Here is a 288,358-nt window from a genome sequence, read left to right on the forward strand (position 1 = left end):
AATAATAGAAATAAAACAAAAATAGTTGAAATAGTAGAAATAAAATAGTAGAAATAAAAAACTTTTGCATTGCATGTTGGAATTGTTTCTCAAGAAATAAAATTAGACTACAATTATTTTAATCAGAAATATTTTTTTTGGTCAATGCCATCTACAGGTATTTGAAAGATTTTAGAAATAATAGAAATAAAAAACTAAAAATAGTTGAAATAGTAGAAATAAAATAGTAGAAAAAAACCCTAAAAATAGTTGAAATAGTAGAAATAAAATAGTAGAAATAAAAAACTTTTGCATTGCATGTTGGAATTGTTTCTCAAGAAATAAAGTTAGACTACAATTATTTTAATCAGAAATATTTTTTTTGGTCAATGTCATCTACTGAATTAGTTAGAGCTATTTGAAAGATTTTACTTCAGTCATGTGCTGCTTATTGTTTATACAGTGTCAGCAGTAAATGAAATGTTTGAGTTCTTCACCTTGTGGAATGAGAGCATAGTAAAAAATAGTTTTTTAAATCAAGATACAATATGTTGCCTAAAGTAGCTTTCTATCCATCAAGAACTTCAGAGTTTATGAAGAAATTCCTGCTGGTGCCCAGCCTGGAGCTCCCCTGGCACAGATTGAGGCCATTCCCTCTTTTTCTGTTTAAAAACCCACCCGGAAAAATCTTCCCTAGGCAGGGCCTGGTGTCAGAGGTTTCTAAAAGCCAGATTCCCATTGGGAATGCATCACACGTTCCCTGACAACATCCCTGCCTTCATCCACCACAAATAAAAATTCCCGCCTGGTTGCTCACGTGAAAAATAAACTTCTGCTGGGAGGCAGAGGAGAAATCCCCACTTTGAAGTGCAGATTAAACTCTCCCATCACCCGGATCAGAGCAGGAATGTCACAGCCCATTAAACCCCGCTGGAAATCCCGATCTCCTGGCTGGGAGGACACGGAAATCTTTCATTCTTTGCAGGAGGAGAAGCTGTTCCGTGCCATGGGAGACCAAGAGGCCGCGGCTGCCCGGGCAGGAATTGAGGAGCTGCCCTGTGCCAGGCTGGCCCAGACAATCCCGATTAGTTCCACCTGGCCAGAAATTCCTGCCTGCCCTGCAAATCTGCCAAAGCACCCGGAAAATGGGAACAAGAGAGCCTGGCAGGGATCCCAGAGGAGCTGCAGCAAGGACAGCCCATCCAGAGGGGAAATTCCTGCTGCTTCAGCTTTTCCCAGGCAAATCCAGGCAGGAGGAGTTGAGGCAGCTGTGTCTGGAGGGGAATTCCTTCCTGGCACCTGCAAGCAATTCCCTGGAGCCAGGAGATGGGATCCTAATCACAGATTCCACATGTTCAGAGATGTTTAGGGCAAGGAAGGCTGTGATCTCCTGTTCTGTCCATGAGGGGTGGGTGAGAGGTCATGGAGAGGACAAATATCACGTCAAGGAGGATCATGGAATGGGATGAATTGCAACAGAATCACAGCAGGATTTGGGTTGGATTTGGGACGTGACCCAAGGTACATCATGCACCTTAAACATCATGGAATCATTGAATGGATTGGTTGGAAGGGAAACATGGAATGGTTTTGATAGAAGGGACCCTGAAGTTCCATCCCCTGCCATGGCAGGGACACCTCCCACAGGCCCAGGCTGCTCCAAGCCCTGTCCAGCCTGGCCTTGGGCACTGCCAGGGATCCAGGGGCAGCCACAGCTGCTCTGGGCACCCTGTGCCAGGGCCTCACCTCCCTCCCAGCCAGGAATTCCCAATTCCCAATGTGCCATCCATCCCTGCTCCCACACATTCCCCATGTCCTGTCCCTCCAGGAAATCCTCTCTCCCTCTTTCCTGTGGCTCCCTCAGGCCCTGCAAGGCCACACCTGGGTGACCCCAAAGCTTCTCCTCTCCAGGTGAACATTCCCAGCTCTCCCAGCAGAGCTGCTCCATCCCATGGATCATCCTGATTCTCCTCTGGGCTCTCCCCAGCAGCTCCAGGTGCTCCCTGTGCTGGGCCTGGAGCCAGGATTGCAGCTGGGATCTCACTGAGGGGCAGAGGAGCAGAATCCCAATCCCTTCCTGCTGGAGCCAGGATTCCAGCTGGGATCTCACTGAGGGGCAGAGCAGCAGAATCCCAACCCCTTCCTGCTGGAGCCAGGATTCCAGCTGGGATCTCACTGAGGGGGTGCAGGAGCAGAATCCCAATCCCTTCCTGCTGGAGCCAGGATTCCATCTGGGATCTCACTGAGGGGGAGAGGAGCAGAATCCCAATCCCTTCCTGCTGGAGCCAGGATTCCATCTGGGATCTCACTGAGGGGGTGCAGGAGCAGAATCCCAATCCCTTCCTGCTGGAGCCAGGATTGCAGCTGGGATCTCACTGAGGGGGTGCAGGAGCAGAATCCCAATCCTTCCTGCTGGAGCCAGGATTGCAGCTGGGATCTCACTGAGGGGCAGAGGAGCAGAATCCCAATCCCTTCCTGCTGGAGCCAGGATTGCAGCTGGGATCTCACTGAGGGAGTACAGGAGCAGAATCCCAACCCCTTCCTGCTGGAGCCAGGATTCCATCTGGGATCTCACTGAGGGGGTACAGGAGCAGAATCCCAATCCCTTCCTGCTGGAGCCAGGATTGCAGCTGGGATCTCACTGAGGGGGTGCAGGAGCAGAATCCCAATCCCTTCCTGCTGGAGCCAGGATTCCAGCTGGGATCTCACTGAGGGGGTGCAGGAGCAGAATCCCAACCCCTTCCTGCTGAGCCAGGATTGCAGCTGGGATCTCACTGAGGGAGTACAGGAACAGAATCCCAACCCCTTCCTGCTGAGCCAGGATTCCATCTAGGATCTCACTGAGGAGGTGCAGGAGCAGAATCCCAATCCCTTCCTGCTGGAGCCAGGATTGCAGCTGGGATCTCACTGAGTGGGTACAGGAGCAGAATCCCAATCCCTTCCTGCTGGAGCCAGGATTGCAGCTGGGATCTCACTGAGGGGCAGAGGAGCAGAATCCCAATCCCTTCCTGCTGGAGCCAGGATTGCAGCTGGGATCTCACTGAGGGGGTGCAGGAGCAGAATCCCAACCCCTTCCTGCTGGAGCCAGGATTCCAGCTGGGATCTCACTGAGGGGGTGCAGGAGCAGAATCCCAATCCCTTCCTGCTGAGCCAGGATTCCAGCTGGGATCTCACTGAGGGGGTGCAGGAGCAGAATCCCAACCCCTTCCTGCTGGAGCCAGGATTGCAGCTGGGATCTCACTGAGGGGCAGAGGAGCAGAATCCCAACCCCTTCCTGCTGGAGCCAGGATTGCAGCTGGGATCTCACTGAGGGGCAGAGGAGCAGAATCCCAATCCCTTCCTGCTGGAGCCAGGATTGCAGCTGGGATCTCACTGAGGGGGTGCAGGAGCAGAATCCCAATCCCTTCCTGCTGGAGCCAGGATTCCAGCTGGGATCTCACTGAGGGGGTACAGGAGCAGAATCCCAACCCCTTCCTGCTGAGCTCGGCCCAGGCTCGGGGGGCTCTGGGCTGTGGCAGGCCCAGCTCTGCTCCCAGCACCCCCAAATCCCTTCCCAGCTGCTCATCCCAGCCTGGAGTGATCCCAGGAGTTATCCCAGCCCAGGTTCAGCACCAGGACGTGGACTGGGACATTCCCTCCCCTCAGGCTGTCACTTCTGGTGACAATGGGGGTTGTACCCTGCATGTCCTTGTTCCTCTGGATATTTTCAATATTCCTGCCAGGCTGGTCTTCCCATTCCCTTGGAAATTGTCACTGATGGTCTTTTGCACCTTCCCCTCATTTTGCCAGCGTTGGAGAGACCCTTCCAAGGGGTTGACAATGTCCTTTCCAAGGATTAATAATGTCACTTTCTAGGTTTTAGAATGCCCCTTTCAAGGGTTCAATAATGTCCCCTCCAAGAGTTAATAATGTCCCTTCCAAGGCAGTAAAAATATCCCTTCCAAGGGTCAATAGTGCCCCTTCCAAGGGGTTAAAAATGTCTCTTCCAAAGGGTTAAAAATGTCCCTTCCAAGGGGTTGATAACATCCCTTCCAGGGGGTAAAAATGTCCCCTCCAAGGGTCTATAATGTCCCCTCTGAGGGGGTAAAAATGTCCCTTCCAGGGGTCAATAATGTCCTTTCCAAGGGGACAATAATGTCCTTTCCAAGGGGACAATAATGTCCTGAGCCTTCTTTCTCCTCACAGAAAATGGAGAACGAGACAAACACAAATCTTTTTTCTTTTTTTTTTGCTACAATGGAGAAAATATTCCCAAACTTGCTCCTAAACCATATTCCTTGCTAATGGATGATGATTGCAGGCACAGAGAGAGCCCAGCTGGGGCTTAAGCAGCCTCTAAAGCTCTTCCTAATTGGAATTATGGGTCCTGCTGCTCACCCAGCAAGAGTTTTCTCCCTGCTGATCCCATTCCCTGCTGGCTTGGAACACACAGGAATACTGATATGGAGCTAAAGCTGGGGGATTGACCACTCCAGAGATAAGAAAGCCTCTGATTTGATTGCAAAAGAAATCAAGAGCCGGCTTTAATTAAAAAGATTTATTTATCAGGACACCTGATGGAAAGAGCAGGGCTGGCATTTCCCATTGGATTCAGTCTGGGGAACATCTGGGACAGCATCGTGTGGGAAACATGGATCCTGGGGAGTTTGCTCAGTGTTGGGAATAATGAGGCTGCCTGAGGGGAGCTCAGGATGCAAATTTGGGAACAACAGTGCTGTGAGAACTCGGTGGGACACGGGGCTGCCAGAGGGGAGGCAGCAGCTCCCAGCAGGAGCTTCCACTCTGGGTGATAAAATCTTCCAGAAAATACAGGGGAATAGGAGGATTCTGGGATTTTTACCTTTTCTGCTCCAAAGTGGGGCTGTCTCTGTGGGCTGCAGGAGTCCAGGTGTCCCAAAGCCACGTGGGAAAGCTGCCAGGGACTGCTTGTGGAAGCAGCATTCCCAGCAAAAAGGGCTTTGGATGCTCAAGGAGCTCGTGTTTCTGCAGGTGTTAACCTCGGAAGGTTTGAGTGGTGCCATGGCTGCATCCCAGAGTTCAAAATTCCTATTTGGAGCCAATGCAGAGGCACTGGGATGATCTGAGCGATGGAGCAGCTCTGCTGTGGGAGAGCTGGAAGAGCTGGAAATGTTCACCTGGAGAGGAGAAGCTTTGAGGTGACCTCTGTGGGGCCGGGAGGGGCTCCAGGAGAGCTGGAGAGGGACTGGGGACAAGGGATGGAGGGACAGGAGCCAGGGAATGGCTCCCAGTGCCAGAGGGCAGGGATGGGTGGGAGATTGGGAATTGGGAATTCCTGGCTGGGCTGGAATTGCCAGAGCAGCTGTGGCTGCCCCTGGATCCCTGGCAGTGCCCAAGGCCAGGCTGGACATTGGGGCACCCTGGGACAGTGGGAGGTGTCCCTGCCCATGGAACTGGATGGGATTTAAGGTCCCTTCCAACTCAAACCACTGTGAGATTCTATTCTCTTCCAGTCCATTCCATATTTTATACAAGAAGATGTCTGCCTGTGGGATTTTCTAGGAAATAAGTCAGGAAAAGCAGCCAGGCCGTGCAGAGGGCCGTGGTTTGTGCTGTCCATTGAGGCAAACTTGGGAACAAAAATCATTCTACAGCTGAGGGATCCCTTCTGGATCGTGGGAAACATGGACAATCATTCCCACGCCTGTTCCAGACCCTCCCAGATTTCCCAGACCCCTCTTAGTTCCTCTTCTTCAGGTCTTTGTCCTTCCCTGTGCAAAATCCCTTTGGACCCCACCCATGTCCCATTCCCCCTCTCTGTGCAGATGCTAAAGGCAGAAAATCTCTGGAGCAGGAGCCCTACCAGGATTCTGGAGCATGGAGTGGTGCTGGACTCATTAAGGTGCCTGATTAGCACCTCATTAGCAGTGTAATTAGCAGTGCCTGATCCTCAGCTCCTGATGGATGCTGGGCACTGATTCCAGGAGGCTGAAGGCAAAAAAACATCAGGGTGGGGGGGTGGAAATGATAATAAAATTCCAAGGGATTCCCACTTTTCCATGGCCACTGTTTCTTTCATGTCCCTTAATTCCGGATTGGATCTTTTAGCATTTTCATTCTACAGAAATCCAGACTGCTTTGTGTTCAAAGAGACCTTAAATCCCATCCCCATCCCCATCCCATCCCACCCCCCTCTCCAAGCATTTTTCCTGGCTGGATTTTTGGTGGCCACTAAAAATCCTCCCCACTCAGGAAATACTCCCTACAAACTCACATTCCCTAGGAAGCAGGAAAAAAAATTCTCTTCCCTAATGCCTCATTCCCAAGTAAAACCACCCCACCTCCAAATTGTTCTTGTGATCCCAACCGCCCTTCAAGCCCCTTGGAAATGGGACACACGTCCCAAGATTTATTAAAATGAAAGGCCTGAGATCCTGCAAAAATCGATTCCCAGGAGGTTTTGTAATCCTTGTTCCCTGAGGAATTAGGCTGAAAATGTCAAGGATTACTGAACACAGTGAAAGTACAAATTTTTGCTGCATCCCAAAGAAACTGGGATTTCGATCCCTCCTCAAAATGTCATTTTACAGCTATTTTTTATTAATTTTCACCGCATAATTAAGCAATGTGAGAGAAGCATTGTGTTGTGGTGGGATTAGAGGGAATAATGGGGATTAGGAAAGGCCTGGAGCCACTCCAGTAATACTTTAATCCTTGCAAATACACCCCTGGCCTCCTGGCAGCAAAAAAAAAATAATAAAAAAAAAAATTAAGCAATGTGCCAAGAAAACCTCCAACAGGAATAAAAAATATTCCCTAAGGAGACAAATCTGACAGCACTGGCAGTGCTACATCCAGAGAGCAGGAGTATTTTAACTCCACAAAAATAACCAATGGATTAGGAGCAGGAATTGATTTATCCAGGCATTTTTCAGGCCAGGCTCGATCCCAGCTCATTTTGTCCCAGATTGGTCCTGGTTCTGCATATAAAGTTTCCAAAGATCTGTTAAAATTTATCCCAAAGACAGATTGGATAATTCTGGCTTGGCTTGGAAATTTTTAGGAAAGCAAGGCCAAAATAAAACAATTTTCTGAAATGTTTGTGTGGCCCAACTTCCAAAATCTTTATGGAAGTGGGTAAGGTGGGAGCAGAGAGGTTCAAGTCTTGGGATGTAAATCCAATTTATTTATTATAATTCCAAGGGATGGAAAAAAATTTATTTGTTAAAATTGGATGAGACTTGGAGCAACCTGGGATAGTGGAAGGGATCTCTGCCCATGGGCAAGCTGAGCTTTAAGGTCTTTTCCAACCCAAACCCTCAGGGATTCTGTGATTCCAGCAGAAATATGGATAACACAGGCTGTGCTCATACCCATGGGATGTGCCCTGGGGTCTCCCCAGGTCCAATGTGGAGCCAAAATCCAATTTCTGTGAGGGAAGGTGGAGCAGATCAATGGGATGAAGAAAGTTCTCCACCCCTAAATGTCCCAGGGATAATGGGATAATGTCCTGTGGAATGACTTCAGGCTGTGAGATCCAATGGGATAATGGGATATTTTAGGCTGAAAAATAGGAGATGGGAAAGCTCCTCTTTTTTAAGGTGTAAATTCCATTGTGTTGCTGTTTGTCACCACCTGTGGAGAACAAGACTCATCTGGGAACTCTGAGTTTTCCCTCAGGAATCCATTTGGATATGTGGTCACACTGACAGTGCTTTCCCATGTCTCCTTGTTTCCTGTTTTCCCTGCCCTTTTCCATCACAGAAAAGGCCTCCATGATTTTCCACAGGATGCCATTGATCCAATCAGCAAAATGATGGAGGCCATTTTCCATGGTGGGAAATCATGGAGGCCATTTCCATGCTGGGGAATCATGGAGGCCATTTCCACGATGGAAAATGATGGAGGCCATTTCCGAGGTGGAAAATAATGGAGGCATTTTCCATGGTGGAGAATCATGGAGGCATTTTCCATGGTGGAAAAGGGCAGGGAAAACAGGACACAAGGAAACACAGGAAAACAGCACAAGGAACAATGTGTGTTTTCACTTACATAGTCTCATTTTACCCAGAGGAAAAGCAGTACTGGGGGCAGATTTGGCATCTCCAGGTACAGGACACAGAGAGGCTGGAGCAGGGAAAGAAGCAGAGCTGGGAAGGGGCTGGAGAATTCTTGAGGGAGCCGGGCAGGGGCTGCAGAATCCCTGAGGAGCTGGAAGGGGCTGCAGAATCCCTGAGGAGCCGGGCAGGGGCTGCAGAATCCCTGAGGAGCTGGGCAGGGGCTGCAGAATCCCTGGAGGTGAGACCGGGCCAGGGCCCGCAGAATCCCTGAGGGAGCCGGGCAGGTGGCTGGGGGCAGGAAATCCCTGAGGAGCCGGGCAGGGCTCTGCAGAATCCCTGAGGAGCCGGGCAGGGCTCACCTGGAGCAAAGCAGGCTCAGGGGCCCTTGTGGCTCTGCACAGCTCCTGCCAGGAGGGCACAGCCGGGGGGGTCGGGCTCTGCTCCAGGGAACAGGGACAGGAGCAGAGGGAACGGCCTCAGGCTGGGCCGGGGGAGGTTTAATTTGGCTGTTATGGAAAATTTCTTCATGGAAAGGGTGGAATGTCAGGGCAGGGGTGTCGTGCCCATCCCTGAAGGGATTTAAATCCCTGTGGATGTGGCACTTGGAGGCATGGGGCAAGGGTGGCCTTGGCAGTGCTGAGGAATTGTTGGACTCAATCACCCTAGAGAATTTTTCCAACATAAACAATTCCATGATTCTAAGGTTTAGTCCCAGTAGAAGAGCTGGACAAGACCAGGAATACCCAGGCCACGCCTGCAGCAGAGAATGGATGTCAACCCTAAAAGTCCCAATGGGCACCCTCCACCCTGGGGCCACCTATCCAACAACCAGGAGAAATTTGGGATCATCATGCAGTGATCTGGGCTGGATCTGGGGGTGCTGTTAAAGCTCCATGTGCCCATCCCTCTATTCCCACATGGCACAGGAGGAGTTCTGGGGAGCACCCTGCTCTGGCAGGGCACACACATCTTCATTTTTGGTCACTTCCCAGGGATTAAATGGGAATTATGGAAAGCCAAAGAAAAAGATTTCGACCCTCAACTGTCCATGAAGCTGGAAAAACTCTGCTGGGACCAGACAAGGGAAGGGCTGGCCCCAGTAGGGAAGAGGGTGGCCCAGCTTCTTCCTCTCTAATTAAGACCTTTCCATACTTAAGAAGTGGAGGGATAGGGAATCACATTCCCACATTTTTACACCTCCCAGGAAGGCAGGGACACACGGAATGAGGAACATCCCCATCCCCCACCAAACCCATTCCCTCCCCTCAATCCCGGTGGATCCGGGAGCAGAAAAAACTGGAAAAGACAGAAAATACTGCTGGCAATGGAAAAGGTACCCAAAAATCCAGAGTGGTTTCTCTTTTTCTTTATAAAATGTACATAAAGAACATGAAACCCTTGAGGTAAAAGTGAGAGCAGTTTGGAACTCAACCAGATACAGACCCAACAATGACCCAAAATCAATCTACAGTGGGGGTGTAGGAAAATAAGAGAGCAAGTTTGGGTTCTGTACAACAGTGGAGATCGTTAAAATGTCCTCGTCATCGTATTTACATTAAATACATCCAATTACAGGTATTTATAGGGTATTTACACACACAAATACCACGTTTGTCCCCTTTGCAGTTGGAGTGTGCAGCAGATCTGAGCGTTCCTGAGAAGGTGCTGAGGCTCTTGATCCTAACTCTCAAGAATTTGTGTTTCTCCAATCCCTTTTGTGGCTGTATCCACCCAAAAATTCCTCAGGCGTGCTTGTTGCAGTGATCCTGTTTTTCCCTCCCATCTGTGGAAGGTGAAAGTTTCCTGCACAAATCCTGGATCGCAAGGGATTGGCAGGAATTTCTCCACTTGTAGCCATGACCTTGGAGGTGAGCAAAGCTCGAGATTCACTTGTCCAAGCACTCAACATTCCAGTCTCCTTCTCAATGGGGAAAAATTCTTACAGAGACTGGAAAAGGAAGGAAATCGGTTGTGAATCACCCGTCATTGGTCCCCTAAGGTGACGTCCAACCTGAATGTGTCACAGAGAACCAGGCAGGAGAGGCACAGATCCATCCATCCCATCCATCCAGCCCATCCAGAGGGACCACAAATGGTCCTGTTTAGGTTTCAGTTTCTTATCAGGAATCTGAGATGGATTTTATCATTGCCAGGTGCTGCCCAGGGCAGCAGGGAATTCCCATTCCTGGAGGGATTTCAGGGCCCTGTGGATGTGGCACCTGGGGACAAGGATCAGTGGTGGCCTTGGCCGTGCTGGGGCATGGTTGGACTCGATGTTCTTGGAGCTAATTCCCAACCTAAATGATTCCATGATTCCATTATGGTGCTCCCAGTGGGAAATGGCTGAACTGGGACGTTTTAGGGAATTTGAGGAGGGGCGCTCAGGGAAGAGGGAATTTCTCCTCACACCTACAGAGTCCATCGAGTTCTCTGGTTACTCCCTCAGTCTGTTCTCATTGAGTTTTGATGACACACAAGATATCCAGGGCCAGACTGGATGGGCTTGGAGACACAGGAATAGTGGAAAGGTCCCTGCCCATGGAAGGGTGGGGACTGGATGGGATTTAAAGTCCCTTCCAACCCAAACCATTCTGGGGGGATGCGTTGAGAACAAGCTCCCCAGTCTGACAGATCCAAAGGAAAATGAAATAATATTTTAACAGGGAGCGGCAGGATGTACAATCCCAATTTCCCTGTGTTTGAGTTAACGATCACTCTCGTCTTTTATCATAATTCCCTGCCTACACCAACATTCCCGTGGGATCTGGGGGTGACGCAGTCAGGGGTTTAGGGACAGATGACAGAAAACTTCTGCACACTGTAAATCCCAAGAATGTGGGATTGCAGGAGCTGCAGGTCCATAAATTCCTTTGCACAAGGGATAGTCCAATAGTTTAATTCCTTCTGTGCTGACACTGGAATCATGGTGGAGCAGGCAAAAAGGGGAGAACATTCCTGCAGTGCTGCTTATTTTCCATAAAAATGTAAAAATGAATTTGAAATGTAAACTTTTTTATAGCTTTTGATAGTTTTATGGGAAAATCCAAGAATTATTCCAGATGGCTCCCAATCTCTTTATTAGCATGGGAGAGGCAGGGAGTGCTTGTAACTCCAAACTGGAGCCTTTTTTAATGGAAATGCTCCAAAGAGCCATTTTCCTGATGGATCACACACTTCTGGGGGAGGAAGAGAGTCTCAATTACCCTTCAATATACAAAATAAACATTCCCAGCAGGTAAACTCTCCCAGAATAAAACCAGGAAAGCCTCTTCCACTCAGCATGGAAAAAAATCAGATCCTTCTGCCTGAACTGCTCCCTAGGGAATTCACTGCCCTGACTAGGCAGGAAAAGAGAAAATTAACAAGAAGCTGAAGACTGACTTTGTTTTAAAGTCTGGGGATCCCAATCGCCCCAAAACTGATTATCCATCTCCATGGTGGATGCAGCAGGAATTCCAGTGCTGGATGTCAAGGAAAGCTCTGGGGTCAGTGGAGGCTGGGGCTTGCAGAGGCTGGATGGTGCAGCTCCATCACATTAGAAGGAACCAGCAGTTCCTGTCCCAAATTAAAAGGAAATTTCACATCCCCAGGAATTTCTGTCCTTCAAATCCTAATTGTGCATCCATGGTGTCATTGGAATGGGTTTGCTCCCTTCTAATCCATGGTTTTATCCCTCCTTGTGTCCCATCCAGGATCCAGGCCAGGCTGCAGAAGAGGTGGGTTGGTAGCACGGTGGGATCCAAGGGTTGTTTCATGATTTAATGCGGGATTCAGGTTGTCCAGAGAAGCTGCCCCTGGATCCCTGGAAGTGTCCAAGGCCAGGTTGGACATTGGGGCTTGGAGTTGCCTGGGACAGTGGGAGGTGTCCCTGCCCATCCAAGGGTGGCACTGGGTGGGATTTAAGGTCCCTTTCACCCATAATTCTACATAATTCTACATTCCGTAATTCTGCGATTCCATGATTTCACATTCAATGTGCTTTGTGAAACAAAAACGGAAGTTCTCCAGAGCCATCCTTACGCTCCCAGATCAGCCTGAGAAAGAACTGAAAAAACATGGAAAACTTATCCTGTGCTCCACCCTCCTCTGCTTTTGGGAACAGCCAGATAATTCCTGCAGCCATCCCATCAAACCCAGCCATTTTCCCAACATCCCAGGGCTTCAGTTGCTTCACAATTCAATATTTGATGTCCATTTTAAAAATCCATCAAGGACATTTCAAGGTTGGATACCCCAGAACTGAATCAGAGGGGTTTCAAATTCCAGGGAATTGCCAGTTCCAACTGCCTTTGATGGCTGATCCAACATTTTCACATCCATTTTCAGTCCAAAATGTAACATGAAATAAAAACCAAGAGTAGGAAATTCATATCTCAATTTGTTCTTCTTATTCACGGCCTGGAGTAAAATCCCATTTCCTTTTCAGTGTTTTATTTTGGGAATGTAAAAGAAGATAGAACTACTCCTACAATCAACATTTGGAAGAAAAATCCTACTTTTCTTAGCACCTCCTGCACCCCAGAGTAAAATGGGAACAGGCATGGGAATACATTTCCTTTCCCACAAAAACCTGGGATTTTCAGGACACGCAGATTATTCTGCCCTAGAAAAAGACATCTGTGGTCTTTGTCAATTGAAATTCTTTATCAAGTGTTCCATGGGAAAAAGGGAAAGGAGAATCCAAATGGAAAGAGGAAAGATGGATTTCAGCCTCCAGTTTTGGCTTGAGATCTACACAACAGAGCAGGATCTCCTGTTCCTTATCATCCAACTCCTTTATCAAAGAGAAATCACAGGGCCCTTCCCAAATCCCAGCTTCCCACAGAATTCCCATCATGCCACCATCACCAGCCCTGCAGCCAGGGCTCTGCCTGGGAATTTCATCTCCAATGGGCACCTAAGGTTCAGTTTGGATTTTTGAGGGAAATTCGAGGGAAAAGCAGGGAAATATTTTAAAGGCGATGGAATTATTCTGTTTTCCTTTCCTTCCTGGTCTGTGGAAGGTGTCCCTGCCCGTGGGGTTGGAATGGGATGAGATTTAAGGTCCCTTCCAACCAAAACCTTCTGGGATTTCCTGTGGAAATGACTGACAGACAGTCACTCTGGCTCCCAGCAGATCCAGCCCTTCCAAAGGGACTCCTGCCAGAATCACCCATGGAGAAGCCTCTTGGATCACCCCTCAGTTACGTGGCTCTCAGGAAACATCCATGGGAAGATGCACGGTAAGGTTTGGATCCTGAGCTCCAGGACACACCAACCTCCAAAAAAAAAATCTACCTCAGGGTCTCACCATGCCTGACCTGCCCCTCCATCCATCCACAATTGAAATTCAGAGCTTCCAGTGGGAAATTCAGTGATTTGTATTTTTTAAGGGTGTCAAACCCCACAGTTCATCCAGACTCAGAGCTCCCACTTTCTTCCAAATCCCATGGTCCATCCAGATTTGGAGCTTCCACTTTCTTCCAAACCCTATGGTCCATCCAGACTCAGAGTTCCCACTACATTCCAGACCCCACAGTTCATAAGACTCTGCGTCCCCATTGTCATCTGGACCCCACAGACCATCCAGACTTTGAGTTCCTAATTCCTTCTAAACCTCACAGACCATCCGGACTTGGAATTCTCGCAGTCTTCCAAATACCACAGTCCATCCAGTCTCAGAGTTCCCACTTTCTTCCAAATCCCGCAGTCCATCAGACTCAGAATTCCCACTGACTTCCAAACCACAGAGTCCATTTAAATTTGGAGCTTCCACCATCTTCCAAACCCAACAGGCCACCAGGCTCAGAGTTCCCACCATATTCCAAATCCCATGGTCCATCAGACTCAGAGCCACTATTTTCCAAATCCCATAGTCCATCTGGATTTGGAGCTTCCCACTTTCTTTCAAACCCCATGGTCCATCCACACTCAGAATTCCCATTGTTCTCCAAACCACACAATCCATCCAGGCTTGGAGTTCCCACCATCTTCCAAACCTCACAGTCCATCCAGGCTTGGAGTTCCCACCATCTTCCAAACCCCACAGTCCATCCAGGCTTGGAGTTCCACCATCTTCCAACCTCACAGTCCATCTAGACTTGGAGTTCCCACCATCTTCCAAACCCCACAGTCCATCCAGGCTTGGAGTTCCCACCATCTTCCAAACCTCACAGTCCATCCAGGCTTGGAGTTCCCACCATCTTCCAAACCTCACAGTCCATTCCAGACTTGGAGTTCCCACCATCTTCCAAACCTCACAGTCCATCCAGGCTTGGAGTTCCCACCATCTTCCAAACCCCACAGTCCATCCAGGCTTGGAGTTCCCACCATCTTCCAAACCCCACAGTCCATCCAGGCTTGGAGTTCCCACCATCTTCCAAACCCCACAGTCCATCCAGGCTTGGAGTTTCCACCATCTTCCAAACCTCACAGTCCATTCCAGGCTTGGAGCTCCCACCATCTTCCAAACAGAGCAAGGTGCTGATAACCCCAAGGTTGTGGGTTCGATCCCCACAGGGACCATTCAGTTCAGATTTGGACTCGATGATCCTTGCAGGTCCCTTCCGGCCCAGAATATTCCATGATTCCAGGGATGAGCTTTCATGTCCCTTCCAACCTAAACCATCCTGGGATTCTCTGAAAATGTCCTGATTTGGAGCTCCCACCGTTTTCCAAGCACAGGAACTTAAAGACACCAAAAATGCCTAAAAACCAGGGAGCCAAGAACATCCTGGGAAAGTTCCAGCTCCCAGGCACCACCAGTATGGACCAGTACAACTCCAGCTGACACCAGTTGGCCAAGGAAAGCCCTGCCAGCATCTCAACAAACACACGCACCACGGGGCTGCCTTACCTGGAAAGAGGCTTTATTGAACAGAGCTGGAAAATTATCTCTTCAGTGGAATTACTGAATTTGCACAAACATTTTTCTACAGAATAAAAAAAATCAAGCCTTGTCATTGTTTTACTGCATCTCGTTGTGCTTTTTATACTCATATTTGCAATTATTATACTCATCTTTTGTTTGTTTTCACATTTGTACTCCAATTATTTGCATATCATGTTTTGCTTTTAATCCTAGGGTGTCGAGAGAACACAGAATAATAATAATAATTATTATAATTATAATAATAATAATACTCTTCTTTAGACAAAAGTCTTTTTTTTTTTTTTAAATGAAGTTAAAAGCTGAGCTAATTTAAGGAAAAAGGTCTTCAAATTTCATAACCAACTGGAAGGGAACTTTACAATGCAGTGGAAAACCGGCACGTGTTCGGGTAGCTCAAACCCATTTTGTACAGCTTTTATTTTTTTTTTTTTTTCCTTGTAAAAGTGGATTATTTTTAATTTTTTTTTTTAAACTTTTTTGTTTGTTTGTTTGTTTTTTTGAATTTCGCTACAATAACAAAATAATCTTTCGCCCTCTGCACCGGGGCAGAGGCAGAGCCCCCTGGGAGCGTCCGGAGCTCCAGATGTCGGGAGCCATCCCAACGGAGGGGGAGAGTAAGAAAATCATCCCGTGTTTCACCACCTTCTGCACCAAGTGTGTGTCTGAACCACCTTTGTTCCTCTGGTTGACCCACTGGAGAACCTGAAACGACGACGACGACAACGACAACAAAAGGTGCTGCTCCCACGGGCAGCACGGCCGGGAGCTGTTCCGAATGGATAAGAAGCTGAAAGGCCATGGCAAGGTCACACAGCACGGATCTCACCCCAAAGGCTTTCCACAGCAGCTTAGGTCCATCCATCCTTCTCCAGAAGCGGCTCCATCTCCTTGCCTGCACACCCAGGCTCCAGAGTTTGTTTAGAAAAGACTTTGCACAGCCCGCGTTTTCCAGCGGTGCAAAGCTTCCGCGTCGAAATCATCGTTATTACATTTATTATAATTTTTTTTTAATTTTTTATATATATATATTTATATATATATATATTTTGTTCGGTTTTTTTTGTTTTTTGTTTTTTTTTTTTTTTTTGAAATCAGGCTTGTTTCATTGAAGGCACTTGGTTTCCATGGCAATTTATAAAAGACGGTGGTTTGGTTTCTTCACTTCCGTCGAGCTGATGACTCCGGTGGGGAGGGGAGAGGGATCTTCCAGCGGCCGCGAGCAAACTCCCAGTGAAGCCTGTGACAAATGTGAGCCCAGGTGGCACGTCCTGGGTGGGAATGCATGCAAAAGGAGACGGCGCACAGTCACCAAGCAGCAGAGCCGTGAGGAATGGAACGGGAATGTCTGCAAACAGCTCCGATTCCGGGTTGTCCTCGAGGGGAGGGTGACAGCCGAAGTAGAAAGGGCCGACATTTGTTTAACTCTACGCTAAAAAACCTCCGGGAAGGGAAAATGAACGCCAGCTCTTCACGTACCCTGTTTACAGTGAGGTGTTTCTCTCTCTCTCTGTGTTTGTATTTCCTCTCTCTCTCTCTCCTTCCTCTTTTTTTTTTTTTTTTTTTTTTGGCAGGCCATTCGGTTTCCATGGTAACAAGCAAACGATTCATTTGAAACAAAACCAGCCATGACTTTGTGCTTTGACAAGGGTTTCTAGAGCTCTTTGCCGAGAGTTCAACCAGATGATGCTGAATTCATCAGTGACCACAAAAGCACCTGAAGGTCTCTTCCTTACTTAGGCCAGATCTCGGTCTCAAGCTTGGTTCTTAGTGAGTTCCACTCCCGTGATGCCTTTTCAAGTCCCCAGTGCTTTCTTAATCCGCTTTTTTTTTTTTAATTTTTAAATTATTTATTTACGTATTTATTTAACTTTCGAGTCAGTCAGTGGAGGAATCTTTGGTAGTTTGTTTGGAAATGTCCATTTTACAAAGACTCTTTCTTCATGCCAGTGCCTGGTGAATCTTTTGTAGCCTCTGCCAGGATAAGGTCACCTCTGATGACTTAAGACAGACATGAGGATGAGGAGTGGGAGAAGTCGTATATGTGCTAATGGCCCAACAGCACCTGATCGTAGATCTGCAAAAAGGGAAAAAAATAGAATTAAAGAGGTGCCCAGACCCCCTCAGCATTGCTACAGTGTTCCAACAAGGACAACTCTCATCAATGGGATAGAGCAGGAACTGGGATGAAAATCCACCAGGCTATGTGGTTACCTCTGTTTTAATGGGTGGAGGGGTGAGACAGAGCCCTCAGGGAATCACAGCAGAGATTTCCATGGATTCCACATCTTTTGGGTCCCCTGAACGTTGTTTTGATGTTGTTTTACCTGCCAGAGCACCTCAAATCCAGCCCAACCTCACCCACCACTCTCACCTCTGCCTCACACCCATCCAGCATCTGAGCAAAGCATTCCCCAGGACAACATCCCACTTTGAACCTTCCAACTGAGCCAAAAGCAGGGATTGTTCTGCTGGAAATGATCCATTTGGGAAGTGGAAAGACAGGAAGGAACGGTGGGGAAGGGGCACTCACTGTTGGCCGGTTGGTCTGATTTCATGCACTCTCCTTCCACAATGGACACGTCGTCAATAGCAATGTCCCCTTCGATCCCAGGGCCACGGATCCCTTCAAAGATGAGCTGGGAAAAAGAAGATCAGAGGGTGGTAAATTAAAAACATCCAGCAGAGCAGAGGGGGATGAATAAAAAATGTCCAGAAGATCAGAGCTTAAAATCGAAACCAGCACAAAAACAAAAAAGGACTTTTCTTAAAATTAAGATATTCCAGTATCTAATTTCAGATTGTGGAGGTAAATTCCATGCTAGGATCTGTTTTTCCCAACATGTGGGTTCTCATCAGGCTTTGAAGCTTTGATTCCATCTAGGAACGTTTTTTTCAGAGGAATTGGGATGAGTTTTATCACAGTGAGAGACACAGCAGAGATTTTACTGCAATTTATGATGAACTTCAACCTCTGCTGAGTGGATGACTGCGATTTTAAAGTCCTGTTGGCACTTTTCTCTCTAATATTCCTTGTCTGAAACCAAACTGCTGGAAGAGGAAATCGTGCTTGGATCTCGAGAGGAAAACCTCTGCTCCCCCAAAACCCAGCCCCTGCTCCTTGGCAGCAGGAACAACACCAATCAGTGGAGTTGAAAGTCCAATTTTTCCTGACAATGGAAAACAATTTCCAGCCTAAAGGGCTCTGTCCAAACACAACAGGCAGCATTTAATTAAAAGCTGCATTTGGCAGCGATTTTGGTGGCCCTCAGAGAGGGGTTGCTCCACACTCAGAACAAATCACAGCGCAGGAGTTGGCAGGGCACGGAGCAGAACCCAGCCTGCAGCTCCCAGCCATGGCAGGAGGTGCCAATGGAGCAGAATTCCCTATCAGTATCCTGAAAAAAAAAAAAAAAAAATCCCTATTATGCTTTTGGACAGCTGTTGTTAAAAACACTGCATCAAACTGGAGAATGGGGGTTACAGGAAAGGTCACTCTGCTCTTAATGGAATGGAATTATGATCCTAAAAAGCCAATCCTGAGGGTTTTGGGGGGATTCAGCTTCTGCCTCATCCCTGGAAGTGTCCAAGGCCAGGTTGGACAGGGCTGGGATGTGGAAGGTGTCCGTGCCCATGGCAGAGGTGGAATTAGCTGATTTTAATCCCTTCCATCCCAAACCTGTGTGGGATTCTCTGATTTTTCCACAGAATTTCAGGCAGATTTTCACCCTCCCTGTGAGCTCCCCTCACCCTGCTCCCTTTCCCTGCTGGGCACTGGGGGTGTCCCAGGACAATCCCACCAGGTGGGAGGTGCAGAAGGGGCTTCTGCAATTAACACCCCCAAAACCGGGGAGATGAGAGGTCTCAGTTTGGTGCACCTGAAAAAGGAGTTCAAATGCTGCTGGAGACTGGGCCAACTGGGACAAACCGGGACAAACTGGTCTCCTGATATCCCCCCTGTCAGGGAGACCTCCAGCCTGAAAATTGGGAATATTCCCTTTAGGATGGGGGAGCGGAAGCACTGAGATCGTTCAAACACAGAGATAAATCCAAAAGAATCCACAAGAGTTTTGTGATTTGGGGTTGGGAATCCTGCAGGGCCAAGGGCTGCAAACCTGTGTTCCCAGCCCATCCTGCTGATGTTGGAATTTTCTGGACACAGAGTGACCAAATCTGGGTGGGCTGAGCCCCACAACAAGGGGCTGGCACTGACCCAATAGGAGGGACCACAACCTGCTGATCCCAATCATCGGTGATAAATCCTGGAATTTTAATTTGGATACTGCAATATTTAGATCCTAAATTAGCAATAAATCCGATCCAAATCATCCATATCATCACCATGTCCTGCTGCTCAAACCTGAACTGAAATTGACATTTTCTGGATCACAGAACCAACATGTCCCTCTCTTTTTGGGGTTCTCTATTTTTGGGGCGTTCATTCTTTAAAAATATTGAATATCTGAGATAGATTTATGCACTTTTTTGAGATTTAAAGCACTGCAGTCCTTCCAGATCCTCATGACAAAAGCTTTGTTCTATATCACAGGGGCTGAAAGGGTATAAAATCTTTTACACCTATAAATTACCCTATAAAAAGTTTTAATTTCCATGACACTGCAGTGTTTTACTGCAAAGATTCACTTCAATTCCCTCTCCTTAAATTTCACTTGGAGCTTTATATTCCTTCCTACTTAAACTCCTAAATGGAAAATAAAATTTGCTGTGATGCAAGAGACGCTAAAAAAAAAAAGATAATTTAAGGCTCCAAGAGTTCTGACATTTATTTGTTATATTTGGTCAGAGCTTTACATTTATTTTATGCTGAAACCTTTAAACACAACGATGTAAAAGGTGAAAAGCAGCCAAGGAGAGGAGCTTCCCTCTGGAATCTCCCTCCTCCACTCCTCTGGATTGCTGCTGCCAAATCCTTTGCATTTCCCTGCCCAAGGGTTTGATTCTTCCCTGATTTTCTAAAGCCCTTCCCAGGTCTCCAAAACCCCCTCAAATCCATCTCTTCCTCCTCTTTCCCAGGGCATTTGTTATGTTCAGGCATTAAATCACTTCTCTCTCCTTCACCCTTCAGAATTCTTGGATTTATCTCAACTTCACCAATGAAAAACTCAGCCACTCTGATTTCCTGTGCCTGGCCTGGGCTCTGGGCGTTCCTGAGCTCTGCAATTCCTCTTTTCCCCATTCCTGACACTTTGTTCCCATCAAACCTCCCAGATTTCCAGCCTGGAACACCTCCCACTGTCCCAGGGTGCCCCAATGTCCAGCCTGGCCTTGGGCACTGCCAGGGATCCAGGGGCAGCCACAGCTGCTCTGGCAATTCCAGCCCAGCCAGGAATTCCCAATTCCCAATCTCCCATCCATCCCTGCCCTCTGGCACTGGGAGCCATTCCCTGGCTCCTGTCCCTCCATCCCTTGTCCCCAGTCCCTCTCCAGCTCTCCTGGAGCCCCTTCAGGCCCTGCCAGGGGCTCTGAGGTTTTCCTGAATCCTTCCCTTCTCCAGGGGAACATTCCCAGCTCTCTCACATCCCACTGTATTTCACATCTCCCTCTCCCTCAATTTTCCTCTAATTCCCATCGTTGGAATTGCTCTGCAATCCAACAGAACAAATCATTTCTCTCCTGCCAATGCCTCTCATGCATGGAAATAAAAACAAAGGGTCAGGATCAGGAATTCCCTGGAAATACAGGAAGTGGAACCCAATGTAGGGTTTTAGAAGAGCAGTTTGGGTTTGTACTGAAGGAATCTTCCAAGGGCAGGTTGGACATTGGGCCTTGGAGCACCCTGGGATAGTGGGAGGTGTGGAATAGGATAGGGATGGGATGGGATGGGATGGGATGGGATGGGATGGGATGGGATGGGATGGGATGGGATGGGATGGGATGGGATGGGATGGGATGGGGTGGGATGGGATGGGATGGGATGGGGTGGGGTGGGATGGGATGGGATGGGATGGGATGGGGTGGGATGGGATGGGGTGGGATGGGGTGGGATGGGAGGGGATGGGATGGGATGGATGGGATGGGATGGGATGGGATGGATGGGATGGGATGGGATGGGATGGGATGGGATGGGATGGGATGGGATGGGATGGGATGGGATGGGATGGGATGGGATGGGATGGGATGGAATGGGATGGGAAGGAATGGGATGGGATGGGATGGGATGGGATGGGGTGGGATGGGATGGGATGAGATGGGGTGGGATGGGATGGGGTGGGATGGGATGGGGTGGGATGGGACGGGATGGGATGGGATGGGATGGAAAGGAATGGGATGGGATGGGATGGGATGGGATGGGATGGGATGGGATGGGATGGGATGGGATGGGATGGGATGGGATGGGATGGGATGGGGTGGGATGGGATGGGATGGGATGGGATGGGATAGGATTGAATGAGATGACATTTAATGGGATGGGATTTAATGGGATGGCATTTAATGGGATGGGATTCAAGGTCACTTCAAACCCAAACCAGCCTGTGACTTGTCCCCAAAAATACATTTTCTGCCCTAGGAGAGCTGGAAGCGACAGAGGGCTCAGAGGAGAGCCCTGCACTCAGGGCACGGCTCGTGACTTCCACATTCCCTGAGGACATTCCCAGCCTCACCCACAGCAGGACGTGCTGGCAGCTGCTGCTTTTTTGGGAGTGTTCCAGTTCCAAACATCTCCCAGTGTGCCTGGGAACTGCCCCTAAAGGCCCATCAGCACCTCCCTGTCAACCCCAGCAGGAAATGTGTGAAAAACCTGTCACAGCCCCCTGCGTGTCATGCTCCCAGATCATTCATTTCCCACAGAAAGCCCAGATATTTCCAAAAACCTCTAACACAGGGGCCCTAAGTAATCTCTCCCAGTGAATGATTTTATATTCCACTTGCTAATCTGAAATCAAAACCTACTGGAATCACTCCCAGCATCTTTGGGAGGCTGGAAGGTGTTTTGAGTTCAAGCATTGTTAAGCTCCGTGGTGCTCAAGGAAAGCAATGATCTCTCCATGAGCAGCCTCCAGAGCTGGGAAATCCCAAAAAAGAAAGGGTCAGTATCCCCAGTCTCCCTCCCAGCCCTGAATTCCCAGCTCCTGGAGGTGCCAGCCTTACCTGGAATGAGGTGGGAGGGTTGATGTTCACCCGGGCTTGGTTCCAGTGCTGTCCCTTATTCCCACTCGAGGACCACAAGGGGTTTTCTATGGCAGTCTGGCCTTTGAGCCTCAGGTAAACGTTCAAACTTCCTGGAAAACAGCAGGAGAACTGGAGTTGGGAGGGCTCTGCCTGGATGCTGCAGGACCCTCCTCACCCATTTTCCATGGATTTGAGGTGTGGAAGTTTCTTGGTGTAAATTCAAAACCTTTTAAATTCAGGAATGCTGGGAAGTGGTGATGGGAGCTCCCAGCAGAGGGGAAATGAGCACCCACCCTGCAGCTCCGGCCAGGCATGAGAATTCCAGGGAAAACAGGCAAAAAGGAATTTTCTGTGGTTTAGAGCAAGAAATTTGCATTAGACCTCCTTATCCAGGGCAAAATCAGCAATTTGGTTGTTAAACCTGCCCAGCTTTCCTCTGCCCATTGCTGAACTCTCGGAGTTCCCCAGAACCCGGCAGATCCATCTCAGGGAGAGACCTGATGATGCCATTGGGAATATTTCTGGAGGACAGCAATATCCTCAACATCTTCTGAGTTCAAAAACCTCCAGAATCTTTCCCTGTGCAGGAAAACCCCCCCAGAGCTGCACCTTTGCCCACACCCTTTTTTCCACCTTTGCCAGCACAGACATTTTTGACACCAGGATCACCTGTAGGCACGGACAGAACCAGATTCTCTTGGTGCACCAAAAAATAACAAATTTCATTTCTCTGGGCTCATCAATTCACAGGATTTGGGGAGTTTTGGTGCTATTTGCCACTGTGGTACCTGCAGGTGTGTGGGGCAGTGAGGTCTCTTTGTGCTCTGTAAATTCAGCGTATTTCTCTTAATCTGAGACTTTCAGACTGCCAAATTCCCACAGGAGCAGCATTTTTTGGGATGCCTGGCACAGCAGATCCCAAAAATTCCAAGGGAAGCTCCCAGATCTGAGGCAGCTGCACCTGCTCTGGAACAGTTCTTATTCCTAGCAAAAGTCAAACTTGGACCCTTGGAAAACATCAGGCTGGAGATTGAATGGAGGAAATATTCCCCTGTTGGCTTTCACCAGGGTGAGAGAACAGGAGTGGAATGGGACTGGAATGGGACTGGAATGGGATTGGAATGGGACTGGAATGGGATTGGAATGGGATTGGAATGGGATTGGAATGGGATTGGAATGGGAATGGAATGGGATTGGAATGGGAATGGAATGGGATTGGAATGGGATTGGAATGGGACTGGAATGGGATTGGAATGGGATTGGAATGGGAATGGAATGGGATTGGAAGGGGATTGGAAGGGGATTGGAATGGGATTGCAATGGGACTGGAATGGGATTGGAATGGGATTGGAAGGGGATTGGAATGGGACTGGAATGGGATTGGAATGGGATTGGAATGGGATTCCTTTAACCCAGCCCAAGTGTTTGGACTGCCCAGCCTCATCCCCCCTCCAAATATTTATATGTTTATATTTATATTTACACTTATATTTATATTTATCTTTATATTTATATTCATATTCAAATTCAAATTTAAATTTAAATTTAAATTTAAATTTAAATTTATTTTTAGTTTAATTTAATTTTAATTTTTTTTATTTTTAATTTATTTGTATTTATATTTATTTCTATTCATTTCCGTATTTATATGTGCAGAGGTTTTGGTTTGTTAATTTGAGATTTTTTTGGTTTTTTTTTTCCTTAATGAGTGTGGGGGGTTTAGTGTTGGTTAATTGCTAATTTATTTACTTTTGCTGTGAGGTAGGATTAGGAGAAAGGTAAAGTAGGCTTAAAACTTTAAAAGGGTATAAAGAAAAATTTATTAATAGTAATTAAAAGGAGGAATAATAGGAAGTAGAATTAAACTTTTAGAATACTTTCTAACTTTTAGAATACAGAAACCCTCTTTGACCCTTGATGTTTGTAATTTGTTCTTCACAATTCACCACAAATAAACGACCAGAATATGACCGGATATTGCAATTCCTAGATTTTTCTCTCAGCACGGAGTGGCTGAATCCCTTCCTTCCAATAAAAAAACCCAGCACAGAGCCAGGAGAATTCCAACCTGGAGCTGCATCCACCTTCCTGCAGCACAGAGACAAAAAAAAAAAGAATAACCTGAGTGCTCCTGTCTGCTCTGCTTAAAATCTGAGCTCTGCCTGGGGGCAGGGGGAGCTCGGACAAAGCAAGCACCAGAACTCTCTGGGAGGACGGGTTTGCCCTTGAAATAGAGATAAAAATACATCAAACCAGGTCACTTTGACATTGGAAAAACTCTTGGCACATTGGGAGCAACGAGAAACCCGCAAAGGACTTCCAAATATTGGATTTTTGTTGTTTGGGCTTTTATATTTTCCCACTTCTTTTTTTTTTGTACCACAAAAAGAAATTAAATGTGGGTGTTGAAAGAGGCAGGATTAAAAAGAGACTGGCAGGTACCCTTTGAAAATTCAAATTCCTGCTGTGTGTGAGCGAATTTGTCATGACTTTTCCACAGGAAACACATGAGGAATGCTGCTGCTCCCTGCCTGATCCCAAATCCATCAGGAATGCCTAAAACACTCACATATATTCCTTGAAAATCTGTATTCCTGTGGCTTTAGAGCAAATTTGCCATGAATTTTCCATGGGAAATGTATGAGGCATGCTGCAGCTCCCTGCCTGATCCTGAATCCAGTCAGGAATACCTAAAACGCTCACAGATATCCTTTGAAAATCTACATTCCTGCAGTTTCAACAAATTTTCCATGACTTTTCCATGGGAAATACATGAGGCATGCTGCTGCTGCCTGCCTGATCCTGAATCCGGTCAGGAATGCCAAAACCACTCAAACTGACTCCTTGAAAATCTGTATTCCTGGAGTTTGTGAGCAAATTCTCCACGGCTTTTCCACAAGAAATATATGAGGAGTGCTGCAGCCTGCCTGATCCTGAATTTAGTCGGGAATGCCTAAAACACTCACAGATATCCTTTGAAAATCCACATTTCTGCAGCTTTTGAGCAAACTTTCCTTGACTTTTCCACAGGAAACACAAAAGGAAAGCTGCTGCTCCCTGCCTGATCCTGAATCAGTCAGGAATACCTAAAACGCTCACAGATATCCTTTGAAAATCTACATTCCTGCAGTTTGAACAAATTTTCCATGACTTTTCCATGGGAAATACATGAGGCATGCTGCTGCTGCCTGCCTGATCGTGAACCCAGTCAGGAGTACCTAAAACACTCAAATCTGCTCCTTGAAAATCCATATTTCTGCAGTGTTTGAACAAATTTTCCATGACTTTTCCACAGGAAACACCTAAGAAACGCAGCTGCTCCCTGCCTGATCCTGAATTTAGTCAGGAATACCTAAAACACTCACAGATATCCTTTCAAAATCTACATTCCAGCAGCTTTTGAACAAATTTTCCAGGACTTTTCCATGGGAAATACATGAGGCATGCTGCTGCTGCCTGTCTGATCCTGAATCCGGTCAGGAATGCCAAAACCACTCAAACTGACTCCTTGAAAATCTGTATTCCTGGAGTTTGTGAGCAAATTCTCCACGGCTTTTCCACAAGAAATATATGAGGAGTGCTGCAGCCTGCCTGATCCTGAATTTAGTCGGGAATGCCTAAAACACTCACAGATACTCCTTGAAAATCCACATTCCTGCAGCTTTTGAGCAAACTTTCCTTGACTTTTCCCCAGGAAACACAAAAGGAAAGCTGCTGCTCCCTGCCTGATCCTGAATTTAGTCAGGAATACCTAAAACACTCGCAGATATCCTTTGAAAATCTACATTTCTGCAGCTTTTGAGCAAATTCTCCATGAGTTTCCCATGGGAAATACATGAGGAATGCTGCTGCTGCCTGCCTGATCGTGAACCCAGTCAGGAGTACCTAAAACGCTCACAGATATCCTTTGAAAATCTACATTCCTGCAGTTTCAACAAATTTTCCATGACTTTTCCATGGGAAATACATGAGGCATGCTGCTGCTGCCTGCCTGATCCTGAATCCGGTCAGGAATGCCAAAACCACTCAAACTTACTCCTTGAAAATCTGTATTCCTGCAGTTTGTGAGCAAATTCTCCATGGCTTTTCCACAAGAAATATATGAGGAGTGCTGCTGCCTGCCTGATCCTGAGTCCAGTCAGGAATGCCTAAAACACTCACAGATACTCCTTGAAAATCCACATTTCTGCAGCTTTTGAGCAAACTTTCCTTGACTTTTCCCACAGGAAACACAAAAGGAAAGCTGCTGCTCCCTGCCTGATCCTGAATTTAGTCAGGAATACCTAAAACACTCATAGATATCCTTTGAAAATCTGCATTCCAGCAGCTTTTGAACAAATTTGCCATGAATTTTCCATGGGAAATGTATGAGGCATGCTGCAGCTCCCTGCCTGATCCTGAATCCAGTCAGGAATACCTAAAACGCTCACAGATATCCTTTGAAAATCTACATTCCTGCAGTTTGAACAAATTTTCCATGACTTTTCCATGGGAAATACATGAGGCATGCTGCTGCTGCCTGTCTGATCCTGAATCCGGTCAGGAATGCCAAAACCACTCAAACTGACTCCTTGAAAATCTGTATTCCTGGAGTTTGTGAGCAAATTCTCCACGGCTTTTCCACAAGAAATATATGAGGAGTGCTGCTCCCTGCCTGATCCTGAATTTAGTCAGGAATACCTAAAACACTCGCAGATATCCTTTGAAAATCTACATTTCTGCAGCTTTTGAGCAAATTCTCCATGAGTTTCCCATGGGAAATACATGAGGAATGCTGCTGCTGCCTGCCTGATCGTGAACCCAGTCAGGAGTACCTAAAACACTCAAATCTGCTCCTTGAAAATCCATATTTCTGCAGTGTTTGAACAAATTTTCCATGACTTTTCCACAGGAAACACCTAAGAAATGCAGCTGCTCCCTGCCTGATCCTGAATTTAGTCAGGAATACCTAAAACACTCACAGATATCCTTTTAAAATCTACATTCCAGCAGGTTTTGAACAAATTTTCCAGGACTTTTCCATGGGTAATAAATGATGAGTGATGCTGCTCCCTGCCTGATATAGAATCCAGTCGGGAATGCTGAAAACACTCACAGGTACTCCTTGAAAATCCAAATACCTGTGGCTTTACTGCAATTTTTTCCATACGTTTTCCATGGGAAATGCATGAGGAGTGCTGCTGCTCCTTGCCTGACCCTGAATCCATCAGGAATACCTAGAACACTCACAGATGTCCATTGAAAATTCATATTCCTGCAGGTTTTGAGCAAATTTTACATGAATTTTCCACAAGAAACACCTGAGGAATGCTGCTGCTCCTTGCCTGATCCTGCTTCTACTCAGGAATGCCTAAAACATCCCGTTAGAATCAGGAAAAATCCTTGTTAAAATCAACTTTTCCCTTTCCAGGCTCTAAAATTCCCATTCAGATCAATGGGATTCCCATGCAATTCCCTGCCCAAAACCTCACTCATGCAGGAAACACTTTCCAGCTGCAAGAGGGAAATTCCTCCTTCCCAAAACTCCCTGATTAGTGGAAATCAGGATGTTGCCACAATTTGGATGCCCTCAAGCACCTCCCTGAGTTATGCCAGGCTCTCAGACGAACTGGCACTCTTCCCATGCTTTTCCTCCAAACAAGAGGATTTTTTTCCAGCTATTTTTCCCAGAGGAATTGGCTTTCTCTCACCTATGTGCTGTCCATACATGTGATAGTAGAAGCTGAAGCAGTAGGCCGTGTTGGTGGCTCCGTAGGGATTTTTGGGAGCAACGCTGAAAACGGGACTGACGAGTCGGGCCTTCTCCCCCTCCAGCCTGGGCCGGGACGTCTCGATGTACATGTAAAAACCTGGGAAAACCAAAAGGGAAACCATTGGGATGAGGCCCTCAACCCCTGGGTACATGTGAAAACCTGGAAAAATACAAAGGGAAACCATTGGGATGAGGCCCTCAACACCTGGGTACATGTGAAAACCTGGAAAAATACAAAGGGAAACCATTGGGATGAGGCCTTCAACACCTGTGTACATGTAAAAACCTGGGAAAATCCAAAGGGAAATCATTGGGATGAGGGCTTCAACATCTGTGTGCATGTAAAAACCTGGGAAAATACAAAGGGAAATCAGTGGGATGAGGCCCTCAACATCTCTGTAAAAGGGAAAACCTGGAGAAATCCAAAGGAAAATCAGTGGGATGAGGCCTTCAACACTTCAATCCAAAGGAAAATCAGTGGGATGTGTAAGAACCTGGAAAAATACAAAGGGAAACCATTGGGATGAGGGCTTCAACACCTGTGTGCATGTAAAAACCTGGGAAAATACAAAGGGAAATCAGTGGGATGAGGCCCTCAGCACCTCTGTAAAAGGGAAAACCTGGAGAAATCCAAAGGAAAATCAGTGGGATGAGGCCTTCAACACCGGTGTACATGTAAAAACCTGGGAAAATCCAGAGGGAAATCATTGGGATGAGGCCTTCAATATCTGAGATGTCTTCATGTGTGTGTAAGAACCTGGAAAAATCCAACAGGAAAACCATTGGGATGAGGCCTTCAACATCTATGTACATGTGAAAACTTGGGAAAATCCAAAGGGAAACCCTTAGGATGAGGCCCACAACACCCAACACAGAAGAAAATCCTTAGGACGTGACTTTCAGCACCTGGGACATCTCAATGTACATGTGAAAACCAGCAAAAATCCAAAAGCAAATCCTTAGGATGAGGCCCTCAACACCTGTGTACATGTGAAAACCTGGAAAAATACAAAGGGAAACCATTGGGATGAGGCCTCCAACACCTGAGATGCCTTCATGTACATGTAAGAACCTGAGAAAATCCAAAGGGAAACCATTGGGATGAGGGCTTCAACATCTGTGTGCATGTAAAAACCTGGGAAAATACAAAGGGAAATCAGTGGGATGAGGCCCTCAGCACCTCTGTAAAAGGGAAAACCTGGAGAAATCCAAAGGAAAATCAGTGGGATGAGGCCTTCAACACCGGTGTACATGTAAAAACCTGGGAAAATCCAGAGAGAAATCATTGGGATGAGGCCTTCAGTATCTGAGATGTCTTCATGTGTGTGTAAGAACCTGGAAAAATCCAAAGGGAAATCAGTGGGATGAGGCCCTCAACACCTGGGTACATGTAAAAACCTGGGAAAATCCAAAGAGAAATCAGTGGGATGAGGCCCTCAACACCTGAGATGTTTCAATATACATGTAAAAACCTGTAAAAATCCAACAGGAAAACCATTGGGATGAGGCCTTCAACATCTATGTACATGTGAAAACTTGGGAAAATCCAAAGGGAAACCCTTAGGATGAGGCCTTCAACACCTGTGTACATTTGGAAACCTGGAAAAATCCAAAGGGAAGTCATTGAGATGAGGCCTCCAACACTCAAGATGTCTCAATGTACATGTAAAAACCTGGGAAAACCAAAAGGGAAACCATTGGGATGAGGGCTTCAACCCCTGGGTACATGTGAAAACCTGGAAAAATACAAAGGGAAACCATTGGGATGAGGCCTTCAACACCTGAGATGCCTTCATGTACATGTAAGAACCTGAGAAAATCCAAAGGGAAACCATTGGGATGAGGGCTTCAACATCTGTGTGCATGTAAAAACCTGGGAAAATACAAAGGGAAATCAGTGGGATGAGGCCTTCAACACCGGTGTACATGTAAAAACCTGGGAAAATCCAGAGGGAAATCATTGGGATGAGGCCTTCAATATCTGAGATGTCTTCATGTGTGTGTAAGAACCTGGAAAAATCCAAAGGGAAATCAGTGGGATGAGGCCCTCAACACCTGGGTACATGTAAAAACCTGGGAAAATCCAAAGGGAAATCAGTGGGATGAGGCCTTCAACACCTGAGATGTTTCAATATACATGTAAAAACCTGTAAAAATCCAACAGGAAAACCGAGGCCTTCAACATCTATGTACATGTGAAAACTTGGGAAAATCCAAAGGGAAACCCTTAGGATGAGGCCCACAACACCCAACACAGAAGAAAATCCTTAGGACGTGACTTTCAGCACCTGGGACATCTCAATGTACATGTGAAAACCAGGAAAAATCCAAAGGCAAATCCTTAGGATGAGGCCTTCAACACCTGTGTACATTTGGAAACCTGGAAAAATCCAAAGGGAAATCATTGAGATGAGGCCTCCAACACCCGAGATGTCTCAATGTACATGTAAAAACCTGGAAAAATCCAAAGGGAAACCCTTAGGATGAGGCCTTCAAAACCAAACACAGAAGAAAATCCTTAGCATGAGGCCCTCAACACCTGGGACATTTCAATGTACGCATGAAAACCTGGAGAATCCAAAAGAAAATCATTGGAATGAGGCCTTCAGCATCTGGGATGTCTCAATGTACACTGAAAGATGTGGAAAAATCCAAAAGGAAATTATTGGGAGGAGGCCTTCCACATCCAACACAGATGGAAATCCTTAGGATGAGGCCCTCAACACCTGGGACATCTTAATGTACACATAAAACCCTGGAAAAATCCAAAAAGGAATCCTTGGGATGAGGCCTTCTACATCCAACACAGATAAATGCAGGAAGACCTTGGAACTATCAAGCATCCTGATAAAGTTCTCACTTCCATCTCCAACCATGTCATTTTTGGGACTCATTTTTTCCTACATGAAGCCCCTGTGTTTCCAAAAGCTGTTCCAAAGCTGTGTTTTCCCTGAAAACTAAAATCCAGGAAGCAGGCCAGTGCTGGAAAACATCTCCAAACTGATGAACCTTTGCACAAAGTCAGAGGGGGTTCAGCCTTCAGTCCTGAGGGGGAAATTTATCCCTGGAAACACGACTTGTAAAATAGAGGGAAAATATCATGATGGGAACCTTTCAAGGAATATTTTCAACTTGCCATGTCAAACCCAGAGAAGACAATATCCCTTTATTCCATTCCTGGAAGTGCCAACCACAGAGATTTTATTGAATTAATCCAACCAAATGAATATGGTGCAGGATGAATTTTTCCCCTTGGAAGTGCACACAATAAAATAGCAGGAATTACTGCAGGTCTGGATGAATTCAACTCGATGTGTTGGACTTTTCAAATGCAAATCCCCACTGCAGTCAGGAGCACACGTTAGCAGGGGCAGCAGATTGAAAATTGCACGTTTGAAAAATAGCTAGAGCAAAAATGGGGCAAAATCCCCTCACTGAGAGAGCCCAAGGGAGAATTTAAATTATGTAAAGCAGGAGAATGTTTTAAGGTGAGCCAGATTGCCCCAGTAGAGTTTAATGTGAAGGGAATCACTTTGAAAACGGCACAATAAAAATGAGGCAAGGTGGGAATGGCACCATCAGGGGTTGTGCTTTGGGACCTGTCACTCCTCAGCACCGGTAATTCCTTCTGGTAGTCCTTGAAGGATCTTGGTCTGAACTTAGAGAACCTTCCAGGGCCTAAAGGGGCTCCAGGAGAGCTGCAGAGGGACTGGGGACAAGGGATGGAGGGACAGGAGCCAGGGAATGGCTCCCAGTGCCAGAGGGCAGGGATGGGTGGGAGATTGGGAATTGGGAATTCCTGGCTGGGCTGGAATTGCCAGAGCAGCTGTGGCTGCCCCTGGATCCCTGGCAGTGCCCAAGGCCAGGCTGGACACTGGGGCTTGGAGCAGCCTGGGACAGTGGAAAAAGTTTTTCATGGAAAGAGTGATAAAGTTCTGGAATGGCTGTGCAGGGAGGTGGTGCAGTCCCCATCCCTGGGTGTGTTTAACAAAGCCTGGATGTGGCACTGGGTGCCAGGGGTGAGCTGAGCTGTTGGGGCTGGGTTGGACTCGATGATCTCGAAGGTCTCTCCCAACCCAGTGATTCTGTGATTCTGTGTCCCTGCCATGGCAGGGGTGGGACAAAATGAACTTAAATCCTTTCCTATCCCAATCCATCTGGGATTCCATGAGCAGGAAATGGCTGACGTGCCTGTCCTGGACAGTTCCTTTATCCCACATTCCTCACAGCTGGATCTTACCCTCCTTGGAGCCGGTGCGGTCGGCGTTGGGCCCCGTATTGGGCGTGTACTTTGTGTCCCTCGTGGCAGTGCTTTGTTTTGTCCAGTCAAAGTTGTCGGTGTCATCTTGAGTGAAAAGGCAAATGTTCCCATCCTCAAAGCCACAGTGGAACTCTCCTGCCAAAACAAATAACAGCAATTTACTGGCCCAGGTTTGCCATCCGATCCTTATTTTTCAAACTCCTTGTCAATTATCCACAGTTTTCTTTAGCAGCAAGCTCAACAAAAAAAACCAAAAACAAACAAACAAACAAATATATATATATATATACACACATATATATATATATATAAAATCAGGGTCATCGATTTGTGCTGGTGAAATTGAAATTATATATATATCTTTTTGTAGTGCTCCTCCCCCTCTATTCAGATTTATACAGTGGTTTTTAGAGGTGTTGTCTCTTTTCACATTTCTAAAAAGCTGGGGAGAACAGAATCATTCTCATAAAACATTAAATATGGGGGGAGGAAATGTGGGAAGTGGGTTAATGTGGTTTAGGAAGAAGAGACAGCAGTTTTTCAAATTGTAAACATTATCTCCAAGTGGCATCTCCTAAATTATCCTTTGTTTCAATAGGGATGGAAAAGGAAGTGGCTAAAATGAGGCAAAGGAGCTTTGGGATAGACATGAAGGAAATGTCTAAAAATCAGGACACTGCAGCACATGGAGGGACACCAGGAGGAGAATTGAGTCCCCATCACCAGATTATCATAACAAATTCCTGGGAGGAATATCTGAATCCATATGGGAAGGAGAGGTGACTGTATCATGTCCTGGACACACCTCCTGGATTTTCACTGAGATTTCTGTGATGTATTTGAAGAAAGTGAAAAACACTTTGGTCGAAAGAATAAAAATTGCCAAGAACCCCAAGGAGGATTCCTGGGATCCTCTCCTGCATGGAATTGTGAGAGCCCAGTGATCCCAGTGATCTGCCCTGCTGGGTGATGACGGGATGAGAAATTCCTCCTGTAATTTAAGAACCAAAACAAAGCCCAGCTTGGAGGTTCAGCTCTCACTCAGAGCATTACCAGGCCCCGTGGAGTAGAGCGTGCAAAAGCTGAATTTCACTGCATGAACAATTCCTGCTGAGTTTACTCTTTCTGCAAAGTCCATTGATTTATCTGAGAAAAGAAGGAAATCTCCCTTCTCCAGGGAGAAGGCAGCTGCCTGCACACGGTGTCAGCTTGGAGGGGTGCAATTTATATTCATTGCTAGGAGAAACTCAAACCCCCGGTGTCGGGGGATTGTTCATCCCTGTTCAACTGAGAAGGTGGATAAATGTTTGCAGGTTTGGGCTTTTGGGGAGCTCTAAATCCACTTAAGCCACTGGAGCTTCCCTGTTAATCAGTGAGGAGAGAGGGACCTGGAGCTTAGTGCTGCAACACTCAGGTGATGCTGCAGGCTCAGAAATAAGCTTGGAAATTTCACTTCAAACATCAGAATGGATTCAGAGTGATTTCCAAATATTCCTGGTTCTCCTTCTGCCTTTACAAAGAACAACACGAAGCCAAAGGGGTCCAGGGGGGATCAGGGAGGAGACTGGGGGGATCCTGCCCCTCTGCTCATCCCTGGGTACATCTGGAGTGCTGTGTCCAGCTCTGGGATCAGCAGGACAGGAGGGACCTGGAGCTCCTGGATCTGGTCCAGAGGAGGGATGTGAGGATGAGGAAGGGCTGGAGCATCTCTGTGCCCAGGAAAGGCTGAGGGAGCTGGGGCTGCTCAGCCTGGAGAGGAGCCCCAGGGAGAGAGGCCTCAGTCTTGTGTGTCCCCCTGTCTGTCCCTGTCTGTCCCTGTGTGTCCCCCTGTCTGTCCCTGTGTCCCCTGTGTGTCCCTGTGTGTCCCTGTGTGTCCCTGTGTCCCCCTGTCTGTCCCTGTGTCCCCCTGTCTGTCCCTGTGTGCAGAGCTCAGAGCAGGCCCAGGCTCTGCTCCAGGCCCAGCAATGGCCCCAGAGCCAGGGGCAGGGGTTGATCCCAGCAATTCCCGGGCCCAGGAGGCAGAACTGCTGCCCTGGGCAGTGCCCAGCCCTGAGCAGAGCCCAGAGAGGGGCTGGAGTCTCCTCCCTGGGATATTCCAGAGCCACATGGACACAATCCTGCGCCCTGGGCAGGGACTGGCACCAGTGACCCTCTGTGGCCCCTTCCAGCCTGACCCATCCTGGGATTCTGTGCCCCTCCAGGACCATCAGTGTAAAACACAATCCTATAAAACCAGGTTAGCACTGGAATGCAGTTCCCAGAAACCTCCTTGGCTCTCAGCACCTCGAGCACACTGGTTTGGCTTCCCAGTAAATCCATCAACATCATCAGATCCTCCAAGAGATTTCATTCCCAGAGCACAGCTCCTTCACTGCTGACCTGAGCAGGATGTGGGATTCTGGTTATCCCTGGGAACTCAGCATGGTGGGAGCTGCTCTGGGCACCAGGGAGGGAATTCCTGCCTGGGAGGGGCTGGGCTGGAATTGCCAGAGCAGCTGTGGCTGCCCCTGGATCCCTGGCAGTGCCCAAGGCCAGGCTGGGCATTGGGGCTTGGAGAATCCTGGGACAGTGGGAGGTGTGGGATGGGATGGGATTCAGGTCCCACCAACCCAAACCAGTCCCTGATCCTTTGATGGTTCCATGATTGCACCCAAACCCTTCAGGAGAGACATCGACTGATCGACATCTCCTCTTTATCCCAGTACTGGGAAGAGAATTCCAAGATCCTGCCAAGGCTCTTGAGGAACATTTGAAGGAGCTGGGGGTGCTCAGCCTGGAGAAGAGGAGGCTCAGGGGTGCCCTCATTGCTCTCCACACCTTCCTGCAGGGAGGCTGCAGACAGGTGGGGTCGGTCTCTGACAGAACCAGAGCACACAGTCTGCAGCTACGGCAGGGAGGCACAGGTTGGATATCAGGAAGAAATTTTTCTCCCAAAGAATAATAAAGCACTGGAATGCTCTTCCCAGGGAGGCGGTGGAATCACCATCTCTGGATGTGTTTAAAAACAGACTGGACATGGCACTGGGTGCTGTAGTCTGGGTGAGGTGTGAGGGCACAGCTTGGACTCGATGGTCTCAGAGGTCTCTTCCAATCTCATCATTCTGGGATTCTGTGAATGTTCCAGAATCAAACAAAGCTTCCTGAACAAAGTGCCAGCTGTGCCTCTCCAAGAACTCTTTTTACACCACCTGAGATCCAAATTCTCTTGGTTTACCCCACATTACGTGAATTTTGCTTCCACCTCCACTGTTGCATCTTCCTGCAACACAGAAGTTGCTGCTTCTACACAAAGGGATGAAATTAAAAGGCAAAATTTGAACGAAGGAGAAAAGTTTTGATTCCCAGATCCAGTCCTGGAGCAAAGTGAACAAAAGAAAGAATTTTCAGCCATTCAGCACTTTCTGCACTGCCCCTCCAGTGTCTTAAAAGCTGCATAAATGTCTTCTGCCCTCAGAACTTCATTAAGAAATTCCATATCAGCAGAACAAAAGATTTTTTTTTCCTGAGGTGAAGAAAAAAAATAAGATAAATATTCAAGCCAGATGGGGAAAAAAAAAGAAGGGTCAAAGTTTGCCATTTATTTAATAGTCAAACATTGATTTCATGTGGAATACCTTGGAAAAGGTTAGTGCTAAATGTTCTTGGCACTGCACACTCCTTAAAAAATGACAGAAGAAGAAAAATGGGGAAAAAGCTCCTCAGGCTTTGCTCCATACTTTTGTAGGAGCATTTAAACGGATCTGGATGGTCTGGAGCTGTTAATTGCTGAGCAGGAGGGCAGGAGGAACAAGCAGCTCTTCCACAGGTGCTCCAGCCACGGCCCTAACGATGGTGCTAATTAACATTAATGAGAGTGGTGGTTTTTGTCAGGGCACATGGCAGCTCTGGAAGTGGATTCAGGTCATTAATAATTTCCTTGCCAATTAGAGCAAAAGCTGAAGCTGTTCTGGAGGTGAAAGCCTTCATTGTAGCAGGGATTTGTGTCATCCATTCCCATAAAATCCAAGCTGGATGTGACTCCCGAACATCTCCTCTCTTCTGTTATTCAGGGGTGACCTCTAATTGTACAAATTGATCTAAAATCCTCTGGTTTACATTAAATGGTTTCCTTTAGGTGGTAAAAAATGAAGTGGAGAAGTGAGGCTCCCTCTCAGAGTTGAAGTCTTTCGATGCTTTTTGCTTGGGTATTGCAGAGATTGCATCAAAAGGCAGGATTTAGGGAATGGGATTATTCCAGAAATTAAGCAGGAAGAGCATGACTTCAGTCTCCAGTCAGGAATCTTGTCCTGGTTGGATACAGCTGTACAGATTTAATATATTAATTAGCAAGAGTCTCATTCCCTGCTCGTTAAGACTCCATGGGAGAGGTTCCTGCAGCTCCCGGCAGTTTTGGGCTAAGCCCTGCTTAATTATTAACGTGTTGGACAAGATCTTCTGCAAATAAGTTTAAAATTTACACAAAGGCTTAAAGTTAAGTCTGAGGGAGGGAGCAGGGTCTGCTCCTTGCCTGATGGCTCCACCTTGCAGCAGGAAATATGGAAATAACTCAAGATTTTCCTTCCTTTATCCTTGCTGGAACAAGAGGAATCCCAAACGACACCTTCAGGTGGTTCCTGTTACCCATGGGCTGCAACTGGAAGTAAAATACTTCAAATTTAATTTTCAACTGAAAGTAAAATACTTCAAATTTACTTTTGAACTGTGAGGGACAACCAGTGCAAAGGCTGTTCTTCATGGCATGGAAGATAAAATAATAAATAATTAAAATACTTACGGAGATGTGGATTCACCGGAGCTGGAAAACAGAGGGAAAATAAAATTAATGCAAAGAAAACATTCTAATCCAATATTAAGATTATCCTAAATTTCCCCTTGCTGAATATTGAAATTCATCTACTTTATTCCTTAAAAGTCTGGAAGAGAATGAAATCCAAACCTTCTCAATGTCCACAACATCCTCAGCATGGGAATGGCTTCCCAGGTTAATCCAGAGGAATCTGTGCAAAGCTAAAACCTGGGAATGGGATCGAAGGAGGGATCATTCTGTGGCTCTGTTTGCAGAAGGAGAAATTTGAGGAGGGATGATTTAGGAGAAGGCCCTTCTGCCACAGCCCCACACACGCGGGAGGCAGAAGGAGGCTGAGATCAGGGCTGGAATTAAATTTTATCCACAGAAAATCCAAAATTAAATTTTATCCCCAATTAACGGGGACATCTGACAATGCCAGAGCACCACTCCAGGTTTTCCTGCTGCCCTTCCTTGCTTTAATCCCAGCCTAGGATTCAGCAAAATCCCAAATTCAATCTGGATTTTCCACACCAGCTCTGAATCAGCACCGCTTTACCTGAAACACGAGCAGCGATTTGCTCCAGTGTCATCTCCCCGAGAAACCCAATCTTTACATCTTTTACCTACAAATTACCTCTGATTCTCCAAAAAAAACCCCTCCATTTTACAGGATCCCTGAGTGATTGAACCTGGAATCAGCTGCATTGACTGAGGCTTGATTTGGAACTAAATGCAGGGCTTTGGGTGGAAAATCTCATCAGGTGTCACCTCGAGTCGCACGGCTTGGATTGTTCCCAGCAGAGCAAAACCAACGCTCTGTGTCACAGCCAGGCACAAAAGCAGACAAGAAAATGAAAGGTGGTTAAGCTGAATTTATTCAGCATCATAAACCTGGGGAAAAAAAAAGCCCTCCAAAACAACCAGACAAAAAAACCCCACAAAAATCCCAATTTTGGAGCAGCACAGCTGCAGGACAACGTGTAAAGGAGGTTGAGGGATCCTGGAGAAGTTTGGGATGGGTTTAGGGGAAGATTTTTATCATTTTGGTGAGAATTTTGTGGCAGGAAGATGGTGGTAAACAAGGAATTATGGAAGTGTCACATTTAGGGATTCTTCAACCTCCTCTTTAAGGTCCTTCTTGCTCATTCATTGCAATTTTTAAAGCACAAAAGCAAACAAACAAAAAGAAATTCAATTATTCGATAAATAAACACCCAAAAAATAGGAATTTGGATGGATTTAACACAGGATTGAATTTCTGGGTATATGGTAAATAGGATGTATGGATATTGTGGTTTTCTTTTTAAATGTAAGTGGATTAATCTTTGTCAGAGTGACCTTTTAGAGGGAAATTTGTAGAGCCCTTCCATTATTCCTTATATAAATTTATAGATTATATAATCTTCCAAAGGACTACAAACAGTCACTGATTTTTTAAAGACAATAATTCACATTAAAATAAAAACTGCTCATGCTGGGGGAAAACACAACTTTGTTTGCAGATTTTTCTTCAAAACTCATCCTTCAAAAAAAGAATCAACTCTAAATTTGCCATTTGATGACGCTGGCATTAATTTATTCCAATTTTTCCTTATTTCCCACAAAAAATTGGATGGGATTTTAGGGTTTGGCTGTTCAGAATTGTTTTGATTGGCTGATTTTGTTGTTATGAGAGGTGAAGATTTTCCTCTCTCTGCATTTCTCCTCTTCCTTTTGGGATGACCACACTCGTGATGTGGGAAATTTATAAAGTCCTTCCATTATTTCTTAAATAAATTTATAGATTTTATAATCTTGCATAGGAGCACAAACAGTCACTTTTAAAAAATGCATTAATTCACATTAAAATAAAATTAATTCTCCTTATCCTGGGGGAAAAACCTTTGTATATTTTCACTGAAAACTCATCAAAGATCAACTTGAAATCACCAATTTCGTGAAGCTGATATTAATTTATTCCAATTTTTCCTTATTTCCCAAAAAACTGGATAGAATTTTGGGGTTTGTATGTTCAGAATTATTTTGGTTGGCATTTTTGTTGTTATAAGAGGTGAAGATTTTCCTCTCTCCCCATTTTTCCCCTTCGTTTTGGGATGACCATGCTCATGACGTGGGAAATTTATAAAGCCCTTCCATGATTCCTTATATACATGTATAGATGTTATAATCTTGCATAGCAGCACAAACAGTCACTTATTTTAAAGACAATAATTCACATTAAAATAAAAACCTGCTTCTTCTAGGAGAAAGAAGCCTTTGTAAATTTTTCTTCAAACTCGCCAAGAATCAACCTGAAATCTCCAATTTCATGAAGTCGGCATTCATTTATTCTGACTTTTCTCTATTTCCCACAAAAAATTGGATGGGATTTGGGCTGTCCAGAATTTTATCGTTGCTATGAGAGGCTGTGATTTTTCTCTCTCCCCGTTTCTCCCCTTCCTTTTGATGACCACTCTCATGACCGTGCTCATGACATTATCCCAAGAAGAAGCCTTTGTAAATTTTTCTTCAAACTCGCCAAGAATCAACCTGAAATCTCCAATTTCATGAAGTTGGCAATAATTTATTCCGACTTTTCTCTATTTCCCACAAAAAATTGGATGGGATTTAGGCTGTCCAGAATTTTATCGTTGCTATGAGAGGCTGTGATTTTTCTCTCTCCATTTCTCCCCTTCCTTTTGATGACACCCGATGCTCATGACATTATCCCAAGAAGAAGCCTTTGTAAATTTTTCTTCAAACTCGCCAAGAATCAACCTGAAATCTCCAATTTCATGAAGTCGGCATTCATTTATTCTGACTTTCCTTTATTTCCCACAAAAAATTGGATGGGATTTTGGCTGTCCAGAATTTTATCGTTGCTATGAGAGGCTGTGATTTTTCTCTCTCCCCATTTCTCCCCTTCCTTTTGATGACCACTCTCATCACCACTCTCATGACATTATCCCAAGACTGGGAATGGCCTCGCCATTCCAGGTGACCCAGAACATTCCCAACCTCCTTTTCCTCGGGTTTGGGGTGCTCACTGTGGGAATCCATAAAGTTAGAGGGTTTTTAGGAAATGGTTAAAAAAGAGTATTTAGGCCTCAGGATATGGCCCGAAGTTCTGTTACAGCAGAAAAGTTTCCCAAGCAGTAGACGTGACAAATAACAATAGGACTCTGTAGATGTGGCTTTAGGATGGCCACAAGTTTATTTAATGTATATCTTTAGAAGGTTACTGTGAATAGAGCTCTGTTCTTTGTCTTTTATGAACCAGTCTTTGTTTTAACTACTCTTACGTATGTTTTATAAGATTGGATGGAAAGCTTGTCAATATGTCTTGTTTTGGTGTGATTGGTTGAAATCTAAACTGAGATGGTTTTATGTCATTCCGTTTTACCCCACCTTCGGGGACATTTTCCTTTAGGCCAGCATGCTGTTAACATCTAACAATGTTCTGAGGCTGATGTACTAATAAACAAAAAAAGGCTGGTCTGAATTTGTCCAGTGTGGTCCATATTTGGACTTTTTGCCGCGGCAAGTGGGTTCCTCTCTTAAGACGTGGGTTCCTGAAACCATTGGATCTATAGCTACCCTGGTGCCCCGGCACTCACCGCTGTATTTGATGACCCGGATGGTGGAGTCCCCCTCCCCAAAGCGGGTGATGGGCGTCAGGCGGACCTCGTAGGCCTCGGGCTTGATGAGCTCCGTCAGGTTGTAGGTGATCAATTCTCCCTTCTGGATGTTCCCGTTCACCGTGATCTCCTGCTCCCACCAGCGCTGCTGGCCGGCCTGCAACCCAAAAAACCCAAAAGTCAGACAGTTTGGGATTCGGTTTCACCTCAGAAAGCAGAGCAGACCCGGGAAGCCTTCAAAATTCCAGAAGAATCAACGAGGAATACAGCACAGGATTCAACAAGGGATGAACTTCTTGAGCTGTCCCACCACGGAGTGTTTCTGTAACAAACCACACCAAAAATTGGGAATGTTTCTCCCAGAGGCCACTCCTTCCATGTCAGCTGCCCATCCTCTCCCCACAGAAATCAAATGGCACTTGGATGGATTTTGGGGCAGGAAAAGTGTGTGGGAGCAGAAACTGGGCAACCTTCAAAATTCCAAAAGAATTACAGAATGAACAAGGAGGAATGATCTTCCTGAGTTATCCCACTGTGGAGAATTTGTGTAACGAACCACACCACACCAAAAATTTGGAATATTTCTTCCAGAGATCTGATGGCCCACTTGGATGTGTTTGGGGGCAGGAGTTCCCCCAGTTCCTGAGGATTTTGGATATTCAGCAGGCAGGGATTACATCCAAGGACCAAGAGCCAGTTTGTGGTGACCCAGAAACACCCAGTGGGTTTTTTGGCATTTTTAAAATTTAAAATCCTCAATTTTTTTAAAAAAAATCTCTGTTTTACACTTAAAATTGGCTTCTCAAAATCTGAAATACCTTTCCTTTTGAAAGGAAAAACAATTTTTCTTTTCAAAATTGTTGTCCAGCCTGGAATCCAAAGGATTCAAAGGCCGGAGATTTTGGGATTTGTCTTCACCTTAGAAAGCAGAGCAGACCTGGGCAACCTTCAAAATTCGAGAAGAATTAGAGATGCAACAAGGAATGAACTTCCTGAGTTATCCCACTGTGGAGAATTTCTGTAACAAACCACACCAAAAAATTGGGAATGTTTCTTGCAGAGGTCCAATGGCCCTTGGATGTGTTTTGGGGCAGGAGTTCCCGCAATTCCTGAGGATTTGGGATGCTCATCAGGCAGGGACTACACAGCCAAAGAGCAAGGGCCAGTTAGTGGTGATAAAGTTTTAAAAAATTAATCAAATTAAGATTTTAAAGCCAAGTTTTATGTCATTATGTCAATGATATCTGTGAACTCTGTAGGACAAATATTAAAATATTCCCTATTCCACCTCATCTTTGGATAAGGAACCACAGAAACAGAGATTTCCCAAAGAATTTCAATAATTAACAAGGAAAATTTGCAATTGCCCAAAACAGACATGAATTCCTATCAAATTCAGCCTCTGTTTTGAATTCTTGCCCTTCTTTCCAGAAGAAATAAAATCTCCATAATTTTCTCCTTTCAGAAAGGAAAACAATTACATTTTTCCTTTCAGGATTATCCCTCCAAAACCAGGGTTGGATATTGATATTTCTCCATAGGAAACAACACAGATTTTGACTTTTTTTTTTCCCTCGCAATCAACACCAGCTCTAGTCTAATCCTTATTTTTCACCATGGAAACCAGAGCGAAAAAAAATCCAAAACAACAGAAAATTTTCTCTCTGTTGGATGGAAAATAACCCTGATTTTCCAGCTCTGCTGTGGAATAAGTAAATAAATAAATAAATAAAGCTACAGATATATAGATGATACAAAAATAAAATATACAAATAAAAATAAAAAGCAAATATAAAAATATGCAATAAATGTATCAATATATCAAAATACAAATATATAAAAATAGATATATAAATAATAAATATATAAATAATAAATATATAAATATATTGATGTAAATAAAGAAATTCAGGATCTGCCACACCCAGCTTTGGTTTTCCCACTTGTAAAACCAACCCAGCATTAGCAATGGAGCCATAATCCCAGAATCTTCTTCCCAAATTTTGGAAAGACCAACAACCTGGATGAAAAATATGGAAATAATTGAAAATAAATGGAGCTCAGGACACCCTAAAAATAGGATTTAATTCCTACAATGCATTGGGGTGCTGGAAACTCCCAGCACTGAGCTGATTCCAAGCTGGAAGCACCCAAAACTGTTTCCCTTGGAGATCTGGGAATCACCTTGGCTCCCCAGGATGGGAAAGAGTCAAATCCTCATCACCGCTTACCAAAATTCTCTGTACACCCCATCCCTAATGTTGAGCCTGTGCCTCTTTCCATGAAAAAGGCCAAGACTGAGGCTTCCAAGAGAAAATCCACAAGGAACAACCATGAAACACAGCCCTGCCCCTCAATCCCTGTGTCCAGAGCTGGAATATCCATTAGAACCAGGATTTGGTTGGAAAAGGATTTTTTGAAAGGAAGAAAGTCTCATAATCAAAGCCCATTTTCTCACAAAGATAAGGATGAAAATCAGGTGGGGAATAACCTCTGGCCAAGCTGGAATTACAGTTTTCCAACAGTGAGGAATTGACTTTGACCAAGCTGGAATAACAATTTTCCAGTGGTTTGGGAATATTTATGAAGCTCTGAGGAAAAATGGAAGCAATCCTGGAGCATTTTTTCCGTTATCCTGTAATTAATTAAGCAGAGAATATCCACACTCTGGCAACTTGGAGCACTGAAAGTTTGTCTGGGACAGGACTCCTCTTTTCCTTGGAATGTTTAGGAATCTTTGTTCCCCAGGGAGACAGAAAAGAAAAAGGGGCTGTAAATGGGGCAGATTTTCATTCCAGAAGGTTGGAACCACCCTGGTGTTTTTTATTGTATTTATGTGGTACTCTTTTATTTTATGGGGTGCTTTTTTATTTTATTTACACCAATAGAAGGAGGTTTATTCCATGGTTTTTGTTGGAAAACTCTATTCTCTTAAAACCTTGGAATTCTGGATTTCCTGAGGAGTTGATCCTCTGGGATGATTAAAGATTGATTCGTTGTGTGCTCAGATATGTTCATAAAAAATAAACAGCTCCTCACTCTGTTGTTCATGGCCTATTGATTTCCAGCAGAAATTCCTTCACTGACTCCTCTAGCTGGACAAAATATCTTTAATTAATAACAACGTTAATTGAAGACAAAAAAATTAATGACAAAGTTAACTAATCCATTGGATACTCCATAAAAAACTGTGTCAGTGTTTAAAGTCATTTCTTTGCCATTTATAACCTCACAGATTGATTTTCCTTAAAAAATAAGAGATTTCTTTGGAAGTTTTATATCTAAAATTGGGCTGTTCAGTTCATGGACAAATATTCCATTTGCACATCACAGCGGGAAAATTCCTAGGGGGTGTCTGTGTTATTCCTGCTTTTCTTTCATAATTCTGACTGGAATATAATCAGAGTTATCCAGGTTTATATTAAACTGAGGTGTGGCTCCTGTGTCATCTTCATTCCTAAGGATGGATTTGGAATGACTCGGTGACAAATGCCTGGGATTCAGGCAAGCTGTGAAGGATGGTCTGTTCTTGCTGGCAGAGAATCAGGGAATCCCGGAATATCCTGAGTGGGAAGGGATCCCAAGGATCATCCAGGCCCTGCCCAGACCCCCAGCAATCCCACCCTGGCCATCCCTGAGGGTGTTGTGCTCCCTCCTGGCAGCCTCAGGCCTGTGCCCATTCCCTGGGCAGCTTTTTCAGTGCTGATTCCACCCTCTGGGGGAAGAACCTTTCCTAAAATCCTCCCTAAACATTCCCTGTCCATTCCTGGGTCCCGTCCCTGTCCCAGGGAACGGAAATTGGAGCGGCCCTCAGGAGGAAGTTGAAGGCCGCAGCGAGGCCTCCCCTCAGTCTCCTCTTCTCCAGCTGCACCATCCCAATGCCCTCAGCTGCTCCTCACACAATTCCCCTCATTTTCCCTCATTTCTCTCTTTAATTAATATTTTCACAAGCAGCAGAACCCCAAACGCTGGCTGTGTTTCTGTGTGGAGCTGGTCCTGCCTCCCTGCTCTCCCACAGAGGAAGTTCCCAGCTCCTGTGGATCCAACTGGGACCAACAGCTCCAACCCAGCCCAGACTGGGCAGGTGAGCCTTGGCTTGAGCCAGGCACAAACTGATCCAAAAGTGTCCCAGGTGGGAGTTGGGCTCTGCTCTCAGGGAACAGCAACAGGGCAGGAGGAAATTCAGACATTCCAAGGGAGGTTTAGGATGGATTTCAGGGAAAAATTCCTCCCCCAGAGGGTGGAATCAGCCCTGGAACAGCTCCCCAGGGAATGGGCACGGCCCCGAGGCTGCCAGAGCTCCAGGAGCTTCCAGGGATGCCCAGGGTGGGATTGTTGGGGGTCTGGGCAGGGAAGGAGTTGGGCTGGATGATCCTTGGGATGCCTCCAACTCAGGATATTCCATGATGATATTCCAGCTGCATGATAAAGCTCTTTCAACAGTGGGCACAGTCTTTCCCAATTAAACCATTCCTAATCCAGAACAATCCTGGGCATGTAATCGAATTTCTTCTTGCAGGATTATATCAACAATCCTCCCGGACTTGCTCCTCCCATTCATTTATATTATTTCATTACTTTACAACATTTATCATGTATGTAATCGGCTTTGTGAGATACATGCATTAAAAAAATCTCCCCCTTTTTTCTAGAAACAAAAATTCCCAAGTATTTAGGAATAAGGAATATGAAGCCCAAGGATGCAGAATGTGTTAAATACAGATTTTATGGGCTACAAATTGACAGCTGAGAAATTCAGGTGTCAGAAACAGCTGAGCCAGATTTATTGTCTGAGATCTGAGGATGAAAGGCATGGGAACACTTCAGGGAAAGTTGAAAAGTTGAGGAAACCACAGAGCCAACAATGAAATCCTCTTGAAATGTGGAAAACAGCTCTGGGATTGAAGGCAGAGTGGGAAATGGGCACTGAGAGAGGGATCCTTTTATCAGAGTGAATTCAAACTCCAGCACCAAGATCTGCTAAAATCTGGAGAATTGGGATAGAAACCACTCTGCCTCCTGGATTTCCATCCCAAGGAATGATAATAAATGATCTTGGAAGTTCTGGATTAGGATATTTCAGTCCATTTGGTAAATAAATGGGAATTTGGGGGATTGCTCAGCTGGGAGGGGGATGGTGTTTCCTTGCTTTGAACAACTTCAAACCCAGAGAGAGAGAGATGGACTTTGGGTAAAATCCTGGAGCGCCAGGACAAGGAGAATGGCTTCAGGCTGTGAGAAAGTAGGGATAGATGGGATATTGGGAAGGAATTCCAGGCTAGGAGAGTAGGAGAGGGGCTGGGCTGGAATTGAGCAGCTGTGGCTGCCCCTGGATCCCTGGCAGTGCCCAAGGCCAGGCTGGACATTGGGGCACCCTGGGACAGTGGGAGGTGTCCCTGCCATTGAAGGGATGGGATGGGATGGGATGGGATGGGATGGGATGGGATGGGATGGGATGGGATTTGGGCTCCCAAGCCACAACATTTTGGGAATCTGGGATTCTTTAATAAGAAACAAAATAGATGTACCCTCACTCCCTTTATCCATAGCCACTTATCCAGGGCTGTGGGATCTGTGCCATGGGCAGAAAATTCCCGTCTCTGTTTTCAGGCAGTGACTGCTCAGCCTTCCCAGGAACCCTTTCCTAGGATATTTGAATCCACCTGTCCCTGCCCACTGCTGGGTGACAGCAGAAGTCAAAAATCCACTCAAATCCAAAGGGTGACCAGGAGGAAGCACCAGAGCCCTGCCCTGCTCGGGGCTGTTTGAAGAGATCCTCATTCCCAACCCACAGACACCGCAGGCTCCTGGGGCTGGGAATAAAGGAAAGGTGGGAGCTTGAATCTTTTATGTAACAAGCTGGAACAAGCTGCTGTCTGGTTTACAGGGACCAGCTGAATTTTTATGACTCCTTCACAGCGGAACCGCTCCTTTTCTAGGTCACCGTGGCTGCGGGGACGCGGCTGTCACCCGCTGTCACCTGCTGGGAGCAGCCACCGCGGAGATCAGAGCTGCACGCCCTTCCTGGCTGCTCTGGAAAAGTCTCCCTGGTTCCATTTGCTTTCATCCTGCTGACAGGAAATATCACAGAGCTGGGGGCACCTGCTTGAATGCTGCGGGTCACTAAACATTGTCGTTTATTGGGAAGAAATGGGAATGTGGCTTTGGGCAAAGGCAAAGTGTGGGAAGGAAACATCTCCATGTGGTGCCAGAGGTGGCTGGAGCAGCTGCAGGAATGGAGCCGCTCCAGAAACTCCAGGTGAAGCTCCTGGAAAAGCACAAGGATATATCTCCCTGGTTCCATTTGCTTTCATCCTGCTGACAGGAAATATCAGAGCCAGAGGCGCCCACCTGGCGCTGCTCGGATGCTGGGAGTCGCTAAATGTTGGAAGAAATGGGAATGTGGCTTTGGGGAAAGGCAAAGTGTGGGAAGGGAACATCTCCATGGGGTGCCAGAGGGAGCCAGAGATGGTTGGAGAACCTGCGGGAATGGAGCTGCTCTGGGATCTCCAGGTGAAGCTCCTGGAAAAGCACAAGGATATATCTTCCTGGTTCCATTTGCTTTCATCCTGCTGACAGGAAATATCAGAGAGAGCCAGAGGTGCCCACCTGGCGCTGCTCGGATGCTGGGAGTCGCTAAACGTTGGAAGAAATGGGAATGTGGCTTTGGGACAGGCAAAGTGTGGGAAGGAAACATCTCCACGTGGTGCCAGACGTGGTTGGAGCAGCTGGAGGAATGGAGCCGCTCCAGAAACTCCAGGTGAAGCTCCTGGAAAAGCACAAGGATATATCTCCCTGGTTCCATTTGCTTTCATCCTGCTGACAGGAAATATCAGAGAGCCAGAGGTGCCCACCTGGTGCTGCTCGGATGCTGGGAGTCGCTAAACGTTGGAAGAAATGGGAATGTGGCTTTGGGGAAAGGCAAAGTGTGGGAAGGGAACATCTCCACGTGGTGCCAGAGGTGGCTGGAGCAGCTGCAGGAATGGAGCCGCTCTGGGATCTCCAGGTGAAGCTCCTGGAAAAGCACAAGGATATATCTCCCTGGTTCCATTTGCTTTCATCCTGCAAATAATATCAGATATATCAGAGAGCCAGAGGCTCCCGCCTGGCGCTGCTCGGATGCTGGGAGTCGCTAAACGTTGGAAGAAATGGGAATGTGGCTTTGGGGAAAGGCAAAGTGTGGGAAGGGAACATCTCCATGTGGTGCCAGAAGTGGTTGGAGCAGCTGCAGGAATGGAGCTGCTATGGGATCTCCAGGTGAAGCTCCTGGAAAAGCACAAGGATATTCACAGCTGTTCCAAACTGAGCTCTGTGGGGCAGGAGCTGGAAGGGGAGGTCCAAAGGTGGTTTTGTCTGGGTGGATAAACTCCCAGGAGAAGAGAAACCCTCTGAGGGGCATTTGGGACCATTTTTTCACATGCTTGGAAAACATCTTCTTGGAACAAGCCTGGTGCTGCTCGGATGCTGGGAGTCGCCAAATGTCCTTTATTGGGAAGAAATGGGACTCTGGCTGTGGGGACAGGCAAAGCGTGGGAAGGAAACATCTCCACATAGTGCCAGAGATGGTTGGAGAACCTGCGGGAATGGAGCTGCTCTGGGATCTCCAGGTGAAGCTCACAAGGATATTCACAGCTGTTCCAAACTGAGCTCTGTGGGGCAGGAGCTGGAAGGGGAGGTCCAAAGGTGGTTTTGTCTGGGTGGATAAACTCCCAGGAGAAGAGAATCCTTCTGAGGGGCATTTGGGACCATTCTTTACATGCTTGGAAAACATTTTCTTGGAACAAGCCTGGTGCTGCTCGGATGCTGGGAGTCGCCAAATGTCCTTTATTGGGAAGAAATGGGACTCTGGCTGTGGGGAAAGGCAAAGTGTGGGAAGGGAACATCTCCACATAGTGCCAGAGATGGTTGGAGAACCTGCGGGAATGGAGCTGCTCTGGGATCTCCAGGTGAAGCTCCTGGAAAAGCACAAGGATATATCTCCCTGGTTCCATTTGCTTTCATCCTGCTGACAGGAAATATCAGAGAGCCAGAGGCGCCCACCTGGCGCTGCTCGGATGCTGGGAGTCGCTAAACGTTGGAGAAATGGGAATGTGGCTTTGGGGAAAGGCAAAGTGTGGGAAGGAAACATCTCCACATGGTTCCAGAGGGAGCCAGAGGTGGTTGGAGCAGCTGGAGGAATGGAGCCGCTCCAGAAACTCCAGGTGAAGCTCCTGGAAAAGCACAAGGATATATCTCCCTGGTTCCATTTGCTTTCATCCTGCTGACAGGAAATATCAGAGAGCTGGGGGCACCTGCTTGAATGTTGCGGGTCACTAAACATTGCCGTTTATTGGGAAGAAATGGGAATGTGGCTTTGGGGAAAGGCAAAGTGTGGGAAGGAAACATCTCCACGTGGTGCCAGAAGTGGTTGGAGCAACTGCAGGAATGGAGCTGCTCTGGGATCTCCAGGTGAAGCTCCTGGAAAAGCACAAGGATATATCTCCCTGGTTCCATTTGCTTTCATCCTGCTGACAGGAAATATCAGAGAGCTGGGGGCACCTGCTTGAATGCTGCGGGTCACTAAACATTGTCATTTATTGAGAAGAAATGGGAATGTGGCTTTGGGGACAGGCAAAGCGTGGTGCCAGAGGTGGTTGGAGCAGCTGCAGGAATGGAGCTGCTCTGGGATCTCCAGGTGAAGCTCCTGAAAAAGCACAAGGATATATCTCCCTGGTTCCATTTGCTTTCATCCTGCTGACAGGAAATATCACAGAGCCAGAGGCGCCCACCTGGCGCTGCTCGGATGCTGGGAGTCGCTAAACGTTGGAAGAAATGGGAATGTGGCTTTGGGGAAAGGCAAAGTGTGGGAAGGGAACATCTCCACATAGTGCCAGAGATGGTTGGAGAACCTGCGGGAATGGAGCCGCTCCAGAACCTCCAGGTGAAGCTCCTGGAAAAGCACAAGGATATATCTCCCTGGTTCCATTTGCTTTCATCCTGCTGACAGGAAATATCAGAGACCCAGAGGCGCCCACCTGGAGCTGCTCGGATGCTGGGAGTTGCTAAATGTTGGAGAAATGGGAATGTGGCTTTGGGGAAAGGCAAAGTGTGGGAAGGAAACATCTCCATGTGGTGCCAGAGGTGGTTGGAGCAGCTGCAGGAATGGAGCCGCTCCAGAACCTCCAGGTGAAGCTCCTGGAAAAGCACAAGGATATTCACAGCTGTTCCAAACTGAGCTCCGTGAGGCAGGAGCTGGAAGGGGAGGTCCAAAGGAGGTTTTGTCTGGGTGGATAAACTCCCAGGAGAAGAGAATCCTTCTGAGGGGCATTTGGGACCATTTTTCACATGCTTGGAAAACATCTTCTTGGAACAAGCCTGGTGCTGCTCGGATGCTGGGAGTCGCCAAATGTCCTTTATTGGGAAGAAATGGGACTCTGGCTGTGGGGACAGGCAAAGTGTGGGGAGGGAACATCTCCACATAGTGCCAGAGATGGTTGGAGAACCTGCGGGAATGGAGCTGCTCTGGGATCTCCAGGTGAAGCTCACAAGGATATTCACAGCTGCTCCAAACTGAGCTCTGTGGGGCAGGAGCTGGAAGGGGAGGTCCAAAGGTGGTTTTGTCTGGGTGGATAAACTCCCAGGAGAAGAGAATCCTTCTGAGGGGCATTTGGGACCATTTTTTACATGCTTGGAAAACATTTTCTTGGAACTTCAGCCCAGGGAAGTGCTGGAGTTGCCATCCTGGAAGTGTGGATGTGGCACTTGGGGACGCGGATTGGATTTGCTGGTCTGAGAGAGCTTTTCCAACCTAAATATTCCGTGATTGAAGACTTAATAAAATCAGTTTCTGGAGTGTCAAAGGCTGGCCAGGGAATACACACAGGGATGCTTGGAAAAGGAAAAAAACCTGGAAGAACCTGGGTCACTGATTCCAAAGCCATATCAAAAAATGCATCATTGAAATGCAAAAAATGCATCCATGAAATGCATTACTGCTGGAATATTCTTCAGAGGGCTCTTAAGGAGATGGAAAAAGGTCCCTTCTGTGCAGGAATGTCTTGGCACACCTTGGCACATTCCCAAGGAAGCTGAGGGTGACCCAATCCAGGCAGTTCCCCTGATGGGACACCGAGGTTGTCCCCATCCTTCAGCTCCAGATGATGGGCTGTGCTCAGCAGTGCCCCGAGGAATGGAAATTCCCTGTGCTCCACACTCCATTTTCCATCAATGCTCCACTCAGGAGGATTTGGAACCTCCTGAGCTGCTCTGGGATCCAGAGTAGATGTCTTGACAATGCCACAGGTCCCAGTTTTATGGCTGATTCCTTTGGCCACCAAATGAATCCCAAAGCAAATCCCAGTGTGCCAGTGGCAGAAGAAGTGAGGTCCCACCAGGAAACTCACAGAGTCCAAAGGCTCTCAAGGACAGCTCCAGACTTGGACTTGATCCTGGTGGACCCCTTCCAGCTCCTTTTCCATAAATGCTCCATGCAGGAGGATTTGGAACCTCCTGAGCTGCTCTAGGATCCAGACCTGGGATTCTGATGGTGTCACATGTGAATTTTACGGCATATTCCCCATGGACATTTGAGGAGACCTTAAATCCCATCCTGGATGGGCAGGGACACCTCCCACTGTCCCAATGTCCAGCCTGGCCTTGGGCACTGCCAGGGATCCAGGGGCTGCTCTGGCAATTCCAGCCCAGCCAGGAATTCCCAATTCCCAATCTCCCACCCATCCCTGCCCTCTGGCACTGGGAGCCATTCCCTGGCTCCTGTCCCTCCATCCCTGTCCCCAGTCCCTCTGCAGCTCTCCTGGAGCCCCTTCAGGCCCTGCCAGGGGCTCTGAGCTCTCCCTGGAGCCTTCTCCTCTCCAGGTGAGCACCCCCAGCTCTTCCAGCCTTTCCTCACAGGAGGTTCAGCTCCCAGCTCTGAACTCCTTAAGTCAAAATCAGCAAAAATTTAATTTTCTGCATGATCCATAAATATTTCCCTGATCCACCTGAAGCTTAGAACCTGCTTTAAGTGGGCAGGAGCAGACCTGGTCCAAACCTCACCTTGCTGTTTGCAAATGCAGCCTCAGAGCTGTGAAGAAGGAGCACAGGAGGAATCAGCCCTGAAAAGTGGAAATTGGGAATCACAACCATTCCTGTTCTAATTTAATTTCCCAATGCCAGGAACATCAATGAAAAACGTGTCCCTGCATGTCACAATCTCTTTTTTTTTTGGCCAAACTTTTCCTCCCTCATTCCACGAAAAAACCAAAGCCTCTTTAGATTTCCAAAATCAATGCGTGCAGGGAAATCTTTGGGACAGAAAATATTCCCTTGGAGGAGAAAAATTAAAATCCTTTATGGGAACAACATGAAGAATATGCCAATAAAAATGTGGAGTTCCAACTCTCTTCCCTCACTGAATTAATTGATAGAATTGTAATTTTTGTGACTAGTTCTGAAGAAAACTTTTGGTATTTTTCATGTCCCAGAGCAAATCCAATGGATTTGCTGGAAATTCCCAGCTTGCCCACATCTTCCCCTTTGGAGCAGATGTTTGTGACCCCCATGATCCTGAGAGAAGGAATCTGCAGAATTCCTGCTCTTCAGGTGGCGTCTGAAATAAAATGAATAATAAATAAATCCATTTCTCCTGGGACACCTCAGTTCCCACTTTCCCATCTTTCCATTCGTGTTCCATAAGTGGAAAAGTGACAATTCCCTATTTTTGTGACTTCTTTTCCCTCCCCTCCTGGCTTCCCTGACTTGTCATTAAGCCAAGCTTCATTATTTTATCAAATAATATTTATAACATTATCTGTGATTTTTTTTTTTTGAATTCTCCTTAACCAATACTTGGAATGCCAGAGGTTTTCCCTATGTTCTGCTTTCCCAGCACTGAATCTTTCTTGGGGACAGGAATTTCTCTCAATTCCAGTGACAGCGGAGAAGCAGGATGTGACAGGAATGTGTCACATGGTTCTGTGACTCAGCCAGGATTTGTGGGATATGGGGAAGGAATTCCTGGCTGGGAGGGTGAGGAGAGGCTGAGATAGAATTCCCAAAGAAATGGGGCTTTGGGGAGGAAAAATGGGAATATTTGGATTAGTCTGACACAGAGTAACTCTGTTAATTACATAAAAAGATAATTCAAATGAAATTAAAATTGAATGGGAAAAGCAGCTATAACTCCTAACACACTTAATTCCATCAGAAATTCCTTTCCTTCAGCGAGCTCCTTCCAGAATTTCCTGATTCCTCCCAGGGTCTGGGACCCCTGGAGCTGATCCATGCCCAGCAGTGCCAGGAGTTGCACAAACACAGATTAAACATCCCCTGATGAGATCTCTGGTGTCGAGATGACCTTGAGGTGTTGGAAAGTCTCTTTTTCCTCGCCCCAAGACTGAAGAAGAAGGCAGAATTCCTTGGCTCTGGTTCTCAAGGTTGTTTATTTGCTGTTATCTCTATCATTTTTTCTCTAACCCACTGAGGGTGTTCCAGATTGCAAGGCAAGATGAGTTCTATCACCATCTCTATGGCAGTTGTCTTCTATCAAGTGGGCAGTTTTCCTTATCTCTTCCACAACTGGGGACACACCTGCTGATAACAGCCATTGAATGTCCCTGCATGGCTGATAAGAACTACAGCATCCCATTGGCAGATGTGAGCCCAGAGGGAGGAGCCAAGCATTCCTGCCTGGATATAATCTGGAGATTCTGGAACACCAGCCAAGCATTCCTGCCTGGATATAATCTGGAGATTCTGGAACACCAGCCAAGCATTCCTACCTGGATATAATCTGGAGATTCTGGAACACCAGCCAAGCATTCCTGCCTGGATATAATCTGGAGATTCTGGAACACCAGCCAAGCATTCCTGCCTGGATATAATCTGGAGATTCTGGAACACCAGCCAAGCATTCCTACCTGGATATAATCTGGAGATTCTGGAACACCAGCCAAGCATTCCTGCCTGGATATAATCTGGAGATTCTGGAACACCAGCACGGCTTCTCCACTGGATTCCCCAGAGGAACAGCAGCTGCCTCTCCTTGCCCTGGATCTCCAGAGGCAGAGACTGCACCCTTCTCCAGGATCCTGCTCCAGCAGAACCAGCCCTGACACTGCAGGAGGGCTGAGCCACAATTCCAATGGCACTGCTGCCAACAGCCTGACCCACAGGGTGTCAGGCTGGGTTCTGACTCTGGCAGTGTTGGTTTGGTTACTGCATTGTTTATTTTATCCTTTGATTTTCTTCCCTATTAAAGAACTGTTATTTCCTGCTCCCATATTTTTGCCTGAGAGCCCCTTAATTTAAAATTTATAGCAATTCAGAGGAGTGGGAAGGGTTCATTTTCTCCATTTCAGGGGAGGCTCCTGCCTTCCTTAGCAGACACCTGGCTTTCCAAACCGAGACAGTCGGGTTGTGGCACACTGACCGCCTTGGGGTGGTGTTGGCTTTTTATACTAAAACCTACATGTGCTTTATTTACAATAACTTTCCAATCCCTATCACCTATGTCAGACAGTCTGTCTCTGCTCTAAACCAATCCAGAAGTGCCACCAGCACAGCAGAGGATGGATGGCAAGGAGAAGAAGAAGAAAGACAGGACACCCCCAGATTCCTCCATCTTGCCTTCTGAACCCCCATTCTAAATCCCCAAAATTCTCCATTTTCACCCTGTGATAAATTCACTGTCATTCTACTCAAACCCTTGTGGTTTGTAACTCCTCACACAAAGCTGGGAATTGTTTCCATGGGCTAAAATCAAAGGCACAGGTGTCTGTGACTGCGTGCCAAGGTCCCTGAGCCCCTGCCAGGGTCTGGAGTCCCCCAGGGCAGCCAGAGCAATGTCCTGGGTTCCAACAATCCCTGATTTCATCTCGAGTTTCTGGGATTCAGGAAGATCCCAGCTCCAGCCCCACCAGGCACCAGAGCCTTTCCCTGGGCATGTCCCAGGAACTCCAGAACTTCCAGGGAAGTCACCCAAGCCCAAATCCCAATAAACAAAACACTAAAATTGAGGATTTGTTTTCCAAAGATCATCACAGTGGGAAATCTGTGGGATAACAAAGGATTTTCTTCCTTATATTTTTCAAAATATCCCTCTGCAAAATCCATTTGAATCCTTCCACTCGATGTCCCACCCAAATTATTATTCCAGGTGCTGCATATCCAAGGAAAGATTTTTGGGATCAGTCTGTTGGGGGATTATTTGAAGGAAAAACTCAGTGGGAGGGTGGCAAAATTCCTGAAAATTATCAGCTGGATGCTCCCAAGGAAGGAGGAAAATGGAGAAGGATGACTTGGAGGAGGATGGGTTGTGGAAATGGACTGGGGAAAAAAATTAATTAAAATAAAGTAAAATAAAATAAAATATAAAATAAATAAAAAATAAAATTAAAATGAATAAAGTAAAATAAAATAAAACTTGAAATAGAATAAAATAAAATAATATAAAAACATAAAAATAAAATGAAATAAAAGGAAGTTTATAAAGTAAAATAAAATCAGATTAAATAAAAATGATGTAAAATAAAATAAAATAAAATTAAATTAAAATGAAGTGAAGTGAAATGCAATGAAATACAAAAAATAAAAATAAAATAAAAATATAAAATAAAACTAAAAATAAAATAAGATAAAAATAGAATAAAGAAAAAATAAAATAATATTAAAATAAAGTGAAATAATATAAGATAAAACAAAGGTAGAATAAAATAAAATTAAAAAATAAAAACGTAAAATGAAATAAAATGAAGTTTCAAAAGGAAAATAAAATAAATTGAAGCAAAATAAAATAACATAAAATTAAATGAAACAAAAAGTAATTCATGTAAGATAACATGGAATGGAATGGAATGGAATGGAATGGAATGGAATGGAATGGAATGGAATAAAATAAAATAAAATAAAATTAAATTAAATTAAATTAAAATGAAGTGAAGTGCAATGAAATACAAAAAATAAAAATAAAATAAAAATATAAAACTAAATTAAATAAAATAAGATAAAAATAGAATAAAGAAAAAAATAAAATAATATTAAAATAAAGTGAAATAATATAAGATAAAACAAAGGTAGAATAAAATAAAATTAAAAAATAAAAACGTAATATGAAATAAAATGAAGTTTCAACAGGAAAATAAAATAAATTGAAGCAAAATAAAATAACATAAAATTAAATGAAACAAAAAGTAATTCATGTAAAGTAACATGGGATGGAATGGAATGGAATGGAATGGAATGGAATAGAATAAAATAAAATAAAATAAAATAAAATAAAATAAAATAAAATAAAATAAAATAAAATAAAATTAAATTAAAATGAAGTGAAATGCAATGAAATACAAAAAATAAAAATAAAATAAAAATATAAAATAAAACTAAAAATAAAATAAGATAAAAATAGAATAAAGAAAAAAATAAAATAATATTAAAATAAAGTGAAATAATATAAGATAAAACAAAGGTAGAATAAAATAAAATTAAAAAAAGAAAAACGTAAAATGAAATAAAATGAAGTTTCAACAGGAAAATAAAATAAATTGAAGCAAAATAAAATAACATAAAATTAAATGAAACAAAAAGTAATTCATGTAAAGTAACATGGGATGGAATGGAATGGAATGGAATGGAATGGAATAGAATAAAATAAAATAAAATTAAATTAAATTAAATTAAAATGAAGTGAAGTGCAATGAAATGCAAAAAATAAAAATAAAATAAAAATATAAAACTAAATTAAATAAAATAAGATAAAAATAGAATAAAGAAAAAATAAAATAATATTAAAATAAAGTGAAATAATATAAGATAAAATAAAGGTAGAATAAAATAAAATTAAAAAATAAAAACGTAAAATGAAATAAAATGAAGTTTCAACAGGAAAATAAAATAAATTGAAGCAAAATAAAATAACATAAAATTAAATGAAACAAAAAGTAATTCATGTAAAATAACATGGGATGGAATGGAAAGGAATGGAATGGAATGGAATGGAATGGAATGGAATGGAATGGAATGGAATGGAGTGGAATGGAATGGAATGGAATGGAATGGAATGGAATGGAATGGAATGGAATAAAATAAAATAAAATAAAATAAAATAAAATAAAATAAAATAAAATAAAATAAAATAAAATAAAATAAAATAAAGTAAAATAAAGCAGAGTTCCCTAGCAGCCCAGCAGCTCGCCCAGAGGCCCCAGCCGCAAGCCCCCCGGTGGTGCCGTCTCACCTGGCGGATGCCCAGGCGATAGGCCAGGATCCGATCCACGGCGCTGGGGTTCATCTGCGTCCACTGCAGGCTGTAGGAATAGACCCGCGGCCGGTTCTGCCACAGCGGGTTGTACGTGTCGTAGTAGAACTCCGGCGCGTAGGCTTTTCCTGGGGAAAAGATGGAATTAGGGAAAGCGCTGATGCCTCAGGTTCAGCTTTTCTATGTTTCACATTCTGTGCTGCTTCAGTGTGAGGGTCTGGGCTTCATATGAGGGCATGGTGAGCTCTGTGCACAGAGCAGGGAGACAAAACAATTCCTGCTCCAGCTGGGCACCAAGGACAAATGACCCAAATCTCAGGCCCTAACCTAAAGCTGCCTGCAGCAGCGAGGACCCTGCAAGTCCTTAGAGCTCCAAAGGCCACCTTTCATCTGATACCCAGATCCTGGGGAAATGGCCTCCGTTTGTGCCCACCCGCCCTGATTCTGTGATGCCAAGCGAGAAATTTGCGAACTTTGCTGAATTCCTCAAAACTAAAGCTGCCATCTCTGGGGGGGACTGAGAGGAGCCATAATGAGCCACTTGTCACAGGAGGGGCACTTGAACAACACCGGCACCTTTGGGGCAATAATGAGGCTCCTGAAGAGCTGCATTATCCCAAATCCCTGTGAAAACAACCCCGGGAATGGAGAGGCTGGAAATTCAACAGCACAATGAGGACTCTGCAAGTCCTTAGAGCCACAAACATCAACTTTAATCCAATATCCAGAACCTGGGGAAAGGACTTTTTTTTCCCATGGTAAATGGTCTCTCGTTGTGGCCACTCGCAACGTCCAACTGCGACATTCCATGCGTTAAATTTGCAAACTTTGCTGAATTCTCCAAAACTAAAGCTGCCAGCAGCGAGGACCCTGCAAGTCCTTAGAGGCCCAAAGGCCACCTTTCATCTGATCCCCAGACCCTGGAGAAATGACTTCTTTTTCCCACGTCAAATGGCCTCTGTGTCCACCTGCCCTGACCGACTGTGGATGCCAAGCAAGAAATTTGCAAACTTTGCTGAATTCCTCAAAACTAAAGTTGCCAGCAATGAGGACCCTGCAAGTCCTTAGAGCCCCAAATATCAACTTTAATCCAATACCCAGAACCTGGGGAAAGGACTTTTTTTTTCCCATGGTAAATGGTCTCTCGTTGTGGCCACTCGCAACGTCCGGCTGCGACGTTCCATGCGTTAAATTTGCAAACTTTGCTGAATTCTCCAAAACTAAAGCTGCCAGCAGCGAGGACCCTGCAAGTCCTTACAGCCACAAACACCACTTTTAATTTGATACCCAGACTCTGGGGAAATGACTTCTTTTTCCCATGGAAAATGGCCTCCGTTTGTGGCCACTCGCACATGCAGACTGTGTGGCGCCAAGCTAGAAATTGTCAAACTTTGCTGGATTTCTCCAAAACTAAAGCTGTGAGCAGCTAGGAACCAACAAGTCCTTAGAGCCACAAACACCACTTTTAGTCTGATACCCAGACCCTGGGGAAATGACTTCTTTTTCCCATGGAAAATGGCCTCTGTTTGTGGCCACTTGCCCTGCCCGATAGGGCAGTGCCAAGCTTGAAATTTGTTGGAATGTTGGGGGACACAAGACAGATGATGGACTTTGGACCTGGTTGACATAAGAGATTTGATAACAGGATGATTGGCAAAAGCAAAGGGAACTTTGAAAATTAGACCTGGATTGCGAACAGGAAAAAGAAAATCCCATTGAACTCTGCAAGCCAGAGATGTTGTTACATGCAGAAGTTTGTGTTTGTGATTTTAACCTAATCATTGCAGTACACATTACTAGTCTCCCTGAAATAGAATATAAGCATTTGTATCCCACAATAAAATTGGATTCTGATCACCGAGTCAGTCTCCCCGTCCCTCTCCATCACCGACAGAAATTTGCGAACTTTACTGGATTTCTCCAGAACTAAAGCTGCCACCAACAGGGACCCTGCAAGTCCTTAGAGCCCCAAGAGCACAAACATATCAAAACAGGACGACCCCACTGGTGTAGGAATGTGTTCCCTGTTGACGGAGTGACAAAACTATCCTGTGTCCCCTCAAAAAGGAAAGAAGCCCACAAGTTTCTCTCCTCCATTAGGTGAAAAAGACACATCACAGGCCTAGGCTCTTCACCTCAAACTTAGGGATAGCTAATTGGACTGAAGCACAAAAGTCCTGCCTGGACAATTAACTAGAAAAAGGAGTGAGCAAAGAAACCAATCGCTTTAGTGAGGTGTTTTACTAAGAGCAAGAATGTTTGGCACTTAGCTCAGTTTTTCTCTGTTTGTTATTTTGCCTTTTATTAAACTTTTCTGTCCCCAACACTGTAACAGAAGCCATCCTGCTGATTTTTATGCCTCCAAGAGTAGCTGAGCTATCTTAGGTGTGTTATGGGCCTCAGAGAGCTTATCAAACCTAGCTCAAGAGGTTGCTGTATCACCATGGCAGGGAGAAAATGATGCATCTGACTCCATCTTATCAGAAGGCTAATTAATTACTTTATTATACTATATTATTCTATACTATATTACATTACATCTAAACCGAATCTGCCAAGCACTCAGCTCTGCTCACACTGCCCAGAATCTCATGTGTGTCACCCTCAGTCCTGACACACACACACACACACATGGCCCTGACAGGCCAAGGAACCAAATCACCATCACTGTGTGTAAACAATCCCCACATTGCATTCTGCTGTGGCACAAACACAGCAAATGATAAGAATTGTGTTTTCTTTCTCTGAAGTTCAGAGAAAGTGAATCTCAGAGATATTCTTGGGCAGAATTGTGCCTTGCTTTTCTCTGTGAAGAGAAATGCGGCGACATAAACAAGGGGGACTGAAGAGAGAAAAACAAGCGGGGTGGGACTGCCTGGGCTAAAGCTGGGATGGGACAATGAACTGCAAGGTGCAAATGGAGCAGAACTGATCCCAGGGACAGAGCCCGTGCCCGGCCGTGCATTTTGGGGCCATTTTGGTTGATCTTGGGTGCAGCCCTGGCTGGGCTCTGGTGCTGCCCAAGGTGGATCCATGGAGGAGATGCTTTGGATAAATCCCTGCTCTAGGGCAGCCTTGATAAGGCATGACTGGAAATCACAGAATGGCCAGGCAGCCAGGGAATAACTCAGCCAGCCAAGAATTCACCCATCCATCAGGAAAAGGAGGGAAAACACACAGAAATTATCAGGAAATAACTTCAGTGGGGCATTTCCAGATCCAAGGGTTCCAGCTGGAGCCACCCCTCATTCCCAGGATCCAAGGGCTGAGATCCAACTGCAGCCATCCCTTCATTCCCAGGACCCAAAGGTTGAGATTCAACTGCAACCACACCTCGTCCCCAAAATCCAGTGGTTGAGATCCAAACCCTCATTCCCAGGATCCAGGGGTCGAGATTCAACTGGATCCAGCCACTCATTCCCAGTATCCAAGGTTTGAGATCCAACTCCTCATTCCCAGGTTCCAAGGCCTTGAGAGCTTTCTATTTCCATTCATACTTCTGCAGGGATTTGGCAGTGGGAATCATTGGGAAAGGGCTGGAAAAACCTGGGAAGACATGGCCTGCCTGTCACATGGAATATGGGAGGGATATGGACTCATTACTCCCTTCCCTTAACTGGGATTTCAGGAGTTAGTGACAAAACAAACACTGAACTTAGGGATTTTCTCCTCAAAACTATCCCTGAAGGTGGAAATAGAGAGGGATGAGAGGCATTTCAAATTCCAAATGGGACAATTTCCATCAGCAGAAAAGCCGTGAGAAGAGGAGGAAAAAATGCCTTAAAAGCCCCCCAAATGCAAAGGAACAAAGGCAAAATCCCGGGAATAAACAGCAACACGGCACCTATTGATCCAGCTTTTCTCTCCAACCACGCTTTTCTTTTCCAAGCATAAAAAGCCCTTTTAGCCAAGATATTTTTCCCAATTGCCTGGGGAAGGAGGACCTGGAATTAGCCCGGAGTGGAGGAGCAAACAACAATATTCCAAGGAGAGGAAGCAAAGCAAAACCACTGCTGGCAAAAAGGAACTGCAGTGGGAATAAAAAGGGAGCAGCGGTGGAGACGATTTGTTTTCCTTGTTCCTGAGAAGTGGGAATAATGGGAAAAGCTCATGCTGGATGCAAATTATCCTCTTCCCACTCCCACTGCTGTTGGATATAATGGGATCTCTGGGGGGGACTGAGAGGAGCCATAATGAGCCACTTGTCACAGGAGGGGCACTTGAACAACACCGGCACCTTTGGGGCAATAATGAGGCTCCTGAAGAGCTGCATTATCCCAAATCCCTGTGAAAACAACCCCGGGAATGGAGAGGCTGGAAATTCAACAGCACAACACTGAGAGCTTCCCTTGTAAACTTCACGAAGCAGGGATGTGCTTTGGAGTGCAGGGAAAGCAGAGGTGGCTTCGGTAAGTGTGGGAGTTATGTGGAACATGGAAATGTCCCTTGTACCCAAATCCCTTGACTCTGGATCTTGGGAGAGTGTAGGAGCGTTGGGGGGTAGGACGGTCGGGATGGAGGGCAGAGATCTCTGCAGCCAGGTCAGGAACTTGTGGTTTATTGCACAGGGCCTGGGTGCAGGGCCCTGCTGGGATTTGGGGTTTATTGCAAAGGGCCTGGGTGCAGGGCCCTGCTGGGATTTGGGGTTCATTGCACAGGGCCTGGGTGCAGGGCCCTGCTGGGATTTGGGGTTCATTGCAAAGGGCCTGGGTGCAGGGCCCTGCTGGGATTTGGGGTTCATTGCACAGGGCCTGGGTGCAGGGCCCTGCTGGGAGCTGCAGCCACAGCTCAGAGCAGGCCTGAGAGAAGAGAGGGGGAGAGAGGATGAGAGAGTAAAAGAGAGGATAAGAGGGTGAAGTTCCCATTCCAATACCATAAATTTCTTCTGTGTTGAATATTCTAATTCTCACTAACCAATCCAGTACAAGATACAAATCCTTCAGCATTTACACACAGCCTATAAGAATCATTACATTACCATACTGTTACATATTAAACCCTACAAACTCCTCTTTGGGCCCCTTCTGCCAAGCTGTAGGGTCTGCTCTGACCCTTGGGCCTGTCTGCAAGCAGAGGGTGTTGTTCCATCAAAAGGGGATCACCTTCAGCAGCCACACCATTGTTTTCCAGTTGTTCAGTAACTGAGGGATCTCAAAGCTTGCTTTCATTTCAATCTCACTTATAGTTTCCATATTCTCCAAATCTTTTGCCAGGCAATCATATTGATAAGGCTTTCCTGTTTCATCTTCCCTAAAAAGAGAGGAGGGACCTGGAGCTCCTCGATATGATCCAGGGGAGGGATGTGAGGATGTTGGCTTGTTGGTTTTCTCTGAGGCTTCCCAGAGCTTTGAATGGAAGCAGGAGTTGGGTTGTGTCACACAGAAAGTTCAGCTCATGTTTGGGAGCCTGGAGGTTGGCACAATGTGGATTTTGGGGTGGGAAGATCATTTTTAGCTGGGATGACAGGAATGGGGGAGGTTTCTGGGGTCTCAGCTCTCAATGGGCTTCCCACCTCAAAGCCCAGGTGGTTCAGAGTTTGTGGAGTTTCATCCCTGGGGATCCTGTGTCCAGCTCTGGGATCAGCAGGACAGGAGGGACCTGGAGCTCCTGGATCTGGTCCAGAGGAGGGATGTGAGGATGAGGAAGGGCTGGAGCATCTCTGTGCCCAGGAAAGGCTGAGGGAGCTGGGGCTGCTCAGCCTGGAGAGGAGCCCCAGCTGAGAGAGGCCTCAGCCCTGGGTGTTCTATTGTGTCCTTGTCTGTCCCCGTGTCCCCCTGGCTGTCTCTGTGTGTCCCTGAGTGTCCCTGGGTACAGGGCCTTGGGCACTGCCAGGGATCCAGAGGCAGCCACAGCTGCTCTGGCAATTCCATCTCATCCTCTCCCCACCCTCCCAGCCAGGAATTCCTTCCCAATAACCAACCTAAATCTCCCCTTTTCCAGCCTAAAGCCATTCCCTGGCTCCTGTCCCTCCATCCCTTGTCCCCAGTCCCTCTGCAGCTCTCCTGGAGCCCCTTCAGGCCCTGCCAGGGGCTCTGAGCTCTCCCTGGAGCCTTCTCCTCTCCAGAGGAACATTTTCAGTCATGAGCATTTATTGTGCAGCATTCAATCCCTCCAGGCAGTGCATCCAAACATCCAAACATTTTCCACCAGCCCTGTACCAGTGTAAGGTCAAAAAGGGGATGAAATCTCTGTGGCACTGAATTAGAGAAAGCAAGCAAAGGGGAAAAGTCACTTCAGTTGCTCCATTCTGAGCTCCCCTGGGATCTAAAAGCTGGAGAAATGTCCTGAACAGAAGTGGAGTCATTCCCCTTGTCCTGGCTGCTCCAGGCCTTTATCCACAGTCCCTCTCTCTGTCCCTGGGTTTGAAATTGTTCAAAGCAAGGAAACAACATCTCCGCCCTGCCAAATTCCCATTTATTTACCAAATGGACTGAAATATCCTAATCCAGAACTTCCAAGATCATTTATTATCATCCCTTGGGATGGAAATCCAGGAGGCAGAGTGATTTCTATCCCAATTCTCCAGATTTTAGCAGATCTTGGTGCTGGAGTTGGATTTCACTCTGATAAAAGGATCCCTCTCTCAGTGCCCATTTCCCACTCTGCCTTCAATCCCAGAGCTGTTTTCCACATTTCAAGAGGATTTCATTGTTGGCTCTGTGGTTTCCTCAGCTTTTCAACTTTCCCTGAAGTGTTCCCATGCCTTTCATCCTCAGATCTCAGACAATAAATCTGGCTCAGGACCAGCTGTTTCTGACACCTGAATTTCTCAGCTGTCAATTTGTAGCCCATAAAATCTGTATTTAACACATTCTGCATCCTTGGATTCCACATTCCTTATTTTTGAAGACTGGGAGATATTTTTTTCTAAAACAAAAGGAAAGAGGTTCACCTGATCCCTTTTAGAGAAAACAATCACCCAGAATTCCTCATCCTGTGGTCCATTGGGATCACTCAGCCATGGATCCCTGGGGAAATTAATCCCTTAAAGGAATTGTTGTGGACTGGGCACTGCAAATTCCAGCTGGGATGAGAAAAGAGCAGCACAGGGACCTCAGCAATGCCCCAAACCCTGTGTCCCTAAATGTCCCAGATCCCAGAAGGTGAGACTGGAGTTGGCTCCCTGTCCTGCAGGAACAAACAATGGGAATTGTGTGGACACAGAGCATTCAAGGAATCATTTCCTTATCTGTTTCTTCCTTATTTTCTCATCAAGTTCTGCCAATTCCTTGGAGTTTTGGGAATTGCAGCAGCTCTGTCCCACGTTTGTGGCACTGCTGGTGACAGGAGCTGGCTGTGAGCTCTGAGCAGAGCAGCTCCCACTCTATCACACTCAGGGAAAGGAAATAAAACCAGAGATTTATAAACGCTTCCCCTCGTGGCAACCTCAGCTCCAGCCCTTTCCATCTTTACAGTGCTGGGAGAGCATAAATCCTGAATAAAACCCTGCATTTAACTCTGTGAAATAGTGGGAGACACTGAATTTATGGAAAATGCTGCCCCTTCCGTGCTCTGCTTTATTCCAGGATCTCTATTTTATGGAAAGGCTGAAGGAAGAAAGAGAAGATGTTTTGTTCTTTATTTGCAATTGGGAAAGGCAACATCTGTCTCCTCCTGGATCTGCTCCTCATCCCAGTCCTGCAGCTGGATCATCCCAGTCACCTCCTGCCTCCCCATGGAAGCTGAAAATCGGGGAATTATTTGGCTTGGAAGGGACCTTAAAAATGTTTCTTCATTTGTGGCCTTCCCTTATTCCTCCAGGAATGAGTTCCAGGGCCTTCCCTGTCCTCCAGGAGTTTTTGGCCATTTTTAGGAGAGGCTCTGTTGGAATCCCCAAGGTTTTTAATTAAAATAAAAAAAATTTTTGCTGCTGCTCCAGTTGGAATTTTAAAGCTCACACAAGTGGCAGCCACAGTTTCTCTGGGAATCCTGTACCAGTGGGAATTTGGAAATGATTCCAAATAATTTCCAATGCTGAGGACCACGGTGCTACCAGGGATGGTGGCAGGGGCACAGAGCAAACACTGAGAAATTCCTGAACGAAGCACCTGGAGAGGTGCCTGATCTTGAAAAGGGAATCTCCCAGGGAATTGGGGAAAATGGGAGGATCACATCCTCCCATTCATCCTTCATAAATGTGGAAAAAACTGAGGATGGTTTCCCCAAGAGAGGGCAAAACTTTCCCAAATCCTCTAAATCCGAGTTCGTGTTGACTTAAATCCATGGGGAGGGTTTGCCAAGGGGTGGGGTGGATATTCCATCCCTGGAATTGTCCAAGGCCAGCTTGGATGGGGTTTGGAGCAACCAGATTTTGTTTAAAATGTCCCTTCCCATGGCCTTTTCCAACCCAAACCATTCCATAATTCCAAGATCTTTCATGGAACAAGTCCATCCTTGGACCTGTTCATCCTTTCCAAGGTCCATCCTTGCCTCATCCAGAAGGAACACGATGGGGACAAACCTAGTCCAGGGTTTGTTGTGCTCCATTTTGCCACTTAAAATATCCAAAAATCAGGGAAAACCTGGAAAAAACAAAGTATTTCCATGTGTTCTTCTCCTGGAAAGGTCCAAAAGATGTTTTTTATTAGAGAATATAAAGAGCTCTTTCCAGAGGTGGATTCTGGGATCAACAGAAGGGATGATCCAGGGTCCATCTCCTCAAATCTCATTTTTCTGGGAGAAGGGAAGGCAGGAGATGTGAGGTACCTGGGTGTCCCATGGATTAGTGGTGGAAGGTTGGACTGGATCATCTCCAAGGTCTTTTCCAACCTGAATTATTCCTGCCATGGATGGGGATATTCCCTTCTGGAGGTGTTGGCAGGGAAGGAATGTTTGGATTGTCGGGTTTGAGCATCACCAGCCCCAAAGAGTTTCCAAGAGCTTCAAGGAAAGGGAAAGCTCTGATCACGAGCTAACAATTAAACCCTCCCCAATTAGCCCTTGATTGGCTTGATGTTGCACTTGGCTGGAAGCGCTGACGGGGTGATGTAAGACAGAGTAAATAATTAAAGATGAGCTCGTTAATTAACGCAATATCCCACGGCAAAAATATTCCACAGGCCAGAACAACACAGAATTAATATTCCAAAGTGTCTTCCCTCGCTGGTGGGATCAGGAGTTGGTTGATAAAAGGAATTAAGTCCATGGAATGACATTAGAGCTTTGTTTAGTCCTACCCGGGGTGGTGATGAATAATTGAAATTTTGAATTTTAATATTAAATCTGCAGCCCTGCCAAGCCAGCCCCATCCACTATGGACAGAGATTCCTGGTGGAAATTCAGGAAGGAATCCCCCACGGATGTGTATCCAGCCCTGATTAAAGAATTTCATGGAGAGGGAACAGAATATTGTCTAAAAAAATCAAAAAATCCCTCTTTGGACACAACTCTGGGGACAAATTCAGCCCCAGCAGAGAAAATTCCAGCTCAAGGGGGTCAAACTTCCCAAACTGAGGAGAAATTTTAAACCAGGAGTTGTCAGGTAAAATCAGTTCTAGGTAACCCCAATCCTAAACGGCTCCCCAGGGGTGCAGATAATCATGGAAAAATCATTGGAAAAGACCTTTAGGACCATCAGGTGTGGCTGTCAATCCTCCCCCTACAGTCACCACCATCCCATGGCCTCCAGAGCCTCATCCATGGGTTTGGGACAATTCCAGGGATTGGGATTCCTGGAGGAATTTCCCCTGATATCCAACTTAACCTTCCCTGGAGCAGCCTGAGGCTGCTCCCTCTTGTTCTGACCCTTGTTAGTGATGCAGAAAAATAACAATGAGGAAGATGAAATGGAACGAGAAGAAGGAAGAGGAGGAGGAGGAAAAGCAGGAGGAGGAAGAGGAAAAAGAGGAAGATGAGGAAGAAGATAGAAGGGGGGAGGAGGAGGAGAAGAAAAAGAAGAGGAAGAAGAGGAGGAGAAAAAGAAGAGGAACAAGGGGAAGGAGAGGAAGAAGAAGAACAAGAAGAAGAACAACAACAAGAAGAGGAAGAAGGAGAAGAAGGAGAAGGAGGAGGAGAAGGAGAAGGAGAAGGAGGAGGAGAAGGAGGAGGAGGAGGAGGAGGAGGAGAAGGAGAAGAAGAAGAAGAAGAAGAAGAAGAAGAGGAAGAAGAAGAAGAAGAAGAAGAAGGAGGAGAAGGAGAAGGAGAAGGAGAAGGAGAAGGAGAAGGAGAAGGAGAAGGAGAAGGAGAAGGAGAAGGAGAAGGAGAAGGAGAAGGAGAAGGAGAAGGAGAAGGAGAAGGAGAAGGAGAAGGAGAAGGAGGAGGAGGAGGAGGAGGAGGAGGAGAGGAGAAGGAGAAAGAAGAAGAAGAAGAAGAAGAAGAAGAAGAAGAAGAAGAAGAAGAAGAAGAAGAAGAAGAAGAAGAAGAAGAAGAAGAAGAAGAAGAAGAAGAAGAATTCTTCATCCCTCCTTTGCAAACTGGGAACCTGCAAAACACAGAGACCAGCCCGCCCCTGCCTTGAGAAGCCACCCCACAGTGACAAAGCTGCTCCTGGGGTGTCCCCAGCTGGTCAGGCCAGGCCAGGCCGTGACCCAGCAGGGCTCAGGTGTGTCCTGGAGGAACCTCTGCCACCTCAGCAGCTGCTCCAGGGAGGGAGAAGCTCCCTGTGCTCATCCCCCTCCTTCTCCAGCACCAAATCCTCCCTCAGGGAGGCTCCTCAGCCTCTGCCATTCACGGATCTGTTTGATTTATTTGCTCCCAGCCCTGGCAGGGATTTCCGAAGCCACAGCCTGGAATGGACTTCTTGTTGCTCTCTGGATATGATCTGGCCCTGAATAAAATCTCGAGGTGGTGAAGCTGTGAGGAGCATGAACTCAGCTCTGCTTCCCCACAAACACAATTTGCCTTGTCACTTCTTATTTATTTTGAAGAGACTGGCAGGTTACATCTGCCTCGTGTTGGCCCAGATGCTATAAATTAACCCCTTTTCCATGTGTGATTTATTTGGCTTTCATCTCCTCCAATCTGGCTCAAAATATACAGGGAAGGAAAAAAAAAAAGGAGATTCTGCAGGCTCGGGGGTCAGAATAAATCTTTAAAGCCAGGCTGCATGAAATGCTGTACTGAAAAGCTTTCTCTGAGCATACCAATGGTTTTCTGCAGCCCCAGTCCAGCACATTTCTATTTTCCTGCATGAAAAACCAGAAATAAACCAGCTAAAAATGGGTTACAACAACCCATTATTCCCCCCAAAACAAAAGCTCCACACAACTGCCACATTCCTGCCTTGCAGTTATTTATTTGGCTTTTTTTTTCCAATCATGCCTAAGAAGGGCCCAATTTCTTGTCTCTATTCACATTCCCAGTGAAATCCAAGCCTCCTTTTTAACCATTTCATCATTTTTTTTCAGCGTTTTCAGTTCCCTGGGGCTTTGACTCCATCTGTGCTGCTGAGATTCAGGAGCACAGCAGAGCCAAAAGAATTTATTTGCTAAATATACTCAGCTTTAACTTTAAAAGGCTAAGAAAAGTCAAAGTGTTACTTCCAGCATCCTTAATCCACCATAAATTACCAGGATGGGATGAACCCTAAATGAGCACAGGCAGAGGTGGGAAATGGAAAACATCATAAAATCATTTTAGGACTCATTTTCAGTTTTGTGGTTTGCTAAAATCACTCCAGTTGCCCCCAATCCTGGCAAAATGATTGCCTTGGAATGGATTTCCACAGTCTGGGATCCAAATCCTGATGAATAGATTGAACCAAATTTACTCATTTGAGGCCAAACAGTTTTTCTGGTTTCCTTCAGAGCTGCCTTTGGGATTAAAATCCCAAGATTTGGAGAAGTTGGTGGCTGTGAAAACCCCTCCAGCAGGCTCTGAATGGTGTCAGCCAAAGGCTGGGTCCCATTTGGAAGGAGAGGAGCCATCCAGAACTGTGGGATTTGCTGTGCTCCCACCACATTTGTGCTGTGAGAAATTCCTGCCAAGGGGATGTCATCCCCATCACGTCCATTTATCTCCTGGCTACTCCCAAACCAGAGATTCCTGTCACCCTGATTTTTTTGGACTTTCTAAGCCTTCTGATGTTTACATTCCTGTAATGAACTTTCTCACACAATTTATGTAAATAATTTATTGTTTTGCATTCTTTATAGAAGAAGAAAAATTTGATGGACTGTTGGTTTGTCCAGTGTCATTGGAGAGGTGGCACTGTCACCCTCCAATCCACTGTCACTTTTAGAAATCTATAAATGTTGGAGTCAGAAAAGAAACTTCCCTTTTTTACCTTGAAAACAGCAGGGTGTGGGCTCATGTTATTTTGTGTTCTATAGTGACAGATTCCAGATTCCTATAGGGACAGATTCCAAACTCAAAATTCCTATAAGTGACAGATTCCAAATTCCTGTGGTGACAGATTCCAAACTCAAAATCTAGAATCTTCTTTTTGTTGCTTGAGCTCTACCAAGCCTCACCCAGCAAAACCCAAACACTCCATGAACACGGTTTTGAAGAGAACCTTCAGATTCCAAACTCAAAACTCCCATAGTGACAGATTTGAGATTCTTATAGGGACAGATTTCAAACTCAAAACTCCCATAGTGACAGATTCCAGATTCCTATAGGGACAGATTCCAAACTCAAAATTCCTGTAAGTGACAGATTCCAAACTCAAAACTCCCGTAGTGACAGATTCCAGATTCCTACAGGGACAGGTTCCAGAGTCCTATAGGGACAGATTCCAGAGTCCATTAGGGACAGATTCCAAACTCAGAATTCCTACAGTGATAGATTCCAGATTCCTATACAGTGACAGATTTGATACTCAAAATCTAGAATCTTCCTTTTGTTGCTTGAGCTCTACCAAGCCTCACCCAGCAAAACCCAAACACTCCATGAACACGGTTTTGAAGAGAACCTTCAGATTCCAAACTCAAAACTCCCATAGTGACAGATTCCAGATTCCTATAGGGACAGGTTCCAGAGTCCTATAGGGACAGATTCCAAACTCAAAATTGCTATAAGTGACAGATTCCAAACTCAAAACTCCCGTAGTGATGGATTCCAGATTCCTATAGGGACAGGTTCCAGAGTCCATTAGGGACAGATTCCAAACTCAGAATTCCTACAGTGATAGATTCCAGATTCCTATACAGTGACAGATTTGATACTCAAAATCTAGAATCTTCCTTTTGTTGCTTGAGCTCTACCAAGCCTCACCCAACAAAACCCAAACACTCCATGAACACGGTTTTGAAGAGAACCTTCAGATTCCAAACTCAAAACTCCCACAGTGACAGATTTGAGATTCTTATAGGGACAGATTTCAAACTAAAAATTCATGTAAGTGATAGATTCCAGATTCCTATACAGTGACAGATTTGATACTCAAAATCTTGGAATCTTCCTTTTGTTGCTTGAGCTCTACCAAGCCTCACCCAACAAAACCCAAACAACCCAAACAATTCAAACACTCCACAAACACAGTTCTGAAGGGAACCCTCAGAGAACCCCCTGGGAAAACCCAAACAAACTCCCTAAAACCCCTTCAAAAACCATTAAAAAAAAACCAAACTAAGGAGCGGTTTCATTCCCAGCTCCACTCCTCCTACCTGTGACGAGGAAGCTGCAGCGGCCGGCGCCCGCCTCGTTGATGATGTTGCAGTTGTAGAGGCCGTAGGAGTCGCGGGAGAGGCTGCTGACGGTGAACTCGGTGGAGTCCTGCAGGTCGAAGTGCCCCGAGCGCAGCAGGCGCCCGCCCAGGCGCCACTCGTAGCTCAGCACCCGCGTGGGGTACGCGCGCAGCACGCGGCAGCTCATGGTGACGGCGCGGCCCTGGCCCTGCCGCAGCTCCAGGAACGCCGGCTCCACCGCCGGGGGGTCTGCGGAGACACACACCGGGTTAGAGGGGGGAGCCAGGCCTAGCGACAGGATTAACTGGGGTTTGTGTTTAGGAGCTGTCCTAGAGACGGGATTGATCCAGGATCTTGTGTGGGACATCTCCTAGGGACAGGATTAACCAAGATTCTTGAGTGGGGCCTGTCCTAGAGACAGGATTGATCCAGGTTCTTGTGTGGGACATCTCCTAGCGACAGGATTAACTGAGGTTTGTGTTTAGGAGCTGTCCTAGAGACGGGATTGATCCAGGATCTTGTGTGGGACATCTCCTAGGGACAGGATTAACCAAGATTCTTGAGTGGGGCCCGTCCTAGAGACAGGATTGATCCAGGTTCTTGTGTGGGACATCTCCTAGGGACAGGATTAACCAAGATTCTTGAGTGGGGCCTGTCCTAGAGACGGGATTGATCCAAGTTCTTGTGTGGGACATCTCCTAGAGACAGGATTAACCAAGATTCTTGAGTGGGGCCCATCCTAGAGACAGGATTGATCCAGGATCTTGTTCAGGATGTCTCTTAGAGATAGGATTAACCAAGGTTCTTGTGTGGGACCTGTCCTAGAGACAGGATTGATCCAGGTTCTTGTGTGGGACATCTCGAATGAGACAGAGTATCCATCCTGAACTAGGTGAAGTGTCTAGGAGAAGTGAAGGGTCTGTGGAGCTAAAGCTGAAGGAGAGGCCGCATTCCAGAGACAGCAAGGAGACAGAGAAAGAAAAACAGAAAACCGCGAGGTCAATCTGCCCCCGACCTAGGAATTCCTTCGATAAAGAAGAATTAGTGCTAAGTGTCATGCAAGATGAATATGTATGAACTTATTGTGAAACTGTATGCATATGCATTTGGAAGGGAGATAAAAGGAGGTCTGAAATCTTCAGGGGTACGCATGCCCTTTTGGGGAGTCTTGCGTCCAGCGCGCGTCGTAATAAAGCATACCGGGCTTTACAACTTTTACAAGTTGTGAGGTTTCTTCTTTTCTCCGCAAAACACTAGGGACAGGATTAACCAAGATTCTGAGTGGGGCCTGTCCTAGAGACGGGATTGATCCAAGTTCTTGTGTGGGACATCTCCTAGGGACAGGATTAACCAAGATTCTTGAGTGGGGCCCGTCCTAGAGACGGGATTGATCCAGGTTCTTGTGTGGGACATCTCCTAGGGACAGGATTAACCAAGATTCTTGAGTGGGGCCTGTCCTAGAGACAGGATTGATCCAGGATCTTGTTCAGGATGTCTCTTAGAGATAGGATTAACCAAGATTCTTGTGTGGGACCTCTCCTAGAGACAGGACAACCAAGGTTCTCGTCTAGGATCTGCCCTATAGACAGGATTGATCCAGGTTCTTGCTTAGGATCTCTCCTAGGTCTGTGGAGACCAGGGCAGCAGGGTGTTAGAGGGTTGAAGCCAGACCTAGGGACAGGATTAACTGAGGTTTGTGTGTGGGGCCTGCCCTAGAGACAGGATTGATCCAGGTTCTTGTTTAGGATCTCTCCTTGGGACTGGATTAACTGTGGGACCTGTCCTAGAGACAGGATTGATCCAGGTTCTTGTTCAGGACCTCTCCTAGGTCTGCGGAGACACAGCCGGGGCAGCAGAGGGCTAGAGAGGGGAAGGCAAGCCTGGGGACAGGATTAACTGAGGTTCGTGTGTGTGGGATGTGTCCTAGAGACAGGATTAACGCAGGTTAGGAACCATCCTAGGCATCTAAACTAACCCAGGTTCTTGTTTGAGACCCATCATAGGAGACAGGACTGTTGCAGTGTGTTTTAAACTTCCGGGTCCCTTACCCAGGTGTGCCAAAACCCTTCTTCCCCCGCCTCGCCCCCTGCTGGCCTGTCAATCAGGCTTAACATTCCAGCAAAGGCGTCGTGTGGTTGGTCAAATTCAAAGGATGCCCCTCAGGCCCAGAGGTCATTGGCCTGTCTAGGTGTTCCTCGTCCCTTGAGACCCCGCCCCTCCCACCTGGTTGGTGGCTCACCTGTCCCCTCCCCCTGAGCTTAAAAGGTGAAGCAGGCCATGTGCTCTCCATTCCGTTGGAGGTCTTCCCAAGATTCAGACCTGTGTCACCATGGAATAAACCACTGCATATAACCCTCCAGCAGAATCCTCTCCTTTTTTCTCTTCACCTTCGCCTGAAGCCTCTTCCTAAGGTAAACGGAGTACCTAACAAGCCTGGACTTGTTTGGTGCCCAGCTGAAACCACCGGCAAGCTAAAGGTGTCTCTGGGGTGATACAGCACAGCTGTGCCTTGGCTCAGCAGCGAGGGTCAGACTGGCCCAGGCACAATCTAACTGGTAATATTGGGATTCATATTCCAATACAGGACTAACCCAGGTTCTTCTTTAGGGGCCATCCTAGGACTCAAGACTAACTCAGGCTCTAATTTAGGACCAGTGCTAGGAGACAGGACTATCCTGGTCCATTCCTGTTGCAGGGGGCAGGGTGGGTTCTTTGCAAGTCCTGAAAACGAATCCTGTTAAAGGTTCTGGTTTAGGACCCATCCCAGGAGAGTCAACCAACCCAGGCTGGTGTTTAGGGCCTGGCTTAGGAGACAAGACTAAGCCAGGTTCTTGTTAGGAGATCCCTTGGAATGACGCTGAATAAAACCAATAATCTCGTCTTAACTGGGACAGTGCTTGGAGAAACCTATGGAAGGTGTCCCAGCCCATGGCAGGGCTGGAATGAGGTGGCCTGGGAGGTCTCTTCCATCCCAAACCAGCCTGGAATTCTGGAACTTTCTCTGGATAAAGTGCACCAGGCAGCAACACCCTGGGCACAGAGCTAGGCTGGTGACTCTGTACTCACAATAATAAATCTTGGGAATAATAAATATGGAATATTTAAAAAAAAAAAATCTGGGGAATAATAAATCTGTGCTCAATGGTGAGTTCACATGTGGGCACATTCCTGAGGCTGCCAAAGCTCTGGGAATGTTTGGACACCAGGGATGCACAGGCTGGGATTTTTGGGGTGTCTGTGCAGGGCTGGAAGCTGGGCTCCTTCCAGCTTGGGATATTCCATGATTCCATGAACTCCCCACCCCAGGAGCTGCTGTCTGGGTTCACCAAAAATCATCACCTCTGGATCTCTTTTCTCCATTCTGGTGGAGGTTTTGCTGTCCCAGTTCCCCACACCCAGAACAGCCTGTTCTGCCCTAACTCCAATAAAAGTGGTTTTAAATAATTCACATTCACAGCTTCAAACTCCACCAGAATTTTGATTCTAGCAAAACACCAAATAAATAAAATATAACCAACGTCCAGTGTGTGTGCACAGACCCAACTTCCCGCTGCCATTTGCCTTTGGAAAACTTCACCACGGCTGGAAAATAAGGATAATCTGGCCCAGCAATGGTTTGTGCTCAGCTCTCCAGAGCCAGGAACACGCATGGAAAATGTGTTCCCAAAGGGATGAAAAACAGGGAATTCTGGCTCTCTAAAGAACTCAGCTCATTTTTTAACCTCTGAGAAGGAAGAATTCCTGAAATTCTCCCATTCCATGGTGGCACAGGGAGGTTTTGTATCCTTAGAAGGTGTTTTACATAAAACATTAAAATGCTCCTGCTTCCCCAAGTTTCCCAAGGCAGCAGCTTTGCAAGGAAGTGTTGGCTTAAAGACAGGAATTTTCCTTGGGAAAGAAAATATTCCAGATCCCTGCTGCCTTCTTAGGGAGAGGTGGGAGTTGCCTCTCCCAAATCTCAAATCTCCTGTTTTCCTCTGACCATCCTGTCTTAAATGATTTCTGCTTCCCAAAAAATTCCCAGATCCTCCTATATAATGGATATCAAAGGAATTATTAATCAGATTTACTAATATTGACTATTTTCCGGGCTTTTTTCCTTAAGTTTTCCAAGGGGAAAGTTCTCCATGGAAAAGCTGGAAAATATTGGAAAAGGGCAGTGGAGTCCCCATCCTGGCAGGGATTTAAAGCCCTGTGGAGGTGGCACTTGGGGACACGATCAGTGGTGGCCTTGGAAGTTCTGGGAATGGTTGGATTTGATCTCAGAGGGCTTTTCCAGTCTAAAGCATTCCAAGATTCCATGAACTCTCCATATTTTTATGGATCGTGATCACAACAAGGCACCCGCTGCTGTTCCTGGTATAATTTTTATAACAAAGCCAATTTTATCTGAAATAAACATTTGATTTTTAATTGGAAATTCTCTATTTTTTCCCCCATTCCAGCCAGGATAATTCCATATCCATCACCTCTCCAGCCCTTCCAGCCCCACCAAAATACACCATAAAATCCTGGGAAAATTCTCCCTAAACTTTGAGAAAAGCACAGAAGAATCTCTAAAATAACAACAAAAAGATGCTCAAGTAGCATCAGCTGAAGGGTCTCCTGATCCTGAATCCCTGAGGATGAGCACAGGAATTTTGGGACTGGAGTATCACAGAATCTCTGTGTTTGAAGTGTTAAAAAACCTTTATTGGATGATTTTTCCATCATTTTCTGCCCTTGCTCGTAAATCCTTGGAATGTTTGAACATCCAAAACTCATCTCTGGTTTGGAATAATGTTCCCTCCTTTGTTTTCCTTGCTGCTTTCACGGAATGCTCCGAATCTAGGGAAAGATTTCAGGGAATGATTTTAACTGTCCTGATCCTAAATCCCTGAGGATGAACACAGGAATTTTGGGAGAGGAGTATTCCTGAAGCTTCATGTTTGAGATGTTAAAAACTCTTTAATGGATGATTTTTCCATCATTTTCTTCTCTCGCTCATAAATCCTTGGAATGTTTGAACATCCAAAACTCATCTCTGGTTTGGAATAAAATTCCCTCCTTTGTTTTCCTTGCTGCTTCCACGGAATGCTCCAAACCCAGGGAATGATTTGGACCCTCCTGATCCAACGTACTGATCCTGAATCCCCGAGGATGAGCACAGAAATTCCGGAACAGGAGTATCACGAAAGTTCCATGTTTGAGGTGTTAACAAGCCTTTAATGGATAATTTTTCCATCATTTTCTGCCCTTGCTCATAAATCCTTGGAATGTTTGAACATCCAAAACTCATCTCTGGTTTGGAATAATGTTCCCTCCTTTGTTTTCCTTGCTGCTTCCATTGAATGCTTCGAATCCAGGGAATGATTTCAGGGAATGATTTTAACTGTCCTGATCCAATGTCCTGATCCTAAATCCCTGAGGATGAACACAGGAATTTTGGGACAGGAGTATTCCTGAAGCTTCATGTTTGAGATGTTAAAAACTCTTTAATGGATGATTTTTCCATCATTTTCTTCTCTCGCTCATAAATCCTTGGAATGTTTGAACATCCAAAACTCATCTCTGGTTTGGAATAAAATTCCCTCCTTTGTTTTCCTTGCTGCTTCCATGGAACGCTCCAAACCCAGGGAATGATTTCCCCTCCCGTGGCTCCTGAGTTCAACGATTTTAACGGGAATTTGTATTCAGGCCCTTCTCTCTTCTCCCCCTGCTTTATTTACTTATCAAGCTACTTTAGCCTTATAAACAGCTTTTAAATGAAACTTTCCCCTGCCTTTAAGGTCAAAAAAGTCTTTAAACCCCACAATTCCCATTTATCCAGGGGCTGATGATCCCCAGTGACAGGAAGAGAAAATTAACTCGGGCAGCTCATTCCTGAATCCCACTTTTGCAGGTAATAACTTTAATGGGAAAGGGAAGGGCTGATAAAAGCCCCTACCAGAGTTAACACCTCATTTTCCCATCATTTTTTTCCCATTGTTTTTATAGGATTGTGACTTCCCAGATGCGCAGGAGAAAAATTGGTGTTGTTTGTGACTCCTCTGCGTTGAACTCATTTGCATCAGCTCTTCCCCAAGGCTTTGGCAATTTGATTTAATTTACTTTTTCCCTCCTTATTCCTTTCATAATTCCACTATTAGTTTTGGAAAAATCTCCAGCAAAGCTGCCAAGGGAGCACGGTTCATTCTCTCCCACAATTATCTTTGGGAAGCAAACGGTGCTGGAGTTAAATCAGGCTCTCTATTAATGTTTAATGAAGTTTTTTAGCCTAAGTACATTCATGTTTTAAGGATTAGGAAACAGAAAAAGGAAAGTTCTGGAGCTATCCTGAGAAATGACAGCGAGATGCTTGTTTGGTTTGAATCACACAGCTGCTCCTCGCGGTGAGGGTCAAATCCTGGTTTTTATAGCGGGATTTGTTAAGGAGAAAATTCATGGAATTTATTTTCACCCTGCTGCCCCGAGCAGAGGCTTCACCCGCTGGTTTGGCCTCTCCAATTTGCATTTTAAGCTAAACAAATAATGAGTTTTTCTCTCTCAGCTCCAGCAAAGGGGAATAATAAATAAATAACAATAAAAATGGTGCCCCTGCTCGCTTTCCATGGGGTTTGTGGCCACTGCTGGATTCACACAACAGGAATCCATCTATTCCAAGAATCTCCACTGCAGCCACATTTCCAGGTTTTTTAGCTCCTGAGGTGCATCTGGAGGTGCCTGAATGGAGACATTCAGGAGAAGCCCAGACAAGATGGGATTTAGGAGCTTTGGAAGCTCCAGTGCACAGGGATTGTGATCCCTGTGAAATGACAACAACAATTTTCCAGCCAAAGCTTGGAATACGGGCATCACACCTTTGAAAATGGATTTATTCCAGTGAAATGAAACCACCACGGCCAGAGATAGAAAAAAAGCCATTTGCACATTTAGGAGTAAATTGAAACAAGTGTGCAAATCCATCCTGGAATTGTGCATTCCAAACCCTGCCTTGCACAGATATATCCATGGTACAGTGAGGAAAATGTGTGTTTTATTAAATCCAGGAATGCTGTGGGATGGAAAGGACCTCAAATCCCACCCAGTGCCACCCCTGCCATGGCAGGGACACCTCCCACTGTCCCAGGGTGCCCCAGTGTCCAGCCTGGCCTTGGGCACTGCCAGGATTCCAACCCAGCCAGGAATTCCCAATTCCCAATCTCCCATCCATCCCTGCCCTCTGGCACTGGGAGCCATTCCCTGGCTCCTGTCCCTCCATCTCTTGTCAGAACTCCAAATATTCTCATCATGGACTCCTAATTTTTTCATCTTATCCCTGGCAAGGTCCTAATTTTAAGTTAGAGGGATTTTGATGGTAACTTTCAGTGTAAAATTATTATTAATTTCATTTTCTTCTGCATTCTGTGTCCGTGCCTGCTCTGCAGAAGGATTTACAATGGAAAATCCCAGTCCCCACTCTCAGGAATTTGCTAACTTGGATTTTGTGCTTCAAGTTCTCCCCCGTGTCTGCGGAATTTGCTGGGATTTTCCAGGCTGGTGCCTCTGTCCTGGTTTGGCTCCTTGACAGGGCATTAAATTCTCTGGAAATCCAGATCCAGCCTCACCCAGCAGCCCCCAGGTTCCTGAGCTTCAGTATTTGTGCTGGAGCACGTGCAACGTTTGCAAGTGATAAATATTCAGGTGAGTAAAAGAAATGGCTAAAATGAAAACTTTGGGGCAAAGCTGCACCATTCATGTCCCTCCATATCTGCAAATCTTGATTTGGTTGATTTGTCCAGCTGGGGCCAGAAGGGTGAATAATGAGGAGCTTCCTTAAAAAACCATGAAATGGGAATAATCCATGGGTTTTTAAAAGTGTCTGCTCTTCTGAGCATCCTTTATGGGCTCTGCTGCTGCTGTTCCTTGGATTTTATGGAATTTAAATTGTCCTGGCTAGAATATAAATCCATGAACAGCAGTGAACAACATTTTAATCCTACAGAGCTCACAAGGGGAGCCGTGGCTGAGCTCTGGGTTAAGGGTCCTGCTCTATGGGCAGGTCCTGCATCCCAAATTTGTCTCTTACACACCCAGGATTAAGGAATGTCTCTGGAGGTGTAGGGACCCAATGGTGACCTGGGAATAAAACCCTCTGCACTCATTCTAAAGCATTTTCCAGCTAAAAAATCACAGAGGCAAGTTAGGAATGATGGAGGTGCTCATCTGGAGAAGAAAAGAACCCAGGGAAATCTTTCCAGGCCTGAAGGGGCTCCAGGAGAGCTGGAGAGGGACTGGGGACAAGGGATGGAGGGACAGGAGCCAGGGAATGGCTCCCAGTGCCAGAGGGCAGGGATGGGTGGGAGATTGGGAATTGGGAATTCCTGGCTGGGCTGGAATTGCCAGAGCAGCTGTGGCTGCCCCTGGATCCCTGGCAGTGCCCAAGGCCAGGCTGGGCACTGGGGCACCCTGGGACAGTGGGAGGTGTCCCTGCCATGGCAGGGGTGGCACTGGGTGGGCTTTGGGATCCTTTCCAACCCAATCAATTCTTGGATTCCATTTGGGATTTGAACCAACTCTCCTCCCTTAGGGATCCAGCCAGGGGTGCAACACCCTGGCTCATTCCTGGAGTGACTCACACCAGTTTCTTTGGAATACTTAGAAGGAAAATATTTTTTTTTTAACTCATTCCTACAGCAAACATTCCATTATTTGTGGGGCTGAACTTCACTGGACATGAACAGGGCAGGGCAGAGGATGGAGACTGGGTTGGGATGGAATGGATATCAGGGATCATCCCATCATCCCCCTGCCATGGCAGGGACACCTCCCACTGTCCCAGGGTGCCCCAGTGTCCAGCCTGGCCTTGGGCACTGCCAGGGATCCAGGGGCAGCCACAGCTGCTCTGGGAATCCACTCCAGTCCCTCCCCACTCTCCCAAGATCCTCCAAGGACACTCAAATACCCAGGAAGGGAGGACAAATCAAGGAAGTTTAGAAAAGCACACAGGAAATTCGAGATAAGGCTCCTATCAGCACAGGGGAAGTGCTGGGTTCTTCTCCGGGTTCCCTTCAGGCTGTCCCTGGCAGGTGACGCTGAGCCAGGTGGTGACACCTGCTCTGACCTGCACACAACCCTGCTAATAATTAATGGGGCATTTTAAACGCTCTCCCACTCCTGAAACCTCTTCCAGAGTTCCCTGCTCCTTTTTTTTTTACTTTTCCACAGTAAAACAAGGGAGCTGCAGCCCCTGGAGAAGCCTCATTATTCCAGAGAGAATCCCAGAGTAGTTTAGGCTGGAAAAACCCTCAGAGATCATCGACCTCAACCATTCCCAGCCACCACTGCCCCATGTCCCCAGGTGCCACCTCCACATGGATTTAAATCCCTCCAGGGATGGGGATTCCACCATTTCCCAAGGCTGGACAGCTTTTCCATGGAGGAATTCTCCCCAGGATCCAACCTGAACTTCTCCCGGTGCAACCTGAGGCTGTTCCCACTCATCCTGTCCCCGGTTTCCTGGCATAAGAGCCCCATCCCACCTGGCTGCACCCTCCTGGAGATGCCACCAGTGCCATCCAGCTCCAGCAGAGCTCGGCCAGCCCAGGTGAGCTTTGGATTCACAGAGAGTGCTCAAAATCTCGCAGAGATGGTGGATGAAGGTATAGACGTGGAGGAAGGTTTGGAATTAGGTCCTTGGAACGCACAAGACTTTTTCGAACAATGATTTGTAATTATTATCAGGTGTCATTAATGCCCTTTGAACTGGCTGGACTTTCACAGCATTAAATTGTTGTGTTGTAATATAGCAATGCTTAGTGCCAGCAAGAAAACGCTTTAAGCATGCAATATGCAGAAATATTATAGTAAGGCTACAAAACGCAAGTAATAAATGACATGATTATCAAAGTTTCTTTTTGGGTGAACAGAAAGGGGGAATTGTGGGAATCCACAAAATTAGAGGGTTTAGGAAAGCTGCAAGAGACAGTAGAACTGTGATTGGAGCTAAGCAGCAGCCATGAGATTGGTCAGCAGAAAAATGATTTAAACTGTAGAAAAGCAAGGACAAATAGAACAGTGGTCTGTGCATTAATGCTTGTCTAGAACAACTCCCTAAGCTACAGAAAGTTTATCCAGCAAGATATTAGGAAGTTTAAACCTTAATAATGGAGCTGTGTGCATTGTGTTTGAGGGCTCACAAGCAGGGATTGTGTTTGAAATAAGCAATCCCTGTTTAACCAAAGGTACCTGTGCTTACAGTGGTTGGATGGAACTACTGTCAATGTGCTTCTGCTGTGTGTGATTGGTCACAAAACTCATAAAGTGAGTTGTGACATTGAGTTCTGTGTCTGCTGCCTGGGATGTGAGCTGGTGGCATCTTCCCATTGCCATAGCCATGGAATGAGAGTGATGCTGGAAAATCAAACAGCTCAAGGCACGTCCCAGCAGCCCTGTCCTGTTGGGGATTTGTACAGAGCCCAGCTGGTGACAACCTTCATGCCAGGGTTGGGGTCACCCCATCCCAACCATGCCCATGCTCCCAAAAAGTGATGGACAAAGAGGTTCCAGCCTCAAGTGCCAAATAAACCAGGGATAAACATGGAAGGACCAGGCAGAGAGAGGAGCAGAGAAACTGGAAACACCTGGGGGACATCTCAGCATGATGGCTTCAAATAAAAAGTGTTTTTTACTCAGACAGGGGAGGCAGAGAGATGTTGTGAGGAGAGCAGAAAACACAGAAATGTGCACATAAAACAAATGTATGGACTTCAAACAGCACCAAAATCCCATTTTTACTGCTCTTCTGGACAGTGTTTGCAACAAATTTTATTTGCCTTGAAACAGAGATCAGTTCTCACCTCTGTATTTTATTTCTCCTGTGGACAAGGTCACTTTAGACCCAAAGGGGGTTTGCTTTTGTTGATCAGAGCTGAGAATTACCAATAAAACCCCAAATTTTTTTCTTTCTCTGTCCTTGGGAGATTTGGAGCCTGTTTTATGTGCAGGAGTCATGGCTTTAGGTTAAATTATGCATTTACCTTTGGGCTGGGGGAGGCTTTCATCTCCTTTAGAACCTGGGACTTAGAACAAACCTCAGAAACCGGAATTCATTGAACTGCCCCTATTTTTAAGCAGCCAAGGTCAGGGCTTGAAACTTTGGGGTCAGGGATTGAAACCCTGGGGATGGCTCAGCCTGGGATCCGTGGAAAATGAGAAGGGCTCAGCTCAGAGCCAGAGGGCAAATTGTCCTCAGGTTCCAAAATAAAAAAAAAGCTTTGGGAAGGTTTAAATAAAATAGAAAAGAAAGTTAGGGTCAGAAGAGAACAGCTCAGAGCAGCAGGGCAGGGGCAAAAGGGGAATTTATTGGAGCAAATTCTCAGCCCAGAGTTTCTCCATGATCATTCCTGGTGTCTGCTGAGAAGGACAAGCAGGACAAGGAGCCCCCGGCTGAGGCAGAATGAGCAGGTTGGGAATACAAACCCTGCTTCCTTCCCTTCAGCGCTGCCAGCATTCAAAAGGGATCAAGGGATTTTAAATCAAGGGATTTCAAAGGAAGGAACATTGAAATTGGGCATTGGTGGGGGCACCAAATGACACTGGAACAACAATGGGATAAAACTTTTCCCATGGATTTCCTGGGGGAGCTGGGAATGTTCCCCTGGAGAGGAGAAGGCTCCAGGGAGAGCTCAGAGCCCCTGGCAGGGCCTGAAGGGGCTCCAGGAGAGCTGGAGAGGGACTGGGGACAAGGGATGGAGGGACAGGAGCCAGGGAATGGCTCCCAGTGCCAGAGGGCAGGGATGGGTGGGAGAATGGGAATTGGGAATTCCTGGCTGGGCTGGGATTGCCAGAGCAGCTGTGGCTGCCCCTGGATCCCTGGCAGTGCCCAAGGCCAGGCTGGGCACTGGGGCACCCTGGGACAGTGGGAGGTGTCCCTGCCATGGCAGGGGTGGCACTGGGTGGGATTTAAGATCCCTCCAACCAACCCCAAAGTGCCCCAAAGTTCACTCCTGTGCGTGGCCACAGGGAAAGAAGGAATTACAACTCCTGAAATAAAACCACCCCATGATATTCCCCATTTCAGATGTGTCCCAATGTCCAGCATTAAAGCAGAGCCTTGCTTCGAAATGAAACTGCCCTGAGTAGATCTGATGTAAAAAACCTCAGAGAAACAGGGCTTGAGTCCATTTGGATTTTCCTGGTCCTGAGTGCTGGGAGTAGTTGGATCCCATTTGGAAGATTCCAAGGACTCAGGCCTTGCTCATCATCTTTGAGCCTGGATTTGTATTTAGGCTCTACTCCAACTGAATAAAAAACCTCACAACTAAATAAATAAATGCCTAAATAAGGGGTATCACCTCTGTTTATGGGGCTGCTCTTAGAGCAGATGGATTTGTCTTCTGTGTCCAACGATTTCATGCTGAATGGAATAAACTCCAACATTTTCTTGTTTTCCTCCTCCCACAGGAGTCTCTAAAATTCTATATTATTGCTTCAAAGTCTGCTTTTCCCTCTCAATGTTTTACACAGAATTGCCATTTTGTTTCCAGTAAATCCAGATATTGCTCCTCTCCCTCTTCCAGCTGCTTCCTCTCCTGTTGGAGTTAATCTTCCCCCTCAACCAATTTTATCAAGCCCTGTTTTATCTCCAAAATTGAATTTCCAAGGTTATTGAAGGAATATCTTTTTCTCTCTTTTCATTTCCTCCCCAATCTCCATCAGGGCTCCCCTTGGATATATCTGGGAGCTCTGCATAGTCAGTGGGGTTGCCATGAAAAACATCCTGGAACAGCCTGAATTCCCTGTTTTCCTTGCTTTCCCACCATTCCCAATCCTCTGGGATAGTGGGAGGTGTCCCTGCCCTGACAGGGCTGGAACTGGGTGGGTTCAAGGTCCCTTCCCACCAAATCCTTCTGGAATTCTGGGATTCTTTTCCACACCATCCCAAGCCCACGGGATGGAAATCAACTACAATCTATGATTTATTCCTGGAGCAGGGATCCTGGTGGCTCCAAGCCTCATCCAGCCTGAACTTGAATGGATCCATGAAGTTTGGAGAACCCTGAAGGTCGACAACAGCCCACGGCAGGGATGGAACTGGAGGAGATTTAAGGTCCCTTCTGACCCAAACAATCCTGGGATTTTATGATTTTCCAATTCCAACAGAGATTTGGAAGCCATGGCCATGCTGGATATCCTGCTGAGCTCGATGACTTTTCCAACCTCAGCCATTCCATGGGTTCATATTTGGTCCTCCAGGTTCCAAGTCAGGGATTTCAGCTTGCAAAGGACAACAAAACCCAGCAGGAACAGGATCCTCAGGGAATGGGCACATTCCCGAGGCTGCCAGAGCTCCAGGAGGGTTTGGACAATGCTCTGAGGGTCAGGGTGGGATTGTTGGGGTGTCAGGGCAGCACCAGGAGCTGGAATGGAGAATCCTTGGGATCCCTTCCAGCTCAGGGTGTTCCAAAATTCCAAGATTATTTCAATAGAGGTGATGTAGAGATGTTGCTGCTTCTCCTTCGTGGCTCCCAATGTCTTGAAGGTGCCAAACCCAACATTCAATGGATCATTCCAGAAATTACCATGAAACTTCTTGGAATGATTTTACATTGCCCAGACAAATCATAATTTTCCTGATAAAGCAAATTACAACAGAGTGTGAATCTGTAGCCTCTCCACTGCAAGCCAAGACTTTCCTAAAAGGAAAAATCACCATCCTTTGTTGGAAAAATCAGTCCCAAGTCCTGTCATTCGATGGAAATCCCATCCAGGAATGGGAATTCTTTGTGTCTCTGTCCCTCTCTGCAAGCCAGCCCTGCCACAGATTAGAAAATGAGGATAGGATCAGTCTGTTCCTTGATAGAGAATAAAATGTGCTAATAATCCATTGGAATGATGGAATAAATCCAAATAAACTGCCCCATCTGGAGGAAAACAGTCAATGAGAGCAGGGAGAAAAGTGGCTTTATGATAAAAATATCTATTAATGGGCACTGGAACTGCAATGGAGCCTGGAAAATGAGGAATTTGTATCGGTTGTGAGGGATATGGATCAATTGTGAGGAGTATGGATCAATTGTGAGGGATATGTATCAATTTTAAATGGTTTGAATTTATTATCAAGGCTCAGAACTACCTGGAGATAACAATTCCTCTAGAAAGAATTAGAATGTCCCTGCTTTGGTTTGCCAAAGCAATAATAAATGGAAGGTGTGAAAGTTCCCTTTATTCTGTGGAGAGCTTCTGAATGCAAGGAAAGCGTGAGAAATCCTGTCACAAAGAATTTCCTATATCAGGAATTTCCGGCAGGGAAGCTGCTGATGGAGCCCCTCCCTAGGAGATGAGTGTGGTCTCCACAGAGAGGAGTTCCAGCAATTCCATGGATGATGGATAATGACTGGAGTGATCCCCAAGGGAATGGTGGTCCATGGAAACTCCCCCAGGCAGATGGAGGAGCTGGACAACACCCAGGGGGAGATCCATGTCCTACCAAGCCAAGGACACAAAATCAGAACCTTCATCTGCTTCATTCCCTGTGCTGGGGCACCTTCAGTCCTGGGGTGAATTGTGGAAAGATCTGGTGGGGCTGGAGGGTATCCAGGAAAGGGAATGGAGCTGGGAAGGGCCTGCAGAATCCCTGAGGAGCTGGGCAGGGGCTGCAGAATCCCTGAGGAGCCGGGCAGGGGCTGCAGAATCCCTGAGGAGCCGAGCAGGGCTGCAGAATCCCTGAGGAGCCGGGCAGGGCTGCAGAATCCTGAGGAGCCGGGCAGGGCTGCAGAATCCCTGAGGAGCCGGGCAGGGGCTGCAGAATCCCTGAGGAGCCGGGCAGGGCTGCAGAATCCCTGAGGACCCGGGCGGGGCATGGGGCCTGCAGAATCCCTGAGGAGCCGGGCAGGGCTCACCTGGAGCAAAGCAGGCCCAGGGGCCCTTGTGGCTCTGCACAGCTCCTGCCAGGAGGGCACAGCCGGGGGGGTCGGGCTCTGCTCCAGGGAACAGGGACAGGAGCAGAGGGAACGGCCTCAGGCTGGGCCGGGGCAGCTCAGGGTGGGCACAGCAGGAATTTCCCCATGGAAAGGGGGCTCAGGCCTTGGCACTGCCCAGGGAGGGTTGGAGGGATTTCCAAGCCCTGTGGGAAACAGGGGACAGGGGTCAGTGGTGGCCTTGGAGGTGCTGGGAGCACTTTGGGATTTGGTGATCCCAATGGGATTTTCCAACCTCAGTGATTCCACTCAAGACTCCTCTTGCCTTCAGTGATTTCACTCCTGATGTGGTTCCTCAAAGCCTGGTGGAACCCAAAGGAAATCTCTCCAAAATTCCCACAGACCCTCCCAGCATTCCCTGCATCCAGGACCTCCAGGATACTGAATACTGAATCCAACATCCTCTGGCCCATCTCTACTGGAAAACCTGATTTTGCAGGCCACAAAGAGCTCTAATTTCATACCTGCTGGAAGGAACCTTCCTGCTGACACTGTTCCCAGCTCCACAGGCAAAATGATTTGCAAACTTCCCTATTAAGAGCTGCAGACAGGCCTGAATAATAATGCTGGAATTGGGAATAGAATCCAAAGGATTTGGGAGGGAGCATGGGGAAAGCAGCAGCTTGTCTTTAAATCTGTGCACTGCCTTCCAAACTCTGTTTTATGAGGCAATTACAGGTACAAAGTTGAATATTGGAAAGTGAGACAGGAGGAGAGGGATTTATGGAGCTAAAAAGTCAGCTGGGATGAATTCCAGCAGCATCCATGGACAGCGTTATTTGTGTCCTGTGTCAGTCCAAATAATCTTAATTTTTAATGCAGCACTTTGCAAGCAGAGTTCTGTCAAAATCCATATTTTGTGTAATTATGGGAATTAATCTCCTAAGTATTACAGGACAACAAAGGAATTATATTTACTCAGCATCCTCTGCTGTTAAAAATTAACTACACGGACAAGTTAATTATTCCAATTTACCTTTCCCTGGCTGGTGTTGAGTTGTCCTTGGTTTTTGTGACTCCTTTATATTCCAACCACAACATTCCCTCTCATCCTGCTGCTCACCTTCTTCCCATGATAACTGTGGGGATGGATATCCCTGAATTCCACAAGGTTTAGAGAATAATCTTATGAGTTTTCCTCAGCCCTTTGGGGCTGGAATTCCCATTTTCCCTTCAAATCTTACCTCTTAACCTGTATCAATTGGGAATAGAAGAAGAAGCTGTGGCTGCTCCATCCCTGGAAGTGTTCAAGGTTGGATGAGGTTTGGAGCAGCCAAAGCTTTGATTCTTCCTATTTTAAATATGGATATGGAATATTTACATCTCTTTCCACTCATTTTTTCTTCTTCCAAAACCATTTTTGTTTGGAAGACTCTTTGCTCCTGCCCTCAGACAGTGCAGGATTATCCTCTCCAAGACCAATTCCCAAAAACCCCAATATAAATAATTTCATTTTGCCTCCCTCAATAACATCTCTGTTTATTCAGGTTCTGGAGTGCTCTGGGTCTTTTGCAATTTCTGACAGGAAGGCCTGTCCATGATAATAATTTTAGTAAAAAATTATGAAAAAAATTCAAATTATCTGGTTCTCATCTAAATTTTCCACGGCACCAGGGTTTGCATATTCATCACCTCCCTGGGTCACCAAACGCACGCTGTCCTTGACCTTGCTAAATGTCAAAAAGCTCCTGGGATTTCTCTTTCCTGGTCCAGCCATCCGTGATTTCCCTATTTTCTTACCCGCCCTGCTCCATGTGGATAAATCACACCCAAAGCCATCCTTGCCTCTGGGTTATTCTGAAATCAGCCTCGATCAGATGAGGATTAGAGAATAGATTTTGCTGGTTTACAATTTTCTGGGAAGTTTCTGGACTAGGAATTAAGGAGCAGGGAAGGATCCATTGGTTAAAAACCACAACATGGGAATTATCCATCTGGAATGCCTCAATCTCTGTACTTATATATAAAATAAATGTAGCAATAAATATCTCCACAGGAAGGTCCAAGCTTTAAGCTCAGTTTAGCAGCATCGACCTCTGCCATATCCTGGGAAAATCCTTTTGGGCAGGAATGTGGAAAAAAAAAACATTTTGGAAAGCAAAACAAAATTATAAAAGCAATGGGAGAACCATTATTTTGATATTTTCAAATTGTTAAGGTCATTACATCTTTGGAAGAGAAGGGGGAAAATGGCCCAGAATTTAAAAAAATTGATCCTGTTCAAAACTTGTTTTTAGGCTCTCCTTTCTCCCACCACAAACAGCCCAAATTAAACCCAACTTTTATCTCCAGAGAAAGAATTCATTCAGAAAGTGATAAACGCACCAGCCTGGGAATGGATTGGGTTATGTAATATTTGTCCTGAATATTAATCAGCCTTTCCCACTCAAATCTTCAATCATAAGAGGGGAAAAAAAGGATGTAAATAATATTAATATTAAATGCAAATTCTGCTTTCCTTCATCATCCCAGCCTGCCTAAGCATAGATTTATAAGAGATTTGTTTTAAAATCCAGATATTTGCCCCACTTGATTTCTCAGATTCCTTGGTTATCCCTTTTTAATGAGTTTTCATAATTAAAATTTTATAATCTGGAAGATTTCACTCTTTGGGAGTTTTACCACACTCCTGATCTGCATTCACAAGACAATTCCATGAAGTTGGTAAATTCCCACAGGGATTGGCCACCCTACCTGTTCAAACATCTTCTCCTAATGACTTTCCTAAAATTCCAAGAGTTTTTAGCTCATTAATCTCAGTCCCATTTGGGATGGGGAACGTTTCCTTCCCTACAACAATTTTTTATTTCATTATTAATACAATATTTGCGTATAAATATTTAATTAGGCAGATATTTCCAGAGCAGACCCAGCACATTCCTGAGCTGCCAAATTGCCTTTCCAAGGCAGAAAAATTCCTTTTCCCATTCCCAGATGCAAAGAAATCGAAAATCAAGGAAAGAGGACTCAGGGTTGGATCCTCCAGCTGATGGAAAATGGGAATAATGAATTTCTGCTGCTCCCTCAGCACCTGAGATCATCACTCAGCCTCATCTTTCTCCTTAATTAGCTCTTTTCCATTCCCAATCTAATCCCTGCAGGATGAACCCCTTTTCCAGAGTTATTTGGGATTTATTACCAAGGAAGAAAGACACAAATAAAGCTGAGCTCCAACAGAACAGGAAATTCTGGAACATCCCAATGTGGCCAGCAAAGCTCTGCCAGCCAGGCTTCCATGAAGTATCTTGGATGTTTTAAGAGGCTTTCCAAGGGTTTGGAGATGGATGAGTTTGGGAAGGGGTTTGGGCTCTAAATAGGATTTTATGGAGTGCAGAAGGAAAAGGGAGCTGGGGAAAACGACCCCGTCCTCACTGCTCTGATCCCTTGGGATGGGACATGGTGGAAATGCTGCCCAAGGTGGCACCTGGTGGCACTTTTATGTCCCCACCCTCTCCTGCAGCTGGAAAAGCGGGGCTGGCAAATTGTCCCTGGGTTAGGCCCTGTCTGCCACCAGCGGGGTTTGATTTATTCCTTAAAAATTCATTTATCCACAATTGCAGCTGGAAGATCATAAAATAGAATCCCAGAGTGGTTTGGGTGGGAAGGGACCTTGAAGATCATCCAGTGCCACCCCTGCCATGGCAGGGACCCCTCCCACTGTCCCAGGGTGCCCCAATGTCCAGCCTGGCCTTGGGCACTGCCAGGGATCCAGGGGCAGCCACAGCTGCTCTGGCAATTCCAGCCCAGCCAGGAATTCCCAATTCCCAACATCCCATCCAATCCATGATGGGAAGTCTCATCTTAGAGCAGCCTGGGACAGTGGGAGGGGTCCCTGCCCATGGAGGGGGTTGGAATGGGATGGGTTTGAAATTCCCTTCCAACCCAAACCATTCCGTGACTCCAGGAATTTCATTTTTCTAGAGAAGTTTTAGGATTTAAGGTAAACACACACACATAAAAAAATCTTAAACCACAGTTCAAGGACAAACTGAGCAAGACCAAAATCCACAATTTTCCTGGAGAACTCCCACGCTGGGATCCTGACATCACTGAGATGGGATAAAGGGATCGCAGCAAAGAGAGGTGAGGAAAACAAAAACTCATTGGATGAGGGGGTCAAATTAAAAAAAAAAAATCCTTTATATTTGAATTTACTTTTCATTTTTCTCTAGCTTGACCCAACAGATGTGGCCTGGAGCAGTAATTCCACAGAAGGATTTGCCCTGCGGAACAGATTCCCAAGGAATGAGCACATTCCCAAGGCTGCAGAGGGTGGGATTGTTGGGGTGTCTGTGCAGGGCCAGGGGTTGGATTTGTGATCCTTTTGGGTCCCTTCCCACTCAGGACATTCCATAATTCCTTGAAAATAGATTAATTAACCACTTTTAGTGAGTGTCACAAGGAGAATCTTCCCAAGAATGGGAATATTCTCACTCAGCACATCCACAGTGAAATCCATTAGTTATTCTCTAAATAAAAGCGTTCCATTAAAAGTCTTTCCCAGCTCATCAACTGATGGAAGCATCCAGGATAAATATTCCCAAATTCTGAAAAGAACTGGTTTTTATGACAATTGGTTAAATGCCACCGTCGGTACAGAAACGCTGCACAAGTCGTTGGGAACAAAAACTTTCCTCCCACAGGAAAAATAATCAAAGCTTTCCATAATTTTTCTCCATTCATCTCCAATTTGTCACTTGCCAGGATGTGAACAAAGGGAGCAGAATTCTTAACACGGAGAGATGAAAGGGAAAACGCCTGGAAATACCTGTTGAACTCCTACTTCTTGGAAGCATTTTCAGGTTGTGCCTCTTCTTTCAGAATTAGGAAAATTCTGCATCTCAAGCAGAATAAAAATGAATCAAAAGAGGGGGTTTGGCAGCAGGAAAAGGTGGGAAAATAACAGCAACCCCAGCAATGCATCCCAGAATCTGAGAGTCAGCAGAGTCATCCCATGGGATCCACCAGGAACTGCCTCGGGTCCTGAGGAAGTGCAAAGCTGTTGGAATTCCTCAGACACAAAATATTTTCTATTTTTCTCAGCAAATTCATACCAGAAAAAGGAGAAAGAATTTACTTCCCCTCTCCTTATTTAGAGGGATCAACACTCTGCTGTTTCTGTGGTGGTTCTCATTCCCAGATTCACAGAATCCCAGGATCCCTGAGGCTGGAAAAGAGCTCCGAGGTCGGAGTCCCAGCTGTGCCCAATGCCCACCCTGTGCCCAGCCCTGAGCTCTCAGTGCCACCTCCAGAAATTCCTTGGACACCTGCAGGGATGGGCACTCCAAACCTCCCTGGGCAGTGCCAATCCCTTTCCATGGGGAAATTCCTGCTGTGGGTTCAGTGAATCCAAGCAATGCTGGGCTTGGGCCCCCTGAGCCTCCTTTGCTCCAGGAAAAAATGCCTGAGCCAAAGACAGGAGGCACAGATCTCTCACTCTATCTCCAGTGGGATGAACCCACTCCTAACACAAGAGAAACCCACAGGGGAGAAGATTCCATCCTCCCTTCAGCCTCGCCTTTGGGATTTAAAGATGGAGGAGCAGGAAGAAGCTGGGGTGGAAGTCCTGCAGATCCCAGCCATGCAATCAATGCATCCATAATCTGTTACAAAGCAGAGCCAGGAAAAACAAATCCTGATTATCAGCACTGAGGACGTGTGAGGAGCAGCTCTTCCCTGGAGGCCCCGAAAGAGGTCACTGGTGCTGAGCACAGAGCGCTGCTCAAAAGCCAAGTGACAGAAGATTGGGGCGTCTGAAAGTGGAATAAATGAGGGCTGCACTTCATAAAACACCCAAATTCAGTCCTGACAGAGCAGCAGAGGCAGGGAAGTCACTCAGCCCAAAGAATGGCTCATTATCCCCCCTTATTCCCCAGAAGCCACCTCAAACCGGGCTTTCCATGCTCTGACAACAAACACCACACGTTTCCAAAATAAAAAATAACTGATTCCCCCCTTTTCCCTCCCCATTCCCGAGGCTGGCTGGCAGAGCAGAGCAGGCTGGATCTGGATGCGGATCAGCTCCCAGGGAACAGTTCTTGCCCTCCTTTTCCCCTCCTTGTTTTACACAGCAGTAACAAATGAGCTCAGGATCAGCTCAGCATTTAGAGAAATACATGCTCCCATCTCATCTGCTTGTTCGTGTGTCAAGGAATTCAAAGCTGTGGGGAAAATAATGATTGCCTCACACTTGGTTGGGTTTTTTTTGTTTGGATTTTTTTCTGGTTTTTGTTACCAGAAATGAGACTCCTATGTCATTTTTACTTCCACATTTACATGGAATTCATGGATTCAGGGAACTACAGAGACAAACAACCCCACATCAAATATGTAACAGCCATAAGACTCTTGCCGCTGTTTGTTTAGGTGAGGAATAAATCAGCTTTTTCTCAGCACGACAAAGAGAAAAGCGAGGGGAAGCAAGGCTTTACTCACACTGCACGATGAGCTGCACCAAGGCCTCTCTGGGCTTGACATTGAACCCGTTGTACTGGCTGGTCTGGCACCGGTAGGTCCCGCTCATTTCCCGGGAGACGTTGACGATCCGCAGGATCCCGTCGTAGCTCTCGGTCTGCAGGGCCCCGTCGGGCATGGCCACCTCCTTGTCAGCCCGGGACCACAGGATGATGGGCTTGGGCTTCCCCGTCACCTGGCACTGCAGCTCGATGGTGTCCCCTTCCCGCGTCACCAGCGGGGACTTCTCCTGAGGCACCGTCAGGTTGGGGGGCACTGCCAAGGGGAGAGCAGAGGGGTCAGCAGTCAGCAACCAGGGATGGATTTCCTGCCAGGATCAGCCGTGGAAAAGGGGATTTATCCACAGCAATGTGTGGGTTGTGCTCTTTGGAAGCTCCCACATTTACTTCTCAGCGGCCTGGAGAGCCTCAGAGGAGATTTCCCAGCTCTGCTGTGACACTCGTGCCCTCCCAGCGCTCCCAGTGCCCACCCACCATCACTCACTCCCCCACTGCCAGTTCTGCTTTCCTTTAAAGGATCATTTGGCACTAAATCCCATTTTTTTAGAACAGCCTGGCTGCTGATTTTTTATCCAGCGCGTGGATAAATGGCTGTGGATGAGGAAGGGTTGTGGCAACTGAGAAATCACCTCAGACCTGGAGGCCTGACCCCAAAATGCAGCTGGGGTCCGTCAAGTGGTGTCTATTCCATGTAGACAGGAACTAACAATTCCAAAAAGGATGCTGTAATTATTCCCAGCAGCCCCATGGAGCAGGAGCACCTCACAGTGAGCAGGTGATGGCCAAGGACACCAAGGATGTGGATGTGGGGGAGCAAATCCAGAGAAACCCATGGAGCTCCTCCAAGGGCTGGAGCTGCTCTGGAGCCAGGCTGGGAGAGCTGGGAATGTTCCCCTGGAGAGGAGAAGGCTCCAGGGAGAGCTGAGGGTACCTAAAGGGGCTCCAGGAGAGCTGCAGAGGGACTGGGGACAAGGGATGGAGGGACAGGAGCCAGGGAATGGCTCCCAGTGCCAGAGGGCAGGGATGGGTGGGAGATTGGGAATTGGGAATTGCTGGCTGGGCTGGAATTGCCAGAGCAGCTGTGGCTGCCCCTGGATCCCTGGCAGTGCCCAAGGCCAGGTTGGGCATTGGGGCACCCTGGGACAGTGGGAGGTGTTCCAGCCTTGCTTGGCACACTTTTGGAATGCTGTGGTGTGCATGGAGAGATGGAAAATCCTGATTTAAACACTGCCCACCCTCCTTTTCTCTTGATGGCTCCTGAAAACTCATCTTTCCTGATGGAGCTCCTGTCCTGCAGCAAGGGCAGACATTCCCTGTGGGAACACAGCCCCTCCGGGAGCTTTTCCTCTCCTCCCTGCCCTTCCCTCAGCTCCTTTCCTGGAATGCCAGGCCTGACAAAACCCAGCCTGCACCTCCCTCCTGTCTGCAGGAAAACTATTCCAAAGCAATTTTCAACCCCCAAGGGACAGAAACAACAAACTCGTCCCAGTGAGAAGCAATTCCAGCTTTCCCCTGGGATCTGCTCCCTGTCTCCAGCCCTGACAAGCCTGGTAGGAATCAGAGTTGAAATCTGGGCCTTTCACAGGAAGCAAAGTGCTGCTTTCAGCTGTTTTGAAGGCTTTAATAGCTCCTGTCAAGTGGGACAGGCAGACATGGGAAGAGCTTTTTCCACAGGGAAAGGAAGGAAAAATTATTTTATATTTAAAAAAAAATCCAGAAAAATTAAAAAGAAATAAACAACAACTGCTTAATAAAACATTTCCAATATGAATAAAACATTATTAATTCTCAGTTATGTGGTTTTGTGCCACAGCAGGTTCTGTGCACAGGAAAATTCCCAGGGGAGCTGGAGCACTGTGAAATCACGGACCAAAGTGGGGGAAATGTGTTGTTCCAAGAAGGAAAATACAGTTCATAGGGAAAGGTGTCTGCCTGCAGCCAGGATTTTCCAGCTCCCCTGGCTTGTGGCTTCTCGGCTGAGGGCAAAAGTGACAGAACCCTTTGTGGATCAGGGAAATTCCTGGATTTGTCCTTTTCCAGCCTGTGCAGTGGATCTGCTCCCAGCTGGGACTGGTGGATCCAGGCCTTTCCCAGCTGGATGGATGCTGGAGGCTCCTCAGGCTTTCCTGGGAATCTCAGCCTGCCCTGGCTCAGGGATTCACTGCCCTCCAGAGATGAGGGGTTACTGGGATGAGATCCCTGATATCCTGAGGTCCCTGTGATCCCAATATGCCGAGGGAAAAGCCCTGGGCCAGCCCAGCCAGCTCTGCTGCAGCCCCCGCTGGGGCCTGGATGGGAATTCTCCCTCTGGGAATTGTCCCTGTGGAGCTGTCCCTGGACATGTGGTGCTGACAGCCTCTTCCAGATCCCAACATTTCCAGGGATTCCAGGCTGTGTGAGAGCAAAGGGTAAGCAAAAAATTATCCAATCCCAACCAGGGAATGCAATCCCAGTCTGAGCTATCCAATCCCAGCCTGAGAATCCAATCCCAGTCTGAACTATCCAATTCCAGACTGGGAATGCAATCCCAGTCTGAGCTATCCAATCCCAGTTTGAGAATCCAATCCCAGTCTGAACTATCCAATTCCAGACTGGGAATGCAATCCCAGTCTGAGCTATCCAATCCCAGTTTGGGAATCCAATCCCACTTTGAGCTATCCAATCCCAACCTCAGCATCCAATCCCAGTCTGAGATATCCAATCCCAGTCTGAGTTATCCAATCCCAGTTTGGGAATTCAATCCCAGTCTGAGCTATCCAATTCCAGCCTGAGAATCCAATCCCAACCTGGGAATCCAATCCCAGTCTCAGCTAACCAATCCCAACCTGGGAATCCAATCCCAATCTGATTTATCCAATCCCAGCCTGAGAATCCAATCCCAATCTGAGCTATCCAATCCCAACCTGGGAATGCAATCCCAGTCTGAGTTATCCAATCCCAGTTTGGGAATTCAATCCCAGTCTGAGCTATCCAATTCCAGCCTGAGAATCCAATCCCAACCTGGGAATCCAATCCCAGTCTCAGCTAACCAATCCCAGCCTGGGAATCCAATCCCAATCTGATTTATCCAATCCCAGCCTGAGAATCCAATCCCAGCCTGAGCTATCTAATCCCAATTTGGGAATCCAATCCCAGCCTGAGTTATCCAATCCCAGCCCGGGAATCCAATCCCAGTCTGAGAATCCAATCCCAGCCTGAGCTATCCAATCCCAACCTAGGAATCAGCCATTCCAGCTAGGACAAGGCAGGAAACTTGGTAAAAAACAAGAAGCACGTCCATGTTTGGAGGGGGGAAATAAAGCAGATCCATGACAAAAATCCCCTGTGCAAGTGCAATCATTCCCCCTCTTTTCCCACCAGTTTTTCCTGAAAAAGCAGAGATAACAGCGCAGCAGAAAAAGCTGCACCTCGCTGAGATAAGGAGCAGCACCACGAGGGTGGTGACAGCTGATAAGGAAGGCTCTGTCAGCGTCCCAGATGGAAAGATCCCCTCCAATCCCTGACTCCTCGTCTCCCATAGCATTTTGCAGTGCCTGTCACTGCCAGGCAGCTGAGAGCTCGTTATGGCTCCCAGGATTTATTCCTGCTGTTCCTGGAAGCAGCACAGGGGACAGGAGAGACAAGGCCATCCATTAGGATGAAGAATTCCAGGGGCAGCGCCATCAATCCAAAGCCTGGCTGCACCTCTGGGTCACTTTTGAGTAACAACAAGGTCCTACCAAGAATTTCTCTGTCCCCCACACCATTCATGGCCCCAGCTCCCCCAAATTTAGACCCTCTAATTAGGGGGATTCTCCACTCTCTAATTAGAGGGAGAAAAAGCCCCAAATCTTTGCTCAAAGATGAAAAATTCCAGGGACAATGCCATCAATCCAAAGCCTGGCTGCACCTCTGGGGCACATTTGAGTAACAATGAGATCCCACCATGAATTTCTCTGTCCTCACCACATTTATGGCTCCAGATCCCCCTAATTTGGACCCTCTAATTTCTTTAATTAGGAGGATTCTCCACTCTATAATTAGGGGGAGAAAGAGGGTTTTTGGCAGGGTTTCCCCTTTCCAGCCCAGCTATTTGTTGTCACAACCTCACAGGTATTTAATTATCCCTGAGCTGTCTGTTCCACTGGCAAATGTAGCTGAAATTAGCAACAGGCTGAAAAAATAAATCCCTGTTTTTGGGGAAGGGTGACACAGCAGGCACTGGCAGCCTGGGCACGTGGGATTTGCCTCCATGAGCAATCCACCTCAAAAGGATTGAGGAGAAAATAAAAATTGGCATTTTTTTTCCCCCCAAACATTCTGGGAGACCCTAGAGCAGGGAATGGTGAGTCTGGATGAGCAAGGTTAGACACAGAGAATCGTGGAATTGTTCAGGTTGGAAAATCCTCTGAGATCATTGAGTCCAACTGTTCCATGGCCACCACTGCCCCAAGCGCCACATCCAGAGGGATTTTAAATCCCTACAGGGATGGGGACTCCACCCCTGCCCTGGAAAGGAGAATTCATTTCCAAGCAGGAATTCTCCCTGATACCCAACTAAACCCTTTCCAGGCAGGAATTCTCCCTGATATCCAACTAAACCCTTTCCAAGCAGGAAAGGAATTCTCCCTGATATCCAACTAAACCCTTTCCAAGCAGGAATTCTCCCTGATATCCAACTAAACCCTTTCCAGGCAGGAAAGGAATTCTCCCTGATATCCAACTAAACCCTTTCCAGGCAGGAATTCTCCCTGATACCCAACTAAACCCTTTCCAAGCAGGAATTCTCCCTGATATCAAACTAAACCCTTTCCAGGCAGGAATTCTCCCTGATATCCAACTAAACCCTTTCCAGGCAGGAATTCTCCCTGATATCCAACTAAACCCTTTCCAAGCAGGAATTCTCCCTGATACCCAACTAAACCCTTTCCATGCAGGAATTCTCCCTGATATCAAATTAAACCCTTTCCAGGCAGGAATTCTCCCTGATATCCAACTAAACCCTTTCCAAGCAGGAATTCTCCCTGATACCCAACTAAACCCTTTCCAGGCAGGAATTCTCCCTGATACCCAACTAAACCCTTTCCAGGCAGGAATTCTCCCTGATACCCAACTAAACCCTTTCCAGGCAGGAATTCTCCTGATATCAAATCAAACCCTTTCCAGGCAGGAATTCTCCCTGATACCCAACTAAACCCTCTCCAGGCAGGAATTCTCCTGATATCAAATCAAACCCTTTCCAAGCAGGAATTCTCCTGATATCCAACTAAACCCTTTCCAGGTAGGAATTCTCCCTGTTATCCAACTAAACCCTTTCCCAGCAGGAAAGGAATCCTCCCTGATATCCAACTAAACCCTTTCCATGCAGGAATTCTCCCTGATATCCAACTAAACCCTTTCCAGGCAGGAATTCTCCCTGATATCAAATTAAACCCTTTCCAAGCAGGAATTCTCCCTGATATCCAACTAAACCCTTTCCAGGCAGGAAAGGAATTCTCCCTGATATCCAACTAAACCCTTTCCAGGCAGGAATTCTCCCTGATATCCAACTAAACCCTTTCCATGCAGGAATTCTCCCTGATATCCAACTAAACCCTTTCCAGGTAGGAATTCTCCCTGATATCCAACTAAACCCTTTCCATGCAGGAATTCTCCCTGATATCCACTAAACCCTTTCCAGGTAGGAATTCTCCTGATATCCAGCTAAACCCTTTCCAGGTAGGAATTCTCCCTGATATCCAACTAAACCCTTTCCAAGCAGGAATTCTCCCTGATATCCAACTAAACCCTTTCCAAGCAGGAAAGGAATTCTCCCTGATATCCAACTAAACCCTTTCCATGCAGGAATTCTCCCTGATATCAAATTAAACCCTTTCCAGGCAGGAATTCTCCCTGATACCCAACTAAACCCTTTCCAAGCAGGAATTCTCCCTGATATCAAATTAAACCCTTTCCAGGTAGGAATTCTCCCTGATATCCAACTAAACCCTTTCCAAGCAGGAATTCTCCCTGATATCCAACTAAACCCTTTCCATGCAGGAATTCTCCCTGATACCCAAATAAACCCTTTCCAGGCAGGAATTCTCCCTGATACCCAACTAAACCCTTTCCAAGCAGGAATTCTCCCTGATACCCAACTAAACCCTTTCCAGGTAGGAATTCTCCCTGATATCCAACTAAACCCTTTCCAGGCAGGAATTCTCCCTGATATCAAATCAAACCCTTTCCAAGCAGGAATTCTCCCTGATACCCAACTAAACCCTTTCCAGGCAGGAATTCTCCCTGATATCAAATCAAACCCTTTCCAGGCAGGAATTCTCCCTGATACCAACTAAACCCTTTGCAAGCAGGAAAGGAATTCTCCCTGATATCCAACTAAACCCTTTCCAGGCAGGAATTCTCCCTGATACCCAACTAAACCCTTTCCAGGCAGGAATTCTCCCTGATACCCAACTAAAACCCCTCCTGGCACAACTTGGGGCCGTTTCCTCTCTTTCCACCCCTTGTGCAAAGATGAGCAGGCAAAGGTGAGTCCAGGGGCTCAAATCCATGAGGAAAGGAGCAGGGATGAACCAAGGATGGGCCAGCCAAGGTGGGGTGGGCAGGGAGCGGTGCCAGGCAGGTGTCACCAGGCTGTGCCAGCTGTGCCAGCTGTGCCAGCTGTGCCAGCTGCTGTCTCCCAGCAGGTGCTGCTGTGGCACCAGGAGAGCCCTGGAGGGCTCAGCCTCTCCCTGAGCGCTCCTGCAGCTCCAAGGAAAGGGCAGCTCTGCCCCGGCCGTGCAGAATGAAAAGTCACCCAAATCCTGGATGGAAACAAGAAATGTTCCCTCATTCCTGCAGCCCACTGCCCGGCCTGGAAAAGGACAAATCCATCCTTTTTCCTGATCCTAACTGGAAACAACAATTGTTCTCTTATTGCTGCACCAAGGGGTTTAAAATAAATTCACACCCTCAGCAGTTTCCTGAAGTGGAGGGTGACACCTGGAGAACAAAAAGCTTTGGTGACACTTGGGAAAGTGACACCTGGAGAACAAAAGGCTTTGGTGACACTCGGAGGACAAAAAGCTTTGGTGACACCTGGAGAACAAAAGGCTTTGGTGACACTCGGAGGACAAAAAGCTTTGGTGACACCTGGAGAACAAAGGCTTTGGTGACACTTGGAGAACAAAAAGCTTTGGTGACACCTGGAGAACAAAAGGCTTTGGTGACACTCGGAGGACAAAAAGCTTTGGTGACACCTGGAGAACAAAAGACTTTGGTGACACTCGGAGGACAAAAAGCTTTGCTGACTCTTGGAGATCAAAACTTGGAGAGCAAAAAGGTTTGGTGACAGTCAGAGGACAAAAAGCTTTGGTGACACTTGGAAAAGTGACACCTGAAGAACAAAAGGCTTTGGTGACAGAGGACAGAAAGCTTTGGTGACACTCAGAGGAAAAAAAGCTTGGTTGGTACTTGGAGAACAAAACTTGGAGAGCAAAAAGCTTTGGTGACACCTGCAGAACAAACAGCCTTGGTGACATTCCAATTTAAAGCCACATTGTCACCCTGCGAGTGGGCAGTGGCCCGTGGTGAGCAGGTTCTGCTGATCTGTGTCCAACCCTGGTTTTAAATAAAATATCTGGGACAACTCAGCCTCCCTGGGCTGCTGATCCAGCGCGGGGTGAGGTGGCAGCAGGTCACTGCTCTCCTGCCCTCTGATTCTTTGTTCTGCTCCCCAGACGGACACTCCTGCTGCTGGAGAGAGTAAAACCAGACAGGAACTCTTCCAGCCGCTCTCCTGTGGCAGTTCCAGTGTAATTCCAGAGGATCCATGATCCAACGTGGTTTAGAGGAGAACGGGGACAGGACAAGACAGCTATTTCTGAGAAAAAAAACCCAAAATTCCTGAGCCTAATATGTTTATTCCTTGTGCATTCTGGGTGTTGTTAGTTCCACTCGAGCTCTCTGAAGTCCTGATGGATCAAATTCCAGCTTAATTAACGGATCAGACAGATTAATTAAATGCCAGGGAGCCGTTGGCAGAGGCAAGAAGCTGCAGACAGAGAAATCCTTCAGAGGCGCTCTGATCCCATTAAAACCTCCCTGCCCATGGAGGCTGGACGGGCTCTAAAAAGAATTCCATTATTTCCATGATTCCAGGACAACCAGAGGGGGACAAGGAGCCCCCACAAGTGGTGGCCTCACACCTGCTGAGCTCTTCCCTGCGGATTTTGGGGGTTGCTGTCACTTCTGTGTCCTTGGGAGCCTTGAGGAAAACTTTTCCTTGGAATAATCCCTGTCAGTGACAGGGAAAAATCCTGGGATAATGTGACCAGGCTGCTTCGCAAGGATTCATCCTGATAATTAGGATCAAGCACAGCAATGGAGTGTTTGAGCAGCACGTCATGAAATCATCCAAAACTGGAGACCACCCAGAGAGAATCTCCCCAAGGAGCTGTTGGAATTCCCATTATCCCAGGAATTCCAGCCCAGCCTGGCTCAGGAATATTGAGGAATCCACACTGTGCCGGCTGGAAGGGAGAACAAAGTTATTTGCGTGTCCTACTTGTGCAATATTTATGAATTTGAAGGGCTGAGTGGCCAGGATTAATCATCCTCTGCCTGAGAGCCGCGGTTTGGGCCCAGCTCATGATTCATGCCCTGACGTGATGCTGGAGTTGAGACAGGGCCGGGCCCGGGCACAGAATGGATTTGATCAAGATCATTCCACCCAGGAAGGGCGGCAAGGGATAATTATTCCTGAGGGATAATTACGCTGCTTCTGTCTGTAAACAGAGGCTGGAGCTGCTCAGCTGCTCTGGGTTTTTGGGAGGAATGTTGGGGAACGCTGAGGAGCTGCTGCTGGAAGGGACCCAGAGGTGAGAGAAGAGCCCGGGGGGAGATTTGCTGATCCAGGAAAATGATCGGAAAAGCAGCTGAAGCCAAGAGAACTTGAGAGAAATTCCTTTACCCTTTCATGCCCATGGAAGAGGGTCCATCGAGGCCCTGGTGTGGAAGGAAATGGAGCGGCCTGTCAGGAATTCCTGGGATTTCACAGGTGCTTTCCCATCATTCCAGCTCCTGTGTCCCCCCAGGCAAGGTCCCAATTCCAAAGGGGAAATTCCATGTTTTCTGGGGCACAAACCACTCCTAACTGCACATGAGGACACAAAATCCACCATGGATTTTCTGGAATCACAGAATCCTTTAAATTGGAAAAGCCCTCCAAGATCACCAAGTCCAACCATCAACCAGCACCACGGTCACCTCCAACCCATGGCCCCAAGTGCCACATCCACACATTTTTTGAACATTTCCAGGGAAGGGAACCCCTCTGGACAGCCTTTCCATCCTTTCTGAGGATAATTTTTCCCTAAAATCCAATTTAAACCACCTCTGAGGCCATTTCCTCTCACCCTGATGCGATGGTGAGGCCTTGGACAAAGGCTCCAATCCTGAGGTTGGGATGATCCTGATTTTTGGACAAAAAATTCTGCTCAGGCAGGGAAATAATTCCAAGATCAGTGCTTGGAACACAGCACTGAAGCCCTAAACCACCACCTTGGTGTGCGGCCAGAGGAAAAAGGAACATTTAAAACCCAGAACATGCAGAGCCAGCGGGAAATTAGGGAAATGAATTCCAGCGCTTTTGTAGGAGCCGTGCTGAGGAGCATCCATGGATGAGGAGAACCATGGGATGAGGAGTCCATCCACAGCCCTCTGGAGAAGAACAAAGGGAGTCTGCCACACAGGGGGTGTGGAAATCCCAGAAATTACAGAAATCCTGCTGGAGTCAATCCATGGAGGGTGGATTTGTCCCAGAGAAATCAGATTCCCCAAGGGATTGTGAGCAGGACAGGAAGGGGCTCCCAAGGATGGAATCAACAAGAAAAATGGTAAATTCAGCACGAAACCAGAACTATAAAAGACAGAGATTTGTAACAAAATACAGCATTTTTCTGTCCACTCTGCTCCCTGCTCCTTCCCAAGATAAATCCCAGGGACAGCAGATCACCAAACCCATCCATTTGCTGCAATAACCAAAGGCCTCTGCCATCAATGACCGCTCTGGACGGTGCTTAAGGTTTACAAATATCTTAATTAGCCACTAATTACCTGCCCAACCCCACATCCTCGTTATGCAATGCCTGTGATCCCAATAAACATTTGGAGCTGGAATCAAGGTCCCTTTCATGTCTCATCAAAGCAGGACCAGGATGACCAGAGGAGTCCTGTGGCACCACCGGATCAAGGCTGCAGGTCCTGGAACAGCAGCCTGGAGCTTTAATTAATTCATTATTTAATGGAGAGCTGATTAGCTTGACAGGGAAGCCCTTTTCATATCGCAGAGCCTCACACGGAGCAGCTCTCCAGGAATTTCTCTGCCTGGAATGTGGCAGAACTTCTGGAAAGGCAAATTTATCCCTGGAATTGTTGGGGCAACCTGGGATAGCGGAAGGTGGCCCTTCCAACTCAAAGATCCCTCCCAACCCAAACAGCTCCATGATTCCATGATTCCACAATTCCATAATTCTGTGATTTCATAATTCCATGATTCCATAATTTTCTGATTTCATAATTCCATGATTCCATAATTTTCTGATTCCGTGATTCCATGATTCCATGATCCTGTGATTCCATGATTCCATGAGATCTGGAGGCCTCCAGGCCACCCTGTGCTCATCCAAAATCCACGTCCTGCTATGGGACGCTCCCATCCTGAGGTGGCAGAAGCTCAGCACATCCTCAGGCTTATCCCAAGGGCAGGAATTTTTCTGATGTTTTTCCATGTGGGACATCTGGCTGTGCCCACACGGGGTGGGAATGAGCCACAGGAAGGTCTCCCGTGGGAAAAGAGGGATCAGCACTTCCTCCAGACCTTCCCGTGACAATTCAGAGCGGCAAAACCAGAAAATAAAGGAAAACACCCCAAAATAACAAATCTCTTGCCTGCTCAATGATGTCTCCAGGGAAAAGGTGGAAAGGGAATGAGGCAGAAGGGATAAATGTTGATTTTTGGGAATAAAAGCAGTCTCCTGAATAGAGCAAACCATCCCAATCCCAAAGCTGATTCTTCCTGCTTATCCAACATTTGAGGCAGAGAAAAAATCCCTTGCACAGACTGACACCCTCCAATCCACCTCTTTTTTTTCGCTTACCGCAAACCCACTTTATTGAGGTTTTCGTTGCTTTTTTAACATCTTGTTGCTTTTTTAGCGTCTTCTGCCTCCAGGTTTCCATGGCATGATCCCACATATCCCGAAAAACCCAGGCTGGCTCTCAGTAACATTTGCCCAGGGTGGGTTTTATGGATGACAGGGTTTTTCTAGGGCAGATATTCCACGTTTGAGTCTCGATTCCCACTCTTCACTGACCTATTTTATTGAGATATGGGGGGAGCAGCGAGGGGATTACTTCAGGTCCATTTATGTAAGATACTCAGGACATAAATCCCCGATTTTTCCTGCTGAAAATGTCAAGGGAAAAAAAAAATATTCCTGCTAAACAAGGGCAATTCCAGAGCCACACGTCCTTTCCCAACCTCCCGGAGAATTCATGGATTTGCTCCTTCCTTAGGATTTGACAGCCCCACTCCAGGAGGAGCTGCACAAACATCAGGAAGAGGAAATTCCCCCCCATCCCAGACATCCAGAGGGATGTTCATAAAGCCCTGCAAGTCGTGGCATTTGGGAAATGTGTTTGTGCCTGGGCCTTCTGTTCCTAATTAGCAGAGCAGTAATGAATCTTGATGAATCAGTAATGACCTTCAAAGCACTGCAACTATTTCAGCTTCCACTCGGCTGGGTAATGAAGTCATTCCAAGAGGAGAATTCCTTTTAGGATGCTGCAAAAGGCTGAGCTCAAATTCCATGATTTTTTTTCCCCTTTCCTGATTTTCTGGAGCGTTCCAGGACAGGAAGTTTAAGGGGTGACAGAATTCATCATTTCCTGCAGGGATTGTGATGGGCTGATAGGAATGGCCAACTAATGGCTGTCTCCAGGAAATCCCATCAGTTTTCCACAGGATTCCCAAGGAAGTCCAGGGAATTCGGTAGATATTGGATGCATGAGTGCACAACCTGCACTGGTTGTTCCACCTGGGCAGGCAGGTGACAAAGTCTGCATGGAATGCTCATCCATCATTCCAAAGTTGCCTCTTCTCCTCTAAGAATCCTCCCACTCCTTTTCCTGATAGTAAAATCATGGAATCATGGAATGGTTTGGGATGTAAGAGACAGTAAATCCCACCCAGTGCCACCCCTGCCATGGCAGGGACACCTCCCACTGTCCCAGGGTGCCCCAATGTCCAGCCTGGCCTTGGGCACTGCCAGGGATCCAGGGGCAGCCACAGCTGCTCTGGCAATTCCAGCCCAGCCAGGAATTCCCAATTCCCAATCTCCCATCCATCCCTGCCCTCTGGCACTGGGAGCCATTCCCTGGCTCCTGTCCCTCCATCCCTTGTCCCCAGTCCCTCTCCAGCTCTCCTGGAGCCCCTTCAGGCCCTGCCAGGGGCTCTGAGCTCTCCCTGGAGCCTTCTCCTCTCCAGGGGAACATTCCCAGCTCTCCCAGCCTGGCTCCAGAGGGGCTCCAGCCCTGGAGCACATCCATGACCAAAAATGATCCAACAGGGAACTTCCTCAGGTTTCTGTTGTTTGACCAAAGCAACTCAACCCCTGATCACATTTGAGGAACTGTGACCAAATCAATGAGGTCCCACCAAGAATTTCTTTGTCCCCACCCCATTTTTTGCCCCAACTCCCCCAAATTTAGACATTCTAATTTCTCTAATTAGGGGGATTCTCCACTCTCTAATTAGGGCGGGAAAAAACCCCAGACCTTTGCACAGGAGGGATTTTGGCAGGGTTTCCCCTTTCCAGCCCAGCTATTTGTTGTCACAACCTCACAGGTATTTAATTATCCCTGAGCTGTCTGTTCCACTGGCAAATGTAGCTGGAATTAGCAACAGGCTGAGAAAATAAATCTCTGTTTTTGGGGAAGGGTGACACAGCAGGCACTGGCAGCCTGGGCACGTGGGATTTGCCTCCATGAGCAATCCACCTCAAAAGGATTGAGGAGAAAATAAAAAACGGATGAAAATAAAACCAAGAATTTCTTTGTTTTTCTGATTCCCTGATCAAGGATCAGGGAATAGGAGAAAATAAATAACGGATGAAAATAAAACCAAGAATTTCTTTGTTTTTCTGATTCCCTGATCAAGGATCAGGGAATCCCAGAGTGGTTTGGGATTAACGCTGATCTCATTCCAACCCCTGCCATGGTCCCACCTTCCCAGGCTGCCCCAAGCCCTGTCCAATCACGCCCTGGGCACTTCCAGAGATCCAGGGGCAGCCACAGCTTCTCTGGGAATTCCTTCCCAGGGCCTGCCCACCCTTCCCAGCCAGGAATTCCAAATTCCCAACATCCCGCCTAAATTTCCCCTCTTTCCCTTTGGATCCATTCCCCCTTTCCTGCCACCACCTGTCGGATCTCAGGATCTCAGTCCTGAGGTGCCGAGCCACCGAGACCACCTTGGGGGGCTCGGGAGTCCTGGAATGTTCCAGAAGTGTCTGGTGGCTGGACTTTGATCCTACACAGGAGACGACAAGGATGAGGGCTTCACCGGGGTGAATGGTGAAGGGATTGGTTAATTAGAGAGTGAAACACAGGGTTTAGGATTTCTGTACAGGGGGGTTTAGAGAAGTAAGATGGAGGAATTGGGGCGTGTCCTGTCCTTCTTCTTCTTCTTCTTCTCCTCCATCTTCTGTGGTGATGGTGGCACTCTTGGATTGGTTATTACTGAGAGTGCACCCAGCAATGAGAATAAATGGTATTGGGGAAAAATGATAAATATTGTACACGTAACAATGGGTATAAAGATAGGTGACTGTCCGGAGGGCAGCACAGTGTGCTCATGGCTGGCTGCTGAGCAGAGCTCTGTCGGGCTGAAAGAACATCTTTTAGATAAACAATTAATAAACATAAAAACCGAAAGAAGAACTGAAGCCTCTTCTCGTCCTTCGATACGCGGGCTGCCCCAAGGCCACCTCGGGCCTTTCCAGGCCCCTCAAACAGACCAGAAAAACCGGACATTTGGCGTCCCTGGGTGGGCTCGAACCACCAACCTTTCGGTTAACAGCCGAGATAACCGGACAACCACCTCTTGGTGAACGTTCCCTCTCCAGCTCCCTGCAGCCCCTGGAGGAGCCCTCCCCACCACCAGGTGCCTTCACCCCACCAACCCAGCCCCGGAGCTCCTCCTCACCCGTGCTGCTGGAGATGTTGACGTCGATGCTGATGTCCGAGATGCCGCCTCCCTTGAGGGACGCCACGCAGGTGTAGGTCCCGAAATCGGTGAACTTGAGGTCGATGATGTCCAGGTTGGTGGTGCCGGGGGACACGTCGGGGTCGGTCTGGGTGATGACCATCCTCTCCGAGCTGCGCAGGGGCCGCCCGTTCTTGAACCAGCTGAAGGTGAGCTCCTCCGGGGGGATGGCTTCCACCTGGCACGAGATCTTCACCTCCCGCCCGATCTGGATGTTGTCGTCCTTGTGGTACGGGTCGGGGGTGATCCAGAAGCGTCCTTTTTTTAAGGCTGGAAGGCGAAAAAATAAAAGAGAAATTTTCTATGATAGAGTGGAAATTTGGCTTCACTGGTGTTGCGGTAGGACATGAAATAAAACAACGCAGACACGCAACTCTTCAAGGTAAAAAAGAAGGCAAGTTTAATTCTGACTCCAACATTTATAGATTTCCAAAAGTGACAGTGGATTGGAGAGTGACAGTGCCACCAGTCCAATGACACTGATAAACCAACAGTCCATCAAATTTCTACTCCTGCAGAAAAGAATGCAAAACCATAATTATTAACAGAAAGTGCATAAAAATGTTCATTACAAGAATGTAAACATCAGAAGGCTTAGAAAATCTTAAAAACCCAGGGAGACACACTGGAGGCCCAAATATGATTTTTAGAGGGGCTGCAGCCACAGGATTTGATTTTACTCCCAGGAAACTGCATGGCACCAACTTGGAATTAAAGGATGAACCAGCTGGAAACTGGCACGGAATTAAACTCTGAGGCATGAGCCGAGCTTTTTTTTTTTTTTTTTGTGGAAATAAACAAGATATCAGGCAGAAATTGATTATATTATTTTTATATAGGAAATATATAATATTTTCTATAATATTTTTATATATGAAATATGATTTTCTGATTTTTAGGATGAAACACTGGCATGGGTTCCCTGGAGAGCCAATGGATGCTCCATCCCTGGAAAAACCAGTTTTCAAGGCCAGGTTTGGTTTTTTTTGGAGCAACCTGGGATAGTTGGAGATGTCCTTGATCCTGGGATGGAATAGGATGAACTTGAGGGTTTCTTCCCACCCCAATAATTCTGGGATTTTTTTGGTGGAACCCCTAACCCTAACCCTTGAACCTTCCAAAGCACATGTTAAACACATGGATAACTTTTCCTAGGAACTGAAATCCTGATTAAATTCCATCACGGATAAGGCAGCTGTGAAGCACTGTCACCTCCACAATGAAAACTAGAAAGTCCCAGCACCTAAATCAGGCTTAGCTGCTGCCAACCAAAATAATTCCTGAGATTTCAGGGTTTTTTTCCCACCTCTGGAGGGATTTCCTGGCTTTTCGTCCTTCCTGCTCTGTCAGAGCACCAGAAAAAGGGAAATATCACCCGAAAATCACTGGCACAACCAGTGGGGTCACCTCCAATCCATCTCGAATCTCTCCTGCATCCAAGACTATCCAAACCCCAAGTACAAATCCAATTAATTCTCCACCTCCCACCAGAGATAAGGAAATTTCAGGGTTCCACATGGGGATTTTTTAAGGGATAACCTCCAGAGTAGGGACAAAGCAGCTCTGGAAAACCTCATTTCCCACCATCTTCCTCATAAAGGAGCCTCTTATCCTGGCATTCCACCCTCAGTCTCCAGGAATAAAATATTCCTGCATCTCACTCACCTCAATTTTCCGTAAATGAAAAACCTAAAACTCTCCAAAACTCCATCCCCACTGACATCAACTGAGGGTTGGGATGGTCCTGATTTTTTGGGTTTGTTTTTTTTTTTGAGAGAATGCTTCAGGATCAGGCATTTAACCTTTCAAGGACACAGATTTTTTGATGAACTGAACATAAAATGTTCCTGACACAACCCAAAAATATTTTTTTTTCCATATAGAGATATGCCAAAGGATGTTTATGGGTGTATCCAAGTGGTTTTTTTCCATCTGGATGGACCCAAACCAAAAATATTGGTTAGAAATTGTACAGATCCCCAAGCTGGGTAGAAGCACTAAAGATAAATACTGATATCCACCATTTATGGAGATTTCTACTGAGAGTTTTCACAATTCCCTGGGTTCCTCTTCCCTTTCCCATTGTCCTGGATCCATTTCACAGAATCCCACAATGGTTTGGGTTGGGTGAGACCTTAAATCCCATCCCATCCCACCCTTTCCATGGCAGGGACCCCTCCCACTGTCCCAGGGTGCCCCAGTGTCCAGCCTGGCCTTGGGCACTGCCAGGGATCCAGGGGCAGCCACAGCTGCTCTGGCAATTCCAGCCCAGCCAGGAATTCCCAATTCCCAATCTCCCATCCATCCCTGCCCTCTGGCACTGGGAGCCATTCCCTGGCTCCTGTCCCTCCATCCCTTGTCCCCAGTCCCTCTGCAGCTCTCCTGGAGCCCCTTCAGGCCCTGCAAGGTTTTAGAGATTCCACACTTTGGACATACTAAAAAAAATCTGTCTACTCCATCCACGAGTGGTGAAAATGTGAGTTCAGATTCAGTTTTGCTTATTCCAGCTCAATTTTGTCAATTCAAACTCAGTTTTGCCAATTCCAACTCAATTTTGCAAATTCCGACGCAATTTTGCGAATTCGAACTCAATTTTGGTAATTCCAGCTCAATTTTGCAAATTCCGACCCAATTTTGCGAATTCGAACTCAATTTTGGTAATTCCAACTCAATTTTGCAAATTCCGACGCAGTTTTGCAAATTCCAGCTCAATTTTGCAAATTCCAACTCAGTTCTGCTGATTCCGACTCAATTTTGGTAATTCAGTAGCTCCTTAAACAAGGACTTGCAAATTCCACACTGAACGAGCACTCCCAGCGCCTGGAAAAGAATTAACACTTCCAGAGCTCGGAAAAGAATTTAATTATTTATTTATTTATTTATTTATTTATTAGGTTGTCTTTTCAACGTGGGGGGACAAAGCCTAAATTTTGTGCTATTTACCCTCAGCTCCACAGGGGTGGGAGAGGCTTCTTCCATTGAGTAAGGCAACGTATTCAAGGAGAGAATGGAAAATTTGGTATTTTTCTAGGAAAAGCGTCACTTCTCAGTTCCAACCACATCTTAAAAGCATCCAACTGGTCGATTTTATTTATTCATTAATTATTTAATTTATTGACATTATTCATTTACATCTATTTATTTAAGGGAGTTCCATGGCTTTAATCAAGAATGGAATTTTTTGCACTCCTCTTTGCCTAGCAGTTCTCCATCCCTTGGGGAATTCTCAGCCAATTCCCAGGAATCAGCGCTACCAAGTTGGGATCACGAGGCTGAACCAGTTGGAAACTGGAGAATTAAACTGGAGAACCAGAGAATTAAACTCTGAGGCACGAGCTGAGCTTTTTTTATGTGTTTGTGGAAATAACAGCACAAACAATGCTTACACACACAAAAACCCCTCAATATTTTATGCAGATCCTTTTCAGGCAGGGGAGAACCAAAAAAGAACTCCATGGGCACGACCAGAGCGACGTTTCAGCCCAAATTAGTTGCTCATAACCTCAATAAACTATTTTTATTTCTGAGTTTTCAGCAGTTTCTCCTGCCTAGGACTGAACAAAGTCGAGCAGGGAAGTCAGGGTAACTTTCCTTTGTGGAAAAGCACAAATTCCGAGGTAAGAAAAGACAAGAACCTCAAAGTTTGGGTCAAAGCTGTTTCTTGCAAGCAGAACTGGGTTGGAAGTGGATGGTCTTTAAGGTTCTTGGAACCCAAACCATTCCATGACTCTGGATGAGGTCTCCAAAATCCCTTCAGAGCTCTCTGATTTCCACCACGTTGGGAACACCTGAGCTGAGCTTGATCCAAACCCACCAGGTAAAGGAAAAAGGGGTTTTTGTATCATTTCCTCTGTCCAGCCATCCCATAAAAGAGTGGCTTGAGTTTTCCTCAGCTGTAGATTCCTGCACCTCCGTTTCCAGGAGGAAATTTCCAGGAGGGCATTCCAAAATGCCAAGAAAATTGAGCCCTGCCATGGATTTTGTCTCTGTGGTATCAGTTACGTGCTGAGAAGTTTTCATGGGGTGCGACACAGAAATTAAAAAGAAATTAAAGGTTAAGGGGTTTTTACACAGGCAGAGACGAGGGGGAATGGTTATAAACTCAAAGAGATTTAATGGAATATTGGGAATTGGGAATTCCTGGCTGGGCTGGAATTGCCAGAGCAGCTGTGGCTGCCCCTGGATCCCTGGATAGCCAAGGCCAGGCTGGACATTGGGGCACCCTGGGACAGTGGGAGGTGTCCCTGCCATGGCAGGGGGTGGATGGAATCATCTCCAAAGTCACTTCCCACCCAAACCATTCCAGGATTCTCAGATGAACCAGCAAAACGTGGGAGACGCTGCTGCAGACCCCTCCCAGTGGATTTTCGGGAACGTCACCAGCCCACGGAGCTGCAAAGGAGCAGCGAACGTGCAAATAAATCTGAAACTGTTCTTTGAGACTCAGCAAAGTGCCAGCCTCGCTCCAAAGAGGCCCCAAAGAACGAGGATGTGATCAAACAATCCGAGATGAAACAACTTTTGTCCTCAAACTCCTCACAAACAGTCCCTGCCCTCCCTCATTAATTATATTTTCAAAGTAATGAAATGCAGTTCAGGATCTCAGGCAAGGCCTATTTGCATTCATCAGGTTCAGGTTTTTTTTTCCCACCCCCTCCCTTATCGACCCCAAATTTTCCTTTAATGCCTCAGAATGTTCCTGCCTCACCAATTTCCAATGGCTCAAACACCACCACTAACTACATCGAGCTCTGCACGATTTTCTGCACCATTTTTAGGCTTTAACACCGGAACTATGGACCCCTGGCTGCTTCCCCAGTGGATGCAGGACAGGGAATGCTCAGATTTGTGGTTGCTGACGGTTCTGTCCGTGTTTTACCTGTGACAGCAGGGCCACGGAGCAGCAAAACTCCAAATTTCTGGCTTTAACCTTCTTTGAGCAGCCAGAGGCCCCTTGAGGCACCTTCTGTGCCCTCCCCTGAGGAGGTCTGGAGTCATTTTGGTTGTTTCCCTTCACTTTTTGCAAGCGATTTTGTTTTGATTTTGATTTCACAGTGAACCAGAGAAGAACCTCACTCAAGCAGATGTGGAGCCCTGCACGGTCTTGGAGAAAATGTTGGAGGTTTGGAAAACTCAGAATCCAGCCCGGCCCTTTTCCTGAGCACCCAGAGTGGGAAATTTCCAATATTCCAATAATTTCATTCCCAGCCACACCCCACTTCCAGAATCCTCCAAAATCTCAGGGAATTCTGTGATCTCCTGGATCTCGCTGTGGGCTGGGGCAGAGGAGCCAGGAAACCTTTCCTGGTGTCCAGGTGCTCCTGACCCCTTCCTGGTTCCTTCTCAAATGTGGGGAAAAGAGTTTGTGATCCTGGGAAAGATTCTTCAATTATTTTTTAAGGACAATGGACTACAGAGACACAGCAGGGAAATGGCCAAAGATCCCAGAATTCCAGGATGGATTGGGTTGGAAATGAATTTAGGGATTGTCCAGTCCCAACCCCATGAACAGGGAAATCTTCACTGTCCAAGGTTGCTCCAAGACCCATCCAGCCTGGCCAAACCATCCTGGAATGATGTGATAATGGAAGGAACAACAAAATCAGCTCCAATACCCCACATGGGAAGAGCTCTGCCGTCCATATTTATTTTTATCTGGAATTCCAGCCTAAATTGATCCATTTGCTGCCCAAAACCCTCATTCCCACTGAATAAAAACCCACAGAAATCCTTCCCTGATGTCTTGGCAGTGACTTGTCCACTGCTATCAAATCAAGAGAAGGAAAATCCAAGTTTTTATCCCAAGCTCTGAGGAGATATGAAATTTTTGTTTATTTTGGCTGTGGGCAATAAAATTGGGTCTGTCTTTAACATTCTCCCGGATTCCCTTAAATTCCCTTATCCAAACACTTTAACAACTGTCAAAAAGATCTTTTTCAGTGGTGATTATCTCAGTGCGGTCATTAAACTTCATTCTTTACATGAAAATACATTTTGGCATTGTTCTGTGGAGAAAAAATGGGAAAAACTCAGATTCGCGGTTGCCAAAAATTCGCATTTGCCGTCATGGACCAGGAAAATATTGGAGAGGAAAATAATGGAGAGGAAATTACAGATTTCTGGTTTAATTGTAAAACTTAATTATGAATAGAAGAGCAAAACCACACCCCAAATAATAGAGTTTGTGGATATCAGCTCAGCATAATCAAAGTGTGCACAGAATTCCAGAATGATTTGGGTTGGAATGTCCATAAATCCCACCCATTCCCACCCCTGCCATGGCAGGGACACCTCCCACTGTCCCAGGGTGCCCCAGTGTCCAGCCTGGCCTTGGGCACTGCCAGGGATCCAGGGGCAGCCACAGCTGCTCTGGCAATTCCAGCCCAGCCAGGAATTCCCAATTCCCAATCTCCCATCCATCCCTGCCCTCTGGCACTGGGAGCCATTCCCTGGCTCCTGTCCCTCCATCCCTTGTCCCCAGTCCCTCTGCAGCTCTCCTGGAGCCCCTTCAGGCCCTGCCAGGGGCTCTGAGCTCTCCCTGGAGCCTTCTCCTCTCCAGGGGAACATTCCCAGCTCTTGGAGCAGCTCCATGGCCTCCTCCAACACATCCACACCTTGTCCTGAGAAGCCCAGGCCTGGATGCAATTCCAGTCATAAGGACCAGTCTGGGTCGGAAGGAAATACAAAGTAATTCAACAAACATTTGAAAAGAGAGTAATGTAATAAATAGCCCGAGTTTTTAGGGACAACACTCCAACTTGGACCACTCATAAAATTAAAATTCCTTAAATTGGGCATTTAGAATCATGGAATTGTTCAGGTTGGAAAAGTCCTCTGAGATCACCGAGTCCAACCACCAACCAGTACCACCTCTGTGGTCACCACTAAACCTTGTCCTCATCCACACATTTTGGGCACAATTCCAGGGATTTTGACTCCATCCCACCCCGAGCAGCCTCTTCCAACACTTCCCAATCCATGAGGAAAAGACTCTGAGGTCACTGAGAAAGTGCTGCTTCCCCAGAGTTCCCTCTGCATCCCAAGACAGGCTTGAAGCAAATTCCTGCTAAAAAAAGCTCCACATTCCCAACATTTCAGCACCAGCTCGTTCTGCTCCTGTCAACACGGTTTGAGCTGGAAGATTTTAAAATCCTGAACTTCCAGCAGCTCACCGAACAATTAAGATGTCAAACGTCTTCTCCTAAAACATCTCCAAACTTTTTAATATCAAGTAATTATTTGGCACTTCCAAGGCCAGATGCATTCCCACTTCCAATTTAAATGCAAATCCCACGGAGAGACTTCAGGTTTTGTCTCTACTTTTAGAAACTGCTGCTAATTTTGCAAAGAAAAGGGTTTTTTATTCCTGTTTTTCCGTGTGCTCGGCTTAATTAGCTCCCGGCTCCTTCGGAGCTGCTCTTTTGAAGGAGGGGGAGGTTTGGATTCCTTTGAATGATGAAAATTTCAGTTTACAACTTGCTCCAAATCTGATCCGTTAAAGAGATGAAGGGGAGATCAAAGGGGGAGAAACTCAGCGTGGTTCCTCTTTTAGCGGCTTTTAGAAGGAAAGATTCTATGGAAATCAGCGGCACCGGGAGGAAAGACGTTGGGGGCTGGGAATAGATGATCTCTAAGATCTCTTCCAGCACAAACCGCTCCGTAATTCCAAGAAATATCCAGGTGGGATTGAGCTCGGGGTGTTCCTTCTCCGATCTCCAGCTCGTACCACACATTTTCCAAGGACTGAAGACCTCCAAGGATGGAAATTTCACAACCTCCTACCCTCAACTCCCAGGAAAAGCCAGGAGCTGTACCAGAGGTGTCATGGGGTTTGGAGGCAGAAATTGCTGTGTCCTTCCATTTTTCCTGATGGAAAGGTGTTTCCTCCCTGATTTGAAGGGGTTATAGATGATGGATCATGGATGAGATCCCAACACATTCAAGTGAGGGTGAAATTTCCAAAAACTGCAGGAATTTGACCAAGAAGAAACAAGGACAGCTTAGCAGCTGGAATTTTGTCACTTTTAAAATCCCAAGCATAGGAAAAAGGGTAAAAAAAGCCAAAATATTTCCTAAGCTCCAAAATCCCAGCTTGACAAGGCATGAATGGAGCAGTGGATTGGGGCTGCCCCATCCCACAAGAAAATGGGAATTCAGGACTCTTGTCACAAGCCAGACAAGGATTGGGATATGAATGAAACCCTTCAGAGAAGCTGCCACAACCCCCAGTGGGCTCTGCACTTGCCAAAGAAATTTTAAATTCCTGGAATGTGGCAGCTGGATGTTCTCCAGGGCCTTTAAAAAGTTTAATTCTTGTGCCAAAGCCATTCTCCAAAGAAAAAACAAAAAAAAGGCTTGCTGAGTTTTCCTGCCCCAAAGTGATCCTTTGAGAATCTTCCCTCTTTGTACATGAGACTCAGCCATTCTCCCAATCCCAGACAAACCCCCCATTCCCAAGGTTCCACACTGGATTATCCCCATTCCTGCTTTTGGGGTGGCTCAGAAGCTTTGTTGGAGTTCAGGATTTCCCTAGAGCCTGGGTTTCTGGAATGCATATGGAATGCATTTCCCTCCAATACTTTTTCTCCCACTCTTAAACACCTCAAAACTACATCAGGATCCCGTAAAAATTCCCAAAATTACTTATCATACAGGACAGAGATCTAAAAATCCCAGTCCCAGTTGCTTGATGCAGCAGGAGAAGTGTCTTAAAACACATTTCAAGGACAGCAAAGCACATTGGGAGCAGAAGAAACCACTCTGAGCTCATCCTTCTCCTCTTGGTTTCCTCCCCCTCCAAGAGGAGAAAAAACTTGGAAAAATTCAACTTTTTCTCTGCCAAACAGAAAATGTTGGTGAAAGTCCCCAGATCTTGCCGTGTGTTATCAGCCAGGATCTAAAACAATATTTAAAGTACAGCACAAACCCTGCCAAAACAATTATCAGCTTTAGTAATTAATAACTTCTGCCAATCAAGAGTAAGAATAACCTTTATCCTTGTCTCCAGTGGGATCCCAGAATAACTGAAGTTGGAAAAGAGCTCCAAGATCAGAGTCCCAGCTGTGCCCAATGCCCACCCTGTGCCCAGCCCAGAGCTCTCAGTGCCACCTCCAGGAATTCTTTGGACACCTCCAGGGATGGGGACTCCAAACCAATGGACAGATATTCATGGAATCATGGAATCATGAAGGTTGGAAAAGACCTCTAAACTCATCCAACCATTCCCCAGCCCTGCCAAATCCACCACTGCCCCGTGACCCCAAGTGCCACATCCACATGGATTTAAATCCCTCCTGGCATGGGGACTCCACCCTGTACCTGTGCCAGGGCTGGGGAACCCTTTTAGGGAAGAAATTTTCCCAAATATCCAATCTAAACCTCACAGAATCCCTGAGGCTGGAAAAGAGCTCCAAGATCAGAGCCCCAGCTGTGCCCAATGCCCACCTTGTCCCCAGCCCAGAGCTCTCAGTGCCACCTGCAGGGATGGGCACTGCAACCCTCCCTGGGCAGTGCCAAGGCCTGAGCCCCCTTTCCATGGGGAAATTCCTGCTGTGCCCACCCTGAGCTGCCCCGGCCCAGCCTGAGGCCGTTCCCTCTGCTCCTGTCCCTGTTCCCTGGAGCAGAGCCCGACCCCCCCGGCTGTGCCCTCCTGGCAGGAGCTGTGCAGAGCCACAAGGGCCCCTGGGCCTGCTTTGCTCCAGGTGAGCCCTGCCCGGCTCCTCAGGGATTCTGCAGCCCCTGCCCGGCTCCTCAGGGATTCTGCAGCCCCTGCCCGGCTCCTCAGGGATTCTGCAGCCCCTGCCCGGCTCCTCAGGGATTCTGCAGGCCCTGCCCGGCTCCTCAGGGATTCTGCAGCCCCTGCCCGGCTCCCTCAGGGATTCTGCAGCCCCTGCCCGGCTCCTCAGGGATTCTGCAGCCCCTGCCCGGCTCCTCAGGGATTCTGCAGCCCCTGCCCGGCTCCCTCAGGGATTCTGCAGCCCCTGCCCAGCTCCGTTCCCTGCCCTGGACAGGCTCCAGCCCCTCCAGGTCCTTCCAGAGCTGAGGGGTCCAGAACTGGACACAGCCCTCAAGGTGCTTCAGCAGTTTCCAGCACAGGGGGCAATCAGGACAATCCCTTTCATTCTCCTGCTCCCACACAATTCCTGATCCAATCCAGGTGCCTTTGGCCTCTTCCCATCTGGCCACATAGGGAATGTCCAGCCACTGTCCCCAGGACCCCCAGGACAAATTTGGAAAAAATGTATTCATCCAAACCCAAGGAGAGGGCTCAGATGAATCCCATCTCCTGAATTCCCTTCTGATAAATCCTTCCAGACACGTGGTGCCCAACAGGCTCCTCATGATGCCCTCCAGAGCAGCAAACTCCCTTCAAAATCAAATTCCTGCTCAGAAAAATTCCAGGAAGTCCTAATGAAAGGGCAGAAGGATCAATAAACCATCTCCGTTTTTATTGGAGAGCCTTTTATGAACTCATCCATGACCCTCCAGCCTGGGAAGAGCTCACAGGCCTGAGCCTGTGGCAGATAATAAAAATAAATGGATTTATTCAACTCCAAAGGTCCCCTTTTCCCCACATTCATTCCCAGAGCAGTAAGTTTTTAAGGAGCACACTGGGAATTTATGGCTGTAGGAACACCCTGGATGAGGAGATCAGGTTTGCTTGGTTAAAACCTTTTGAAATCCCATCACAGAGGGCGCCTCTCCATGAAGCAGATGCCTGAGGATATTTGCCAAGGCCTTTGGAATTCTCCAGCCAGGAAAAAAGATGGAAAATCAGAATTATCGAGGCTGGAAAAGGCCTTGGAGATCACCGAGCCAAGGTGTTATCCCAGCACTGCCACATCCCAAAATTTATTCCATTCTGTTTCCTGAGAGCTTTTCCCAGGATACAGAGAGGAAAGGAAGGACTGGGAAAAGCTCCTTGTGCCAGTTTCATGGAAAATCCATCTTTTTTTGATTTTAGAATTCCCAACCAACCTCAGATGATTCTACACAGTGACCACACATGCCCGACCCACATCCCAAAATTTATTCCATCCTCCCACTTGCTGGGAGCTTTTCCAAGAATACAAAGAAAAAAAAAAAAAAAAGGATAGGGAAAAAAAAAGCCCCTTCTGCCAATTCCATGGAAAAATGAACATTTTAGGATTTTAGCATTTCCAAGCAGTCCCAGATGATTTCAGGCAGTGACCACACATGCCAGATCCACATCTCAAAATTTATTCAATTCTGTTTCCTCGGAGCCCTTCCCAGGATACAGAGAGGAAAGAAAGAATAAAAAAAAAAGATCCTTGTGCCAGTTTCATGGAAAATCCAACATTTTAGGATATTAGAATTCCCAACCAATCCCAGAAGATTCCAGGCAGAGACCACAAGTCCAGATGTGCCACAGCTCACCCTCCTGCCAGGAGTGACCTGCTGGGTGACCAAACCCCAATTCCACCTCTGGGAAAAAATTCCAGAGCCTTTCCCAGCCTCTGGTGCTGAGCAGCTCCTGGGAGCCCTGCTCACATTTCAATTGATGCAATCTGGGCCCATTCCAGAGGTGCTGATGTCCAACCAGCCTTAATTTTATCCTTTACTCCTCTAAACCCCAAGGGAAATCCCTAAAAATAGCTTTGGAATAAAGAACAGGAAAGCAGAAGGAAGGCAGGTGTAGAGAACAAAATCCCAGGATTTTTATTTAATTAAAAAAGCAACAAAAGTTCATTAATTCATAAAAGCAACATTAATTTCCCAGTCTGAGCTTCCTCCTTCTGTTTTTATTCCTTAATTATTTTTTTTTTAGCAGCCACGCCTCCAGTTCACACACAGTTTTTAAAGGGATAATCCAGAGGTACTTCCAGCAATCCTGGCCTTAAAAAGGGATTTCCCTGGAGAGCTTTTTGTCCAGGAAGAGCTTTTGTGCTGCTGCTGAGCAGGGTCATTATTTTCTATTTCAACTGACAGGGAATCCCACCCCTTGGAAAAAATGAACTCCAAGGATGAGGTTTCCACTTCCCAGAAGGTGAAAGTCACACAGGCAGAGTCCAATGGAATTAAAAATGTGCTGCTGTTACAACGGCAAAGAAGGAGGGATCGGATAAAGATTGGAATGGGATTCCCACAGGAGGGAATCAATGGAACAGGATGTCCAGGAATGGGATGGAATCCCCATTCCTGCAGAGATTTAAAGATCTGTGGATGTGGCACTTGGGGACACAGGACAGTGGTGGCCTTGGCAGTGCTGGTGGAGGGTTGGACCGGATAATTTTGGAGGATTTTTCCAATCTCAGCAATTTTGGTGTTCCATGATTTCCACACAGCCTGACACCCTTCCCAACCCTGCCAGTGCTCTTGAATTTAAATCCTGGAAAACGTTTCTGTGGCTCTCCCTGTGCCCCAATCTGATGTGCAGCTGTCCCTCAAGGATGCTATCCAGCATTTTCCTCTCTTACTGGATGGAGGAGCCACCTTGGAATCAGAGAATCCCAGAATGGTTGGGGTGAAAGGGACCTGAAATCTCATCCCATTCCCATCCTTTCCATGGGCAGGGACACGTCCCACTGTCCAAGGCTGCTCCAAGCCCCATTGTACAACCTGTCTGTTGGACACTTCCAGGGATCCAGGGGTACCCCCAGGTTTTTGGGAATTCTATCCCAGCCCCTCCCCACCCTCCCAGCCAGGAATTCCTTCCCAATATCCCATTTAATGCACCCTCTTCCAGTTTAAAGCCATTTCCTCTTGTCCTGTTCACTCCAGCCAGGAATTCCCAATTCCCAATCTCCCACCCATCCCTGCCCTCTGGCACTGGGAGCCATTCCCTGGCTCCTGTCCCTCCATCCCTTGTCCCCAGTCCCTCTCCAGCTCTCCTGGAGCCCCTCCAGGCCCTGCCAGGGGCTCTGAGCTCTCCCTGGAGCTTTCCCTTCTCCAGGGGAACATTCCCAGCTCTCCCAGCCTGGCTCCAGAGCAGCTCCAGCCCTTGGAGCAGCTCCATGGGTTCCTCTGGATCACTCCAGCAAAGCCACAACTTTCTTGTGCTGGGAGCTGGGATTTCCCAGGTGGAATCTCCCAAGGACAGGACAGAGGGGCACAATCTCCTCTCTCCAGCTGTTCCATGAGACCCTGCATCCTCAGCCCCCTCCTTCAACTCTGTGACCTCACTTTTCAGGCAAAAACATTTCGTTTTTCCAGCACAAACCGGTTTAAAAGACAAAACCAGCCCCAAAACCCAAAGTGGGTGCTGAAAATGAAGCAGCTGAGGTCACCCCGGAGGTGTCACCGTGCACAGGCCAAAGCCCAAGGTGACAATCAAAAACAATAATTTGAAGCTGAAGGTAGAGGGGCTTGTTGAGGCTGATTTTGTGTCTAAAGGCAGCAATTAATCTGCAAAATTCTTAATAGATAAGAAATTTGAATGGAAGCAGCCCCATGACAGGGATGGGATGGGATGGGATGGGATGGGATGGGATGGGATGGGATGGGATGGGATGGGATGGGATGGGATTTAAGCCCCGTCCATCCCAAACCATTCCATGATTTTGGGATTCTCTCTGCCTTCACCTACACGGTGCTTTGCTCAGGTTTCTCTGAGCAGCAACAAATTCTTCCTCGTGCAGAAACAGGAAAACATCCAGAAAATTAATGGAGATGCTTCATTCATGGAATGGAGCAGAGACAACAAAGGCACACTCAGATAAAAACGCTGACATTTAGAGAAATTTAAAGGGAAAAAATTTTCCTCTGGGCCCTGCTGGTGCTTTGAGGAAAGATTTATTTCTGGGTCAGACTGGGGGATTATTGTTGAATCCTGGGATTCGGGGTGCACCTGGCACAAGATGGGAACTCCATTTACCAAATGCTTTTCCTGCCTGGCATGGAAGTTTCTATTTCCAGCAAATTCTCTTCTCTCCTCAGCTGCTGTGTGAAAATCCTGACCCACAACAGCCAAATGAGCTGAAGTGAGAGGGAAATGAGGCAAAATGCTGAGAAATAAACACACAAAATCAACCCAAACTCTGCTTTTCTCTCACATTTCACTCCTCAACTCAGCATCACTTGCAGCAAAGATAAACCCAAGAGTGGAATGGAGATTTTTTCCATCTAAAGGAGATTTTTCCCATTTAACAGAAATAATAAGGGTGAAATAATAAAACTGCGTCTGGGAAGGAGCTGAGCTTCATTTATTTAACGGGTTCTTCTCATTGTGGTCCCTTCTCAGCATTAACAGGGCCATGGAAAAGAGAGGGAAAAGGGAAAAAAAATCACCTGGAGTGTTACAATGAGACTTTGTTCAACATCTAGCAGCTCCCAGGCATCATCTTCTATAAATAAAAATGGGAGGGGATATTATTATTATTATTTTTATTATGATGCCATGACTCATGGAATTTGTGTCTGCAGGGATTTAGGGATGTGGCTTTTCCTGAGGGCTGCCTGGCACTGTCTGCTGGGTCAATGAAAACATTGAGGTTTCTTTTCACACCAAGTTCTTCCTCTCCTTTTCCTTACTCCGAGCTGTTTTCCACTCCCAATTCCCCTTCTCCGCTTCACCCCCATGTAAATCCCAGCAAATTAATATTCCTGAGCTGAGGAATGACAACAAAACCTCGGAGCCAAATGTCAGAAATTCAAATTCCAATGCAAAATTCCAAATAAATCCACGCCCATCTCCAGATCCAATGCTCCCTCCCTGACCCCCAGGACAGAAATAGCTCCCAATTCCTTATCCTGCTGGAGAGCAGGAGATGCTGGGGAATAAGTGAGCAGGGGTTGTGGTTTCCATGAAATACTCCCACATTGGCTCTTTATCCATCAGTTTTTCCTGAGTCTGATTAATCCCAGGTTATTCTTTCAAATTCCTATAGCTTGGAGTTTATGTGGAAAATGAAGCTCAGATGAAGCGTTTGGTTCAGGGAGGTGAATCCTCTCTGATGATGCCAATCCAGCTCTGCATCCAAACCAGCTGCCCGTGTCCCAGGGGTTTTCCAGAAGGGATTAAATGAGCAGGGAAGGATTCCCTCCAGCTGGGAGCAGGTTTTGTGCAAGCCCTCCTCTTTCATTTTCACCTCAGACAAACACTTCTCCTGATATTTCCTGGAATTCAAGCACAGGGATCCATCTCAAGCTCCCCACCAGGGAGGACATTCCCAGCCTTAATTTCAGGAACAGCTTCAGACAAGGAGGAAGGAAGAGATGAAGGAGGCAATGAGAACTCCGGGAGCCTGGGATGCATCCAAGGCCTTTGCAGATCATTTCATAGAACCATGGAATATCCAAAGATGGGAGAGACCCACAAGGATCGCAGAGTCCAAATCCTTCCCTGCACAAACTCCCCCACCACAACAATCCCACCCTGGCATCCCTGACAGTGCTGTCCAAAAGCTCCTGGAGCTCTGGCAGCCTCAGGGCCGTGCCCATTCCCTGGAGAGCCTGGGCAGTGCCAGCACCCTCTGGAATAGTGGAACCTTTCCCTGAGATCCAACCTGAGCCTGCCCTGGCCCAGCTCCAGCCATTCCCTGGCTCCTGTCCCTGTCACAGGGACCATCCATCAGAGCTGCTCCTCAGGAGGATGTTGAAGACCACAGTGAGGTCTCCAGTCAATGTCCTCCAGGCTGAACTAACCAATTTCTCTCCACTTTGCAAGGAAAAGCTGCTGCATCACCCCAACACAAAAAGGCACCAAACCACTCTTGTTCCACCTCAGGGCTTTGATCCCAGCACAAGAACTCTGGAAGTCTTGGAAACCAACAATAATTCATCCCATAAATGATTAGAAGTGTTCAGAAATCCTGGAGTAAGAGAATTATCAAGGTTGAAAGAGACCTTCAAGATTTAGTCCAACCAGGACCATTTGGAAACAGAGGAAACCCCCACTGCTGAACATTGAATGTTGAACATTGAACATTAGATATTTAATGCTGAGCATTGAACATTGAATGTTGAACATTAAAATTGGAATGTTGAGCGTTGAATGTTGAATGTTGAACGTTAAACCTTGAATGTTGAACATTAAACCTTGAACGTTGAACACTGAACATTGATATCAGATATTTAATGTTGAATGTTGAATTTTGGATGTTGAATGTTGAACATTTAACATTGAATGTTGAACATGGAACCTTGAATGTTGAATATTGAACACTGAACATTTAATGCTAAACGTTGAACATTGAACATTAAACATTGAACACTGAATGTTGAACACTGAATGTTGAACGTTTAACATTGAACGTTGAATGTTAGATATTTAATGTTGAACATTATACGTTGAACGTTGAATTTTGAATGTTGAACATTTAACACTGGATGCTGGACGCTGAATGTTAAATGTTGAACATGGAAGATTTAATGCTGAACGTTGAACGTTGAACATTGAACGTTGAACACTGAACATTGAACAATGAATGCTGAATGTTGAATGTTGAATGTATAACATTGAACAATGAGTGCTGAACGTTGAATAGCAAACGCTGAGCGTTGAATGTTGAATACCAAACATTGAACACTGAATGTTGCTGTCCCACTGGATTACGACTGGAATAATCTTCCAGGAGAAAAGTCCATGGTTTTCCAACTGAACTCACCTCTTACGATGATGTTGGTGGACTTCTTGGCGGGATTGCCGACGTTGTTGTTGGCGATGCAGCTGTAGGTGCCGGAATCCTCGGAGGTGATGGCGGGGATGGTCAGGGTGCCCCCGTTCAGGACAGTCTTGTTGGGCAGGACCCCCACAGACCTCACCCACGTCAGGCTGGGCGCCGGCTCCCCCCCGGTGGTCACACACACCAAGGTGATGGCTTCTCCAGGGTTCACCACGATGGGGTCGTCCACGAGGAGCTTGATGGAAGGGGATGCTGCAGAACAACAGGGATCACAGAATCAGGGAATGGTTGGGATGGAAGGGATCTTAAAGATCCACCCATCCCACTCCTGCCATAGGCAGGGACACCTTCCACTATTCCAGGCTGCTCCAAGCCCCAGTGCCCAACCTGGCCTTGGGCACTGCCAGGGATCCAGGGGCAGCCACAGCTGCTCTGGGCACCCTGTGCCAGGGCCTGCCCACCCTCACAGCCAGGAATTCCTAATTCCCAAAATCCCATCTATCACTGCCCTGTGGCAGTGGGAAGCCATTCCCTGTGTCCTGGCACTCACTGGTTTCTTGTTCCAGCTCTGACTGGTGGTTCCAGTAAGGAAAGGAGAAGGAGATAAAGAAAAGCAGGGACACTTAAAGCCATGGAATCACAAAATCATGGAATGGTTTGGGTTGGGAGGGACCTTAAATCTGATCCAGTGCCACCCCAGCCATGACAGGGACACCTCCCACTGTCCCAGGCTGCTCCAAGCCCTGGTGTCCAACCTGGCCTTGGAATTCCAGGAATCCAGGGGCAGCCACATTCCCGGGCCATGCAGAGGCAGGGATGGATGGATGGATGGATGGATGGATGGATGGATGGATGGATGGATGGATGGATGGATGGATGGATGGATGGATGGATGGACAGCCCTGCAGTTACAATTGGGATGGAACACGCCTGTGTGTGGGACAGGTGCCAGCTCACTGGATTGGAAATCTTGGAAGAAGGAATTAGTCAAGAATTTGTTTGGCATGGGAAGCCTGTTCTCCTCAAGTCAGATCCTACCACTCATCCATCCTTCTCCATCCACCTTCTCCCCAGTGAACTCCTGGGAACTTGGCTGCCAAGTGGGATGAATCCCTGGAGTTGGAATGCAGAGAGGCATCTCCCTTGGGACATCATCTCTTTGTGTATGGAGAGACTGAACCACCCTGGACAGGGGCGTTTTTCCCTCTCTGGGATGTGAAACCTTCAGCTCACACCTAATTCCCATAATTCCCATAAAATTCCCATAAAATTCCAGGTGTAGCAGCAGCAGTCAGCACAGGTTGATGGGGAGATGCTGCTGACGTCGGAAAGAAGTGATTAAATTTAATTCTCTTTTCTTTTCTCTCCTTTTCCATGAAATATTTCCATGTAGTAGAAGAGAAGTAAGTGCTCAATAATAAGGGACAGGGCAGCAATTAATTGGAGATTATAGATATAAATATAATAGAAAGTATAAAAATAAAATAAAAATAAAAATAAACCTATAAATATAAATGTAAAATCCCACTCTGAACTGTGACATCCTGTGTCCCCTGGGGAGAGGGATCCACCCTTGCTGGATCCAGGCTTTGCTCCAAGGCATCCTTTAAGCTGCATAAATGATGAAGCAATGTATAAATATCCATTGCCAGGCCAGGAAAAGCAGCAATTCCGAAAAAAAAGCCAGGAATGAAGATGAAGGATTGACTTTCTGGGCCAAGAATGCCAGCAAATGTGGTAATAAAAAGGGAAAGGCAATAAAAATGTTACATTCCAAATCACATTCCCATCCTTGTTATTACAGGGAGATATTCCCGGGTGTTCTGCTTTAGATGGGAATCTTATTTCAATATTAAAGGAATACAAACCAAGCACTAGAGGCAAATACAAGAATCAGCCATAAAATCAGAGTTTGCTTCATTTGGGCTTCACCCAGGAGGAATTTGCTTTGTCTGCATTTGGAAGCAGGAACAAAAGAAAAATGGGAAGAGCTTCCTTTGTACCTGTCCTGGCACTGGGAGAACTGGGAACATCGCATTCATGGAATATCCTGAGTAGGGGGGTCCCACAAGGATTATGGATCAAGCTGCTGTCCCTGCCCAGACCCCCAACAATCCCACCCTGGGATCCCTGCCAGTGCTGTCCAAAGGCTCCTGGAGCTCTGGCAGCCTCTGGGCTGTGCCCATTCCCTGGACAGCTCTGGAATAGTGGAACCTTTCCCTACGTCCATCCTATCCCTCCTGGACACAGCTCCAGCCTCAGTCCAGTCCTTGGTAACCAGAGAAAACTCCTTAGGAGAGCAGAGATTCAAAATCCAAGCCCTCTCTTCCTCTTCCTCCCATTTTTGGACTTCTCAAATCCTTCCCAGCATGAATTCCTGGTTCAGGTAATTTAAAACGAAAGGAATTGGGCTCATGGCTAAAAATCCAGACCCCAAACCAGTCAGCTCTGCCATCTGTGCCAGGGTCTCTTTGCTCACAACCTCTGAGCTCTTCTTCCATCAGCTGATGCCTCCAGCAGCTGATGGATCCCTGGTTTGGAATTCCAGCTGGGAAACTGGGATTTGTGCCATGTTTTCTGCTTAAGGAGGCTTATTTTTGGAAGAAGGTGTCAAAAACAGGGATCCAGGTACAATCAGAACCTGTGGGGTCATCACCAACACCCAGCTGGCACCTATTTCCCTCTCCCTTCCTCTCTCCTGGGTTTCATCATTTTTCCCGAACAATTCCAGCAAGGAGCTGCTCTTTGCTCCCACTTCCCATCAAATCTCGAGACAGGGAACAAGGGAACCACGGATAATCCTTCAAAACTTGAAGCAAAAGATAAAAGCACCGACGTCAGCCCAAGCTGGTGGGGCCATTTCCATAATCCTGCAGATGAAAGGGAGCCCTTTGCCATCCTTCAGGAGCAAAGTGGGATGGGATAAAAAGGTTGGGACACATCCCTTTCATCCCGACACTCCAGACAGAAAGAACATGGAAATGAGGGTTTGGATACAGCAGTTTCCCTTTATTGACACCACAAGTTTCACTTTCAGCTCCAAATCCCAAAAAAGCAAACAGAAATCCCTGGATTTCTGCAGCCACAGACATGGCAAATTGGATTTAATCTAAAAACTATTAAGATATTTAGGAAGATTGTTGAGGTTTTCAGCAAATAGGACTCAGTGGAGCAGATAAATGGTCAAACCACACTTATGAAGGGAATATTCCCAATATTCCCAATATTCAGGAATGGGCCTTTACATTGATATTTCTCTGCTAAAGGAGAAAAGAATAGGGAGTTACAGTCAGGGAATCATGGAATCTTGGAATGCTTTGGGTTGGAAGGACCGTAAATTCCATTCAGTGCCGCCCCTGCCATGGCATGGACACCTCCCACTGTCCCAGGCTGCTCCAAGCCCCAGCGTCCAGCCTGGACTTGGGCACTGCCAGGGATCCATGGGCAGCCACTGGAACATGGGAGAGGTTCATACATGAAACCCCATAAATTCCAGGAATTACAAATGAAACCATCCCTGCCAGAAGGCGTCAGGACTAAATGGGGTTTTTGTTATCATTCTCAAAGCCTCTTCCCAAGCCAAGGTCTGTCCTAAATGACTTCCAGGATTCAGGAGGGGAACACTGGGCCGTGGAGCTTTGACCAGCAAAGCTTCACCCAGCCACAACCTCCAACCCAGCAGAGCCTCAGCCAGCCAACATTCCTGGTCAAAACCTCCCTTGGACTCCGTTAGGAATAATAAAAATCATCACCAAACAATAGCAAGCTCTGAGAAATACTCCCAAAACTTTCCTGGAACATGCTTTCCAAACATCCCATTTGCACACCCCGAGAACATCTCCCTGTCCTGAGGGCTCCGTGTCCCCCCTGCCCTTTGGAATTGGGGTTTCCTAGTGGCAATCCCACATTTTGGAGTCAGGCTTGGCTTGGCAGGGGACTGTTGGAACCCAGGACATTGCTCTGGCTGCCCTGGGGGACTCCAGACCCTGGCAGGGGCTCAGGGACCTTGGCACGCAGTCACAGACACCTGTGCCTTTGATTTTAGCCCTTGCAAAAAATAATTTCCAACTTTGTGTGAAGAATTACAAGTCAAGAGAGATTAAGTAGAATAATGGTTAGTTTGTCACAGGGTAAAAATGTAGAATTTGGTTTGTTTTTGGAATGGGGGTTCAGGGGGCAAGATGGAGGAATTTGGGCGTGTCCTGTCTTTCTCCTTCTTCTTGGCCTCCATTTTCTGCTGTGCTGGTGGCACTTCTGGATTGGTTTAAGGTAGAAGCTCACTGTCTAACACAGGTGATAGGTATTGGGAAGTTATGGTAAATAATGTACATGTAGTTTTTAGTATAAAAATACAACACTGAGGTGGGCAGTGTGCCTCAACCCGACCTGCTGGACAGACCTCAGTGGGTTAGAGAAAGAATGACAGAGATAAGAAATAATAAACAACCTTGAGAACCAGAACAAAAGAATCCTGACTCCTTCTTCGACGGCCGGGCTGGGAAAAGAGGCTTGTACGTATCTCAGAGTCACTGTGACCAGCAGAGATTCTGAGAGGGCACAAAGAGAGCGGCAGAGCCCCTGGGAGCTCCTCCCCTGGCAGAACAAGGCCCTACTGATCGCAGGGAATCCGCCCCGCTCCCATTCACGCCGCAGCTGCAGCCTTGGGAAAGGGGCTCCCATTCAGAGCTTCCGTGCGGGAGCCACGGACGGGGGTAGGACGATGGGGATGGACAGAGACCAGAGATCTCTGAAGCCAGGCCTTGGAACTTGGGGTTTATTGCAAAGGGCCTGGGTGGTTTATTGCAAAGGGCCTGGGTGGTTTATTGGAAAGGGTCTGGGTGGTTTATTGCAAAGGGCCTGGGTGGTTTATTGGAAAGGGCCTGGGTGGTTTATTGGAAAGGGCCTGGGTGGTTTATTGCAAAGAGCCTGGGTGGTTTATTGGAAAGGGCTCCAAGCAGGGCCCAGCTGGGAGCTGCCAGCCACAGCTCGGAGCAGGCCCCAAAGAGGGAGAGAGGGGTAAAGAGAGGGAAGGCAGGAGTGTGTGTCAGAACCCAGGAAATTCCTCTGGCTGCCCTGGAGGGCTCCAGCCCCTGCCCAGGGGGCTCAGAGACCCTGGCACAGAGCCCCAGACTCCTGTGCCTTTGGTTTAGCCCTTGGAAAAAACAATTACCAACCTTTATATGAAGAATTACAAGTCAAGAGAGTTTAAGTAGAATAATGGTTAGTTTGTCACGGGGTAAAAAATAGATTTTTGGGGTTTTTTAGAATGAGGGTTCAGGAGGCAAGATGAAGGAATTTGGGTGTGTCCAGCCTTTCTCCTTCTTCTTCTTGGCCCCCATCTTCTGCTGTGATGGTGGCATTTTTGGACTGGTTTAAGGTAGAAGCTCACTAACATAGGTGATAGGTGTTGGGAAATTATGGTAAATAATGTACACCAAGGTTTTAGTATAAAAAGACAACACCACCTCTGAGGTGGCCAGTGTGCCATGGACTGACCTGTCAGACAGACCTCAGCGGCTCAGAGAAAGGATGTTATAGATGAGAAATAATAAACAACCTTGAGAACGAGAGCAGAAGAATCCTGACTCCTTCTTTGACTGCCCAGCTGGGAAAAAGAGACTTGTACACATCTTGGAGTCACTCTGACCAGGAGAGATTCTGAGAAGCGTGGTAAAGAGGATGAGAGAGCAAGGAAGAGTAAAAAGAGAGTGAAGTTCCCATAACAATACAATAAATCTTCTTCTGTGCTGAATATTCTAATTCTCATTAATCAATCCAGTACAAGATACAAATCCTACAGTATTTCCACACAGCCTATAAGAATCATTACATCACCAGCCTGTGTTACATTTTAAACCCTAAAAACTCCTCTTTGGGCCCTTCTGCCAAGCTGCAGGGTCTGCTCTGACCCTTGGGCCTGTCTGCAAGCAGAGGGTGTTGTTCCATCAAAAGGGGATCACCTTCAGCAGCCACAGCATTGTTTTCCAGTTGTTCAGTAACTGAGGGCTCTCAAAGCTTGCTTTCATTTCAATCTCTCTTATAGTTTCCATATTCTCCAAATCTTTTGCCAGGCAATCATATTTATACAGCTTTCCTGTTTCATCTTCCCCAGCATCACATCCTGGGATTTCAGAGCTGCCTGGGGAGCCAACAGCACTGGTGACAAAGTGCTCTTGGAATTATGGTGGGTCACAAAGCCCAGCCCTGCTGCTCCAGGCACTACCAGGAATTTAAATGGGAATTACATCCATTTCTGTGGCCGTGTGTTAAAGGCAAGCCAGGCACCAGTGGCAGATGGATGGAGATTGATTAGGAAATTAATAATTAATGGCTCCAACGTAGCCCAGTCCTCACAAGGTGCTAAACCAGCAGGAAACACACCCTGGGCTTGATAAATGACAGGGGCAGGGCTTTCTCAGACTGAGCACAAACCAAGCACTCCTTAAGTCATTGTTGACATGCTTAATTAGACCAGGCTGTCAATCACTTGGGCCACAGAAGCTGTGGCTGCTCCATCCTTGGAATGTTCCAGTTTTGATGGGTGCAACCTGATCCAGTTAGCAACGTGTCCCTGCCCTGCAGGGCGTGGAATGGGATAATCCTGAACCAGCAGGAAACACACCCTGGGCTTGATAAATGACAGGGGCAAGGCTTTCTCAGACTGAGCACAAACCAAGCACTCCTTAAGTCATCGTTAACGCTCTCAATTAGACCAGGCTGCCAAGCACTCAGACCAGAGAAGCTGTGGCTGCTCCATCCTTGGAATGTTCCAATTTCAATGGAGTTTGGAGCAGCCTGACCCAGTGCAAGGTGTCCCTGGCCTGCAGGGCGTGGAATGGGATAATCCTAAACCAGCAGGAAACACACCCTGGTCTTGATAAATGACTGGGGCAAGGCTTTCTCAGACTGAACACAAAGCAAACACTCATTGAGTCATCCTCAACACTTTTAATTAGACCAGGCTAATTAAGGCTAAGCACTTTGGACCAGAGAATCTGTATTTGCTCCACCCTTGGAATGTTCCAGGTTGCGTGAGTTTTGGAGCAACCTGGGAGAGCGCAAAGTTTCCCTGCCCTGCAGGGAGTGGAATGCGATAATCCTGGCGGTCCCATCCCATCCAAGCCATTTTGGGATTTATTCAAGGATCAGATGAAGGTGTTGAGGGAATCTGAAGGGGTGGAGTGTCTGCTGCTGCCTGGGATGGGGAGCTGAGGCTGGGATCGCACGGGGAGGAAAATCCATCTGTCATTCTTGGAGCAGCCCGAAAAAATCCACTGCCAACGTGTCATAATTACAGAGAGACAAATAGAGGTATTTAGGCTGGATGTATGGAATTGAGGAAATGTCACAATTGGCTTTAGGGATTACTGGAAATGCAGAAGAAACCCAATAATTTAATAGCAATATCAAAGTACAGGCAGCAAGTCATGTCCTTGACAAGGCTCTCAGCTGTGATGAATGGAAATGAAAGGACATTATTTCCTCCAGTTTGGGGCATTATTTGAAAGGCAGAACCGAAGTAATAGAACATAATTGAATTATATTTTTATATCCATTGCTGTGTGTGCATCCATTTCATTTACAGCCAGCATTTCTTGCAGGAACACAAAGCCAATATTCCTAACGAGACGCGCAGTGCTCAGAGAGGAAAGGTTTGAGCTCCCTGCCAGGCTGGAAGCAGCATTCCTGTAACTATTTACTCCAGAAAGTTCAAACAAGAGTGGGTTGGAATTCCCAGATTTCGAGTTAGAATCAGAAAATCACAGAATGGGATTGGGAGAGAGCTTAAAACTCATCTTGTTCCACCCCTGCCATGGCAGGGACAGCTCCCACTGTCCCAGGGTGCCCCAATGTCCATCCTGGCCTTGGGCACTGCCAGGGATCCAGGGGCAGCCACAGCTGCTCTGGCAATTCCATCCCTGCCATGCTCACCCTCCCAGCCAGGGATTCCTTCCATAAATCCAACCTAACTCTCCCCTCCTTCATCTCCATTCCATGTCATCTTTTTTTTTTTTTTTTTTTTTTTTTACTTTTATTTTACAGAGGAAAAACCAACATTTTGTTGCCCACCCTGCAATAGGGCAGGTGCTTACTTTTCATCATCAGGCCATCAAAAAACTCAAATTACCCCTAAAAAATATAAACCCAGGGAAAAATAAAAGAAAAAGAATCCTAAAACTGAACAAGAGATGAAAATCTCTCTTATATTTTTCTGTGTTCATCCTCTGCTGCTGCTACAGAAAGATCCCAGTGGAAGTTGCACACCACGTGAAAAGAGGAAAAAATTCTTCAGCTAAACAGTTCCAGAGTTCTAGAACAGTTGAAGTTCAAAAAATTCATGTTTAGGCAAATAAAACATATTTATCTTAATCTCATAATTTTTTTCACTTACTCTCTCATTTCTCCTATTTCCTTTTCACTGCATTTAAATTTCCAGCACTTCCAGCTCAAGAAGAAATAAAGAGAAGCTTCTCAAATCCCAGATCTTTCAGGTGTGTGTCCTTTTTTTGACTTGATACATGGAATGACTGAGGTAAAATATTCCCAGAGCAGCTTTAAGCACTGCAGTTGCTTTAGGATCATCATGGAATGGTTCCTCATGGAATGGTTTGGGGTGGAAGAGACCTCAGAGATGATCTAATTCCAAACCCCCATGTCACAGGCAGGATTTAGGGTTTTCCCTGGCACACAGGAGAGATTTCCAGCTGCTAAAATACCTGGATCTGTTCTGGGACAAAGGGGTGGCTCCCCCCAGCCAGGGCAGGTGTCCCTTGATGGCCAGAGCCACCCTTGTCTGTGTCCCTGAACCTCCCCCTGGGGTCCCTGAGCAGTCACTGCTCCTGTCAGGGATTAAAAAGAATAAAAATCCTATTTTTCAGTCTGCCCTGAGCCTGTCCCTGAAATAAAGAGGCTTAAAGTTGAGGCAAGAGCAAGATCATTTTGTCTGGGCACCCTGTCAAAAATGGAAAATTCTGAGGTTCAGGGGGCAGAGTGGGGAGTTACAGGATAGAAATAAAGGATGAAATTACCAGAGAATTGTAAATTGGAATATCCTGAGTGGGAAAGATCCACAAGGATCACAGAGCCCAGCCCCTGTCCCTGCCCAGACCCCCAACAATCCCACCCTGGGCATCCCTGGCAGCTCCTGGAGCTCGGGCTGTGCCCATTCCCTGGGGAGCCTGGGCAGTGCCAGCACCGTCTGGGGGAAGAACCATTCCTTAAAATCAAAAACTATAAATAAATGTAACTATAAATCACATTTATGAAGGCTTTTCAGCTGAGCTCAGTGTTTATATGTTCCCATATATTCACACAAGCCAATCCGGGTATCCCATTCCTCAGTGGAATTTCCGTTTTCCCCCCTCCTCTAGAACTTTTCCAGAATCCCTCTGCTTTTCGCAGCTCTGCTGACTCACATCTTTATGCTCCTTTTTCTCAGGATTTCAGCTGCTCACAGTGACCCCAAGATGTGTACAAGTCTCCTTTCCCAGTCCTGCTGTCGAAGAAGGAGTCAGGATTCCTCTGGTCTCATTCTCAAGGTTGTTTATTGTTTCTTATCCATAAAATGCTTTCTCTGGCCTGCTGAGGTCTGTCCAGCAGATCAGACAGAGGCACACTGCCCACCCTCAGGGCAGTGTTATCTTTTTATACTAAAAACTACGTGTACATTATTTACCATAACTTCCCAATATTTATCACCTATGTTAAACAGTGAGTTTCTACCTTAAACCATTCCAAAAGTGCCACCAGCACAGCAGAAGATGGAGGCCAAGAAGAAGAAGAAGAAGGACAGGACACACCCAGATCCCTCCATCTTGCCCCTTGAACCCCCATTCTAAAAACCCCCAAATTCTACATTTCCACCCTGTGACAAATTCACTGTCATTCTACTTAAATTTTTTCTGGCTTGTAAATCCTCATATAAGGTGGGTAATTTTTTTCCAAGGGCTAAACCAAAGGCACAGGGGTTGTGGGCTCTGTGCCAAGGTCTCTGAGCTCCCTGGCAGGGTCTCAAGTCCTCCAGGACAGCCAGAGGAATTTCCTGGATTCCCACACCTTTTCTCCTGGATGCTTTTCCTCTCCCTTTCCCAGCACTTTGCTGCCTCGTGGGTGGGCTCCTGCTGCCGTTCATGCACAGCAGTGGCAGCGAGGATTCCAGCAGGAGGGAGGAGGTGGAGCTCAGCTTTTCAAGGCACTTCCTCACTGCTTCTGCTCGGGACAGGCTACAAATCTCCCACACTAGAGGGATTCATTCCGTGGGGTGTAAGGGCCTAAATGAGGGATAGGGGACTCCAGGGGCTCTCCAAAATGCAGTTTATTGTATCCAAGGTGTTCCAGCAGCCCAGGGCCGTGGGTGACAGAGCTGTGCCCACAGCTGTCAGCTCCAGCTGCAGGCAGGGGGAGTTTAGATGGGATATTGGGGAAAATTTCCTCTTGGAAAGGTTTGTCCAGTCCTGGCACAGCTGCCCAGGGCAGATAGGGAGTCCCAGTCCCTGGAGGGATTTAAAATCCATGTGGATGTGGCTTCCAAACAGGTTTTGGTCTTTCCCATGGTCTTTCCTTTCCCATGGCAGTGGTGGCTGGAGATGGTTTTCCAGTCTTGGTGCTCCAGCAAGTTGTAGCAATGAATTTTCCCCCAGTAAAAATGAGATACGTGCCACTAAAATGATGATCCCTCACAATTCCTGTTACATCATTCCTTATATTTGCACATTCCTGCCCTTCCAAAATATTGGAGAGGACTTCAAGGATCATGCCATGGGAAGGGAGGTGTTTCCTTCATTGCCTGTGGAGGTGATCCTTGGATCACTGCGCTCAGGAAACCTTGGCAAGCTGAAGGATGAACCATTTCCAGAATCCTTGGGCCCAAGCTTTCACTTGGGAATGACGCTGGGATGTTCTTCCTTGTTGTGCTGAAAGTCCCAAGGAAGAACTTCCAAGGGAAGTGGGGATTTTCTTAACGGAGCTGGAAAAAACTTCAGGCCAAATCCTTCTATCCCATTCCAAGGCATTAGCAAGGGAATTACTGTAAGAGCCTGAATGAGGGATGTGGGGCTCCAGGGGCTCTCCAAATGCAGTTTATTGTACCCAAGGTGTCACAGCAGCCCAGGGCCGTGGGTGACAGAGCTGTGCCCACAGCTGTCAGCTCCAGCTGCAGGCAGCCCTGGACACCCTGAGTTTAGGTTCCAATGCATTATAGACTTTTCTGTGCTGAGCATCTTCATACAGCAGAACCAATCTGTACCTTAACTGTTACCTATAGCCCATCATAACTGCTGTAATTACCATATTCATGTCACTGTTCTCCATCACTAACAGTCAGTGCATTGCAGTTTCAGCTAGAAGTTGTTTTTCAGTTTTCTTGCAGTGGAAAATTCTGAGACCTTTTTTCTACTTGCCACATTGGCTGCCTTGTTTGCCTGTGCTCTCTTTGTGCTTGGTAAAAACATCTTCTTGTTTGGGGTGGGTTTATCCTTTGCTCTAAGCCATAAAACCCCTTCTAACTAACACAGCCTTTGGCTCCTTGGTTATCCAGTGAGACTGGCTCAGCAATTCCTTTCTTCTATATCAAAACTTTCTTCCATCTCTGTTCCTTCTTCGGATTCCACATTTAAAAATCTTTCTGCCAAGCACACACATCTGTGAGACTTTCTTGTCAAACCTTCATCCTTCCCAACAGTGGGGAATTGATCCAGAGGCGCTGAGGGAAGCGGGATCCTCCCTTTGGCAACTTAAACCCATCGTGGAATTGCCCCTTCCCTGCTGAATTTAATCCATGCAGGATTAAATCCATCCCTGCCATGCCAAAGTCAGGCCTGCAAGCCGAGGCCGTGGATCCAAGAGCCCCTAGAGCACAATTCCTGCTTTCCAAAAATAGAAGGGATGAGTTGTTCCTCAATTCCCTGACTGCAGCTCTGCCTCAACAGCTCCACACACCTCAGCCCAGCCCTGCTGCAACAGCAACATCCTAATTAGTGGATTAAGGATGGCTGCCTAACGAGGAGCTGCCAAGGAGGGACCCTCAGGTTTCTGGAGGACACAGGAACAAACATCAGCAATGTGCTCGGGAAAAGGGAGCTGGGATCCAGGGATGTTATAAAAGGGAATTTTTTGGGAATGCAGGGGAGCAGCTCTGGTTGGACCTGGTGTTTGTGGGGCTGGGAATGTGGAGAACTCTGCATTCCCACAGGGTTGAGCTTCTCCAAGGAGATCAGCAGGACTGGGGGACACTGGGATGATGTGAGCCCCAGGGAATAAAGGAAATGTTCTTCATACACTCATGGAATTGTTGGGGTTGGAAAACACCTCTAAGACATTGAGTCCAACCATTCCTGCCAAGGCCTGACCTTGTCCCCAGGTGCCACATCCACAGGGATTTAAATCCCTCCAGGGATGGGCACTCCAAACCTCCCTGGGCAGCTGTGCCAGGGCTGGGGAACCCTTTCCATGAAGGGATTTAGCCAAAATCCAACCTGGGCCTCCCTGGGTGACACCTGAGGTCATTTCCTCTGATCCTGGAGGATTTTACATGGAAAATGGGAACCCGACCCCCCCGGCTGTGCCCTCCTGGCAGGAGCTGTGCAGAGCCACAAGGGCCCCTGAGCCTCCTTTGCTCCAGGTGAGCCCTGCCCGGCTCCTCAGGGATTCTGCAGCCCCTGCCCGGCTCCTCAGGGATTCTGCAGCCCCTGCCCGGCTCCTCAGGGATTCTGCAGCCCCTGCCCGGCTCCCTCAGGGATTCTGCAGCCCCTGCCCGGCTCCTCAGGGATTCTGCAGCCCCTGCCCGGCTCCTCAGGGATTCTGCAGCCCCTGCCCGGCTCCTCAGGGATTCTGCAGCCCCTGCCCGGCTCCTCAGGGATTCTGCAGCCCTGCCCGGCCCCTCAGGGATTCTGCAGCCCCTGCCCGGCTCCTCAGGGATTCTGCAGCCCCTGCCCGGCTCCCTCAGGGATTCTGCAGCCCCTGCCCGGCTCCTCAGGGATTCTGCAGCCCCTGCCCGGCTCCTCAGGGATTCTGCAGCCCCTGCCCGGCTCCTCAGGGATTCTGCAGCCCCTGCCCGGCTCCTCAGGGATTCTGCAGGCCCTGCCCGGCTCCTCAGGGATTCTGCAGCCCCTGCCCGGCTCCTCAGGGATTCCTGAAACAAGACACTCACACTCCAACAGGGAAAATCCTGCTAGAAAGGGAAAGAGGGAAAGGGAAAGAGGGAAAAGGAAAAAGGGAAAAGGAAAGAGGACAATTCCTCATTCCATGCCAGGACTACATTCCCTGTGAGGCCTGCAGGGAGCCAAAACCAGCCAGGATAACAGGATTGGTACGGCAAGGTTTAGACATAATAAGGAACAGGACTGGGGGATCACTTGGGATCCTTTCCAGATTTATTTCTTATTATTCCTTTTTGCTAAGGAATTATCCTGGAAAAGCTGTGGCTGCCCCTGGATCCCTGGAAATGTTCAAGGCCAGGATGGACACTGGGTCTTGGAACACCCTGGGACAGTGGGAGGTGTCCCTGCCCGTGGAACTGGGTGGGATTTAAGCTCCTTCCATCCCAAACCCTCTGAGATTCCATAAAATCATCCACCTGCAGTGCTCAGCTTGGAGCACCATCAGGATTTCCAGCCCCTTTCATGCAGATCCCAGTCACCTCCCCCCAGGAATGCCAGGAAATGTGAAGAGAAATATTTTTTCCACCTTCCATGATTCCCTTTGCAGTGCATTGTCTGACTGACGGGAAACAAAGCAAGTTTATCATGACAGGCTTCAGCCTAATCGAGGGATTAAAAGTGAATTAAGCCTTTTTTAATTTGTCTCCCACCACATGCCCCAGACAGAGCAGCAGCTTCAGCTGTGATTTCAATGAGCTGTGGCAGGCAGCTGAAAAATCACGGATTGAAAGACTCATCTTGCTCGGGAAAAGTTCCTGGGCTGGTTTATTTTCTCCTGGAAGCTGCCAAAGCTCAGCCTTAATTTATGGATTAATGATCACCTGCACTAAACTGGCTGCTAATAGACAAAGTAATATCATTTCCAAATGAATCAGTGCCACCCAAGCCGCTTTGTGGAGCGAGATAAAAGCCTGATTTGCCTTTCCTCAATCATTTTACAGGAGCTATTCTGAGGAGCCCAGAATTCCCGTGGTTTTCTGGGTAAATATCCTGCTTTTTCTCTGGCATTTTGAAACAATGAACGCTCTTGAAAAGCTCCATTCAGGTTATTCTTAGCTCGGAGTGTTGCATGTGCCATTCAGCAGGAGCTGGGGGTAAAATTCCCTTTTTTTAGTGCCTCCCATGAAAACTGGTGACACCATCAGCTGTCAGTAATTCCTCTTTGACACTCAGCTGAGCTGGGCTTGGAACAGCAGATCCAGAGATTTCTGCACGAGGAAGAATTTGTTGCTGCTCAGAGAAACCTGAGCAAAGCACCGTGTAGGTGAAGGCAGAGAGAATCCCAAAATCATGGAATGGTTTGGGATGGACGGGGCTTAAATCCCATCCCATCCCATCCCATCCCATCCCATCCCATCCCATCCCATCCCATCCCATCCCAGCCCTGTCATGGGGCTGCTTCCATTCAAATTTCTTATCTATTAAGAATTTTGCAGATTAATTGCAGCCTTTAGACACAAAATCAGCCTCAACAAGCCCCTCTACCTTCAGCTTCAAATGATTGTTTTTGATTGTCACCTTGGGCTTTGGCCTGTGCACGGTGACACCTCCGGGGTGACCTCAGCTGCTCCATTTTCTGGACCCACTTTGGGTTTTGGGGCTGGTTTTGTCTTTTAAACCGGTTTGTGCTGGAAAAACGAAATGTTTTTGCCTGAAAAGTGAGGTCACAGAGTGGAAGGAGGGGGCTGAGGATGCAGGGTCTCATGGAACAGCTGGAGAGAGGAGATTGTCCCCCTCTGTCCTGTCCTTGGGAGATTCCACCTGGGAAATTCCAGCTCCCAGCACAAGAAAGTTGTGGCTTTGCTGGAGTGATCCAGAGGAACCCATGGAGCTGCTCCAGGGCTGGAGCTGCTCTGGGGCCAGGCTGGGAGAGCTGGGAATGTTCCCTGGAGAGGAGAAGGCTCCAGGGAGAGCTCAGAGCCCCTGGCAGGGCCTGAAGGGGCTCCAGGAGAGCTGCAGAGGGACTGGGGACAAGGGATGGAGGGACAGGAGCCAGGGAATGGCTCCCAGTGCCAGAGGGCAGGGATGGGTGGGAGATTGGGAATTGGGAATTCCTGGCTGGGCTGGAATTGCCAGAGCAGCTGTGGCTGCCCCTGGATCCCTGGCAGTGCCCAAGGCCAGGCTGGACATTGGGTCACCCTGGGACAGTGGGAGGTGTCCCTGCCATGGCAGGGGTGGCACTGGGTGGGATTTAAGATCCAATCCAAACCATTCCATGATTCCATCAAATGCAGAACAGCCAAATTCCCCCATTCTGATCCCACAAATTAAACACAGAACCACAGCAGTGACAATAAATCTGGGACATCCTTGCACCTCTCAGATATTCCTGGCTCTCCATCCCATCCCTCCAGCTTCCAATTAAATCCCATGGACAGGACAGGACTGAAACAGCTTCAGCTTCAGGCTCTGATTTTCATTACTTTGGATTTATCCTGGATTCCTCTGGATTTACAATTTCTCTAATTTCTCCCAAGTTACAGCAGGTGAAGTTCAACTGAAGAACTTCTGTGAGGTGAAGTTTTATTAAACGAGCGAAGTCCTCCCCACCTCAGTCCCTGTCCTTAATGAGCTCCTGCATTAATCACTTTTCACATCTAATCCTACCCTTGAAGCTTGTGATCAAATTCCTCATGGAAAAGAGAGAATCTTTGCTATTTTCCAGGCTTGTTTACTTGGGAAATTACTCCAGAAAAGACATTTTTCTCCCCAAATAACCATGACACATGTAAGGTGGCAATAATTTCTTCTTTTGGCAAAATTCTTTTGGCAATGAGAGTTTGCTGCTCCCCAAGTGCTGGAACATCAATTTTTTTTTTAAGATGAGGCTCAACATGAACTGAGACTCTGCTGGCTCCAACAGCAAAGTAATTCCAAGGAAAAACGGGAGCAGGATCAATTCCCACACTCTCTTGCTGTGGATGAGGGTCAGGAGTTGCTCCCAACTCCCAACCCCACCTCTCATGGAAAGGATTCTCCTGCCAGGAAAGCAGAGCTCTTCATGAAGTTCAAACCTCACTTCAGGATATTTTTATTCCCCTGGAAAAATTTATGGGAGTGTAAATTAAGGCCTTTCAAGTAATTTTCCTGGATATCTTTGGAGAAAACCATAATTCCTGGTGCAGCTGATTTCAGGGGTTGTGGACGGCAGTGGGAAACCACAGCTCTGCTGTCCAAATCAGCAATTCCAAAAAAGCTGGGGGAAACTCCTTGGAATAAAGCCCTGAGGATGGGAATGATGGGAAATATGGAAGTGCAAATAAAATTCCTCGTTGATCCCAGCCACGCTCAGCATTATAATTTAGTGTTCATTTTCTCCCTGATTTCAGACACAAATTATTAAGGCTAACCCACCCTAATCTAACCTGAAGTCTCCAAATGTTCCAACACTTCCTGTGGAATTGTTATCCAAAGCACATTCCCCTGAAATTCCTGATTAGTCAGAAATCCAAGCTCAGTTTGGCTCTTTGGTGGGAGGTTCAGAAACCATTTCAGACACGTCCTGTGCTGATCCTGGACACGGAGCCTTTAGGAGAGGTAAAATATGGGATTTCCATCCTCCCCCAGCATTCCCAAGTGCATTTCTTGGGATTGACCGTGGGGTTACAGCCACAACGAGAGGGAGAGACGCAACTGACTGATCCATAGGGGATGAGCCCAAAAACCAGAATAAATTCACAACAAATTCCAAAAATAGAAACAACTTTTCCACAAATTCTACCTGAAGGCTCAGAGACTTTCCCACAAAAGGATTTCAACACAACCCCATGGATATTTCCACTTGGAACAATTAAATCCGAAAGGAAACATTTTGGTTGGAATCAATGAAGGAATTGATGCTTAGGTCGATGTAAGAAAAGGTCAAATCAATCCCTGGAATCAATGCCAGAGTAGAGAAAGGTTGGGGTTTTCCCATGAAATATTTTGTGGAATAAAAATTCTAAAGTTTCAACAGCTCAGGGAAGACAAGGAACTCCTGGAGAGATTCCAGAGGTGATGGAGCTGCTCCATGGAGCCCCTCTGCCCTGGAGCCAGGCTGGGAGAGCTGGGAATGTTCCCCTGGAGAGGAGAAGGCTCCAGGGAGAGCTCAGAGCCCCTGGCAGGGCCTGAAGGGGCTCCAGGAGAGCTGGAGAGGGACTGGGGACAAGGGATGGAGGGACAGGAGCCAGGGAATGGCTCCCAGTGCCAGAGGGCAGGGATGGATGGGAGATTGGGAATTGGGAATTCCTGGCTGGGCTGGAATTGCCAGAGCAGCTGTGGCTGCCCCTGGATCCCTGGATAGCCAAGGCCAGGTTGGACACTGGGGCTTGGATCACCTGGGATAATGGAAGCTGTCCCTGCCCATGGAAGGGGTGGGAATGAGATGGACTTCAAGGTTCTTCCCATCCAAACCGTTCCAGGATTCCCTGAAAGAACCCCAGATTCCAGAGCTGAGTGCAGCCAGGGCAGGAGGTGCTGCTGGGACTCACCAGTCTTGTTGGAGAGGCGGAAGGACACCATTTTATCCGGGATGCTGCAGACATTCCGCACCGAGGCGATGCAGCTGTAGTTGGCGTAGTCCTGAGGTCGCAGATTCTTCAGCTTCAGGATCTTGGTTTCTCCCTGGAAAAGGAGGAGAGAACGTCAGGAAGGGGCAGAGGAAAAAAGGATATGGATCTGGGATGTCCATCCTTTTCCAGCATTCCCAAGTGGGTTTCTTGGGATTGACCCCGGATGTTACATCCACAAGTGTCACTGTCACATTTTCTGAAAAATCCTTTCACCAGGATTTCTTCTTCTGGGAAGCTGAGAAGTCTCAGAGAAAAAGGAAAACAATATGATGTCATTTATTTCTCCTGTGTTTTGCTGCTTTGGAATGTGGTTGGAGATTGTTTATCCAACATGTGAATTGTTTTGACTTAATGACCAATCACCATCCAGCTGTGTCAGGACTCTGGAAGGTCACGAGTTTTTCATTAGTACCTTGTTAAGCCTTCTGTCTGTATCCTCTCTCTATTCTTTAGTATAGTTTTAGTATAGCATTCTTTAATATAATATAACACCATAAAATAATAAATTAACCTTCTAAGAACATGGAGTCAGAGTCATCATTTCCTTCCTGCCGCAAAAGACCCTGAAAATACCACACACAAAATACGACATGACTGGTCCAGAAGGGATGACCCTAAAAAAAGGAGTAAATTCACAAGAAATTCCACAAAATGGAAACAGTTTTTCCAGGGATTCTACCTAAAGGCTTCCATATCCTTCCCCAAAGGATTTCCAAAGGATACAGGGAATATCAACACTGAAAAGTGAGGGGGAAATTGCTCTGATGGAGTCCCTCAAGTGGCAAATTGTTCAGGATAATTTATTATAAGGTACAATTTCCATGAAGAAAAAAATCTCAAGGTACAAAATTCCTCATGTTTTCCTTTAAAAATGAAGAGCTGATGGATTCTATTTTTAGCCATGGAGCAGGGAGCTGAAAGGGACATGGAATGTCAAATTTCTTTCCAAAATGGAAAGCAGAAAATAGGGAAATAGGAAACGTGAGATTTCCCCTGCAAAGCTCCAAAATAAAAATGTGGGAAATGCTCATTATCCAGTGTCCCAATAAATCTAAACAACTTGAATATTGGCACAGCCTTAGGAAGATATGGAATTATTTTTAACAATATCAGTGGATAACTTGCTTAGGAATGTCTAGGGAAAATATGGAAGTTTGAGAAAATGTATGTATAAAAATGGGAAAAAAAAATAAATCCATATAAAAATACAGCTGAGCAGGGAAGAAAGGCAACAGTCCTTGAAATTTTGGAGAGATTTTGAAAATGTTGGGATTTAAATGATTTCCATGGACAACCAATCCCATGGAAACTATGGGATTAAAATGAAGCCCATTGCAAGGTCAAGCCTTGGAAAAGCTGATCCTAAAGATCAAATTCCTGCTTTAGGAGGTTTCTTTGGAATTGGGAAGGGCCTGGGAAGGCATTGCCTTAGAAACACATGGACATGGATAAACTGCCCAGGAATGTCTAGGGAAAATAAGGATATTTGAGAAAATGAAAGTACAGAACTGTGGAAAAAAAATAAATCCATCAAAAAGATACAGCTGAGCAGGAAAGAAAAGAAACAGTCCTTGAAATCTTGGAGACACTTTGAGAATATTGGGATTTAAGTGCTTTCTTTGTACAACCAATCCCATGGAAATTATGGGATTAAAATGAAGCCCATTGCAAGGTCAAGCCTATTGGAAAAGCTGCTCCTAAAGATCAAATTCCTGCTTTAGGAGGTTTCTCTGGAATTGGGAAAGTCCTGGAAAGACACAGCCTTAGGAAGACGTGGGCGTGGATAAACTGCCCAGGAATGTCTAGGAAAAATAAGGATATTTCAGAAAATTAATGTACAGAACTGGGAAAAAAACAAATCCATCAAAAAGATACAGCTGAGCAGGAAAGAAAAGAAACAGTCCTTGAAATTGTGCAGAGATTTTGGGAATATTGGGATTTAAATGGTTTCTATGGACAAACAATCCCATGGAAATGATGAGATTGAAATTAAGCCTTGGAAAGGCTGCTCCTAAGGATCAAATTCCTGCTTTAGGAGGTTTTTCTGAAATAGGGAAGAAATCCAGGCTGCCAAAGGCATTGAGTTCTGGAAGCATGGAGCAGCTTCATCCCAGCATTCCCTCCTTAGCTCCAGGTTGAACTTGGGCTGAACTCCCGATGGAATTCTGGATGCTGTCCCCAGCTCGCAGAGGTTTATAAAAAATGTACATATTTTCCTCACTGGTTGGGATAATTAGTCTAATTATGTCTAATTGCATAATTATCGTAAATACAGCAAATTTAATCTCGTGCTCAGGCTGAGCAATTCCAATGAGTGACGAGGAGGATGAGAACTGTCAGGGAAAAAATCTCCATTGAGATTTGGGATTTGGGAAGTTCATTTTCACTACACTTTGTGGTTGAGGATGGACAGATTTGCTCTGTTTGTCCCCCCATGGGTGCTGGAACAAGTGGCTGATGTTTCCTGGTTGACTGGAAAAATCCGATCATATTAATTCGTTTGGATTTGCCCAGTTTTCCAAGTGCCTGCTGTGATTTAATTGCTGACTGGATTTTGGGATCGTCCCAGAGTATGGGCAAAAAGGGAAAGAGGGGGGATTCTGCCCCTCTGCCCTGCTCAGGGGTCTCAGAGCTGCAGAGCTGCTCCAGCTCTGGGGACAGAACAGGACGTGGAGCTGCTGGAGAGATCCAGAGGAATCCATGGAATTGCTCCAAGGGCTGGTGCCCTTCTGGAGCCAGGATGGGAATGTTCCCCTGGAGAAGGGAAAGCTCCAGGGAGAGCTCAGAGCCCCAGGGGGCTCCAGGAGAGCTGCAGAGGGACTGGGGACAAGGGATGGAGGGACAGGAGCCAGGGAATGGCTCCCAGTGCCAGAGGGCAGGGATGGATGGGAGATTGGGAATTGGGAATTCCTGGCTGGGCTGGAATTGCCAGAGCAGCTGTGGCTGCCCCTGGATCCCTGGCAGTGCCCAAGGCCAGGCTGGACAGGGTTGGGATTCCTGGGTTAGGAAGGGATGAGCTTTAAGGTCCCTTCCCACCCAAAGCATTCCAGGATTCTGTGTTTACCAGAATAATAAAGGCATCATAATAAAACCTCTTTTTAGAGGGTAAAAAACCTGAGAATTTTTTTTTCCCTTTCCATTCCATTTCACTTTCAGATTAAAATTCAACTTCAGAACCCTCAAGAAAAACATTCCCTCTCAAAATTCCCAAGTCCTGATCCTCTGAAGCCAAATCCCCTCTGTCCCTCTTCCCATCAGCTCTCCCTGTTTGCATCCCTACCATGAAATGAACTAATTAAGCAGAAGATGTTGATGACTCTTGAACCTTTAATTACATCTTTTCCTCTCATAAACACAGAGCAGATCTTGCCTGCACGGATCCAGGCCATGCTAATTCCAGCTGCCCTCCAATAACTGGAGAAAGGTTATGGATAAGATTGGAATATCACCAGGACAATCTGATTTATTCATTAATTAAACCCACAACGAGATTTTAGGAAGTATGATCTTAATAACCTAAAAAAAAGAATCTAATTTCATGAGACACATTTTAGTAGATGAATTCTTAGATTTTAGGGAAGGCAATCCTCAGCATTTCCATTATGAAATATAAAATTTAAAAAAAAATCCACTTTCCCTTTTTAATTAAAACATTTCAAAACTCCAGTTTACACTCGAGTCCAAGCAAAGCCCCAGATTTGCTAAACTGAGTCTGTTCATGTTAAATTAAATATAATCTTATTACATTTAGGACACCAGTAACTTGGCTTTGTGATTTAATTCCCATCTCTGCAAGGTTCCGGGCTCCACATTTCTCCGGAAAACACAGAGCTGTTGGAGCAATATAAAGCTGTCAAGTACAATAAAAAGCCACAAATGAAGGTGCTCTCAAATCATTAACTGAAAATTATTTATGAAAGTCGCAGTTGCTTTCTGCTCTGAACACCAAATTACCAAGCAGTTTTCACCTCTGTCTTTCCTTGTTATTCCTTCAGATTTTCCAAACCAATTTTTCCCCTTTTTTTTTTCCCTTTTAATATTTTTTTTTTCTTCAAACACCATCCCACACTTTTGGCCACAGACAATGGGATTTGCCACCTTTTTTCATCCTGCCTCGGTGCAAATGTGTACGAGATAAATTAATCTCAGCTTATCTGACAGAGCCAGGATTCCTTCGGGGCTGGGAATGGGAGCAGGAACACTTTGGAAAAGGTTTTATTTCCTTTTTTGACACCTCATTTTTAAGGGGGGGAATTGTGAAATGAAACCTTATATTTAAAGATAAGAGAGGCAGGAAAAAAGGAGTATAAAAACCGACATGGGGAGCTCCCACAGAGTCGAGAATCATGGAATTTTCAAGGTAGATCATTAACTCCAAGATCATTAATTCCAACCCTCAGCTGCCACCATCTCCTCCATGAATCCATGTCCTCAAGTGCCACATCCACACTTGGTTTTTGAGCACTTCCAGGGATGGAGACTCCACCCCTCTAATGGGCAGTCTGTACCTCTTCCATAAAGAAATTTTTCCTAAAATTTAATCTACGTGAAGAGATTTTTAAGGATGTAATTTAGGCTAAGCGTAGAATCACTGAGTTGGGTTGCGAAGGATGAAGAAATAGGAATCAAATCAGAAGTTTGGGCTTGCAGGATCCAATAAAAATCACTTTTAAAGGCCTCCTGTAGATATCACTCCCCCATTATTTAATAATTAATATTTTTACAAAAATCTTCATCTTCCAGGGATGGAGACTCCACCCCTCTTCTGGGCAGCCTGCACCTCTTCCATAAAGAAATTTTCCCTAAAATTTAATCTGCATGAAGAGACGTTTAAGGCTGTAATTTAGTCTGAGTGCAGAATTGCTGAGTTGCATCAGGAAGGATGAGGAAATGGGAATCGGAAGTTTGGGCTTGCAGGATCCAATAAAAATCCCTTTAAAAGGCCTGCTGTCAATATCACTCCCCCATCATTTAATAATTCACATTTTTACAAAATCCTAATGTATTTTATGCCAGCAAATCTATTAACAACACCCAGGAGCATTTGGGTGGGGCATCACCATCTGGAGGCCATCCCCAGTCCCCACCCCACAAAGCCAGCAGGCAGATCCCGTTACAAAGCCTCAAGATGGGGGGAAAAAAAAAATAAAAAAATTCCCATATTTTAGTCCTACCTGGGTAAAGAAGGGCTCGTAGATCTCCACTCCCTTGTCGGAGCCCTGCAGCAGCACCTCCTGGCCGCGGCGCCAGCTGTAGCGCACGGGCGGGTTGGAGTTGGCCACGCACCTGAGGAACACGGTCTTCTCATAATAAAACTGCTCCTTGGCTTCCCCGATGCTCTGGTGGACCGTGACTATGGGATCGTCCAAATCTGGGAAAAAAAAAAAAAAACAGGCAGGGAAAAGCAAGTTTAAGCCAGGCTTTAGTCGACAACGCGGAGCCAGGAATTTCCCGCGACGCCTCATAACTAGTCATGGGTGAAACAGAGACAAAACAGCACGAAAAGCCCCAGATTTTAGGAATTTTGCAGCAAAAGTCAGGTTTAGGATTTATTTCCTTCTCCCCAACTGGATTTCCTTCAAAACTCACATTTTTAGGCAGAACAACGCAGCCAATCTCATGCAAATGTCAATCATATTTCTATTATGGTGCGATGATTACCGCGGTTTCGTCTGGTTCGCAGCTTTACTCCTTGTTTCTTCTAACTCTTTTCCACAAAATTATAAAGCTTTGGCAATAAATAGACAGCCTGATTTGCATCCAAATGGCAGGATCCAGGAGTCCATGGATCATGTGCACGCAGCTGTTTGCTTTTAAAGCTGCAATTTAAGGCAGCAATTTAATGCAGATTCCCTGCTTTTAGTTACAGGCATTTAACTTCCAGCAGGTAAATTCATCCTGGGCTTTGGAACACATTTCTCTTGATTAAAATACAGATATCGGATAATTACTCCCACTGAAGCAGCTCCAAGAAAATGAGATGCCCACAACGAGGAATTGGCTTCCACAAGGAATAAAAACACAATAGCCCTTGGAATATGAGGATATCAAAGTAATTAATTTGGGTTTTATCCCACCAGGAAAAAAAAAAAAGATTCCTGGTCTGGGGTTTTTCTGAGCTTTGTCTGGAGGGACAATTTTTATTGAGGAAGGAAAGAAATGAAACAAGGAAAAGCAAGGAAAGCAAGGGATGTTTGTGCTAAGTACTGGTTAAAAACACACAACTTCCAAATGGCCACTCTCACAGCCAGGAATTCCTTCCTAATATCCCATCAGTCCTGGCTCCCTCCCAGTGGGAAGGTATTCCCCCTTCTCCTGTCCTCCCATCCCTGGAAACCAACAGTTTCAGTGGGAAGAACCTTGAAGTCCATCCCATCCCATCCCATCCCATCCCATCCCATCCCATCCCATCCCATCCCATCCCATCCCATCCCATCCCATCCCATCCCATCCCATCCCACCCCTGCCATGGCAGGGACACCTCCCACTGTCCCAGGGTGCCCCAATGTCCAGCCTGGCCTTGGGCACTGCCAGGGATCCAGGGGCAGCCACAGCTGCTCTGGCAATTCCAGCCCAGCCAGGAATTCCCAATTCCCAATCTCCCATCCATCCCTGCCCTCTGGCACTGGGAGCCATTCCCTGGCTCCTGTCCCTCCATCCCTTGTCCCCAGTCCCTCTCCAGCTCTCCTGGAGCCCCTTTAGGTACCCTCAGCTCTCCCTGGAGCCTTCTCCTTTCCAGGGGAACATTCCCAGCTCTCCCAGCCTGGCTCCAGAGGGGCTCCAGCCGTTGGAGCAGCTCTGTGATCTCCTCTCCAACAATTCCATGGTTGTTTGTGTGCTGGAATCCTGGACTCAGCATTCCAGGTGCGCCCTCCGAGCACACAGGAACACAACATTCCATGTGCAGCTCAGCCTTGGCTGCAGCCATTCCAGAACCTTCCAGGACTGCTTGTTTCTTAAAATTCCTTAAAACCCTTTGGGTAGGGGTTAATTATTCCTTTATCCTAAATTTAACCCTATTTTTGCAAAGTCTGGTGTGAGTAATTATCAAAATGTTGGTTCATCACGTTTATTTGAGGTCAAATTTCCGTGAAATGGAGAACAAGGTTCTCAAATCTTCACGTGACCAAAAGGAACCAGTCCAACGCACCCTCAAATCCCTCTGCTAAGGTGGAGAATCCTGGAATCACTGAGGTTGGAAAAGCCCCCTGAGATCACCAAATTCAACCATCAACCACCACCATGGTCACCACTGAACCACGGACTCAAGAGCCACCTCCACAACTGACTGAACATTTCCAGTGGTGCTGACTCCACCCCTTCTCTGAGCAGCCTCTTCCAAAGCTTGACAAACCATGGAATTCTTAAGGAAGAATATTGTTAATAAAATAAATAGATTAAAGCACACGAAAATTCCATGTTGAAAAGCAATTTCCAGAAAAAAAAGGCCAAGCCTAAAAAATTCATCTCAAGACTAAAAGTTCATCTTGAGCTGCTCCATTTCTATTTGCATAAGAAGACCGAAGCTGGAGAGGCTCTTGATTAATTGGAAACAAAACTCTTCCAAAATTCCCAACAATTCCAGCAATAATACCTCATAATGGGGCACAGGTTTTTAATAAATGTTACCTTCATCCCCCCCTTCCAAAACATTTAATTTAAGACCACAGAAGAAAATTATGGATCTGCTGCTCCAAATTAGGATGGCATTTCCTAATGAGATTTCAGTTTTGTTCAAAAGGTTATTTGAAATCACGGCGGCGCTTGAAAAGGGTTGAGAGTGCTCAGAATTTCTGGTTTCTCCTCATGAGGTTGAAAGTAATAAGGAGAAAATCAACTTGCTGCAATTTTTAGGGTCGAACTCCTGAGTTGTGATGGAGAACAGAATGTTTCCCACACTAATTCCCAGGTTATCCCTGTTAAAGCACATCCCTGGATGGCAAACAGGGAGCCAGGAGTTCCATCACCGAGCCCAGGGATGTTCTTCCAATCTCTGACCCTCAGATGAGGGTGAATCCTTGGATAAAAGACCTGAGGGGTCCAAATCTGGGCTCAACTTCATTTTCATGGAATTACTCCAGACAAGGCACAAGAAATCCCTTAAAACCTGGAACCAGACCTAAATCCATGTCCACTCCTGGCTGCAAGAGAGCTGTTTCCAGGGAAAAATTCCTTCTCGTCCAACCCATCCCTGTGAGACAAATTCCTGAGCACCCTGTCCAGCTCCAGACATGGAAAACCTGGAACAATGCAGGGAAGGCCCCCAAGGTGACTGGAGGCCACCCAGATCCAGAGGGAGCTGGGTTTGGCCAAGCTGGAGATGGCTGGATGAAGGGAAAATCCAATTTCTGCCTTCAAATACCAACTCCTGGAGAAGACAAAGGAGAAGCCGGGATGAAGAGCAGATGGAATTTCTGTCTTCAGCTTGCTACCAGAAAGTTCTAGAGAAGATGAAAAGCTCTTCTTGGAGGTGCAGAGGAAAGGACCATGAGGTTCAGGCTGCACCAAGAGAAATTTCTCCTGGATATAGGGAAAACAAATTCCCTGTGCAATCGGCCAAGTGTCCAGAGGGGCCATGGGATACTTGGAGATATCCAAAGCTTGGCTGGACAGAATCCTGAGGAATCTGACCTTGAAGGTGGCCCTGGTTTGAGCAGGGGCTTGGGACAAGAGGTCATTTCAGATAAGCGATTCCAAATCACCCCATGATTCCAGGAGCTGCGATGTCATCAACTGCTTGTCCAATCTGCTCTCTTGGAACAGGTCCATGCTGGATCATGGAAACAGGGAATGGTTTGGATTGGAAGGGATCTTAAATCCCATCCCATTCCTGCCCCTTCCATGGGCAGGGACACCTCCCACTATCCCAGATGGCTCCAAGCCCCAATGTCCAACCTGGCCTTGGGCACTGCCAGGGATCCAGGGGCAGCCACAGCTGCTCTGGCAATTCCAGCCCAGCCAGGAATTCCCAATTCCCAATCTCCCATCCATCCCTGCCCTCTGGCACTGGGAGCCATTCCCTGGCTCCTGTCCCTCCATCCCTTGTCCCCAGTCCCTCTCCAGCTAATCCAAGCAAGCACTGAACTATGGCAAGGGATGGATTTTGACAGGAATATCGGGAAAGCTCCAAGAAATCCAAGTTGGGAATGGAACTGCAGCAAAGCCTCTGCCAAAGCATTTCATAATGGTCAATTAATGGAAAATTCCCACTGCAGAACCTGATGGAATTTTTTTTTCCAACAGCAGTGCTGGAAAGATCCGGACAGCTGCAGCAAAGCCAAAGCAGAAGCACTACCAGGAGAGTGAAGTATGCTCCCAATTTTTGGGAGATTTCCCTGAACATTCCCAGTGTTGGGAATGTGTGACGGGGTGGTTACATAAGGCTGGGCTTTGCTCAGGCCATGTGAGGGCTGGAAAAGAGAAAAAGCAGGGAAAATATGGTGTTGGGACAAAGGATTCTGCAGGGATATTGCAGGGAAACTCCAAAATTCCCTGCCTTTAGCCAGGTAGTTTAAAGCCACCTGATCCTGGTGCTCATGGAAATTCTCCAGAATTCCAACTTCAATTCTGATTGAATCGGCACTAATTGCTTTTCAATTTCCTAAACGGAATTTAAAACCCCTCTTTTTAAAGCTGGGGGTGGCTGGGGGTGGTGATTCTTTCCCAGCATCATGGGAATATCCAGGGGCTTGGAAAGCAGGGAGAGAAGGGAAGAGCTTGGAATAGTCACCCAGAGAAGCCCCTGGATCCCTGGCAGTGCCCAAGGCCAGGCTGGAGGAGACTTGGAGCAGCCTGGGACAGTGGAAGTGTCCCTGCCATGGCAGGGGTGGGATGGGATGGGATTTAAGGTCGCTTCCATCCCAAACCATTCCAGACACTATAATTTCAAATACCACGCAAAAACAAACCTATAAAGGTTTAACATTGGGAAGCTCCACAAGATGAATCTCTTCACTGTTTTACAAGAAAAGGAAAAAATATCCCAAAATATTCTGTTTGGGTTGATGAAATTATGAGGAGTCACCAGATGAATCAATCTTTCAATCAAGCTGAAGTCATGGGTGCTGCTACGCGGTTAAAGTCTCTTAATCAACCTGAAAATAATTAGGAAAAGATGTTTCCCACAGAGGTTTGTGCCACCATCAGGCTCAATTTCTCAGTCTTTAAACTCTGAATTGAACCAAGCACTCCCCAAAACCCAGATGGGCCAGGCACGGTAAACACCGGGTTGGAAGAATTCCCCTCGCACACCCCTGAGCTCTTGAACAAATGGAAAACTCAACCTAAGCTGATCAAAACGGGGCTAATCCAAACTCCCTGGGAATTGCATCATCGTGGTGGAGTGGAGGTGCACAGAAGTGTGGCAGACGCTGTTCAAATCCTCCTTGTGCAGAATTCCAAAAGCTGCCTGGGAGAGGGAAACAGGGATCACGGTCCCCTCCTGACCCGAGCTCCGGGAGCGTCACAAAGAGGAGCAGCTTGGCAGGATCCAGGCTGGATTTGCTGGATCATCTCCTCCCAGCTGCTGGGCCTGCAGTTTGCTGATTTCATTTGTTAATTAGCTGCCTTTGTCTTCAGATGTTGGGAGCAGGCGGGATAAGAATAAAGCACATCTGGGGAAGGGATGGGAACGGCTTCATCCCGGCGGGCAGAGCGGAGACAGCGGTGACGCATCGCTGAGCTGGAGCTGTTCAGCTCCTGAGTTATCCCCGAATGTGAAAGCCCTGCTGTTTCCATGTTATTTTTCCTCTGGGAGTTATTCAGCTCCTCAACTATCCTTAAATGTGGAAGTCCTCTGTTTTCCAAGCTGTTTTCCCCACTTGACCCAGCACAAGCTTTCAAACACAGAATCATTGAGGTTGGAAAAGAATTTAGGATCATGGAGTCCAAGCTGTGCCCAATGCCCACCTTGTTCCCAGCCCAGAGCTCTGAGTGCCAAGGCCACCACTGCCCCGTGTCCCCAGGTGCCACATCCACATGGATTTGAAATCCCTGCAGGGTTGGGGACTCCACCCTGTACCTGTGCCAGGGCTGGGGAACACTTTTAGGGGAAGAAATTTTCCCAAATATCCAATGTAAACCTCACGGAATCCCTGAGGCTGGAAAAGAGCTCCAAGATCAGAGCCCCAGCTGTGCCCAATGCCCACCCTGTCCCCAGCCCAGAGCTCTCAGTGCCACCTCCAGGGGACACCTGCAGGGATGGGCACTGCAACCCTCCCTGGGCAGTGCCAAGGCCTGAGCCCCCTTTCCATGAAAGAATTTTCCCAGTATCTAACCTGGGCCTCCCTGGGTGACACTTGAGGTCATTTCCTCTGATCCTGGAGGTTTTTACATGGAAAATGGGAACCCAACTTCCGCCAGATGTCCCCTCCTGGCAGGAGCTGTGCAGAGCCACAAGGGCCCCTGGGCCTGCTTTGCTCCAGGTGAGCCCTGCCCGGCTCCTCAGGGATTCTGCAGCCCCTGCCCGGCTCCTCAGGGATTCTGCAGCCCCTGCCCGGCTCCTCAGGGATTCTGCAGCCCCTGCCCGGCTCCCTCAGGGATTCTGCAGCCCCTGCCCAGCTCCTCAGGGATTCTGCAGCCCCTGCCCGGCTCCTCAGGGATTCTGCAGCCCCTTCCCAGCTCCCTCAGGGATTCTGCAGCCCCTGCCCAGCTCCTCAGGGATTCTGCAGCCCCTGCCCGGCTCCCTCAGGGATTCTGCAGCCCCTGCCCGGCTCCTCAGGGATTCTGCAGCCCCTGCCCGGCTCCTCAGGGATTCTCCAGCCCCTTTCCCACCTCCCTCAGCCTCTCCTGGTGCTCCAGACCCTTCCTCAGATGCTCCTCATAAGAATTATTCTCAATAATTCACAGAATTCTAGAAGGGTTTGGGTTAGAAGGAAGGAACTTTAAGCCCATCCAGTGCCACCCCTGCCGTGGGCAGAGGCACCTTCTGGCTATGCCAGGGTGCTCCAAGCTCCATCCAACCTGGCCTGGAACACTTCCAGGGATGAAGCAGTCACAGCTTCCCTATCAAGGCAGCTTTGAAATGCTTTGTGTGGGATATAAACCTCAAAAATCCAATTAATTTCTCTGTTTCTTGCATCCTACAAAAAGGAAAACGAGCTCTCCCGCTCTCCACCCCTTCACGTGCCCAGTGTGACCACACAACAGCTCTAACCAAGCTGGAAGGACAGGAATCAAGTTATTCCCAGCTCCATGTGAGCTATTTTCCCCTCTCCGAGCCTTTCAAAGAGATTTATTCTGCATCTGCAGTGCTGCATGTGCAGAACAGCCCCAGCACTGAGAACAAGCAGCATTTCCAGCTGCTGGGAGGAAGCAAATGTTCCCTCCCTGTTCCCACGATGGAGAGCGTGACCCTGGGAGCCCCCTGAGGAGCTGCCATCGATTTCCAATGGAATTTCGGCAGGATCAGAGCCCTGCCAGGAGCCTGTTAACACACTCCAACACAAAAGGACAAAGCAAATGACTTCAGTGTCAACAATCCCCACACAGCTCCAGCCTCTGATGCTTTCCCGAGGGTTCAGGTTACAAGAGAATTCCAAAAGGAAAAATACCATGAGCTCTCGGGGATGGGATTTTCTGGAGAAAATGTTTTCTCCCGTCTTTTAATGAGGTTATAAATACACCTGGTTGGAAATATGAGCATGGCCTGGTGACACCAGGGGGATGGCACAAGGGGGGCAGCACTCCAGGAGGGTTTCCCTGCTCCAAGGGCACCAATCAGAGCCAATTCCCATCGTTTCTGAGGCTGGAGGAGCACTGGAATCACCCGGGAGTGTGGGATCTCAGGATCTGAGTCCTGAGGTGCTGAGCCACCGAGAGCACCCTTGGGGGGCTCGGGAGTCCTGGAATGTTCCAGAAGTGTCTGGTGGCTGGACTTTGATCCTACACAGGAGACGACACCTGTATGAGGACAGGAGGGTTTCACCGGGGTGAATGGTGAAGGGATTGGTTAATTAGAGGGTGAGACACAGGGTTTAGGATTTCTGTACAGGGGGGTTTAGAGAAGTAAGATGGAGGAATTGGGGCGTGTCCTGTCCTTCTTCTTCTTCTTCTTCTCCTCCATCTTCTGTGGTGATGGTGGCACTTTGGGATTGGTCATTACTGAAAGTGCACCGGGCAATAAGGGTGAAAGGTATTGGGGAAAAATGATAAATATTGTACACGTAACAATGGGTATAAAGATAGGTGGCTGCCGGGAGGGCAGGGAGTGTGCTCATGGCTGGCTGCTGAGCAGAGCTCTGTCGGGCTGAAAGAAAATCTTTTAGATAAACAATTAATAAACATAAAAACCGAAAGAAGAACTGAAGCCTCTTCTCGTCCTTCGATACGCGGGCTGCCCCAAGGCCACCCCGGGCCTTTCCAGGCCATCCAAACAGCCAAAAACCCAACAGGGAGCAGGCAGAACAAACAACAACATCCAGGACAATGCTCGACCTCCACAGGGATGGGAAGAGCCCTGAGGAGAAGGATTGGGAATGTTGGGGGATCAGAGGCTGGACATGACCTGGAATTGTGCCCTGCTCAGGTGAGAGTCCACCTGCAGAGCTGCTCCAACCCTGGATCCAACAGCAGGAGGATGTGGAGCCACTGGAGAAATCCAGAGGAATCCTGAGTGTGCTTGACAAGATGTTGCAAGCACAAAACATTGAACTTCTCCAAAGAGAACATTTAATAATTATAATTTTGAATAAAATTTTAAAGTTAAAAAAAAATAAAGCAAAATTTTAAAAATAAAAAATAAGTTTAAATTTATTTAAAATTTAATAAATTTATTTAAAAGTAAATTTAAAATGAAAATAAAATTAATGATAAAGAAATTATATGTATTATATATAGATTATTATTGGCTGTAAGCACCACATGAGGGAAATCAGTACAGAAGAGCTCTTTTGGCTCCAGGGAATATAAATATAAGAAATAAAAATAGCTGGAAATGGAAGGAAACCCAGTTCAGTTTGGGGAAGAACCAGATTGATATTTTTTTTAGAAAATGAAGCAGCTGAACAGAAAAACTTGGGCAGAGAGAGGATTCCTCAAAGCTCCATGATCAGATGGTTTTTAGGGAAAAAAAAGTCTTTAAATTGATTTTTAATAGAGCAGCAAAGGAAAAATCAGCTCTAAAAAGCAGTCAGAGCTGTGAGATAAAAGAGGTCAAACTGAACCTGTGGTGTGGTCAATTCCAAGATGAAATTCCGTGGAAAAAATGCAATCAGAGCTGATTAAAAAATTCCAGATGATTATCATTAAATCAAGCACACTCGAATCAAGACATGGAGTCATTGGAAGCATTTTTAATCCCACTTCCCTCGGGCTGTTCCAGAGTTCACTTTGGATCCCCACCGTGCTGGAAAATCCAGCTGGACCAGGAGCACCCACCAGAAAAATGTGGAATAAACAAGATTGAATCCCACTCTGACACTGCAGGGACTGAGGTTCTTTAACAGTAATTTTGGGTTATTAATGCCCTCTGTACCTGCACCATTTTTCCATAAACAAATCAGGAAAAATGGATTTCCCAAGCCAGGAAAAACAGGCGTTGATGCCAAAGGCCACCTGACGTGCTCGACGCGGAATAATTGTTACAAATTGGGAGTATTAACATCCTAAGTCAGTAATTATTGGTTTCATAATCCCAAACCTAATTAATGCTCGTTCCTCCAGTTCTTAAATGACAGAAACTTAATTTTGTGGAATTAATGAACAACAAACTGGGTTAGGAAAGTCTGGTTTTAGAGCACATCCATCTCTACTTAGAGAAATTTTTTCCAGAGGCTCCATAAAAGGTTTAAATAAATCCCTGTTAAAAGAGAAATTCGGAATTAATTGAGTGTAAATAACGAGGAGGGGCTCCTGGTGAGACCCCACTGCTCTCTCCATGCCCTACTCTGGATTTTAAATGGTCTAAAAGGGAAATAAATATATTTGAATAGAGAAAAAAATAGTTGATTATTTCTTAATTTATAATAAACAAGGGAGCGCAGAGCGGGTGGTGGAGATGATCCAAGGGTTTCAGCACTTATCCTATGATGAAAGCTTGGGAGAATTGGGATTATTCGCATGGAAAAGGCTCCAGGGAGAGCTCAGAGCCCCTGGCAGGGCCTGAAGGGGCTCCAGGAGAGCTGCAGAGGGACTGGGGACAAGGGATGGAGGGACAGGAGCCAGGGAATGGCTCCCAGTGCCAGAGGGCAGGGATGGATGGGAGATTGGGAATTGGGAATTCCTGGCTGGGCTGGAATTGCCAGAGCAGCTGTGGCTGCCCCTGGATCCCTGGCAGTGCCCAAGGCCAGGCTGGACACTGGGGCACCCTGGGACAGTGGGAGGGGTCCCTGCCATGGAAGGCTCTGGAATGGGTGGGATTTAAGGTCCCTTCCAACCCAAACCATTCTGGGATTCCAGGAGTGAACCCAAAGCAAATTTCACAGTCTGGAGTGCAGAGGAGGCTCCAGGATGATCCAAGGGCTGGAGCAGCTCTGCTGGCAGGGCTGGGAACGTTCACCTGGAGAAGAGAAGGCTCTGAGGAGACCCCAGAGCCCCTTCCAGAGCCCAAAGCAACCCAAATCCTTCGTATTCCTCACCACAATCCCAATCTTTCCAATTTTTTCCCTGCAACCCAATCCTTCACATTTTCACTGAAATTCAAATATTTCTTATTTTTCACCTCCATCCAAACCCTTCACATTTTTCCCTGCAATCCAAATCCTTCACATTTTTTCCTTGCAATCCACATCCTTCAGACTTTTCCCTGCAACCCACATCCTTTACATTTTCACTGTAACCCCAATCCTTCACATCCTTCGCTACAATCCCAATCCTTCACATTTTTCACTCCAATCCAAATCCTTCACATTTTTCACTCCAATCCAAATCCTTCACATTTTTCACTCCAATCCCAATCCTTCCCATTTTTCATTCCAATCCCAACCCTTCACATTTCCCTTGCAATCCCAATCCTTCACATTTTTCACCACAATCCCAACCTTCATATTTTCACTCCAATCCAAATCCCTCACGTTTTTTCCTGCCATCCCAATCCCTCACAGTTTTCCCTGCAATTCCAGTCCTTCACGTCCCTCACCACAATCCAAAACATCCACGTTTTCCCTGCAATCCCAACCCTTCACATTTTTCACTCCAATCCCAATCCTCCTCATCCTTCACCACAATTCCAATCCTTCACATTTTTCACTCCAATCCCAATCCTCCTCATCCTTCACCACAATTCCAATCCTTCACATTTTTCACTCCAATCCAATCCTTCATGTTTTCCTTGCAGTCCAAATCCATCACATTTTTCACCACAATCCCAATCCTTCACATTTTTTCCTGCCATCCCAATCCCTCACATTTCCCTTGCAATCCCAGTCCTTCACATCCCTCACCACAATCCCAAACATCCACGTTTTCCCTGCAATCCCAACCCTCCACATTCTTCCGACCATAAAAACTCCGCACACCCACGGCATCCGCCATTAAAATTGGGATTCCCGAGGAGCTGAATGTTTCTTGGGAACAGCAGATATTTTAAGGCATTCCTAAAGGATGCAAAGGCAGAATTCCAAGGATTTACTCACAGTACACGTCCACTCGGATGGATTTGATGGCCGGGGAGCCCAGGCCGTTCTCAGCCTTGCAGTAGTAGCGGCCTCCCTGGTGTCTCTGGATGTTGGAAATCCTCAGGGTTTCGTTGAAGACACTGGAATCTTGGAATCTGTCAGAGGCACTTCCTGCTGTTTTGGTCCACCTGATCTGAGCAAGCACCAAAAACCAGGATTACCTTTAGGTCTGGAAAATGGGCACAGTCTAAACCTCAGCACTGAAATCCAGGATAACTTTAGGTCTTGAAAATGGGCACAGTCTAAAACTCGGCTCCAAAACCTGGAATAACTTTAGGTCTGGAAAATGGGCAGAGTCTAAAACTCAGCACTGAAATCCAGGATAACTTTAGGTCTGGAAAATGGGCACAGTCTAAAACTCGGCTCCAAAACCTGGAATAACTTTAGGTCTGGAAAATGGGCACAGTCTGAAATTCAGCACCAAACCACAAGATTTGTGTGAATGGTACCAGGATTTCACCTTGGATGATTCAAGGAAATTCCCAAGAAACTCAACAGTTCATGGAACAGACACTTCATCCAAGAGCCCCTGAGGAGCTGCATTCCATGGGATCATGGAATGGTTTGGGTTGGAGGAGTTTAAAGATCCTGTTCCAGGCCCTGCCATGACAGGGACACCTCCCACTATCCCAGGTTGCTCCAAGCCTTGAACATTCCCAGGGATTTCTGATCCATGGGATTTGGGGCTGCCTGTGCTGGGTCTGGGAGGAGAAATGAATTCATATTTCCTTTTTTTCCTTTTTTTTTTCTGATGGTTTTCTTATTTTTGTAATCACAGAATCACGGAATGGTTTGGGTGGGAAGGGACCGTAAATCCCATCCAATTCCAATCTGGGAATGCCTTCCACCATGCCAAGGTGCTAAATTGCCTTTATGGGCCAACTCCTGCCCTTGGGATTGCACATCCCAACACTTCCTTTTTCCCAGGGAAACACAATTTTTCCTGATCCAAGGAAAAGCCAGCAGTGACAGGAGCTGTGAACAGGCAGGACATGAGCATCCAGATTCCGTGCCAGGGATCCCAAGGAAATTGCTCTTTTCCAGCTCGGTTGTTGTAACACATTGCAAAAAGGAGATTTCCTTTTATTTTCCAGCAGAGCAAAACTTTGGAAAATAATGGAAAAAACAGCTGCAAACCCACAAAGCTACAACTCCTGTGGAAAAGTTTCAGCGTTTTTTTTCACTTTATTCCCAAAGATTCCAGACTAACCCTGAAACTGGAATCTGGGGATACCTCCAAAAATAAATAAAATCAATTAAATAAAATCAATTTTAAAAATTCATTCTTTCACATTTGAATTCAGATTTTACACGTTGGCATCCAAACTCTGGAAAATCAGGCAGATATCCAAGAGGTGGGAATCCCAAAAATTTGGGATTTGGCTTTGGGATTGCAGAGGAAACTTTCCTTACATTTCAAGGCTGAAAGTCCAAATATTACTGGAAAAAATAAAGAGATTTTAAGGAATTGCTAAATAATTTTAAAGGGTTTTAGTGAGTGCATCCTGAGGAAAAAAATATTTCATTCTTAGGTAAATCAGTAAAACTTCAGGTAAAAAATGGTTAAAAAAAATAAAGTGATAAAATTCCTTTATCCTGCTCAGTTTGATCAGTCTTTTTTTAATGGAAAAGCAGGATTTAAGGAAATACCCACAAATTCTTTCCCAAAAAAGAATTTCTATTCCAAAAAGCCTTGGAATAACATGGCCAATGATTAATTGCAGCAATCAATCTTTGAAGAATTTGGATTACTTTGATTCCAATGTTGTTCCTCATGACTTTCAGAAGTTTCCCTGCTTCCAAAAAATTAACACTTTAATCCTGAATAATCCATAAACATTTTTTCTATCAATATCCCACTGAAGAATGATGGATTTTCCATCCTGCATGGCTGGAAAATGCCCTTTTCAGCATTAACTGGGAGCTGTGGTCAGGAATTTCACTGAGGGATTTTTTTGGGATTATTTGAATCTTCCTGGTGGGGAATTCTGGACTGGCATCTACCTAAATAATGCCAGGAATTTGAGGAAATTATCTGAACAGCTCCAAATTTTGGATATTTTTGTTTAATTCTCCCTGCTTTTTTATTCAGCAACTTTATTTTTTTTAATTCACCTTCATAATAAAGATTAATAAATAATAAATAATTTATGGGCAGAAAGAAGCAGACAAAACTCCATTGGAATTCCTAATTATTCCTTTTTATGGAGGCTTTCCAAGGCTTGAATTCCATGTCAAACCCCTGGAATCACAAACACATCCTCATAACTTCAATGCCTGGGAATGCCCTGGAATTCTTTAAAGGCAAATAAATACAACACATTTTGACATTTTGAGCTTCTAAACCAGCACAACATCAAGCCTGGGGATGAGAATAAAAATAAAATAAATCCAAATCCAGACTCTTGTTTCCCTTGTGGACCTGTCTAAATCCTATTTTTATTTTTTTTTTTTTCCCCAGGGACAGAAGTTGTTGCTGTTGGTGCCATCCAGGTTCAGGAATTGATCAAATCCATTCCAGAATTCCATGGAACGAACTGGGAATAGGGAGGTGATCCCAGTGCTCCCCAGTACTCCATGGTCAGCACTGCTGCCCCATGTCTCAGCACTGCTCTGAAGCCCCAGTGAGCTAAAAAAATACATTTTTGTTCCATAAACCGGAAAATAATTAGAGTAGGAATTTCCCATTGCCTCCATCCAAAGCTTCCACAATTCCCTTGGGTTAAAATCCAAGGAAAGGGCCCTCTCTGAGAGGTGGATGATGAAGATGTAGAATATCAAGGAAAGGTCTGAAAGAAACCTCCAGAACTCATTAAAATAACAACAATTTCTTCAGGACAGCAAGGGATAAACTCAGCAATGGCAGAGTATCCCAGGAAAAATAAGGGAATAACCATCAACAGATATAAAACACCCAGAGGGGAGCAGAAATCGATCATGGAGCAATTTCCAATATGGAAGGCAAAGTTAAGGAAGTAACAAAATTGATCAGGAATCACTTCCTGTTTGCTCAGCCCCAAATGTTCCTGTAAAACTTCTTCATCCCATTCTGTTCCATCAAATCAGAGTCAGCACTTCCAAAGGATATTTCTGGGAATGCTGGAAGTTTCAGGATGGACCCAGGGACTGGAAATCTCCTCTTCAGCACCAGGATCAGCTCCATTAAACCATTCCCAGGTTCGGCATTTCCACCACCCAACCGCCACCAATGCGCCACCCTCAGTGTCCAAAGGTGCGAATCCCAATTCTTCCCTAAAAATCATTGAGCATTCCAAGTTTTCCCAGGAATTTGTCTCTCTGACCAACCTCTTTTAGGTCCCAGTTTACCCCAGGCTGTTACCCCAACCCAGAGGTGATGCCTTCACCCCCTTTGGGAATGGGATCTTTGGAGGATGGAGATCTTTGGAGCTGCTCCCTCCCATCCCAAGCAGGACTGGGAAACCAGGAGCCTGCAGTTCCCGGTTCCCAGAGGGATTTGTTTCCCTCAAGAGTAAAAAGGCATCGAAATGTGTTTGTGTCATTAAATTTGAACACTGCAGTCTAAACAGAGAGGGGAAAATGCCTAACACTGAGTTTTTTCCACTTCAAATTCACTCCTCGGAGCAGAATCGTGGTTCAAAGTGACAAAGCCATAGTGAAACCCAGGCAGCTCAAACTGAGAATTTTTTTCCCTCTTAAAACAACAATTTCAGGTGTTGTTTCTGCTTTTCCTTCTCTCCATCTCCACTCATTTTATTCCCCCTGAAGGAGTAAAAAACAGGGAAGCAGCTTCACAGAGCATTCCCAAAATGCTGTCAGGGATGACAATGACTCAACTGAGCTCCACACCAGGAAATGTTTCTTCTCTAACCCTTCGGCAATAAAAATCTAGACTCCATTACTTGTGACAATCATTAGGGGAGGGATTTTGGGGCTGACATGAAGATTTGGGGCTGGGAAGTGTCATAAATAAAGGAACACAATAAAAACCCCAGACAAACAAAAAGGCGAAACAAAACCAACCAAGGCCTTCTTCATAAACCGCAAATTGGTTTTAAGAGGATTCCTGTCCCTCATAATTTCACAGAATCATGAAATTTGGGAAAGTCCTCCAAGATCATAAAGTCCAGCATGGCACTGCCAAGGCCACAGTGTCCCATGTCCCCATGTGCCACATCCACACGGATTTAAATCCTTCCAGGTTTGGGGACTCCACCCTGTACCTGTGCCAGGGCCGGGGAACCCTTTTAGGGAAGAAATTTTCCCAAATATCCAATCTAAACCTCACAGAATCCCTGAGGTTGGAAAAGAGCTCCAAGATCAGAGCCCCAGCTGTGCCCAATGCCCACCTTGTCCCCAGCCCAGAGCTCTCAGTGCCACCTCCAGGGGACACCTGCAGGGATGGGCACTGCAACCCTCCCTGGGCAGTGCCAAGGCCTGAGCCCCCTTTCCATGGGGAAATTCCTGCTGTGCCCACCCTGAGCTGCCCCGGCCCAGCCTGAGGCCGTTCCCTCTGCTCCTGTCCCTGTTCCCTGGAGCAGAGCCCGACCCCCCCGGCTGTGCCCTCCTGGCAGGAGCTGTGCAGAGCCACAAGGGCCCCTGGGCCTGCTTTGCTCCAGGTGAGCCCTGCCCGGCTCCTCAGGGATTCTGCAGGCCCTGCCCGGCTCCCTCAGGGATTCTGCAGCCCCTGCCCGGCTCCTCAGGGATTCTGCAGCCCCTGCCCAGCTCCCTCAGGGATTCTGCAGCCCCTGCCCGGCTCCTCAGGGATTCTGCAGCCCCTGCCCGGCTCCCTCAGGGATTCTGCAGCCCCTGCCCGGCTCCCTCAGGGATTCTGCAGCCCCTGCCCAGCTCCTCAGGGATTCTGCAGCCCCTGCCCAGCTCCAGCCCCTCCATGTCCTTCCTGTCATGAATGGTCCCAACTGACCACAAGATCTGAGGTGGGTCCTCACCAATGCCAAGCTCAGTCTCCAAAGTTTCACCCATCCCTGATTTTTTTCTCCATCAGGCCCACACAACATTCCCACCCTCCTCCAAGGCAGATTCCACAGGCTGGTTTTTGGGAAGCCCCTTCCAGACCAGACTAAATCCAGCTCTGTGGAGCTCCCCCAGGCCGGGTTTAAGGGATCTGTTCCCATCGTGTCGTGCTCTGAACATCACCGAGGTTATTGATTCCCTGCAGATCAAAATCAGTCTGTTTGATTAAACCTGTTCCCATTTTTAAAACTCCATTAAAAATAGTCCAGAAAAATCGTGTTGTCCTTCAGACAGTGCCAACAGGAGAGGAAGAAACTCCAGGAAAATTCCTAAACTTTGGGAGTTGATGCATCCCAGGTTTTGCTCACATCAGAGCTCGTTGGTATTTCCAGAATATCCTGGTGAGACTGAAAATGAACCCCAACCTCATTTCCAGGAAATTTTCTGAATTAAATCCCAAATCTCAGTGATCCAAACCCTGAATTTGTCAGTAATGCAAACCCTAAATATCAACGAACCAAATCTTGAGTTTCCCAGTGATCCTAACACTAAATCTCAATGATCCAAATCCAAATCTCCCTGGGATCCAAACCTTAAATGTCTCAGTGATCCAAACCCTAAATCTCAATGATCCAAACCTTAAATCTCCCACAGATCCAAACCCTAAATCTCCCAGAGATCCAAACTCAAAATCATTTAGAGATCCAAACCCTAAATCTCAAAGATCTAAACCTTAAATCTGTCAACAATCCAAACCCTAAATATCAATGATCCAAACCCTAAATCTCCCAGTGCTCTAACCCTAAATCTCAAAGATCCAAAACTCAAATCTCCCAGTGACCTAACCCTAAATCTCTCAGTGATCCAAACCTTAAATTTTCCAGTGATCCAAACCCTAAATCTCCCAGAGATCCAAACCTTAAATATCCCAGTGATGCAAACCCTAAACCTCAAAGATCCAAACATTCAATCTCCCAGTGATCTAAACCTTAAATCTCCCAGTGATCCAAGCCTTAAATCTCCCAGTGATTCAAACCCTAAATCTCAAAGATCCAAACCTTAAATGTCCCTGTGATCCAAACCCTAAATCTCCTAGTGATCCAAACCCTAAATTTTCCAGTGATCCAAACCCTAAATTTTCCAATGATCCAAACTCTAAATCTCCCAGTGATCCAAACCCTAAATCTCAAAGATCCAAACCTTAAATATCCCAGCGATCCAAACCCTAAATCTCAAAGATCCAAAATTTAATCTCCCAGTGGCCTAACCCTAAATCTCCTGGAGATCCAAACCTTAAACTTTCCAGTGATCCAAACCCTAAATCTCCCAGTCATCCCAATCAGCTGTGCCATATTTTCCTCCCACAGGATCCCAATTCCTCCCAATGCTTTCCCTGATCCCAAAATGGGAGTGAGAGTCTGAGCTGCCACCGGGTTCAGCTGTGGTGACAAAGAAAGGAGCTGACATTTGATTTTGCTGGAAAAGTGAGAGAACTGGGGAGGGGGAGCAGAGAAAAATGGGAAAAGGGTGGGAATCTCCATACGAGGGATTTGGCAGCCCAGCTTGGCCAGGCAGGAGCAGCAGCTGCTGAGAACCAGTCACAGATCCTGCAAAAAACTCCCTGATTCCTTAAAAAAAAAATCAGATATTCCATATAAAAAATTCCTTAGAAAATCAGGAATCAGAGTAACTGGCTGAACAAGGGTTATTTGTTTGGGATTTTTCCTAAAAAATCCCCTTTTCCTTTCAAATGATGAGGTCTTGATGGTCACAAAGTATTAAAAATGTGATGATACAAAATTCTGGGATCTAAACACATTCCAAAAAGGAGATTATTGCTTGGTGGCAATATAATCAATCCCAGTCATTGGATGCAACTTTTCCATCAGGCAATTCCAAAATATCAGCCTGACCATGTCCTACCTGCGCACTCCAGGTGTTGGAGACAGGACAAGGAATATGTGGAATCAGTCAGGATGGAAATTCCAAAGATTTTGACTCAGTGTTTCCATGGTTTTTGCTCTGTGAACACCGATTTTCCCTTTTTTCCAGAGGCTAAACTGGCAAAGTCTCCTCCAGGCAGGAAAACACCTCAAACAATGTTAAAAAACACTGGAAAAGGATCAAATCTCTCCTTCCCCGAACCTGGCACGGCTTGAAAAGATCCCAGCAATTCCTTTGTTCTGGGAAAAGGAATTGGAAAGGTGTTGGCAACCCACTGGGTGAGATTCCAGCTCATTTCCAATTCCAGGAGAAGAAAAACTCTGCAAACTCCAGTAATCCCAAATAGCATCATTCATGTCTTGTGGAGCACTCCTGGCACACCTTCCAACAACTCCCACCAGTGCCAAGGAGCGGAATCTGGGAACGCTTCCCACATTTCAGGAGAATTGCAAGGAGATGGAAAGGAAAAAAAAAAATTTAAAAAGGCCTGGATCAGCTTGCAGCTAGGAATAAAACCAGGACTAAGGGCTGGGATTAAAGGTTTGGAAAGGCAGGGTTAAGGGAATCAGCACAGTGGGAAGCAACAATGGGAATTTCCAAAGGGAAGAGAAGAGAGCTAAAAATCAGGGAATGTTTAAAACTGGATAAAACAGCACTGGGAAAAGGGGAAAAGCCACTAACCCATAACTGCCTGAGGGACAGGAGCCAGGGAATGGCTCCCAGTGCCAGAGGGCAGGGATGGGTGGGAGATTGGGAATTGGGAATTCCTGGCTGGGCTGGAATTGCCAGAGCAGCTGTGGCTGCCCCTGGATCCCTGGCAGTGCCCAAGGCCAGGCTGGACATTGGGGCACCCTGGGACAGTGGGAGGTGTCCCTGCCATGGCAGGGGTGGCACTGGGGGGGATTTGAGGTTCTCCCAGCCCAAACCATTCCAAGACTCCACAACAGCTGATGGCTCTTCCCAACAACACCATTCCAACCCAAATCATCCCAGAATTCCATAGCACATAAAGGCTTTTCCCAATTTCACCATTCCAGCCCATCCATTCATGAAATGGCGTTGTTAGGAACCCAACCCATCCATTCCATGATTCCACTGCCTTTAAAGGCTCTTCCCAACTTCCCATTCCAACCCAAACCATTCCAAGATTCCCTAGCACTCTAAGGCTCTTCCCAGCTACATCATTCCAACCTGAACCATTCCAAGGCTCTTCCCAACTACTCCACTTCAATCCAAATCATTTCAATTCCCTTCATGGGGATGGCTCCTGGACTTTCCAGACTTCAAGGATTTTTTCTCTTTTCCTTAATTCATCTTCCTTTGGTTCTGGTGCAGATTCCCTGGATTTCTTTTCCACAGCACTCCACAGCTGACGGCTCTTTCCAACAACACCATTCCAATCCAAAACATTCCAAGATTCCATGACACTTAAAGGCTTTTCCCAGTTTCACCATTCCACCCCATCTATTCATGGAATGGTGTCGTTGGGAACCCAACCCATCCTTTCCATGGATTCCCCTGCACTTAAAGACTTTTCCCAACAACACTATTCCAACCCAAACCATTCCAAGACTCCATAGCAGCTGAGGGCTCTTCCCAACAACACTATTCCAACCCAAACCATTCCAAGACTCCATAGCACTTAAAGGCTTTTCTCAATTTCACCATTTCTGCCCATCCATTCATGGAATAGTGTTGTTGGGAACCCAATCCATCCATTCCATGATACCACTGCCTTTAAAGGAATATTCCCAACCACACCATTCCAACCCAAATCATTCCAAGGTTCCATAGCACTTAAAGGCTCTTCCCAGCTACACCGTTCCAATTCCATTCATGGGGAATGGCTCCTGGACTTTCCAGACTTCAAGGATTTTTTTCTCTTTTACTTAATTCATCTTCCTTTGGTTCTGGTGCAAATTCCCTGGATTTCTTTTCCACAGCACTCCACAGCTGATGGCTCTTTCCAACAACACCATTCCAACCCAAAACATTCCAAGATTCCATGACACTTAAAGGCTTTTCCCAGTTTCACCATTCCAGCCCATCCATTCATGGAATGGTGTCGTTGGGAACCCAACCCATCCTTTCCATGGATTCCCCTGCACTTGAAGACTTTTCCCAACAACACTATTCCAACCCAAACCATTCCATGATTCCATAGCAGCTGAGGGCTCTTCCCAACAGCACTATTCCAACCCAAATCATTCCAAGACTCCATAGCACTTAAAGGCTTTTCTCAATTTCACCATTTCTGCCCATCCATTCATGGAATAGTGTTGTTGGGAACCCAATCCATCCATTCCATGATACCACTGCCTTTAAAGGAATATTCCCAACCACACCATTCCAACCTAAATCATTCCAAGATTCCATAGCACTTAAAGGCTCTTCCCAGCTACACCGTTCCAATTCCCTTCATGGGGAATGGCTCCTGGACTTCCCAGACTTCAAGGATTTTTTTCTCTTTTACTTAATTCATCTTCCTTTGGTTCTGGTGCAAATTCCCTGGATTTCTTTTCCACAGTACTCCACAGTGGATGGAGCTCTTTCACAGTGGATGGGCTCATTCCAGCCCATTCCACCACACCATTCCAACCCGAACCATTCCAAGATTCCCTAGCACTCTAAGGCTCTTCCCAGCTGCACCATTCCATGATTCCTGAACAGCTGAAGTCTTTTCCCAACACCATCATTCCAACCCAAACCGTTCCACGATTCTGTAGAAGTTGAAGGCTCCTCCCACTACACCATTCCAGGATTCCTCAAAGGTTGAAGGCTTTTCCCAGCACCGCCATTCCAACCCAAACCATTCCAATTCCACACACGGGAATGTCCCCTGGATTTCCCAAACTCGCAGGATTATTTCTCTTTTGTTGTAATTCCACTTTCTTCGGCCATGGTGCAAATCCCCTGGATTTTGCCAGCGCTTTCTCCTTAACGATGTATTTACCTCATTAGCATAATTGTCTGCAATTATGTAATTAGCGTTCATATGTGTAATCATTGGAACATGTAATTAGCCCTAATTACACCATTAAAGCCTGCGAGTCAGAAATATCTTTATCATTTTGATTGACAGGCATATGGGAAGGGGGGGAAGGAAAAAAATCCCACTCGTTATTTTTATCTCCTTGAATCACGAAATCTGCAGGAGGATCCAGGATTCAACCCAGAATGGCACTGGAATTATTTTAAAATCTGATAATATTGATCCAAATTATATTGAGGTTATTCCACTGGAAGAGGAGGAGAAAAGCTACTTGAAAATAAGAAAAAATCAGGGAAGTGCAGCAAAATATTTATGGAAAAAGAAATTAGGATTTATTTTGAAATACTTGGAATTTTTCATGTCTAATATCCTAATATGAAAACTCAAGAAAGAGTTTCCACATGCAGCAGAACTTCTGTGTGAAAAGAAATCAAGAATTATCAAAACTAAGGAGAAAAATTCAGGAAAGAGGTACCAAGTGCAGCAAGATTTCTCTGTAAAAAGAAATTAAGAATTATCTGGAAATATCTGATTTTTAATTCTAATATCACTGGATTTGAGGAAGAAATATAATACAGGAAAAGAGAAAACAGAACAGCAGTGTGATTTTTCTGTGAAGAAATCAGGAACCATCTCAAATTACTTAATTTTTATTTCTAATATAACTGGATTTGAGGAAGAAAAATAATACAGAAAAAGAGAAAAACCCTACAGAAATTGTTCTATGGAGATGCTGCTGCATCCTAGAAAAGGATTTTAAAATTCCTTGGATTTTTATCCCCTCTGAGAAAATGAGATTTATTTGAAAACTCAATATTTAGGTTCAGTTTGCTTTATTTAACATCTGTGCTGGGGGCCTGTAGGACAGCACTAGAACAAACATCTGGCATGGAGTAATTTAATTGGGACAGAAAAAATTAGGATTTAAAAAAATTATTTTTAAATAGTATCAATTTACTTTTAAATATTACTTTTAAATATTGACCCAAATAAAATATTTGAATTTATTTCAACTTCTGCTCTTCTAGTTCAGGGTTCTTGGGTTTTTTAGAAGTTTATTTTAAACAGCCAAAACAAAATTAAAAATCAAGTGGCTGAGCTGTCCAAAACCTTGAGAGGAGTAAAGGGGAAGCCTTTAAAAGAGGTATTTGGGAATAAATCTTAGTTGGGAATATAAATATTTCTGGATAAAGACTTTCCAGCCTGATGAATTCCACTGCAGCATCCAAGTGTTCAGGTGAAAGGCAGCAAAATCCACCTGGAGCTTCCCAAACCATTCCAGCTGCCAGAGGAGGGAGGAGAGCTCAATCCAGGAGAAAATGTTATCCATGGAAACGCCAGCACGGAGATTAAAATATCCCAGAATGATCCTGAGAGGTCGTTCCCCCATCCCAGCAGGAAAATCCAAATTTGTTCCGATTCTCCCCACCAGACACCTCAGCTGGGTGAAGCTTTGGGAGCAGAATTTCTTCCCTCAAAATATAAAAGCAACAAACTCCAGAGTTCTAGGAGTTCGTGGGATCACAGAATCCTGGAATGGTTTGGGTTGGGAGGGATTGAAAGGATCACATCTGCCATGGCAGGGACCCCTCCCACTGTCCCAATGTCCAGCCTGGCCTTGGGCACTGCCAGGGATCCAGGGGCAGCCACAGCTGCTCTGGCAATTCCAGCCCAGCCAGGAATTCCCAATTCCCAATCTCCCATCCATCCCTGCCCTCTGGCACTGGGAGCCATTCCCTGGCTCCTGTCCCTCCATCCCTTGTCCCCAGTCCCTCTGCAGCTCTCCTGGAGCCCCTTCAGGCCCTGCCAGGGGCTCTGAGCTCTCCCTGAATCCTTCTCCCATCCAGGGGAACATTCCCAGTTATCCTGTTTCCCCAGCAGAGGTGCATTTTTGAACAATTTTGGCACCTGGGTGGTAACTCCTGCCCAGAATTCCTGGAATTGCCTCACCCTTGGATCCAATTCCCTTCTTCCCAGCTCTCCCAGTGCCCATCCTTCCTGGTTTTCAGCTCTTTCCTGTTGAACAGCTCCTAAATCCTGTGGGTTTATTAAAACCCCAGCCTTTTTTTCCTTGAAAAACGTGAGGATTTGATCACTTCCTGAACCTGGATGGCACCAACAGCAACAACTTCTGTCCCTTCAGGCCCTGCCAGGGGCTCTGAGCTCTCCCTGGAGCCTTCTCCTCTCCAGGGAACATTCCCAGCTCCAGAGCAGCTCCAGCATTTGGAGCAGCTCCGTGGATTCCTCTGGATCACTCCAGCAGCTCCATGTCCTGCTCTGTCCCCAGATCTGGGGCAGCTCTGCAGGTGGGATTCCATGGCCAACACTCCTTCCACAGCAATGGGAAGGATTCCTGATAATCCTCCAGAAAAAGCCTCCCGAGCGTTTCCTTGGGAGATCTCCCTCCAGAGCCGCCAGCACCGCCTGATCTGCATCAGCTGCTGGTTTCCCTGGTTACCAAATTATCCATGTACTCATCAAACCCATTCCTTCCCAGGCTCACCTCCCAGCTCCAGCCTTTATTCCAGAGCCACCCCCAGCCCTGTGCCAGGAGACAGGAATGGTTTTCCGTGCTCCCATGGAAAAGCAGCTCCTGGTGCTTTATCCCAGAGCTGCTGCTCCAGCCTTTCCTGAGCCCGTCAGGAACAGGGAAATACAAGCTGACAGCACAGAGGGAAAACAAAACACTGCAGAGCTTCGGGAGGGGTGAAAACAGATGGAAAATAGTCAGAGGACAAGCGTCCATATTTCAGGAAAACTGGAATTTTGTCTTGTTTTCCTTAAAATAATACAAGTCCTGCTCTGTGAGCGCTGGGAATTTTCTGTGTGGGATTTCTGGCACATTCAAGCTGCCCAAATGTCAAAATGGAACTGCTCTGGTGCCTCTCCCCAACCTCGATGTCATTCCCAGCTCCATGAGATTCCCTCCAGGCTCATCCCAATGACTGTTGAGGCTGTAACAAGTCTGGGCTGGATATTCCCAACCCAAACTTGCCTTCCCTGCTGCTGCTTTTTTCCCTGGATTTAACCTCTTTGGATTGAACCTCTTTTTATCTGGATTGGACCTCTTTCCCTCAGCACTTCCAAGCCTTTTTTAGGAACCTGCAAACACATTCCTTGTGGAGAGACAAGCAGCCACCTGGAAACGGGAAAAGTGGCAGGAACTGCTCAAATTATTCAGGATAAAAACAGGAGTTCTAACAGGAGAATTAACAGCAGTTAATTCCTTTTATCAGCTTGCAAACCATTGGAATAATGGAATGGTTTGGGATGCAAGGGACATTAGAGATGAGCTCAGAGGCACCAGTGGCTCATTCCCAAAGATCCTGGTGCAGCTCCAGGAGTCCCTCACTCCGTGCTGTGGATGCTGAGATTCCTGCCCTGGATTTTTGGCACAATTCCTGCTCCTCCCTCCCGGCAGACAGAGCAGGGCAGGCTCGGAGCCCTGCAGAGCTCTGCAGAGGTGTGAATTCAGGTGCTGTGCTCGGGGGGGAGAAAAACATCAAATAAACTCCTTGGAGCAGCACAAACGTCATGTGAAGCCTCACCACAGATTGCTTTTCATGCCAGAGCAGGATGGAAACATTTTTCCTTGCTAAACGGGAGTCAAACATTCAGGAAAGGGTTTTCTCCAGCATAAAATCCAGGCTAATTTAGTCATGAGTCAGGCTGGGTTTTGTCAGGTGCTCAGTGAACATTTGTAAAGTCTTCCCGTGAACTGAGGGGTGTCAGATGGAATCAGCATCAATTTTCCTAACAAGGCTCCAATTACTGCTCCAAGGAGCTGCAGAGTGGGGTGGGAAAGCAGCTGCTCCCGTGTGAGGGACCCCCACCCCCCCTCCCTGGGCTGCAGCAGCTCCTGATAAGGATTCTTATCAATTAAAACCAAAAATGTGGCACCCACTCTGCCCCAAAAGAGCCTTTCATGTCTGACTCAAAGCTGATCAAACAGAATGTGGGGTTTTTGTTGAGGGGTTTTTGGGAATGCTGCCTTTTCTGGCCTAATGGATGGAGTGCCAGGGAATGGGAATTTTTCCTTTCCAGGCATTAACTAGGAGAAGGCAGGATCCTGTTCTGCAGTGTCAGAGGAGGCTCCACTAATCACAGGGAGTAATTAGGGGGATGCATTTGAAATAATTAAGGAGTTTCTACAATGTGCCACAGTTACCTGGGTCTGCTCATGGGGAGAGCTCGGTGCTTCCCAAGGAGTTTATGAGTGACAGGGTAATGGGGAATGGCTTTAACGGAAAGGGAACATTGGGAAGGAATTCCTGGCTGGGAGGGAGGTGAAGGGTTGGGATGGAATTGCCAGAGCAGCTGTGGCTGCTCCTGGATCCCTGGAAATGTCCAAGGCCAGGCTGGAGCAGCCTGGGACAGTGGGAGGTGTCTCTGTCCGTGTCAGGGTGTGGCACTGGAGGGGCTTTAAGTTCCTTCCCATCCAAACCATTCCATGACTCCATGAATTCCATATATAAAAATATAATATATATATAATATATATATAATATATATATAATATATATAATTATATTATGTGTGTAATATATAAAATATAATATATAATACATATAAATATGGTATATAAATATGGAATATATATATATATATATACACATATGGAATCATATATATAAATATGAGCTTCAAGGTTCCTTCCAATCCAACCATTCCCTGCTTTTTATAATATATATATAATAGATATAATTATATAATGTGTATAATATATAAAATATAATATGTAATACATATAAATATGGTATATAAATATGGAATATATATATATATATACACATATGGAATCATATATATAAATATGAGCTTCAAGGTTCCTTCCAATCCAACCATTCCCTGCTTTTTATAATATATATATATAATAGATATAATTATATAATGTGTATAATATATAAAATATAATATGTAATGCATATAAATATGGTATATAAATATGGAATAGATATATATATATGCACATATGGAATCATATATATAAATATGAGCTTCAAGGTTCCTTCCAATCCAACCATTCCCTGCTTTTTATAATATATATATAATAGATATAATTATATAATGTGTATAATATATAAAATATAATATGTAATGCATATAAATATGGTATATAAATATGGAATATATATATATATGCACATATGGAATCATATATATAAATATGAGCTTCAAGGCTCCTTCCAATCCAACCATTCCCTGCTTTTTATTATATATATATATAATAGATATAATTATATAATGTATATAATATATAAAATATAATATATAATGCATATAAATATGGTATATAAATATGGAATATATATAAATATATATAAATATAAATATAAAAATAAATAAATAAATAAATAAATAAATTATATATATATATACACACACATATGGAATCATATATATAAATATGAGCTTCAAGGCTCCTTCCAATCCAACCATTCCCTGCTTTTTATAATATATATATATAATAGATATAATTATATAATGTGTATAATATATAAAATATAATATGTAATGCATATAAATATGGTATATAAATATGGAATATATATATATATATGCACATATGGAATCATATATATAAATATGAGCTTCAAGGTTCCTTCCAATCCAACCATTCCCTGCTTTTTATAATATATATATAATAGATATAATTATATAATGTATATAATATATAAAATATAATATATAATGCATATAAATATGGTATATAAATATGGAATATATATAAATATATAAATATATATATATAAATATATAAATATATATGTATATATACACACACATATGGAATCATATATATAAATATGAGCTTCAAGGCTCCTTCCAATCCAACCATTCCCTGCTTTTTGTCACTTGGATCCCCCTCCTTTGGCCACCCCAATTCCCAGCAGGCAGGATGTGTTTTTCCAAGCTCACACCCCTCTGGAGCAGCATTTCCCTGTCTCTGCTCCGGGCTCACAATCCCAGGAAACCACCGGGATCTCCTGGCAGCTCCAAGGGGAGCAGCTCCTGCTGCCTCAGTGGCATCAGCACAGCACCCAACTCCTACAAGTGGGAAGAAAACACGACCAAACAGAGGCAGGGAGAAATTCCAGAGCTCCTAAAAGCAGATCCTCCCCTGCTTTGCTTCCCGGGAAAGCCACGGATCCATCACGTTCTTCACACCCCAGCAGCACCGTGAGCACTCCTGGATTTTTCCGGGAGAAAGGGACGTGCTCCGATGGCCCTGCCTGGAAGGAGGGTGGCAGGAGGATGTGAGGAGGAGGAGGTGGGATCTCGTTAAGATGTGTTGCAACCTCCAAACAGGAAAGAAAAAAGAAAAAATCCCGGAGTGTGCAGCTTCCAGATGGTTGGATGTCGGATCTCAAGATCTCAGTCCTGAGGTGCTGAGCCACCGAGACCACCTTGGGGGTCTCGGGAGTCCTGGAATGTTGCCAGAAGTGTCTGGTGGCTGGACTTTGATCCTACACAGGAGACGACAAGGATGAGGGCTTCACCGGGGTGAATGGCGAAGGGATTAGTTAATTAGAGGGTGAGACACAGGGTTTAGGATTTCTGTACAGGGGGGTTTAGAGAAGTAAGATGGAGGAATTGGGGCGTGTCCTGTCCTTCTTCTTCTTCCTCTTCTCCTCCATCTTCTTTGGCCACGGTGGCACCTTTGGATTGGTTATTACTGAGAGTGCACCCAGCAATGAGAATAAATGGTATTGGGGAAAAATGATAAATATTGTACACGTAACCATGGGTATAAAGATAGGTGACTGTCCGGAGGGCAGCACAGTGTGCTCATGGCTGGCTGCTGAGCAGAGCTCTGTTCGGCTGAAAGAACATCTTTTAGATAAACAATTAATAAACATAAAAACCGAAAGAAGAACTGAAGCCTCTTCTCGTCCTTCGATACGCGGGCTGCCCCAAGGCCACCCCGGGCCTTTCCAGGCCCCTCAAACAGCCGAGATAACCGGACAGTTGGAATGACGTGTGGCACTGGCAGCTGCTCCTTCCTGAGCCTCGGGAATGGGAGTGGGGAGGCAGCACCTGGGAGAGGGGGGGACACGGTGGGAGGGCCAGAGGTGACCCTGCAGCACTGGCAGGGACTGGGGGAGCACTTGGACACTGTCCCCTGTCAGCTCTGCACCTTTTGCTGCTTGGAATGTGCCATTCCCACCGGAATATTGTGCTGGAATGTGCCATTCCCACCGGGATAACGTCACCCGAGGTGGGGCAGCACCTGGGGGTGAACCACTGGAAAAATCACAGCCAGGGGAAAGCAAAGCCCAAGGAGGGGGAGGTTGGATTGACAAACAAGGTCTTTATAAACTCCTGGAATCACTGAGATTGGAAAAGCCATCCAAGATTGAATCCCAGCATTTCCAAGGCCACCACTGACCAATGTCCCCAAGTGCCACATCCACAGGGATTTTAAATCCCTTCAGGGGTGGCGACTCCACTACTGCCCCAGGGCAATCTTTTCCATTAAATTTTTCCTTATCTCCAATATAAACCTTCCCTGGAACAACTTGAGACCAGTTCCTGTTGTTACTTGGGAAAAAAGCCTGGAAAAAAAAGCCTGGACAAACCCTCCCATTCATCCTTCAGTGGAATACCAGGAATTCAAAATCCCAGCCGATCTCTGCTCATCGGATGGTTCTTTCTCTGCTCCCCATGATCCAAATGTCATTCCACACTTTGGAAAGGCTCAAGTTGTTTTTTTTTCCAATGACTGAACCTGCCTGCACGGGTGAGAATTTCCAAGAAAAATCAGGAAAAAACACATTCCTCAAGGCTGGGCAGGAGATTGTCACCAGCGGGGATAAAATGTCACCTCTTAACTATTCAATCCAGGAAATCCCTCATTTGTGTCCAGGGGTAGGTGGCCTTTGGATATCCTGGCACATCCCTTTGGAGCTGGAGAGCAGGGACAGCCCAGGCCATGGAGCCTGGATAAAATCTGGGAAAAGGACAGGTCCCCACAGGGTGATCCTGCTCCAAACTTGGCAGGGTTTTATCCAAAAATCAAACCAACCTCTCCTGACAGCTGCAATTTATGGGAAAAAGGGCTGCGTTCACCTCACCTGAGCGGGGATAAAGTGCTTTAAAAATTCCAGCCAGGAAAATTATTTCTATGGCAACTAATGCTGCATTCCAAAGCTGGGCGTGAGAAGGTGGGAAATCGGGAATAATAAATATTAATCACATGGAACATCTCAAAAAATCACTCCATGGATAACAAGCAGACAGTCAAGGATGTGTTGGGGTGCTCAAAGTCTTGTATTTAATTAGGAGTGAGGTGAATTTTTGGGATTAACAGCGTGATTATTTTTAATTCTCCTTCTTTCTGGTAATTCTCATACCCTTTTATTATTCCTCCCAAAAACCTCACTGGTGCTGAGAAGACTCCATGAAAATTTAGAGGAGAAATCCCAGAAAATTTCCAGCAATTAGAAAGCGCAACCACCACTCTGCACACAGGAATTTCCCTGCCTGGAAATAACCCCAGGGGAAAATTTTGGTGGGAAAGGCAGCAAAGAGAGCTGTAAAAATGGGAAGATTTGATAAATCTGAAGATCTGTGTTCAAAGGGAGGCCCCCCAGAGTGGCATCACTGCGAGGATGACTTGGAGCAGATCAGAGACATCCCTGAGTCATCAGACCCCAAAGAACGACATCCGTTGATCCCGGAGTTAAAAGAACAAACGTTGGAAAGACAAAAAAGGCACAAATGTGTGCTTTGGTAAAGCAGGAAGGAGTGACAGGAGAGAAAAGGAAAAAAATAGAATTTTTTTGTCATTAATTCATTTCTCCTCCCAGAACCATCACGGGCAGCCTCAAATCCTACAGATTAGAAATCCCTGGGAATGTTCAAGGCTTGGAGTGGAAAATATCCCTGCCCATGGGAGGAGTTGGCACTGGTTCATTTTTCATCTCCTTTCCAGCCCAAACCATTCCACAATTCTGTGATTTTACGAACTCCCAATCCAGGATTGTTTAATTCTTCCAGCATTGAAACCAAAAGGAGTTTCCATGCCAAGAAGAACTGGAAAATTTGAGTCAACGTGGAAGTGTGAAAGCATTCTTGGAATGCACAATTCCATATTTTATAACCCCAATTCCCCAGCATCTGATCAAACAGCAGCTGGAAAACAATTTCCATGCAATTTGCAACCCAAATCTGAGAGCATCCTGTGGAAAGATCAGGAAAAAATTGGAATGCTGGAAACACCATCCCTAAACCAGCACAGAATAAACTTCCACTACTTTAGCTCTAAATCTTCCCCTTAAATTGGGAACAATCATGGAATGAACAACAAAAGCAGCAAACCCCTCCTTCCTGGAGGAGCTCATACTGAAGGCTTCTGAATTCCCTGTTCCCAGTTCCTGCCTGTCCGTTGCAATTCCAAGAGCAAAGAGTTTAATTCATCACCTTGGCAAGAAAATCCCTGATGATTGTCCTAATTAAAAATAACTGATTAACGCAGTGTCCTGGCCCAAGGGGGTCACACCAGGGAGGTGCAGCAGGAGTTGCCAACCATCTTGAGCTTGATAAAATAAGGTTAGGCCTGGAAAAACTGAATTTATTCCCAGGTAATTCTGGTTTATCCAGCTGCAATGCTGGGGGTTCCATGACATTCCTGATCCAGGCGAACAAGATTTTCCAAGCTCTTGGGTTCCCTCATTCAGAGCTCCAGCTGGGTTTCTGAGGACTGGAGTGTGAAGATCCCAGACAACAGGACAACTTTAGGGATTTTCACCCAACAATTGTCACCCTTAGAATTGTTTTCCTTCTCTTTTACCAACCTCCATGGAAATCCAACACACCGGGAATTTAAAGCACAATATTGCTGATTTTGACACCAGATTTTCCAAGAAAACTCTCCAACAATTGTCACCCTTATAATTCTTTTCCCTCTCTTTTACCAACCTCTTAAGGAAATCAAACACACCAGGAATTTAAAGCACAAATCCTAGGTGATTCTGGTTTATTCAGCTGCAACACTGGGGGTTCCCTGACATTGCTGATCCAGGTGAACAGGGAGACTTTCCCAAGCTCTTGGGTTCCCTGCTCCAACTGTTCCCTCTTCCAGAGCTCCAGCTGGATTTCTGAGGACTGGAGTGTGAAGATCCCAGACAACAGGACAACTTTAGGGATTTTCACCCAACAATTGTCACCCTTAGAATTGTTTTCCTTCTCTTTACCCAACCTCCATAGAAGTCAAACACACCGGGAATTTAAAGCACAATATTGCTGATTTTTCCACTAGATTTTCCAAAAAAACTCTCCAACAATTGTCACCCTTATAATTCTTTTCCCTCTCTTTTACCAACCTCCATGGAAATCCAACACACCAGGAATTTAAAGCACAATATTGCTGATTTTTACAGCAGATTTTCCAAAAAAACTCTCCAACAATTGTCACCCTTATAATTGTTTTCCCTCTCTTTTACCAACCTCCATGGAAATCAAACACACCAGGAATTTAAAGCACAAATTTAGGAATTTACACTTGAATAAACCCAGGAATTTAGGGTGTAAAAATCTGATTTTTACACCAGAGTTTCCAAAACAAATCACCAACATTCCTGCTGTTGATGTTCCTCTGGAACACCCAACATCCACCCAACAGCCGGGATGGATCCCCCACATTGTCACCCTTATAATTCTTTTCCCTCTCTTTTACCAACCTCCATGGAAATGCAACACACCAGGAATTTAAAGCACAATATTGCTGATTTTGACACCAGATTTTCCAAAAAAACTCTCCAACAATTGTCACCCTTATAATTCTTTTCCCTCTCTTTTACCAACCTCCATGGAAATCCAACACACCAGGAATTTAAAGCACAATATTGCTGATTTTGACACCAGATTTTCCAAGAAAACTCTCCAACAATTGTCACCCTTAGAATTGTTTTCCTTCTCTTTTACCAACCTCCATGGAAATCAAACACACCAGGAATTTAAAGCGCAAATTTAGGAATTTACACTTGAATAAACCCAGGAATTTAGGGTGTAAAAATCTGATTTTTACACCAGATTTTCCAAAACAAATCACCAACATTCCTGCTGTTGATGTTCCTCTGGAACACCCAACATCCACCCAACAGCCGGGATGGATCCCTCACCAGGATGCCAGGATCCCCCACCCTGGATCTTGCCCACCGTGGAGACTCTGAAGGTGAACCCAGCTCATGGAGGGGACAGGTGTGGTGGGCAGGGACTCACCTGTGGCCGGGGGTGGCCGGTGACCAGGCAGGTGAGCTCCAGGGTCTCTCCCTCGCGGATGGTGTAGACGCGCTCGGAGTAGCGCTCCTCCTCGATGTTGCAGGCCAGGCCCGAGTGCACGATCCGCACCGTGGGGGGGGCTGCAAGGCCAGCAGAGAAACGGGATCAGAAACACACGGATCGTCAAATCACGGGATGCTCCGAGCGGCAAAAATCCCACAAGGATCAAGTCCAACCCTTAAGGGAATCAAACGCGACCTTGGCATTCTCAGCTCCAAGATACAACAAATCGAGCCCACCCCAAACAACCAAAGTCCTGGACCTGGCCATGAGCTGGGGGGTCTGCAAGGCCAGTAGAGAAATGGGATGAGAATCACAGAGATCATGGGATTATTGGATGCTTTGGTTTGGAAAAAATCCACAAGGATCAAGTCCAGCTCTTAAGGAAATCCAATGCGACCTTGGCATTCTCAACTCCATGATCCAACCAACCTAGCCCATCCGAAACAACCCCAGTCCTGCGGCTGGCCCTGAATGGAGAGGCTGCAAGGCCAGCAGAGAAATGGGATGAGAATCACAGAGATCATGGGATTATTGGATGCTTTGGGTTGGAAAAAATCCACAAGGATCAAGTCCAGCTCTTAAGGAAATCCAGTGTGACCTTGGCATTCTCAGGTCCATGATCCAACCAACCTACCAGGCCCGAGTGCACGATCCGCACCGTGGGGGGGGCTGCAAGGCCAGCAGAGAAACGGGATCAGAAACACACGGATCGTCGAATCACGGGATGTTCCGAGCGGCAAAAATCCCACAAGGATCAAGTCCAACCCTTAAGGGAATCAAATGCGACCTTGGCATTCTCAGCTCCAAGATACAACAAATCGAGCCCACTCCAAACAAGCCAAGTCCTGGACCTGGCCATGAACTCGGGGGTCTGCAAGGCCAGTAGAGAAATGGGATGAGAATCACAGAGATCATGGGATTATTGGATGTTTTGAGTTGGAAAAAATCCACAAGGATCAAGTCCAGCTCTTAAGGAAATCCAGTGTGACCTTGGCATTCTCAGGTCCATGATCCAACCAACCAAGCCCATCCCAGACCACTCCACTCCTGAGCGTGGCTGTGAGCTGGGGGTGCTGCAGTGCGAGCAGAGAAACAGCATCAGAACTACACGGATCACCAAATTTTGGGATGTTTCAAGCTGGAGGAATCCCACAAGGATCAAGTCCAGCTCCTAAGGGAATCAAACACAACGTTGGCATTCTCAACTCCATGATCCAACCAACCTAGCCCACCCCAAACAACCCCAGTCCTGCGGCTGGCCCTGAATGGGGGGGCTGCAAGGCCAGCAGAGAAATGGGATGAGAATCACATGGATCATGGGATTATCGGATGTTCTGGGTTGGAAAAAATCCACAAGGATCAAGTCCGGCCCTCAAGGAAATCAAACATCACCTTGGCATTTTCATCTCCATGATCCAACTGACCAAGCCTGTCCCAGGCCACCCCAGCCCTGCAACCAGCACTGAGCATCTCCCCCACACAGTTACTCACTGTTTACTCAGCACATACTCATCACCACAAGAGATTTCCATGGTTTTTATTAATCCTTGCCAATCCCCTGCATGAAACCTTCAGCACCCCCCGCTTGCATTCCAATTTTTTTTGTTTCCATTTCCAAAATGAACTTGGCATTATTGTTTTTATTCTATATCTTCCTAAATGCATTATCACACTCGTTATGCAAATGAAAAGACTTAATTAAAGCAGGAAAATTAAGCAGGGGAAACAGTGGCACTGATGCTGCTGCTTCCTTTCCAAATCCCGTCAGCGGGATCAGGATTTGGAGCAGGAGTTAAGTTCAGGCAGAACCTTGCTGTAATTTCCTTGTTGGTACAACCTGTAGTACAGGAATTACTCAGATTTACACGTCGTAAGTGTAAGGAATGCACGACATTCCTGTTATTACACCTGCATAAATCCCAGCTCCATTTCCACAAGACTCCAAAGTACATTCCCAGCTCCACGATTTCGCTTCTGAACCATGAAATTCACAGCTATGACAATTTCCAGGGAGTGGATCAATAGGAGAAGGAAACTGATTTACTGACCCTAATAAAAGCACAGAAACTAAAGGGCACAAAGGATAAAATGGAATTCTGTGGGATTTAAACACCCGGAATTCCATCCTTTCTGTTCATCCATGTGATGCCATTGAGCTCCCAGCCCCATTTCCCATGGAAGAGCCTCAAAGCTTCTCCCCAGGCTCTTTGCAGTAGCTGGATCCCCTTCCCAAGGCTGCTTTGCCAGGGAAAGTGCTGCACATCCCACCAATCCTGCTTCTCTGGTCATCCTGCAATTCCTCTGCTAGGATCCACATGGAATTCCCGGGATGCAGGGCTCTGGCATCCCTTCAGAACCCCCCCTCACCATGGCATTCCTGGTCCAGCCCTCACACAGCTCCCTGTGGACACAGCCCATCGTGGGATCCTGATCTGAAGGCCTGGGGTGGATCCAAACCTGCCAAGAATTCCAGTGTCTGAGCCTGGCTCTCCACAGCCTGGAGAAAATGAGGCTCAAGGCAAGGAGGAAGAAGAGGCAGAGGAGGAGCAGGGAATGGATGCTTCCTCCACAGAAACATGGAATGGTTTGGGTGGGAAGGACCTTAAATCCCATCTCATCCCATCCCATCCCATTCCGCTATCCCTGGTTGCTCCAAGCCCCATCCAAACCTGCCTTTGGACACTTCCAGGGATCCAGGGACAGCCCCAACTTCTCTGGGAATTCCATTCCAGAGTCTCCCCACCCTCCCAGCCAGGAACTCCTTCCCAATATCCCTTCCAGCCCCACATTCAGTTTGAAGCCATAATTCCAGCAAAGCCTCCAGCAAGCTCTGCTCTTCCAGCCACCACATCCCGAGTTCCAAAGCCCCAGGAACTTTCCCTCCTCACTTTTCCACAAGGTTTAACAAAGAACAACACACCCCTGCTCCAGCCAAAAGTGCTCCCAATTACTCCAAATCCAACACAATGATGGAATAAAGGTGCTTGGAGCAGCCTGGGATAGTGGAAGGTGTCCCAGCCCATGGCAGGGGTGGAACTGGGTTTAAGATCCATTCCAATCCAAACCCCTCTAGGATTCCATGATTCCCTTATCTCATAGATACAGGTGGATCTCCCATGAAGCTCCTGGAATGTCCTTGGTTAGGAATCAGGGCCATGTGTCACACTCTAACCTGGAAACCATCCGTGAATTCCTGACTATGATTATTTTTCCGGGTAGAACAGCAGCACCAGCACTTGGTCTGCTGATTTTTCCCTGGAATTCCTAGGAATGCTGATCCCCCTCCATATCCTCAGGAGTTCAGCATCCCAAGGACACGGAATGTGCTCTTTGCTCTGCCATTTCCAGGGCTCTGAGTCACCACTGGGACTTCCATCATCTCCCACCCCAAGGATTCCAAAACGCAGGAATGCTGAAGCAGAGCCACGGAGCAGAAAGGTAAGCGAGGGTTCAGCACGGCTCATCAAACTTGGGACCAAATTAGAGCAGTCAGCAGCAATATTCCAACATCCTTTTAAATCCATATTCCATTAATATTCCATTCTTATTCATGTTATATTCATCTAACTCCAAATCACAGCTGAAGTGTCCTTCATTTTAGTGGCTGTGCCACTCTCCTGAATCCATTAAATTTGGGAAGGAGCAGGAAAGGGAAAACGCCCCCCTGGGTGTTGTTATCACCAAGGAAAACACTGCTTTGAGAGGAGATCAAACCAATCAAGGGAAATAGCAAATATTCCTCTTCCAGTAAGTGAAAAATCTTATGGTTCGGGAGACATCCCATAATTATGAAATGTCACCTCCCTCCTTCCTGCAGGAATAGTCATCCCAGCTCCTCCTGAAAGCTGCCTCCAGGGATTCCATCCATTAAAACAGTATCAACTTAGCATTGATTTTGTTTGTGACATTTGAGGAGAATTTGGCTGGGGATTGCACGTGGCAAACGCTCTGTGGATCCTTCCCTGTGCCATTCCCGGCAAGGCACAACCTGGAGCAAGGGAAGGTTCTCCAAGGAAAAGGTAAAACAACAAATCCGAGCACAACCCCCTCGTTCTGCTGCAGGAGTTGTGTGATCCCACAAGATTCCCTCTTTCCATGACAAATGGAAAGGTTCTCCTTTCTGTGTCTCCTTTCTTGGCTGCTCTTTTCCACCAGTTCCAGGTTTAGGTGGGATACTGGAAAGGAATTCCTGGCCGGGAGGGTGGGGAAGCCCTGGAATGGATTTCCCAGAGAAGAAGTGATCCAAAGTTCTGACCCAAAGGAATTCCAATGGAATTTGGGTGTTTTCTCAGCTTGGAAATTCCTCACTGGACTCACACTGGGAGGCTTGAGGACGATCTGGTGGTCCCTGAGCTGGGCTGTTAGACCGGGAATGGTTGGGAATTCCTCTCCTCCAGGTCCTCATGCTGATCTTTCTTTTTTTAATGGAAAATGCTGTCAGGATCCTTTGAGAAAAGTGGGAATGAGGTGGTGTTTTGGATTGGCAAAATGGGGGAAAGTTTGAGAGGACTTTGGGATTCATTTCAGCTGAGAAATGAGAATCAATGAGAAGAGTAGTTGGGAGATGGAAATTCGTGGAGCTGGGAATGGGAATGATTCCATGGAGAGGGACTTGGGGACAAGGGGTGGAAGGACAGGGCCCAGGGAATGGCTCCCAGTGCCAGAGGGCGGGGAGAAATTGGATTTTGGGAAGGAATTCCTGGCTGGGAGGAGCTGGAATGGATTTCCCAGAGGAGCTGTGGCCGCTCCTGGATCTCTGGAATTGTCCAAGGTGAGATTGGAACAACCTGGGATAGGGAAGGTGTGGATCCCAGGGGTGGAACTGGGTGGGCTTGAAGGTTCCTTCCATCCCAAAACATTCCAGGATTTCGTTCCAGGATCCCTTGGCACAGCTCTTTCCTGGTTCAAAGTTTTCCACACACAGAGATTTGGTCAAGTCCTTGCTGGAAAATAGGAAATTAAACTCTGACCAACATCAGAATTTGGATGCTGGAATGGATTCCCTTAATCTGAGCAGTACCAAGACCTTCCTGGTTCATGGAATGTGTAGGATTCCTTAAAACTTAATTAAAATGAGAAATTTCCTTTTTTTTTTTTTTTTTTTGGAAATAGGAGATCCATGATGGACCTGCTAGAAAATGCAGGATGGATTTGCCACGAATCAAATCCCTCTCCCCTCCTGCAGCCTTGAGCTTTCCCCTTGAAAATTAATTAGCAGGAGTGAAGTCCCTGTGAATTTTGCGCAGTTCTGCAGCAGAACAAGGAGGAAATAATGGGATTTTCTGAAGAAAAAGGAGATTTGAAGTAATTGCAGGCACTTGCTACTCTCAGAATTCACTTTTCCCATATTATCCCAGCTCTTAATTCTCCTAAACTGCAAATGGAATGACCAGGAATCTCTAAGGTATTGCCATGGGAATGCACTGCCCTCATCAATGCAGAATTTGGAGCATTTTACTGCAGCTAATTTGGGATTTGGGGCTATTTTTCCAGCTGGAGGTGAGGCCCAGTCCACAAATAAATGGAATATTGAAACAGGTTTTTTTTATTTCTTCTCTAAGTGAGTTTTTCTTTGGGGAAATTCAAATGCTACACAAGTAGCTTCAATTAAACAAATATTCCATTTATGGAGAAATCTTTCCAAGCTGAGCCAAATCCCAGGTGCCTGAGAGAGGAAACTTCCAGGTGTGATGCTGACCAGATTTCAAACCAGTTTTGCCCTTCCAGGATCACTCCATATCATTCCTAAATATTTCCCACCTGATACCCACGGGAATATTTATTGGGCACTTTCCCCTGAGCTGAACTTTCCCATCAAACAGGACAAAGTCACCTTTTATCCCATTGGGGATAATTTTTCCACGTTGCTCAATATTCCTGGTGCTTGTGGAGCTCCACGATGGATGGCACTGCCATCCCAAGGCTCCCAGATAATCAAATCCCACTGCTGCTTCCCAACACTGCCGCCACAAAATCAGGCCTGACCGAATTTTGACACTGCAAAGCTTAGCAGCGCTGGGTCGATTGGGTTTGGGCTGTCCTAAGGCTGTTTCTCCAGGAACAGACGGATTTATGGCTTTTTTCCCACCCTTTACAACTCCTCTCACTGCTGGTTATTGTTCCTGCTGCTGGGCATGTGTAAAAACTGCTGGAGTTCAGAGGGGGATCAGGAAAAGGCCAGGAGAGCTCCTCAGAAATGGGTTTGGGCTGAGAATGTAAAATCATGGAATGGTTCTCGAGAGAAACTTGAAGATTATCCCATCCCACCCTTGTACTCCAGTCACCGATTCTGAGAGTGGGAGTAAATGAAATCCTTCCTGCACAGTGATCCCAGAAATTCCCAATATTCCAGGACTTTTCCAGTGTTTCAGGCCATGCCTGGGGCAGTTTCAGGCCATTCCCCGGTGCTGGGAATTCATGGATGTGCCTTGTTCTGTGTGAGTTTCTGACTCCTGGTGATTGGGAAAATCCAATGATTGGGAAAATCCACTGATCCTTTTCCGTCTGTGCATATGCCCAAAGAATCATGGAATGGTTTGGGTTGGAATGAGACTTAAACCCCACCCAGTGCCACCCCTGCCATGGCAGGGACACCTCCCACTGTCCCAGGGTGCCCCAATGCCCAGCCTGGCCTTGGGCACTGCCAGGGATCCAGGGGCAGCCACAGCTGCTCTGGCAATTCCAGCCCAGCCAGGAATTCCCAATTCCCAATCTCCCACCCATCCCTGCCCTCTGGCACTGGGAGCCATTCCCTGGCTCCTGTCCCTCCATCCCTTGTCCCCAGTCCCTCTCCTGCTCATTTCCTTTGGAAGCACTGGGATCCTGAAGTTCTCCATGCCTGGGAAATCAGGAGTCTCCCGCTCAAACGGGGGCTGTCTCACCCCCAGTTCATTGCAGTAGAACAGATACAGAATATCCTCTGCAAAAACAATTTTTTAGGGAAGTCAGAGAAGGAGATACTTCCTAAAAACACGGGAATTTGGTTTCTAGTTTGCTTTAATGATTCAACACCTCCTTACTCGCTTTTCATCAGTTTTAATTTGTCCTTAATAATTTATCCTGCAACCCAAAGCAACCCTGCTGACATTCCAGTCCCTTCATGTCCTGGAACTGTCCAGGCTGGAAAAACCCTCTGAGCCCATCAACCCCAACCATTCCCAGCACTGCCAAGGCCACCACTTCCCCGTGTCCCCAAGTGCCACATCCACAAGGATTTAGATTCCTCCAGGAATGGATTGAAATCCCAGGGAATGGACAAGTATTCCCTCCTTGTCCCCAGCCCTGCCAAGGCCACCACTGCCCCATGTGCAAGGGCTGAACAACCCTTTCCATGAAAAAATTCCTTAAAACAACCAAATCTAACCTCCCCTGGCACATTTCCTCTTGTCCTACTGCTTGTTCCTCGGAAGAAGCCACCAATCCTCACTGGGGTAAAACCCCATTTTAAGAAGTTGTGGGAGAAAATCAAACATGAGGAACCCCTTTTCCTGCTCCACACTCATTCCCTGCGGGAATTCTGCCTCTTTTTCCTCCAGCTGAGCCCCAGTCACATCCCTGCAAGGCCAATTCCTGCCATTTCCACGGGAGCAAAGGTCTCCCAAAGATCCGTGTGTCCCTGCCCAGGCAGACAATTAGGGATAATTCCCTCTGTGCTCCTGCAGGGATTTATTTCCTGATTTAACTCCTGCTCTTTCTTTCTCTCATCGAGTTCAGCTCCAGGAGAGGAGCTGCTCTTCTCCATGCCTGGTGCCACAAGTGGATTTATGGATTTTGGGTGCCACGGTTTTTCACCCAAAAGAAATCCAGGGATAACGTCGGTATCCTCACTTCCACCGTGTGTGGGACACTCATGGCCAATAACCTTGGAATTAAAAATTTAATTACCTGGAGCATCAGCACTGAGAAAATATCCCTCTGGTCTGGGAATTCCAGGCAGGGTTTCAGAGGAATTTTAGGATTTTTGTGCTGTTTTTAAGTGAGAATAAAGTCACTGAGAGATGCTGCCTTGCAATTTTTATTTCTGCTTGAAAGCCTGAAACTGTGATTTCTTTCAGCTTTTTGTGCTTAAATAACAACCTGGGAAATTGGTGCTTTTGAATTTCCCAGCCCTGTATTCCAGCACTTCCAGAGAATGACACTTGGTTCACTCACAACATTCCAGGATGATCTGTCCCTCACAGCCAACCAAAAAAAGGGCATTTTCCATTTTTTCCCCACTGATTAAGTGGGAATTACAGAGATGAGCACAGAGGGAACCCTTCCCACACTCCGCTCCCTCCCTGAAGTGCTCCTGGAGCCGTTGGCATCCCACAGATTGCCGGCAGTGGGATCAAGGAATCTGCTAAAATAAGGAATTGTCAACAAGGGAGGCCTTAATTGCAGCAACACTTTGTTGTTCCTGGCATCACAAAACTGACAACGGTGCCAGACCCTTTTCAGCACCATCACAGGCTGGCAGCAAGCACATCTCACTTATTTGGGAGCACACAAAAACGTGGAGTTTCCCCCCACTGGAAAAGACGGAGAGGGGTGAAAACCACGCATGTTAAAAATCACCTTGTCAAAACAACTCCTGAATTCTAAATGACTTACACAGGTTGGTAAAATTCCTTTTAAAAATGCATTTTTAACTAATTTATTTTTTAATTTTAAATGTAATTTTTAACTATTTTTTTTTCCTTTGCAGGAAGTGCTGGTAGAGCAGTTCCTGGCAGGCAGCAGTGAGGACATGGATTTATCCTGAAGGAAAAAGCACACACATAAAATGAGGATGAGAGGAAACGGTCTCAAGATGTGCCAGAGGAGATTCGGGTGGGATATTGGGAAGGAATTCCTGGCTGAGAGGGTGGCGAGGGGCTGGGCTGGAATTGCCAGAGCAGCTGTGGCTGCCCCTGGATCCCTGGAAGGGCCCAAGGCCAGGCTGGACACTGGGGCTTGGAGCAGCCTGGGACAGTGGAAGCTTGGAAAGTTCTCTGGGATTGTCCTCTAAATCCAATCATATCCCCACTCAGCATGAGTTCAAGACAGATATTCATGGAATCATGGAAGCATTAAGGTGTGAAAAGTTCATCCAACCATTCCCCAGCCCTGCCAAGGCCACCACTGCCCCGTGTCCCCAGGTGCCACATCCACATGGATTTCAATCCCTCCAGGGTTGGGGACTCCACCCTGTACCTGTGCCAGGGCTGGGGAACCCTTTTAGGGAAGAAATTTTCCCAAATATCCAATCTAAACATCACAGAATCCCTGAGGCTGGAAAAGAGCTCCAAGGTCACCACATCCCAGCTGTGCCCAATGCCCACCTTGTCCCCAGCCCAGAGCTCTCAGTGCCACCTGCAGGGACGGGCACTGCAACCCTCCCTGGGCAGTGCCAAGGCCTGAGCCCCCTTTCCATGGGGAAATTCCTGCTGTGCCCACCCTGAGCTGCCCCGGCCCAGCCTGAGGCCGTTCCCTCTGCTCCTGTCCCTGTTCCCTGGAGCAGAGCCCGACCCCCCCGGCTGTCCCCTGTCACTGTCATATTTTCTTAAAAATCCTCTTTGCCCAGGATTTTCTCCTGGGAAGCTGAGAAGCCTCAGAGAAAAAGGAAAACAACAATGATCTCATTTGCTTCTCCTGTGTTTTGCTGCTTTGGGATGTGTTTGGAGATTGTTTATCCAACAAGTCAATTGGTTTTACTCATTGGCAATGATGGCCAAGCTGTGTCGGACTCTGAAGAGAGAGTCACAAGTTTTCATTAGTATCTTTCCAGCCTTCTGTCTGTATCCTTTCTTTATTCTTTACTATAGTTTAGTATAGTTTTAGTTTAGTATTTTTTAATATAATATAGATCATGAAACAATAAATTAGCCTTCTGAGAACATGGAGTCAGATTCATCATTCCTCCCTTCATCGGGGGACCTCAGAAAATACCACAGTCCCCTCCTGGCAGGAGCTGTGCAGAGCCACAAGGGCCCCTGAGCCTCCTTTGCTCCAGGTGAGCCCTTCCCAGCTCCCTCAGGGATTCTCCAGCCCCTGCCCAGCTCCCTCAGGAATTCTCCAGCCCCTTCCCAGCTCCCTCAGCCTCTCCTCCCATGTTTCACCCTCACCAGCCCAGGAAAAGCCCTAAAAATAAAATTTCTGAGGCTGTCCCAAAGCAGGAGGAAGGGCTGCAGGTGCTACAAACCCCCCTATGCAAATTCCAGCAAATCACCCTGAGAAAAAGCTGTCCTGGTTTCGGCTCCAGAACAAAAATTCCACTGACTATGGAATGTATCTCAGTTTAGTCTGCTGCCTGAAAAATGCACAGTTTAATATTAAAGAGGAAATTTAAAACACTGAACAGTTCCACGAATGCAAATCAAGAAGGAAATGCCACTTTGGAATGTTAAACGAAAATAAGCAGCTTTTTAAACAACAATTTGCAGTTCTTGGGAGCCAGCACAGATCTGTCCCGAGCAAAACAAGGAAAACAAATCTCTTTTCAGGGAATAAAATGATTTCTTGAATTAAAGCCGTGTTTGCTCTACTTCAATGTCTCACACCTCGTTCTCACATCTTTGTTGTCAAACACGGGTGGAGCAGGAGCAGCTGAATGACTGGAATGGGTTCCCTTTCTAAAGATGGGAATTTATTACATGGATTTTGTGTTTTCCAGGCTGCATCTACATTTATTTCTGGGAATGGATCTTAAAGCTTATCCCATTCCACTTGCAATGACACTTCCCACTGTCCCAGGCTGCTCCAAGTCCCAATGTCCAGCCTGGCCTTGGGCATTTCCAGGGATCCAGGGGCAGCCACAGCTTCCCTGGGAATTCCATCCCAGGGTTTTACCACCCTCCCAGCCAGGAATTCCTTCCCAAAATCCCATCTAACCCTTCCTCCCACTTCAGCTCCAAATGTGCTTCATCAGGGCAACCACAAAGAGCTTTAAGTGCCACATCTGGCACTTAAAATGTCATTCCAAGATATTCCAACCACTGGAAAATCTAATTCACCTTAAAAACTCCCATTTCCTTCAGGCCCTGGCGTTGGGAAAAGAACTGGGAGTTCTGTCAGCCCTGAATCTTTTCCTCCTGTGGAAAAATTCTGGAGCACCAAGCTGGGAATGCCTGAGAGCTTTTTAAGGGAAATTCCGCATTTTCACGGCATAAATCATCCCATTCCCAAATTTGGGCCAACTCAGGGGAGATAACCAGAGGTTTTCCTTCACTTTAGTAAATCCCAGGCTGTGCTGGGTGAGGAAAGAGCAGCAGGGGAGCTGAGGGGACAGAGATCTTGAGGGGTCCTTGCTGCTTCCATGATTTCTGTGCCAACTTCCCCACAACCAAGAGCAGAGCATTGGACCAACCCCTCCAGGCTGCTGGGAAGAATTCCAGGAATTATGGAGAGGTTTAGCCCAGTTTCCAGGGAAATGCTGTGGTTGATTCAAGCTCTCCTGGCACTGGGAATTCATAACATCCCTCAGTCCATTCCTGCCCTCTCCCTTTCCCAGTTCTTTGATGGATACCAGCTCCCATGGCAATATTTCTCCTGGATCACTCCTTTGTGTCCAGCCATTGGAAATGGAAACAATTCCACGAGATTTGTGGGGCTGAGCAATTATTGAGGCTCCTTCATATTGAAGAATATCAATGTTAATTAGGAATTGGACTGACACAGAGTCCAGCAGAAGCATAAATTACCTCCCTATGGATCTGATTCCTTGGGAATCCAAACTAACAGCTCGGTATTGACGTGAACAACTCCAGAGCCTCTCACTCCTCAGCATTCCGTGATTTGTTTGGACAGGCATCAATGAGCGATCAACAAATCAATAAAAATAATTGAGGAGAATTCATAAACTCCCACGTGGGTACTCAGACACTGCCAGGTCAGGTGTTATTGTTTATATGATTTTCCAGCCCTTTTCCAAAGGTTCCAATCCCATTAACAGAGGGCAATTAGTCATTAACTTCCATTAGGGAGTCACTCCCTCCATGCAAAATTTGTGGGAGTGGGAAAAGGATCTCACATTTACCAGCCAAAATTCATCACCCAGCTCTGACAGCAGCAGCAATCCCACACCTGATCCCTGTCCAGCAGCAGTGGCTTCCCAAGGGCTGGGAATGGTGGACAGGAGCTGCCAGCTCCTCATGTGTGGCATTTGCTGGGTCCCCAGGACGAAGGGGGAACTGAGAATCTGACTCCATGTTCTTAGAAGAATAATAAATAATAAATAATAAATAATAAATAATAAATAATAAATAATAAATAATAAATCATAAATCATAAATCATAAATCATAAATCATAAATCATAAATAATAAATAATAAATAATAAATAATAAATAATAAATAATAATATTATTCTTAGAAGAATAATAAACAACATAAGAATATTATATTATATATATTACATTACATTACGCTATACTAAAACTGTACTAAAGAATAGAGAGAGGAGACTTACAGAAGGTTTAACAAGATACTAATTAAAACCTTGTGACTCTCTCTTCCAGGGTCCCGACACAGCCTGACCATGATTGGTCATTAAATTAAAACAATTCACATGTTGGATAAACAATCTCCAAACACATTCCAAAGCAGCAAAACACAGGAGAAGCAAATCAGATAATTGTTGTTTTCATTTCTCTCTGAGGCTTCTCAGCTTCCCAGGAGAAAATTCCTGGGCAAAGAGGATTTTTCAGAAAATATGACAGTGCCACTCATGGATATGCCCGTGGATGCAAGGGAAATGTTATCCACAATATCTCAGCTTTTCCAGAAAAAATCTCTGCTCTGCTGGAATCACCAGCTCAGCACGTTCATAAAACATCAGCACCAAGATTTGAGAATACAAAGAAGGAGGTAAGGGGGAAAAAGAGTGTATTCCTTCCATCTTTCCCTATTATCATCAAAACCCCCTGGCATGGAGAATACAGGGATTTGCTGGATGGGATTTTTTAATCCTCAGTTTCCAACAAGGAACCCCACATCCTCAGTGTCCGTTAAGGAATGGAATTCCTCAGCTCCCAACAAGGAGCCAAGCCAGTGGATGAAGGCACAAAGGGGAATTCTCCTCCATGCCTGGCTGCCTTTGGACCTCCCAGCAGCTCTGCCCTTCTCCAGAGCTTCTGTCCTTTGGTCATTTCAGACCCCAAACTTCCCCTGTCCTTCCACGTGGGAGCAAATCCATTCAAAGACAGCAGGGGAAAAAAGTGGCAGAAAGAAGAAAAAAACCCAAAAAACATTGTTCCAAAATTTTCTTTCTCATCATAAAATCACAGAATCATTAAAGCAGGAAAAGACCAGAAGACTCCAGCACCACCACTGGGGTCACCACTCATCCATGCTCTCAGCTGCCACATCCACAGGTTTTCCTTAGGCACCTCCAGGGATGGGCACTGCAAGCCTCCCTGGGAAGCTGTGCCAGGGTCTGAGCACCCTTTCCATGAAGGAATTTTCCCAAAATCCACCCTGGGCCTCCTTTGCTCCAGGCTGAGCCCCTTCCCATTTCCCTCAGGAATTCTCCATCCCCTTTCCAGCTCCCTCAGCCTCTCCTGATGCTCCAGGCCCTTCCCAGCTCCGTTCTCTTCTAAAAACCTCAAGTTCTGAACTTGATTTTAAATCTCAAACATGGTGATTAACCTTCGGATTTGTCAGATTGCTGATTTGTTTTAAATCAGCTTTGGGAATGATCTCAAAATGTTTTTCATTTTTTAATTGGAATTGAGAACACTTCCAGCAGATGAGTAATGAGGAAGTGGCATCTGCCTGCCTGGAATTCTCACTGAGGAACAGGGATACAGCAAGTCCCCTCAGAGGACAGCAGAATTAGATTCCAGCCCTTTCCAGATCTCCATCCCAAATTAGATTCCTGCCCTTCCCAGATCTCCATCCTGATCACTGATTTTTCCACCAAAATAAAGAAGAAATCCCTTTGTATTTTCCTATCAACACCGGTATCACCACCAGGAAATAATTTGTGGACTCATTTCCACATAGAGCAGATTCTGGTGGCACTCAGGGTATTCCCAATCCCATTTCCCTCCATAAATCCATCCCAAAATATTTTTCCATGTGCACAAGGCCTTGACTTGGTGAGTTTAATGGGGTTTTTTTTGCATTTTTCCCCAGGCAAAACAACAAATTCCTGGTACAGATCCGACTTCAAGGCCCAGGCAAGGGAAGAACTTCACACAAGGAAATGAAGCCACAGAGGATTAAATGTTTAAGGCTGAGCTTTGGGACAGGATCCTACATTGGAGGAATCCAGCAGCATCCAAGAACTTCTATTTCCAGGAGCTGTCAATCCTTCTACTGATCTCAGCAAAGAAAATACTTGAGGAAAACCAGATAAAAATGGGAAGGGTGGAAAGAAGATGCCTTCAAAATGCAGAGATTATGGCTTTAAACACATTCCTAATTAATGGATCATAAGCTGTCCTTAATACATCCCTCAGCACAGCAAACTCTGTCAGATTCCATGGACTCCTGGAATTGGAAATTAATTGGAAGGGCTAAAGATAGCGATGAAGAATGAAAAATACTCACAGATGCTTTCAAACGTCCTTAATCAAAATAATGATTGCATAAATCCTTCGTGCAAGCTCAGAAAAAATAAAATATTGCTACCTAATATCCTCCTCATTATCTGGGCCCCAAAGTGTTTGATAGCTTTAAATTAGAGCCGATTTCAGAAGTGTCTGTTAAATATTAAAAACAAGATCCAAAAGGTTTAACATCTCTCCACACATCCATGGGAGAATCCATCCACTCCGAGCGGGATGTGGGCGAAAAATCAAGGTTTAAGCTCTTGCTCAAAGCTTTGATCAAACCACATTAAACTGCAGGCAAAAAATGAGACATCAAAGGCAGCTTTAATTCCCCTCTGTGCGAGTGGTGGCACTTGGGGACATCCCAGGACCCCCCAGCTCCAGCTGGGCCAAGGTTGGACACTGGGGCTTGGAGCAGTCTGGGACAATGGAGTGTCCCTGCCCATGGAAAGGGTGGCACTGGGTGGGATTTAAGGTCTCTTCCCATCCAAACCAAACTCTGGGATTCCCCAAAGGTTGGAACCGGCCCAGGGACCCCAGGCTGGCAGCATCCATGGGCTGGGTTGCTCCTCATTGGGAGAAGTCACCCAGAGGAGAATCAGCACCATGGCGGGATTTATTCCAGGTTTACTCCAGGTTTTGTTCCCTCCGGAGCAACACCAAGAATTCCTCTGAGGATGAACAAGCTGGGATGGGTTCTGGATGCAAAATACGGGAATGGGATGCATTAAAAACAGAATCGTGGAATGGTTTGAGCTGGAAAGGACCTTAAATGCCACACAGTGCAACAGTGCAGGGACACCTCCCACTGTCCCAGGGTGCCCCAATGTCCAGCCTGGCCTTGGGCACTGCCAGGGATCCAGGGGCAGCCACAGCTGCTGTGGGAATTCTGTGCCAGGGCCTGCCCACCCTCTCAGAAATTCCTGGGATGCTCAGAGGATGAAATCAGCCCCAGCCCAGGGACTACTGGAGTTGGCTCTGGAGCTTCACAGGGTCCATGAGTCCAACCTGGGCCTGTCCCACTCCTCTGCGTACTGGCTGGGAGAATGGACAGAACTGAGTGCCACCTCCAGGAAATCCTGGAACACCTGCAGGGATGGGCACTGCAACCCTCCCTGGGCAGTGCCAAGGCCTGAGCCCCCTTTCCATGGGGAAATTCCTGCTGTGCCCACCCTGAGCTGCCCTGGCCCAGCCTGAGGCCGTTCCCTCTGCTCCTGTCCCTGTTCCCTGGAGCAGAGCCCGACCCCCCCGGCTGTGCCCTCCTGGCAGGAGCTGTGCAGAGCCACAAGGGCCCCTGAGCCTCCTTTGCTCCTGTCACACCTGACAGCAGCTCCTGCAGACAGCCAGGCTTTGTTCCACTTCCCATCCATCCCTCCAAACGAATTCTCTTTCCATGGGCTTTCACCTGAGGCATTTTGTCCCGGGTTTTGGGTGTTTGCAGACAGCATCGATTTTCCAGACAAGGCTGAACAAGTTTGGATGATGGAGAAAAGCAATCCCAACATGTGTCTGCCTGGGTTCCTTCCCAGAAGGGAAAGCTGCCTGACCTTTACAATAGAGATGCTGATCAGAAAGCTCTCCCAAAACAGATCCATGAAGGACAAAACTGAGGCAGGGAGGGTTAGGTTGGATCTCAGGGAAAGGCTCCACTATTCCAGAGGGTGCTGGCACTGCCCAGGCTGCCCAGGGAATGGGCACGGCCCCAGAGCTCCAGGAGCTGCCAGGGATGCCCAGGGTGGGATTGTTGGGGTCTGGGCAAGGACAGGGCTGGGATGATCCCTGGGGGTCCTTCCCAGCTCAGGACATTCTGGATTCCATAACTGAACAAATGAGGGGATACAGGGATGATATCCCAGGACAGGAGATTTGCCCATCCCTTCTGCCACATTCCACGGGCTTCCATCCACACATCCGGGACAGGATCTTCCCAAAGGATGCTCCACCCTCCACCCACAAGCCTCCCCATGTCCCCTGAGGGAGAAGGATTTGGGACAACACTCAACAAAGAGGTAAGAGATTCCTTCAAATCTACCAGAGGAATAAAAGCTTTTCAGAAGAATCCAGACCTCCATGGGAGAGGCTGAGGGTTATTTTCTGCCAGCACAGCATGTTCAGGGCTGGATCCTGCATTTCTGGGAATGTGCCTCATGATTTCAGCCAGAGCCAGACCCAGATTTCCATGGCACAGTTCAGTTCCCATGGAATGTGCAAACCCAGTGCCAACATCCAGCCTGGGATGTTCTCCCACTCCTGATTTTCCTGTCCCTGCATGCACTGAGGCCAAAGAATCATGGAATCATTTAAGTTGGAAAAGCCTCTGAGATCATCAAGTCCAAGCATCCCCCAGCACTGCCAAGGCCACCACTGCCCCATGTCCCCAAGCGCCACATCCATGGGTTTCAAACCTCTCTGGGAAAGGGAAATCCAATGGAAACCCAACAGAAACCCAATGGAAACCAAATTCCACACACAATACATAAGACCAAAGCCTAGAGCCCTTCAGGATTAGAATCACAAATATCAGGAGTTAGTAAAGAAAACCATTGGAATGCTCAAATCCTGTTTGTCCATGTCTATCACCGACACCAGAAATCCAGACTCTCTTTCCTTCCAAATAACCAACCCAGGGATGTTTCCCATCCTCTCATCCCTCACCCTGCCCGGCTGCTTGGGGAGCCTGCACTTCACCCGACCCTGCTTTCCAACAGTTCCCTTCCACATCCATCCAGATCCCAACTTTCCTGCTTCCCAGGAGCATTTCAGCCACTGGAATGTCGGACATTGAACGTTTCCATCTAAACAAGGGAAGAGCTATTCCTGATCCAATTGTTCTCAAACCTTCTTCTACCCCATTTTTCCCTGGTCCACAGAAGCTGCCCTGGATCCCTGGAAGTGTCCACGGCCATGTTGGATTGGATTTGGAGCAGCCTGGGACAGTGGAAGGTGTCCCTGCCCATGGCAGGGAGTGGGATTGGATGGAATTTAAGGTCCCTTCCAACCCAAACCATTCTGGAATTCTCTCCCAGCTCAGACACCTGAATGTTCACTCTCACATTGAAACCTACTCAACTTAACCCCCTTAAAAACACAGATCCAAAAATCTGAGTGCTAAAAGTGCCAGCAAACCCATATTTTATCAGAGGATGCATTAGGATGTTCATCATTAGGGATGTAAGATCACTCCAGAAGGATTTTTGCCCAGATCCTTTGGTATGGGCTGGAGCCAAATGGCACAAAACCCTTTTGGAGCTGCACAGCATCAGCCTGTTAATGGTTTTGAGAATGACTTCAGCAAGTTTTTGAAGGGAACAACTTTCTGTGTCTGCCAAGTGATTGCTACCTCCACCAGCTTGGCCTACACTCAGTGGCAGAACTTCCCCTAAAAACCACCAATCCATTTCAGAATGGTTTGGCTTGGAAAGGGCTTTGAGGATCATCTCATTCCAACAACTCCATGGGCAGGGATGCCTTGAACTAGAGCAGATGGATGTCAAAATAAAAAAAAAATAAATAATGCAAGGCTGCAGATCAATAAATATTTAAATTATTTAGACAGGTGTCACTACAGGACATGAAAGAACACAAGCTCACACCGGTGTTCTCAAGGTAAAGAAAAAGTGAAGTTTGTTTTCTGACTCCAACATTTATAGATTTCCAAAAGTGACAGTGGATTGGAGGGTGACAGTGCCACCTCTCCAATGACACTGGTCAAACCAACAGTCCATCAAATTTCTCCTCCTCCATAAAGGAATGGAAAACCATGAGTTCTTTACAGAAAGTGTGTGAGAAAGTTCACTACAAGAATGTCCATATCAGAAGGCTTAGAAAATCTTAAAGAACAAGGGTGACAGGGAAAAGGGAAGCCTGGAACTTGAGTGCTGCTCCAAACTCTCATTCCAGAGCCTGGGAGCTTCCCACTCTGCTGCTCTGCCCATGGAGTCAAGTTCTGAGGAAGGTAATTATGAGTCAATAAGAATATCACACAGTTCGTTAGGGATACAAACCCTAATGAGTGCTAATTAACGAAGCAGCCATAACACAGCAATTACTGACACACAGGGCATGGCTGAGCACGGCCCACACTCAGCACAGCAGGGCACACATTCCTGGGAACCTGGCCATGAACCCATGGAAAAGCAGCTCTTGGAAAAGGGAATGAGAGAGCTCCCAGCTCCCTTCTGTCAGGATCCAGGAACACAAATGGGAGTGGCTGAAATCATCTCCTCCAAATGCTCAAGGAGAAATGAATCACCAAAATGAATCTTTAAATAAATCCCAATAAACAAACTTGTGCTGACCCCAAGCTGTTTACACACAATTAATGAGCAATCAGGGAAAAAAAAGAAAAATAAAAGCAAGCAGAGCATCTCTCATTAACTTCAACAGGCTCTAGACTGGAGAATGAGTTGGGAATTCCAATGTTAACTGAATCCCAGAATCCCAGAAACATTTAGGTTGGAAAAGAGCTCCAGGATCAACCTGTGCCCGATCCCCACCCTGTCCCCAGCCCAGAGCTCTCAGTGCCACCTCCAGGTGACACCTCCAGGGATGGGCACTCCAAACCAGAGGACAGATATTCATGGAATCATGAAGGTTGGAAAAGACCTCAAAGTTCATCCAACCATTCCCCAGCCCTGCCAAGGCCACCACTGCCCCGTGTCCCCAGGTGCCACATCCACATGGATTTCAATCCCGCCAGGCATGGGGACTCCACCCTGTACCTGTGCCAGGGCTGGGGAACCCTTTTAGGGAGAGAATTTTCCCAAATATCCAATCTAAACATCACAGAATCCCTGTGGAAATTTCTTTTTGATCAAATAGAGACATCTAGACTCAATATATAATTTTTTTTTTCCAAAATAAGCAACTTGTTTTCACTGATTTGCAAAACTCTTCCAAACAAAACTTGAATAATATTATTAATAATTACCAGAAATGTTCCTCATTGGTAGAGCTCCCAAAGCAAAAGTAAAACAGGAGTAAGATTTCTGCCTCCAATCAATGCAGGAGATGTATCCCAAAAGGAATTCCCTGTGCCTTATCCCAGCTATATACAACTGGTTGGACACAGGGAATGGCTCCCAGTGCCAGAGGGCAGGGATGGATGGGAGATTGGGAATTGGGAATTCCTGGCTGGGCTGGAATTGCCAGAGCAGCTGTGGCTGCCCCTGGATCCCTGGCAGTGCCCAAGGCCAGGCTGGACATTGGGGCACCCTGGGACAGTGGGAGGTGTCCCTCATGGAAAAGGGGTGGAATGGGATGGGATTTAATGTCCCTTCGAACCCACACCATTCCATGATTCCATGAAATTACCTCAGGATTAAAGTGGAAATGTTTCTACTCATTATCCAAGCTCCTGAAATATCATGGCAAGAACAGGAACAGGCACGAGAGAGAAGGATAACAACCTCCAGCTTGGAATTTAATCAATTAATAAAATTAATTACCCGAGACAGCTGCCTGCAATAAAAACCATGGGAATTCACAACCACCACCACTCTGGCTCCATTTCTCCCCAACTTCTCCATCACTGGGGTCCTGCAAGGAGCCTCCCAGACACTGAACCTGCCAGGACCTGCCAGTTTTCCCGAAGGATTCATCTGCGCCCTGGCACCTGCGGCGGCGCTTGGCTGGCGCTCCTTGGAGCCTCTCCCACTGTGCCTCCAGGTGACCCTGAATCCCCTCTGCTCTTGTTGCTCCAGCGCTCCCGTTACCCATCACGGCAACGGCGAGGGGTTTTGTCGCCCTTCCAAAGGTAATTGTTATTCCACGGGAAAATTTACATCCCTCTAAAGTCAGGGGATAATGGAAAAGCATCTCTGATCACGCTCAGCTGGCAGGGGAGAGGGGAAACATCTCCTGACTTTTATAAATTGATTTTTTCCCCCCTCACACACATATCAAAGAACACCTTCCACCCCAATCCCAAATTCCAACCTTGTTGATTCCACACATTCCACACAAAACACATCCCAAAACGCTGGAGGTGATTTATCCTGACAGCAGCATCTTCCCATTGTTTTACTGAGGCATAAATCCCAATTAATCACCGAGATGTTTGTTTGGATGCTCGGGAATATCACACACAATTAATTTATCTGTAGGAATTACTGAGCAGGGCGCTCCCGGCATAAATCAGGAAAAATTCCAGTGGTGTGACAAATGACCTCCCTTTTACCACACAGGGACAGGATAAAGACATAAACTCTCCATTTTTAATGAATTATTTACTCTTCCCAGGGCAACAAAGGGGGCACCTGGAACTTGATTTGGTTCGAGCATCTGGCTCGAACCATTATTGATATTTTATCCATTGTACGCAATAATTGTTGCTTCCAAATCCATCCTCCAGATGCTCCTGGATGTTGGATCCAGAGCTGGAGGCTGCTCTGCAGGAGGGGTCACTTCCCTTCCAGGCAGGAAACCCAGGAGAGCAGAAAAGAGAGGAAAAAAAGCTGATCCCTGTTTTCCACCAGCCCTTTGAGCAGTAGCTTTGACCTTGGATAGCTTGGAAGCAAATCCATTCCCACTGAAAAACTCTTCCAAATCTTCGCCACCCTCTTTGGAGACTGGAAATAAACCTCAGCGGTTCAAACCCAGAAATATTCCTATATTTGTGCACAAATCCGAGCTCAGGCTTTTTTTACGGATAAATAATCCCTGGGTATTTATAGAGTCCCTCACAGCCAAGAAATTCAGGAATTTGAATGGTTCTGCATCATCAGAAAATGGGATTTTAAACCCACCCCCATTCCCACTAAACACTCTGAGCCAGATTTGCCTAACAAAATCTAAATATTGACCCCTTTTAGTTGCTCCAGAATCCAAAGTCATTGATACCTTAAATTTCATATCGCTATTTTCTGAAATTCCTCATTTCCTTAAAAAAATAAAATAATTATTAATTTGGGGAAACAACCATTATTATCCAACGAGAAGAGGGGGAAAAAAATTACAACTTGCGGGCAATCCTTCCTGTTTTAATATTAAAAGTTAAAAATTACTTTACTATTTCAAATTATTTTTAATAATCTCGGGATTACTGTGCAAAAAAACACCGCAGGAAAAACAGCTTCAGATTTTGTATCCTTGTCCTGTTGGGATTCTCTCCTAGTGAATTCACTGTTTATTCCAGGGATTCCTTTTGATGGGCAGGTGACCATTCCTGGTGGATTTGAAAGATACACAGGAACAGAGCATTTGGGTTGAACTGGTATTCCCCAGGGGAATTCCATCAGTCATATAATCTGGCTTTTTTTGGCTTTTTTCCCCCCCCTTATTTTTAATAAATCTCTGGATTCTGTGGCAAAAATAACACAGCAGGAAAATCCAGCTGATTTTGTCATTCCGCTTGTCCTTTGAGAGTTTTCCTTTAAAAGTGAAATCAGGCCCTGTTTTAACTCTTCCATGAGATCCGTTTTGGAATGGGCAGGGGTGGAATCCCCATTCCTGGCGGGATTTAAATCCCTGTGGATACGGGGCTGTGGTGGGAATGGTTGGACTGGATGATCTCAGAGGGCTTTTCCAACCTCAACAATTCCATCATTCCCTTGGCGTTTCCCATAATTCCCAGCCTACACAAACCCTGTAAGTCCAGGTTGAAATCCATGCCTGAAAATTCCATGATCCTGGAGCCAGACCAAGGAACATCCTCGTGTCCTTTAATGAGAGAATTCCAGGATTATTGAGGTTGGAAAAGCTCTCCACGACCACCAAGTCCAAGCTGTGCTCAATTCCCACCTTGTCACCAACTACATCTGATCAATTCCGTTCATATAAATGGGGTTTTTTGGCTTTTTTCCCCCATTTTTTAAAATAAATCTCTGGATTCTGTGGCAAAAATAACACAGCAGGAAAATCCAGCTGATTTTGTCATTCCTGTTGCTCCTTTGAGGAGTTCTCTCCTTAAAAGTGAAATCAGGCCCTGTTTTAATTCTTCCATGAGATCCATTTTGGAATGGGCAGGGGTGGAATCCCCCATTCCTGGCGGGATTTAAATCCCTGTGGATACGGGGCTGTGGTGGGAATGGTTGGACTGGATGATCTCAGAGGGCTTTTCCAACCTCAACAATTCCATCATTCCCTTGGCATTTCCCATAATTCCCAGCCTACACAAACCCTGTAAGTCCAGGTTGAAATCCATGCCTGAAAATTCCATGATCCTGGAGCCAGACCAAGGAACATCCTCGTGTCCTTTAATGAGAGAATTCCCGGATTATTGAGGTTGGAAAAGCTCTCCACGACCACCAAGTCCAAGCTGTGCTCAATTCCCACCTTGTCACCAACTACATCTGATCATTCAGTTCATATAAATGGTTTTTTATGGCTTTTTTCCCCCATTTTTTAAAATAAATCTCTGGATTCTCTGGCAAAAATAACACAGCAGGAAAATCCAGCAGATTTTGTCATTCCTGCTTTTCCTTTGAGGAGTTTTCTCAATCATTCCTTGGACACCAACAAGGATGGGGACCCACCCTTCCCAATCCCTGACAAATCCATTGAAAAATTCCTCCTGAGAAGAACAAACTCTTCGGCAGCTCCCAAAAAGGACTGCAGGCAATTTTCTTGTTCCCATCCCTGCATTTTTCCCATAATTACACAAAATCCTGCCAGGATCTGGAACCCAGGACAATGGAGGGAGGACTTTGGATTGGGAATGCCTGAGGTGAAATAATGACTCTGCCAGAACTGGGGAAAATTTAAGATCTGGATTAAATATCAGTGTTGGAAAAGGAATTTTCTCCTAATAAACCCCATCTTTTCCAATCAGCATTTGTGAGGGAGTCAGTGGGAAACAAAACATTTGAGCTATTAATGGTCTTTTTCCAGGAGCTTTGGAATCATGGAAAATTAGCAGCTGGCATTTGGGATGATCCCAAAGACTTGGAGAGGGAAAAGAGGGGTTTTTTCACAGTTTGGTAAATATTGAGGTTCAGATTCCGACACAGGAGAGGGAAAACCACTCAAATCTGCTGGAATTCATCACCTTTCCCAATCAAATCTGGGATATCTCTATTCCCTAAATCCTCTGAGAGCCACTGGACCAACAGGACGTGCACGATTAAGTACACACTGAAATCATAAATTACAGAATTCCCTGCTAATTAAACATCCCGCATCCCTCAACAATTAATTACCAGAGATTTCTCCTAATCCATCAGCACTCCAATGGAGTGAGACATCCCTGGAGCATCCCTCACCTGGCGTTATCCAGAATTCCAGAGATTTTCCTCATAAATAGAAGATGATGAGCACCCTGAGCAAATTCCCAATTTTTTTTGTGGTGCTCCTGATCCACCCTTGGCTGCCACCACATTCCTAGGTTTCCCTGCCCCTTGCTATTAATTAGGTACTTAATTAGGATTTATCTTAATCAACAGATTATCTTAATATATTTTATATTTCTCTTCTCTTGGATAGCATCAAGAAAGGCTCTTGGAAAAAAAGGGATAGCTAAAAGAAAGGATGGCCAAAAAGAAAGGATCAGGGAATCTTTCCTCCCTCTAAATCTCACAGAATAATCCTCAAAGGAAAATTCCCATCCATGGGAACTCCATAAATCCACTCCTAATGAGAGGAAAACCCAGGAAACAAAGCCAAGGGTCACTTTTACCTGGGAATTCAGCAAGTGGAAAAGAGCATGGAGGGAAAAAGTGGATATATCCATGAAAAATTTATGTGAATATGGATAAAAGTGGCTGCCCCATCCCTGAGAGTGACCATGGGCAGGGCTTGGAGCAACCTGGGATAATGGAAGGTTTTCCAGGTGGAATGGGATGGGATTAAAGGTCCCTTCCAACCCAACCCATTCCATGATCTGCTCCCCATGGATTCCTACAGCTCCTCATGGACAACACCCCAAGGCTTCTTTTCTTACTCCCTCCCCAACATTCCTGAATTTCCTTACATTCCCCTCCCTCTCCTTTACCCCGTATTTCTCCAAACAGAAAAACTTCCCTTCAATCAATATCCACGATTTTCCTTTCCAGCTTTCCCTAAACACAAGCAGAGCTGCTCAGCCCTGGATTAAAAAAAAAAAAAAAAAAAAAAAAATTAAAATTAAAAAAAAAATCCAGGAGGTTTTTTCCACCAAGGAGGAAAATTCCCAGCCTGTTTTCCAGCCTGGTCTCCCAGCCTGAAGGGCAGCACACGACATTCCCTATTTTTAGCTCAGCTCCGCAGGTACGGATCCCAGGGACACTTATGAACCCTGACATCCCAACGGGGCTGCAGGGCACTGAGCTCGCCAGTTGTTATTTCCCTTTGGATGAGGAGAATTCCAGAGGAAAACAAGTCTTTTCCTGGCTTTGATAGGAGGAGAATTCCAGAGGAAAGCAGGTCCTTTCCTGGCTCCAAACTGAGGAGAATTCCAGAGAAAAATGGGTCCTTCCCTGGTTCTGAGAATTCCAGAGGAAAACGGGAAAACAGGTCCTTCCCTGGCTCTGAACTGAGGAGAATTCCAGAGGAAAACAAATATTTTCCTGGCTCTGAGAATTCCAGAGGAAAACAGGTCCTTTCCTGGCTCTGAACTGAGGAGAATTCCAGAGGAAAAAAGTCTTTTCCTGGCTCTGAGAATTCCAGAGGAAAACAGGTCCTTTCTTGCCTCTTCCCTAGGAATTCTATTCCAGGGCCTCCCCGCCCTCCCAGCCAGGAATTCCTTCCCAAAATCCCATCTAACCCCACCCTTTTCAATGTGAATCCTTCTCCTATCACTCTGTGTCCCTGGGAAAAGTCAATCCCATTTTTAAGCCCCTTTAAATATTGAAATCCACATAAATAGTCGGGAATTATAAGATTATTCCCTCACTTCTCCCAAGAGGATTCCTGAGGGTCACAAAAACCCCCAAAAACCAAGAAAAATGATGAAATAGGAAAGAAATTATGATCCTGAGAAGAATCACTCAGGAAGATGGAAAATGGATTGGGAAGCTGATCAAAGCTGAGCTGGATCTCCAAAGGCTTTTCCAGCTTTCTTCCAATCCCAGACTGCAATATTCCCTCTGGAGAACTCCAGAACTGGATATTTATCCATCACATCCACATCTTTAGGTCATAAATCCATGGAATATCTGGAGCTGGAAGGGTTTCATTAGGGTGGCTCATTAGCAGCCTGATTTTAGGCAGTCCTGACCACAGAAAGCTCCTTAAAAACCAAAATAAATCCAGATTTTCCTCTAAAAACAAGAATTTTTCATGGATAAGAAGAAACAAAGGGAGCAAATAATTAAGGAATAAAATAGATATTTTCTGATAGCTGCCAAGATCCCATGAAGCTCACCCACGTTTCAGGAATTTTTTTTTGATTACTTAAACCAGTTTAAATTTTTTCCCCATGTTCCTTCCACTCTTTGGCCATTTGGAATTTTTTTTTAGGAGGTTTAGGCCTGACTTAAATTCCCAGGGACATCTCCAAAGCCCAGCAGCACCACAGATGCACCAGAGCAGCTGCTGAGCAAAGCCAAAAGGTGACTGGAGACGGGAACGTCATCCTGACCTTACATAACATCTATTTATAGCCCAAATTCCCAAAATATTCCTGATTTTTCCTGCTTAGAAAGGGATAAAATTGCTGGGGCGCAGGGCTGCCTGCTCTGATGTGGCTTTCACACAATTCCCAGGAAAGTTTTCCATTGGATTTGGCTGGAAGTTGATTTGTATTGGGGATATTTGGTGATCTAATAAAAGAGGTGATAATGGTATTTTTAAAAAATTTTATATCTAAATATCTATATCTATATATTTATATATCTATATCTATAGTTTGGCTTTGGAGAGAAGGGATGGGCTCAAACTGTTCCTGGCTGGTGATCCCAAACTCTGCCCCTTCTCCTGCTCGGGGGTGGCCACAGGCAAGGGATCCATTATGAGATCTCCCTAGAAAATATCCCGGGGGAACAACCATTCCCAGAATTCCTTCAAAAGCAAGGTGGGAGTTGACAATTCCCAAGTTTTTAGGGACAACCAAGTGGTCCACGATGATAAAGGAGGTGAGGTCCTCACAGGATGTCCAGGGGTGCTGTTCTGGGACACTTCCCACTGTCCCAGGTTGCTCCAAGCCTTGGAAACTTCCAGGGATCCAGGGGCAGCCACAGCTTCCCTGGGAATTCTGTTCCAGCCCCTTCCCATCCTCTCAGCCAGGAATTCCTTCCCAATATCCCATCTAAATCTCCTTCCTGCCAGTTTGAAGCCACTCCCTGTGTTCTGTCCCTCCATCCTTTGTCCAAAATCTTTCTCCACCTTCCCCACAGCTCCTTCAGGTCCTGGAAGGCCACAACGAGGCCTCCTCAAAACTTCTCCAGGCTGAACATTCCTAAATAATTTCTCACACACTGAGCCAACTCTTAGCATCACTCCCAAACTTCCATATCGCCAAAGGAGACCCAGCTTTGCCAAAAAGGAAAATTCCAAGCTCACAACCGACCTCAAACCAGAAACCACCAGGGAGAAACATTCCCTGCAATCCAAGATCTGTTTGGGCTGTTTGGCTGAGGAAAGGAGAGGGAAAGGGGAGGGAAAGGAGCACCAAAAGGAGATGGAGCTACAGGAAAATTGAAGACAATGTTCTCCATTTCTTCTCCCACATCCAAGACTCTTCCATCCAGCTGCCTTTAATTGGTTAATCCTCACAAAATCATGAATGGTTTGGGTTGGAAGGGACCTTAAATCCCACCCAGTGCCACCCCTGTCATGGACAGGGACAGCTCTCACTGTCCCAGGCTGCTCCAAGTAGCCTTCCATATCTCCAAAGGAAAGCCAGCTTTGCCAAAAAGGAAAATTCCAAGCTCACAACCGACCTCAAACCAGAAACCACCACGGAGAAAAGTTCCCTGCAATCCAAGATCTGTTTGGCTGAGGAAAGGAGAGGGAAAGTGGAGGGAAAGGAGCACCAAAAGGAGATGGAGCTACAGGAAAATTGTAGACAACGTTCTCCATTTCTTCTCCCAGATCCAAGACTCTTCCATCCAGCTGCCTTTAACTGGTTAATCCTGCACAAAATCCCACAGTGGTTTGGGTTGGAAAGGACCTTAAATCCCACCCAGTGCCACCCCTGTCATGGACAGGGACAGCTCTCACTGTCCCAGGCTGCTCCAAGTAGCCTTCCATATCTCCAAAGGAAAGCCAGCTTTGCCAAAAAGGAAAATTCCAAGCTCACACCCGACCTCAAACCAGAAACCACCACGGAGAAAAGTTCCCTGCAATCCAAGATCTGTTTGGGCTGTTTGGCTGAGAAAAGGAGCACCAAAAGGAGATGGAGCTACAGGAAAATTGAGGAAAATTGTCTCCATTTCTTCCCCCAGATCCAAGACTCTTCCATCCAGCTGCCTTTAACTGGTTAATCCTGCACAAAATCCCACAATGGTTTGGGTTGGAAAGGACTTCAAATCCCATCTCATTCCACCCCTGCCACAGGCAGGGACACCTCCCACTGTCCCAGGCTGCTCCAAGCCCCATCCAGCCTGGCTTTGGACACTTCCAATGACGTCCACAACCTTTCCTTTTAACCCTTTCCAAGCACCTTCAGTGTCTTTAAAATGGTGATAAATCTGAAAACTGCAGCTTTAATTCTGTTTTTCACACAGCAAATCAAACGATCAGTTGCCCAAAACCCAAGAGCCTCGTACTTTCCAAGGGGCTGGAATTCACACAACAGCTTTTTAAAAAGTATTTTGTTACTTTCTGGCAGACACAATCCATGTTTTCATCCCCTATTAATTGCTTATTTCCACCTCCTAATTTAATTTTGCACCACTATCCAAGATTTTGATTTTTCCCTTTTTTTTTTCCACCGCTCATGTTTTGTGTTCTTGCAGCTCTGGCACTGCCTTTGGCTCAGCTTTGGGCTTTGTTTCTTTCTGCTGAGATCTTTGTGGCAGCAATTCCAACAGACCCCTCTCCATGGGATGCATTCCAAAATCTCATCCGAGTGCTTCCCAGTTTGGGTAGCAGGATGGGGATTAGGGGGGAAGGAGGCCAAGAAGGTGGAAGAAAAATAGGGGACTTTTCTCCTGAGTGTGGATTCACCCCTTGATCCAGAGAATGGTCGAGGCACCTCTGGAGATCACCTGGATCAAGGTCCTGCTCCAAGCAGAGTCAGATTTGGAATAAAAGGAATTCTTGGAGATGAGAGGCACAGCTGGCACTTTGTTCAGGAAGCTTTGTTTGATTCTGGAACATTCACAGAATCACAGAACGATGAGGTTGGAAGAGACCTCTGAGACCATCGAGTCCAACCTGTGCCCTCACACCTCACCCAGACTACAGCACCCAGTGCCATGTCCAGTCTGTTTTTAAACACATTCAGAGATGGTGATTCCACCACCTCCCTGGGAAGAGCATTCCAGTGCTTTATTTATTTCTTCCTGATATCCAACCTGTGCCTCCCTGCCGTAGCTGCAGACTGTGCCCTGTGGTTCTGTCAGACCGACCCCACCTGTCTGCAGCCTCCCTGCAGGAAGGTGTGGAGAGCAATGAGGGCACCCCTGAGCCTCCTCTTCTCCAGGAAAAACAGCCCCAGCTCCTTCAAATGTTCCTCAAGAGCCTTGGCGGGGTCTTGGAATTCTCTTCCCAGTCTTGGGATAAAGAGGAGATGTCGATCAGTCGATGTCTCTCCTGAAGGGTTTGGGTGCAATCACGGAACCATCAAAGGATCAGGGACTGGTTTGGGTTGGTGGGACCTGAATCCCATCCCATCCCACACCTCCCACTGTCCCAGGATTCTCCAAGCCCCAGTGTCCAGCCTGGCCTTGGGCACTGCCAGGGATCCAGGGGCAGCCACAGCTGCTCTGGCAATTCCAGCCCAGCCCCTCCCAGGCAGGAATTCCCTCCCTGGTGCCCAGAGCAGCTCCCACCATGCTGAGTTCCCAGGGATAACCAGAATCCCACATCCTGCTCAGGTCAGCAGTGAAGGAGCTGTGCTCTGGGAATGAAATCTCCTGGGGGATCTGATGATGTTGATGGATTTACTGGGAAGCCAAACCAGTGTGCTCGAGGTGCTGAGAGCCAAGGAGGTTTCTGGGAACTGCATTCCAGTGCTAACCTGGTTTTATAGGATTGTGTTTTACACTGATGGTCCTGGAGGGGCACAGAATCCCAGGATGGGTCAGGCTGGAAGGGGCCACAGAGGGTCACAGGTGCCAGTCCCTGCCCAGGGCGCAGGATTGTGTCCATGTGGCTCTGGAATATCCCAGGGAGGAGACTCCAGCCCCTCTCTGGGCTCTGCTCAGGGCTGGGCACTGCCCAGGGCAGCAGTTCTGCCTCCTGTGCCCGGGAATTGCTGGGATCAACCCCTGCCCCTGGCTCTGGGGCCATTGCTGGGCCTGGAGCAGAGCCTGGGCCTGCTCTGAGCTCTGCACACAGGGACAGACAGGGGGACAGGGACAGACAGGGGGACACAGGGACACACAGGGACAGACAGGGACAGACAGGGACAGACAGGGACAGACAGGGGGACACAGGGACACACAGGGACACACAGGGACAGACAGGGGGACACAGGGAGACACAGGGACAGACAGGGGGACACACAGGGACAGACAGGGGACACAGGGACAGACAGGGACAGACAGGGGGACACACAGGGACAGACAGGGGAAACAGGGACAGGGATAGACAGGGACAGACTGGGATGGACACAGGTAAACTCAGGGACAGACAGGGACAGACAGAGACACACAGGCGCAGCCAGGGACAGCCAGGGGGACACAGGGACAGACAGGGGGACACAGGGACACACAGGGACAGACAGGGGGACACAGGGACAGACAGGGGGACACAGGGACAGACAGGGGGACACACAGGGACACACGGGGACACACAGGGACAGACAGGGGGACACACAGGGGACACAGGACAGACAGGGGGACACAGGGACACACAGGGACAGACAGGGACAGACAGGGACACACAGGGACAGACAGGGACAGACAGGGGGACACAGGGACAGACAGGGACACACAGGGACAGACAGGGAGATACGGGCACACAGGACTGAGGCCTCTCTCCCTGGGGCTCCTCTCCAGGCTGAGCAGCCCCAGCTCCCTCAGCCTTTCCTGGGCACAGAGATGCTCCAGCCCTTCCTCATCCTCACATCCCTCCTCTGGACCAGATCCAGGAGCTCCAGGTCCCTCCTGTCCTGCTGATCCCAGAGCTGGACACAGGATCCCCAGGGATGAAACTCCACAAACTCTGAACCACCTGGGCTTTGAGGTGGGAAGCCCATTAAGAGCTGAGATCCCAGAAACCTCCCCCATTTCTGTCATCCCAGCTAAAAATGATCTTCCCACCCCAAAATCCACATTGTGCCAACCTCCAGGCTCCCAAACGTGAGCTGAACTTTCTGTGTGACACAACCCAACTCCTGCTTCCATTCAAAGCTCTGGGAAGCCTCAGAGAAAACCAACAAACCAACATTTCCAGCTGATATTTTCCTTGACTGTCTCAGGAATGATTTTTTTCCCCCCAGCAGTGGAACAACACAATCATCTCTATTTTTATGGTGACCTTTTCGTGTCTGTCACCCAAACAGCTCTCACTGAGGTCACTTTTGTCACACAAGTGGCTCCTGCAGCCGAGTTCAGACTCAATTTTCACTTCTGCTGAACACCTGCCACATGTGGCTGAGCGGTTTTGGCTGCTCTTTATTCTCTTCCCACCTTAAAGCTTTCTCAGGACCAGCAAAGCAGCCTCAAAGCCAGAAAATGACAACTTGAGCTCATTTGGAACTTTTTGATGCCCTCAAAGACAAATCAGCTCTAAAAATAAGGCAGGGAATGGATCTTGGTCTCAGTTCTAGAATGGTGAAGGAATGGGGAGAATTCATCACTGGGATTATCACCCAGAGGTTCCTGAGCAGTTGGGGGTTTTCAGGCAGGTTAAATATGAAAATTTATGGTTCTTGTTCAGCATTCCCAGCTCAGGTCTGGAATTTTGGGGGGTGGCAACATCCCACGGAACCTATATTAGGAATAAAGCCCAGGTCTCAGGGTGCTGGAATTCTGTATATTCCAGGGAATGGTTCACAACTGTGGGATTTTTGGGGTGCCCAGGATGAAGGAGGAATTGATGGATCTGACTGCATGTTCTTAGAAGGCTTATATTACATTATATTATATTATAATTATATATTTTATATTAAAACTATACTAAATAGAGAAAGGATACAGACAGAAGGTTTCAAAGAATGATACTGAAAACTCGTGACTCCTTCCAGAGTCCCAACACAGCCTGACCCTGATTGGTCATTAAGTCAAAACAATTCACACGAAACCAACCAATCACCTGTTGGATAAACAATCTCCAACCACATTCCAAAGCAGCAAAACACAGGAGAAGCAATCAGATAATTATTGTTTTCATTTTTCTCTGAGGCTTCTCAACTTCCCAGGAGAAGAAATCCCGGCGAAGGGATTTTTCCAGAAAATATGACAGCAGCACCCATCAGCATGGAAACAAACTGGGAAAAGAGGAGCACCAGAGCCTGGCTGAGGTGGAGAAAGGTTTCTGCTCTTCCATGAGCTTTTCACAGGACCTGGCTACAGGACTAAACCCACCCAGGAATCTCCAGAGGAAATGGGAATGCTCATTCCAGACAGTTCCTGCAATCCTACCAGCACATCTGACCTCACCCCAAAATTTATTTGGTTAAATAAATTTTTTATTTAACCAAAAATTAAATAATATTTAATTATTTTAAATAATTTTTCAGATACTTAAAATTTCAATCAGGGAGCAGCAGAATGAGGAGCCAGAGGATTGGAGGCACAGAATCCAGGGAAGTTGCTCCCACTGCCTCCCATCAGGGCTTCTCTGGGAGCCAATTCCCTCATTTTCACCCTCCTCAGGAGAGCAAACCAAGCACAGTGGGGGAGGAGAGAGGGTTGCACATGTTCTGTGCACGAGACAAAGTCAAACTGTGAAAAAAAACTTCTGTTTTCAGCTTTGACAGTGACCTCAGGGCCTCCAGAGACATCCCAGGAGCTGCAAACAGCATTCCACACTCATTCATCCATGCCCAGCTCCTCCAAAATCCTTTGGGAAAGGAGATGCACAAGACCCATGAGCCCAGGTGGCCAAGAAGGCCAAAGGCACCTGGGATGGATCAGGAATTGTGTGGGAGCAGGACCAGAGCTGGGATTGTCCTGGTCCCCTGTGCTGGGCACTGGCGAGGGACCTCATGGATTGGGTCCAGTTGTGGACACCTCATGAAAAGAAAGACCTGGAGGGGCTGGAAAGTGTCCAGGGAAGGGCATGGAGCTGGGCAGGGGCTGCAGAATCCCTGAGGGAGCCGGGCAGGGGCTGCAGAATCCCTGAGGGAGCCGGGCAGAGGCTGCAGAATCCCTGAGGAGCTGGGCAGGGGCTGCAGAATCCCTGAGGGAGCCGGGCAGGGGCTGCAGAATCCCTGAGGAGCCGGGCAGGGCTCACCTGGAGCAAAGCAGGCCCAGGGGCCCTTGTGGCTCTGCACAGCTCCTGCCAGGAGGGCACAGCCGGGGGGGTCGGGCTCTGCTCCAGGGAACAGGGACAGGAGCAAAGGGAACGGCCTCAGGCTGGGCCGGGGCAGCTCAGGGTGGGCACAGCAGGAATTTCCCCATGGAAAGGGGGCTCAGGCCTTGGCACTGCCCAGGGAGGGTTGCAGTGCCCATCCCTGCAGGTGTCCCCTGGAGGTGGCACTGAGAGCTCTGGGCTGGGGACAAGGTGGGCATTGGGCACAGCTGGGACTCTGATCTTGGAGCTCTTTTCCAACATCAACAATTCCATATAAACCTCTTCAAAATCCACAAAACTTATGGCCCTCCTCAGTGCCATGCCCAGTCAACACTTCCACAGTGAAATTCCTTCTCTCCTTCCTTTCCCAAATTCCCAGCATTTCCAAAATCACATTTTCCCTTTTCTTTTCCTAACAAGCCTCCCAGCATTTTCCCAAAGCAACAAATTAGAGCCCACAGCCTTTCCCATGGGAGACAGCTCTCTCCAGGCAGGAGGGGGAATGAGAAGGTTGCTGTTGACCTTTTCACTCATTTTCATCCCAGTGGGCCCCGCAGAGATCCCAAAATTCCCTTAAACGCCGCTCCAAGAAGGAAAACAAGATGGAAAAATGAGACCGCCACCCCTGAGGCTTTATTAGAGCTCCTCCAAAAGCTCCAGGAGACTGAGGCTGGAATGACCCCTCCTGCAAATGAAGCAGGAGCCTTGGGAGAGCTTGGAATGGTGTCTGAGAGAAGCAGCAGCCTGGAAAGTGCTGGAAGTACAGGAAAGGTACGGCAGGAAGCAATGGGGGAAATTATTTTAGGGAAAATATCCCACAGGGAAAAGGCGTCCTTGCCCATGGAATGGTGCTTGGAATGAGGTGTTTTTAGGGTTCTTCCCAATCCAAGTAATTCTGGATTCTGTGAGTTAAACTCATCCCACCTCCTCCTGACTTTAATATCTGATTTTCAGGAGAACAAGGCTAATTTAGGGACTAATTCCAGGCAGGGATGGAGGAGGTGGTGGAAAAGCCACACAGAGGAGTAAATCCACCCCACAGCAGAAATTCAAGCTCAAAGCTCATTCCAGGAGATGGATTTTGAACCTCATGGATTCTGAGCTCTGGGTAACTGCGAAGCACAGCTGGATCTCTGGGAGGTCAGGATTCCATGAGCTGCGTGTGGGAGACTCCAGAAATTCAGCCTTGTTTTCCTAGGAAATTGTTTCCTTCCAAGAATAAGCCAGTTCCCATTAAAAACAAAACAAACGAACAAAAAAACATCCACAGCCTCTTTTTCTATTTCCTTCATTCCAGCAGAACAAGAGAGTATTCCAGAGAAAGTTTGGAATATCAAAACCTGGTCACACATTGACAAATAAACAGGAGTGCAGACAAAACCCAATTGAGGGAACGTGACACAGACAATATTATTATTTACATCCAAATATCCAAATAACACCACAGCAGCCCTTTCCTGGGAAAACAAATCCTGACCAATAACTTGGATTTAAAATGTCTCACATGGATGATGCCCCTGGATCCCTGGAAGTGTCCAAGGCCAGGCTGGATGGGGCTTGGAGCACCCTGGGATAGTGGAAGTATTGGAATGGGATGAGCTATAAGGCCCATTCCAACCCAAACCATTCCAGGATCCTGTGATTAATCCAAGATTTTTTTTCCCCCACAACCAACTTAGAAAGGAAAAATTCCAACAAAACTCTCAAGGAGAAAGAAATGGAAGACTGGAATGACTTTTCCACCAATAATCATGGAACTTTGGGAAGTCATGGGGCTCCTGATGAACCAGGTTGCCTGGATTTGGGATCCAAATTGGGATCCACCACATCAGGAGCTTCCACTTCACCTTGACCCCCATCTCCATTTGTCCATCCCAACAAACAGCTCCAATCCCAATACCCCAGTGAGAATTCCACACGCAGATCCATGATAAAAGGAACCTGGGCTGATCCCACACCAAACTTTGACACCAACAAATAAACTTTTCCTGGAGCAAATCCTTTTCCTTGCCCCTGGGAGCACCAGCAAATTCCAACATTGTATCTCTCCACAACAATCCCCAAAATCCCCAACTTTTCCATGAAAACAAACAGATGCTTTTCCTTCCCTCCCAAGTCTGTTTGCCGTGTAGGGCACTACCTTTGTCACTTTTCCAAGGACAAGGAAGTGACAGTGTCACCTCCAACCCCAACCCGGAATGCCTGATCTTCCCTCAACTTTCACTTCCCATGTGTCCCAATAGCCACATCCAGGTAGAGTTCTCTCATTTTCATACCAAACAGGAAGATAAAAGCACATTTTTTGGGACAACGACGCTCTGAGATGGAGGTTTCTCAGAGGTCCCAGAAAATTCCAGCATGGAAAGAGATTCACACAGAATAACACCAACATTTTCCATCACTCCATAGTTTTTTCCCCAGAGCTGGATCTGATTTAAAGAGCGACAAAGCAAAGGCAGAAGTGTTTTCCCAGAGGAAACCCCAAATCCCGGGAGTTTGCAGGTGTCTGGGCTGCTGTGCAAGGGCTGTCCTGATGTGAACCCAGAGCTTTCCAATCCCAACCAGAGGATGGGAAATCCATCAGGATGGATTCCCACCACCTCACAGGATCACAGAACCATGGTGGCTGCTCCCCTCAGCCCTAACTGGTGTTACTGGGCAGCTCTGGGAGCCTTCCCTGCCACCCCCCTGTAGAGCTGCATTTTTGGGAATCCATTGGATTTCCACGATCCTTGTGGGCCCCTTCCAGCTCGGGATATTCTGGGATTCTCCAGACAAACACAGAACTTTCCTCTCCCCTCAGCCACCCCCAAATCCTTCCCTCGTGGGTGTCCTGCCTTTCCTGATTTAAACAGAACCCGGAATGTGGAGATTCCCAATCTTAGCTGCTCTGTAAATCCCTGGAGTGCAAAGCCTCTGTGAACCCAGCCTAACTTAGGCCAGGCTTTAATTGTCCCTTTTATCACTGCAATGAACGATGGAGATCAGTGATGGCATTTTAGGGACAGCAGATCCCCAAACCATCCCACAGAAATGCTGGATAACCTCGGCCACCCCTCAGGTTTTGGGATGGAATTCCCATTTAACTGCCTTAGAATCCCTGGACATCTGGCTTGGAATGGACCTTCAGAGTCCACCTTGTCTAAGCCCTGTCTAGGGCAGGGACAATCCCATGGGACCAGCTTGGTCTTGATGTTGATCCTAAAAAATCCAATACATCCTTAACTTTAGGGATTCCCTCCTCCACGTCTTTCCTTATTTTGAGATAATTATTCATGCAAACCTCCCTTCACCTCCTCTGCTTCCTCTCCAGAGCTGCATCCACCCCATCCATGAGATCCCAACTTCGGGCACCCTGGGATGAGCTTTTCCCACCGATCCCTTTTCTTCCCATCCTCTGGAATGCCTTCGGAAGCAACAACACAGCTCCTAAAAAACCACGGATGCAGGTTTCTGCCAGCTCAGCAGACCTGAGCCAAAGTCTGGATCTCTGGGAAGTCCTGCTGGATTTAGGAACACTCAGAACTGCTCAGCGAACTCAGATGTGGATGCTGCACACAGCGACTGAGGTGAAGGACGTGAGCATTCCAAGGTCAGTCCAGGAACGGGAATTTCTGTCTTGGGTTCAGCAGAGCCAGACAGAAATCCTGGAGGCAGACAGAGGACCTGGACATCTGACAGCTCCTGTTTTCCAGAGGCTCAGACAAATTGCTGGATTTAAAACCTGACCTACTTCAGTGGCTGCTTTATATTGGATTTTTTTTTTCCCTTCAGGATTCCAGCTTTTCTTCTGGGATTTTTTTCCCCCCACCCTCAGAAAAGCATCTTTTATACCTAAAAATAAATGTGAAAACAAGAAACCAGCCATGCCACTCTAATTAGGGAGTTTTCCAGGTTAAGTTGGAGTTATCAGGGCGGTTTTTTCCATAAAAAATAAAGAAGAAAAAATCCAGAAAAAAACTACACTAATTATTTCCATGGTCAAGTTGTTTCACACAAGAAAATTAACAAATTAAATAAGGACAAACCTTGAAAAACAAAATATTCCTGAGTATTTACAACAACCTGGCAATCACAGGCTACTTAAATGTGGGAATAATCAAAAAATAATCAAAAAATTTTGCTTCATCAGAGCACCAGGAAACCCAAGGACACAAGGTTGGGACCATTCCCTCAAGGATCATCCCATTAACCAGAGTGGGATGGGAAGGATTTTATTCCTTTCTATTAATGCCACTGGATAAGGAAGAAACAAGCCATTGACAGAAGTGATTTTGTTCGTAGGAAATCCAGTAAAATACAAATTATCCACAGTTTTTTATTGGAAATAAATATAAATAAATATCGTTATCTTTAATTAAAATCTGGCCCCCACAAGTTGTACCAAACAAACAGGAAAATAGAAAAACTCCTGCAAATACTTTTCCCTTTCTATGCTGAAGACAAAAGATCCCAGCAGATTCCCACCAAGATGATTCCATTTGCCCTGGGAATTACCAGAGTTTGACTCAGTTTTCCAGCTTTGGCCCAAAGAGCAATCCCAGAATTCCAGAATGGTTTGGGTGGGAAGGGACCTTAAATCCCATCCCATTCCACCCCTTTTCCATGGCCAGGGACACTCCCACTGTCCCAGGCTGCTCCAAGCCCCAGGGACCAACCTGGCCTTGGGAATTCACAGCTGCTCTGGGAATTCCAGCCCAGCCAAGAATTTCCCCTCATCCTATCAATCCATGCCCTTCCCAGAAACACTTCCAAGAGCGTCAGGGTGTTGCTTCCATAGATTTTCCAGCAGGGGAAGGATTTGGGCTGAATCCTTGTCAGCAACGAACAGGAAAAGCCTTCCATGTGCTCTCCTGGAGGAAAATGGGGATAATTAAAGCTGAAAGGAGATCAATGGCATTGATATTTTGGGAAGTGGTTCCTGGAGAGAGATGATTGCACCTTTCCATGAACCAAGCTCATCCAAGGACTCCGACACCTTCCTCCAAACAAATCCAACCCCTGCTGGAATCTACGCACCTGGATTGGACAGTTCCCCTAAAAATGCACCAGCCAGGCTGGAAAAATCATTCCCAGTGACCCAGGGAATGCAGGAGAAGGAATCTGTGATATCCTGGGAGAGGAAAATCTTTTTGCAAGACCGGGGATGGGCACAACTATAAATAAGGAAATCCAGGGAAAGCACCAAACCCTGCAGGAATGGAGGAAGGAATGAAACCAGCAGGGCTTTGGGGATTTATTTTTGATTTTCTCCTCCTCATCAGCTGAAGGTGGAGGAGCCCCCTCGGTGCCTGGCTGGCTCCACACTCCCCATCCTGCTTTTCCAGCTTCTCCAAACCTCCCTCAGCTGATGAATTACGGCTGAGGAAAAGCCCTGGGAATGAAAAACGAGCAACAGGAGCGACAGGGAGAGGGGGAGAGGAGGAACAAATGGGTTTGGAATGGTCTTCCCGAGCTGCTAATTAAAGCCTGGATGCTCCTGCAGGTGGGAGAGGATTGATTGCAGCTTTCAGACGTCTCAGTGCAGGGGGGTTCGTTAGGGAGCGCTCGCTAATTATTCTTTAGGTCCGGGCGCTTGAAGCCTTGGTGGAAACAGTAATTAAAGGTAAAGGAGAAAAGGAGCTGGAATGAGTAATTAGGGACACGTGGGATGGGCACAGAGTGGGGACTGGAGAAACTTTGGATAGAGGAAGGATCCTTGTCCATGGCAGGGGGTGGGGTGGGATTTAAGGTGCCTCCAATCCCAATCATTCCATGGTTCCATGGATTATAGGGCGTAAATCCTCCGACGAGCAGCTGGGGTGTCCCTGATAGAGGAAGGACGTGGAGATGTTGGAGTGACCCAGAGGAACCCATGGAGCTGCTCCAAGGGCTGGAGCCAGGCTGGGAGAGCTGGGAATGTTCCCCTGGAGAGGAGAAGGCTCCAGGGAGAGCTCAGAGTCCCTGGCAGGGCCTGAAGGGACAGAAGTTGTTGCTGTTGGTGCCATCCAGGTTCAGGAAGTGATCAAATCCTCACGTTTTTCAAGGAAAAAAAGGCTGGGGTTTTATTAAACCCACAGGATTTAGGAGCTGTTCAACAGGAAAGAGCTGAAAACCAGGAAGGATGGGCACTGGGAGAGCTGGGAAGAAGGGAATTGGATCCAAGGGTGAGGCAATTCCAGGAATTCTGGGCAGGAGTTACCACCCAGGAGCCAAAATTGTTCAAAAATGCACCTCTGCTGGGGAAACAGGATAACTGGGAATGCTCACATGGAGAGGAGAAGGATTCAGGGAGAGCTCAGAGCCCCTGGCAGGGCCTGAAGGGGCTCCAGGAGAGCTGCAGAGGGACTGGGGACAAGGGATGGAGGGACAGGAGCCAGGGAATGGCTCCCAGTGCCAGAGGGCAGGGATGGGTGGGAGATTGGGAATTGGGAATTCCTGGCTGGGCTGGAATTGCCAGAGCAGCTGTGGCTGCCCCTGGATCCCTGGCAGTGCCCAAGGCCAGGCTGGACATTGAGGCTTGGAGCGACCTGGAATTGTGCTGATTTTCCTGGAAAAGGGAATTTCATTGCTGGAATCATCATTCAGAGCAAAAGGGACGCAACAAGGAGGAGCAGAGAGAGAAGAGGACACAGCTCAGGCCTGGAATTAATGAAGAGGGAATAAAAGTGGGAGCTTGGGCAGAATTCCACGTGGCTTTCTCTCTGTGTCACCTGGTTTTCCCCCTGTGTTCCAGGAAATTCCTGATCCAAGGTGACAGGAATAAATCATGGTGAGATTTTGTGAGGTTTCTTCAGGAGAGCATTTCCAAAAACCTCCCAGCTCTGATCCCACAGCCTGGGCCAGGATTCATCCAATCCCAAATTAATCAATAACTGATAAATCCATTAAAAAATGCAGCCTTAGTGATGAATCCCTGAAGGATTTGGGGTGGAAGGGACCTTAAATCCCATCCCATTCCACACTTCCCACTATCCCAGGATGCTCCAACCCCCATCCAGCCCAGCCTTGGACATTCCTGGGATGGATCAGCCACAGCTTCTCTGGGAATCTGGGCCTAATACACTAAAAATTACAGAAAATTCCATTTTTGAGCAAATTTAAGACATTTAAGCCCATTTTTGTCCCATCCTCCATCACTCTGGCTCCAATTCCTATAACAATTTCCAGGAAATTCCTTTTTTCCCACCTCATCCTGGTCCAAAGGGATAAATCCAGCGGTTTTAAGATAAAATTATTCCAGGAGAAAAGCAATTCCCAGTGGAAACACAACATTCCAGGCTTTCCATCAAATTCCTGCTCATCTCCTCCAGTGCTTTTCCAATCAATCCCATTTTCTGGAGGGGAGATCAGGGAGCTCTCAGTGCTTAATTAATATGTTTGGCTAAAGCCAGCCATGATTTCATATTAATTAATTTAATTAACATTACTTTAGTATTTATAATTAAATATCATTTCAGTTCTATGGAACTTATAAATTATGTTGCTATTATACTGATTAAATATCACTTTAAATTAATCAAAACTAACAATAACTATTATTCTTACTTTAATATTGATTATTACATATAATATAAATTATCTATAAACTATAAAATATAATATTTTTAAATAATAAATATATTAATAATTTTCTATTAAATTAATATTACTTTCATATTTACTATTAAAGATAATACCTATTCTACCTAACCTATAAACTATATATAGTTAGTTATTGATTAAGTTAGTATTATTTTAATATTTATAATTAAATATGTCAATTATATAGAACCTATACATTCCATCATTCATTTTATATTGATTAAATTAATATTAACCTTATTTTATTATTAAATACAATATCAGTTCTATAAAACCCATAAATTCTAATAATAATTTTGCATTGATTATAGCATTACTTTAATATTCATTATTATTTTATTACTTCTATAAAACTTTCAAACTATATTAATAGTTTCATATTGATTAAATAATATTAATTTAGTATTCAGAAATAAATATAATATCAGTTCTATAGAACCTATACATTCTAATAATAGCTTGATATTGATTATAATACTACTTAATATTAATTATATTAATTAATATTAACTAATATCAATTAATAAATATTAATTCTCCCAAACCTATAAACTATACCAATAGTTTCATATTGATTAAATAACACAAATTTAGTATTTATAATTAAATGTAATATCAGTTCTATAGAACCTATAGATCATATTATTGATTCAATTAATAACACTTTATTGTTAAATATAATAATAATCCTAGAGAACCTTTAAATGCTAATAACAATTTGATAATAATTAATTAAAATAAGCACTGTTGGGTTATTAGAGGTCATTTTCAACTCCCGACCTTGGCGGCTCCTGGAGCACGTCACCGCCGGCGCCTTCGGATCAGAATTGTGTGAAAATAGAAACTGTGTCAGCCCCAGATTAACGTGAAAAGCTCCACGGGCTAAAAATAATGAACTCATCTCCATTTTCCCAACGCAGAAATCTGGGATGGCTTTTAATCCCTTTTCCGGATGGGGAGGAGGAAGTTGGAGCCTCAGTTTAAATTCTAAATTTTTTTTTTTTTTTTTGCATTTTTAAGAATAGAACCGCAGATTTCTCTTCAGCTCATACACCCCAGAGATCCAGATTTAACGGGCCTAACACGGGGCCTAACACGAGGCCTAACGCGGGGCCTAACGCGGGGCCTAACACGGGCCCAACACGGGGCCTAACACGGGCCTAACACGGGCCTAACGCGGGGCCTAACACGGGGCCTAACACGGGGCCTAACGCGGGCCTAACGCGGGCCTAACGCGGGGCCTAACGCGGGGCCTAACGCGGGGCCTAACGCGGGGCCTAACGCGGGGCCTAACACGGGGCCTAACACGGGCCTAAGGAGTTTGCGCTTAAGCTCAGGTCTAAGAGCAAATAATTGAAGCTCAACAAGGCTGAACTGGGCTGGAGGTGGTGCCAGGCACTGAGGGGAGGGGACAGAGGTGACAGATGAGCCTGGGCATCTCCCGTGAAAAGCTGGAATTCCAAGTGGGACATTCCCAAAGGAATTATCCCAGAAACATCCAGGGATTTATGGCCTCAGGTAATTCCAGTTCTCCTGGAGTGAGTGCTGCCCCAAACTCCCAGGGGACAGCGAGCAGGGGACACACGTAAGGACCTCAGAGCTTCACCAGCACCTTGGATGGAGAAGTTCAACCAAAATCTGCTTTTCCTGAGGAATTCCCTGCATTTCCTGAGGCGCCAAGCTCAGAGGGATGAGCTGAGGAACATCAGGAGAACTTCCCAGCAATTCAGAGTGTGGGGATGTTCCCATGGGAAGCAGTGGGAGGCCAACCTTCAGGCTGTCAACACAGAAAACTTCCCTGGAAGGACATTCCAGACAATCCTCTCAGCCCCAGCTCAGAGCAGGGATGGGGAAAATGAGTTATTGGATGAATTTGCCCAGGTTAACTCCAAATCCATGTTTCCCAAACATCCAGGCTGAGAAAGAGAAGGATGAAAATTCCCCAATTCCAGCAATTCCCTCATCCAGAGCTGCTCTTCACTGTCACACCTTCCCCAGCTCAGAGGTGTGCAAACTTCTAATCCCTCATTTGGGCTGAGCTTAATTAAACTCATTAGCAGCTCCCTAAATGAGGAATATTCCTGATGGTGTAGGAATTATTTATTCCAGAGTTGTAGCAGGACTGATAGGAATGGGGATAAAGGGATTGAATTATTCCTTCTGGGAATTGTTCTGATGCTTCATTTTCTCAGTTCTGGGAGGAATTTCTCCATGGAAAAGGTGGAAACCTCATCCCTGCATCCCTGGAATTTCCAAGGTCAGGTTTGACAGGGCTTGGAGCACCCTGGGATAATGGGAAGTGTCCCTGCCATGGCAGAGGGATGGAATGAGATGACCCTGAAGGTTTCTTCCAACCCAAACCATCCTGGAATTCTGTGACCAATCCTGACATGGATTCCATAATTCCTTGGGTTTCTTTCCAGACCTCCAAAGAAAATTATAAACGGGAGGAGTCAGCCCCTAAAACAAAACAACACCAGGATACAAGCCTCCAAAAAACCCAGAAGGATCCCGGCTCAAAAAAAGATGGATCCAACCCTCCAGAAAAAGAAAGATGTTTCTTTTCCAAGTGTTTATCTTCCTGGTTTTTCCCCTCAAAATCTGCCCCAGTGATGCTGTCCCAGCTCCAGAGCTCATCCAGGAGAGCTGGAGCTCCTTCCTCCAATCTGAGGATGGAAAGGCTTCCCAAACTTCATCCCAAACATCCCAAATTTTCTATTTTCCCCTAATATTTCTGCTCCATTATCCATAGCTGTTAATTCACTGCCACCAGCACCCTCAACAGGGATTTTCCAACCCTTTCCACATGAACCCACCTCAATCCATGACTTATCCTCACCTTCCTCCCACCCTTTGGGATCCATATCCATGAAACTGATTTTCCTTCATTCCATGAGGGAAAAAAAAAAAAAGGCCAAAAAAAGGGAAAAATCCAGATTTTTCTCTGTTGGAAAAAGCTGAGAGGGAAGAAAAAAAAAAACACCGGCAGAATTTTCTCCTCTCTCCAGCCTTCAGGAGAATTTTCCATCACTGGGATAATCCCAACCCCAATTGCAGCTGGCACCGCTCTGGCTCCAAACTGGGGATTGGGAGGAGCCTTTCCATTCTCATGGATAACAAATCTGGGAACCACAGGAATTCCTTCAGACTCAAAATTCAGTGGATTATCCCCAAAATCCTGACAGAATTCCCACCAGGAAGGAGGAGCAGAGATCAGCTGGAATACAGATCCTCAGGCAGAAAGTTTCTCAAGAGGAGAAAGAAGAAAAATAAATCAGCTAAAATGAGGTTTTGGTTGTGAATTTCTTGGATTTTCTGTTGGATTTTTAGATCCCAAACAGGAAGTTCTGAAGGAGAACCTCGTATCCAAGTGGCAAAGTCAAAATGTTCCCATTAGGAAATGGGAGAGTGGAAAAATCCATAAAAAAGGTTTCCTGTTTCAGAGGTTTTGTCTTCCAAAGTAGCTCAGGATTTCAAGATGGATTCCTAAATAATTCAAAGGAATTGATTGGAATGTTCCACCTCCCCCTCTGGATGGGCTTGAAGCTCCACAGGGAGCTCAGATCCCATTCCATGAAATCTCAGCCCAAAAAGGGGAAGGAGGACGTGGTGACCCTGCTGGGGAAGGGCAGGGACAAGGCCGGGAGAGCATCCCAAAGGAGCAGCTAAACAGGGAAAATGTGGCAATGAGGAGAACCAGAGACAGGAAATCTTGGTGGGGGAAATCAGGGATTGGAGCAAGGAGTGTCCATGAAAAAATAAAATAAATCTTTTGCTTAAAGCTTTTAGGAAAATGGGATCACTGATGATTCCAGGGATGGAGCCAGGCTGGGAGAGCTGGGAATGTTCCCCTGGAGAAAAGGAGAATCCAGGGAGAGCTCAGAGCCCCTGGCAGGGCCTGAAGGGGCTCCAGGAGAGCTGCAGAGGGACTGGGGACAAGGGATGGAGGGACAGGAGCCAGGGAATGGCTCCCAGTGCCAGAGGGCAGGGATGGGTGGGAGATTGGGAATTGGGAATTCCTGGCTGGGCTGGAATTGCCAGAGCAGCTGTGGCTGCCCCTGGATCCCTGGAAGTGTTTGGCTCTCCATGATGGAGGTTTTATGGGTTTTCAGTACTGGAAACAATCCCAGTATTCCCAGTCTCGGAGGTTTTCACTCAAACCTGCTGCAGGAGCTCAGGGCAGCTGCAGTTCCCTCAAACTGGGAGAGCTGGGAATGTTCCCCTGGAGAAAAGGAGAATCCAGGGAGAGCTCAGAGCCCCTGGCAGGGCCTGAAGGGGCTCCAGGAGAGCTGCAGAGGGACTGGGGACAAGGGATGGAGGGACAGGAGCCAGGGAATGGCTCCCAGTGCCAGAGGGATGGGTGGGATATGATTTCCAAAGATCAAGAAAAACCAATGCAACACCAACTCAGGGAAAACTGCAGTTACTGAATTCTGGTATTTTTTTATTGGGATTTTTTTTCCATCAACCCCACCAAAAGTTAGCCCAGCAATTAAACCACTTTCCTGTATTTTATCCAAGCCATTTCCTCCCCAAATCATGACCTCTGGAATGTCTGAGGATCCAGGGAATTGAATATAATTAAGACAATCCAAATAATCATCAGCAGCACTAATTGGGATTTCCCCCTCTTCCAAGCCCCAGTGACAAGGACAACTCCAAGCCAAAAAATTTGGGAGCAGAGGGGTATAAAAATCACATTCCATGGTTTTTGTGGGATTTTGGGACCATTTGGCAGTGCTCAAGTGGTCTGAATTCTCAGGAATTGCTAGGTACATCAACAGTGGAATTTAGGATTTCCAGAGGAATCCTAAAATTACTTAAGTTGGGAAAACCTTTAGGATCAGAATCCAACCATGTCGTTAAATGCTATATCCACATTTTTCTGGGATTATTTCCATGGATAACGACTCCACTACTGCCTGGGCAGCCCATTCGAAGCCTTACTGGGATAAAACAAATCCTGATTTCCAGTTTGAGCCTCTCCCAGTGTCCCTCGAGGCCAATTGCTGGCAAAGCCACTCTCCCGCTTTCCAGAGTTTCTTGGAAAATTTTCCTCATTTCCTTTGATCAACTGGATCCAAAATAAAATCTTTTCCCTAAAAATAGCTGGGCCTGGAATACTCAGCTGATTTTGGAGGGAGCATTTGTGGAGCTGGAAATAAAAAGACCCAGCAGCACAAATCCCTGATTGCAGCATCACACACAGGGACAATTTCCCCATTTTTCCATCCTCAATGCCAATTTTTTTTTTTTTTTGGGAAGTGTTCCCTTTGTTGTACAGCTGCAGAAGGTGCTGAAATAATTCCTGCCATTCCCATTTTCTGGATAAAGGATGGTTTTCCCACCTTCTGCAGTCATTCCCAGGTTTCTTGTACCACTGCTAGTTTGGACAAAATTCCAGAGGCAAAATCCAGCCTTGGGGACTTTTCCATGAGGTTTTGTTGGTGCAATCAGCTGGAAACGGATCCCCAGGGACTGGACATCCACTGGTTCTGTTTTGGGATCTTCCCCAAGTGCTTAATCCTTAATTTAAGCATTAGGAAAGAGAATTCCAGGAAATCCCAAGAGGTGACCTCCACATCCCACCCTGGGATCTCTCCATAATTCCCAGCCCAAGGCTCAAATCCTTGGGAAGCACAAATGTCACAGGAGCCACTTGCAGTGGCTTTGACTCCACCCAAAAATTCCTGTGGGAATTTCATCGCTGTGACACTACAGCCTTAGGGAAGAAAGGGATAAAAATGGGAAAAAAAAGGAAATAATCACAAACATGGAATGGAAGGGATTTTAAATTTCATCCCATTCCCACCCTTTTCCATGAGCAGGGATCTTCCATTGTCCCAGGGTGCCCCAGTGTCCAGCCTGGCCTTGGGCACTGCCAGGGATCCAGGGGCAGCCACAGCTGCTCTGGCAATTCCAGCCCAGCCAGGAATTCCCAATTCCCAATCTCCCACCCATCCCTGCCCTCTGGCACTGGGAGCCATTCCCTGGCTCCTGTCCCTCCATCCCTTGTCCCCAGTCCCTCTCCAGCTCTCCTGGAGCCCCTTCAGGCCCTGCCAGGGGCTCTGAGCTCTCCCTGGAGCCTTCTCCTCTCCAGGGAACATTCCCAGCTCTCCCAGCCTGGCTCCCTGTGAGAAACCTCTTCAAATCCTGAAGTTTATTCCATTTTTCCGTGATATCCAGGTCTTAGGGAACACTGCACCACCTCAGGATCAAAGCTGGCTTCATTGACATTCCCAGGATTATTTGCTCACTCACACCAGGTCACCTCCAAGGGCACAAATCCTTGGAATCAGGATTGATTATCACTCCACCAAATTAAATCCACAACAAAAAATAAAAACCAGGATCATGAACTCCTTTTGCCACTGGAATAAATCAATCTGGGCTCCATTCCCAGCTGCTTTAGCCAAGAAAAATTGGGATTTCAGATGGAGCAGCCCCACACACTCAGAGCACACCCTCATCCCAGAGCTAAAATCTCCAATCCCAGTTTGAATTCTCAGAATTCCTTAATCATCTCCCCATGACTTGGTTCCCTGGAATATTCCAACAATCCAAATTTGCACTTTTAAAACTCCCAGGTCTCTCATCCCTCTGCCAAGGAGGAACAATTTGGCTGCCAGGGAACTCAGAGCTGCAGCAAGAAAAATTGGGAATTCTGCACCAAATGGGCCAGTCTGGAATTTGGATACGGGAACTCAGAGCTCCAGCAGAATTTTGGGAATGCAGCACCAAATGGGCCAGTCTGGAATTTGGGCCAAATGACTCCAAGTGCCCCCAGTGCATTTTGGTGGGAACAACACATGGATCATCCAGGCTGCAGGGAATTCTGGGAATGCAGCCGGCACTTAAGGAGCAATTAAACTTTCAGTGGTTAATGAAGCATTTCTGCAACATCAGCACCTCCGGCCCTGCTGGTGGCAATCAGGAGAGGGAAAAGTGGCTCTTAGTGGGGTCTCCAGGGGAAAATTCCATTAAAACTGTGGATTAGAGCCATTCCAGCCTGGATTTGGAGGGATGAGAGGAGGTTGGGCGGTCGCTTGGGGTTCAACCTCATTTTCTCAGCTCCCTCTCCTGGAACATCTCATGGCTTGGGTCAGGTTTTGTGTTTGGAAATTTGGGAATGAACAACATGGGGAATTTGCGGGGAAAGGTTCTGGTTGCACCTCCTGGTTTTCCTCCAAAAACGTTTGGATGGACAAATCCATGCAAAACAGCTCCTAAGAAAGCTCTTGGGAGAGAGTGTGGCTGGGGCTGAGGGAGAAAGCCCAAATTTGATGGGGAAAATGAAATTAAAGATTCCCAGGAACAGAAATCCAGGAGAATTCATGGAATTTAGGGAAATTGAATATTCACAGGAGACATTCCCTGCAGCCCAGACCCACATTCCCAGCTCCACTGAAAGGAGAGGAATTGTTTTCTGTCCATTTCCCCCACGCATGGAAATCTTTGGGTGCAAAGGGGATCGACAAAGGCATGGAAAAAGGGAATTCTTTCCCAATTTTTAATGTTACGCTGATCCATAATCCCTGCAGAAAGTAATTTGGAATAACAACCACACACTCCTGATCCAACACATATTCCCAATTCCCAGCAACCCCCAGAATCCATGGAATAATTGCTGATCTCCCAGCATGGACACAAGAGCACATTCCTAAGAAAAGATGAGGATTAATGCTGGATGCAGCATTCCAGTCAGGATCTGAGATCCTCCAAACACTTCCAAGCTCATCCCTAAAATAAATGGGATTGGTTCTGCTGTACAAGAGCCCAGCAGTGCCCATTTAATAGGAAAAAAAAATGGGAATGCAGCATTCCAAGGAGACACAGATCCATCCCTTCATCCAAAAAAGTTGGGATTTGATTGGAAGTCCTTGGCTGTAAAGGGGAATGACACAGGCACAGGAAAAGGGAATTTTTTCCCTACTTTTTTAAGCATGATCCTGATCCATAATTCCTGCTCTTCTCCCAGCATGGACACAAGAGAACATTCCTAAGGAAAGATGAGGATTAATGCTGGATTCAGCATTCCAGTCAGGATGTGAGATACTCCAAACATTCCTGGGCTCATCCCTGAAATACCTGGGATTGGTTCTGCTGTACAAGGGCTCCTTTGAAAAAACAAAAAAGGGAATGCAGCATTCCAAAGAGACACAGATCCATCCCTTCATCCACAAAAGTTGGGATTTGATTGGATTTTCCTCTGGCCACAAATCAGCCTGAGCCATTGGATGCAAAATAAACCCATAAATATCCCAGCAAAGGGAGGATGATTCTTCCTTAAGGAAAACGGGCTGTTTATAAATCCTCCACATGGAAGCTGACATCCCAAAAAAAGCTCCCAACCCTTCCCCACAGCTCCATTTGTGTTCCAAATTATCTGGGAGGAACAGGGAAAGCTTGGAGCAGATCCATGCTGGGGCAAGGCTGGGATGGGGCCAAACCTTCACTCCCTGCATGGAAAAAAACCATGTTTTTTCCCCAGGTTGCATTGGGAAGGGCTGGAAGTGCCAAAGCAGATCATTCCCTAAAATTGGGATGAGCTGGAAATCGGCTCAGGGGTGAGGAGAAGGAGTGGAGGTGCTGGAAGTGCCTCAGACTGAAATTCCCCATTCCCTGGGCTGATCCCGCAGTGTGGGAAAAGGGAAAGGGGGAATTCTGCCCCCTCTACATGGAGCTGCTCTGGAGCCAGGCTGGGAGAGCTGGGAATGTTCCCTGGAGAGGAGAAGGCTCCAGGGAGAGCTCAGAGCCCCTGGCAGGGCCTGAAGGGGCTCCAGGAGAGCTGCAGAGGGACTGGGGACAAGGGATGGAGGGACAGGAGCCAGGGAATGGCTCCCAGTGCCAGAGGGCAGGGATGGATGGGAGATTGGGAATTGGGAATTCCTGGCTGGGCTGGAATTGCCAGAGCAGTTCCTGGATCCCTGGCAGTGCCCAAGGCCAGGTTGGAGAACGCTTGGATCCACCTGGGACAGTGGGAGCAGTCCCTGCTTGGTCCCTGGATGACCTTTCCAAGTCTCTTCCCACTCCCAACCATTCCATGATTGTACAGAGTGACATTCTGGACACAGAGGAAGCGCCACCACATTACTCCAGCTCCAGGTGCTGAATTCCAGCAGCTCTGGGATTGCTCCTTCCACCCCACAGCCACACACCCCATCCAGCCTGAGCTTGCAATCCCAAAATCCCTGGGGTTGGAAAATCCTGACAGGATCACAGAGTCCCAGCTCTGCCCAATGCCCACCTTGAGCTCTCAGTGCCACCCCGATGGGATGGGGCACTCCAAACCAGAGGACAGATATTCGTGGAATCTGGGAAGTTGGAAAAGACCTCAAAGTTCATCCAACCATTCCCCAGCCCTGCCAAGGCCACCACTGCCCCGTGTCCCCAGGTGCCACATCCACATGGATTTGCAATCCCACCAGGGTTGGGGACTCCATCCTGTACCTGTGCCAGGGCTGAGGAACCCTTTTAGGGAAGAAATTTTCCCAATATCCGATCTAAACCTCACAGAATCCCTGAGGTTGGAAAAGAGCTCCAAGATCAGAGTCCCAGCTGTGCCCAATGCCCACCCTGTGCCCAGCCCAGAGCTCTCAGTGCCACCTCCAGGGATGGGCACTGCAACCCTCCCTGGGCAGTGCCAACCTTTCCACAAATTCCTACAAATCTCCCCTTCCTTTCCCCACGCCCCCAATCCCAGATCAACATGAAAGGAATTAAACAATTGGAGTTCTGCAGGAGGAGGACTTCCTGCTCTTCCTGCTGCCACTGGATGGCCCAGAAATAATTTCATTTAATCTCTTTGTGACCCAGTTCTGGGCAAACACTGATTTATTTTTTTTTATTGTTGTTCACTCGCCAAAATGAAAGGGGGAAAAAATGAATTAAGCCAAGATGAAGCAAAGTGATTTTGTTTTCACTGCTGGGTTTTGGATTTTGTTGAAATATCAACATTTGGGGTGTTTTTAGCCAACCCAAAATATTTATCTTGTTGTTCTTTGCTTTAATCAGTTCATTAAATATACAAAACCCCAAATGAAAATATTGAGATGACAACAACATTTTAATAGGGGAAACCTTACATTTCTCCAAGCTTTTTCCCCCTTTCCTCAGATGTGGTTTTATCCAAGAGCTGTTTCCACAGGAATGAATTATTCAGGATAAATTAAATAAAATAAAATAAAACCAGAGCTGAACTCAGCCCTTATGATCCAAAGGAGGGGGAAAAATTGTTGGATAAACCTTCTCCTGTTTATTTTGGTCTGACACCCTTGGATATGGGAATGATGTATTTTTAATGGATAAACTCTATTATATTTTTTTTTACTATTTATAAAAAATAAATAAGGATTTTTTGGTGGGTATAGAGGATTTTTTTAAGCTGCTGGAACAACTCCAGAGGAGGTCACAGAGCTGGGAATGTTCCCCTGGAGAAGAGGAGAATCCAGGGAGAGCTCAGAGCCCCTGGCAGGGCCTGAAGGGGCTCCAGGAGAGCTGGAGAGGGACTGGGGACAAGGGATGGAGGGACAGGAGCCAGGGAATGGCTCCCAGTGCCAGAGGGCAGGGATGGGTGGGAGATTGGGAATTGGGAATTCCTGGCTGGGCTGGAATTGCCAGAGCAGCTGTGGCTGCCCCTGGATCCCTGGCAGTGCCCAAGGCCAGGCTGGGCACTGGGACACCCTGGGACAGTGGGAGGTGTCCCTGCCCATCCAGGATGGGATTTAAGATCCCTTCCAGCTCCCGAAAAAAAAAATCATCCCCCCCACATCCAAACATTTCTGTTTTTTCCATGTGCTGGGAGAGAAGGAACTGCCCCACTCGAATTTATGGGAAGGAGTGAAAAGCAGGGAAGCAGGAGGCTGGAAAATGGCATCAGAGCTCCTGCTGGACTGGGATTTTTGGAAGAGCTGCTAGGTGGGAAAGTAGAACTTCTGGCAGTGGCTGTTTAATGTCTGTTGGGAAGGATGAAAGTTTGACAAGAAAGTCTCACAGATGTGTGTGCTTGGCAGAAAGATTTCTGAATGTAGAGTCTGATGAAGGAATAGAGATGGAAGCAAGTTTTGATATAGAAGAAAGGAATTGCTGAGCCAGTCTCACTGGATAACCAAGGAGCCAAAGGGTGTGTTAGTTAGAAGGGGTTTTATGGCTTAGAGCAAAGGATAAACCCACCCCAAACAAGAAGATGTTTTTGCCAAGCACAAAGAGAGCACAGGCTAACAAGGCAGCCAAGGTGGCAAGTACAAAAAAGGTCTCAGAATTTCCCACTGCAAGAAAACTGAAAAACAACTTCTGGCTGAAACTGCAATGCACTGACTGTTAGTGATGGAGAGCAGTGACATGAATATGGTAATTACAGCAGTTATGATGGGCTATAGGTAACAGTTAAGGTACAGATTGGCTCTGCTGTATGAAGATGCTCAGCACAGAAAAGTCTATAATGCATTGGAACCTAAACTCAGGGTGTCCAGGGCTGCCTGCAGCTGGAGCTGACAGCTGTGGGCACAGCTCTGTCACCCACGGCCCTGGGCTGCTGTGACACCTTGGGTACAATAAACTGCATTTGGAGAGCCCCTGGAGTCCGAACATCCCTCATTCAGGCTCTTACAGTGGCGCCCAACGTGGGCACCATTAGTCAGGGCCTGAATGAGGATGGGAGACTCCAGGGCTGCTGCAGCTGGAGCTGACAGCTGTGGGCACAGCTCTGTCACCCACGGCCCTGGGCTGCTGTGACACCTTGGGTACAATAAACTGCATTTGGAGAGGCCCTGGAGCCACACATCCCTCATTCAGGCTCCTACAATGTCCCCATTAATTGTCACGTGGATTGATTCCAAGAGGAATTTTTTTTCCTAAAAAATAACAATGGATTAATTTTCCCATCATTTTTGCTGAAGCAGAGCTGCCTCCTGCAGGGATTAGGGGTCTGGGGGATGCTTTGGTTGTGGATGGGACCCAAATTTAAATCCAGGCCAGCCCACAGAGCAAAATTCCTCAAAAATATCCCTAAAACCCTCAGAGGGGAGCAAAACCCTGCTCGGAGATCCAGGAGATGAGAGGAAACTCCAGACTGAGCCTAAAATGAAACCCCAAAAGCAAATCCCAAAGGGAATTATTTCCTGACATGTCCCAGATCTATTTTTGCTTGCAGGGATAAGGGAAGAGATCCCAAAAATCCACACCACGACAGCTCTGCCAGCTTTGTTTTAGATTTTTTTTTCCCTTTCATCCTTTTAGAGCCCCTGGAATTCCTCCTGGATTAAGTGTGGATGCCCCTGGGATATTTTCCTTATCCTTGCCCCAGTTTTGGACATTTTTTGGCTCTCTAAAGCCCCACACTCTTCCAGTTGCTCCCAAAACCCCACAGAGGTGCCCAGAGGAGGGAAAATTCAGGAAGGTTTTTCCACAGGCAAAAGATTCTGTCAAACTCCAACATCATGGAAAAAACCTGAGAAAAACCCAGATTTTTCCCTGGAAAATAAATGTTGGATAGGATTGGAGCAACCTGGGATACTTGAAATGTCCCTTTGCAAGACGAGGATGAGCCTTGAGCTGCCTTTTAATTCAAACCTTTTCAGAATTCTGAGATTCTAAAAAAATTCCATTTTTCCATAAGATAATTAGGGAATATCCTCAGCGTCAACCACCCAGGACCCAAATGAGATTCCCAGACTCTGCCCAAAATCCCCACCTCTCCCTCTGCTCAAATTTGGGAGGATTTATTTGGATTTCTTGGATGCACTGAGGAGAATTCCAAGGAAAATTTAGGCAGCACCATCGTCTGATTCCCACTTCATTCCTCCATAATCCTCATTTTCCCCTCCCCATTTAAAAAGGCACCAAGCTGACAAACCTTGCCATGTTTTCTTTAAATTCCCAATTTCTCTGCAGTTTTCCTTGAAATAAAAGTGGGAATTATTTCTCAGCACCTGCTGGAAATGCCCCTGGAGTTGGGCAGCTCAAAGCCACTGGAATTCCCACTAAAAAGAGCTCCTGCGATCAAATTTCCTGAATTTTCCATGAAATCCAAATGATCCTTTAATGCTTCTTACAGTAATTAATAATCTCTCTCTTTTTGTTGGGATTTTCTTTTCTCCCCTTAAACTCAATCCAAGCATGGCAGCTTCCTCAGGACATGCTAATTATGATGATTATTATTATTTCCATAATTATTATTATTTCCATATTTCCATAGAATTCCCACTAAAAAGAGCTCCTGGGATCAGATCTCCTGAATTTTCCATGAAATCCAAATGATCCTTTAATGCTTCTTACAGTAATTAATAATCTCTTTCCTTTTGTTGGGATTTTCTTTTCTCCCCTTAAACTCAATCCAAGCATGGCAGCTTCCTCGGGACATGCTAATTATGATTATTATTATTATTATTTCCATGATTATTATTATTTCCATATTTCCACAAAATTCCCACTAAAAAGAGCTCCTGGGATCAGATTTCCTGAATTTTCCATGAAATCCAAATGATCCTTTAATGCTTCTTACAGTAATTAATAATCTCTCTCCTTTTGTTGAGATATTTTTTTTCTCCCCTTAAACTGAATCCAAGCATGGCAGCTTCCTCAGGACATGCTAATTATGATTATTATTATTATTATTTCCATATTTCCACAAAATTCCCACTAAAAAGAGCTCCTGGGATCAGATCTCCTGAATTTTCCATGAAATCCAAATGATCCTTTAATGCTTCTTACAGTAATTAATAATCTCTCTCTGCTTTTGTTGGGATTTTTTTTTTTCTCCCCTTAAACTGAATCCAAGCATGGCAGCCTCCTCAGGACATGCTAATTATGATGATTATTATTATTTCCATGGCCAGAAATCCTTGAATCTGTGCCAGGAGCTGAGATCCCACTGGGCCAGGTGATGCACAAACCCACCCCAAAGGCTTTGGAGGCCAAGGAAAGCTGGATCCAAGTGGGGATATAAAGGAAAACAGCTTCAATTTCCATTCATTGCCAAAGGTGTTTATTCCTTGGGATCCTCCATTTCTCCCATTCCATTCCCAATAGAAATATTCCCATTTAACAACCTCCTGTTAAATTCAGGAATCATCCTTCTCTTCCAACAATTTGAGGGTTTTAATGCTCCTGGAATCCTGAATTTCCCTGGCTGTGAACATCCAAGATCAGGCACCTCTGGAGAATCCAGAAAATCCAGGTCCATGCATAAAAAGACCTTGATTCCAGCTGATCCATAAAAATTCGGGGTTTGTGCAGTTTGTGAGGGATTTTTGGAACATTTGGATGTGGAATAACCTCACAAGGATGAGTTAATTAAAGAAGGAATTTTCCGAAGAGGGAAAATGCAATTCCCTCTCTCAGGGAAGGGCTGAAAACTCTAAATCTGAGGGGATCGTGCTTCCACCCAGGATTTTGTTCCCACTTGGAATCACTTGAGGTGGGAAAACTCCTCCAGGATCAAATCCAACCATTCTCAGCACTGCCAAAGCCACATCCACATGGATTTCAAAAATCCCTCCAGGGATGGGCACTGCAACCCTCCCTGGGCAGTGCCAAGGCCTGAGCCCCCTTTCCATGGGGAAATTCCTGCTGTGCCCACCCTGAGCTGCCCCGGCCCAGCCTGAGGCCGTTCCCTCTGCTCCTGTCCCTGTTCCCTGGAGCAGAGCCCAAATCCCAGCTGGATACAAACTCCCAGGAGCTGATGCCAAATGAACTCCAAATAGAAACTTCTTAACATCAGGATCTGAGAAATTCTGGGGATTGGAGCCTTTGGGAATGTTGGAGGTGTTCTGCAAAGTTTGGGAGCAGCAACCAAACTTCCTGCAGGAAAATCCACAACATTCCATTCCAACTCCAGCATTCCCACTGTCCCAGGGTGCCCCAATGTCCAGCCTGGCCTTGGGCACTGCCAGGGATCCAGGGGCAGCCACAGCTGCTCTGGCAATTCCAGCCCAGCCAGGAATTCCCAATTCCCAATCTCCCATCCATCCCTGCCCTCTGGCACTGGGAGCCATTCCCTGGCTCCTGGCACTCCAGGCCTTATCCAGACCTGGATTCTCCCACACCCCTGATTTTTCCTGACCAAACTTCCAACTGCAGAGTCTGGATAAGGAGAAGGTCACTGGTTATCCAGGGCTCACCAGTTCATCCCATCCTGTCCCAGTTTTCCCATCCAAAAATCCCCAAACAGCTCAGGCAGAGCACATGGAACCTCCATTTCTCCCGAAAAAGCAGCTGGAAAATCCCACCCCGGAGTCAAGAATTTCACAGCTTTCCCAGCAAACACAAAAAAGGAAGGATCCCATTTATTCCTTAAACACCCTCATTTAAAACCTGCCTTCATTCCTACAATATTAGGATTGCCAGGAGTTGGATTTGATCCTCGTGGATTCTTTGCACCTTGGGATATTCCATGAGTGGTTTGTGCCAGCAGAAAATGGGACTGAAATGATGAATTTAGAAGTTGTTTCCAGATTTATGGGGTGGGGTTTACCCTGGGTTGGTATTGTGTCATTCCTACAATCTCCCACAAACCCTAAAAAAAATATTCAGGATCTGCCTTCCCTCAGCACATCCAGCAAAGGGCTCTTGGGGGAGGAGGGAAAACCCAGAGGAGAAATCCCATTGGATTTCCCCAGGTGGGAGTTTGGTTCCAGGCTATTGACACTGCACTCCTAAAAAACCCAGAATTTTAAGGGATTTTTTTTTTTTTTTTTTTTGGAGCACGGAGTAGCTGTGGGCAAAAAATGTTCTTTTTTTTTCAGGATTGGGATCCCAGCAGGAGAATTCTGGGGGTTTTGGTGCCTGAGGTAAAGCTAAGCTTTGCTATGAGGCAAAAAGAGTTTAATTAAACTAACGAGATCCAATTAGTGTTCCTGGAGCTTGGAGCAGCCTGGGATACGGAGAAGCTTCCCTGGTTGTGGGAATGGGATGGGAATTAAGGTTCTTTCCAACCCAAACCAAGGGATATTTTCCAAATATTTTCTAAATATTTTCCAAATATTCCTGGAAACCTGGGAGCCTCAGGAATGTGACATTCCCTGTATCCAGAGCCCAGCACCCTCTGGGGCAAGAACCTTTCCCTGAGATTCAACAAAAATTCCTGTGAGGAATTTCAATTTCAAATTCCTCCTTCAATATTCCATGGAAGGAGGAATCTCATGGACAACCTGATCCCGCACCTTGGGGAAAATTCCTCATCCCAAAAGAGCCCAAAAATTCAGAATCTGTCTGGGAAGAGCCAAGCCAGTGCCCTCCATTCCCAGCTATTTTGGGAGAGGAGATTATTTCTGGAAAAGGCAGGAAAAAATTCCTCTGGATCCAGACAGGGCTCAGAACTGGAAAGAGGGGAATAAAATGATCAAGGAGCTGATGGGGTGGGATTTGTCAGGAATCGAGGGAAGGGTGATGGAGCAGCAGCATCCCAAACATCCTGCATGTGATGGATCCCAAAATCCCCTTTCTCCAAAAAAGAATTCCTTCCCAACTATAAAAAATATGGGAAATAAACAATTTTGTCCCTTAGCCCATCCAGGTTAGGGAGAGTGGGATTATCCCATCCCAAAGGGATTTTCCTACAGGAAGAAGGGGATTTAATGCAGGAGACCCCATTCCCTACAGGAATACTCCTGGATATAACCCATATATGGACAATATAATCCATATAATAATCCTATATAATCCATATATGGACTGACAGAGATCAATCAGCCCTCCACTTGTAGGAATCCCAAATAATTTTTGAGGAATGTGGAAGACAGAACTGAACTTGAATCATTTCCATTTCCTTCCTCTTCCTCACACAGCTCAGAATTTAACTGGATTTTGCTCTTCTGAGCCCCAGAAATTTTAATTTTCGGTGGTTTAAGAATTTTCCCTGCCAGATTCCCTCCAAATTCCCCTCCCATGGAATCAAAGGCGACATTTCATGGGAGGCGGAGCTGGGATGCAGCTCTGGGCATTCCAGGAGGATCCTTGGAGCTCTCCACACATCCCAGGATCACCAAACCTCAGGGAAGTTTAGGCTCAGCTTAAACCCCACACATTTACCGAGTTTAAATTGGATTGAAAGCTCAACACTTGCACCCCGAACCCCAAATCACCACCCGGGCCACAACCAACACCTGAACCCACAGAGTTCCCCCTCCTGGAATTCCAGAATTCCCAATTCCTTACCCGGACCACAACCTCATCCATGGGAGCAGATCCCAATCCCTTGGCTCTCCAGGGATTCTTCCCTTCTCTGGGAGCTGAAGCTCATCCCAAAAATCCCCGTGAGGAGGAGGAGGAGGAGAAGGAGAAGGAGGAGGAGGAGGAGGAGGAGGAGAAGGAGAAGGAGAGGAGAAGGAGAAGGAGAAGGAGAAGGAGAAGGAGAAGGAGAAGGAGAAGGAGAAGGAGAAGGAGAAGGAGAAGGAGAAGGAGAAGGAGAAGGAGAAGGAGAAGGAGAAGGAGAAGGAGAAGGAGAAGGAGAAGGAGAAGGAGAAGGAGAAGGAGAAGGAGGAGGAGATCCTTGTCCAGGGTTCAGGGAAGAGTTAAAATTCCCAAGGGTCCGCAGGGATCCCGGAGCAGGCGGGAGGAGCGGCAGGAGCGCAGCTGCCCCTGCGGCAGCGCATAATCCCTGCCCTGTTCCCAGGGACGCTTCCCTGGCACAAAGTCGGGAATTGTGCGGGGTTAAAGCGCCCCGGACAAGGCCGGCATTCACCCAGCCAGGCCGGCAGCACCGCGGAAATATCCCCCAGGGAAATATCCCCCCTGGAAGTACAATCCATGGGATTTCCTCCAGCTGGGAACGCTGAGCCAGAGGTTTCCCTGCCCGCTGATCCAGAGGTTTTTCCCTGACTGATCCAGAGGTTTCCCTCCCTGCCAATCCAGATGTTTTTCCCTCCTCTCTGATCCAGAGGTTTCCTCCCCTCTGATCCAGAGGTTTCCCAACAAGGAGCCGGCATTTCTAATGAGCCAAACACCCTCACAGTGATTTTGTTTTCCCATCCCTCCCCTCATCCCTCCAATCCACTCGCTGGATCCGTAAAAATGTTGGGAAAGGCCAGGTCAGAGGCCACTCCCAGCTCCAAAGGCAGCGCCCCTTAAATCCCTCCGGGATCGGAGCTCAGGGAATAATCCCAGCATCACAAAGAGGCAGGAGTGGAAGATCTTTCCCAGAACATTCCCAGATTTTTCCCTGATTTTTCTCAGATCTTTCCCTGATCATTTTTCCCCAGATTTTTCCCAGATCTTTCCCTGATGTTTCCCAGATCTTTCCTGACATCCTCCACCCCTACTCCAACCTCCTCTGGGCTCCAAGCTGCTCCAGCAGCCCCACTCCAGCTGGATCCTGGGGAAAAAGGGCAGCTCCAAGCTTTGGGATGCCCAATTCCAATTTTCTTTGGAAAACCTGCAGCTGCAATGAGGGCTGAGGCCGTTGGATGACATTTGGTGCTTAGATCAACCAGGACAAGTTCCCTGGAATTTAACACCTTGAATACCTTCAATTGCAGGCATTTTGAACCAGCAATGGGAAAACACCTGGAAGTCTCATTGTTCCCAATGGGAAAACTCCTGGAAATCTCATTTTTCCCAATGGGAACACTCCTGGAAGCCTCGTTCTTCCCAGTGGGAAATCTCCTGGAAGCCTCATTCTTCCCAAGGCTGTGGATGCTTCTCCCAAAATTCTGCACGCCCAGATTTGGTGCAGAGCTCAGGAAGGCTCTGATATTCCTCACTCCATGAGTGATTCCAGGAGGAATTCCGAGCCATCCTGAGGTTTTCCGCGGCTGCAGATGGGATGCTGAGCCCTGTTCCCTGCAGGAGCTGGCACAGAGGGGGCACTGCCACCCTCACACCCCTCCTCTGTCACACCTGGTGCTCCCAGGAAACATCCTGAGGGTCTGCCCTGCTTAGTTCCAGCTGAAATCGTGGGAAAAATTCCTAAAATCTTGGTGAGGGGTGGATAAATCCCAGCCCAGGATCTCAGGGGGGGCTGTGACACCAATCCCACCCAGGGGATCCCACAGCTGCTCCCAGATTCCTGGCACCACTTGGAATCAGCTTCCCAGGGTCAGGAGGTGTTGGCCTTGCCCCTGGAGCAGGACTGTCACCCCAGCAGAGCCTCACTCCAGCCAGGTCCCCCCCATTCCCAGGATTTTTCCAGCCCCCATCCCAGAGGTGCTGGAAGAGCTCGGGCTCTCCAGGCTCCTGTCCAGGATTTCTCTGGGCTCTTCCTCACTCCACAGGGCACAAAATCAGACCCCAAGTCCCTGGTGAGCCCCTCCAGCTGAGGCGGCTCAGGAACAAACGCAAAAAATCCCTTCTCCACTCTCCCAAAATTCCTCTGATCTGTCAAAAACTCTCCGTGCCCACCTTGGCCTCTTTGCTGAGCTGTTTTTTCCCTCTGGAAATCGGGAGTTGGGTGAAAGCAGAGCCACCATGTCCTGAATCCCTACATTTCCTGCTCTGTTAGCAGTGCAAGTCATGCACCGCTGAAAGGGGAGGGAACGTGCACAGATCTCGAGTTGTTCTCCATCTCTGGCCAGGAAATCAGGGAGAGCTGAGGAACTGCACGAATTCCCAAGGATTTCAGCTGCTCGGCTTTTCCCCATCCCCTGAGGAAGCAGAACATGCCAGGGCCTGCCCTGCTCCCCGTTCTCCCAGTTTCTCTTTAGAATCCCAGTTCTCCATCCCAGCTGTAGCATTCCAACAGAACAGAGGGAAGTTGCGGAGGTGCTGCCCAGCCCGGCGCGTTAACCCGGAGTTTTAACGAGCTCACAATCCACAAACGGAGCATTTATTTTGCATTTCAAGGCGCCGGAGCTGCTCCCCGGATGGGCACGGGCGGTGCCGTGCCAGGCTCTGTGCCAGCACCTTCCCGCACCTCCGGGAGCATCCAGGGCTGGAAAACAGCCTGGCAGGGCCGTGCCGTGCCAAGGACAGGTGGGATGAGCCAGGGAGGAGCCTGAGGGACGGGTCTGAGCCACCTGCAGGGCTGGGAATATCAACAGGGAGCAGCAGGGATGGATTCCAGGCTGCTCCTTCCTTCCTTCCCCTCGCCACCTTCCTCACGGAGAGGCTCTGGAGCTGTGCCCGCTCCCGGAGGAGCGCAGGAACCAGGAACAAGTGTTAACATGGCAAGACACCTCCCCGGCAGCACCACGCTCGCCAGCAGAGCTGCCAGGCTCTGGAAATCTTTAAAAAAAAAAAAAAAAGGCCAAAAAACTTGTTAAAATCCCACAAACCGATTTTTCCAAAGCAGCGAGATCCTTTCGCAGGCTGGGGCTCACTTTGGATAATCTGCAGGCTCCAGGCTTCCCATCCTCCTTTCCCCAAAATGGCCCTGCTGCTGCACCGGGGGCTGCAGGCACACCCCGGGCTTGGAATATTTTTTATTTTTTGTCCACATTCCCGAGCCGATGAAGGCACCCAAAATTCCCGGGGCACCGCTCTGGAGCACAAAGCACGGCTGAGTTCACAGCGCTCTCAGCTCTCAGCCTAAATCAGGCGGAGAAAAGCAGCAGCACCAAAGTCTTTACTCCAAAGCCCAGAGCCCGGAGCTGAGTCCGCATCTCCTCCCTCCAGCCCCCACCTCGCTCTTCCTGAACAAGCCCTCTCCTGTTCGCTGCTCTTCCCGAGCATCCAACAATATGTGCCTGTGTGCCGGGGGAGGCAGGAGCCGCTGCCAGCTCCGCACCAGCCGAGCCTCCTCCGCCCGCCCAGCCCCTCTGACATCCGCGGGCACGTCCAGATTTTCCAAAATTAAAGAGGAAAAAAAAAAAAAAAAGGAGAGTGAGTCTCTGAGTCTCTAAGTGAGGCTCCGTTCCAGGTGGGAAGCGAATGTTGGAAGTGTGGGAGCGGACGGGCTCGGAGGAGGCAATGTCACACCAAGCATTTGCTGGGAGATTCGTGAATCGCCTTGCTCAGCCCCGGGTGCCGGAGCTGCCGGCGGCACCGCACGGCGCCGAGCCGCTTACATAACCCCCCCGCCCGGCCGGGCAGCTCCGGGAACCGGGAGCACCGGGAATGGGGAGAACCGGGAGAGAGGCAGCACCGGGAATGGGGAGCATCGGGAGAGGGGGAGCACCGGGAATGGGGAGCATCGGGAGCGGGGCAGCACCGGGAATGGGGAGCATCGGGAGAGGGGCAGCACCGGGTACAGGACATCGCCGGGAACGGGGCATCACCACAAGCGGGGCATCATCGGCAAGCGGGCAGCATCGGGAAGGGGGCATCGCCACAGCCAGGGCAGCACCGGGAATGGGGCAGCACCGGGAATGGGGCAGCCCCAGAACCGAGGCATCGCTGGGGGTGGGACATCACCGAGAACGGAGCATCGGCACAACCGGGGCATCGCCACAGCCGGGGCATCGCCACAACCCGGGCATCGCCGCAATCGGGGCATCACTGGAGCTGGGACATCACCGGAACCGGAGCATCGCTGGCACCGAAGCATTACCACGGCCCGGGCATCACCGGGACCGGCCATACCGCGGCCAGGGCATCGACAGAACCGGAGCATCACCGGCACGGAGGCAGCCCCGCGGCCGCGGCAGTGCCGGCACCGGGGCACGGGGCAGCATCCCGGCCTCAGCCCCGGCGGAGCGCCCGGTTCCCCCGCCCCTCCGGGCTCCGGGCAGCGCCGAACCGGGGCCACCTCGGGGGCGCGGGGGCGAGGGGGAAGCAACAAGAGCGCGGCCCCAGCGCGGAGCGGGAGCGGAGCCGCCGGTGATGTGCAAGTCACGGGCGGGGGGCAGCGGGGCCGGGGCAGCGGAGCCGCCCGCCCGCCCGCGGGGTCCGCGCGCCCCCGGCGGAGCCCCGGGAAGTTTGCGGCGCCTTCGCCCCCGCCCCTGGCTCCGCGGCCGCGGGCGGCAGCGCCGCCGGTAACAAGTGCGGCGGCCGCGGGCGCTCCGCGGGCGCGGAGGGAGCCCCGCGGAGGCGGCGCCCAGCGGCGGCCAGCGCGGCCCGGGACCGGCTGCGGACCCCCCCGAATCGCCCCCCCGGCCCGGTTATCGCCGTGCAATGTCAGCGTCTCATGGCAACGGCGCTGCCTCCGCTCTGCCTCCGCCGGCTCCCGCGGCGCGCAGCGGGGCCACGCCGCTCGCCCCCACCCCCCCATCCCCCCCCCGCCCTTCCGCCCCGGCGACAGTCGCGACAAGGTCACGCGGCGCCCCGCACTCACCGTACACCCCTTGGCCGGAGCTGCCCTCCAGCAGAACCGTCAGCAGCCCCAGCAGCCCGATCGCTACATCCATCTTCACGTGAGCATCCACATATCCAGCCCGGCGGGGCGGGGGGGGGCAGCGCAGCGCCCGCCGGAGCCCCGCGCTCCGCTGCGGCCGAGCCGCGCACGCCCGCGCAGGCAGGGCGGCGGGGGCAGGCGGCGGGCACCGCGCCGGTCCTCCTCCTCCTCCTCCTTCCTCCTCCGCCTCCGCCTCCTCCTCCTCCTCCTCCTCCTCCCGCTGCGCAGCGGGCGGCGCGGGGCGAGCCCCGCTCAGAGCGAGCCCCCGGCAGCGGCAGCCCCCGCACCCGCTCCGGGCCGCGGCGCCCTCAGAGCTCCGGCCGCCGCCGCCGCCGCCTCCCGGGGCCGCCGAGCGCCGCGCGGGGCCGCCGCAGCCGCCTGCGCCCCGCGGCCATCAGAGGCCACCGCGGCGCCGCGGCCCCCGCATGGTGCGCGGGGCTGCCCGCGGAGGGAGCGGAGCGGAGCGCGGAGCGCGGGGGGCGGCGGGGGCGGCGCGGGCGGGGGCGGGCGCGGGGCCGCGGGGAGGCTCCGGCTGCGGCTGCGGCGCTCCGGGAGCGGCTCCCCCTCCTCTCAGCGCGGCTGCGGGGCGGCGGCCGGGCCCATGGCGGGGGCGGCGCGGGGCTCCCGCGGCCGCGCTGCGTGCGGGTGCGCTGCCGAGCGGGCGCGGGGGAGCGGGCGCGAGTGGCGGCGGCGGGGCCGTCACGTTGTGCTATACGTGCGGGGCCGGCAGCCGCAGCCCGGCGACGTCAAAGCTGCGTGGCTGCTGCCGCTGCTGCTGCTGAGCGCCTTCCTCCGCCTCCTCCTCCTCCTCCGCCGCCGCCGCCGCCCCCCGTGGCCCCGCGGCTCCGCCGCCGCCGCCGGGCGCGCATGGCCGCGGGCGCTGCCCGGGCGGGATGCGCGGGCTGACCGCGCCGCTCCGGGATGCGCGGAGCGCTGGGACCCGCACGGAGCCCGTGCGTGGGGGCCTGGCCCGCTCCCTCCCGGATGCACGGGGTGCTGTGAGCCGGGATGCGCGGAGCGGGGCGGCTCGCACGGAGCAGGGATGCGTGGAACGGTCCCGCTCTGTCCCGGGATGCGCGGGCGGTCCCGCTCTGTCCCGAGTCCCGCTCTGTCCCGGGATGGGCGGGATGCCGCTCTCTGTCCCCGGTTCTGCTCTGTCCCGGGTGGTCCCGCTCTGTATCGGGTCCCGCTCTGTCCCGGGATGTCTGGGCACTCCTGCTCTGTCTCGGGATGCGTGGGATGTCCTGCTCTGTCCCGGTCCCGCTCTGTCCCGCTCTGTCCGGGATGCGCGCTCGTCCCCTGTGTCCCGGATGCGCGGTTCGGTCCCGCTCTGTCCCGGATGCCCGTCGCTCCGCTGTGTCCGGGATGCGCGGTCCGGTCCCGCTCTGTCCCGGGATGCGCGGTTCGGTCCCGCTCTGTCCCGGGATGCGCGGTTCGGTCCCGCTCTGTCCGGGATGCGCGGTGCCTCGCGGTGCGGTGCGGACGGTGAGGGGCGCCCTGAGCCCGCGCTGCGCTCCCGGCCCGAGGGTCCGTCCCGGGCTGCGCCGCCCGGCTCCGAGCCCGCTGTCCCCCGCTGTCCCCCGCTGTCCCCCCATGCCACCCCGCTCCCTCTCTGCCCTCTTCTGGGGCACGCCCGGGCTCAGACCCCGCTGCTTCCCCAGCCCCACGGGTAAAACCCCAATAAAACCCCAATAAAACCCCAGTGCTTGGTCCAGGTTGTGTCCCAGGTCACCATCCTGGAGTGGCAGAGGGCACAGGCAGGTGACAAACCAGCTGCTCTCTGTGTCTGATCCAGCTGAGGCCGCTGGGTTTTTATCGGGTTATTCCCCCTGTAGGAATCTCAAATACCTGAGAGCCCTGACTGGCTCCCAGCCCCTTCCCAGCCTCCCTGGTGTCCCCACGTTTTGGATCCCATGGGATCTGTGCTGGCCAAAGTCTCTTCTCTCCAATTCCTCAGAACAAGCCAAGGATTTCTGTGGAAAAGGCTGCCCCTGTCCTCTTCCCTTTTTGCTTGATTTCTCCAAGGATTGCCCCAAACCCGTGGGCACCTTGGGCACCGATCAGCTCCCTCTGCCTGCCCCAAAAGGATTTGTGCTCCAGGCCAGTGACAGTGCTCTGGAAGGGACAATTGCACTGTCGGGGTTTGTGTGACACCACAGGACACTGCTAACAAGGCTGGGACGCTTCCAGAGCTCTCCTGACAGGGGCTGAGCCTTTCCATCACTTCCGTGAGATGATCCAGCACGCTGAGGGCTTGGGCCATCCAATCCATCGCTGGAATTCCAGCAGGGAGCTGAATTCCCTCCCAGCTGGAGCCGTTCTCCATTCCCAGTCTGATGAGGATGTGGGAAATGGGAGAAGTGATGGGTGCAGTCCTTCTCTGTGCCTTTCCCGTGCCCCCAGAGCTCAGGCTGGCGCCCAGCAGTGCCCAGAGGGTGCTGAGGGTGGCACTGAGGTGGCCCCGTGGTTGTGCTCAAATCCCACGTCCCCATCAAGGGACACTTCTGTGCCATTCCAGACACTCTCCCTGCCTCTGGCTGCTCCCGTCCCCTTCACTGCTTGGTCTCCTGTCTGAAGGGACTCTCAGGTGGCTTCTCTGAGTCCACCTGATGCTCCTTTTTCTCTGGTTTTCAGTTCCCAGGAGAACTTGGGACATCCCCAGAGGCTGCACTCCCAGCGTGACCTTCAGCTCATCACCTTCAACCTCCATCTCATCACCTTCAACCTCCATCTCAACACCTTCAACCTCCATCTCAACACCTTCAACCTCCATCTCAACACCTTCAACCTCCATCTCAACACCTTCAACCTCCATCTCAACACCTTCAACCTTCAGCTCAACACCCTCAACCTCCATCTCATCACCTTCAACCTCCATCTCATCACCTTCAACCTTCAGCTCATCACCTTCGACCTCCAGCTCATCACCTTCAACCTCCATCTCAACACCTTCAACCTCCATCTCATCACCTTCAACCTCCATCTCAACACCTTCAACCTTCAGCTCATCACCTTCAACCTCCATCTCATCACCTTCAACCTCCATCTCAACACCTTCAACCTCCATCTCAACACCTTCAACCTCCATCTCAACACCTTCAACCTCCATCTCAACACCTTCGACCTTCAGCTCATCACCTTCAACCTCCATCTCAACACCTTCAACCTCCATCTCATCACCTTCAACCTCCATCTCATCACCTTCAACCTCCATCTCAACACCTTCAACCTCCATCTCAACACCTTCAACCTCCATCTCATCACCTTCAACCTTCAGCTCATCACCTTCAACCTCCATCTCAACACCTTCAACCTCCATCTCATCACCTTCGACCTTCAGCTCATCACCTTCAACCTCCATCTCAACACCTTCGACCTTCAGCTCATCACCTTCAACCTCCATCTCAACACCTTCAACCTCCATCTCAACACCTTCGACCTCGCATCATCACCTTCGACCTTCAGTCTTCACCTTCAATCTCCATCTCATCACCTTCGACCTTCACTCAACACCTTCAACCTCCAGCTCAACACCTTCAACCTCCATCTCATCACCTTCAACCTCCATCTCATCACCTTCAACCTCCATCTCAACACCTTCAACCTCCAGCTGCATTTTGGCTTTTTTCTACCTTCAGCCCCTCCTTTTTCCCCTTTCCCCCTCTTTCTCTCTGCCTCCAAGCAACACCTGGCCCACATCTGGGCTGTGCCCATCCCAACCCAGAGCTCTGCTCCCTTCCCAAGGATTTTCCCTCCGTTTTCCTTTCTTGCTCCTCCACCCAACCACTCCACAGCACAAACACGGCCACACTCCAGAACTTTTTTGACCTCTGTGAGTGTTTTGCTCACCAGTAAAGCCCCATCCAGGGCAGGTTTGGGACGAAAAGCTGGAATTCCTCGGGTGGAAATGGTGGGAAAGGTGCCAGGTTCCCTTTTGGCTGCTCTGTGTATGTTGAACATCAAGAACAAGCTCAAGGGCTGGGCCTTTCTCTCCCCGTTTCCAACCTTCCCATGGTTAATTCCAAGATCCTCCCAGCACAGCCAGATGTTCTTGGATCCTGGAGGCTGGAATCATCACCTGGATGAAACAGCCCTGGGGAGGGATGCTGTTAGCAGGCTGTTAGCACACCACTGACAGCATTCCTTGGAAATTCAGCCTCTGGCACTGCAGAGGAGGAAACCTCACCAAAAAAAAATCACTTGGAGTTGGGGAAAATAATTCCCAGTCTGAGTTTAAGCAGGTGCACAAATCTCTTTGGGCTTAGAGCCCAAATTATTTCCACCTGAGGTGCTTTTTTAAAAAAGTATTTGTTCTTAAAAGTTTAAATATTGCAGCTACTGCTGAGATTTGCTCGAGGATGTTCAGCTGTGATCCCAAATCCAGGAATCTCTCTGGGCAGGGAGGAGAAAGGAAGAATTAAAAGAACTCACTGAGTCAGAGCTGATTTTCCTGCATGTCCCAAATCACTTTCTGGGATGTTAAATATGGACTTGCTCCCTGCTGGAATCGTTTAACTGGGAATTGTGAAATTCAGCTGGTCCCAGGGGCAGGATTGGGGGTTTTGGTTGGGCTCCAGCATCTCCAGAACTTGTGGGAAAACATTTCCCAGCGAATGGGAAATTCAGAGCCTGCAAACCCCCCTGGCTGCACTTCACTGGGAATTCTCACAAGGCTCATCCAGCATTTTTAACCCCAAAACAAATCCCTGGATTTGTCCCTGCTCCCAAACCCATGAGATTTGTCCTCTCACTCAGCCAGGGCTGGCAAAGTGTGTCCAGAGGGCCACCAGACCTGGGATGGGATCCATGGGGAAAAGAGCTGGGAGAGCAGCAGGTGAGGATTCCCAGATTGTGGATCTGCACTGGGAATCCCTTGGAGGGAATCAGGAGATTTGGGATCCATCCACGCCTTGCAGAGATGCAGCCAGGGGCTCACTGCGGGTCTTGGTCACAGGCAGAGCTCTCCAAACTCACGATAAAAGTTGATTTTAACGAAATCCTGGAATTTTTTGCCACCCTCCATGCACGAGGAAGAATGGAGAGGCTCCAGTGGGATTTCCTTTTATTCAGGGAAATAAACTCCCTTTCATTGCCTTATTCCAAACAATTCCCAAGCTTCATTTCCATACTGCAACAGGGGCAGCTTCAGCAGCACGAGTGATGTGGGTTGATAATTTCATTTACCCTCACAAGAATTCCCTTTTTTCCTGATTTTCCTGCTGATAATGCACAAGACACTCGTTATTTTTGGAATGTCAGCCATGCTGGAGTTATCCTTGTCCACTGCTTGTTTGTCCAACAGCCAGTCTTTGGGAAGGAACACATTTTCCATGTGATCTCTTGAAGATTTCCAGGATGGAAAATTCAAAATTGTGGCCACCCAATGGATTGAGCAGCCTTGTTTGTCACTGGTTAATTAAATGTGACCCATTTCTGCAAGCACCAGGATGTTCTTAGTTTATAAAAGGGAAAAATGAAAATATTTTTAGCCGGCACTGGGATTTGCTTTTAACTGCTTCACTTTAGCCATCCCTCACATTCCAAGGATTGTCCAGTGGGTGACCACAGATGGAATGGTTTGGTCCATCAGAATATCGGGGCTGGTTGTTGTCTTGGTTTGAAAAGCCAGGTGTGTGCTGAGGAAGGCAGGAGCCTCCCCTGAAATGGAAAATGTAAAACTCCCCCCTTCAAATTGTTATAATTTTGAAATTAAGGGGCTCTCAGGCAAAGATATGGGAGTAGGAATAACAGTTCTTTATTAGGAAAAAAAATTAAAAATTAGAAGACAATATAAAAATATAAATGTAATGCAAAGCAGCAGTGACAGAGCCAGACCATGCCCTGCCCCCTGTGTGCCAGGGGGTGTCCCAGCCCCATCCAGGGGGCTCAGCCCTCCTGCAGAATAGGAAAACCAGTTCTTTATTAGGGAAATTAAAAATACAAATGCAGTAGTACAAAGAAAGAAAACAAACCCCTGCCAGAGCCAGACCATGCCCTGCCCCCTGTGTGCCAGGGGGTGTCCCAGCCCCATCCATGGGGGCTCAGCCCTCCTGCAGAATAGGAAAACCAGTTCTTTATTAGGGAAATTAAAAATACAAATGCAATAGTACAAAGAAAGAAAACAAACCCCTGCCAGAGTGATCACAGTCCCTGCCCCCTGTGTGTCAGGGGGTGTCCCAGCCCCATCCAGGGGGGCTCAGCCCTCCTGCAGTGCCAGCTGTGGCTCTGCTGCAGCACGGATCCTGCACAAGGGGGGAGTTTTCCTCTGCAGCTCCAGGGCTGCTGCAGATGGGCCTGGGCTCCCTCTGGCCATGCAGGGCAGCAGAAAGCTGCTCCTCTGGCAATGCAGGGGGCAAAGGCTGCTGTGCTGGGCCAGGCTCAGATTGGATCCAGGCAGGAATGCTTGGCTCCTCCCCTGGGCGGAGCATCTCCCCATGGGATGCTGGGATTGGATCAGCCCACAAATTGCTACAGGAGGGAACAAGTTGCAGCTAAACAAAACCAACTTTAAACTTAATCACAGATAAATCGAATCAATCTGAATTAGCCTTACTCAAATAACAAAAATTCTGGGGTTTTAATGCTTCCCACATTCCAGCAGCCATTTCTTCCAGGAGCTCTTGGACAGCTTTTCCATTTTACCCAGCACCAATCAGGAGCAAATTATTTTCTCTCTCCCTGTTGGGAGCAAGTCCACAAATAACTGAGATTTGACTGAAGGAGACCATTAAGCACCATTAAAATCCTGAGTAATTCCGTGGTGTGGGTGAGCTCTGTGGTGATGTATCCCCTCCTTTTTCCAACTTCCAATAAAAACAAAGGGAAAACTCAATAATTTCACTTGGTCTCATAATTCTGATGGATTTGGGGTGCGTTTGGAGTGGGAACATTATAGATAATTAACAAATCATCCCAAAATGAGGTGGGGAAACACTGGAAGTGGGAAATTGTGAATTCCCCATTCCTGGAGATGTCCTGAAAGGGCTTGGAGCAACCTGGGATAGTGAAAGGTGTCCCAGAGGGTGGGATAAGAAGAGTTTTAAGATCCCTCCCACCCCAAACCATCCCAAAATTCCATGATCTGAAATGTTTATTGGAATTTTTCCTTTTCTCCCAGATTTTTCCCTTTCAAACCAGCAGAGGATCAAATCAAGAGACCAAACACCAAACCCTCTCCTTTAGGCCAGCACAGGCTCTTCCCAGCTTTATTCCCAGCCCTTGGATTTCAGTCCATCCCAGAGAGATTTTCCTTTTTTGGGGCAGATGCTGGGGTTTCAAATCACCACCAAAGGCCCATTTTAATTGGCCCCAGCTCTTCCAAAGCTTCCAGCAGCATCTGCCTTGTGCTTTTCCCACTCTCCTGATGAGCAGGAGTGTGTCCTGGAAATTGGAACCATTTTTAGAGCCAAGCCTCAGAGGGACGGAGTTTTGGGATAAATAACAGAGTGTGACAGACCTGTTAGCCACACCTGTGCGGTTCAAATCTCAGAATTATTAAAAATTACATCAAACCTCCTTTCAGCCCAGCTCTGCTCTCCAGGATAGCTTGGAATCAAGAGGAATCCTCCTGATATTTATATGGATGAAACAATTTGTGCTGCTGGTGGGATATACACACGTGTAAGGCCAAGCTTAATGTTAGGCTGTGCCTTAGGCTGGCTCTCCCTGTGGGGTTTCCCTTTTTTCCCAGATCAAAACATCCCAGGATAATGTCAGGGCTGTCAATGATGTCAAGGTCTGTGGGATGTTCAGTGGCTGAATTTGTTTTTGGGGTTATTGCTGTGCGTGCAGGAATTCAGGATTCAGGATTTTCAGGAATGGCTGAGAAAGGGAACCCCGAGCCCAACCGCTGGGAGTGCCCAGGAAAATCATGGAATGGCTGGGGTTGGAAAGAGCCTGGAATTCCATCCATGGGAGGGGTAGAGGGGACCTTGTGGCTCTGACAACTCCCTTCTCCTGGTGCTGGCTGTCCATATAAAAATTCCCAGTTCCTCCTTTTTAGAAGTGGGCTCTGCTCCCAGGGAACAGGGACAGGAGCAGAGGGAACGGCCTCAGGCTGGGCCGGGGCAGCTCAGGGTGGGCACAGCAGGAATTTCCCCATGGAAATGTGGTTTTGTGCTGATTCCAGAGCTGCAAACCAGCAGCAGATCCAGGAGTTCCTGTGGGGCTGGGCGTGGGATGACCACAAGGGACATTCGTGTTCCATGGAATCATGGAATGGTTTGGGATGGAAGGGAACTCGAATTATCATTTATTCAAGCCCCTCCCATGGGCAGGGACACCTCCCACTGTCCCAGGCTGCTCCAAGCCCCAGTGTCCAACCCGCCCTTGGGAACTGCCAGGGATCCTCTGGGAATTCCATCCCAGCCCCTCCCCACCCTCCCAGCCAGGAATTCCAATATCCCAATATCCCATCTAACTCACTCTCTTTTACTTTAAACCATTCCCCCTTTTCCTACCACTCCATGCCCATGGAAAATTCCCTCTCCATCATTTTTATAACTCCTGGAAGGCCTCAATGTCCTCAGAGTCCCTTTCACTCCCAGCACCTCCTGCCTGGAGCTGGGTTATGGAACCCCAGAATCCCGGTTTGGCTTGGATGGGACCTTGGAGCCCATCTTATTCCAAAGCCTGCCAAGGAAAGATGGAATTGTTCAGGATTTGGCTCCTGACCGCGGTGCTGCTGTTCCTCAGCAGGGTGTGGATGTTCCTGTTGTTGGTTCTGTGTGTTCTCCCCCAGCTCTGGCCGCAAAACTCAGCCCTGTGGTGTCAAATAATCAAAATAATCTCGTGCCCTGCTGTGCCAACATTCCCTGGCATGGGAACAGCGAATCCCTGGGGAGAATGGGAAAGAAATGGGTCACATTTAATTAACCAGTGACAAACGAGGCTGCTCAATCCATTGGGTGGCCACAATTTTGAATTTTCCATCCTGGAAATCATCAAGAGATCACATGGAAAATGTGTTCCTTCCCAAAGACTGGCTGTTGGACAAACAAGCAGTGGACAAGGATAACTCCAGCATGGCTGACATTCCAAAAATAACGAGTGTCTTGTGCATTATCAGCAGGAAAATCAGGAAAAAAGGGAATTCTTGTGAAGGTAAATGAGATTATCAACCCACATCACTCGTGCTGCTGAAGCTGCCCCTGTTGCAGTATGGAAATGAAGCTTGGGAATTGTTTGGAATAAGGCAATGAAAGGGAGTTTATTTCCCTGAATAAAAGGAAATCCCACTGGAGCCTCTCCATTCTCTGTCACTCAGGGGGAAACAATTAAATTCTTCCAGGAGCTCCTGGCTGCAGCCACCCCACACTGAGCACAGAGGGGATTTCATCAGCAGGAGATAAAGTTTCCACAGGCATGGAATTTCTCTGGAATGGTCATGGGCCAGGGGACCCAGCACCACCCAATCTTCCTTTGCTTCCCAACCCCAAATCCATGCAGGAACCAGTTCCCCTTCCAGGAGAACCCACTGTGATCAAGGATGAAAAGGAATATCTTGGTTTTAATCCAGTTTTGAGTGGGGCTGATGGGATGCTGGGAGTTTCCTCCTGGATTACATGGGATGGGACCTCTTGGGAAGGCTCTAAGGGATCAGTCTCACACTTCCCATGTCCGGTTTTCTCGGCTGTTTGAGGGGCCTGGAAAGGCCCGGAGTGGCCTTGGGGCAGCCCGCGTATCGAAGGACGAGAAGAGGCTTCAGTTCTTCTTTCGGTTTTTATGTTTATTAATTGTTTATCTAAAAGATTTTCTTTCAGCCGAACAGAGATCTGCTCAGCAGCCAGCCATGAGCACACTGTGCTGTCCTCCGTACAGTCACCTATCTTTATACCCATAGTTACGTGTACAATATTTATCATTTTTCCCCAATACCTTTTATCCTTATTGCCCGGTGCACTTTTAGTAATGACCAATCCAAAGTGCCACCATCACCACAGAAGATGGAGGAGAAGAAGAAGAAGAAGAAGGACAGGACACGCCCCAATTCCTCCATCTTACTTCTCTAAACCCCCCTGTACAGAAATCCTAAACCCTGTGTTTCACTCTCTAATTAACCAATCCCTTCACCATTCACCCCGGTGAAACCCTCCTGTCCTCATACAGGTGTCGTCTCCTGTGTAGGATCAAAGTCCAGCCACCAGACACTTCTGGAACATTCCAGGACTCCCGAGCCCCCCAAGGGTGGTCTCGGTGGCTCGGCACCTCAGGACTGAGATCCTGAGATCCGACATTCCCAGTGTCACAGATTTATTTTATGAGCTGCCCCGGCCCAGCCTGAGGCCGTTCCCTCTGCTCCTGTCCCTGTTCCCTGGAGCAGAGCCCGACCCCCCCGGCTGTGCCCTCCTGGCAGGAGCTGTGCAGAGCCACAAGGGCCCCTGAGCCTCCTTTGCTTCCCTTTCCCAGCTCCTTCAGGAGTTTTCCAGCCCTTTCCCGGCTCCCTCAGCCTCTCCTGGGGTTCCAAGGGGACTCACTGCCTGTGGCCTTCTCCTCACCCCTTGTCTGTCCCACAACAAAGGGACAGACACCAAGCACAGCCCTCACCTTGGCAATCAAGGACAGTGACCCTCGCTGCTCTCTGAACCCAATTATTTTTCCTGATCCAGACCAAGGTGGTAAAAGGGAGTGGAATGAAGACCTAAAATGGTCTAAAATGGAGAGGAATTTGGGATCAGGTGCGTTTCCTGGTGTAGTGGGGGTGAAACCAACAGGAACATCCCTGGCTCTGACACGGGGTTGTAATCGTGTAATAAGCACCGAGTTTGCTGCAAAATCTGCCTTTTAATTCCTCTCCAGTTTATGAGGCACTTCACACACCTGCCTAATAATTTGAACAATAATAGCTCGCGGCGACGAGATTTGCAGGTGAATTCCAGACATTAATTGTTCCTTTTTCAGTTCTTTGCAGGCGAGATGTTTTTCTATTCCTGTTCCAGATGAGTCAGGCTTTTCCTTCTCCTTTTTAATGCCTCTTTTTCATCTGTGCAAGATGGGCTCGAAAGGGAAACCTGTTTCAGTTCAGCTTGGGTGAAAACGAGCTCCACTTGGAGCATCCTTTGCCTCATTTTCCCGTTTTTCCAATGGGATGAGCAGGGAGGAGCAGCCCATGATGGACATCCTGTGTCGATATGAAGGGAATTTTGGATTTTTGCAACCATAAATTTTCCTGGAGAAACTGGAGAAGGAATTGGTAGTGGATGTGATGGAGTGTGAAGGGAATTTTGGATTTTTACAACCATAAATTTTCCTGGAGAAAGTGGAGAAGGAATTGGTAGTGGATATGATGGAGTGTGAAGGGAATTTTGGATTTTTGCAACCACCAATTTTCCTGGAGAAACTGGGGAAGGAATTGGTGGTGGATGTGATGGAGTGTGAAGGGAATTTTGGATTTTTGCAACCACCAATTTTCCTGGACAAACTGGGGAAGGAATTGGTAGTGGGTGTGATGGAGTGTGAAGGGAATTGTGAATTTTTGCAAACAACAGTTTTGGATTTTTGCAACCACCAGTTTTCCTGGAGAAACTGGAGAAGGAATTGGTGGTGGATGGGTGGATGTAGTGGAGTGTGAAGGGAATTTTTGATTTTTGCAACCACCAATTTTCCTGGAGAAACTGGGGAAGGAATTGATGATGGATGTGATGGAGTGTGAAGGGAATTGTGGATTTTTGCAACCACCAATTTTCCTGGAGAAACTGGGGAAGGAATTGGTGGATGTAGTGGAGTGCGAAGGGAATTTTGCATTTTTGAAACCAACAGTTTTGGATTTTTTCAATCACCAATCTTTCTGGAGAAACTGAGGAAGGAATTGATGGTGGATGTGGTGGAATATGAAGGGAATTTTGGATTTTTGCCACCATCAATTTTCCTGGAGAAACTGAGGAAGGAATTGGTGGTGGATGTGATGGAGTGTGAAGGGAATCTTTGATTTTTGCCACCATCAATTTTCCTGGAGAGACTGAGGAAGGAATTATTGGTGGATGTGATGGAGAGCCAGGGATATGGAATCTCATGGAGCTGCTGCTGCAAGGAAATACCCAATAAATTAAAATATCAAATATCCTAGCAATCTTTTTGACATTCCATCCAAATCCCTGCATTTTGAGGGCAATGCAGATTTGGCCACTTCATTAACAAGCTATCAATTATTTATCTAATTCCTGTATTATTCATAAAGCAGAAAAATAAAGAGGATTTCCCTCCTGAAATGCACAAGTGGGAGTAGAAAGAAGGAAAAAATCCTCTCCCATACAACAATTATTTGAGGCTAATTATGGAACTTTAAAGATCGCATTTCACATGGGTCAACTCTTCATTCCACGAGAGATGGTTTGGATTATTTTCACTCAGAACTGGGAGTTTCCACCCAGTTGCTGGGATGAAAGGGTTAAATTTGGGATTTGAGCCAGACTTCAGAGGCAAAGGGCTGGGAATTTGCTGTCCTGATTAAATTATTCAGCTTTGCTCTTGTTTCAGAAATGTTGGATTCCTGTCAGGTTTTGCAGCCATCAGTGAGGTCAAAGAGGCACCACTTTGAGGCGGTTTGTGGGGCAGGCTCTGTGCTCCTTGTCCAAAGGGGCAGGAATTTGGGATAGAATCCAAGGAAGGTAAAATCTGGAGTCACATCTGGGCCAAGAATTCCTGCAGGAAACCCAGAAAGGGCTGAGTATCCCAGAGATCATTGATGCCCAAGAGCTTGGAATATCACTTGGGGTGGTTCCTTTGTCAAGGAACACGGAAATTTGTGGATATGAGGAATTTAACCCATCCCATTCCCATCATGTGGGATTTACTCTAAACTCTGTCCCAAGCTGCTCCAAGCCCTGTCCAGCCTGGCCGTGGGCACTTCCAGGGATCAGCCACAGATTCTCTGGGAAACCTGGGGCCTCCCCATCTTCCCAGCCAAGAATTCCTCCCTAAAATATTCCCATCAGGAGATGAAGCACCCTACAGGTGGCTGGGGATGAGCAGAGAATACCCAGCCGGGAATGTCTGGAAAGTCCAATTTCCACACTAAGAAAGGACAAAAGGAAAACAAGAGTGGCCAACAGGTGGTGTGGGTCTGCACATAAAAAGGGTTAAATAGGATGAAAATTAGAGATAATTGAGAAAACCCAAATGTTGGATGAATTTCCCTTTGTTTTCCAGAAGGAATCCAGGAGTGGAGCCCTCCGTCCTTCTGGAATGAAAGGAGAAACAAGAAAATCTCCAAGTGCTGCATGAGGAGAAGCTGCATTTTTAATTTTTGCTGCATTTTTCACTCCTTTGGTACTGAAAAAAAAACCCAAGAGAAAAAAACACCACTCTCAAGATCTTGGTGGCTTTGAAATATCCAAAAAAAAACCCAAAAAAAAACCAGTGGGAAGGGCCTGGGAAGCTCCAAAATGGATTGGATAACTCAATATTCTGCTCAGCCTCCAAATTCTTTCCTAAGGAAAGAGTAATTAAGGCTGTGGAAGCAAAGGATAATTTCCACCCTGGTTTTATCTCGGATAAATTACAACACCTTTTTATCTTTCAGATAAGAGAACAGGTTCTGAGATAAGGGAAATGGAGCAGATCCAAGTTATCTCATTTAAGGAGAACATCTGAGTTTGTTCCCCACAGGGAATTGTTCTTAAAGGGGGAGATGCTGGGATTGATCCCTGATTTGCAGGAATTTCCTGGGATGCAGAGGGGAATGCTCTGCCTTGGAATGCTCCCATTTATTTTGGGAATTAATCAGAGAAAGAGCAGAAATGTGGGATATAACAGGTGCTTGTCCCAAGGAGTTGGGCTCCAGAGAATCCCAAATTTGTTTGGGTGGGAAAGGACTTTAAATCCCAAGGGCAGGGACACCTTCCACTGTCCCAGGTTGCTCCAAACTTCATCCAGCCTTGGACTTTTCCATCTGCCCTGCAACTGGGCAATAATGGAAATGGAACTGGGCAATGGAAAAAATGAACTAATCCTTGATGGATTTATTTAATATTCCCCAAACCCCACATGAAGTAACCTCATCAGGATTTTGCCATCTCCAATTTTTGACCAGATTTTAAATTCTTGGAATCAGAGCTGAATTTCTTTTGGAAGGGATTTGTGGAATTCCTTGGACCCAAGCTCCGTCTCAAAGCAGTGCAAAGTTAAATGAGGCAACCCAGAGTTCAGGCCAGTTTATTTCTGGATATCTCCAAGGATAAAGATCCCTCCTTACAGTCAGGAGAAATTCACACATTTCTCCTTCTAGGAACTTTTCCCACTTCATCTGTTTGCACAATTTTCCCAAGGAGCCGGGACTTTATTCACACCCTCTAAACCATTTCAATCTTAAATAAAATCCCCAAAACCACTGGGAATGGGAGATCAGAGCTGGCTCCAGCAGGGTGAGGCTTGGGAGATAAAAAGGCCAAAATAAAATTATAATTGTTCATCCCTGATAATTATTTCCTTTGGCAAGAGTCAGAACTCCGTGTCTTGGGAATTTCTGGAGCAAGTGGAAGTTTCACACCTGGAAAATGACTAAAACCTCCCACACCCACCAGTGAGGGTGGTGTAAAATCCTGAGTTTCCTTCAGGAATGGGCTGCTCCAGCCTGGATACCCTGGAAGGTCACAAATTCTCCAGCAAAGCTGGGGTCCTCTGTCCATGGTCCTGCCAGGACCCTGCTCCTCTGTCCATGGTCCTGCCAGGATCCTGCTCCTCTGTCAATGGTCCTGCCAGGACCCTGCTCCAGGGTGGGCTCCTCTGTCCATGGTCCTGCCAGGACCCTGCTCCTCTGTCCATGGTCCTGCCAGGATCCTGCTCCTCTTTCCATGGTCCTGCCAGGACCCTGCTCCAGGCTGGCCTTCTTGCTCCATGGTCCTGCAAGGACCTTGCTCCTCTTTCCATGGTCCTGCCAGGACCCTGCTCCTCTGTCCATGGTCCTGCCAGGACCCTGCTCCTCTCTCCATGGTCCTGCCAGGACCCTGCTCCAGGCTGGGCTCCTTACACCGTGGTTCCTCCAGGGTGGGCTCCTTTGTCCATGGTCCTGTCAGGACCCTGCTCCCGGCTGGGCTCCTCTGTCCATGGTCCTGCCAGGACCCTGCTCCAGGCTGGGCTCCTTTCACCATGGTTCCTCCAGGGTGGGCTCCTCTGTCCATGGTCCTGCCAGGACCCTGCTCCAGGCTGGGCTCCTTACACCGTGGTTCCTCCAGGACCCTGCTCCTCTGCCATGGTCCTGACAGGACCCTACTCCAGAGTGGGCTCCTCTCTCCATGAATCCTGCCAGGACCCTGCTCCAGGCTGGGCTTCTTTCTCCATGGTCCTGCCAGGACCCTGCTCCAGGGTGGATTCTCCTCTACATGAATCCTGCCAGGACCCTGCTCCTCTCTCCATGGTCCTGCCAGGACCCTCCTCTAGGGTGGGCTCCTTTCTCCATGAATTCTGCCAGGACCCTGCTCCAGAGTGGTCTCCTCTCTACATGGGCTAGGTTCCTCTCTCCAGGCTGGGCTCCTCTATCCATGGTCCTGCCAAGACCCTGCTCCTCCCTCCATGAATCCTGACAAGACCCTGCTCCAGGCTGGGCTCCTTTCACCATGGTTCCTCCAGGGTGGGCTCCTCTGTCCATGGTCCTGCCAGGACCCTGCTCCAGGCTGGGCTCCTTACACCGTGGTTCCTCCAGGACCCTACTCCAGAGTGGGCTCCTCTCTCCATGAATCCTGCCAGGACCCTGCTCCAGGCTGGGCTTCTTTCTCCATGGTCCTGCCAGGACCCTCCTCTAGGGTGGGCTCCTTTCTCCATGAATTCTGCCAGGACCCTGCTCCAGAGTGGTCTCCTCTCTACATGGGCTAGGTTCCTCTCTCCAGGCTGGGCTCCTCTATCCATGGTCCTGCAAGGACCTTGCTCCTCTCTCCATGTTCCTGCCAGGACCCTGCTCCAGGCTGGGCTCCTTTCACCATGGTTCCTCCAGGACCCTGCTCCTCTCTCCATGTTCCTGCCAGGACCCTGCTCCAGGCTGGGCTCCTCTGTTCATGGTCCTGCCAGGACCCTGCTCCCGGCAGAGATTTTCCATGGGATTCTCCCCCTTTTCCATTCTTTCAAACTCTGCCAGTGTCACTGCTGTGCTCAGCCTGGACCTGGAGCTGGTGGAATTGGCTCCATCAGGAATGGGAGAAGCTTTTATCACCTTCCCACAGATCTCTGCAGCCCCATTGCCACCAAAACCCCAAAACACGGGAAAATAAAATCCCATTGCCACCAAAACCCCAAAACACGGGAAAATAAAATCCCATTGCCACCAAAACCCCAAAACATGGGAAAATAAAACCCCACTGCCACCAAAACCCCAAAAATATGGGAAAATAAAACCCCACTTCCACCAAAAACCCCAAACACAGGAAAATAAAACCCTACTGCCTCCAAAACCCCAAAACATGTGAAAATAAAATATTTTTGGGCAATGGTTCCTGAGAGCTGCGCTGATCGTGGAGGTTCTTGGTGCATTCCTCACCCTGGGGCAGAGAATCCTAATTAATGATGGTTAATTACGTTGCTCATCAATCCTCAGAGATTAAAACAAACAAATTTGTGCAGTTGTGGCCCTGAACCTGCTTCGTTTCTGGCTCACTCTTGGTGTGACACCAAAGCTGTCCCCCTGCCTCGTGCCTCAGTTTCCCCTCGCAGCCAAAATCACACAAAGCTCATCAACCTTAATGAACTCATTAAGGACAGCACTCAGGTGACGGTGGTGACGAAGGCTGTGGAAGTTCCTAAATTAATTAGGGGGAGCTGATTTAGGGACTTGGTTGAAATGTGGCTCCCATTTCTTCCCCAGGTGCCTGGAATTGTCTCTGGAAGCTGTTCCTCAGGGAATCCTGTCAGAATCACTTTTCCTGTCAGAGTCCTGTCAGAATCACGTCTTTCCCTGCATCCTCAGTGAATCCTGTCAGAATCACATCTTTCCCTGCATCCTCAGTGAATCCTGTCAGAATCCTGTCAGAATCACATCTTTCCCTGGATCCTCAGTGAATCCTGTCAGAATCACATCTTTCCCTGCATCCTCAGTGAATCCTGTCAGAATCACATCTTTCCCTGGATTATCCCCCCCTGGAAGTTGTGATGGTGTTCACAGGGGTCCCAGGATGAGGGAAGAGATGAGAATCTTGACTCCATGTTTCAGAAGGCTGATTTATTATTTAATGATATCTATTATATTAAAAAGATATATTAAAACTATACTAAAAGAATAGAAGAAAGGATTTCATCAGAAGGCTTGAAAGGAATAGAATGGAATGATAATAAAATCTTGTGACTGACCAGGAAGTCCGAGACAGCTTGACTGTGATTGGCCATTAATTAAAAATAATCACATGAGACCAATCCCAAATGCACCTGTTGCATTCCACAGCAGCAGATAATCAATGTTTACATTTTATTTCTGAGGCCTCTCAGCTTCTCAGGAGAAAACTCCTAACAAAAGGATTTTTCATAAAATGTGTCTGTGACAGGAAGTGAACACAGATTGCCACTCCAAAACCTTTTCTCTGCGTGGCCATGGATGAGGGAACTCAGAGGCACCTTCCAGAAATGAAGCTCCTGTGAAATCCTAAATGATTTTCTGCTCTGCTGGTACCCTTTGGAATAAAGATGGATTGGAGTGGGGACGGGGCTGTGTCAAACAATTCCCTGAATGGGAAAGGCAGGAGAGTTTTCATGGGAGTTTTCACACTCATCACCCCAGACCTGGAGTATTTTCTGAGTCCCCCATCATTGGGAGGAATGATGAATCTGACTCCATGTTCTTACAAGGTTAATTTATTATTATATCATACTATACAAATTATACTAAAGAATAGAGAAAGGATACAGACAGAAGGCTAAAAAGATAATAATGAAAACTTCTGACTTCTTCCAGAAGAGCCCTGACACAATCTGACCATGATTGGTCATAAAGTCAAAACAATTCACATAAAACCAATCAAACAATCACCTGTGGGTGAACAATGTCCAAACGCATTCCAAAGCAGGAAAACACAGGAGAAGCAAATGAGATAATTATTGTTTTCATTTTGCTCTGAGGCTTCTCAGCTGCCCAGGAGCAAAGTCCTGGGCAAAGGGATTTTTCAGGAAATGTGACAGTGACACAGACCTGCTTTATACAGTTAATATTTTATTGCTCTGAATCTCACAGCAGCACAAACCAGCAGCTGTCGGTCAGTCAGATGGAGAAGTCACTCAAAATGAATCCATGTGGGACAGAACAGGGGAATTCCTGTTATTTGTGGGATCAGCACAGGCAAGGGGCCAGGCCTGGGCTCTGTCCCATGGCCAGGAGTGTCCATCAGCACCTAATCCAGCTTTGGCTCAGCTTCCAGGTTCCCATAAAATCCAGGTGGAATTTCAGCTGCTGGGATGGGGATGGACTGCATGGAAGTGTCTCCAGACTGTCTATGGTCACTCCAGCCCACGGAATCATGGAGTCATGGAATGGTTTGGGTTGGAGGGACCTTAAATCCCCGCCAGTGCCACCCCTGCCATGGCAGGGACACCTCCCACTGTCCCAGGGTGCCCCAGTGTCCAGCCTGGCCTTGGGCACTGCCAGGGATCCAGGGGCAGCCACAGCTGCTCTGGCAATTCCAGCCCAGCCAGGAATTCCCAATTCCCAATATCCCATCCATCCCTGCCCTCTGGCAGTTTAAAACATTCCCCCTTTTTCTGGTGCTGGCTGTCCATATAAAAATTCCCTCTTCGCCCTTTTTAAAGTGGGGTCGGGCTCTGCTCCGGGGAACAGGGACAGGAGCAGAGGGAACGGCCTCAGGCTGGGCCGGGGCAGCTCAGGGTGGGCACAGCAGGAATTTCCCCACGGAAAGGGGGCTCAGGCCTTGGCACTGCCCAGGGATGTTTGGAGCCCCCACCCCACCCAAGCAGGCAGCAGAAGATCCCAAGGAATCCTTCCCAGGAATAACAACAGCACCTTTATTTTTAAACATCAATTCCATCAGCCCTTGGAATGACCATTGGGCACAACTCTTCTGCAACTTCCCACCAAATTTAATCCTCCTTTTATCCCCCTGCTTCTTTTTTTTTCCCCATTTTTCCCACACTTCCTGCTTATTAATGATCAGAGGAACGATTTTATTTGCTTGTGACTCCAGAAATTTTCAATTATCCAGCACGACTGGCTGCACGTGGAGAATAATGTAACATATGCTAAGTGTATGCATGACCTATTTAAAGGCATGGATAATTTTCCTGGTAAAACTCTTTTAATGGGACGTGGCTGCCACACTTCAGTGAGTGGAAAATTGGGATTTTAAGGAACGTTACAGTTGGTGCAGGGAGAGGAGCAAGGATAAAAACAGGAGCCAGGTGTTTATCTAATAATAAAGTTCATTATTTGGAACACAGACTTTGTGGAAATTACCTGGAATGTTGGAGGTTTAAGGATCAGAAACCTGGACAAGACCTTTAGGAATTTTGCCAATATGGAGGCATTTAACCGGGAGTTGAAATATTCGGGGAAAATTGTTGTTCTAATCTTGGGTTTTGCTGAAATCCAAGGAAAATCCTCAGGAGCTGAAATATTCAGAAAAATTGTTGCTCTGACTTTTTTTCCACTGCTGAAATCCAAGAAGATTCCTCAAGTTTTGCTTTCTTCAAAGCTCAGATTCCTTAAATGCATCACAGGTCTTTATTTTAAAATATTTGCTGTATTATTTAAATTCCTCTGATTTAAAGCTGTTAAAAATGGGCCATTTTGGAGGTCAGAGGTCACAAATTAAAAACCATCATTTGAGCTGAGCTGGTCCATGGGGTGGATTCTCTCCTTCCCCTCTCAGAGCCCCTTCCCAAAAATTCCCACCTGGAGTTCCTGCTAAATCCAGAGCTCCCACCAGCAGATCCAAACTGGATTTCAGGCCTTCAAGTGGCACAAGAACCACGGAAGATCTGAGTGGAGAATTCCACCTCTGGTTAAAAATTCCACCTCATTTCCAGGCTGAGTTTTTCCTGGTCTGGGTGCTAAATATTATCCTGAATGATTCCTGGAGGGAAGAGGCCTCTCCTTGGGAATGGTGTCACGTGGAGGTTCTTGGGAATGGTGAGCAGGACACCCTCACACCTTCTCCAGACAGATCCATCCAGCCTCACCTCCAGTTCTCCAGCTCTTGTGCTCCTTGTGTCCATGAATTTTCACTGTAGACACCAAAATTGGGTCAGATCAGTGGCAATGAAGTCATTAACACAGAATTCCAGAATTTCTGAAGTTGGAAAATCCCTCCAGGATCACAGAGTCCCAGCTGTGCCTGATACCACCTTGTCCCCAGCCCAGAGCTCTGAGTGCCACCTCCAGGAATTCCTGGGACACCTCCAGGGATGGGCACCCCAAACCAGAGGACAGATATTCGTGGAATCATGGAAGTTGGAAAAGACCTCAAAGTTCATCCAACCATTCCCCAGCCCTGCCAAGGCCACCACTGCCCCGTGTCCCCAGGTGCCACATCCACATGGATTTCAATCCCTCCAGGCATGGGGACTCCACCCTGTACCTGTGCCAGGGCTGGGGAACCCTTTTAGGGAAGAAATTTTCCCAAATATCCAATCTAAACCTCACAGAATCCCTGAGGTTGGAAAAGAGCTCCAAGATCAGAGCCCCAGCTGTGCCCAATGCCCACCCTGTCCCCAGCCCAGAGCTCTCAGTGCCACCTCCAGGGGACACCTGCAGGGATGGGCACTGCAACCCTCCCTGGGCAGTGCCAAGGCCTGAGCCCCCTTTCCATGGGGAAATTCTCCCTGATTAATTTTAATTAATTAATGAATGACATTGATGCTGGCTGTGAGTGTGACGCTATCCCTGATCTCCTGTCCCCTCCTCTCCAGGTCACCTGGAGGTGCTCAGTGCCATTTTTTGGGATTTTGCTTTGCAGGGCTTGGTCTGTCCCACCTGCAGAAGGGTTCAAATGCTGCTGGAGACTGGGACAAACTGGGACAAACTGGTCTCCTGATATCTCCCCTGCCAGGGACACCTCCAGCCTGAAAATTGGGAATATTCCCTTTTGGATGGGGGAGTGAAAGCTCTGAGATCATTCAAACACAGAGATAAATCCAAAAGAATCCACAAGAGTTTTGTGATTTGGGGTTGGGAATCCTGCAGGGCCAAGGGCTGCAAACCTGTGTTCCCAGCCCATCCTGCTGATGTTGGAATTCTTTGGACACAAAGGGATCAAATCTGGGGGGGCTGAGCCCCTCAATGAGGGGCTGGCACTGACCCAAACCGGAGGGACCAGAACCTGCTGATCCCAATACTTTGTGATAAATCCTGGAATTTTTATTTGCATACCAATTCCCTGCTGTGGCCATTCACTTCCAAGACAGACAAGGACAAGGAAAAGGCACAAACTGAAGGAATTTGCCCTCCAGCACAGAGAGAGTCCAAGTTTCCCCCAGTTCTTTCCCATCCAACCTCTCCAGACCTTTATCTTCCTGATAAGGCAGCAGCTGCAACTTGCTCAGGCACCACTTAATGCAGTCCCAAAGGGCAGGAGGAATTTTTTGTAGGGATCACTACTCCCAGCTCATGGAAGAATAAAGGGCACCTGAGGATGAGGTTCAGGCAGGCTGGATATTTTTTTTCCATAATGCTGATTTTCTTCATAAAATAAAATTGACATTTTTTTTCCCCTGTCTGGTGCACAGACCAACTTCCTCTGGCTGAGCTGGAACCCTACGGAGGAGAGAGGGATTTTGTGGGAAAACCAAGAGGGGAAAGGGATTTTTTTCCAGGGTTTATGACTCCAGAAGGAGAGTGCACAGCTCTGGGGGGGAAGCTGGAATAATTAATGGAGCAGAAATTCATCAGGAGTCCCTGGCTATGCAGACACCTCTTGTTCTGCCAGTCCTGGAGGATGGGCAACCCAAGAGTCACAGAAAATGTGGGGAAAATGAAAATTCTCCAATATTTTTAGGATTAGAGAATCAAGGCATTACTTTATTCTGGCCAGGACGTGCAACAGAAATAATTTCATCCACACACTGCCCAGGTTGTGCAGAGAAAATCAACCCATCACACATTCATTTTATTCCATTTTTCATGTATTTTATACACTCAAAACCCAGAGAAATTCATTTTTTTTCAGTGTTCATTGGTCCCAGGTTGTGCAGTTCTCAGTTTATGGTTTACTATTGGTTATTGATCCCTCTGCCTTTGATGTTAATTAGATTCTCATTCTTATCAATCTTTTCTGGACCAGGTGTCTGTGGCCATGCCAGGGGTGGTGTTGGGAGTTGATGGATGGATCTTCTGTGGATCTTCTGTGTTGCTCCCACTCTGCTGGGATGTTCAGCTCACCACTCCTTGAGGGATGGAAAAATCCTTGGAAAAGAAACTTAAAATTCCTTTCCCCAGGGGCAAAGGCAAACAAGATTGACTAAAGTTACAAAAAAATTTAAATTTTGTATGGTTTTCTAACAGCAGGGTGATCAGAGGTGTTCCTGGTCACTTCAGCAATTATTGGATCATGAATAAATTATTTCTGAGTATGGGATTGTGCTGGCCATGGACTCACACAGGGGAACTCGTTTTACAGGAGATCCTTCAGGGGATTGTGGCTGCTCTGAGAATTCAGTGGGACCTCCATGGCCCATGAATTCCCACCCTCAGAATTCAGGTCAGACAGAAGGGATGAGTGGAGGAGCAAAGAAACACCTTCTGAAGCTGGTGACAGAAACTGAGATGCCGTGGGCACAGTTTGCTGTTGGCTTTGGCAGGAGTGAGATCCAAACCCCGAGGGGATGCTCAGTCATCCCCCTTTGAGTTGATGGCTGGGATCCTCACCCCGTTAACTCCCAGCCCAGAGGGTCACTGTCATATTTTCTGGAAAATCCCCTTGCCCAGGATTTTGCTCCTGGGAAGCTGAGAAGCCTCAGAGAAAAAGGAAAACAATAATTATCTGATTTGCCTCTCCCGTGTTGTGCTCATGTGAAATGTGTTTGGCGATTGTTTATCCACAGGTGATTGTTTCATTGGTTTCATGTGAATTGTTTTGACTTTTTGGCCAATCAGGGCCAAGCTGTGTTGACTCTCTGGAAAGAGTCACAAGTTTTCATTATTATCTTTTTAGCCTTCTGTCTGTATCCTTTCTGTATTCTTTAGTATAGCTTAGTATAGCATTCTTTAATATAATACAGTATCATAAAATAATAAATTAGCCTTCTAATGAGAACATGGAGTCAGATTCATCATTCCTTCCTGCCGTGGGGCACCCCACAAACACAATAGGGATCCGTAGGGAAGATGTGTGCTGGTGTCCTCACAAACAATTCCTGGGTGAGGGGATGGGTGGGAACAGCTTTGAGATGGAGCTGGATATCTGTCCCCACTTCCATCCATGGGTTTGTCCCAAAGCCTGGACAGTTCTGCTCCTGAAACTGCCAAATGGGAGTTTCTGAGCTTTGGGATTCACGTCCAGCCCAGGTTTGTCCCAGAGCCTGGACAGTTTGGCCACATGGGGCCACATGGGGAAGAGTTTCTGAACCTTGGAGAAATCAAGGGGGGATGTGGGGCAGGGGGCTGGGGAAGGCTGCACCTTCCTGGTACCTCAGCAATGGGGAAGGCAGAGGAAATCTGCAGGAGTCTGGGATGAAAGGAGGCTGCACCTCCGAAACCTCGAGAGGGAAAACCCCAGGGGACTCTCTCCTTTATTGGAATGAAGTTCCAGAACTCCTCTGTCTCCTTGATGGACATTGGCTTTTCCCAGTGGGATTTTCCACACACTGGGATACTGGAAGGTTTTCCATGGCAGGGCATGGGATGAGATTGGATTTAAGGTCTGTTCAAATCCAAATCATCCAGGAGTGTCTGTGTGTCCTTCTGGCCAACAGGTCCATGGGATACCCCAGTGCTCCACCACAACCCAGGGCTCCTCATCCTGCAAGCATCCCAAAATCTAGTTCTTCTTGGCTGTGGACACTAGACAGTTTTCCCTTGGAAGGAGCAGTTAGGGTTCAATTTAAAGTCCAATTTGTGAGCGATGCCCTCCAGGACACTTTCCAGGCTGGCTGCAGGAAAAGCAGCAAATGCTCACTCAGCTTAAGTAGGGAAGATTTATATTTCTCTGACATTGGATAAATCTGCTCAATTTATTCCCAATTCCTTCCCTAAAGGACCAAGTTATCCTTAAAACAAACAACAGAATAGCTGGAGCGGGATATTTCATTCCTGCCAATAAAACAACTGTAACAGCAGCAATTTCTTTGTGTGGGGTTTTATTTCCCTTTACTGGGTTAAGGTTTGTGCTCCGGGAGCAGATTGCTCCAGTTTCCCTCTCCATGTGGGAAGCACCACTCCACAGGCAGAGCATGAAGAACTCAGCTTTCCTATGGATGTGCTCCAGTTCAAACTCCACGAGGATTAGGGAATTTTCAGCTTCTGAGCCTCTTCCCAGAGAGGTTTTCACAGAGTCCTAAAGAGAAGCCTTTGCTGGCAGGCACTGAGGAGAATTCCATGGAATCTCACAATGGTTTGGGTTGGAAAAGCTCATCCCATTCCACCCCTTTTCCATGAGCAGGGACACCTCCCACTGTCCCAGGGTGCCCCAGTGCCCAGCCTGGCCTTGGGCACTGCCAGGGATCCAGGGGCAGCCACAGCTGCTCTGGCAATTCCAGCCCAGCCAGGAATTCCCAATTCCCAATCTCCCATCCATCCCTGCCCTCTGGCACTGGGAGCCATTCCCTGGCTCCTGTCCCTCCATCCCTTGTCCCCAGTCCCTCTGCAGCTCTCCTGGAGCCCCTTCAGGCCCTGCCAGGGGCTCTGAGCTCTCCCTGGAGCCTTCTCCTCTCCAGGGGAACATTCCCAGCTCTCCCAGCCTGGCTCCAGAGCAGAGGGGCTCCAGCCATGGTTCTTCTCATCATTTGGGAGACACCTGGAAAAAAATTCATGGAATAAGACTAAAGTTCTGCCTGTATTCCCTGAATTTTGACCTTTTTCCATTCCATCTGTCCCAGATCTCCATTCCTTGGCATGGACTGATCACTTGATGCCAGTTAAAATTCCTGGATCAGCTCAGACATCTCTTCCCAGTCCTTCCAAATCCTCAACACCAATTTTTTTGTCATAAGGGCTCCAATCAATTTTATTTTAAATCTCATTTTTACTTTCCACCTGGAAAGGATCTGGAGCCCCACACTAAAGGATACAACAGTGCTGACAATGCCAACTTCGATGCCATTTCCAGGCGAAATATTTTGGAATGCAATCTGTTTAATTCTCTGGGACCTTTGGGACACAGCACCACGGTAACTGAGCAACTCTTCATCTGGAAATCAGCTGAAATAGACCTTTTTCCCCAGCATTTTGTGTTTACCCTCTGTGAGAATCAGTGCAGTCAGGGAAAACAAGAATTTAGAAGGATTTTAAGGCTGCTCTGTCAGCACTGAGTCCCTTCCAGAGCCCAGCAGCGCCTGGAATTAGTGATGTGTCCTAGGAAATCACCCTCTCCCTAAATATTGGAATATCCTGAGTTGGAAGGGATTCACAAGGATCATTGAGTCCAATTCCTGGCCCTGCATGGGACAACTTCAAGAACCCCAAAATGAGTTTTTTCCTCCTTTTTTTTTTCTCTTTCCCCTGTCCTGCTGGTAAGGGCAGTGATGGAGTGGCTTCATCAGCCCAACCTCACTCCATCCAAATTCCCAGGGTTGTGTCAAAGGTGTCAGGGTCTGGTTTCTCACAACCACTTCTGCACATAGAAGTGACGTTGGAATCATGGAATTTTAGGACCATCAAGGCTGGAAAAGACCTGGGAATGTCCAAGTCCAGGTTGGACAGGGCTTGCATCCACTTGGGACAGTGGGAGGTGTCCCTGCCCATGGCAGGGGTGGCACTGGATGAGCTTTGAGGTCCCTTCCAACCCAAACCATTCCATGGTTCCATTGATTACACTCCAGCTGGTGAGGAGGACTTGGGGGGCTGTTCCCAAATTTTAGGAGGGGCCATCCTTTTATTTTGATCCCTGCTGATCGTGATCCCATGGAAATAAGTTGGCTACAAGCCGGAATTTTGGCCAGAGGACGGGAAAACCTCTCTGGAGAGGTGGGAACAGCAGGATTTTGGAGTTTTGAGGTGCTGGCCAAGAACAGAGTGAAGGGTGGAAAAGCTGAGCTTGCTGCTCCTGGATAATGCAGAGATGTAGGGAAATAATTGTGGAGAAGAACCAGATCATGGACAGCAAAACCATGGGAGATAATTGTGGAGGGGAACCAGATCGTGGACAACAAAACCGTGGAAAATAATTGTGTAGAGGAACCAAACCAAAGGCAACAAATCCCTGGGAAATAATTGGGGAGAGGAACCAGAACATGGACAACAAAACTGTGGAAAATAATTGTAGACAGGAGCCAGATTATGGGCACTAAAGCCAGAGGTGGGGCAGTAAACACTGCAGGTACTGTGAGAAAGACATTTGGGGATGTGTGAGAAAAAAAATTGGGGACCTCTGGATAAGGAGATGGTGGAATTTGAAGTGGGAAGGTGAATTTTACTGTGGTCACAGTGTTCTGTGAGCAGCAAGATCCAGCTTCGGAACTCTGAGGGTCATTCCTGGGATTGTGCCCAGAGCCAGGAGCAGACAAACAGGAGCAGCACTGAAACTCCATCAGACCTGGCTCAACTGGAAATTCAGCCCAATCATACTGACCAACAGATCTTTTCCTTCTGTGTCTTTGCTCTCTTATTATTGTTATGTTGGCTGTTAGTAAAGAAAGTTTCTTAATGTTGTGTGGACTTCTTTTCACATTGGATGGGATGGTGGGCTAAATTTTGTCTTCAGAAATGGAAAAGATTCTTTGTGGCAATTGTAATGGAACTTGGATGCCATGGCTATCACTGCTGTGAAATTGTACTAAGATGTTGCATTTCTATACATAATGGGATTTGGGGTTACATTTGTTATTTTATCTTTGTTTTGTTTTGACTTAGGAAGACTAAATACTGCATAAAATTTCATTTTTACTGAGCTAAGAATTTCTAATTCCTGAGATTCATAAGGAGACTTAGGAAGAAATTTGGTCTAAACACTCTAAGCCTCTACTGAATTCAAAATGAATCGTGACAGTTTTGAAGGAATATTTTCTGGAATTAGCCATTTTTGTACTGGTAAACTGAGTAAACATGGTGAGAATGGCCTTGAGTAAGTTAAGGAAATTATGTTTAGACTTGATGTATTGGTTAGAGTTTCTTAGAAATTTTCTTTTGGTTGACTCACGGGCAAGGGCATTATTTTTCTTGGGAAGCTCATGAAGTCCAAGCACCCAATTAGCAGCAGCTCTGCAGAGGGGCTGACGAGCTTTCAATAAATGAGTGACCCTTGCAGAGCACGGAGCCAAAGCCAAACCGCTTCACTCCCAAGCCAGGGGCTCCAGCAAGGCAGGAATTCCCAAGTTTTGCATTAATTGGATTTTTAATGGGTTTCAAAACCAACTGGAAGTGTGAAGTGCTCAGTAATTACAGCAGATTAAGGTGACACTTTGAAAAATGGATGGGATGGGAACGTGAATGAAGCAAACCTTGCTCCAGCCTAATTACAAATAAACAATGGATAATGTGGATTTGATAATCCTCTGGAATAAATAAACACCAGGATCAGCTCAACAGATCATTTTTCATGCTGGTAAATCACCTTTAAAACAACAGCAGCAACCAGAGATTGCCCAGCACTGCCCACAGCTGGAGGAGCAAATCCACCAAAATTCAATTTTACCACATTATTTCCAGGAAATCCAGGATGATTTGCCTTCCTTCCATGGGTTTTGTGTGGGGAAAATGCAGCATTTCAGTTCCTTGGGAAATAAAAATAAAAATCAAAGTATAAATACAAATAAAAATGAAAATAAAATTTAAAATTTAAAATACAAATACAAATAAAAATAGTAAAAGTATAAACATAAATAAATATAATTATAGATATAAATATAGTGTACCTATAAATATAACTAATGTAGATATATAAATATATAAAATAAAAATATATAAATATAAATAATATGAATACAAGTATAAGGACAGTGAGGTTGTGTAGGACACCACGGACTCTTGTGAGGGTAAAATGAGTAAATCCTGTGAAAACTGTGAGGGTAAAATGAGCAAATCCTGTGAAAACTGTGGAAAATATTTACACAAATTCCAGGTTTAAATGTAGAAGTGCTCTGATTGTATCCCCACACGCCCTAATTGCTCTTTATGCATGCAATTGCATGATTTTAATGTGCTCTCATCATAATTACAGCAGTAAATTAAGGGACATAATTGCCCATGCAGATGTGCCATGCCTGGCTTTTTGTCCCTTTTCTTCTCCAAGATTTTTGGAGCACCAGAAAATCACAGAAGGTCATGGAACCCTGGAATTCTGGGATGGTTTGGGTTGGAAGGGATCGGCCCATTCCATGGGTTCTGCTATCCCAGGTTCCTCCAAATTCATCCAAAGGGATAAAGGGAATTATTTCTTACCTGTTTTTTAGGAGAATTTCAAATATCAATAAGGAACTCGTAAATATTGGGAGAAGTGTCTCCAGCTCTTTCTTGGAGGTGCCCAAGGAATGCCTGGAGGTGGCACTCAGAGCTCTGGGCTGGGCACAAGGTGGGGCCTGGTCACAGCTGGGACTTGGGGATCTTGGAGGGCTTTTCCAACTGAAATAATTCCATGATTCCGTCTGGGGTATCTGAAGGGGGCGCAAATTCCTCTGCTGAGGACGATTTTCCCAAATCACACTTTTTTTCCTGCACCTGCTTTCCTGTTTTTATTTATTTTTAATGACCTTTCCTTCTGTTCCATTCTACCTCTGCTCAGAACCGTTCCTCTCCGCCCTCCTGGCAGCTGGACCCCAATCCTCATCCTGACCTTTCCAAGTCCTCTTCTCTAAAGGTTCCCTTAATTCCGTGGCACATCCCAGAATAGCAATTTGCTGGATTAATCCCGGGTTACTGGGTGAGTCATTTTGTTTATTTCTACAAAATGCTTTCGCTTCATTCCACCCTCCCAAATCCCAGGATGAAAAGGGAGGATGAGCAGATTATAATGCCGGATATTTTTATTCCTAGAAGGAGATTATAATGCACATTTCCTGGGGCTGAGGGAGATTGGGATGCTGGGAAAGCTGGGAAAGCAGTGGCCAGCTCTGCATCCATGGAATTAATTCCAGTGGGTTTTGGTTATTTTTTTTCCTGGATGCTGTGACAGAACCTCTCCCTCTCTTCCCATTTCATGAGGAGCTTCTTCCCAGCTCCAGGAATTTGGGAGTGTCTATTGGAATATTCTGTGGATTTGTTCAGTTTTGAGAGGTGGAATCATAATAATAAATAAAATTTTAGGGGGAAAAACCCAAGGAAACGTGAAAGCAGAAGTGGTGACTCTCTCATTTTGAGCTCACTGGATCAAACACAGGGCACATCCATAATCCCTCCTGGAAAAGCTCAACAAAATTGTTGTCTTGGAAAAGTGGGGAAAAAAGGGCAACAAAATTGTCCAATTTTTCTCAGTTTGGAGTGGTTTGTGGGACAAGTCAAATACAGGGAATATCCATAATTCAAACACAGGGAACATCCATAATCCCTCCTGAAAAAGCCCAGAAAAATTGTTGTCTTGGGTATAGGAAGGAGGAGAAAAAAAGGGCAACAAAACCATCCCATTTTTCTCAGTCTGGAGGAATTTGTGGGACAAATCAAACACAAGGAATATCCATAATCCCTCCTGAAAAAGCTCAGTTAAATTGTTGTTCTGAGAAAAGCGGGGGGAAAAGGGCAACCAAAGCTTCCCAATTTTCTCACTTTGGAGGGATTTGTGGGACAAGCCAAACACAGGGAATATCCATAATCCTTCCCGGAAAAGCTCAGTTAAATTGTTAATTGTATCCTGGGAAAAGGAGGGAGGGAAGAGCAACCGAAGCTTCCTGGGTTTCTCACACTGGAAGGATTTGTGGGACACATCTGTCATGCTCATCCACCCCTCCCAGCCAGGGAAACCTGGAACTCGGCTTTTCCTAACAAATAGGACAGAAGTGGCTTCCTGCATCCTGGAGGCTCCTGGAGCACTAAAATAATAATAATAAAAAAAAATATATAAAATACCTAAGGAAAGGAAACAATTGCATTCCATCAACCCCAACACGACCCTGTTGCTTTTCCTTATTCCAAGTGCTGTGTGAGCAATGGCACATCCAGAATTCCATGTTTGAAATTCTCTGTGCTTTGGGAATCTGTTGCCAGCCAAGGATTTTGCAGCCGAGCGACCAAAAATAAAGGGAATATTTGATCCAACTTCTGCAGCCCTGGTTCCACCTTGGGAGCAGCCAAGAATGTTGTGGCCCTTCAGAAAGGGCAAAGGTTTAAATTTCCACCTTCCTCACTTCTCATTCCATGAGGAGCTTCCCCCCAGCTCTGGATGTCCAGGAGTTTAAGAAGCGCATTTTGGAATTTCAATTTGTGGATTTGTTCAGGTTTGGGAGGTGAGACAACAATGACGTTGCTTTTCCATGACAAAGTTTTCCCAAATATCCAATCTGACCCCCCCAGCCCAGCCCAGCCTGAGGCCATTCCCTCTCCTCCTGTCCCTGTTCCCTGGGAGCAGAGCCCGACTCCCCTGGCTGTCCCCTCCTAGCAGGGAATTCTGGAGTTTTTCCATTATTTCCACCTGGTTTTATTTCATTCCTCAGCTGGGCAGCAGGGAATTGTCCAAGCTGCTGGAATTCCTTATCCACAAAATTGAAACCCTTTAAGAAGTTGTTGGTGGCCTTTGTGGGGTGGACAGGTGGGAACAGCTGGTTTTACCTGGATAATGGAATTCCCACTGGTCGGGAACAAGGATGAGCTGGTGAATCATGGAATCATGGAAAGGTTTGGGTTCACGGGTGCTTGAATCTCATCCAGTCCCACCCCCTTCCATGGGCAGGGACACCTTCCACTATCCCAGGTTTTTCCAAGCCCCATCCAACCCAGCCTTGGACATTTCCTGAGAATTACACTTGAAATCCCAGCTGGAGCAGAGTTTATTTCAAAGCAGCCAGATAAAAAACTGGAGATTCCGGAGCCTGACCGCCTTTTTGGGGACAGGAGGATTTCTTGGGACAAGGTTGCCTGTCAGATTCCTTAAAAATCTACAATTATTGGATTTATCACCACATTTCCCTGTGGATCCCATCCCATTTCCTTGGCTGGTTGCACAGAGCCTCAGCCCCCATCCTGTGCTGGATTTTGGCCTCAGGAGCAGCAGAACTTTCCCATCCACAGCTGGAAACATCCCAGAGTATTTGATGATAAGGTTTGGAAAGGGCCGAGCTGTATTTTCTTCCCTATTCCTGGCAGGAAAAATCAACCCCACCTGTCCAGCAGGTTCAAATAAACAAGTGAAAAAAACTGCATCATGGTTATATTACCCAGGAAATCTAATTTGAATCCATTTATTCACTGCATTTAAATAGAAGTCAGTGAAAAGAAAATAAAAAGAAAAAAAATGGCATCATAAATATTGTGGGTTTTGTAATGTTTTCTGTGCATCAAATATTTGTTTTACTGCAGAACTTCCCGGGAATCTTGCTGGGAGCTGCCAGGGAATTGCCAGCAATTATTTCCTTGGTATTTGCTTAAATAGCCCTGAGGTTTAATATTCTGAAATATCCTGGGAAGGCAAAACTCTGAGCTCTGCTGCTGCCCAGAGATGAATTTTTATTCCAGAAAATTGGGAAATAATTCCACATCCCTCACTCCTGCCAGAATGCAGGAACAGGTGGCATTTTCCATCAGCCTTGTTGTCCATGACAGGGAAAATTTTTAGGTGGGACAGCATGAAGAGCATGAAGAGATCTGGGAAAAAGCAAAAAACTATGGAAAAATTCCATAATTCCACCTGTGGAATGCTCGATCCATCAATATCCTACAAGACTCTCCATACCTTTCCTTTCCTTTCCTTTCCTTTCCTTTCCTTTCCTTTCCTTTCCTTTCCTTTCCTTTCCTTTCCTTTCCTTTCCTTTCCTTTCCTTTCCTTTCCTTTCCTTTCCTTTCCTTTCCTTTCCTTTCCTTTCCTTTTCCTTTCCTTTCCTTTCCTTTCCTTTCCTTTCCTTTCCTTTTCCTTTCCTTTCCTTTCCTTTCCTTTCCTTTCCTTTCCTTTCCTTTCCTTCTTTCCTTTTCCTTTCCTTTTCTTCCTTTCCTTTCCTTTCCTTTCCTTTCCTTTCCTTTCTTTCCTTTCCTTTCCTTTCCTTTCCTTTCCTTTCCTTCCTTTCCTTTCCTTTCCTTTCCTTTCCTTTCCTTTCCTTTCCTCTCCTTTCCTTTCCTTTCCTTTCCTTTCCTTTCCTTTCCTTTCCTTTCCTTTCCTTTCCTTTCCTTTCCTTTCCTTTCCTTTCCTTTCCTTTCCTTTCCCTTTCCTTTCCTTTCCTCTTTCCTTTCCTTTCCTTTCCTTTCCCCTTTCCTTTCCTTTCTCCTTTCCTTTCCTTTCCTTTCCTTTCCTTTCCTCTTTCCTTTCCTTTCCTTTCCTTTCCTTCCTTTCCCTTTCCTTTCCCTCTTCCTTCTTCTCCTTCCTTCCTTCCTTCCTTCCCTTCCCTTCCTTCCTTCCCTTCCCTTCCCTTCCCTTCCCTTCCCTTCCCTTCCCTTCCTTCCTTCCCTTCCCTTTCCCTTCCCTTCCCTTCCCTTTCCCTTCCCTTCCCTTCCCTTCCCTTCCTCCTTCCCTTCCTTCTTCCTTCCTTCCCTTCCTTCCCTTCCCTTCCCTTCCTTCCTTCCTTCCTCTCCTCTCCTCTCCTTCCTTCCTCCTTCTCCTTCCTCCCTCTCCTCCCCCTCCTCTCCTCTTTCTCTACTTCTCCTCTCCTCTCCCTCTCCTTTCCTCATTCTTCCCTCTCTCCTCTTTTCCAGGTCTTGCCATGGACCTAAACACATCCATACCTTGGGAACTGACTTGCTTGGCGAACTTTTCCTGCATGGTTTGCAGATCCTGGGGAATGTCACAGCCTTGAACTGGGCCCGCAGGGACACCTAGACGCACCCAAAAAGATTGGATTTGGGGAATTTCTCAGTTTGACTTTTGTAGATGGAAAGGCTGGAGAGGAGAAGGCTCCAGGGAGAGCTCAGAGCCCCTGGCAGGGCCTGAAGGGGCTCCAGGAGAGCTGCAGAGGGACTGGGGACAAGGGATGGAGGGACAGGAGCCAGGGAATGGCTTTAGGCTGGAAAAGGGAAGATTTTGATGGGATGTTGGGAAGGAATTCCTGTCTGTGAGGGTGGGGAGAGGCTGGGATGGAATTCCCAGAGCAGCTGTGGCTGCCCCTGGATCCCTGGGAATATCCAAGGCCAGGTTGGACACTGGGGCTTGGAGCAGCCTGGGACAGTGGGAGGTGTCCCTGCCATGGCAGGGATGTGATCGGATGGGATTAAATGGGATTTAATAGGATGGGATTCAATGGGATTCAACGGGATTCAATGGGAGGGGATTCAATGGAATTCAATAGGATGGGATTCAATGGGATTCAATGGGATTCAATGGGATGGGATTCATTGGGATTCAATGGGATGGGATTCAATGGGATGGGATGGGATGGGATGGGATGGGATGGGATGGGATGGGATGGGATGGGATGGGATGGGATGGGATGGATGGGATGGGATGGGATGGGATGGATGGATGGGATGATGGGATGGGAGGATGGGATGGGATGGGATGGGATGGGATGGGATGGGATTGGATGGGATGGGATGGGATGGGATGGGATTGATTCAAAGGGATTCAATGGGATTCAATGGGATGGAATTCAATAGGATGGGATTCAATGGGATGGGATTCAGTGGGATGGGATTCAATGGGATGGGATGGGATTGATTCAAAGGGATTCAATGGGATTCAATGGGATTTGATAGGATGGGATTCAATAGGATGGGATTCAATGGGATGGGTTTCAATGGGATGCGATGGGATGGGATTCAAGGTCTTCCAACCCAGCTCCTTCCAGAATTCTGTGACATTGTCCTCTCCCTTTTCCCACACTGCTCCTTTTTAGCATGAATAAAAGCATTATCCCTTCCATAATAGTTCTTATTACTATAAATAGATATAAAAATCTAATTTTAGAATATTTTGCTCTGATTTTTTTTTTTTAACTCAGACTTTGGGTATTTAAACAGATTTTTCAATTCATAATATCAATGCACCCACTTGAATAACCTGAACATGCTCCGCTGGACTATTAATTACATTTAAATAATAATAATTTAATTGTATTATGTTGCGCATATTTAAACATGCCATTGAACGGAAGGAATTTCTGCCCCCACAACCACAGCCTGCCCATATTAATAATTTGGAGGATTAACATAAAAAACCCCACACAAATCCAGCTTTGTTTGCTGACCTGAGGTTTCCACTTTCTGCAATAAATTTGGGCCAATCCAGACTGCAAATATTTATTGCTGCTCACAGAGCCATTAGCAGAGCTTCAGTCAATAAAAGATGAAAACTCTGAGGCCAAGAAGTGGTTTAAGATCCAAAAAAAAATCATTTATTTGGAAAAGCACATTTATGAGGAAAGCACAAAACGACATCTGGGAGGGTGAAATTCCGTGAGGTGTTGTCACAGAGAGTGGTTCCACCTGGAATAATGCCCTGTCCTGGGAGATGGAGCCTTTGGAATTCCAAACAGGACATTGGCATTTGGTGCCATGGACCTCATCCCAAAGAAACGAGCTCTGAACAGGAATTCTGTTCAGCACATTCCCAAAAAGCAGCAGCACATTGCAAACAGATCATTGGCATTTGGTGCCATGGACCTCATCCCAAAGAAATGAACTCTGAACAGGAATTCTGTTCAGCACATTCCCAAAAAGCAGCAGCAGGTGGGATTGGTGCTGCTCACACGAGGTTGATGGGAAACGTGAGGCAAAATCTGTGTCCACTTCCACCATTTCCAAGGGTTTCATGTGAGTGGAGGTCTGGAATCAAATCTCCATCTCCGCTGGCATTGCCGTCCCAGCACCCAGGTCAGATTTGTTGCCACAGGCTCAGGGGAGCGGGTGGCAAATCCATGGTCTCAGCTCCTTGGAAATGTCTTGGAACTTCATTTTCCTGCTTTGGCTGCTGCTGCTTTAGAAATAACTTCCCCTAAACCCACACCAGTGGGGTTGGAACCTTGGAACCCAGAATGGTTTGGGTTGGAGGGACCTTAAATCCCATCCCATTCCAGGGGCAGGGACAGCTCCCACTGTCCCAGGTGGCTCCAAGCCCCAATGTCCAGCCTGGCCTTGGGCACTGCCAGGGATCCAGGGGCAGCAACAGCAAATCTGGAAATTCCAGCCCAGCCACTCCCCACCCTCACAGCCAGGAATTCCTTCTCAATAACGAATCGAAATCTCCCCTTTTCCAATTTAAAGCCATTCCCTGTGTCCTCTCCCTCCGTCCCTTGTCCCCAGTCCCTCTCCAGCTCTCCTGGAGCCCCTTTAGGTACCCTCAGCTCTCCCTGGAGCCTTCCCCTCTCCAGGTGAACATTTCCAGCTCTCACAGCAGAGTTTATATTTTCTGTTCTCTTTAAAGAAAAATTATTCAGAAAAAGAAGTAAAAAAACCCCAACCACTGTGAAAGGCTTTAAAAGTCCTATTTCTCTTTTCCTGCCTCGAAAATGAAGTTTTTATTGCTTTTCCTGGTCAGGCCTAAGGCAGGATTTGCTATTTGAAAAACAAACTGCCAGCAGCCTCCAGCAAAGACAAGCTGCAGCCTCTGCTTTCTTCCCTCTGCCTGTGATTTCCTTGCCTTTGTAAATATTTCTTCCAAGCGAGAAATCCAGCAGGATTTATTTGATCAACCACACGTTTCTGCACAATCCTTTGGGGAACGTCAGGTAGGATTTGCAATCAGATCCAGATGGAAGTGGGGCTCAGGGAGGAGTGAGGTTGGAGGGGTTTATCCCGTCTAACCTTGGGATGTTCCTTATGAAATCCTTAAGGCAGTGAAGCTCCTGAACTTTGGCAATATAAAGGGCATTTCCTATTTGACAGGAGGCAGCTCTGTGCCTTTCCCAAAAGGAAGGAAGTGAGGTTCGGCTCCAGAGTCCATGGAAATGTTCTCCAGGTCCCAGAGCTGAGGAGCAGAGTCAGGAAAATCTCTGGGAGAGCATCAAGTGCCAGCCAGGATCCAGTGGAGGATGCAGGGAGGAGGGGAAAGGATGGGATTTTAAATGTGGGTTCTTAAATCCATCCCAGAACTCAGAGGAGAAGTGGCGGGGGGTGGGGATTTTGGGGTGTCCCATGCAGGACCAGGTGTTGGACTGATGATCCCTGTAAATCCAACTGTCTTGGTTTGGAAAGCCAGGTGTCTGCTAAGGAAGGCAGGAGCCTCCCCTGAAATGGAAAATGTGAGCACCCTCCCTCCCAATTGCTATAAATTTTAAATTAAGGAGCTCTCAGGCAACAAAAATTATGGGAGCAGGAAATAACAGTTCTTTAATAGGGAAGAAAATCAAAGGATAAAATAAACAATGCAGTAACCAAACCAACACTGCCAGAGTCAGACCCAACCGACACCTGTGGTCAGGCTGCTGGCAGCAGTGCCATTGGAATTGTGGCTCAGCCCTCCTGCAGTGTCAGGGCTGGTTCTGCTGGAGCAGGATCCTGGAGAAGGGTGCAGTCTCTGCCTCTGGAGATCCACTGGAAGGAGAGGCAGCTGCTGTTCCTCTGGGATCCTGGGCCGTGCTGGTTTCCAGAATCTCCAGATTATATCAGGAGGAATGCTTGGCGTTCCAGAATCTAGTTATATCCAGGCAGATGCTTGGCTGGTGTTCAGAATCCCGATTATACCAGGTAGAATGCTGGCTGGTGTTCCAGAATCCCAGATTATATCCAGGCAGGAATGCTTGGCTGGTGTTCCAGAATCCCAGATTATATCCAGGTAGGAATGCTTGGCTGGTGTTCCAGAATCCCAGATTATATCCAGGCAGAATGCTGTGGTTCAGAATCTCGATTAATCAGGCAGGAATGCTTGGCTCCTCCCTCTGGGCTCACAGCTCCCAATGGGATGCTGTAGTTCTTATCAGCCATGCAGGGACATTCAATGGCTGTTATCAGCAGGTGTGTCCCCAGTTGTGGAAGAGATAAGGCAAACTGCCCCAATGAACAGAAGACAGCTGCCATACAGATGGCAAATAGAATACAATCTGCTTGGCAATCCAGGACACCAGCTCGGGTTATTCCATGATTCCATGATTCAGTGGAGAGTCAGTTTATACCCAAAAAAAGCGCTTTCCTCCTGTTCTTTGCAAATCCCTAAGAAATCCTGCTCAGAACAGCAAGTTCCATGAAAAGCCAAGAAGTGGTGGCAGCTGCAGGCACAATCCTGACAGGAATGCCGGTGATCCCAGCTCCACCCAGGACTCATGGATCATCCAGGCTCACTTCCACCCTCTGTGCTTCATTTCCCAGCTTTATCCATCCCCCTGGGACTGGAGAGGGAGCTGGAGGGAGCTCCCCTCTCCTCCTGCAGCCCTAGGCCACAAAATCTTTTCCTTCGTGCCTGGATCTGACATTGGAGCACGGATCTGAGTCCAGGAGCAGCTCTGGATCAAAAGGAAAAGGCACAGCCCACTTCCCAAAAATCTGGGAAATGTTTGGAAATTGGTTAAAAAGGAGCAAATATACACCACAGGTGAACTTCTGCCTTTTATTCTCCTTTCCCTGACTCCTAGGAGCCCGTGGAAAGATAAAGGGATCCAAATGAATGGAGACTCAGGGCTGGAAGTGTGGATGGTTCCAGACATTGGAATTCTGTGCAATCCCGAATTCAGGCGAGTGTGGATGGTTCCAGACATTTGGAATTCCTGGTTTGCTAATCCCAGAATTCAGGGCAGGAAGTGTGGATGGTTCCAGACATTTGGAATTCCTGGTTTGCTAATCCCAGAATCCCAGGATGGATCAGGCTGGAAGGGGCCACAGAGGGTCACTGGTGCCAGTCCCTGCCCAGGGCGCAGGATTGTGTCCAGGTGGCTCTGGAATATCCCAGGGAGGAGACTCCAGCCCCTCTCTGGGCTCTGCTCAGGGCTGGGCACTGCCCAGGGCAGCAGTTCTGCCTCCTGTGCCCGGGAATTCCTGCGCTCCGTCCCTGATCATTTCTCTTGTCCCACTTCTGGGTACCGCCAAGAAGATCCTGGTTCAGTTCATGGCAATTTATTTACCATTTGGGAAAAAAAAAAAATCAATGAACCAAATTCTGCACTGAAGCAAGCCTGGATCAACAGTCATGCCCAGCTGTTTAAAACCAGAATTAAACCCTCATTCCAGAAGGAAGGTTCTATGTAAACCCTCAAAAAATTCCTCTTTTAAATACCTCCAGACTCTTTAGGAAACCAAACCAAACCAAAGCAGGAACTTTTGAGCAGCAGGAATGTGCAGTGTGGGCTCTAAATCACCCAGATTGCTGCAGGTTTGCACTTCTGCTCAGCAGCTCAGCTCTGCTCCCTCCCCAAATGTGCCAAGTGCTGCTCCTGCAGCAGCTGAGCCAGCACAACCCTCCTGATGGCTCCTCTGCCACCTTCCTTCTGCTCCAGCTGCTCCCAGAGCTTCATTTCTTCCACCACTTGATCCATTAAGGATTTTATCCCAATTATTGAGGCTCTCCATCCCCTTGGCCATGGAATCTCAAAGATTTCCCCTCACTGGGCGTTGGGGTGGATTTGCCTCAGCCTGGGAGAGCTCAGAGCCCCAAAGGGGCTCCAGGAGAGCTGGAGAGGGGCTGGGGACAAGGGATGGAGGGACAGGAGCCAGGGAATGGCTCCCAGTGCCAGAGGGCAGGGATGGGTGGGAGATTGGGAATTGGGAATTCCTGGCTGGGCTGGAATTGCCAGAGCAGCTGTGGCTGCCCCTGGATCCCTGGCAGTGCCCAAGGCCAGGCTGGACATTGGGGCACCCTGGGACAGTGGGAGGTGTCCCTGCCATGGCAGGGGTGGCACTGGGTGGGGTTTGAGGTCCCTTCCAATCCAAACCTTCCCAGAATTCCAAGATTCTCCAAAACCTGTTGTCTGTAGCCCTCCACAACAAAGGGAGAGCAGGGAACTGCAGAGCTCATTTCGCTCCCTAAGTCAAAACCTAATCAGAACTAATAAGAATGGACAAATCTCTAATTGCGTTTCACATCGGTTTTCTTTCACGGCCAGAGTCAATATTCCAACAATAAAGCTGATCCCAGAATAAACCTGGATTATCAAACCCGTTTGGTTTGTTGGATAAATGAATCATCAAGCCTTTAATAATCCCAGCAGCTCATGCAGATTTGTGCAGCACTGCAAACAAAACGGGAAATTCCATCTTTATTTGCCTAATAAATGCTCATTAATTTTTCCTTCCTTTCCTCCTCCTCCCAAGACTTCTCCAATCCCTCATGGAAAATCAAAGCATATCCTTGAAACCAAATTCTTCTCTCCTAAGCCAAACATTTCCTCACTCAGAACAGCCCAGGACTTGATGCAATCCCGTGTTTGGCTTTGGAAAACTCAGGGAAATTCAATATTCAGGGAGAGATGAGGGATCACATCTGTCAGAGCTGAAACAGGGGGTGCAGTAATGGATAAATCCCAGCAAGGAGAGCTCCTGGTGGTCCTCACAAACTTCCCAAAAGTTTGGGCACAAAAAAACTCACAACATCTGAACATTAATAAAAATCTGAGGGGAAAAATGCTAAAAACACAATGGCCAAATCCCCAGCAACTTTACAATCCCATTTTTGGGGATCTGTGGAACAACCTGCTTCTGACATGTGCCATAACCACATCCCCACCAACTTCAGAGCTGTTGAGGGGCTTTAATATTCGGATATTTAATGAGGCTCCCAATTAAGCTGAAGTACAGCCATTTGTGCTGCCATTTCTCACAGGAACCTGAGGGATTTGAGTCTCTGACTCGTTAGGACTCGGACGTGTAAAACCTTTGTAGGGCTGGAAAATAAAAAGAGAGAAAAAAATAAATTCCTTTGCATTGTTCTGATGGAAAAGAGGGGATTAGGAAGGGTAGGATGGGAAGGTTGGGTACAAAATTCCTTGAGGAGCAAAGGAGGTGAGGCAGGGATGGTTCCACAGGTGAGGACACGGAACAACTGGGAAAATCTTGGCTTCTGTAATTTGCGTCTCCCTGGATGGAGCCAGATCCATTTCAAGTTTCAAAAGAAAGTTTTTCACCTGGAAAAGAGAAGGATCCAGGGAAATCCCAAAGCCTCTTGCAGGCCCTGAAGGGGCTCCAGGAGAGCTGCAGAGGGACTGGGGACAAGGGATGGAGGGACAGGAGCCAGGGAATGGCTCCCAGTGCCAGAGGGCAGGGATGGGTGGGAGATTGGGAATTGGGAATTCCTGGCTGGGCTGGAATTGCCAGAGCAGCTGTGGCTGCCCCTGGATCCCTGGCAGTGCCCAAGGCCAGGCTGGACACTGGGGCACCCTGGGACAGTGGAAGGTGCCCCTGGGTGGAACTGGATGGGATTTAAATTCTCTTTCAGCCCAAACCATTCCATGACTCTTTAATTCCATGAGAATCCTGGAAATTCATCCCTATAAATGACTCATCCACTTAAAAAAAAAAAAAAATTAAGAATCTGTAAATTTGTATTCACCACCTCTCTCCATCTTTTCCTATTTTGAAGGAAGGAAAAAGCCAGAGATGCTTTTTCTGGAATAAACTCTTGGTCATGGAATCATTCCCTCAGACAGTACCAGGAACGTGGGGAAGGAAACCTCAGGAGCAGCATTTGGGAAATACATTGGCTGGAAATACAAACATTTCTCCCCTGTTACACCTGAGTTAATGTCTGTGGTGCCACATTCCCATTATCCCACCACCAGGTGTGGGAAACAGAGTAAAGGTGAGAAGATATTTAGAAAGTTGTGAAAACAGGTCTTAGAGTAAAGGATTTCGAGTTAGTTGTAAAGTAGAAAAGTTATAACAGTATAGTAAGTATATGAAATAATAGTTAGAGTTTTAGGTTGTTTAAGATTGACTTTAAGACCGTAGAAAAAATATGTTCAGTAAGATAGTAGAAGGTTTAAAGTTTAATAATGGAATATTGTGTATTGCTAATAGAAAATATATAAGTAAGTGTTGTTTGAAGTAGGTGTAGGTATGTTTTTAGTGATTGGTTAAATTAATTATTTGTAAGTTTTAGTAATATGTTCTTGGTTAGAAAGTTTTTTAAATGTTTTGTAATAAAAAAATCATTGGTTGTTGTTGGTAAGAGGTGAGTTGTTATTTCTCAATTGTCTTAACTATGTAATGAGACTGATGTTGCGATAAAGTTTAAGGAAAGTATTTTAGTAGTCTCATTTTTTTGTGTAAACTTTTAACAAATAAAAATTTGTCTAATCTCATCTGTGGCATCACCTCTACTCCCCCCCTTCTGCTGACCCCTCCAGGCCTTTTTGGAGCTGGTGAACAAAAGTCACCCAGGGAGAGGAGTCCATCCAAGGTGTGCTCAGGACGCTGAGCAGTAAATTAAAAATCACTCTGAAATGTCTTTCTGACTCATTTTGTTTTGAAATGAAAAAAAAACCCAATGTTTTCTGGAGCTTTTGGAAAATCAGCCGTGTGTGGGGAAGGTGGAATTCCCTCTGGAGGTGACATTTCAGGGCTTAGGAATAGCAAAAGCTCAGACTAAACTGAATTTACCTCAGGCTGGGCTTGTGCCCATCTAGAGGCTGGCACGGGGTACTCTGGCTGCTCCCAAAATGTCTCAGATCTGCTGGAAAATGGCAAAATACAGCTGAGTGTGAGCTGTGCTGCGTTGTGTCACCAGGAAAACACAGAAAAAGGTTATAAAAGATAATTTTCCCTCTTTGCAATGGAGTTCTGTTATCAATTAAAATCTGGGATTTATCTGTGAATAAAGAAGTCTAGTGGGTGGTCAGGGAATGAACAGAAGAGTCAAAATGAAAGGAAATTTGATTTCTGGCTTCATTCCTTGGGGAGTACAAAGATATTGAGAGGTTGGAGCTTGCCCAGGGAAGGGAACAGAGCTGGGAAGGGGCTGGAAAATTCCAGAGGGGGCTGGGAAGGGGCTCAGCCTGGAGAAAAGGGGGCTCAGGGGGAACCTTGTGGCTCTGCACAGGGAACAGGGAAGGAGCAGAGGGAACGGCCTCAGGCTGGGCCGGGGCAGCTCAGGGTGGATATTTGGGAATTTTTTCATGGAAAATTCTGTCAAACCCTGGAAGTGTCCATAAAACACCTGGATGGGCACTTGGGGATGTGATTTATGTTGATGCCTCTGGTTGATGTTGGGTTGGTCTTAGACGACTTTTCCAACCTTAACAATTCCACCATTCCATGATCCATTTTGGAAACGGGCCCATCCCATCTCCTGCAGGACCTGCCTGCGCTGGGACATCCCTAAGGACCAACCATTCCCATTTCCAAGGTCTGGCACACATGAAATATTCAGAGCTTTCCAAGCAAGTCAACAAAAGGCGCTGAGGGAAGTTTCAGGTCTGAGGCCACGCTTGACTGGCTCATTCCCGGCCCTCTGGGATTGTTTTCTTTCCTACTCTAAGTAAGGATGGAATAATCAATTTATGATGAAGTTTGTGCTGTCCAATATTCCCAGTAATTCAATTTGCCAGGTGGAAGCATCCGAGTCATTAATCACCTGTTCTGTGCTTGATACTCTTTTAATATTTAACACCAGGAGAAGGCATTTGTTTGTTTAGCGATGTCAGGGACAAACCAGCTGTGATTTCAATTCAGCCCAGACAAGAGAGATGAAAACATCTTTTAAAGCTGCTTTAAAAGGGAGTCTCTTTGTCTAAAGGAAGAGCCACGATGTAGAGGGAATAAATCAAGCCAGGCTGAAGCTTCAGAAATGAGAAGAGCAAAAAAGAAGAGCCCTTGTTCCTCTGCTGGTGCCCAGGACAGATTTTTTTTCTAAGCTGTGTTGCTTTAAAACTGGATTTAGAGGCTTATTCTGAGGAGAGAAAGGGCAAAATTTTATCTTATTTTGGTCCCCACATGACAAGATGGACATGGAGGGGTTGGAGCTGTCCAGGGAAGGGAACAGAGCTGGGAAGGGGCTGGAGAATTCCTGAGGGAGCTGGGAAGGGGCTCAGCCTGGAGAAAAGGTGTCCGGTTTTCGGCTGTTTGGATGGCCTGGAAAGGCCCGGGGTGGCCTTGGGGCAGCCCGCGTATCAAAGGACGAGAAGAGGCTTCAGTTCTTCTTTCAGTCTCGGTGTTTATTAATTGTTTATCTAAAAGATTTTCTTTCGGCCCGACAGAGCTCTGCTCAGCAGCCAGCCATGAGCACACTCCCTGCCCTCCGGGCGTCACCTATCTTTATACCCATGGTTACGTGTACAATATTTATCATTTTTCCCCAATCCTTTTCACTCCTTATTGCCCAGTGTACTTTAGTAATGACCAATCCCAAAGTGCCACCATCACCACAGAAGATGGAGGAGAGAAGAAGAAGAAGAAGAAGGACAGGACACGCCCCAATTCCTCCATCTTACTTCTCTAAACCCCCCTGTACAGAAATCCTAAACCCTGTGTCTCACCCTCTAATTAACCAATCCCTTCACCATTCACCCCGGTGAAACCCTCCTGTCCTCATACAGGTGTCGTCTCCTGTGTAGGGTCAAAGTCCAGCCACCAGACACTTCTGGAACATTCCAGGACTCCCGAGCCCCCCAAGGGTGCTCTCGGTGGCTCGGCACCTCAGTCCTGAGGTGCTGAGATCCCACAAAAAGGGGGCTCAGGGGGGACCTTGTGGCTCTGCACAGCTCCCTAGGAATCCTCTCCAAAGGATTCCTGGGAGAAGGGGAAAAGCTGTAATAAAACTCATGGAATCTCATGAACAGGATAGGTTGAACCACAGGGAGCACGTCCAGAAAACAAAGGAGCAGACAGACAACCCCTGGTAGAGTTAAATGAGGCAGGAAACAGGGGCACTAAATGTTCTCCAGTTCCAATTAAAATCCCCAGGAAGAACCGCGAGAATTCCTTAATTCGTCGTTAAACCTTCCTAAATATTCCCACTCCTTCCATTTTGTTCTTTATCTGGCAGATTCCTGGTCGTATTAGCAGTCTATGAATTATTATATGCTATTTGGAAGCCTTGATTTAACAACCTGTCTGTAATTAGTCCTGAAAATTTGGGGGTTTTACCATTATTTATAATGGATTAAATGACTCATCTTGGATCTTTCTGGAAAAATATTCCCTGGAGATGTTTCCCCCAAAAATCCAGAGCTGCAGCCATCTAAAGGCAATAAAAGGCAGGAGGAGCAGGGAAATATTTCAAATAAAAATATTTCAAGGTAAAACTCACTTTGAGAAGGTTCCCAGAGGGTTTCCCTCAATTTGGGTCTTTTGGATTGATTAAGACGCAGATAAATGAATTGGAATTGTCAAGCTCCTGTGTAAATCTCCCAGATTTATATAAAAAAAGAGATTTTCCCATTTCTCTTATTAGGGAAAAAGCTTCTCCTAATGAAATAGCCCACCTGCTCCTCCAGGCTAATCCCCTCCGTGGATTTTGACCTGTAAATATGGGGAAATTCCATCAAAACCTGCTGTGGAAAATGACCTTTGTGCCTTTTCCCACTCATGTTTTCCTTGCCTTTCAACTCAAACCATTCCATGACTCTTTAATCCCATGAGAATCCTGGAAATTAATGACCAATCCCTATAAATTATAATTATTCATCTGCTTTAAAAAAAAAAAACCTGTAAATTTGAATTCACCACCTCTCTCCATCTTTTCCTATTTTGAAGGAAGGAAAAAGCCAGAGATGCTTTTTCTGGAATAAACTCTTGGTCGTGGAATGATCCCCTCAGACAGTACCAGGAACTTGGGGAAGGAAATCTCAGGAGCAGCATTTGGGAAGGAAATACAATTAATGAATGAATTATTATTATTATTAATAATATTATTATTCATGAATTAATGTCTGTGGTGCCCCATTCCCGCTATCCCATCACAGGATGTGGGAAAATAGTAAAGGTAAGAAGATTTTTAGAAAGTAAAAATCCTTGAAAGAGTAAAGAATTTAGAGTTAGTTTTAGTTGTAAATCTTGAAAGTAGAAAAGTAAGAAAAGAATAATAATTCCCTTGCCCGGAAATGATGAAGTTGTGGATGAAACAAACCTGAGGAAAAAACTCTTTCAATCCTATCAAAATGAAAGATGGGATTCCTGATGTCCCCACTCCCAGGTGGTGGGAGCAGAAGGGGGGAATCATGGAATCACGGAATATCCTGAATGGGAAGGGGCCCTCAAGGATCATCCAGTGCAGCTCCTGGCCCTGCACAGACATTCCAACAATCCCACCCTGGCCATCCCTGGGAGCGTTGTCCAAATGTTCCCGGAGCTCTGGAATAAGGAGAAGGTCCAGATCTTCCTTCTGATCTGGGCAATGGATTAGCCCAAAAATGCAACGTGTGGTATTGAGCTTCCTCCCCATCCAGGACATGGGACACAGATTCCTCTCCAATCCAACGTGGCCATGGTAGGAAGGGACTCCCGGGGTAAAAATGGGAGGTTCCAACCAAGGCACTCCTGAGAACCTGCTCATTTTAACCATTTAGGGCTGAGAAGGATTTATTGCAGCCCAAGAGTCCCAAATCTCTTGGGATTTTAGATTAACCTTCTGGGTCTGGGTGCGGTTGTGGAGACCTCATGAAAAGAAGGACATGGAGGGGCTGGAGAGTGTTCAGGGAAGGTCATGGAGCAGGGAAGGGGCTGCAGAATTCCTGAGGGAGCCAGGAAGGGGCTGGAGAATTCCTGAGGAGCTGGGAATTAAAAAAATCCATTAATTTTGGCACATTCACACACTTATTTTCTTCCTCCTCAAGCAAAAGAGACGCAGAGGAGCAAAGAACTCTAAATTCCAAATCTGACAGAAGAGCAAAGAATCATCCAAACTCCAGTGATTTTTTTTGATTTCGTGTTCCTTTTGAATGGACTTTAAATGCAACCCACAAAGGGTCACAAAGCTGAAGGAAATCCCATCTTGATCATTCTGGAAAGAATTCCCTCTTCATCCTTGCAAGCAGAACCTTCCACTGTGCAGATTCCCAGGATTTTCAGCAGCTTCACAAGGCTGGGGGGCCTCAAGGTGGTGAGAAAGGAATGGTGCCAGAGGACAGCGATGCCTTTTCATTATCCTAAAAGCTCAGGAAACTAATTCCAAACCCAAAGAGGGTAAAACAGGATTAGAGGCATTCTCCTCTCCGGAATGCAGCGAGGAATAATCAAATTGTTATTCAAAAAAGGGAGTGGGTGGTGTTTAATTTATCAAACAAGGGGCTTGCCCTCCTCATCCCTCTCAGGTTCTCTGCCACTTCTGTGCCCAGGTGGGATTTGGGAGATCTCAGTCCTGGAGGAAGGGATGGCAAAGCTGGAGGGGCAAAAGGGAAGGAATGTGTGACTCCAGAGTGGTTGGAGCAGGAATAAATTTGCTCAAGTGCGCAAAAAAATTAGGATATTCCGTGTGTCCCTGATGTCTGGAGTTTAAGGAATTTTTTGCATCTCAGTCCCATCTGCTCTGTCCCACTGTGGGGAGAATTCAAGGAATAACCAATCCCAGCCTTCCCTCCCTTTCCCAATCAGCTCCCAAATCAGCCATAAACCAAGTGACAAATCCAATCCATATCTGCCAAGCTCAGGATGTCTCATCCCCTGGTTTTACTCATATTTTTGGAAAATACAATAAAATACGGAAGGCAGGTGCCTTTGTGTTGCATCAGGGCTTCACAGGAACGAGATAAAATTCCATCTGCGCCACAAATTTCTGGTTTTTCCTCTTTTTTCCTGTCTGCATTTTATAGTAAAGGACTCCTGCTGTGGCCTGAAACATCTGCAAGGTGTTTGGATAAATAAATATCGGAGAACAGGTTGCAAGGTGTGGATTTTCATGGAAAAAACAAGTAGAAGGTCATTGTTGAAATTTTTGGACTCTTTTTTTCTATATTGGAGTGAATTTGGTCAGTATTGGATTCTTTCCTATGGAAGCATGATCCCAGCTCTGTGGAAGCAAATAATCACACAAAACTTTGGAATTCCGAATGTTTTTCCTTGATAAACTCCTTATATTCCTCCATAAAACTGAGCTCTGCAGGGCATTGTTTTGGGGCAAAAACAGAATTAACACAACCAGGGAATGCCAGGCAGATCCTGACCGGGAATGTCTGGTTCATTTTAAGTCACTGGGAAAAAATTAAAAAAAAAAAAAATCCTGGCATTTGAGGGGTAAAAACATAAATGATGATTCTTGTTAAAAATTTATGGTCAAAAAATTATTGGCTTTGAGTTTTGTTATTCACAGTTGGAGCCTTGGAGCTCTGAAGACTGAAACCCTTCAGCAGAGTCAGCTCCTCACTCTAAACAGCAAATTATTGGTGAAATAATGGGCTCAGATGAAAACATTCCAAACCAAAGCACATGTGGAGTTATCCTCTCCCTTTTCCAGCTCCACCATGCTCATCCTGCTCTCCAAATGATCATTTTGGGGGGAGGAGGACAATTTCGATCCCGTATTTTGCTGCTGGAATTCCTCAGCCAAGGCGCGGTCTTGGCTCTGGGTCCTCCCAGGTCCTGCAGGTTGGGTTTCCAAAGCTGACGGGTTCTCCTGGCACAATTCCCATCTCCTGGAGTGCCGGGAGCGAACTGACTCTGCAGCAGCCTTTTGGCACATC

The 288,358-nt window shown here is 47.0% G+C and overlaps 1 protein-coding gene across 2 annotated transcripts; it reads right to left on the reverse strand.

Moving 5' to 3' along the window:
- Positions 1–14,824: 14,824 nt before the first annotated feature.
- On the reverse strand, positions 14,825–240,883 carry MDGA2 (MAM domain containing glycosylphosphatidylinositol anchor 2). Of its 2 annotated transcripts, XM_064716005.1 has the most exons (17): positions 240,686–240,883; positions 177,923–178,062; positions 156,769–156,943; positions 145,372–145,568; positions 140,117–140,249; positions 122,473–122,742; positions 105,848–106,177; positions 91,589–91,882; positions 70,194–70,463; positions 56,626–56,774; positions 40,395–40,572; positions 36,784–36,804; positions 31,989–32,144; positions 27,687–27,845; positions 21,976–22,106; positions 17,399–17,504; positions 14,825–16,942 (listed from the first exon to the last, which is right to left on the reverse strand). In XM_064716005.1, the coding sequence occupies exons 1-17, from the start codon at positions 240,756–240,758 to the stop codon at positions 16,854–16,856; spliced, it is 2,871 nt and encodes a 956-aa protein (XP_064572075.1). In that variant the 5' UTR covers positions 240,759–240,883; the 3' UTR covers positions 14,825–16,853. The 2 variants fall into 2 exon arrangements, 1 of the variants encoding a protein (XP_064572075.1); XR_010440695.1 differs by lacking the exon at positions 14,825–16,942 and having other exon boundaries at positions 27,704–27,845.
- Between the last annotated feature and the right edge of the window lie 47,475 nt (positions 240,884–288,358).

The sequence above is a fragment of the Zonotrichia leucophrys genome, chromosome 5 (genome assembly GCF_028769735.1).
Source record: "Zonotrichia leucophrys gambelii isolate GWCS_2022_RI chromosome 5, RI_Zleu_2.0, whole genome shotgun sequence".
Classification (NCBI taxonomy): Eukaryota; Metazoa; Chordata; class Aves; order Passeriformes; family Passerellidae; genus Zonotrichia; species Zonotrichia leucophrys.

Bases quoted from the DNA above. Each gene is read 5' to 3' on its own strand.
- MDGA2 (XM_064716005.1), bottom strand. From the start codon at position 240,758: ATGGATGTAGCGATCGGGCTGCTGGGGCTGCTGACGGTTCTGCTGGAG. The intron at 145,569-156,768 runs GTGAGTAAATCC...TTTTTTTCCCAG, and splicing joins CATCCGAGTGGACGTGTACT to ATTTGGACGATCCCATAGTC. The intron at 56,775-70,193 runs GTAGGAGGAGTG...TCTTTTCCCCAG, and splicing joins CTGCAGCTTCCTCGTCACAG to GAAAAGCCTACGCGCCGGAG.